Source organism: Balaenoptera physalus (genome assembly GCF_965194825.1).
Source record: "Balaenoptera physalus genome assembly, chromosome: 7".
Classification (NCBI taxonomy): Eukaryota; Metazoa; Chordata; class Mammalia; order Artiodactyla; family Balaenopteridae; genus Balaenoptera; species Balaenoptera physalus.
In genome coordinates, this window is record NC_138886.1 from 35239867 (window position 1) to 35528224 (window position 288358).

The 288358-nt window shown below is 43.2% G+C and overlaps 6 protein-coding genes, 1 long non-coding RNA gene and 1 pseudogene across 28 annotated transcripts in view; 3 read left to right on the forward strand and 5 right to left on the reverse strand.

The window, feature by feature from the left end:
• The first annotated feature begins 28889 nt into the window (after positions 1–28889).
• On the forward strand, positions 28890–32641 carry TOMM5 (translocase of outer mitochondrial membrane 5). The gene is made up of 2 exons (XM_082468809.1): positions 28890–29126; positions 32303–32641. Exons 1-2 carry the CDS (start codon positions 29006–29008, stop codon positions 32335–32337), a joined length of 156 nt encoding a protein of 51 aa, XP_082324935.1. The 5' UTR covers positions 28890–29005; the 3' UTR covers positions 32338–32641.
• A 14571-nt stretch (positions 32642–47212) lies between these two features.
• Positions 47213–130306, forward strand: FBXO10 (F-box protein 10). 14 transcript variants are annotated; one of them, XM_082468589.1, is made up of 14 exons: positions 47252–47338; positions 50395–50487; positions 63202–63328; positions 80731–80791; positions 81043–81633; positions 84701–85522; positions 90046–90195; positions 92716–92852; positions 97543–97613; positions 99275–99427; positions 100603–100872; positions 102614–102924; positions 104010–104231; positions 129398–130306. In XM_082468589.1, the coding sequence occupies exons 5-14, from the start codon at positions 81049–81051 to the stop codon at positions 129602–129604; spliced, it is 2928 nt and encodes a 975-aa protein (XP_082324715.1). In that variant the 5' UTR covers positions 47252–47338; positions 50395–50487; positions 63202–63328; positions 80731–80791; positions 81043–81048; the 3' UTR covers positions 129605–130306. The 14 variants fall into 14 exon arrangements, with proteins under 14 accessions (XP_082324713.1, XP_082324712.1, XP_082324716.1 ...); XM_082468591.1 differs by lacking the exons at positions 80731–80791; positions 129398–130306 and adding exons at positions 106417–106801; positions 119571–120021 and having other exon boundaries at positions 104050–104231; XM_082468587.1 differs by lacking the exons at positions 50395–50487; positions 80731–80791; positions 129398–130306 and adding exons at positions 106417–106801; positions 119571–120021 and having other exon boundaries at positions 47213–47338; positions 104050–104231.
• POLR1E (RNA polymerase I subunit E) lies at positions 121109–141718 on the reverse strand. Its single transcript, XM_082468706.1, has 12 exons — positions 141529–141718; positions 140858–140961; positions 139587–139663; positions 137773–137858; positions 134117–134175; positions 133187–133331; positions 131042–131149; positions 130314–130410; positions 128661–128794; positions 123518–123599; positions 122606–122737; positions 121109–121450 (listed from the first exon to the last, which is right to left on the reverse strand). The coding sequence occupies exons 1-12, from the start codon at positions 141602–141604 to the stop codon at positions 121291–121293; spliced, it is 1260 nt and encodes a 419-aa protein (XP_082324832.1). The 5' UTR covers positions 141605–141718; the 3' UTR covers positions 121109–121290.
• A 5095-nt stretch (positions 141719–146813) lies between these two features.
• Positions 146814–154795, reverse strand: LOC309663980. Its single transcript, XR_014265537.1, has 2 exons — positions 154691–154795; positions 146814–154131 (listed from the first exon to the last, which is right to left on the reverse strand). It is a non-coding gene; the product is annotated as an uncharacterized lncRNA (long non-coding RNA).
• On the forward strand, positions 154126–180999 carry ZBTB5 (zinc finger and BTB domain containing 5). 4 transcript variants are annotated; one of them, XM_082468639.1, is made up of 3 exons: positions 154126–155989; positions 176565–178613; positions 179520–180999. In XM_082468639.1, the coding sequence occupies exon 2, from the start codon at positions 176569–176571 to the stop codon at positions 178597–178599; it is 2031 nt and encodes a 676-aa protein (XP_082324765.1). In that variant the 5' UTR covers positions 154126–155989; positions 176565–176568; the 3' UTR covers positions 178600–178613; positions 179520–180999. The 4 variants fall into 4 exon arrangements, with proteins under 4 accessions (XP_082324765.1, XP_082324762.1, XP_082324764.1 ...); XM_082468636.1 differs by having other exon boundaries at positions 176565–180999; XM_082468638.1 differs by lacking the exon at positions 154126–155989 and adding an exon at positions 156297–157272 and having other exon boundaries at positions 176565–180999.
• An 847-nt stretch (positions 181000–181846) lies between these two features.
• GRHPR (glyoxylate and hydroxypyruvate reductase) lies at positions 181847–191271 on the reverse strand. Of its 3 annotated transcripts, none has more exons than XM_082468753.1 (9): positions 191114–191271; positions 189260–189390; positions 188787–188859; positions 188111–188227; positions 186912–187000; positions 185683–185787; positions 184772–184907; positions 183362–183492; positions 181847–182185 (listed from the first exon to the last, which is right to left on the reverse strand). In XM_082468753.1, exons 1-9 carry the CDS (start codon positions 191194–191196, stop codon positions 182064–182066), a joined length of 987 nt encoding a protein of 328 aa, XP_082324879.1. In that variant the 5' UTR covers positions 191197–191271; the 3' UTR covers positions 181847–182063. The 3 variants fall into 3 exon arrangements, with proteins under 3 accessions (XP_082324879.1, XP_082324880.1, XP_082324881.1); XM_082468754.1 differs by lacking the exon at positions 191114–191271 and adding an exon at positions 190959–191024; XM_082468755.1 differs by lacking the exon at positions 191114–191271 and adding an exon at positions 189700–189718.
• Positions 191272–201671: 10400 nt separating this feature from the next.
• LOC309663961 (large ribosomal subunit protein uL23 pseudogene) lies at positions 201672–251726 on the reverse strand (annotated as a pseudogene). The gene is made up of 4 exons (XR_014268433.1): positions 241866–251726; positions 229694–229811; positions 225745–225874; positions 201672–205030 (listed from the first exon to the last, which is right to left on the reverse strand). The product of XR_014268433.1 is annotated as a large ribosomal subunit protein uL23 pseudogene (transcript).
• Positions 251727–256514: 4788 nt separating this feature from the next.
• The window catches only part of ZCCHC7 (zinc finger CCHC-type containing 7), a 243451-nt gene continuing 211607 nt past the window's right edge, over positions 256515–288358 (reverse strand). For all 3 annotated transcript variants that reach the window (XM_082468678.1, XM_082468680.1, XM_082468679.1), the window contains exons 7-9: positions 268427–268522; positions 262324–262441; positions 256515–260113 (exon numbers count right to left, since the gene is read on the reverse strand). In XM_082468678.1, coding sequence (XP_082324804.1) covers positions 259671–260113; positions 262324–262441; positions 268427–268522 — 657 coding nt within the window. In that variant the 3' untranslated portion in view covers positions 256515–259670. The remainder of the gene's footprint in view (positions 260114–262323; positions 262442–268426; positions 268523–288358) is intronic.

The following is a 288358-nucleotide window of genomic DNA, read 5'->3' on the forward strand; positions in this document are numbered from 1 at the left end:
CAGACAAGCAAACCTTATCACTGTCCATCTAAAACCATCCAGGGAAGAGGGGTTCTGGTTAAAAAGGTGACCTAGGTAATTATGGTGACAAGTACCTGCCTGTTATAGAGGACTAGGTTAGATGTCTCTAAACATTCTTTTAATGAGTTCCCCTTGTCCTAAACTCCAAGTTTATCAAGGAACTGATTGTAGTTTGGCTTCTCATGTAGATCCACCTATAGGAAATGACTACCTAGCCATTGGACTTGGGCATCCTTGGGCAATATATTTCTTGTGAATTAACAAACTGACACCTAATTATAATATGACTTCTTATGTGGTCTGCTTACAGGGCTCTAGTCATAGGACTTGAACATTTGATACCTTTAGTAATGCTAGTTTTCCTTGTGAATTACTAAATTAGCATCCTGGTTATATACAGTAGCCTTGTGAGATTAGGTTAACCTTTGAGTGTGGATAAACAGATTTTCGAGCCTGACAGACAAAGGGCCAGAACCTGGACCCTATGAGATCCCTGGTAATTACACCCTACTATGAGGACCTTTAAGGAGACAGCCAGCTGGCCTTCTCCTGGAGTCATCCAATCCGTGTCATTGTCCACGCTATATCTTTTGGAACACTGTGAAAGGAACTGACCCCCATGCAATGCAGGGATCCCCTCTATGGCAAAGCTTACCAACAGATGAATAAGTCCAAACACTTTATCCTGCCTGTCTCAGTGGGATCCCAGCCTGCTTTCCCCATGTTATGTCCCATCACTCCTCTACATTCACTCTGAATTCCAAACTTGGCATCTTTGTTCATGCTGTTCATCTCTGGCTAGAATAACCTTTTCACCCTCCACCCCTTAGTTTCACATGCCAAATCCCATCTTTGATTCGGTACTCAGGTCAGGTGCCCTCTCTTACATAACCACTTCCACAATTGCTATTCCATCTCTGAAGTCCCATAGCTCATTTCCTGTTCACTTGCATTTCTACCTTATGTTAGAATCCTGCTGTAAGTGAGGTCTCCAAAATTCCAGAAATAAAAGTCATCTCACTGCTCAGGGAATTTTTCCCTTATAGGAAAAATCTTCCTGGGAAATCAGATTCATTCTGTCTTTCATTTATTTATCCAGTCGTTTAACAAATATTTACTGAGTACCTCTATGTGCCAGGCAATGGGTTACAGGGATGAATAAGACTGACACGACTTCTATCCTCATTCAGCTTCTGGTCTAGTGGGGAAGAGAGATGCTAAGAAACAATAAATTACAGCTGTGATAAGTGCCGTGTAGGAGAAGTACATAGTATTGTGAGAGTACAGATGAGGCTTTTCCAGGAAAGTTACATTTAAGTTAAAACCTGAAGATAAGTAGGAGTCAGGCAGGAGAAGAGGAAGAGGTTCTTGAAAAGAGTATGAGTTGAATGATCTCAATGGCCAGTGTCACTGAGCTATGAAAGCCTGATGTCCTCAGTCCCTGGCCCATTACCTTGTATTCAGATCATGCTAGGAACAAATTCACAAATATTCTTCCTTTGACTCCCTGTCTTCTAGCTCCAGGCAGACCACCCCCTTTACAGTAACAGTCATCACAGTTGCCAAAGCATGTTATGATTTGTTATACTTAAGCTTTCCTAGTTATAGCCCCATTAGCCAATTGATTTTGTTTCATGTTAACTTTTCCTAATTTCAGTCTCAAAGGCTAACAATAACTTCATGCTTTAGGAGTTCTTATTGGCAACCTCATATACCACCTGTAAGACACATAAGTCTTTGCTTTGTTCAGTACTGTAGAGCACTCAGTGCTATGATACCTCAATATACAGTCGGCCCTCTGTATCTAAGGGTTCTGCAGCCACAGATACGGAGGGCAGACTATACTATTTTATACAGACTGTACTGTCCTATCTTATACAAGGAACTCGAGCATTCTCAGATTAGGTATCTGTTGGGGTGGGGCGTGGGAGAGAGGCCCTGGAACTAATCTCCCATGAATACTGAGGGACGACTATATATTCATTGGATGGGTGGTTGATGGATGGATGAATGGATTTTATCTTCCCTCTTACATCTGTGCTAAAAGCACAGTACTTGTCTAGTTCACATTTGGGTTCCTCCAGCACTTAGCATCATGCCCCACATAGGGTAGGTGATCAATCAATAAATTATTTGAAAATAAAAAGTCATCTGGCCTTGCCTTGAACTTTTCCATGGCCAGGAAGAACTCCCTGCTTTTTCAGGCATTGGTTCCATAGTTGAACTGCTCCAGCTGTTGGAGTTCTTCCCACTCTTGCGCTAACGTCTGCCTCCCCATTTGTCCTAGTTATGCCCTCTGGGCCCATGAAGAACAAATCAGCAGCTTCTGCAGCCCTTCTAGTGTTGCAGACGGAGACCAGGTTCCCTGCGATCACAAACAGGACGCCTCCCCGGTGTAAAATCTAGTGCTTTACGACTCTTCGGAGTACTCCTAACATACATCAAAGGAGGACACGTCCCTCACAGGTTTGTGGGGTGCTCTGAACCCACACAGAGGCCACTGTGCGAGCAGCTTCTCTCTCCAGGTCAGGAACCCAGACCAGAACTGACCGTGAAAACAATAATTAATGTTTACTTCACAATTAATTATAGTTTACTGGTTAATCCACACAACACCCCTGGGATATAGGTCAGGGTTTCTAGTCTATAAGTGGTCGAGGGAACGATGCAGAAGACAATTGAGTGCTGGGGTTTCAGGGACCCAAGAGCCCATATCCAGGCTGACCCACTTGCAATCACTGCGGATCTCTCTCCTTGGCAAGAGAATCACTTTGGGTCCAATCTCATTTCACAGCTTGCTGATCTGTGAAATGCTACAAATTCTAGGATGAGGGGTAAGGGGAGAAGAGCATACAGAGACAGACATCATTACTCTGTGCCCAGCTCTATGTACTGAAATATGTAAAAAATGTTTCCAAATATAATACCTTACACATAACAGGCCCCAAACTGTGCATATAGGTTTGCTATTATTTAAAATAAGAGAACTGTTAGTTAGAGGCTCAAACATCTATTTGCTGCACATAGATTTTATTGTAGCCTGATTTACTCTGAATCCTCTTAGAACTGATGCACTTGGGTCACAAAGAGTCTGCTAAAATAATTAAATATATTTAATTTCATTGTATTGTAAACGCACAAGACACTTTCAATGATTCCTTTTGTTAAATAAAGAATCGTTTCTGGGACTTCCCTGGTGGCACAGTGGTTAAGACTCCATTCTCCCAATGCAGGGGGCCCGGGTTCAATCCCTGGTCAGGGAACTAGATCCCACATGCATGCCGCAACTAAGAGTTCACATGCCGCAACTAAGAGTTCACATGCCACAACTAAGGAGCCCGTGAGCCACAACTAAGGAGCCTGCCTGCCGCAACTAAGACCCAGCATAACCAAATAAATAAATTAATTAAATAAATATTTTTTAAAAATAAATTAAAGGGTACAACTCAATGTTTTTTTTAAAAAAAATAAAGAATCCTTTCCAAATCATTTTATAATTTGAATAAATGCCTTCTTTAAATTGGATTTTCAAGTATGAGGTTTCCTCCAAGCAGTGATTCTTAAGCTTTTGGGAGATTTTGAGTCCTTTGAGAATCTGGTGACCACTACATAGACTCTCCCAGAAGAACACACAGATTCACATATGCACAAAACACTGCATAAAATTCAGAGTGTGCAAACTCAAAGTAAAGATCAGAAAAGAAGCTGGCCCCTCATGAGGCTTTGTAGCCATTGTAAGGGCTTTGATTTCCACTCTGAGTCAGATGAGAAGCTGCTGGAGGGTTCTGAACTTTCATTTTAACAGGGGCAGTCTGGCTACCTGGAAGAGAATAGACTTGAAGGGGGCGAGGGCAGACGGAGGTCACAGCAGCCATCCAGCTGAGACAGGATGGCAGTTTGAACCAGGTAGTAGCAGTGGAGGAGTGAGAAGTGGTCAGATTCTGATATAGTTGGAAGGTGCAGCATCAGGATTTGCTAACCAGATGGGATGTGGTGTGTGAGCGAAAAGAGAGGAGTCAAAGACGACTCCCAGGCTTTCGGCCTGAGCATCGTGAAGGCTGGAGTTGCCATCACCTTTGATGAGGAAGACTGAAGGGGTGGAAATTTGTTGGAAGAAGGGGAAGGAGAAAACGAATGTTAGCGGCCAAATTTTGGACACTTTAAACTTGAGATGCCTATTAAATATCCAAACAGAGAGGTTGAGTAGACAGTCGATGTCTGGTCAGAAATTCTAGAGAGAAGTTGGGCTGTAATAATATTCATCTGTAAAATTAGAATAATAATATAATAATGCCTACGTAAGAATACTTATTATTGGGAGTATTAAGCAAGACAATGCATGTAAAACTCAGGGCAGGACCTGGCACACAATATGCCTTTGACACATTTTAACTTTTGTTTTTATTCAAACTTAAATACTCTCAGTATTTCTATCATTACTATAAAGTTATGAGTGTGGTTGCTTTTCAGATTGACAAGTTGTTTCTGATGACAGTTCCTGGGCATGATTTGCAAACGAAAACAAGGTTTTGCGCAATGGCAGTGCCTTGGAATTGGTTTCTAGCCCACAGAGTTTAAAATTTGGAAGGCTTCTGCACACATTCAATAATCTTCACAGGTAGGTTATGTCATGTTTCTTAAATGATCAGTGTGTTATTTCATCAACCCAGAATTTACTTCGTTTTGAAGAGGATTTGATGTGAAGAATGAGGCAATTTATCAGAGGAAATTGAGTATCAGCAAGGACCCTGCAGGGAAACATTCCCAGCCCATTCGTGTGGCCCCTGTGACATGAATGTGACATGAAGGAAGCATGAGAATTGACTGACTACCCTGTCTCGACTTCAGTAGCTACAGATATTATCACTGGTCATAAGCTCATCTGGCTCCTTTTAAAGCTGATTCACAAAACCCACAACCCATGTCTTCCTGAAATGGCAAGCTTCTTAGGGGAATTTTCCTTGAGGAAGCACCCCCTTGCTATCTCTTATTAATTTATTCAGTGATCTTTAGCTGTTTTATGTTGGGAAGGTGGAAACAAGAGCTGGCATGGTTTTCTAGAAAAATGGTACAGATGAACCGGTTTGCAGGGCAGAAATAGAGACACAGATGTAGAGAACAAACATATGGACACCAAGGGAGGAAAGTGGGGGTGCGGTGGTGGTGGTGGGATGAATTGGGAGATTGGGATTGACATATATACACTGATATGTATAAAATGGATAACTAATAAGAACCTGTTGTATAAAAAAATATATAAAATTAAAAAAAAAAAGAAACAAGAAATAAACACATTTTTAAAAAATTTTAAAAAAAGAGCTGGCATGGTTTTATCACACACTCCCAGATCTTTGAAACAATGAGCTTCTAACATCAAAACCTAAACAATGTCTCATCCTTTTTACGTCTCTTTGAATTTTGACTATAATTTCTTGACCCTGTAATTCCCTTCAATATCTATGACAGGCCTAATGCTCAATAATTGTCTATTTATATTCCTCCTAATCTCCATCTGTATCCAAAGGAACGAGGTGATGAAGCCATTCAAACAGTCCAAAAATGCTTCTGTAACAAACAGATGACTAAGGTTGAGTACAGTCACAGGTCTCGTTTGCTGGCTTTAGCAATAGCAGCACAACAACACAGACAGGTAGATGGACCAGTGAGGGGAGAGAGAGCAAAGGACACACAAGAAAGGCTCCTTCCCCAAATCCTTGTTTTCCTCCATCTGTAAAGGTGGTCACATAAACTGAGCTGATTGCTGCTAAAGAGCAGGGCGATGCTCAATTAAATTTCATGAAACACCAATTTCATTCCTTCTCCTTGATTCTTTCACAAGTTTCTACTAATCACTACAGTCACAGTGACTATGTTTCAAGCAGATCTCCAGGGGTGAGAAAACGACTCTCCTCCCTCCCTTCCCCCGGGAGTCAGGAGATGATACCTCAAGGACTAGGGTCCTATAGAACAGCAGGACATGTGAGAGGCTGACAGGCTCCCCCCTACATCTGTGGTTCCCTACCAGCACCCACTCCAGCCTCTGTCTGGCTGTGTGCCCCAGAACTCTAGGTGGAGGAAAGCTAAAAGATCCAAGAACTGATAACTCTAAATGGAGCCAGTCAAGTAGATCTATGGCAAAAACTTAATGAATTTGTACTCTGTGTCTGTTTTTCTACTTTATAGGAGATTGGTGCTTGGGGGGTGGGTGTTCTATTAATTTTTAGGGTAAATTTTAGTTTTGTATTTTCCAGCCAAGCTAAGGGGGAAAGGATTGACTTTTGCCCATATTCAGGCATGGTGGTAACAAAGAAAAAGCCTATCTAGCAAGAGATGTTTATACTCCAACATCTCTTTGGCTTTAAAACTCAGAACTCAAGCCCACCAGAAAAATGCAGGTGTTTTTTTTTTTTGTCCTTCGGCAGCATGACTATAAAATTTATCATCCAAACCAGGATACTTTTTAGAGTGAAACAAGGCAATTTCAATAATGCCACCAGTATAACAAGCATAAACCGGGACTATCCAGGCAAACCAGGCATCACCTTCATTGCTCATCACCAAATGAATCCTAGCCTACCAAAATTGCTTCATCACTCAAGAAACTTGACCCCAAAGCCGGTTCCATGGCTAACACAGAGAATAAATGTTCTCTCCTCCCTCCTGGGATAAATAGGTCCTAGTGTTATATGAACATAAGAACAGATGTCTTTCTTTTTCTCCTTTCTCTTATCCAACAATCTCTCTAGCCATTTTAATTGCAGAGTCCTTTCTCAAGTCCTGTCTACCCAGCCTTGCCACCACTTTAGCCCTACATTCTTTTTTTTTTTTTAAACATTTTTATTGGAGTATAATTGCTTTACAATGTTGTGTTAGTTTTCTGCTGTATAACAAAGTGAATCAGCTATACATATACATATATCCCCATACCTCCTCCCTCTTGCGTCTCCCTCCCACCCTCCCTATCCCACCCCTCTAGGTGGTCACAAAGCACCGAGCTGATCTCCCTGTGCTATGCGGCTGCTTCCCACTAGCTATCGATTTTACATTTGGTAGTGTATATATGTCCATGCCACTCTCTCACTTCATCTCAGCTTACCCTTCCCCCTCCCCGTGTCCTCAAGTCCATTCTCTATGTCTGCGTCTTTATTCCTGTCCTGCCCCTAGGTTCTTCAGAACCATTTTATTTTTTTTTAGATTCCATATATATGTGTTAGCATATGGTATTTGTTTTTCTCTTTCTGACTTACTTCACTCTGAATGACAGTCTCTAGGTCCATCCACCTGACTACAAATAACTCAATTTTGCTTCTTTTTATGGCTGAGTAATATTCCATTGTATATATGTGCCACATCTTCTTTATCCATTCATCTGTCAATGGACATTTAGGTTGCTTCCATGTCCTGGCTATTGTAAATAGAGCTGCAATAAACATTGTGGTACATGACTCTTTTTGAATTATGGTTTTCTCAGGGTATATGCCCAGTAGTGGGATTGCTGGGTCATATGGTAGTTCTATTTTTAGTTTTTTAAGGAACCTCCATACTGTTCTCCATAGTGGCTGTATCAATTTACATTCCCACCAACAGTGCAAGAGGGTTCACTTTTCTCCACACCCTCTCCAGCATTTATTGTTTGTAGATTTTTTGATGATGGCCATTCTGACCCGTGTGAGGTGATACCTCATTGTAGTTTTTTGTTTGTTTGTTTTTTGATTTTTGCCATTTTGGTTTTCATTGGTGTTATACTTTTTGAAAGAAGTTGAAGTTGAAGTTGGATTTCTATGTTAAGTAATTTGTCCTTTTCTTAAACTTTCTAGCCTCCGCTGGGCAATGTGAAAATGCCTAACATACCGCGTACACAACCAGCACTCATTGTAGTTTTGATTTGCATTTCTCTAATGATTAGTGATGTTGAGCATCCTTTCATGTGTTTGTTGGCAATCTGTATATCTTCTTTGGAGAAATGTCTATTTAGGTTTTCTGCCCATTTTTGGATTGGGTTGTTTGATTTTTTGATATTGAGCTGCATAAGTTGCTTGTATATTTTGGAGATTAATCCTTTGTCAGTTGTTTTGTTTGCAAATATTTTCTCCCATTCTGAGGGTTGTCTTTTCGTCTTGTTTATGGTTTCCTTTGCTGTGCAAAAGCTTTTAAGATTCATTAGGTCCCATTTTTTAATTTTTGTTTTTATTTCCATTTCTCTAGGAGGTGGGTCAAAAAGGATCTTGCTGTGATGTATGTCATAGAGTGTTCTGCCTATGTTTTCCTCCAGAAGTTTTATAGTGTCTGGCCTTACATTTAGGTCTTTAATCCATTTTGAGTTTATTTTTTGTATGGTGTTAGGAAGCGTCCTAAATTCATTCTTTTACATGTAGCTGTCCAGTTTTCCCAGCACCACTTATTGAAGAGGCTGTCTTTTCTCCATTGTATATTCTTGCCTCCTTTATCAAAGATAAGGTGACCATATGTGCGTGGGTTTATCTCTGGGTTTTCTATCCTGTCCATTGATCTATATTTCTGTTTATGTGCCAGTACTATACTGTCTTGATTACTGTAGCTTTGTAGTATAGTCTGAAGTCAGGGAGCCTGATTCCTCCTGCTCAGTTTTTCTGTCTCAAGATTGCTTTGGCTATTCATAACCCTACATTCTTGATCCAGAAAGTTCATTGAGAGATCTGAAAGTTATATAACCCATCTCCTGAATCCAGTTAGTGGCAGTGAGCTGAATTTTAAAACTCCACAAGAGAGACAATAGGATTGAGAATTAATCTCGTCTGGCCCTACAAAGTAGGACAGGGGTCCTAAGGCAATTTCCTGGCTCCTATCAGATAGGTAGCCTTTCCCAGTACTAGCATGGAGCTCCTCCAGGGCATGGAATGTGGACAATCCAACTCTGTATCCACAGTGGCCAGTGCCCAGTACAGGGGCTGGTGCAGTGAGTTCCCGTACATGCTATGGAACCAGCAGGCAGCTTCTTCACACCCCCAGCTCTGGGCTCCTGTGTACCCATGGTTTTCCTTCCTGTTTCTGTGCAGTGAGAGGGAATCCTGCCCACGATCCCACATCAGCTGGCTGGACTGGGCTTCTGCTGACAGCCCCCAGGGACTGACTAGCATTCTTTTCCTCTCAAGTATTGTGCTGAGTCAAACAGAGCCTCCCACAGACTCCAGGTGGGCACAGGCTGAGTCTGCTTGGTTCCATTCAGTTCAGGAACACTCAACAAAGCCCATTACCTTCCCAGCCCCAGACCGGATGCTGGAGATACAGAATGAGAGTTGTATATGACCTTGAAAGGTTAGAGATGCACCAGGGCACAGGTAGTTAACAGCAGCCCAACTACCTGAGTTTGTATCCCGGCTCTACAGTTACCACCTAATTTTCCTTGGGTGAATATTTAACCTCTGTACCTGAGTTTTCCATTTAGAAAATGGAAATAAGAGAGCCTGCCTCAGAGGGCTGGTGTGAGAACTATTAATAGTATAATTCTGATTATGATCATTATGATTTGGAATCCTGCTTGACACAGAGTAAATACTCAGCAAATTTAATTATTACTATTTTTGTGTTTTGGCTCCTCTTCCTGGAGGCCCATTTCTGCATCTGGCTGGTTCCCTCATTTCTCAGGAGGTGCTTTTCTTTGCTCCTGTCCCACCTCAATTCTGAGAGCTAAAAATGGCACTTCTCCACACCAACATTTGGCTTGTGCTTTGTCCACTAGGATTCAAATCCAAACACCTTCAAGAAGTTAAGCGATTATGCATCTATCTTTTCAGAACCAAAGTGAATCATTACACAAGCATTTTTCTAAGAAGCTGAGGAAACTCTTGGTCAACACAAAGGAAGGACCAGACTTGAAAGGAGTCACCTTGAGCCAGAAGCTTGAGTTCCTGAGCACACCTTGTACTCATGTATTTCCAGTTCTTTCAGGGATAAAGGTGGGAGTTTCCATACACCTCTCAGAAATTCTGACACCAGTGAATCATGACCAAAAAGAATATTCCCAGAATTTTAAAAAATCATAATGTTATTTTTTTCTTTATCACCCTAAGTTTTCTGCCAAGTACTAGAGCTAATCTACTAGAAACAGTTGGTTATGAGTATTTATTCAATTAAGCACATATATATATTTTTCTTTATGCTTCCCAAGGAGTCTTTAATACAATTATCAAAGCCACTACCACCCATTTAAGAATTCAGAATAAACTGGATTTTTTTACTTGGCTAAAGCAAATCTGAATTTCTATGACTTGATGGTTCATAGCTTCAAAAAAATCTCAATTCACCCACTTAACAGTTCTGTTCAAAAACACTGCACTGCTGTCATGCCTGCCTCAGCTAAGTTCCAGGTGGTACTCTTTGAATCATTTCCAACACTTAAATTTTGGATAATTTCAATGCAAAGAAAATGATCAAAATTATTGGTCAATAAACATAAAAACTTTCCCCAAATGTGGTAATTTTACTGTTAAGTGAAAATTAACCCTTCTCTGCCGCCCACCTACCCCCACTCCTATCCTTGGAAACGCTTCCTTCTGACAGACCTGACTTAGAGCCTTAAGACACAATGGTGAGCTATTGTGCCCCAGAGGTCTCTACTTCCAGGGTGACTTAAAGCAAATCTCTGTCCTAGCTTGGCTCCCTTTTGCTGAAGACTGCTGAAGGCCTGGAACCGATGGGTCAGTTGCCACATGCTCCTAATACACACTTACCTGCTTCCTTCCACTGATGTCTGCAGTCTTCACACTGATCACAGAATCCCAGAGCATCAATCCTGGAAGGGATTTTGGAGTCCAGCCAATCCAAGCCCTCATTTACAAATATGGACACTGGAGCCAAAAAGAGGAAGACACTTGTTCAAGGTCACACAGCTCATTAATGAAAGAGCTGGGACTAGAATTGCTGAATGGGAGATTCATCTCCCTGTGGTGTCATTCTTCTTCCAACCGGTTCCCATGCTCTCTGCCCTAGTTGGCTTTCGTGCACTTGACACACAGTCCACAGTCTCCTGAGGTGTGCCAGCAGCCTGTAAGGCTCACCCAGAGTGAACTAACCTAGCTCAGCTGGCCCAGGGCTCTTTACCTGCAGAGGAATGAGTGTCATGTGACTCTCTTGGAAACACACACTGCGTTCGGACGCATGCGATGTTCATGTGTATCCATCATTGTATGTCTGCCAAGTCCATCAGGTTGAGAAGCAAGCAGAGCCTACGAGTCATTTATAATGTCTGAGACTTTTAAGTTCCTTTTCCAAGCCTATAATTTCAGGTTACCCTACAACAAAAGCTTTGGTACTATTCCCCAAAATCAACTTATTTAACAATAAACATAACTTAGGAGATACTTACTGAACAGTTCCCATTTGCTAGGCACTATGCTAGCATCAGAGATTTAAAAATGAGCAAGACATGACTGTTATCCTTTTTAAGTGGCAGAGAAGTACACAATGGCAAGATATTGTGCTAAGTTCTTTGACACCTTGACGGGAGTAGGAACAGGTCATGCAGACACACAGAAGCAGCAGCTAAGCCAGCACAGGAGAGTTAGTGGAGGCTTTTTTTAATTTTTAATTTTATTTATTTTTAATTTATTTCTTCCAATTTTACTAAGATATAATTGACATATAGCAGTGTATATGTTTAAGGTGAACAGCATAATGATTTGACTTAATACATCATGAAATGATGACCACAGTAAGTTTAGTGAACATCCATCATCTCATGTAGACACAAAATTAAAGAAATAGAAAAAATATTTTTTCATTGTGATGAGAACTCTTAGTATTTACTCTCTTCACAACTTTCATATATAACGTACAGCAGTGTTAATGATATTTACCATGTTGTACATTACATCCCTAGCACTTATTTTTTTTTTTTTTGTGGTTTTTTTTTTGTGTGTGTGTGTTTTTTGTTTTTTGTTTTTGTTTTTTTCCTAGCACTTATTTATCTTATAACTGGAAGTTTGTACCTTTTGACTGCCTTCATCCAATTACCCCACCTCCACACTCCACCTCTGGTAACCACAAATCTGATCTTCTTTTCTATGAGTTTTTTTGTTTGTTTTTGAAGTATAATTGACCTGTAAGACTACATTAGTTCCTGTTACACAACATAGTGATTCAATATTTCAAAATGATCACCACAATAATTGATCTGTTCACATACAAAGACATTACATAATTATTGACTATATTCCCCACTTTGTACATTTTATACCTGTGACACATTTATTTTACGAAGGAATTTTGTACCTCTTAATATCCCTCACCTATTTCTCTCCTCTCCCAAACCCCCTCCTCTATGGCAGCCACCAATTTGTTCTCAGTGTCTGTTTTGTTCTGTTTGTTTGTTTTGTTTTTTGGATTCCACATATAAATGAAATCATATGGTATTTGTCTTTTTCTTTCTGACTTATTTCACTTTGCTTAATACCCTCTAGGTCCATTCACATTGTCAGAAATGGTAAGATTTCATTCTTTTTATGGCTGAGTAATATTTCATTGTGTATATATACTATTTCTTCTTTATCCATTCATCTATCAATGGGCACTTAGGTTGCTTCCATATCTTGGCTATCATAAATAATGCTGCGATGAACATAGGAGTGTATATATATCTTTTCTAGTGTTTTCATTTTCTTCAGATAAATACCCAGAAGTGGAATTGCTGGGCTGTATGGTAGTTCCATGTTTAATTTTCTGAGAAATCTCCATACTATTTCCCATAGTGGCTGCACCAATTTATATCCCCACCAACAGTGCACATGGGTTTCCTTTTCTCCATATCCTCACCAACACTTGTTATTTGTTGTCTTTTTGATAATAGCCATTCTTACAGGTGTGAGGTGATATCTCATTGTAGTCTTGATTTGCATTTTGCTGATGATTAGTGATGTTGAGCATCTTTTCATATGCCTGTTGGTCATCTGTATGTCTTCTTTGGAAAAATGTCTATTCAGATCCTCTGCCCATTTTTTAATTGGGTTGGTTTTGTGGGGGCGGGGGGGATGTTGAATTGTATGAGTTCTTTATATATTTTGTATATTAACCCCTTATCAGCTATATCATTTGCAAATATCTTCTCCCATTCAGTAGATGGCGTTTTCATTTTGTTGATAATTTCCTTCACTGTGCAAAAGCTTTTTAGTTTGATGTAGTTCCCATTTTTTTTTCCTTTTGTTTCCCTTGGCTGAGAAGACATATCCAAAAAAATATTACCAAGACCAATGTCAAAGAGTATACCACCTGTGTTTTCTTCTAGAAGTTTTATGGTTTCAGGTCTTATATTTAAGTCTTTAATCCATTTTGAATTTATTTTTGTGCATTGTATAAGAAAGTAATCCAGTTTTATTCTTTTGCATGTAGCTGTCCAGTTTTCCCAACACCATTTATTGAAGATATAGTTGATTTCTAGTCTCATACTGTTGTGGTCGGAAAAGATACTTGATATGATTTCAATCTTCTTAAATTTATTGAGACATGTTTTGTGGCCTAGCATGTGATCTATCCTGCAGAATGTTCCATGTGTACCTAAAAAGAATGTGTATTCTGCTGCTTTTGTATGGAATGTTCTATATATATATCTATTGTCTATTTGGTCTAATGTGTTGTTTAAGGCCAGTGTTTCCTTACTGATTTTCTGTCTGGATGATCTGTCCATTGATATAAGTGGGGTGTTAAAGTCCCCTACTATTGTTGTGTCACTATTAACTTCTGCCTTTATGTCTGTTAATATTTGCTTTATGTATTTAGGTGGTCCTATGTTGGGTACATATATATTTACAGTTGTATACCTTCTTCTTGGATTGATCCCTTAATCATAATGTAATGTCCTTCTTTGTCTCTATAACAGTCTTTGTTTTAAATTGTATTTTGTCTGATATAAATATTGCTATCCTGGCTTTCTTTTCACTTCCACTTGCAGTGAATAGCATTTTCCATCCTCTCACTTTTAGTCTGTGTGTGTCTTTAGACCTAAAATGAGTCTCTTGCAGGCAGCAGTAGCATACTCCCCAGAACGCTATGCTCCAGGGGTGCTCCCTCTGTGGGCTGCATGGGCCCTTCTGTTGTGACAGGCTGACTGCTGTTGTGGGGGGCGTCTGTTAGGCATGGCTGGGCCCCAGTCCAGTTTGTTGTCATGCCCTGCCTGTGCAGAGTCTTCCAGCTACTGGTGGGTGGGGCCCAGTCATGAGGTGGCTGACTACAGAGCCCCAGGGGGTCCCAGGGCTAGTGCTGGCCCAATGGTGGGTGGGTCCCATGGGTGGGTGGTTGTAAGGTTGGGGGGCTCCAGATCTAGTGTTAGCCAGCTGGTGGGCAGGGCCAGTTCCTGACATGGCTGGTTGTGAGGTCTGGGGTGTCCCAAAGCTGGTGTTGGCTCATTGGTAAGTGGGGCTGATTCCCAGCATGGCTGGCTGAAGAGCCCAAGGTGTCTTAGAGCTGGTGTAGGCCTGCTGGTGGGTAGAACCAGGTCCTGGGGTCTCTGGTTGCATGGCCCTGGGGGTCCCAGAGTTGGGGTCAGCCTGCTGGTGGGCAGGGCCAGGGCCCTGGGGGTCCCGGGGCTGGTGCTGGCCTGCTGGTGGGTAGGCTGGGTCCTGACATGGCAGGCTATCAGGCTGCAGGACTGCAGTGTTCCTGGGGCTGGTGTCCACCCACTGTTGGGTACAGCCAGGTCCTAGGGTCTTTGGCTTCAGGGCCCTGGGGGTCCTGGAGTTGATGTTGGCCGGCTGATGGGCAGGGCTGGGTCCCAATGGCTGAGTGTGTGGCCCTGGAAGTCCTGGGGCTAGTGCTGGTGTACTGGTGAGTGGGGCCAGGTCCTGGGCATTGTGGTGTACAGATCTTGGTCCTGAGGCAACTCAGGGCTCAGGGAGTCCTAAGGCAGTGGACCTGCTGATGGGTGGGGCTTTATCCCCTCCCTGCTAGCTGCCTGGCCCGAGGTGTCCCAGTACTTGTTCCTATAGGCTGAAGGGCAGGTCTGGGTCCCATGCTAATAAGCTAGAGGGAGGATTCCAAAATGGCACTTGCCAGCACCAGTGTCCTTGTGATAGAAAGAGGTAGGGAAAAGAATTTTAATCAGAAAGAAAAGCATGTGCAAAAGACCCAGAACTAAGAGTTTGGTGAGTTCAGGTAACAGCCAGTAGCAGTATGTGGGATGGAGGTGGGAGATTTGGAGGGAAAAGAGAAGGATAGGGAAAGAGTAAAGAGACACCAGGTGGGGGAAGAAGAAGGGAAAGAGATGAGGTTAGTGAGGAAAATGGGACAAGATCAAGAAAAGGACTTCTAAACAGGGCCAAAAGCATTTGTACTTTTTTCCGAGGGCAACAAAAAATAAAGTATTTTATACAGGAGACTGACATCATAAACATATTTGGAAAGATCACACAGACTGTAGGGTGGCAAATGTGCTATCAGGGATAAGACAGAAGAAAGAAGACCAGCTGCTGGATGGCCTGAGAAAAAGCAGTGGTGGAAGGTGTAGAAAGAATATAATGAATTTCAGATATATTAAGGAGATAGAATTGATAGAACTTGGTCGTTAACAAGATATAGAGCCTAAGGGAGAGGGAAGAATCAAGGTTGACTCCCAGATTTTTGGCTTTGGCAACTGGAGGGACTGTATGGTGGTGTCAATCATTAAGCAACAGAGCATATGAGTTAAGCTTGATTAGAGGGGAAGATAATTGGTTCCACTTTCAACAGTAGAGTGTGAAGTACCCATGGGACAACCAAGGAGACAGTGAAGTCAAGAGGTTGGTTGGATATACAGGTCTTTGTTTCTAGAGAGAAGTATTCACCACACATATGTGGTGAATTATTAGCTTAAGGATGGCAATTGAAGCCAGATTAAATTGCCCATGAGCGTAGAAGAGGAGAGGGTGCAGGAAAAAACTTTAGATTATGCTACCATTGAGAAGATGACCCTAGCAAGGTGTGGAAGGAGGATGTGGAGCATCCAGAGAGGAAAACTAGAAGAATGTGAAATCTCTTAGAAGGGGAGAGCTTTCCTGAAAGGGTTGTGTGACCAATAGTGTCAAGTGCTGCAGAGTGATAGAGGCCTACTTGGGTCCCTTGGATTTGGCAATAGGGACTTCCCTTAAAGGAGGCAGTTTCAGATAATAGGTGGGGCCAGAAGGCTGATCTGTCCTTGGGCTGAAGAATGAATAGGAGGTGACAGAGTACTGTGGGTATAGGCCATTCGATAAAAAAATTTACCATGAATCACAGGCCAGAGATAACTCAAATGGGACAGACAACTGATAATAGATACTGTTGTAGTAAAAAATTACTTGTTCCACTTAGAGTGTGACTAAGCCATAATTTTCCTAGTGAAAAATTATTTCTTATTATTAGTAGCAGCTATCATTTATAAAATGCCCACCATAAGCCAGGCACTTGAAGTACATTATTTTATTTAGCCCTTAAAATGACACTCTGCAGTAGATATTAGATGCCTCTGTTACAGATGAAGAAACAAAAGCCCATAAAAGTTAAATATCTGGCACAAGGTCTCAAAACAGCTTCATAGAGGAGCTGGAATTTAAATGTAACCTTCACTCCAAAGCCTATGCTTTTTCTACTGCAGCCACACTGCCTCTCCTAAATACTTCCTACAGCTGCCCTTCACTTCATAGAGCAAAAGCCAGGAAATAAAATGGATGGTCAGGGAATTCCATCCACCACTGAGAGAGACCTGAGGGAACAGACAGATTACCCAGGCACACACTTCTTGTTCACTGACAATCTCTGAGTAAGGAGTAGAGAGTCTCTGGCTTTGAATCCTATAGGTCCTTGCCAGGGACCCAATATGTTCCCTTTGGTTGCGGGGAGGGGGAAGTGGGGGGTGGGGGAGGGGTGGGGATGTAGGGCCAGAGAGCTCAGAGTAAATCAGTCCATCATTGTTAACTAGAAAATTGAAGGCTGTGGGTAAGGGAAAACTGCAGAGTTTTAAGAGAATTTTCAAAAATTATTTTTATCCTGGAGAAAACAAGTATCAAAGAAGACCCAAGCTGCTTTTACATATTCATGAGGAAGAATGATCAGATCTGCTTTTGGCACTTGGAGGACATTACTGGGACCAGTGAGAATATGGTATGGAGAGGCAGATTTTGGCTCTAACAAGAAGAGCTGCCTATCCAAAGACGAATGGAACTGCCCGTTAAAGTAGTGAGCTCTTCATCACTAGAGATGCTCAAGCAGAAGCAGGATGTTGGAGGTGGGGGCCCAGCATCAGAGAAGGCATGGATGGCCTTTCAGGCCATTCCAGACCTGAGATTTTGAGACCCTCTGGAGAAAATGGTTAGGATAAGTTTTCACAGATTAAGGCCTGGCCTTTATTCTCCCCAAATAAATTCTAAATATTACACAATGGGTAGATTGGCATGTCCCTTCACTCACAATTTGTACAAACAACGTATAGCAATTCAACTTTGATATGCAAGAACAAAATGTATTCCTACCTTCAGGAAGCTCTGTGTTTTCTAAGATGAGAAAATACGCTTGTAGGTATCTACTTGTTGGCTTTGATCAGTCAGGTGTGTCATCTTGAAAATGCCGGGGGCAGGGTGTGGAGAATGGATATTGGTAGCCTCATCTTTCTTTCCTGCAGGGGTTAAAAATAAGGAGCTCATTTCCAGCTTTTGCAAAGGTCTTCTGACATGGGAAGAGGGCAAGTCTAACAAAGGTTGATCTGTGATCACTGAATCAATAAAAGATTCTTTCTTCCCTTCTACCTCTTTCTTTCACTTGATAAATATTAATTGAGGGCTTCCCTGGTGGCGCAGTGGTTGAGAGTCTGCCTGCCAATGCAGGGGACACGGGTTCGAGCCCTGGTCTGGGAAGATCCCACATGCCGCGGTGCAGCTGGGCCTGTGAGCCACAATTACTGAGCCTGTGCATCTGGAGCCTGTGCTCCGCAACAAGAGAGGCCGCGATAGTGAGAGGCCCGCGCACCGCGATGAAGAGTGGTCCCCACTTGCCGCAACTGGAGAGAGCCCTCGCACAGAAACGAGGACCCAACACAGCCATGAATAAATAAATAAATAAAATTAAAAAAAAAAAAAATTAATTGAGCACCTATTATACAACAGGCACTGCATTTTTATTGATAGGCGAGAAACTATATCCAGCTGTGTATAAGCACATTTCTACGACATACTACGTGTGTTTTTGTGTAATGGGGATGAGGTGGGAGGGGTGGCAAAATCAACCCTCCAGCCTCTGCAAGGAGATGGCTGGTAATTATCATGTGCTCTAAATACTGTCAATGCAAACTAAACCCTGGAATACATTTTACTTTTCCTGCTGCAAAATAATAAGAACTTACAGCACAAGGAAGAAAACTTCTTCTGAAGACAAACAAAATTTCCCATCCCATGTTTGTAGTTCCCAGAGGTCTAGAGATCTGACACATACATTCTTGGCCAGAGAGTGCTTTTTTCCTTAGGAAAAAAAAAAGGGTCACTGGGAAAAACTGAGAACTCTGAATTTAAGGTAATAATTATAATGATCAAAAAAAATTTTAAGGGTGCACAAAGATTGTGTTACAAGGATGTTCCTCGGAGTATTATTTATAGGGAAAATATGGACACAATCTAAATGCTCAAAGGTAGAGGTTAATTAAATAAATTATGGTACTTCCATATAAAGAATACCATAGAACCATCATTAATGATGTTTAGAAGAATATATAAAGATGCAGAAAGATAGTCAATACAGCTTAAATAGAAAATGTAAGTTAAAATAGTATGTATCCTCCTCCTTCATCTTTGGGATGTGCATTTTGCCCAGTTTCCACAGTGGGAGCTACTTCAAGGAGGCAGCCTTGAGAGAGCACTGTGGTGTTGAGACCATCTGGACACAGTACACATGACTCAAGGCAGCCGTGTGGCTGACAGGGTCTTGGTGCTCTGGCCTGGTGTCAGGCCTGAGCCTCTGAGGTGGGAGAGCCGAGTTCAGGACATTGGACCACCAGAGACCTCCTGGCCCCATGTAATATCAGTTGGTGAGAGCTCTCCTAGAGCTCTCCATCTCAACGCCAAGACCCAGCTCTACCCAACAGCCAGCAAGCTCCAGTGCTGGACACTCCATGCCAAACAACTAGCAAGACAGGAACACAACCCCACCCATTAGCAGAGAGGCTGCCTAAAATCAGAATAAGGTCAAAGACACCCCAAAACACACCACCGGATGCAGCCCTGCCCACCAGAAAGACAAGATCCAGCCCCACCCACCAGAACACAGGCATCAGTCCCCTCCACCAGGAAGCCTACACAAACCACTGAACCAACATTACCCACTGGGGGCAGACACCAAAAACAACGGGAACTATGAACCTGCAGCCTGTGAAAAGGAGACCCTCAAACGCAGTAAGTTAAGCAAAATGGAAAGACAGAGAAATACGCAGCAGATAAAGGAGCAAGGTAAAAACCCACCAGACCAAACAAAAGAAGAGGAAATAGGCAGTCTACCTGAAAAAGAATTCAGAGTAATGATAGTAAAGATGATCCAAAATCTTGGAAATAGAATGGAGAAAATACAAGAAACGTTTAACAAGGACCTAGAAGAACTAAACAGCAAACAAACAATGATGAACAACACAATAAATGAAATTAAAAATTCTCTAGAAGGAATCAACAGCAGAATAATGGATGCAAAAGAACGGATAAGTGACCTGGAAGATAAAATAGTGGAAATAACTACCACAGAGCAGAATAAAGAAAAAAGAATGAAAAGAATTGAGGACAGTCTCAGAGACCTCTGGGACCACATTAAATGCACCAACATTCGAATTATAGGGGTCCCAGAAGAAGAAGAGAAAACGAAAGAGTCTGAGAAAATATTTGAAGAGATTATAGCTGAAAACTTACCTAACATGGGAAAGGAAATAGTCAACCAAGTCCAGGAAGCGCAGACAGTCCCATACAGGAAAAATATAAGGAGAAACACACAAAGACACATATTAATCAAACTATCAAAAATCAAATACAAAGAAAAAATATTAAAAGCAGCGAGGGAAAAGCAACAACTAACATACAAGGGAATCCCCATAAGGTTAACAGCTGATCTTTCAGCAGAAAGTCTGCAAGACAGAAGGGAGTGGCAGGACATATTTAAAGTAATGAAAGGGAAAAACCTACAACCAAGATTACTCTACCCAGCAAAGATCCCATTCAGATTCGACAGAAGAATTAAAACCTTTACAGACAAGCAAAAGTTAAGAGAATTCAGCACCACCAAACCAGCTTTAAAACAAATGCTAAAGGAACTTCTCTAGGCAGGAAACACAAGAGAAGGAAAAGACCTACAAAAACAAACCCAAAACAATTAAGAAAATGGTAATAGGAACATACATATCAATAATTACCTTAAATGTAAATGGATTAAATGCTCCAACCAAAAGACATAGACTGGCTAAATGGATACAAAAACAAGACCCATATATATGCTGTCTACAAGAGACCCACTTCAGACCTAGGGACACATACAGACTGAAAATGAGGGGATGGAAAAAGATATTCCATGCAAATGGAAATCAAAAGAAAGCTGGAGTAGCAATTCTCATATCAGACAAAATAGACTTTAAAATAAAGACTATTACAAGAGACAAAGAAGGACACTACATAATGATCAAGGGATCAATCCAAGGAGAAGATATAACAATTGTAAATATTTATGCACCCAACATAGGAGCACCTCAATACATAAGGCAAATTCTAACAGCCATAAAAGGTGAAATTGACAGTAAGACAATAATAGTAGGGGACTTTAACACCCCACTTTCACCAATGGACAGATCATCCAAAATGAAAATAAATAAGTAAACACAAGCTTTAAATGACACATTAAACCAGATGGACTTAATTGATATTTATAGGACATTCCATCCAAAACAACATAATTTCTTCTCAAGTGCTAATGAAACTTTCTTCTCAAGTGCTAATGGAACATTTTCCAGGATAGATCATATCTTGGGTCACAAATCAAGCCTTGGTAAATTTAAGAAAATTGAAATCATATCAAGTCTCTTTTTTGACCACAACGCTATGAGACTAGATATCAATTACAGGAAAAAAAAAACTGTAAAAAATACAAACACATAGAGGCTAAACAATACACTACTTAATAACCAAGAGATCACTGAAGAAATCAAAGAGGAAATCAAAAAATACCTAGAAACAAATGACAATGAAAACACGAACACCCAAAACCTATGGGATGCAGCAAAAGCAGTTCTAAGAGGGAAGTTTATAGCAATACAATCCTACCTCAAGAAACAAGAAAAATCTCAAGTAAACAACCTAACCTTACACCTAAAGCAGTTAGAGAAAGAACAGAAAACCCCCAAAGTTAGCAGAAGGCAAGAAATCATAAAGATCAGATCAAAAATAAATGAAAAAGAAATGAAGGAAACAATAGCAAAGATCAATAAAACTAAAAGCTGGCTCTTTGAGAAGATAAACAAAATTGATAAACCAGCCAGACTCAGCAAGAAAAAAAGGGAGAAGACTCAAATCAACAGAATTAGAAAGAAAAAGGAGAAATAACAACTGACACTGCAGAAATACAAAGAATCATGAGGGATTACTACAAGCAACTATATGCCAATAAAATGGACAACCTGGAAGAAATGGACAAATTCTTAGAAAAGCACAACCTCCCGAGACTGAACCAGGAAGAAAAAGAAAATATAAACAGACCAATCACAAGCACTGAAATGGAAACTGTGATTAAAAATCTTCCAACAAACAAAAGTCCAGGACCAGATGGCTTCACAGGTGAATTCTATCAAACATTTAGAGAAGAGCTAACACCTATCCTTCACAAACTCTTCCAAAATATAGCAGAGGGAGGAACACTCCCAAACTCATTCTACAAGGCCACCATCACCCTGATACCAAAACCAAAGATGTCACAAAAAAAGAAAACTACAAACCAAAATCACTGATGAACATAGATGCAAAAATCCTCTACAAAATACTAGCAAACAGAATCCAAGAGCACATTAAAAGGATCATACACCATAATCAAGTGGGGTTTATCCAAGGAATGCAAGGATTCTTCAATATATGCAAATCAATCAATGTGATACACCGTATTAACAAACTGAAGGATAAAAACCATATGACAATCTCAATCAATGCAGAAAAAGCTTTCAACAAAATTTAATACCAATTTATGATAAAAACTCTCCAGAAAGTAGGCATAGAGGGAATTTACCTCAACATAATAAAGGGCATATATGACAAACCCACAGCCAACATCATTCTCAATGGTGAAAAACTGAAACCATTTCCTCTAAAATCAGGAACAAGACAAGGGTGCCCACTCTCACCACTATTATTCAACATAGTTTTGGAAGTTTTAGTCACAGCAATCAGAGAAAAAAAAGAAATAAAAGGAATCCAAATCAGAAAAGTAGTAAAGCTGTCACTGTTTGCAGATGACATGATACTAAACATAGAGAATCCTAAAGATGCTACCAGAAAACTACTAGAGCTAATCAATGAATTTGGTAAAGTAGCAGGATACAAAATTAATGCACAGAAATCTCTTGCATTTCTATACACTAATGATGAAAAATCTGAAAGAGAAATTAAGGAAATACTTCTATTTACCATTGCAACAAAAAGAATAAAATACCTAGGAATAAACCTACCTAGGGAGACAAAAGACCTGTTTGCAGAAAACTATAAGACACTGATGAAAGAAATTAAAGATGATACCAACAGATGGAGAGATATACCATGTTCTTGGATTGGAAGAATCAACATTGTGAAAATGACTATACTACCCAAAGCAATCTACAGATTCAGTGTAATCCCTATCAAACTAACCAATGGCATTTTCCACAGAACTAGAACAAAACATTGCACAATTTGTATGGAAATACAAAAGGCCCCGAATAGCCAAAGCAATCCTGAGAAAGAAAAACGGAGCTGGAGGAATCAGGCTCCCTGACTTCAGACTATACTACAAAGTTACAGTAATCAAGACAGTATGGTACTGGCACATAAACAGAAATATAGATCAATGGAACAGGATAGAAAGCCCAGAGATAAACCCACGCACATATGGTCACCTTATCTTTGATAAAGGAGGCAAGAATATACAATGGAGAAAAGACAGCCTCTTCAATAAGTGGTGCTGGGAAAACTGGACAGCTACATGTAAAAGAATGAATTTAGGACGCTTCCTAACACCATACAAAAAATAAACTCAAAATGGATTAAAGACCTAAATGTAAGGCCAGACACTATAAAACTTCTGGAGGAAAACATAGGCAGAACACTCTATGACATACATCACAGCAAGATCCTTTTTGACCCACCTCCTAGAGAAATGGAAATAAAAACAAAAATAAACAAATGGGACCTAATGAATCTTAAAAGCTTTTGCACAGCAAAGGAAACCATAAACAAGACGAAAAGACAACCCTCAGAATGGGAGAAAATATTTGCAAACAAAGCAACTGACAAAGGATTAATCTCCAAAATATACAAGCAACTTATGCAGCTCAATATCAAAAAATCAAACAACCCAATCCAAAAATGGGCAGAAAACCTAAATAGACATTTCTCCAAAGAAGATATACAGATTGCCAACAAACACATGAAAGGATGCTCAACATCACTAATCATTAGAGAAATGAAAATCAAAACTACAATGAGGTATCACCTCACACGGGTCAGAATGGCCATCATCAAAAAATCTACAAACAATAAATGCTGGAGAGGGTGTGGAGAAAAGTGAACCCTCTTGCACTGTTGGTGGGAATGTAAATTGATACAGCCACTATGGAGAACAGTATGGAGGTTCCTTAAAAAACTAAAAATAGAACTACCATATGACCCAGCAATCCCACTACTGGGCATATACCCTGAGAAAACCATAATTCAAAAAGAGTCATGTACCACAATGTTTATTGCAGCTCTATTTACAATAGCCAGGACATGGAAGCAACCTAAATGCCCACTGACAGATGAATGGATAAAGAAGATGTGGCACATATATCAATGGAATATTACTCAGCCATAAAAAGCAACAAAATTGAGTTATTTGTAGTCAGGTGGATGGACCTAGAGACTGTCATTCAGAGTGAAGTAAGTCAGAAAGAGAAAAACAAATACCATATGCTAACACATATATATGGAATCTAAAAAAAGAAAAAATGGTTCTGAAGAACATAGCGGCAGGACAGGAATAAAGACACAGACGTAGAGAATGGACTTGAGGACACGGGGAGGGGGAAGGGTAAGCTGGGACGAAGTGAGAGAGTGGCATGGACATATATACACTACTAAATGTAAAATAGCTGGCTAGTGGGAAGCAGCTGCATTGCATGGGGAGATCATCTCGGTGCTTTTTGACCACCTAGAGGGGTGGGATAAGGAGGGTGGGAGGGAGACGCAAGAGGGAGGGGATATAGGGATATATGTATACATATAGCTGATTCACTTTGTTATACAGCAGAAACTAACACAACATTGTAAAGCAATTATACTCCAATAAAGATGTTAAAAAATAATAAAATAAAATAGTATGTACCATATGATCTATCTTGGTAAAAAATAGATATGTAAATAAGTATATATACATACACATATATGTATAAAGAGAGACAGAGAGATAGCTATATATGTATATGATAGAAGAAGAAAGGCTGAAAGGATTATTACCAATGTCAAAGGTGGTTGTGGGATCATGGGGTTCATTACTTTCTTTTTTTCTCTAATTCTGTATTTTCTAAATTTTATGATAATAAACATGTACTTTTGTGTGAAAAGTTATTAAACATATAACATGGGTGTAATATAATTCTATTGCTAAAAGTAAATTAAAGCAGGTAAATCTTAAAGTTCATTCTTCAACTTTGCCTATGATATGTTAAAATTATTTAGATGATTTTTATGTAGCCAAACAAAAGCAAGTTGTACTGACATAATGAGAAATAAGTAACACTATAAAAATATGTAGTATTTTGGGTAAATTTCTTTCGCAGACAGTATCCTGTCAATCTAATATACAAAGCTACCAATTTTTTAATTCTAAAGGTTAGCATATGAAATTTATTCATTCTTTCATTCACTCAGGGGGTACTTGCTGAGTTTTCACCATGTATAAATACCTGTCCTGAATTATTTGGAGGCTTAAAGTGCATGTTGTTTGTACTTGAGGTGCTTACAGCCTACTGGGAAAGAGATCAACAAAGTCCAGACAACAAAATCATAACAATCAGACAGAGAACAGGGTATGATAGAAAACAAATACCAGTGAGGTGAAGGCTATCAAAAGTCTACTCACTTTTGAGGCTCAAAAGGCCTCTCTTCCTGAAGATACCTCTTGCTGGGCAGTAATTCCTAGAAGTGTTATCTCATCTGATGGGTGAGGACTCTGGTTAGCATCTGTCACAGAGCAGAGGGCCCAAGTGTCCTTTCCTTGTCCTGACCTTTGTTTCATTCATTGTGGGTCCTGAGTGGACTTCAAAGTCAAGTTTATTTTGGGAACACCAGACCACATTCATCTCCTGAAGGAATGAGGAAGGTGAGGTGTGGAGCTAGATAATAACACAGCCCAAATTAATTACTGGTGATGGGTGTGGAAACATGCAAAGAAGGGCTCCCTTCAGCCTGTTGATGAATAACAGCCACCCCTTATCCTGTCCCTTCCAAACTGGTGATGGGTGTGGGAACATGCAAAGAAGGGCTCCCTTCAGCCTGTTGATGAATAACAGCCACCCCTTATCCTGTCCCTTCCAAACTGGTGTTCAACAACATCCCATTCTTCCAATCCTTACTCCTGAGGGGAGGATTATCGGTGAGAATATCCTTAAAGTATCGAAAGCTGCAAGGCATGATAGGGAGAAGTGCTGAACTGGGAGCCCAGACTGCTACCCTCGCTCCAGCTGGCTCTGCCTCTAACCAGCTTCCGTCACCTCAGTTTTCTCATCTGAAGGGGTTGAACTGTTCAATATGTGAAACCTACACATTCCCTATAAATTAGAAACCACAAGGTTCCTGGGATTATATGTTGGAATTATTCCCCAACCGTGAGTCATCTGTCAATCTCTGACCTTGCAAATATAAATTCATCTCCAGTGATAGAAATTAAAACACTTAATTCTCTTATAGGTAGGTTGTACACACTGAACGCTTGTGTGTAGTACTGCCTGGGAAGTCGAGGCAAAGGAAATGGCTCCTAAATTCCTCCTGGGATTGAAATGGAAAATAAGACAGGCTATGACATCAGCTACCATTTCCTCTGTGATCAGACTAAATAATACAAATATCAATATTAAATTATGCATGCATACTTTTTATTTTTGCCTTTCACGGCAAATCACAAGGCATCCTTTGCTTTTAGCCTTTAGTGCAAGGTTATGAAGGAAGAACAGGAAAGAATCTCAGCATTTTAGAGCTGCAAGTGATTTTAAAGATTAGACCCAAGTCCCTCATCATTCCAACAAGGAACAAAATGAGGGGTCCAAGACGTGAAACAGCTCACTCCAGTGTTAACCTCCTGAAGTACGTTCTCTCAGTTTTCTTCACCTAAGCCAACCATAACTGGACAATACCATCACCTACATGCTAAACAAACAAACAAACAGAAACCACTAAAAGAAAAGACAAAGAAAGTAGTCAAACCTCTTATAAAGTTTCCTCCATTACAACTAGAGGAACCATGCAAGGGGAAGAGAGCTCATCAGGATGAACATTTCTGAGACAGGAACAGTTCACCTCCTAGACTGCATCCAGAAGCAATTCCTCACCCCAAGACACAGCTGCACCATATTTCCACCCACTACTTTCCTGTCTCTCTATAGGGAGGCAAGCACCAGACCTTTTGAAGAGAATTGTTACAAGAATCATGTTGCCTTTAACAAATCAGCCATTTACAACCATATCATCAAGTAAACATTGGATGAATAAATTCAAATGCTAAAAATCTGTCCTATTTCACCAAGAAACATGATTTTCTATTAATTTCTCCCCTCTTAGGTTCCCTGTGAATCCAGGGAAGTTACTTAAGAGCATCTTAGTAGAGAAAAAAAAAATTGGTAGTTCCATATGAGAACTGTTTACCTAAACTCGGTCAGCATTGGGGATCTAAGTTACTGGAATCACGTAAGAACTCATTCCTTCCCAGTCCGTTTTGCCTCACTATTCAGATGGATGCAATACGTTACATCCTTCCTACCATGGAAAACACACACACTGGCCTTTTGATGTTTCACCACATTTGATAATATTTTGACATCCACACTCCAGACCAGAACATCCTAGATGACACAATTAGAATTCAAATGCATAGACCGTTAGAACTGAAAGGGACTCGCAAGAGAACTGAATCGTATCTCCTCCCTTTACAACTAAAGAAACATAGTTGCAGCGAAACAGAGACTTGGGCCTCATCACATGGCTAGATAATGGCAGGGCTAGATAATGGCAGGGCCAGATCTGAAGGCTACGTCTCCAGTCTTCTTGTTCAAGTTCTTTCCACAGCCTCCACTGCTTTCCAGCGTCAGTGCAGGCTTTCTAAACACTCTTGAAGGGTTAGATGGAGCTATTCCTTGGGAGTCAGCCCCTCCCATTCCAGAGCTGCCTCTGCTATTCCACTGGATGAATTATAGATGCAAGAGGTTACTAAAGCCTGAATAGGCAGACGAGCTCCCTTTCTTGACCTAATGTGTTACATTCTGTCAGTCAGGAAGGTGGGCAGCAATACTTAGAGTTATCAGTTGCTCCCATAGTAAATTACTGTTCTAATTTATCTAAAATCCATTGTTGCTATGCAATGCAGGAGCATTCTGGTTTTGAATTATGTGAGCAATTCAGTCATCTGGTTCATGTCTAAGAATTATACATGGCTAGTTGGCATGCATAATTTGGGGCAGCAGCCTTCTAACAACTGTTTTGATGACTCTGTGACAGGAAATCTGGTTGCATTAAATTCCCACCTTCTGGCTCCAGGGATGCCCATCCAAGCAGGCACTAACGGCTAATAAAGACGAACAGGTGAACAACAGGGTTCAGGGGAAAGAGAATTCAACTTGACATTATAATTATTTGCATTAGAACCCTACCTCTGCCCATCACTAGCAGAAGGACTTTAAGCATTACACTTGGTTTCTAAGCCTCTCTGTCCTTATCTGTAAAATTTGAACAGAGCTAAATTTCATTTACATATACTGTATTACTGGGCCAATACTATAATTTGTGATGATCAGTTAACCCCAGAAATGAGAAGACAACAATAATACGGAAAATGTTAAAAATTCTGTGTCTGGGATGCTACCGGTCTAACTAGGTATAAAACCCTGCTCAGCCACTTACTAGTTGTGTAATCTTGAGCAAATTTCATCATCTTCGTCCTTCTGTTTTCATTTATCATTCATTAAAAAGTTCGAAAATACTGAAAATAGAAGACTAGAATTAACTAAAATGAAACACTAATCACCAGCTTAAGCAATTTTCAATATTTTGCTAATATCCTTTCGTCTCTCTTTCCCAACACTTTTTTTTTCCTCGAGGTATTTTAAAGCACATTTGGGCAAGTTGTTGTTTTAAAGATCTCTGTGCTTCAATTTTCTCATCTAGGAAATGAAGATTATAATATCGAATTCATGGGGTAGAACTGTACTTCGTATTCAATAAATGTTAACTATTATTATTTATGTAGATACCTATGTGCACCGCCCCCTCTGAGGCGTAAAAGCACTTTGCAGCTCCGCGCGCGCCTCTCAGGACAGAGGTTGTTAAATAAACAGCCTGGAAGAACCCGAGTCCTGCGTGGCTAATATTACGTGCACCCCCTTCAGGCCGCCCTCGTTCAGAACAGCTCAGTTTAAGGATGAAGTTTGTCCTTCGCAGGCTCCCGTCGCCACTCGTGAAAATGAGGGGCGGGAACAGGAAATGGGGTTAGAGCGAGTGCCGGTGCTGGGAGGCAGCTGAGAAGAGCAGAGGGCCGCCGCTGGAAAACGTGAGGAAGAGCCAGGATGTTCCGGATCGAGGGCCTTGCGCCGAAGCTGGACCCGGAGGAGATGAAACGGAAGATGCGCGAGGATGTGCTCTCCTCCATACGGAACTTCCTCATCTATGTGGCCCTGCTCCGAGTCAGTGAGTGTCCTTACAGGCTGTGGCCATGAGACTAGCAGGGAGCTCGCCGACACTGCCCGCCCAACTCTGGTCTCACCGGCCTTTTGGGGTCCCTGGAGCGGAGCTAAGCGGTCGCGGGGTGCAAGGGACGTGCACGTCGAGGGCAGCGGGCGCATGCGCGCGTTGCTTAGGCTCTGCGGGCCTGGGTGGGGGTACCGGAGTGCAAGCGGCGGCGGGAACCGCGAGGTTATTCACCCAGCCTCGCCCTGTCGTAAGAGCGTTTGAATTGAAAGAGCCTGTAAGGTCATCCCCCAGAGCAAGTCCCTCGTTTTGCAGACAGAAAAACTGGTATCTAGAGTGGAGAAATGGCTGGCTCAAGGTCACTCATCGATTCGGTGAATGATCTTGACCTAGAATCCAGAGTTCTTAACTGACTGCCAAGTTTCCATGCTTACATCACTGCTTACCTCTGAAATCCAAAAGCTTTTGTTCTTTTTAGTTGTAGAGGGTGAAGTAGATAATTACCTTTTTTTTCTTTCTTTTTTTCTTTTTTAAGAAGGAGAAGAAAGGATATGAGTCTATAGGATTAATGATAATACCTGATGATTTAGTTGACTTTTACGTTTGGTAGAAACTTTGCATTGCCTGATCTTGACAATAGCCCTTTGAGAGAGGCAGGGCCTAAGTCTGTATACCTCCTTTGCAAATGTGAACTCGACTTTCAGAGGGGACTTATGCAAAGTATTAGAATTGCAGGCACACAATATTAGAGCTGGATGCAGTTTTATAGATTAGTTCTCTAGTTTTACTGATAGGAATCTCAGAAGTGAATTGCCCCTTCATTTGCCACTTCATTTTCAGTTCAGCATTCTTTTCATTGTTCCTTGCTGTACGTTGTTGACAGGTCTGGATGGAGAGGCAGAGATGATTCAGATAGATGAAGACCATACCAAGTCTTCATGAGCCTCGTGGAAGACTCATGTTGGGCCTAAGGCTAGAGCTCTTGAGGTCTAGTCTCCCTTATTCTGCCCCTTTCACTGCCTGTGGTGTTAACTCTGGTTCCCCAGAGGAGGGAGCCCTGGTGAACGGAAACTCCCAAATCATCTTGCTCCTTCAACAGCTTTTTACAACTCCCAACTTTACTTATTTCCTCCTCTTACCTTTTTTTGGTTGACTTAGCTGCCAGTAAAATATTTGCTTCTTCTCAATGACCTTTGTATTTGAGATGAATCAAAAAAATTTTTTTAAACAGAATACTGTTCCTTATCCCTTTTTAAATTGAGATATAATTTGCATGTTATTCAATTCACCCATTTAAAGTGTACAATTCATTGATTCTTAGTATAGTCAGAGTTGTGCAGCCATCACCACAATCTGTTGTAGAATATTTTCTTCCCCTCTGAAAGAAACATCGTTAGCTGTCCATTAGCTGTCATTCCCCCATTTTCCACCGTCCCCAGCCCCTGGCAACCACTAATTGACTTTTTGTCTTTATAGATATCCCTATTCTGGACATTTTATATAAATCGAATTGTACAATATGTGACCGTTTGTGTTTAGGATAATTTTTCAAGGTTTGTCCATACTGTAGCATGTATCGGTATTTCCTTCCTTTTTACTGCTGAATAATATTCCATTGTATGGATATCCTACACTTTGTTTATCCATTGTTTTGATGACTGTTACTTTTTTTTCTGATAAGACTTAGTTTTAAAAAAAAAAGTCTGGGCATACTGCTGACTTGGTCAGCTTCTGACATATTTAAATATCTTCAGTTTAATATTAACAAAATGTCTTATTAATTTAGTATGGGTATTGAGAAATAATCTGGCAGCTTTCTTGGTCACAACCTTTTTTTCTAATAGTAATCTTTTATTTATTTATTTATTTTTATATTTATTTTTGGCTGTGTTGGGTCTTCGTTTCTGTGCAAGGGCTTTCTCTAGTTGTGGCAAGCGGGGGCCACTCTTCATCGCGGTGTGCGGGTCTCTTCACTATCGCGGCCTCTCTTGTTGCGGAGCACAGGCTCCAGACGCACAGGCTCAGTAGTTGTGGCTCACGGGCCTAGTTGTTCCGCAGCATGTGGGATCTTCCCAGACCAGGGCTCGAACCCGTGTCCCCTGCATTAGCAGGCAGATTCTCAACCACTGCGCCACCAGGGAAGCCCCTGGTCACAACCTTTTTTTTTCCAATATTTTTTAATTTGATAAAATACATATAAAATTTACCATCTTAACTATTTTTAAGTGTTTGGGTTAGTGGTATTAAATTCATAATATTGTATAATCATCACCACCATCTCCAGAACTCTTTTCATCTTGTAAAACTGAAACTCTGTAGCTATTAAACAGTAATTCCCCATTCCCCGCTCTTCCCAGCTGCTGGCAGCCACCATTTTTTTTTTTTTTTTTTGAGGAACCACTATACTGTGCTCCATAGCAGCTATACTGTTTTACACATCCTTGCCAACAGTTTTTTGTTAGTAGCCATCCTAGTGGGTGTGAAGTGGTATCTTGCTGTAGTTTTATTTTGCATTTCCCTAATGATTAATGATGCTGAGCATCTTTTCATGTGCTTATTTTGGCCATGGCACTGTTACACAGGGCAGTAATATCACTTCTTTTGATCCCTGTGACAACACTTCTTTGTTTTCTAGACATTTATATCTTCACCACTGTACTCATAATAACTGACGTAGGACTGTATCACACGTGAACAGGAGCATGTAAATGTCGTATAACTGATCAGTGGGGAACGAAAATATGTGTCCAGCTCTTCTGGATCCCTACTTCAATGTTTTCCCCCACTCTCTGTCTTTCAAATGTGTTTTTAAAAGTGATTTTGTTTCTTCTAGAGTTTTGTTCCTTTGACGGTTAAATCACAAAGTAAAGGCTTGTCATTTGAAGGAGGATTGGATTTCCTCTTTATCGTCCTAAAAGCAAGAACTACCTGGAGAAAAGATTTTATAGAATGAAAAATGAACTTTGTAATAATTCCAGCTGCATGACAATGGGATGGGCTACCTTGAAAGACAGTGATTCCCTTTGGCTGGGTGTGCAGGCAGAGGCTTGGCCACATTTGGGGTTGTTTTGAAAAATATGTTGAACTATAAGGTTTATCTCCCAATCTTGTAATTCCATATGTAACTTGTGATTATCTGGATCTAAAAACAAATTCTGGGTTTATTTTTCTTTCAGCTCCTTTTATCTTAAAGAAATTGGACAGCATATGAAGAGTGGGCTTCACGTGTGAATGCATGATATGAAGAACCTGGTTACAGCTTCTACTGCTATCTGCAGATGAATAGACCCAGAAAGATGTAAGAGACTCTCTGATTAAATGGACGTAAAAATTCTACTTGTTAAGAACAAGTTTGGCTCTGGTAACTGACCTTTATAGCTAAAAGATAAAACTATTTGGGAAGTATGAAGAGACGTACCTGTGATATTCAGCCTCGGTGAATGTTGGTGTTATTGTACATGATGTCAAACTCCGATTTCTAGCAAGTATTAATTATAAGGGAATTATGTCTGCAATGGCACTGTCGTGTGAGTCATTTCTGTGTACTTTTTTTACTTCTGCCTGGAGTATATTTGTTGAAGCGGTCCTTTCCATTACTTATGTTTTAGTGAAGCCAGTGCACAACCATGTCATTTAAGCACGGGACCGTTAGTCTATATTTTTAATAAATGTACCAACTAAGAAAAATAGGGCTTTTATTTTTCTTAACCCACTTTTTGCTGCAAACCAACAGTCACTGGTGAGACTACTATAATGTTGTGACTATTACAAACTGCATTAAATTGAGTTCCTCTTGTTTTGGACTGGAGAATTTGCTAATCCTGATAAAACAACATGGTTTTATTCTTAAGCAATCTTTATGAAAGGCAACATTACTGCTTGATGCTGAGAATATATAATACCACCAAAGGGGGAAAACGCTATATTTTTAAGTCAGGTAGTTCTCCAAGTTTGTTGGGAGAGGGGGAAAGTCCTTAACCTTCTTCCCAGGTACAACTACATTCACTTCTTTTTAGCTAATTATATATATATATTTTTTAAAATTAATTAATTAATTAATTTATCTTTGGCTGCGTTGGGTCTTCATTGCTGCACGTGGGCTTTCTTTTCAGTTGCGATGAGTGGGGGCTACTCTTCATTGCCATGTGCGGGCCTCTCATTGCGGTGGCCTCTCTCGTCTTGGAGCACCGGCTCTAGGCGCGCGGGCTCTAGAGCGCAGGCTCAGTAGTTGTGGCGCACGGGCCTAGCTGCTCTGCAGCATGTGGGATCTTCCTGAACCAGGGCTCGAACCCGTGTGCCCTGCATTGGCAGGCGGATTCCTAACCATTGCGCCACCAGGGAAGCCCTTTAGCTAATAATAATTGAGTTTACCTTCTTGTCCCTAAATAACATGATTGTTACTTTATGATTTTTCTGTTTTAGACATTGCCTACTGACTTCTCCATGCATGTAAGGATTTGTGTCTCTTCCCTCTCCTTAGCTCCATCTCTCATGCATCTCATTTCTACTTCCTTCCAGTGTACTTATGTGTTGATTTTGATTAGATTGATTTCATTAGGACTCCAAATGCTGTTTGTTGTTTTCTTTTACTGTACATCTTTTTAATTTTCCTAGGCTTAGTTTTCTGTGAACTTATCACACTAAATCAGCTAAACTTTTTGCCATTTATCTAAATCGCTGATAGTCTTCTATGCCTGATGCGTGGCTGTATTCTCGGCTCTCCCTTCAGCATCATCCTGGGAATTCCTTTTCCCTCTTCTCCCGTGTTGGGTCTCTTGTTTTCCGTATCTCGTGTCCAGTATGTGTCTGTTCACTGAGTCTCTATATTGAGTACAGTACCCGTACCCATAACTGCCTGCTATCTCAGAATCCAGAGAACTCTCTATTTTACCCTTTTCAGAAAATAAGATTCTAATTTGGGGAGGGAGTTGGGGAAGAGAGGCTACTTAACTGTAGAGTTGCAGAGAGCATCCAACTACCTTCAACCAATTTTTTTTTTTTTAGTGTGTACACCTTCGTGCCCTACTTCCAAAGGTACATGAAACCACCAGTTCCTGAACCTTTTAGGGATTCTATGGTGTAAATTGGGTGTTGTTTGTTTTGCTTTTCCTATTGCTGACTCAGAATTCGGTTTTCTACCAGGCTATTTACTACTTGTCCACCTGCTTTCCAGCTTCTTACTTTGTTGCTATTGTCTCCTCTCCTCCTTTTCCATCCTTTCAGGTTTATACCTAAACAGTCTTTAAACAAACATCTTAAAAATCTTTGATGTTGTTTAATGGAATTTCTGGAGGGAGTGGAAGTAGTAGCTGGTGCTCAATCCACCATCTTTGCCCAGACAGCATGTATTTTAACCCTGTGATGCTGTGTTTCATGTTGGTAATTTATATCCATCCCTGACTTAAAGGGGTGCAGTATATAGTACTGTGATCATAAACACCTTATTTTGAGTCCTGGCTGCAACGCTTATGAGATGGATGACTTGTAGCAACTGAATGTCTGTATCTCATTTTCTTCATCTGTAAAATTAGCATAATAGAAACATCTGTCTACTTAAGTGTGTTGTAAGGATGAAATGAGAAAATGCAAGTAGAGCACAGTGCTGACGTTTCGTAAACACTAGTTGTTATTAATGGTTCGTCTTTGGTATAAGGTGTTTATAAGTGATTTGTGCTGGCATTCACTCCACTAATAGATTTCATTCATATTTCCAGATGCTATGAGATAGCATGCTTATCCTCTAATTATATACAAACTTCAAAATTACTGAACACTTAAAATTCATTACCTAAAAACAGCCTTAATCCATCAGTGTTAATGCCATTTTACAGATGGGGAGTTTGAGACTGGAAGTTTCAGTGGCTAATAAATAGCAGCTGGCCAAGGTTTAGGGCCTTTTAATGTTTATTTATTGTACCCTGTCCTTTAGTGCTTTTCTTTGTGGGGGGTGGTGATTGTTACCCTGGTTCCAGCACATGTTCAAGTTACAATAAGAGAAAATGTGATGGTGCAGTTTTTTACAGCTGACTTTTAAAAATTCAGGCCATAAACTCCACCGGGGGTGTCTAATACTTGTAATTAACAGTTCTGAAATAGTAATTAGAAAACAGAAGTAGGAATTTTACTCCTAAATTAGGCTAGTGTTCTTCTGCTACCAGTGCATTTCATTTTCAAACTGCTTTATCATTGCTCTTTGTAGTTCTTCTGTGAAGTGAGTTAGCATTTCGATTACAGTGTGTTCCATAGTTTGTAGGTGGGTAAACTTGGGCCTAGAGTTGGAATGAAGAACAAGTGAGGAATCAACTTTTTCTCTTCCCACTCCTTTGCTTGAGCTGAGTGTCTCTCTTTACCTATAAGATCCAAGCACCAGAGAGTGCTGTAGATAGTATCAAAAGGAAATCGGCCAGACATTTTACTCTGTTTTGCTATGACTTGATCACTGGATAAATTCTGCTTGTAGCTTAGGTCATCAAAGAAGCCACTAAAGCAGGAATTGGAGAGCTTTCTGTTCACAGTCAGATGGTAAATACTTTAGGCTTTGTGGGCTCTGTGGTCCCTGTCAGCTCTTCAGTTGCAGTGTGAAAACAGCCTTAGACAATATGTAAGCCGATGAGCATGGCTGTGTTCAAATAAAACTATGCAGAATTGTGGCAGGCTGGATTTGGCTTATAGGACACCTGCTCTGAAGTGAAGGGCAGAATTTGGCCAAGTGTGAAATGGCCTCCAACATTACAGAACTGTTTTATTATTTTAAAGGTGAGACGTTTGTTCTGTTGCAAATTATATAGGGAAAATGATGTCACATAGGGTCTGGCTTTTTAAAGTCCCAGAGATTAATAATTCATTGATCGGTTACTGAGTTTCTATTATATGCCATGCTTTTGTGCCAGAAGCTGGGAATGGACAGTCATGGGACTGCCGTTTTGGTCTATAAATCATCGTAGGATTCCATACAAGTGGACGTCTGGAGGACCTCACCTTGCTGGAGGTTTAGACTTGAAGGATTAATGGTGGTTGTCTATGGGAAAAGGTTACAGAAGGGAGGGCCAGGCAGGAATCATATTGATTAAGGTGTTCAAACCATATTGATCAAGGGGAGTTCAAAATTGCTTACTTAAACCTAGATGCAATGTAGAGACTAGGTTTGAAGGGGAGATCAAGGAGGATGAATGAGCAGACCAGTATTGATTCGGATAAATGTAGTGTAGGGGAAAGAAGGAATTCAGGGAAGGCTCTGGAGGTGTAGAGATTATTTCTGGATGGACCCAGTGTAATCACAAGGGTCTTATAAGAGGGAGAAAGAAGGTGCAGAGTCAGAGAAGGTATTACAACAGAAGCAGAGGTGGGAATGATGTGGCCACAAGCCAAGGAGTGTGGGCAGCCTCTGTGTTCCAGAAGCTGGGAAGGGTGAGGCACAGATTCTTCCCTAGAGCCTCCGGAAGGACCACAGGTCTGCTGACACCTTAACTTTAACCCCTTAAGACCTGTTTCAAACTTCTGACCTCCACAACTGTAAGATAATTTGTGTTGTTTTAAGCCACTAAGTTTGAATAATTAGAGCAGCAATAGCAAACTAGTACATTTATAGCACTCCTTCCTCCATCTCCTGTTATCATGGCCTCATCCTCTTCATATCTAGGGTAAATCCCTTACCTGTTCTACCATCTTTTGCAAACTTTATTATTCACTGACTGTGTGATCATTCTTGAAATACTCTCTGGTCCTGGATTATCTTCTCTTTATAAACTTCCAGCCCATTAAAGACCATGGCTTTAATTACCATCTATTTAGAAGAAACTCCCAATGTTTATTTCCAGTTGAAATGTTGGCCATGTTTGGATACCATATGCTCACTCAGCATCTCCATCTCACCAATATTTTCAGCTTAGCAGGTCCAAAACTGAACCCATTATTTTTCACTTGAAACTTGTTGCCTAATTCAGTAAATGGTACCATCAACACAGCTGCTTAAACCAGAAAGCAGGGAGTCTTCCTTGAATCCTTAATTACATCTCCGAAGTCCCTCTTGCCATCTAAGGTACGTATTAAGAGGTTTGGAGATTAGGACATAGACATTTTGGGTGGGGGCATTCTGCCTACCATGTGTAATAAAGGTTTAGATGTGGTGGGGAAAAGTTGAGAGTTTCCTTCTGCCCAGATCTGCTTTCTCTGGAAAGACATTTGCTGACCTCAGTCCTCCTTAGTCTTAGTCACTCAATCCCACAGCCATAGCCTAGATTTAATTTCCTTCCTCCAAAACAAATAACTTAGCCCCACCAGACTCTATCATGGATCTATTCACCCTACCACCTAGTTTCTGTGCTTCACTGCCCTCATGCCTCAACTTACACTCCATTAGCCATCATTGTAATCATTCTTGCATACGCCTTCAACTCTCTTCCCTCCCTCTAGCTTCATTGTACTTCTCTAGCAAAACCCCACCTTGGTTAAATCCAGCTCTTTGCCTACTCTGTGCAATGGAAAGTGTCTGGAAAGAAACATCCTGAAAGGTTCTACCTGGAAAATAATGACTGCTGAACCTCAGTTGGGTCCTGCAGGACCACTATGTTTCCTTAGTTCATTCTTCTCCGTGAGATAAACATTTCATACCTTCTCAAACCTCCAGGATCTCCCCTCATCTTCAAGCTCAGCTGATGATGTTGCTTCTTCTTTCCCTGAGAAAATAGAGGCATCCAGAGGAAAGCTTCCATAAACTTACCCCTTGATAACCCACCCACCAGCATTTGTAGCCTCCCTCCTGTTAGGAAAGTCCGCTCCTGTTTAAGGCCAGACCCATCCCACATGCACGCAATCAGTCCCACCCGCCTCAACTACCCAAGGATCATGATCCAGCCGTTCTCCCTCACTTTTCTTTCTTTATTGGATCATTCCCAATAGTATTCAAAAGGGCTGTGATTTCTTCTATTTTAAAAAGAATTTTTTCTAAAAGCCCTGTTGCCAGTCTGTTCCCTGGAGCAGATGCTGAGATTCTGTGCAGGAGGTTTTGGGGGTAATATTTTTGGGAAAAACACTTTCGAGTGCAAGTGAAACAAGTTTGGGCAGGAGAAGTTGAACTGTGGTGCAGCTGCAAATATGGACATCTAGGACTGTCCCAGTTTTAGCACTGAAACCTCTCAGTCCTGGGCAAGCCAGAATGTTTGGTCGCCCTAGTTGCAAAAGCAGCTTTAGTCAGTCCCACAGGTAACTGATGCTGGGATGGCCCTTCAGAGAAGTCCTGAACAAGGCAAGAGGGCAGGGCCTTTGGACCCTTGCATCAACTAGCCGTTGCATGGGGACTGGTGGGCAGGTGTATTTCAGTGGAGGCAGCTTCCTTCAGCTGACCTGAGGGGGATGCAGCTGTGAGGTGTCAGCAGCTAACACTCCTAGCCGCTGGGGGAATGAGTTCCTTCGTCCCAAAGTTGAGATCTGGGTGGTTCAGCACAGCATCTACCGTAGTCCTCTTGAATCCTCAGCCGTCTCCATCTACCATCCCATTTTTCTGCTCTCAGTTAAATGCCTCAATAAGGTGGTTTTTATTTTCATTCCTTCCTCTCATTGTCTCCTGAAACTACTCCAGTTAGGTTTGCATCCCCACGAATCTTGTGAAACTGCTCTTGTTAAGGTTAACACTGACCCGTCTTACCCTGTCAGCAGCATTTAACACACTACCTCTTACTATTTTAACCACCTTGTGGGCCTTCTTAATTTTCCTCTTATTCACCCTTTCTATTCCACTTATCCACCCTTCCTCAGATTCTTCTGCTGGTTCTTCATCTCTAACCTCTGAAACTTGCAGTGCCCCAGGCTTTACTCTTCAGACCTCTTTATTTACAGTATAGATTCTGCACTGACTCTTGGTGATCTCACCTGATCTCTTGGCTTTAAATGCCATTTATGGGCTGAGAACTCTCAAATTTATATCTCCAGCCTACACCTCTCCCCTTAATTCCAAACTTGTCCAATAACAAACTCCCAGTCTTCCCCTTTCATGAAACCTACTCTCTCAGTCACAGGAGATGATAATTCCGTCTTCCAGTTGCTTAAACTAAAACCCCGAGTGTCATCCTTAACTCCTCTCTTTCACGTCCCACACGAATCCTTCAGAAAACCCTGCTGGCCCTTGAGTTAGAATCAGAATCTGACCTCTTCTCACCAACTTCATTGGCACCACCCTGGTCCAATCCACCATCATCACTTTTCTGAATTATTGCAACAGCCTCCTAACTAGACTCCCTGCTTCCACCCTTGCCCCTCTGCAGTCTGTCCTCAACACAGCAATCAATGGTTCTCTGAAAATTTAAGCCAGAAAATGTCACTACAGCTGAAAAACCTTCAGTGGCTTCCTGTCTTATTCAGAGTAAAAGCCAAAGCACTTCTGGTTGCCCACAAAGTTCTGTACAGTCTGGGCCTCATTACTTCTCTGATCTTATCTTTTATGATTCTCCTCTCCCTCACTGCACTCTGGCCATACTGGCCTCCTTGCTTCCTCAAACAAACGAGACATGCTACTGCCTCAGGGTCTTTGCACTGGCTGTTTCCTTTGCCTAGGACGCTCTGTTCCTTTAGATTTCCAAGTGCCTCACTCCCTCTCCTTGGGTCTCCACTTAAATGGCATTTTTCCATTGAGGCCTTTACCAACTCCTTTAAAGGTTATGTTTCAATTTGTGAAAACCCAGCAAGTTGTAGACTTAGGATATTTGCATTTTTCTATAGTTACATTATATTTCAACATTTTTTTTTTTTATTACAAGCTCTTCGGCACTCTATACCCCCCTTCTTTATTTTTCTTCCTGGCACTTATTTAATATATTTTTTCCTTATTTATTTTGTTAATTGTCTCCTTTCGCTAAATATATGCTTGATGAGGGCAGGGGTTTTGTCTTACTATGTTCACTGTAGTATCCCAGTACCTAGAAGAGTGCCTGGCACCTAGTAGGCACTCAGTATTCATTGAATAATAGAATGGAAGTAGAGTGGAGAAGTTTTTTTAACTAGTTGTGGGAAGTGTGAGAGTGAGCTGACTAGAAAAAGGTCAGATGGTATTAGAACCCCAGTTAAGATAGGTGATCATGAATTTGCAGTGCTTGGATGTGGGCTTTTTCTCTAGCACTGCTCTGCTGCCTAAGCTCAGAGAAGGTGGAGGGTTGGATTCTTCCGGGGGTGGGGCTTGCCACGTGGATAAGGTGATCCGACAGGGTCAGGGAGTGACTGAAATAATGCACAAGGCATCTAAGCTTGGATAAGGAGGAAAAAGCAGGAGGGAGCTGATGGCCAGGAAGAAAACAGAAGGGTCAGTCCTGCTGAGGGCAGCTGTAGGAGTGGGAAGTAGCCCTGAAGACCTGTTATGCCCAAAATACCTTTCCTTCACTTTCATTGGAGAGAAAAGTTCCTATCCTGAAAAACAGAATCCATTCATTCTGTTTTCCGAAGAGAGACGTAAACTCCAACTTGTGGCCCTTCAGGCTGTTAGCACAAGATCAAAGTTTATTGGTTTCACAGCTAAGCATATATGGAGTAATCTGACAAGGACCACATCTAACCTACTACCACAATTTACCCTCCCCCAAGTTATATGTTTATTTAGGAGGAAAGAAAGTAGCTAAGTGCAGATATGTTCATGATACCAAGAGACTGAAGACTAATTTTTATGGGACAATGCGAAACATAATGAAGACCACTGCTGGGTGTGATACATACAGCAATGGGAGGTTGTATGATGCTTTTCTTCCCCAAATTCAAATTGCATTGTCTCTGATTATTTGAGCTGATAGAAGGGAAGCAATATAGAGATTACTTAAAATAATAAAGATATTGCAAAAAAAGTTTTTAGAAATGTGGTAGATAAGAATTAAAGCCAGGAGATGATCAAATAAATTGCTCATCTTAACATCATTAGTAAAGTTCAGCATTTAGATGTTTTCAGTGTACTTTTGAGTAAAATTTAATAAGCTTACTATTGAATCTTTACATCAATTATAGAATTTCATACTCAATTTTTGTAATATCCATTGTTTTCACTGGTCACAAGCATGTGAAACGACAAGGATTCTTTACTGAACATAAAAGTAAAAGTGTAAGTAAAATCTCAAACCTATTAAATCAAAAAAAAATCATTCTTAGTAAAATACTGTTGTTAGCTTACTGAAACAATGATGCTGTTAAAGAAGTTGAAGAGAAAGGCATTTAGTTTAACATCTACTTTCCCCTCTTTAACCTAACCCTCCCTGTTAGCAAGCTTTCTACTACTGTTTAGAAATTCATCACCATAGGGCTTCCCTGGTGGCACAGTGGTTAAGAATCTGCCTGCCAATGCAGGGATCACAGGTTCGAGCCCTGGTCTGGGAAGACCCCACATGCCGTGGAGCAACTAAGCCCGTGCGCCACAACTACTGAGCCTGTGCTCTAGAGCCCACGAGCCACAACTACTGAGCCCGTGAGCCACAATTACTGAAGCCCGTGCGCCTAGAGCCCATGCTCCCAACAAGAGAAGCCACTGCAATGAGAAGCCTGCGCACAGCGATGAAGAGCAGCCCCCGCTCACTGCAACTAGAGAAAAGCCTGCCTGCAGCAACAAAGACCCAACGCAGCCAAAAATAAAATAAATAAAATAAATTATTAAAAATAAAGAAGTTCATCACCATAAAAAGAATTTGTATTTTTTACATTGTTGTTCCCTAAGTTGCAAGGTGCTTATTTATTCCTGATCTGACAGAAAGCACTTAATTTTTTTCAGCCTGTTTTCTTAAGTGTATTGAACTTAGATCACTCTTAATTATCTCGCCTTCCTTGAGTTTACACAGAGTAGCAGAGGAAGAACTGGGGGGAGCCTAGAAACTGCTAGATACTATAGACTCAGACTATCACTTATTTCCTTCTTCCCAATTCCATGTGTAAATAAAATGGTAAAATAGCATATTTTTAATACTTGTTTCTTGGTAGGAAAAGGACTTAAGGTAAATATGTCTTCATGTTTATGGGTAACTGATGTTCTTTTCACACAAAATTTTAAGAGTAAATGGGTGCTAGGTGTCATGTACTTGGGAATTAAAGAATGCATGCCAGGGACAGTTGGGAGCATTTTCATACACAGATACCTGCCAAAGGAGAAGTTCAAGTATAATAGGGAAAAGAACACTGGCAGTGTCAGGCTGCATGTGCAGAGGGCTTTTCCAAAACAAGCTGCAAACCACACAAGAAGCTTTTAAACAAAGACCTACTGAATCAGAATTGCTATGGATGGAGCACAGAACTCTTATTTTGTAAAGCATCCAGGTGACTTAATTGGCCCAGGATCTGCTTTGGGTAACCAGACCTTAAATTAAGGTCTTTTCAAATTCTGAAATTCTGGACTGGTTTAGGAATAAGATCAAGCAAAATTAAAGATGAAAGCAATTTTTTAGGTTGCATCAGTAAAATTACAACACTAAGGTCTCCAGGTCTGACAGATGCCTCAGGAGTAGCCCCCTTGGCAGAGTAGAGTTTGGCAGAGTACTGAAGGTGTCTGGAAACCATGCTGCTAGAGAGATGATTGAAAGAATTAGAGGTGGTTAGCCTTGAAAAGACCTATAGTAGGAGTTTGAGAGCTGTTTTTTAAAAACTAAAAGGGTTGTTATGTCAAAGAAAGTTATGGTCCTAGAAGGCACAATAGGATAAAGGTTTGGAAGCCAAGAGGGAAGATTCCTTCTTGAACTCACTAACAACTGCTGTGACCAAGATGGGCAAGGTCACAGAAGGGGCACTTCTTCACTGGAAATGTGTAAGAAGCTGAACATGGATACCCTACAGCAGGAAAGGGATTGCCACTGTGAGGGAAAAGTTTTTGTCACTGTCTTTTCCTCTTGAATACAAGTATTATCCCACATTTTTCTGCCCCACATAATATCTTTACAAAGAAGGGGCTGAATTGAAGGCAGAAAGATTGGCTTTCGGACACTACCCATTGTCCAGGCCTCTGAAAAAATATTCCCAATCTACCTGGTGGAGGTGTGCACAGTCACAGATATTTATTTATTTAGTGACTACAGAGGACCAGGCACTGTGGTAGGTGAGGGATACAGAAGAGAAGAATGCGGTCATTGTACCAATCCTTAAGAGGCTTACAGAATAGCAGGGGAGTCGCACATTACCTAAGTTCATCAATAATTATGTCATTATATTATATAAACTGCTAGGAGAGTGAAGTAAAGGTAACTGTGAGAACATGGAATAAAGGAGCCTGGCCTGTTGGGTTGGGGAAGAAGCAGGGAGGGCTCCCTGAGGAAGTGACGAAGTAAGATTTGGATGAATAGGAACTGTCCACATGAAAGGCGGGGGGGTAGTGGGCTTTGAAAAAGTGTTAAAGCATATATGTTTAAGGAAGAAGGAGGCAAGTGTGACTTAAGTGTGTTGTGCACAGAAGAACAAGAAGACCTTCAGTTCTTTCAGGAACTCCTGTTGTGTTTTCATACTTCAGTCTTAAGAAAGCGATCCCATCCTGACATCTGCTGGCTAGTATATATACTACAACTCCAAAATATACTACACAACAAAGCCTTAGTAACCTTATTTTTTAAAGGCTACAATAATAAATTAGAAATAAAGCACCAGGTCTCTTCCCTACTCTATTATAGATGTCACCCAGGAGACCATGAACAGTTGCTACTTCTGTGCGCTCAGTTTTACAGCTATGCTTATGTGGTGTCATTTGCCTGCTTTTGTGCAAGTTCACGAAAACATAGAAATCACATGTATAAAAGTTGAACAGACTTGTTACTGAGAGGTAAAAACATTACACAATCACTTATACACTTTGTCTTTTAAACACGGTATCTTATGAAATATTTTCAGAGTTATAAAAGGTTCTTAAATTGTTTTCTTCAGAAACACAGCTGGCTTTAGTCCAATAAGCATTCTGCTAAGGCTAAAGATCTGCTTTAAGCATGTCTGATTATTTTCAGCTTTTTCTCAGTCACATTAGTAGTAGTATTTTCATTTTCCATTTTCTGCCTATAATGGACAAAAATACAAAAAAATTAAATATTACATAAACAACTGTACATTGATAATGCTACATCTGAAACTGAATGTTCCACTGGCAGCTGCCTCACCATACAATTGCTTGAAATATTCATTAATCAGCTGACATTAAAAGATAAATTTGGTGAACAAAGGGTGATTTAGAGACATTGATATGTAATGTAGAAAATGTGGGTTGTTGGAGAATACAGATTTATGTTAGGAAGGAACACTAGAATTAGTTCAAAGTCCTCAGCTCTGCTATTAGTTATGTGACTATATGAGTCAGATTTTTAACTTGTAACACCAAAATCCAGTTTTAGTAGATTTAAGGAGAAAAGTAATTCATTAAAAGGATTATAGGTAGTTTAGCATCACTAGGAGGCCTGGAGACTAGGCAACTGGAATATCACCCTTTGTCACCTGGTCACTCCATACAACTGGCGCAGTGAGGACACCATCTCTGCTGAAGATTAGATGCCACTACTTATTACCAAGGCCACAGTTCCCTGGACTATGACAGCAGCCAGTATTGCTCAAAGAACTTCATCTTGCTGCATTTGCCATGGTCACCAAAGAGAATTACTCCAAGATACAACTTTGCTGTATCTCTGGCTCCCAATTCAAAGTCCGAGGAATATTTAATTTGTAGTGTCAGGGTCACGTGGAGAAGTAGAGAAAAAAAAATCTGAATTTCAGCTTCTGTAGTGAAAGGCATGCTCTGATTCCCAACAAGCTCTCATAAGATGGGGAATTCTCAAATGTGGGAAGGGAGTTCAGGTACTGGGCAGCCGAAAAGGAATGACACATGTCTATTATGTTGACCCCGGGCAAATCACTCTGAGCCTCCCTTTTCCATAAAACAAGGTAAGTAAAGTTCACATAGCTGAGGAGATGCTGTATGTGTACTTACTCATTTTATAATAAATACCAACTATGTATCAGAATGCAAAGATGAGCAGGTCCTCTCCAGGTGAGATGAGGGCAGAAAGAAGAGGGGACTCAACTGTGGTTTACAAATGACGTTCTTATAGTTAAGTACTTACATTTAAAAACAAATTTTCTATGTGGCAAGTGATGTTTGCACCACTAATGAGAAAGACAGACAGCATGCTCTTATAGAAAGCGGCTGTTGTACTCCCTTGAAAGGCTTAGCTGTTTTATAGAAATGCCAAAACAATAATGTTGGCTGACACAAATCCGGAAACTCGGGCTTTTGATTGCTTTTTGAGACATCTGGACTACCAGTTTCATACAATGGGACACTCTTCAAAGGATTAAACATGTTATAGCTTTGCCAGTCATACATAATGAGATAAATCATCATGCTCATTGTAGCGTGAACCTCCCCTGTTCTGATCTGATCTGACCTAAGTCAGAGTGGTCTACTATTTGTATCTAGCTACTGTGTGTACAGCTTTGTCTTTGCTTAAAATAAACTGTTGGCCTTAGGGTGTGTGTTTCTTTGTGTTTTTTTCCATTTATAAAAGAGAAGCTGCAGAGTAACTTGGGCCTCACCTGAGTTTAGTACTAATACTAAATTCATCATATGGTAATAATAGATGTAATATATTTTTATAGAATACATTCTGCAGAACTAAGGACTGAGATCGGTCAATGGGATCACAGAGATCAGCTATTACAAACCTCAATCTGGTGCAATGATTTCTTTTTCACAGCAGTCTTAAGTTAGATTTCTGAGGCTTACATTCTCTTCTAAAATCCAGAGGTCTGTATCCAAATGCATTTTGATCTCTTCATTTGGATGGCACACAGGCATTTAAAATTTAACAAGTCAAACATTGAGTTCTTGATCTTCCACCCTCCTCCCCAATATGTTCCTCTTACAAAAGTTCACTAAATAGCACTTTCATGGGCCCAGTCAGGTTAAGCTAGAACACTGGGGAATCCCCCTAATTTCCCACATCAAGCCAGGTTGACTACCTCAAAAAAAAATCTCAAATCTATTTCTATCTTCACTACCATCACTACCATTACTCCAGTCCAAGTCTTAACCAATCTACTTGCTTCCACTCTTTCTTCTGTCTATTCTCCACATAGTAGCTGGCATACTTTTTTTTTCCAATTTTTTTTTCGAAATATCATACTTTAAAAAGAAAAAAAAAAGGTGTCAAATCACTTACACCCTCCACCCTTTCAATGGCTTCCTTTTATATAAAATTTAAAAATCCTTATTGTGACCTAAATGTTGCATGATCTGGTCCCTACCTGCCTTTAATTTCACTTACACTGTTTTCTGTCAACACAATACGCTTCAGACAAACTGGACATCTTCCATTTACCCAAAGAGCAATCTACTCTCCTCTGCCCCACCCCACCCAAGAGCTTTCACACAGGCTTTCCCTGCCTCTCTTCCAGCTGGCTAACTCCTTTATCTGAAAGGTCTTCCCTGACCACCCTCCCTTGCCCCCTAGTTTTAAATCTGGGTTCCTTCAATGCACTTACCACAAATTAAAATACATATTTATTTAAGTGCTATCTGATTAATGTCTACCTTCAATCAAAAATTGAGGACAGAAACCATATCAGCTTCGTTCACCTCTGTGCCCATAATAATAACAGCAGCAACAACACTTAGATAACATTTACTATGTGGCAGGTATTGTGCTATACATAAAATTATTTAACATATACTCCCAGCATATTGTTTGGACCATAGCCAGCGGTCAGTTTGTTGAATGCATGAACCCAGTTCCCATGTGCACACCTACAAAGCTGCTCACTACCTCCTGGAACATCCCATTACACTGATAGATAACTGGTGATTGGAAGAATCTTTATATCGACCCCAGCTGCCTCCCTGCAATTTCCACCCAGTGATTCTATTTCTGCCCCTGTGGGGCCACGCAGTACAAGCCTTAATTGTCCTTCCGCAAACTCGACTTCGCAGCATCTGAAGACTCATCCGCCCCTCCTAGCGTCTCCCTTCCCGACCCTCCCGGCGCAGACTCCGCAGGGATCCTTTCCGCGGCGGTGGTCCGGAAGCCCAGCCCTGCCGCGCGACCGCCGCTCCCAGCATCCCCCGCCCTGCGCGTCACGTGACAGCGCCGCCCCGCAACGGCCCAGCAAATACCGCCCCCAGGCGGGGCTCAAGGCGTGACCGGCAGCCCGTGGCCGCGCGCCGCCGTCTTTGCTGCGGCCCCGACGCCCGCGGTCGGCACTTCTGTGGGCGAGTGTCCCGGACAGCTCCCGGCGAGGTAAGGGGGGACAGCCCGCGGAGGCAGCGGGCAAAGTGGCTCTGCCCGCGTCCCCGGGATGCCCAGGCCCCGGAGCGGGGAGCGGCCCGGGGCTGCCTCCCGGGGACCTGGGGCGCTTTGCGAGGCGCGCGGCCGAGGAGGCCCGGCTTGGTCCTGCCGGAGGCTGAGCACCTGGCCCCGGCGGGACCGGGAAGGGTGCCCTCAGGCCGCCCTGGGCCCCGCGCTCCCGCACTCTGCTGGCACCTGGAGGCTCAGCTGCGCCGGAGAACAGCTGTGCCTTGGTTTCCCCTCCTGTGAAACGATCGGGCCGGGAAGGTGGATTCTGCGGTTGCCTTCAGCCTTGAGGTTTCGCGAGTGTGATAGTGAAGTGGAAGAGGAAGAAGCAGACTCGAGATGGGAAGAATCCTCACCTAGGAACGCAGGAGCGAGTGTCTGAGGCCGGGCACCTTTTAAGTGTCTTCTGTATTTTGTGCAAATCGCAATCCTCTCCCGAGACTCGGTTTTCCATTTTTAAAGTAAAGGTGATAACCCCTGACCTCCCTTGCTCACAGGACTACAGTGAAGAACAGATGGAAAAGCCATTTGAAGAGCCAGAACTCAGGAGTCAGTTACACCTGGGTTCAGATCCTAGTTTTGCCACTTACTGTGCGTTCTCGAGCCAGATAGAACCCTCATCTGTTAAAAGAAGATAATAACCTTAACAGCTCATGAGATTGTTGTGAGAATTGAGTGTAATAGGACTTAAAACAGTGTCCGGCAGAGAAATGCTCAGTAATTAGTGCTATTAGTACAAGTATTAAATTAATAAGCTAGAGAGACATTCACGTGAGGGATGTTTAGAATAATCACACATCCGTTTCTGTATATTTAGTCCTAAAAAGAGTGCTGTTTTGATTTCCTAAGAAAGGGGCCAAGTGGAACCCTTTCCCCTTTTTTCTGTCTGGGCCCCCTTTGCCTTCTCATTTACAACTGGCCTGTGAACCCGTTGTTTCTACCAAATGAGTCAGGCAGGATGGGAACATTACTGGAGCAGACGGGTATCAGATTCCCTCTGAGGGGAAAGAAAAGTGCCAGGCATGTGCTGCCACCAAAAAAAGCACAATACAGTGATTGACTGTCAGAGCTGGAAGATGCCTGAGAAACCATCTAATCCAGCTGTCTCCTTAGGCAAATGGAGAAACTGGACCCAGAACTGAGGATAGGACTTTGATTTTCTCAGGACCCAACAGAATGTTGGCACTGGGTGGTGGAAAGAACACACACTGTTTACCAGACGCTGTGCTTTCCGTGAGTTCTAGCCTGATTCTTCATTTATTCAACAGGTATTTATGGAGCACTTTGTGCTTGTGTACCTGCTAGGAGCTGGAGAGGAAATACACACACATACATTCCTCTGCTGGTTTTTGGTACAATTTAAAATAATAAGTTCCAGCTCCCAGTGAGCCTTCTTCATAGCAGCTGGCCCCAAGGGACAGAGAAGCACACAGAGAGGCCTGAATTGTTTCATGATCAGTCACAGCAGTCCCAGAGCCCTTGTTGAAGCCTGGTGAGATTTTAGAGACTGGAGAAAATGCTGCTTTGTCAGGGCTTTTAGTAAAGGATTTCCTCTGGCCTGCAGCGCTTGGATTTCTTTTTCTGATTTCAGGCCTCTTACTGTTTTTAGATTTCTGAAAAGATCCACCCTCACCACAGTGCCTTCATTTTGGTTTCCATGGTTATCAGATGAATTGTATTTTTATGATAGCACAAGTGGCTGTTAAGTAATACATGGTCAAGAAGTCCGCAGTTCCCTATGGGTTTGTTTTCTGGTGGTGGTTCTCTTGTTTTTTTTTTTCAGTTACAGTGCAGTCATACTATTCTTTCCTCCCTCCCTGCCTGTTTCCTTTAACAATCGTGCATCAGTGGCAGGGCCAAGAGGAGTGGGAATAAGTAGAAACAGAGATAAAAACACGTATAGACCCTGGTTTAGGTATCTCAGAACCTTTGGAGGGATAATCCAAAGGCATTACCACATGCAAGGGGCAAATCAGTGGGGCTCTGATAAAGATGTAGATTGCAAGCCAGCAAGAGCTTTCAGAGGTGGGAAGGATCCTGTCCTGGGCAACCAAGAAGACATCACATACTGAGAAGCTTTTCAGGGAAGATGTAAAAGAAACAAATTCCTTTTACGTGTGTCAGTCACATAGTGATAATAGACAGTACAAGAAGCATTTTGTTCTTTCAGTTTGCCTTAATGAATGAACCTTCTCTTAAGTCACCTATCATGGGCTTTGTCTGAGATGTTTCCTTATTTCTCTCTTTACTCTTTCTGTTAGCTTAGTGATGTATTAGTTTCCTACTCATACACATGATATTGTGTACACGAAGTTAGATAAGCAGAGACATTTGGTTAAGATTTTGTCTGTTTCATTTTGGATGTTTAACCTGTGTGTCTCATTTCACCAGTTGGGATCTAAGCAGTCACATATTTCTTTATTTTTCCAAATAACCTCCCAAGTCCCTTAATGCTCTTTTTAGTGAGAATTCCGATGTCTCCCACTTCCAAGCCCCATGGGGGCTCAAACACTCCAAAGAAGTCAGTCTTACTTCCACTCTCCAGAGGGGAGAGAAATGCAGAGTCTGAGCCGTCCACCCACATTGTTATTTCTGACACAGCTGTATCATATCACAGTTGAAGAGCTGCCCTGCACGGTCTAAGGATGTGTGGTCACTGCTGCTCAGTGCCTTTATTGGACCACGTTCCTGCCAGCTTGATCCCATGCTTGGCTTCCAAGTTTAGAGCTTTTTCAGGTTATGCTGATGTGATTAGCCATTCTCCCAAAGCACCGCACTCTGGGCCACGTGTGGAGCTTGTCACCAGGCTGGGTTCCTCCAGTCTCCCCTGTTTGGGCAGCACATAGGGCCCTTTCTTACTAGCAGCCTTGGTCAGGGTCACCCCAGATCACCCGATAGATTTCCCTATATTCAAACCTTTTATCAGGGTTTGGAGGCTGAATCCCTTCTCTGCCTAACCCTAACCCAAGGCTTTTTGGCACATTGCTTCTACTCCTCTCCAGGATTCTGCCTACTGAGGATACTCAGGAATGCTAACCTTTAACCAAGATATCTACTCCAGGACTTTGGGTGCCTACTCACCTCACTTTTCGTAGGTAAGAGAAATCCTCTGGTGACTCTTGGGAAAGCATATATCTGTTCCCGAGAGACTCTGTCCACCTATAGTCCTAAGAGAAGTAGGCATTATTGAAAATTTACTTGACATATATCCTGTTAGGGATTTGGGGGTGCAAGTTTTTAATTTAAAAATGAAGGATTTTCAGTTCCCTCAACTTGCCTAAGAACCAAAAAATAATCAGTATGTTTATTTCGTTGTCTTTGTTTTAAACTTTTAAAAATAGGAGATACAACAAGAATGCAAGTGAGTAAAGCCCATAAATGTATAGTTTAACAATTCTAAGGAAAATACATGTGTAACTACCGCCTATGTCAAGAAATAGAACATTGCCGGTACTCAGTACCCTTTCCAAATCATAAGCGCCTCCCCAGAAGAAACCACTATTTTGACTTTTGTGATAGTCATTTCTTTGCTTTTCTTTGTAGTTTTGTCACCTATGTTTGCATTCCCAAACAATACAGTTCATTTTTACTAGTTTTTTAACTTCATACGTGTAGAATCATATTGTGTGCGTTTTGTGTTCGCTTCTTTTGCTCAACTTGTTTGTGAGCTGAATCCATGTGTTGACCGCACTTATTTTTATCGCTAACAGTGTTTTATGTTATGAATGTCACAATGTAGTTATTCATCCTATAGGTGACAGATACTTGGTATTCAGAAACTATAAGCAACACAAGAACAGTGCAGCCAAGAACATCCTTAGACATTTTCTGTTGTGTACGTGAACGAGTTTATATATGTTGAAGTGGAATTGCTTTGCTAGATAATGCCAGACAGTTTTCTAAGTGATTTTACCAATTTACTTTCCTACCAGCAATATATGAGAGTTCTAGTTGTTTCTTATCCTTGCAAATGACTCAGTATTGTTGGTTTAAATTTTTTAAACCATTCTCATGGGTGTATAATGATATCTCTGTGGTTTTAATTTTCTTTCCTTGGTTACTACTGATGAGCACTTTTTTGTTGGTTAATCAGATGGCCTGTTTTGTAAACTGCCTATTAAGTCTTTTCCCTGTTTTTCAGTTTTCTTATTGATTTATCGGAGTTCTTTATAAATTTTGGTTAGTGGTTCCTTGTCAGTTATATGTTTTAAAAGTACCTGTTACTCCGTGACTCTCTTTTCATCCTCTTAAATGTTGTTATCTTAGACCCTATTCTGTGGAAGCAGGACCTGAAGTGGGGACTCATGCTCAAATGGTATACTGGGAGAAGTGCTCAGGAAGAGAATGAGGGAAGCAGGATGGGAAGAGGAGAGGAAGAGAACTAGGTGAGGTGGCAGTTTTCTGGAGAAGGGACCTCTGTGTGTTGTTATCAGCTGACACTTCTATCTGGGGAATGGATGTGCTAGCCAGTAAAGAGGATCTGGGTGGGACACCAATGGTTTTCTCTATAATCCATCTGATACATTCCCTTCTATGTTAAATTCACTCCATCCAGATACAACTTCTCCAGGATTCTGGTTGGTCACAATTTCTGGGGAAACTTACAAGAGGAAGGTTAGTGGGACAAACTACAATCCCTGCTGCTGCGGTTAGTCCAGAGATCAAACTAATGCCCATCTTCTTCCACCTCCACCATCCATATTAGTTTCCCCTCCTTTGTCCCTTGAATGTTGGAGAGAACTCAGTGATGAAGCCACCTGGGTCTGGAAGTTTATTTTCTTATGTTATTTTTAACCATAGACTCAACCTTTTTAATGGTTCTAGGACAATTTTTTCAATTTCTTCTTAAGTTAGTTTAGTAAGTAATATTTTTCTAGGAATTTGTCTCTTTTAAGGTTTAAAATTTATATAAAGTTGTTTATAATATTTCCTTATTATTCTTTTAATGTCTGCAACATCTGTAGCAATATCCCCTTTTCATTCTGACTTCATTTTTATGCTTTCTTTCTTTTTTTTCTTCTTGAGCTTCAGTAGAGGTTCCTTTCAAAGAACCAACTTTTGTCTTCATAGGTTTTTTTCCGTAGTAAGTTTGTTTTCTATTTCTTTAAGTTCTGCTCTTTAAAAAAAAAAAATTTACTTTCCTTGTATATATTTTGGTTTTTCTTCTAACTTTTTGAAATGGATGCTTAGTTCATTAATTTTTATACTTTTTATTTTTATTCTTTCCATTTAAGGTTAAACATTTTTCTCCAAATACCGTTTAGCAAGAGCTCACAAGTTTTGATATGTAGTGTTTTAAGCATTTATTTCTAAATATTTTCTACTTCCCATTGAGATTTCCCCTTTGACTCATAGGTATCTTAGAAATGTGTTTCTTAATTTCCAAACATATGAGTATTTTCTAGTTATCTTTTATTAATTGATTGTAGTCAGTGAGCTTGTTCTGTATAATCTTAATCTTTTAAATTTGTTGATATTTCTGTTAGGGTTCTGTTTATGGTGAGTTTTTGTAAGTGTTACATGTGTGCTTGAAAATAATATGAATTCTAAAATTATTGGATTTTATGTAATGGTTCTATGTAATGCCAGTAGATCAGGTTTATTAATTATATTCAAATCTTCATCCTTACTGATTTTTTGCCTATTCTAGCTATTATAGAGAGAAATGTGTTAAAATACACAACTGTGATTATGAATTTGTCTATTTCCCCTTTTTAATTTTTTGCTTTATATCTTTGAGCCCAATTATCAAGTGCATACAAATACAAAGTTGTTATACTTCCTAGTGTGCTAACCTTTTATCATTATGAAGTTGCCCTTTTTATTTCTAGTAAAAGAATTTTTTTAGCCTTAAACTCTATTTTATCTGATATTGGTATAGCTACACCATCTTTTTTGGTTAATCTATGCGGGGTATATCTTTTTCCATCCTTTTAGTTTCATCCTTTATATATGTGTTTTGGATATGTCTCTTATAAATAACATATAATTGGGTTTTGGTTTTTTATAGCCTTTGTCTCTTAACTGGAATATTTAGCTCATATTCATTTAATATAACCACAGATGTATTTAGGTTTAAGTTTGTGTTCATATTTTATGCTTTCAGTGTGTTTGTCATGCTAGAACTCCATTTCATTTTAGCTCTTTTTTCCCTTTTTTTTGCGGTGGGGGGGGCACTATTTTTAATCATTTGCTTTTTTTCCTTCTAGTTTGGACATTATGCACTAGCTCTTCTTTAATGGTTACCATTGAAATTTTAACTTAACGAAAGTTGATAAATTATGGAAGTGATAAATAGCCCTACTCTTCTTTTGGATAGTTCCGGGACGTTAGACCACCTGAACTGTATTTTCCCCTTGATGCTGAGTGGTAGACTTGTTGTAATACAATGTGTCAGCTTTGATTAGAGTCATTTAAGCACCCACAAATGGAACAAATGAGATGAGGGAGGAAAAAAGTGAGAGAGCAAAGAATTTCCTTGAGAAAACTTTGTGTATATTTGTCAGGACTCTTGGTTGCAAGTGACCAGCTTAGGCACTCTTAACTTTAAAAAGAAAATCTATTGGCTTATAAAACTGCATAGCTGGATCCAGGGGCTCAAAAAATATTTTCTCTCTCTGTCTCTCTCAATCACTCAACCTTGCTTGTCTTAATTTGGCTTCATTCCTCAGATAGACTCTTCTGAGTTGTCCCCATCTCTGGCAAGGGGGAGGGGATATTCTGATCACCTACTTTGGGTCAAGTATCCATCCTTGGTGGATGGAGGACTGAGGCACTCTGAATGACAGCCCCACCAGTACTAAATGAAGTGGGAGTGGGGTTCTTCTAAGAAACCAAAAGAGGGAAGGTGTGCCAGGCAGACAAAAGTTACAGCTACCAACCATCCCTACACTGAGTAATGGCTGAAGGAGAGATACAAAGAAAGAAGAGGGTTAGAGAGGTTGCAGTTGGAATTAACTCAGTTAATCTGTACAAGAAAAAAAAGGGGAGGACATTACCTGTTCATGAGCCCACTGACAGGGAAGGAGGAAGCCGGTCAAACAACCACCTCCTTCACCCACCAACCACTTGGCACTTCAGCATTGTTGGCTGAGGACATCTTGGTGGTCCACAGCAGCAGAGGTGTGGGGCTCTCTAGTATGTGGAGATGTTTTCAACATGTCAGCCGTGGTGCTTGCTATTCCCCCAGCCTTTTCTAAGAGAAATTTCTACATCCACAACTCCTGTTCATGCAGGGGCAGCCCCAGACATCCATGTTTCTACCATAAAATCTTGCTCTATCCCTGCCCCCTGGTCAGAACTTACTGAACCAGAGATGGACATCAGACCCAAGAACAGCCAATTCATAGTCTCACCAGGGACCTCTGATGTGACCTAGTGGAAAGAAAGATGCATGTTCTCTTAGAAATTTGAACTGGGGACTACAGTTGAACACTTAGCTATAGAAATCGAAGCTGAAATGGTATTTAGAAAGAAACCATGAGGTAGGGTCAAGCCTTTGAGGAGTCCTGGCTAGCTGATCTTAGGAGGAAGCAGAAGCAGTGAGGTAGAGAAAATTTTGTGTAGCCTCCAGGCAAAAAGAGAATGGGGCAGACCCTCGGAGAGTGACTGAATCATGCGATGAGTGGAGACCCAGACTCCGGCTGCTGAGGGCCTTGGGGCTGCCATTGATCCAGACGTTTCTAGACTCTGGGAAGCCCAGACCTACTATGGTTCTATTATTGTATTTCCATAAAATCCTATACCCTTAATACCACATATACTCTTATGATAAGCTCTCCCTTATTTGCACTTGCAGTCAGAAGACTCACTAGAGCAGACATTCAGAACTTGGGGGCAGTGCCCACATGGGTGGATTTCTGTTGCTGCCAGTGCCCTTCCAGTGCTACAGTTCTGAAAAGAAAACTCACGCTCTTTGCCATTAGGTGGTCGGCAGCTACAAACGTTGTTAGCTCAGTTACAATAAAGAATCCTGTACACCCAGCGAGCGCTTGGCCTGGTGGGACTATCTGGGGTAGTTGATTCGGGTTGGTTGGGGCCGGCTTAAGGTCTGTATTCATTCCTCATTGCTGCTGCACAGCTCGCTGCTGGCCACAGGTCTGCTGCTGGGCACAGGTGCCTTGATTTTCCCAAAATCTGGCTTGAGGTCCTAAATCTTTGGGCCAGGCTTCCTAACAGAGTACTGCTGTGTCACATCCAACTCAGACACTGTGTGATACTCTACTGCGTAACAATTGCAGGAGTAAATTCATTCTTATTTAATGATCTGTGAGTTTATGTGTAATGGTGAGGATAGAAGGTCCTTGACTATCATGTCACAAGTTAGGAACCCCAGAACCTCAGAAAGGAAACTAGGAAGCAGGAAACTAGGAGGCAGGCTGTTGTAGTGGAAAGAGCAGGGGCTTTGGACTCAGTCCAGGCTAGGAACAGCAGCTGTGCTGCTTACTAACTAAATAAAAAACGGGTTAACCATGTATTCCTGGAATTGGGCATAAGAAGACTACCACCTCTCTGGTTGTTAGAAGTGCTTATTGAGATGACATACAGAAAACACCTGGTATTTAATAAGCCCTCAACACACCTTTCCTTGCCCCCTCAAGGTCACGAAGTGAATTAGAATCAGGACTAAAACCCAGGTTTAGGGTTTCCTGACCCAGGGCACTCTCCTAGGTGAGAATGAATGGTCAGTGCATTGAAGGAGGGAGAAAGGGTCCTTACAGCTCCCAGCCACAATCAGAAAGCACTATACGTGCATCAGAACACAGCATTCTGGTCTGTGTCATCAAATTTCAGAGCTGAAAATAAGAAACAGTGTTTATTTCTCAGGCTGAAGAGAACTGAGATTTGAAGAAATGATAAAAAGCGCAGATGAGATTTTTGTCGTCTTCAAAGCTTTAAGTTTTGTTTCATTTTCCAATAGTGTGTGTAGGTGTAGGTATGTGTATGGGGCTTTTTCATGGTTCACCGTATTTTTAATCTCTGTGTACTTTCCAACTAAAATCCACAAAACGTTAGGAAATGTACTTTGATTTGAAGAAAAATCTAAAATCATTAACCCATTACAGTTCCTCCACGAATGCAGTTTGTATAATAGTTATTTGCACTGATGTTTAGTATGTCTCATAATGTGGGAGGAAAATATCTTTTTTTTCCCTTGAAAATATTAAATAGAGTTCTGAACTGTCCTGGCTTTTCCCCCCGCCCCTTTTTTATTAAAAGCAAAGTTCCCACCACTTTGATACTGATGTGGCCTCCCCTAGGTAGGAAGTAAGTGCATTCTTTTTTATTATACAAAGGTGGGACATGAACGCAGAGTTGTTAAGTCCCTGCCTTCAAGATTACCCAGTGAGAGAGGCAGAGCCCCAACTAGAAGCAGTTTGTGTCCCTTTTGTCTGACTCATGTCAGTATGGGGTAGGCCCATCTGTGCTGGGTCTCGAGGCAGCTTCTCACTGCCCCCCAAGTTAACAAAAACTGCGTGAACTGATCCAGCTGATCTTTCTCCCTGACCCCTTCAGGCTCTCAGAGCTTCGGCCAGACGGAGCTTCTCCTTACTGTGTCCTCAGCCCAGCTGGAAGTTTCCTGCCTGGAGGCTTGGCTGACACTGTTTTCTCTGCCCACAGTCCCCCTTCATGCATTCTCTGGATGCCCCAATTTTACCCATATCTCAGAGTCCAGCTCAGATGCCAGCTCTTCCGTGAAGCTTGGCTTAATGGTTAAAAACCCAGACTTTGGGGTCAGGTCTGGCTTCAAAAGGGGGCTCTGCTGCAGTCTAGCAGAGTGATTTGGGGTAAGCCGTTTGTCACCTAAGTTCTCTCACTTAGTTTTTTTATCTGTAAAATGAAGACACATACTTTAAATCAGTGCTTCTTAAACATACGATACATATGGATTCTCTGGTGAAATTGTTAAAGTGCCAATTCTGATCCAGTAGGTATGGAATGATGCCCAGGAGTTGGCGTTTCTAATCAGTTCTTAGGTCCTGGAAACAACATTCTGAGTTGTAAGGCTTTGAAGAGATGTTGAGAGAATAAAAGGAAATAACGCATGAAAAGTGCTTAATGCTGTTCCCTTCAGACAGTCGTGCTAAGTAAACAGTAGCTCCTGATGTTTTTGTTGCCTTCTGTTATAACTGGCCGATTCCACTAGCTAAGGGTCACATTTTTATTCACACACATTTTTATGTACACACGGGCTTTCCCTCTTTTATGGCATTGAGCACTTTTTCCCTGTATTGGGGGGTTTTCTGCGGGGGTGGGGGTGGTGCGTTGGGAGTGATATCTTTGTCTCCTACCAGACTTGAGGGTGGGGTCTTTATCTGATTCCTGACTCCTCGCAGTGCCTACCACGCAGTCCTATACATAGCAAGTGTTGACTACATACTTGGGTTTTATTTACTTTTCTTTTTTTATTCCACAAGGATCTATCTCGCAGTATGGATTCTATAGCTGAGACTATTCAGTAGTCTCAGCTGTTCTAATATACCAGATAATGATGATGGTGATCATTCATTCATTAAGTGTTTATTTGAGCACCTACTGTGGGTCAGGCATAGTTCTAGGCATAATACAAAGCAGTGATACAGAGTTTCTGCCCTCAAGGAGCTTACATTTTACTCAGGGGAGACAGACAGTAAATAAAAGTATTATATAACATGTAAGCTCCTTGAGGGCAGAGAATGTCTAGTTTGTCACAGTGAATTTCTTCACAGCAGGTGTTCAGGCCATGTGTCACCTGGCCGCCCTACGTCTGCATGTGCTGTCTCACTTCTCACAGGGGTAGTCCCTGTGCTGTAACTCGGTACTTCCTCACGTCCCCTTCACCCACCCCACACATCCACTCACACAAAAGCGTTAGTGAGCTGCAGAGATGTCACTAGAGGTTTTATTCCTGACCCTAACTTACCGACCAATCATAATGCTCAGTGACCTAAATGGGCACAGCAGCCACGCTCTCAGAAGCAGTGGCAGCCTAGACAGCAGAACAAAGCACAGCAATGCTTTGGTTCTGGTGCCTCATGTTGACCAGAGTTCTGTACAGTTTTCTCAGGGTGTTCAATCCCAGTCTCTCCTTTATCAAGTCCTTTTCTATTTCATGCCCTTTAGATGTTAGGCCGGCAAGACCTTGGTCATCTTCACTCTCTCTAGTGATCTTACCCCATGGCTTTAAATGTCATTCAGGTCTCTGTTCAAATGTCACTTCCTCAAAGACCTTCCTTGACAACCCTATCTAAAATAGCACATGTGGGGGGCTTCCTTGGTGGTCCAGTGGCTAAGACTCCGTGCTCCCAATGCAGGGGGCCTGGGTTCCATCCCTGGTTGGGTTGCTAGATCCCACATGCATGCCTCAACTAAGAAGTCTGCATGCTGCAACTAAGAGTCCAGATGCCACAAGGAAGATCCTATGTGCTGCAACTAAGACCCGGTGCAGCCAAAATAAATAAATAAAATAAATATTAAAAAAATAAAATAGTACATGTGTGCATGGACACATACACGCCTTAGCCTGCTTTATTTCTCTTCTTAGCATTTATGTTGTTATTTTTTAAATGTATTGCCTGTCCCTGAGGGTCTTGTCTTATTTACTGCTTGTCAGTACTTGGAACAGTGCCTAGCATAGTAGTAGACAATCGACGAATATTTGTTGAATAAATGATTTTTTTCCTTTGGAAATTCTCAAAATTCTTATGAAGGGTAGTGAGATAGCCATCATTAGCCTCTTTACAGATGAGGAAATAGGCTCACTTTAACCTCACTTAAGGTTAAAGGATTTGCCTCAACTCACGGGGCTGGGAAGCAGTAGAGTCTGCTTGTCGAGAGCCAAGTTTCATGGGACTCACCTCCCAAGAGGGTGGCCTCTGCCCTCCCCACTGAGGCTGGGGACACCAGGTGGCCCAGAGGCATGTGGATCCCTCCACTGTGCAGTTAGGTAGAGGCCACACAGAAACCCTGAGTTCTCACACTCTTGGGAACACATTAAAAAAGGAGCAGCTTGAGGTCTACCTCAGGACCTGCTCCCTCCCATCCAAACAAGTTCCCACTGTTGTTTCTTTACAGGCACAGGCCTTGGGGGATATTTGTTACTTTTAATTCCATAGCTCAGATGCCCCAGTGGCAAAAAGAAGGGCAAAACTTGAATACATTTTTTTAAATTGAAGTATAGTTGATTTACAATATTGTGTTAGTTTCAGGTATACAGAGTGATTTAGTTATATATATTTATTTTTTAGATTTTCCATTATGTTATTGCAAGATACTGAATACAGTTCTCTGTGTTATACAGTAAATTCCTGTTGCTTATCTACTTTATGTATAGTATAATAGTTTTTGTCTGTTAACCCCATACGCCTAATTTACTCCCCCCTGCCCTTTGTTGACCATGAATTTGTTTTCTGTGTGAGTCTATTTCTATTTTGTGTATAGATTCATTTGTATTATTTTTTTAGATTCCACATGTAAGTGGTATCATATATTTGTCTTTGTCTGACTTACTTCACTAAGTATTGTATAATATTCTCTAGGTCCATCCATGTTGCTGCAAATGGCTGAGTAATATTCCATTGTGTATATATACCACATCTTCTTAAACCATTCGTCTGTTGATGGGCACTTGGGTAGCTTCCTTATCTTGGCAATTGTAAATAGTGCTGCTGTGAACATTGGGGTGCGTGTATCTTTTCGAATTAGAGTTTTCTCTGGATATATACCAAGGAGTGGGATTGCTGGATCATATGGTAGCTCTATTTTTAGTTTTTTAAGGAACCTCCATACTGTTCTCCATAGTGATTGTACCAATTTATATTCCCACCAACAGTGTAGGAGGGTTCCCTTTTCTCCACACCCTCTCCAGCATTTTTTATGTGTAGACTTTTTGATGATAGCCATTCTGACTGTGTGAGGTGATACATCATTGTGGTTTTGATTGCATTTCTCTCATAATTAGCGATGTGTGGCATCTTTTCATGTGCCTGTTGGCACATGTCTTCTTTGGAGAAATGTCTGTTTAGGTCTTTTGCCCATTTTTTGATTGGGTTATTTATTTGATATTTAGTTGTATGAGCTGTTTATGTATTTTGGATATTAACCCCTTGTTGGTCGCATTGTTTGCAAATATTTTCTCCCATTCTGTAGATTGTCGTTTCATTTAGTTGATGGTTTTTTTTTTGCTGTGCAAAAGCTAAATTTTGCTTTTATTTCTTTTGCCTTGCGAGACCTAAGAAAACATTGCTATGATTTATGTCAGACAATGTTTTGCCTATGTTCTCTTCTGGGAGTTTTGTGGTGTCATGTCTTACCTATAGGCCTTTAAACCATTTTGAGTTTATTTTTGTATATGGTGTGAGAGAGCATTCTAATTTCATTGAGTTTACATATAGCTATCCAGCTTTCCCAACACCACTTGTTGAAGAGACTGTCTTTTCTCCACTGTATATTCTTGCCTTCTTTGTTGTAAATTAATTGACTATAGGTGTGTGGGTTTATTTCTGGGTGTTCTAATTTCTGGGCTCTCTAGTCTGTTCCATTGGTCTATATGTCTGTTTTTGTGCCAGTACCACACTGTTTTGACTACTGTAGCTTTGTAGTATAGTCTGAAGTCTGGAAGGGTTATACTTTCAGCTTTGTTCTTTTTTCTCAGGATTGCTTTGACAATTCTGGGTCTTTTGTGGTTCCATATAAATTTTAGGATTATTTGTTCTAGTTCTGTGAAAAATGTCATAGGTATTTTGATAGGGATTGCATTAAATCTGTAGATTGCTTTGGGTAGTATGGCCATTTTAACAATTCATTCTTTCAATCCAAGAGCATTGGATATCTTTCCATTTCTTTGAATCATCTTCAGTTTCCTTTATCAGTGTTTTATAGGTTTCAGCATATAGGTCTTTCACCTCCTTGGTTAAATTTATTCCTAAGTTTTGTTTTTGGTTTTGTGGTTTGTTTGTTTGTTTGTTTTTTGGACATGATTTTAGACGGGGTCACTTTTTTACTTTCTCTTTCTGATATTTCATTGTTAGTGTAAAGAAATACAGCAGATTTCTGTATATTAGTCTTATATCCTGCTACCTTGCTGAATTCATTTATTCTAATAGTTTTTGTGTGGAGACTTTGTGTAGAGAGAGTATCATGTCATCTGCAAATAGTGACAGTTTCACCTTTTCTTTTCTAATTTGGGTACCTTTTATTTCTTTTTCTTGTCTGATTTCTGTGGCTAGGACTTCCAGTACTATGTTGAATAGAAGTGGTGAGAGTGCGTATTCTTGTCTTGTTCCTGAATTTAGCAGGAAGGCTTTCAGCTTTTCACTGTTGAGTATTATGTTGTCTGTGGGTTTATCATAAATAGCTTTTATTATGTTGAGATATATTCCCTCTATACTCACTTTGGTGAGAGTTTTTATCATGAATGGATGTTGAATTTTGTCCGATGCTTTGTCTGTGTCTATTGAGATGATCATGTGGGAATACATTTTTTTAAAGTGTTACCTGGTTATGGAAATCCCTGTTGTTCTGTGGATCCCCATGGATTAGTGTTGTAAAGATATAGTAAATAATGCCAAATGGAACAACAGAGAACAGGGCGTTTTCATGAAAGGAAATCCTCTCTAAGTTCAGAGGGCTCTTGAGGGGAGAACTGTCAGCCTCAGTCTCGATTTAGCCTTGGGGTGTTGCCTAGTGTTGGGGACATGGGAAATTTTGGAGGAAGACAACTGCTGAAGGATGGAAAAATCCCCTGCTGGGAAATCCTCCTTCCTTCAAGAGGCCAGATCCAACACCCTTTGCTTCCCACTGTGGGGTGAGCTTCTTGGAATCCCAAGAAAACTGAAGCCCTAGTAGTTTCTGTGTCAGGCACATTTGCCCCAAATCCTCCAGAGACCCTCACATCATCCTGAGGGAAAGAAACTGTCATTTAATATTTACAAAGTTGTGAGTTTCTTCCCTCAGTGTTCCACCCAACATTACTCTCCTGGATGGATCTCCTTAAAATGCAGCTCTAATCAGGCCACTCCCTCCTGAGGAACCTGCAGTAGAGTACAAGCTTCTGAGTTTGTCATCTAATGCTTATACCAAATATGCAGCATATATAAGAGAGCAGAACTCCAGTGACCCCAGGGGGATAGAACAGAGACCAACTGAGGAAGTAACTAGGATCTAGATTTCAGCTCAGTATTGGGAAATATGATATTGAATCACTGCAGACAAGCCATGGAATGGATGGTCTCCAGGAGCTTCATAATAGCACTCTTTAGAGTTTCACATGCTCTTATCAGTCAGGAAGGGCTAGGTTATGCTGTAGTAATAAACAGTCCCCAAATTCTCAGTTCCTTAACCCACCACACAGGATTCTGTTTCATGCATGGTATCCATTTTGGGTTGGCAGGGAGACTCTGCTTTTCCTAATCACTCAAGGAGCCAGGCTACCAGAGTAGCCATCATCTCAAATGTTGCCAGTTGCTGTGCTGGAAAGAAGAGAGCTCTGGATGATCTTGCACAGGCAGTGAAGTGCTCCAGTTAAGAAGTGACACACATCCCTTCTCAAAACTCATTGATTAGTACTGGTCATGTGACCCTACCCAACCAACCTCAGGAGGGACCGAGAGTGCAATCCTGTCATGTGCCAAAAGGAGGGGAAACTGGAAATAGTTGGTAAAGAGAACTAATTATCAACACAGTATGCATTAGATCTTTTAATCCACACAGCAATCCTCTGGGGTGGTATCAAGCTCCCCAATTTACTTATGAGGAAACCAGGCCCAGGGAGGTTAAGTGACTTGCTCAGGCTTGCATACCACTTAATCCTAGGTCTTCTGACTTCGCAGGATACTGGGAGAGCCACTCACCGAAAGGTTTGAAGCTGAGGAGAGCGCTTTATTGGGAGTGCTGCATCAAAGTGTGGAAAGGGGGCCCTTTTCATTACAGTCACCAGGGATCTTGGAAAAGTTGCAGGTAATTGGTTCCATTCCAGAGATTCTTTTTTTTCCCTTATATTTTATTTAATTTTTTTTTTATTGAAGTATAGTTAAGTTACAATGTTGTATTATTATTATTAGTTTTGGGTGTACAGCAAAGTGATTCAGGTATATATATATATATATATATATATATATATACACACACACACACACTTCTTCAGATATATGTACTTCTTCAGATTCTTTTCCATTATAGGTTATTACAAGATATTAAGGATAGTTCCCAGTGTTATATAGTAGGTCCTTGTTGTTTACCTCTTTTATATATAGTAATGTGTATATGTTAATCCCAAACTCCTAATTTATCTCCACATCCTCCCACTGTCCCCTTTGGTAACCAAAAGTTTGTTTTCTTTGAGTCTGTTCCTGTTTCGTAACTAAGTTCATTTGTATCATTTTTTTAGATTCCACATATAAGTGATATCATATGATATTTGTCTTTCTCTGTCTGACTTCACTTAATATGATAATCTCTAGGTCCATCCATGATGCTGCAAATGGCATTATTTCATTCTTTTTATGGCTGAGTAATATTCCATTGTATATATATATATATATATATATACCACATCTTCTTTATCCATTCATCTGTCAATGGACATTTAGGTTACTTCCATGTCTTGGCTGTTGTAAATAGTGCTGCTATCAACATAGGGGTGCATGTATCTTTTCACGTTAGGGTTTTCTCCAGATATATGCCCAGGAATGGGATTGCAGGATCATATGGTGGTACTGTTTTTAGTTTTTGAAGGAACCCCCATGCTCTTCTCCATAGTGGCTGCACCAATTTACATTCCCACCCCAGAGATTCTGATTCTGGAGATCTGAAGTGGAGCTAGGAACAGGCCCCGGGTGATTCTGAGGGGGAATGGTCAAGAGCCATGTTTTAAGAACCTCTGGGAAGTCCCACCAAGTCTGGTTTAAAGATTTTCTTTCCTCTTGAGCTCTGTAAGCTGCAATTATGCTTAATACTTTCTCTCTCGGGTTGGTATTAGCTGTGTCCATTTCCTGTCACTTCTTTCTCATCCTAGAATCCCTCACACTCTGTAAGGGCTATATTTGCAAGACAAAGGAACAAGAAATAAAAGGGATTTTTAATTCTCTAATTTTTTAAATTCACAATGAAACTTTAAGAATTTCTATGTAAGAATTTCTGTGTAGATGCAGGAATTTTGTGGGGGGAGGGAGGGCCCTTGAAGCTGTGTTTATATAGTAAATTTATATAAGTTTGCAAGTACTAATTATTCACCAAAAAATTGGGGTAGAGGCATGATGGCAATTCACTTCTGTTTATTCATTTACTTAAAGTCATGTTTTGTGCTAGGTATTAGATGGTGTGTTTGGTTCTTGCTGTATTCTCTATAGCTCAGTTTTGGTGGCCCAGTGTATTCTTTATTGATGGGCTGCTGTGGCAACTCATCTGGGACAGGAGTTGGCAGTGCTGGGTACTGTGGGATGTCACATGGAGCATTCAGCGGGTTGACTGGGTTGAACGCTAATAGATAGTGAAATAGGTTCAAGTCAGCAGTGGGGTTGGATGCAGTAATCGGGCTTGGTGGTCGTAGTTTGAGTAACTGTGATTTGGGTCTCTACATCCTCCTGAGAATTGGAGTAGTGACTGTTAGCATTGGGTCCCAGAGAGGGCCCTCCTGGGCAGACTTGCATGACGCCATAGGGAAGCCTGTCACCTGGAAGGCTGTCGAGATTGGGTTTCTTTAGGATTCTCTGATTCACTCTTGAACACCTGTCAGAGTTGTCCCTTGTAGAAGGAAAGAACATTGTGGATAAGGCACGTTGGAAAGTACACATTAGATGGTGCCCCTGGAAGAACAGCATACAGTTATAATCAAAGATGCTAATAAATTGGAAAGTGAGAGGTGGGGATGAGGAGAGCAAGGAGTCTAAGAAGTAGGTCAGAGTTCTTAATAATGACTGAAAGATACTCCTTCCACATGCAGCAAGTGGTCCTTCCTGGGATGCGATCACCCTCTGGGAAGAAATGTTTGGGTGGTTGACAGTTTGTATTCTTTTATATAGGAACTTGTTAAAACGGTGATAACAGTGTTCTTCTGGTGGTTTTGAATTGAAGTAGCAATATAATAAGGAAAAAAGAAGTGAAGCAAGGACAGAGAAAAATATTGTAAATGAACTCCTCTTAATAGGGAGATAAAAAATTTACAAAGATAAATGTGAACTGTGTGGGACACAGGGTAATCAGGAGGCATCTGTTATGTGGAAGAAGGAGGCTAAATCTGAGGTTTCAGGAAGGGACTGTGTGAAGGGTCAGGGTTAGAAGAAATGTGACGTATGAAGTCACTGAACTCAGAGAATCACGTACAGGTCACCAAGACCTGATGGACAGGCAAAATAACATTTTAAATTAAATTACCTCATAAGTGAGCCAAGAACCTAGTTAGAGGAGAGGCCCACCTGAAACTGAACTGCATTCAACCCACTCAGAGTCCTGGCATCAGAGCTCCTCCCTCCTGCAAATGACACTGTAATGAGAAGAGCAGCAGTCAAATTAGGAAAGGGGCAATTAGAGGCAGAGCTGCGGAAGGTCTGGAAGATGTTTGGGAGGAATGTGGAGTGCAAAGATAAGAAGTTGTGAGGGAAAGAATGAGTTATGTGAGAGTTGAATATGAAAGGGTTAACTTAATCTTACCAGAGGTACTGCTGACCTGTTTTTTCTCCCAGTGACTCTAGTCAAGTCACCTGTAGGTAATAATAAATCATGTACTTGTCTCCTTTGGTTTACTTATTGGCAGCATTTCCTGAAAGAACTTAGAGCCTCAGAAAAGGCAGAATCCCACTCTCATAGTACCTGAGACATGTGGACCCGGTGTTGGAATAATCTAGGCACTCTGTTGCCTGAATAATTGGAGTAGAGAAGGGGATCAACACCAGGTATTGGGTCTTCAGAGAGCAAGGTATCCAGTCCTTGCCAAAGAAACCCACATTCTGGTGGAGGAGACAGAAGTCTGCTGAAAAGGCTTAGAAACCATGACCAAACCTAGTAGAAATAAGCATCTCTAATACACAGATTGTGGTCTTGAAATATTGCTTCCACTAAAAGAAACCAGAACAATAAGCTCAACTGATTTTTGACAAAAGTAGAAAAGCAATTCAATGGAGAAAGGATAGCCCTTTCAACAAATGGTGCAGGAACAGTTGGATGACCATAGGTCCAAAAAAAGTGAACTTCAAACTAAATCTTATACCTGAATCAAAAATTAACTCAAAATGGATCATAGACTTAAACGTGAAGGGTAAAACTATAAAACTTTTAGGAAAAAAAAAAAAACAGGAGAAAATATTTAGGATCTAGAGCTAGGTAAAGAGTTCTTGGACTTGACACTAAAAGCCCAATTTATCAAAGGAAAAGTGTAAAATTGCAGTGTGGTGCTGGCATAAGGATTGACAAATAGTTCAATGAAACAGAATAAATCACCCAGAAATAGATCCACGCTACTGTCATTTGATTTTTGACAAAGGCACCAAAGCAAGCCAATAGGGAAAGGAGATTCTTTTTAACAAATGGTGCTGGAATAACTGGATATTCACATAAGAAAATTAACTTCAACCTCCACCTCATACCATAACAAAAATTAATTCATGATTGGGTCGTAGGTCAAAATGCAAAAGTTAAAACCACAAAGCTTTTAGAAGAAAATATAGGAGGATATCTTCATTATGTGGGGATTAACAAAGGCTTCTCAGGTAAAAGAAACCAATAATCATTTTTTTAAAAAAAAAGGTATGTTCAGCTTCAGCAAAATTAAAAACTTCTCATCAAAAGATACTATTAAGAAAGTGAAACCACAAGCTACAGAGTAGAAGAAAATATTCATGGAACATTTATCTGGCAAAGGATATATAAAGAAGTCCTATAATTGAATAATAAAAAAGACAACCCCATTTAAAAAAAAATAGACAAAAGATTTGAACACTTCAAAAGAGATATATGAAAGGCCAATAAGCACATGAAAGTGTTCAACATCATTAGTCATGAGGGAAATGCAAATTAAAACCAAAATGAGATACCGATTTCAAAAAAGATACATGCACCCCTATGTTCATAGCAGCATTATTCACAATAGCCAAGACATGGAAGCAACCTAAGTGTCCATTAACAGATGAATGGATAAAGAAGATGTGGTATGTATATATAATGGAATATTCCTCAGCCAGAAAAGAGAAATATTGCCATTTGCAGCAACATGGATGGGCCTAGAGATTATCACACTGAGTGAAATAAGTCAGAGAAAGACAAATATTACATGATATCACTTATATGTGAAATCTAAAAATAATACAAATCAACTTATTTATAAAACAGAATCAGACTCAAAGACATAGAAAACAAACTTATGCTTACCAAAGGGGAAAGGGGAAGGGGAGGGATAAATTTAGGAGCATGGGATTAACAGATAACATGCCATTATATATAATATAGATAAACAACAAGGATCTACTGTATAGCACAGGGAACTATATTCAGTACTGTGTCTTGTAATAACCTATAATGGAAAAGAATCTGAATCTGTAACACTATATTGTAAATCAACTATAGTTCAATAAAAAAATTTTATTTAATGAGGTACCATTACATATCCACCAGAATGATACAAGACCGACAACAGTAAATGTTCGTGAAGTTGTGGAGCAGTGGTGTTTCTTATACATTCATGGTGAGAGTGTAAAATGTTCTTTGGAAAAAGAACCCAGCAATTTCACTTCTAAGCATCTACTCAAAAAAAATTAAAACATATGTCCACAAAGCACTTGTATAAGAATATTCACAGCAACATTATTCATAATAGCATCAAAATGGAAACAGTTTTGCTTTCTACCAATAGGAGGATCAATTTTTTTAAAAACTGTGATATATTAATATATAATGAACTACTACTCAACAGTAAAAAGGGATGAGCTACTGATACATGCAGCAAAATGGATGAGTCTCCAAAATATTCTTCTGAGTGAAAGAAGCCTTACACAAAAGAATACTTACTGCATGATTCCATTAATATGAAATTCTAGAACAGGCAAAACTAATCTGTGGTAGAAAAATCACAACAGTGGTTGCCTCTTGAGATTGGGGTTAGGGATTGACTAAGAAAAGTCATGAGTGAACTTTCTGGGGTGACGGTAATATTCTATATTGGTGGGGTTTGGATTAGATGTGTGAATGCATTTGTCAAAATTCTGCAAATGTACACTGGTGCATCAACACTGTGGAATGCTACTAAGCATTCTAAAGGAACAAACTAGTGATACACAGACTTGAATGCATCTCCAAGGAATAATGCTGAGAGAAAAAAGCCAGTCCCATCCTTACACACTGTAAGATTCCATTTATATGACATTTTTTTTTTTTTAATAAGAGACTCTTTATTTATTTATTTATTTATTTATTTATTTATGGCTGTGCTGGCTCTTCGTTTCTGTGCGAGGGCTTTCTCTAGTTGCGGCAAGCGGGGGCCACTCTTCATCGCAGTGCGCAGGCCTCTCACTATCGTGGCCTCTCTTGTTGCGGAGCACAGGCTCCAGACGCGCAGGCTCAGTAATTGTGGCTCACGGGCCCAGTTGCTCCGCGGCATGTGGGATCTTCCCAGACCAAGGCTCGAACCTGTGTGCCCTGCATTGACGGGCAGATTCTCAACCACTGCGCCACCAAGGAAGCCCTATATGACATTTTTAAGTGACACAATTTTAGAATGGAGGACAGATTAATGGTTGTCAGGGATTAGGGATGGGAAGAGGAGTCAGAAGGGTGGTAGGTGTGATTATAAAAGGGTAGTATGAGGGGTCCTTGTGGTGTTGGAACTGTTAGTGTCTTGACTATGGATAGTGGATACATGAACCTACACAGGTGATAAAAATTGTACAGAATGTAATATAGACACACAAAAACGAGTATACGTAAAACAGGAAATCTGAATAAGGTGGTAGATTGTATCAATGTCACTATGCTGGTTGTGTTATTATGCTGTAGTTTTGCAAAATGTTACCACTGCGGGTAACTGGGCAAAGCATACAAGAGATCTCTATTATTTCTTACAATTTCATACAGACCCACAATTATCTCAGTAAAAATTTCAATTTAAAATAAACACAAATTCTTTCTTAGAGAATTGTCTGATACCATGTCTGGGCAAGAAATGTAAAAAGTGAGCCAGGAACATCTTGAAGTACCACATAGCAAGGAAACGATCAAAGATTACTGAGATTGTGCCAGAAGCACTGAGGAACTAAATCGAGGCCAAAGCTGGCTCAATTTGAGCTTCAGGAAGAATAGCAAATTCAAAGACTTGAAAGCCATAAAATATGTTTAAATCCATGTGTTTATAATAATGGTTTAAACACATGCACACACAAACCCAAATTGGTTACCTTCAAAGTGTAACGGGACAAATTCATCATCTTGAAACCTGGGACATGAAAGAGTCAAGCTGGCCTTTCCTAAGTGGACTGTACCTCTGGGTAACCAAATGATGGATGAAGAGAAGACTCTCCTATTTGCTGAAAGTTATTTCAGCAAATAAATCAAAACCAGATGATCCAGTTGGAGTTTCACCATTTTTTTACCTCCAGGGAAATGAATGGGTCTAGGCATTGGGCGTCAGTGGGCACTGACATCAAAAAAGCAACAGCCAGACTTGTGGACATCTCCTGATAAAAAGATACACCACCACTTGTAGACTTGCTAAGGGGATGGAGCCTGAGTCTAGTCTAGCCCCTGATCCAGCTGCCAATACACAGGAAATCAGCTGACGGGGCAACAAAGTGAACTCTCCCATGAGAACATACGCGGTTGGCAAAGTCCAGACTGAGAAACTTCGGTCAAATGGTTCAAGTTCTTCAACAGATAGGTAGTGAAGAAAAGAAAAGGATGGAAGGGGAACCTGTAGATGGAATGAGAATCAAACACTTATCAAGCTAAAAACCTAAGGACAAAACTAAAACTATACTGTCTAAGGATGCATGCTTAGGTGATAAAACCACAAAGAAACCTAAGGAAGGGATTACTACAGAGTCAGGAGGAGAATGTTTACTCTGGGGGCAGGATTGGGATGGGGCCCATGGAGAGGCTTCTGGAGTGGCTGGCAAAATTGTTTTTTTGACCTAGGAGGTGGTTAACAAGATGTTTGCCTTATAAATCAATTCGCTAACCTACACATTTGCTTTGTGTCCTCTGTCTTGTTTTACATTTTAAATAGGCTGTGATAGAGCTGTTCTCAGGTTGCCATTGGAAGCCAGAGAGGCACTTCATATCTAAGGAGAGAGGATGAGGAAAGGCCCTCTGTAGAGATATTACTGGGAGAGTGAGGGTAGGGTGGGAAGAATGTCAGGGATGAGGCCAGAGAAATAAACAAGCTCATGACCTGTCTTCTGTACTAGACTTTAGCCTAGAAGCCATGGGGGGCCGCTGAGGAATTTCACACTAAGTGACCAGACCAGATTCATATTTTAGAAAGATTCCTCTGGCAGCTGAATGTCAGATGGATTGGATGGAGGCAGGAGTGGTTCCAGGGAGACCGGTTAAGACTCTACTGTAGTAATCCAGACTAAAGATGGTGAAGCCAGAAATAACACAGTGACAGAGAGGGTAGAGAGCAAAGACTAATTTGAGAGTACTTAAGGAGGCAGAAACATAGGGCTTGAGAGGCTATCTGGGAGAGAGAGGGAGGGAAGGAGATAGAAGAGAAATTAAGGAGGTTTCCCTAAATTCGAGACAAAGTTTACACACAATAAAATGCACAGAACGGAAGCATACAGTCCAGTGAGGTTTTTTACATGTATGCACCTATATAACTCACATACCAGTGAAGCTATAAAGCTTTTCCTTTACTCCCAAAGTTTCCTCTTGACCCCCGCAAGTCAATCCCTACCCCACTGGCAAGCACTGTTCTGATTTTTATCACCATAGATGATTTTATCTGTTTTTGAACTTCACCTAAATGGAATCATACAATATGTAGTCTTTTGTGACTAATTTCTTTTGCCTAGCACATTCTTTTTGCAATTCATCCATGTTGAGTGTTATCAGCTGTTCATCCCTTTTTATTGCTGAATAGTATTCCATTGTATGAATACACCATTATTTGTTTATCCACTCTTCTGTTGATGGACATTTGGGTTGTTTCTAGTTTTCTGTCTGTTTGTTTTACTATTAGGAATAAAGCTGCTGTAAACATTCTTAGATCCGTCCTTTCGTAGATATACATTTTCACTTATCTTGGGTAAATATCTAGGAGTGGAATTTCTAGGTCACAGGATAGGTATGTGGTTTGTTTGGTTTGTTTGGTTTTTTAATATTTATTTATTTTTTGGCTGTGTTGGGTCTTCGTTGCGGCACACAGGATCTTTCATTGCGGTGTGTGGGCTTCTCTCTAGTTGTGGCTTGCAGGCTCCAGAGCGCATGGGCTCTGTAGTTGTGGTGCGTGGGCTTAGTTGCCCCACGGCATGTGGGATCTTAGTTCCCCGACCAGGGATCGAACCTGTGTCCCCTGCATTGCAAGAAGGATTCTTAACCACTGGACCACCAGGGAAGTCCCGGGATAGGTATATGTTTTAACTGCAGAAGAAATCGCCAGTTTCCTAAAGTGCTTCTAGTATTTAATACTCGTACCAACAATGTATGAGAATTCTGGTTACTTCACATCTTTGATGCTTTCAGTGTTCTTAATTTTAGCCATTTTAGTGTGTGTGAAACACACATTTATCTCATCATGGTTTTAATACAAATTGAGTAATAATGAATACTAATGATGTTGAGCATCTCTTCATGAGTTTATCGGCTGTTCATTTTTCTTTTTGAAGTTTCTGTTCAAATCTTTGCCTATTTTTTATTGGGTTTTGTTATTACTGATTTGTAGGATTTCTTAATATATCCTGGATTCAAGCCCTTTGTCCTGTGTATGTTGTATTGCAAATATTTTTCCCTGTTCTATCATTCTCTTTTCCTAATGATGTCTTTCGATAAACAGAAAATTTTAATTTTGATAGACCAATTTACTAGGTTTTTTTAAATGATTAATGCCTTTTGTGTTCTCAGAAATCTTTTCCTACCCCAAGGTTGCAAATGTATTTTCCTGTATTTTCTTCTAGGAGAATTATAGATTTAGTTTTTATCTGTATGTCTATAATCAATCTTGAGTTACTTTTTCATGTATGGTGTGAGGTATGAGGCAAAAGTTCTTTTTTTTTCCATATGGATATCATTTTTCCAGCACCATTTGATGAAAAGGCTTTTCTCCATCCACTGAATTGCATTGACGTTTTGTCAGAAATCAGTTGACCAGTATACATACAAATCTATTTCTGGACTCTCTAGTTTTCTTTTTTTTTTTTAGTTTCATTTTTATTTTGTATTGGAGTATAGTTGATTTACAATGTTGTATTAGTTTCAGGTGTACAGCAAAGTGATTCAGTTATACATATGCATATGTCCATTCTTTGTCAGATTCTTTTCCCATATAGGTTATTACACGATATTGAGTTGAGTTCCCAGTGCTATTCAGCAGGTCCTTGCTGATTATCTATTTTGTATATAGTAATGTGTATATACAGAATGTATATATACATTTATCCCTCCCCCCCGCCACCTTTCCCCTTTGGTAACCATAAGTTTGTTTCTGAAGTCTGTGAGTCTTTCTGTTTTGTAAATAAGTTCATTTGTATCATTTTTTTTAGATTCCACATATAAGTGATATCATATGATATTTGTCTTTCTCTGTCTGACTTACTTCACTTAGTATGGTAATCTCTAGGTCCATCCATGTTGCTGCAAATGGCATTATTTCATTCTTTTTTATGGCCAAGTAATATTCCATTGTATATATGTACCACATCTTCTTTATCTGTTCCTCTGTCGATGGACATTTAGGTTGCTTCCATGTCTTGGCTATTGTAAATAGTGCTGCAGTGAACACTGGGGTGCATGTATCTTTTTGAATTAGGTTTTCTCTAGATATATGCCCAGGAGTGGGCTTGCTGGATTATATGGTAGTTCTATTTTTAGTTTTTTAAGGAACCCCCATGCTCTTCTTCATAGCGGTTGTACCAACTTACATTCCCACCAACAGTGTAAGAGGGTTCGCTTTTCTCCACACCCTTTCCAGCATTTATTGTTTGTAGACTTTTCAGTGATGGCCATTCTGACCAGTGTGAGGTGCTACCTCGTTGTAGTTTTGATTTGTATTTCTCTAATAATTAGCAATGTTGAACATCTTTTCATGTGCTTTTTGGCCATCTGTATGTCCTCTTTGGAGAAATGTCCATTAAGATCTTCTGCCCATTTTTTGATTTGTTTGTTTGTTTGTTTTTTATATTGAGCTGCCTGAGCTGTTTGTATATTTTGGAGATGAATCCCTTGTTGGTTGTATCATTTGCAAATATTTTCTCCCATTCTGTGGGTTGTCTTTTCATTTTGTTTACGGTTTCCTTTGCTGTGCAAAGCTGTAAAGTTTAATTAGGTCCCATTTGTTTATTTTTGTTTTTATTTTCATTACTCTAGAAGGTGGATCCAAAAAGATATTGCTGCAGTTTACATCAAAGAGTGTTCTGCCTATGTTTTCCTCTAAGAGTTTCATAGTATCCAGTCTTACATTTAGGTCTTTAATCCATTTTGAGTTTGTTTTTCTGTATGGTGTTAGAGAATGTTCTAATTTCATTCTTTTACATATAGCTGTCCAGTTTTCCCAGCACCATTTATTGAAGAGACTGTCTTTTCTCCGTTGTCATAAATTAATTGACCATAGGTGCATGAGTTTATTTCTGGGCTTTTTATACTGTTCCATTGATCTGTATTTCTGTTTTTGTGCCAGTACTGTACTGTCTTGATTACTGTAGCTTTGTAGTATAGTCTGAAGTCAGGGAATCTGATTCCTCCAGCTCCATTTTTCTTTCTTAGGATTGCTTTGGCTATTTGGGGTCTTTTGTGTTTCCATACAAATTAAAAAATTTTTTGTTCTAGTTCTGTGAAAAATGCCATTGGTAATTTGATAGGGATTGCATTGAATCTGTAGATTGCCTTGGGTAGTAGAGTCGTTTTGACAATATTGATTCTTCCAATCCAAGAACATGGTATATCTTTCCATCTGTTTGTGTCATCTTTGAATTCTTTCATCAGCATCTTATATAATTCAGAGTACAGGTCTTTTGCCTCCTTAGGTAGGTTTATTCCTAGGTATTTTACTCTTTTTGATGCAGTGGTAAATAGGATTGTTTCCTTAATTTCTCTTTCTCGTCTTTTGTTGTCAGTGTATAGAAATGCAAGAGATTTCTGTGCATTAGTTTTGTATCCTGCAACTTTACCGAATTTATTGATCAGCTCTAATAGATTTCTGGTAACATATTTAGGATTTTCTATGTATAGTATCATGTCATCTGCAAACAGTGACCGTTTTACTTATTCTTTTCCAATTTGGATTCCTTTTATTTCTTTTTCTTCTCTGATTGCCATGGCTAGGATTTCCAGAACTATCTTGAATAAAATTGGCAAGAGTGTACACCCTTACCTTGTTCCTGATCTTAGAGGAAATGCTTTCAGCTTTTCACTGTTGAGTACCATGTTAGCTGTGGGTTTGTCGTAGATGGCCTTTATCATGTTGAGGTAGGTTCCCTCTATACCCACTTTCTGGAGAGTTTTTATCATAAATCAGTGTTGAATTTTATCAAAAGGTTTTTCTGCATCTATTGAGATGATCATATGGTTTTTAGTCTTCAATTTGTTAATGTGGTGTATCACACTGATTGATTTGCAGATATTGAAAAATTCTTGCACCCCTGGGATAAATCCCACTTGATCATGGTGTATGATCCTTTTAATGTATTGTTGAATTCGGTTTGCTAGTATTTTGTTAAAGATTTTTGCATCTGTGTTCATCAGTGATATTGGCCTGTAATTTTCTTTTTTTGTGCTGTATTTGTCTGGTTTTGGTATCTGAGTGATGGTGGCCTCATAGAATGAGTTTGGGAGTGTTCCCTCCTCTGCAGCTTTTTGGAATAGTTCCAGAAGGATAGTTGTTAACTCTTCTCTAAATGTTTGATAGACTTCACCTGTGAAACCATCTGGTCCTGGACTTTTGTTTGTTGGACGTTTTTTAATCACAGTTTCAATATCAGTACTTGTGATTGGTCTGTTCATATTTTCTATTTCTTCCTAGTTCATTCTTGGAAGATTGTACCTTTCTAAGAATTTGTCCATTTCTTCCAGGTTGTCCATTTTATTGGCATATAGTTGCTTGTAGTAGTCTCTTATGATCCTTTGTATTTCTGTGGTGTTGGTTATAACTTCTCCTTTTTCATTCTAATGTTATTGATTTGAGCTCTCTACCTTTTTTTCTTGATGAGTCTAGCTAAAGGTTTATTAATTTTGCTTATCTTTTCAAAGAACCAGCTTGATCTTTTCTATTGTTTTCTTCACCTCTATTTCATTTATTTCTGCTCTGATCTTTATGGTTTCTTTCCTTCTACTAACTTTGGGTTTTGTTTGTTATTCTTTCTCTATGTTACTTTAGGTGTAAGGTTAGGTTGTTTACTTGAGATTTTTCTTGTTTCCTGAGGAAGATTGTATTGCTGTAACCTTCCCTATTTGAACTGCTTTTGCTGCATCCCATAGGTTTTGGATTGTTGTGTTTTCGTTTTCATATGTCTCTAGGTATATTTTATTTCCTCTTTGATTTCTTCAGTGATCCATTGATTGTTTAGTAACATATTGTTTAGCCTCCACGTGTTTGCTTTTTTTACTGTTTTTTTCTTGTAGTTGATTTCTAATCTCATAGCGTTGTGATCGGAAAAGATGTTTGATATGATTTCAATTTTCTTAAATTTACTAAGGCTTGCTTTATGGCCCAGCATGTGATCTATCCTGGAGAATGTTCTGTGTGCACTTAAGTAGAATGTGTATCCTGCTGCTTTCGGATGGAATGTTCATCCTGCTGCTTTCGGATGGAATGTTCTGTAAATATCAATTAAGTCCATGTGATCTAATGTATCATTTAAGGCCTGTGTTTCCTTATTGATTTTCTTTCTGGATGATCTGTCCATTGATGTAAGTGGGGTGTTAAAGTCCCCTACTATTACTGTGTTACTGTCAATTTTTCCTTTTATGGCTGTTAGCATTTGCCTTATATGTTGAGGTCCCCCTATGTTGGGTGCATATATATTTACAGTTGTTATATCATCTTGGATTGATCCCTTGATCATTATGTAGCCTCCTTCTTTGTCTGTTGTAACAGCCTTTATTTTAAAGTCTATTTTGTCTGACATGAGTATTGCTACTCCAGCTTTCTTTTGATTTCCATCTGCATGGAATACCATTTTCCATCCCCTCACTTTGTCTGTATGTGTCCCTATATCTGAAGTGGGTCTCTTGTAGACAGCATATATACGGGTCTTGTTTTTGTATCCATTCAGCCAGTCTATGTCTTTTGGTTGGAGCATTTAATCCATTTACATTTAAGGTAGTCATCAATATGTATGTTCTTATTGCCATTTTGATAATTGTTTGGGATTTGTTTTTGTGGTTCTTTTTTCTTCCCTTCCTCTTTTGTTCTCTTGTGATTTGATGACTATCTTTATTGTTGTGTTTGGATTGCTTTCTTTTGTGTGTGTATCTATTGTAGATTGTTGGTTTGCGGTTACCATGGTTTTGGTATAGCAGTCTATATATATGCATGATTGTTTTAGGTTGCTGATCTCTTAATTTCAAATGTGTTTCAAATATCCTGCATTTGTATTCTCCTCCTCTCACAATTACTGGTTTAAGTATCATATTTGTGTGTGGATGATTACCTACCTTAACTGTATGTTTCCCTTTACTGGTGAGCTTCCCCATTCGTAATTTTCTTGTTTCTAGTTGTGGCCTTTTCTTTTCCATCTAGAGAAGTTCCTTTAGCATTTGTTGTAAAGCTGGTCTGGTGGTGCTGAATTCTCTTAGCTTTTGCTTGTCTGTAAAGTTTTTGATTTCTCCCTAGAATCTGAATGGAAGCCTTGCTGGGTAGAGTATTCTTGGTTGCAGGTTTTCCCCTTTCATCACTTTCAGTATATCGTGCCACTCCTTTCTGGCCTGCAGAGTTTCTGCTGAAAAATCAGCTGATAACCTTATGGGGATTCCCTTGTATTTTATTTGTTGCTTTTTCTCTTGTTGCTTTTAATATTTTATCTTTGTTTTTAATTTTTGTCAATTTGAATAGTATGTATCTTGGCATGTTCCTCCTTGGGTTTATCCCCTATGGGATTCTCTGCGCATCCTGGACTTGAGTGTTTCCTTTCCCATGTTAAGGAAGTTTTCAACTATTATCTTTTCAAATATTTTCTCAGGCCTTTTCTCTCTCTCTTCTCCTTCTGGGATCCCTATAATGTGAATGTTGGTGCATTTAATGTTGTCCCAGAGGTCTCTCAGACTGTCCTCATTTCTTTTCATTCTTTTTTCTTTATTCTGTTCTGCAGCAGTGATTTCCACCAGTCTGTCTTCCAGCTCACTTATTTGTTCTTCTGCCTCATTTATTCTGCTATTGATTCCTTCTACTGTATTTTTCATTTCAGTAATTATATTGTTCATCTCTGTTCTTTAAAACTTCTAACTCTTTGTTAAACATTTCATGTATCTTCTCAATCTGTGCCTCCATTCTTTTTCCGAGATCTTGGATCACCTCTACTGTCATTACTCTGAATTCTTTTTTAGGCAGATTGCCTATCTCCACTTCACTTAGTTGTCCTTCTGGAGTTTTATCTTGTTCCTTCGTCTGGGACATATTCCTCTGCCATCTTGTTTTGTCTAACTTTCTGTGTTTGTGGCCTCCATTCTTCAGGCTGCAGAATTGTAGCTCCTCTTGCTTCTGGTGTCTGCCCCCTGGTTGATGAGGGTCCAAGGGCTTGTGCTGGCTTCCTGGTGGGAGGGACTGGTGCCTGCCCACTGGTGGATGGAACTGGGTCTTAGGACTCTCTAGTTTTCTTATGCCAACATCACGGTATCTTGTAGCTGACATGTTGAGGGAGTCTAGATTATGTTGTCCTTTTTTTTTTAGGACTGTTAAATTTCATTCTAGCAGGCATAAGTTACTGGCAGAACCCTTTGATCCTATGAAGCTTGACTTTAGTCTTCCGATTTGAATTTATTCCCATGGCACATCCTTTCTGAGTCTCAATATGAATGCTCCATATTCTGGGTGGAATTCCATGATCTCCCAGCTCTGCCTGATCTCTAGTATCACCACTTACCCCAGAGAAGGCAATTTTCCACTAGGTCTGTGGAAGTCCCACCCTGTGCACGTGTGGTCCAGCTTTCAGCCAAGAAACTGCCCACCAAACCCACCCCCACTCTGTGTCACTCACTCCCTCTGGATACCCTGCCTTGCAGATTTCAGCCACTTCAGCCCATAACTCAAATTTGCCTGCTCAGTAGACTGTCACTCTGCCTGGGCTCCATCTCCCTACCCCACAATGAGAAGGTGCCCCAAGATGACAGCTGGAGCAGTCATGCACTCTCCTCCTGTTTCCTTGCTCTGTAAGATCACAGTCCTGTGTGGCTTGCTAATCAGTGCCTGAGAGCATGTATTCTGTTGCCTCGCTTGTGGCAGGCGGGAGAATCCAGTTCTAGGAATTCTGCCATGGTCTAAATTGGAAGGTGAGGTTCCATTTTGGATACAATGCTGAGTTTTTAGTGTCTGTGGAACATTCAGGTAGAAATGTCTGGCCAGCAATTGGGTGTTCATGTATGGAGCTTGAAAGAGACAGCTAGGACTGGAAATTCAGATTTTGAGGTTCTGAATTTACACTGGTAGTTGAAATCAAGGGAATGAATGTGATCACTTAGCTAGAGAATGGTTAGAGAAGGGATAGAAGAACATTCTTCTCCTTAAAAGGCTGGGAAGGTGTGGCTAAAGAAGGGATGAGGAACAGGAGACACGGGTGTCACAGAAACCACCATGAGTAAAATTGTGTTCACCTGGGGGAGTTGCAGTGTCAGGAGCCCAGCCTTTCTTTCCTCTCTACATCATGCTTACCAGTCCAGAGCCAGCTCTTCTCCAGTGCTGCTGAGAACTTCATAAAGTCTCACTGGGTGATCATGATGGAAGAACCTGCATACCTGGCTCTGATACTAATCCTGTAGAGTTAAAGCCATACCTGTCTGGAGGAGGCTCAGAATTTCTATCAGAGGTAATCACACATCTGTGTTTTTAGCCTTCTTGGGAATAATGGCTGACAAGTTTGATCATCATTTTTATAAAATTGAGGGGAAAACTAAGGCCCTGGAGAGGTGGACAACTTGATTATTAAAGTCAGTGATGGAGTTGGCCCTGTTTCTAGTTTTAGTTTCTAGTTGTCTAGAAACCTTACAGGGTTCAGACTTGGAAGTTGCTCTAGGTCATCTAATTCAGCCGCCTTGTTTTTTAGGTGGGGAGACTGACACTGATAAATGAGAGAGCTTAAACTAGGTATAAACAACAGAAATGCAGTGAAGCCAGCTTAGGCAAAAAGGAGAATTTACTAGAGGAGTACAGAGGTAGCTGAAGGGATTCAAAAGGCAAGGATGGAGCTGAGCTTTGAGAGTAGACTGGAGCTGTGACCTGCAGTGCTGGAGAAACACTGGGATGTCCCTTGTTTCTGCCCTTTTCTCTGCTTTTTTCTGTGTCTCTCATTCATCCTCCTCTCAACGCAGACCAGCTTCTTCTGCTTCCACCCTCCCCTGCCCCCAGAGAAAATGGTCACCAACAACTATTCCTGAGTTTATAGCTTAGGAAACAAGCCATTCATTCCCCTCCATTCAGGAAAGAAGTCAATCTGATTCTAGAATTGCAACTCACATTCCCCTAAAGATCTCAGTGGCCCAGTGGAGCCATCCAGAGTCCAGTCATTTGCAACCAGGGGTCTGGGTAGTGTTATTCCACACACACGGCTGCGGAAAGCCCTACCTCTGTAAGCAAGTGGTGTAAACTGTTGGTGGGGGGACGGATACTTTCCCAAAAAAAATCATGGGAGCAGATGGTTGGACAGCTAGCCCAGTAGATGCTTGAGACACTAGGGTTACATCAGTAACCAGTGGCAGAGCCAGGACCAAAACCTCAGCAGCAGTTTTCCTGAGGTTGCCTCCCATGAGGATTTGATCCGTGATGAGGAGAGACAGCTCTAGGACAGTAACAGCCAAAGGTGGGTTCCCTCTGTATTAGTCCAAACTCTTTTATCTACAAGTTACAGAAATTGAAATCAAACCAGCTTAAGCAGAAAGAGAATTTATTAGAAGGCCATTGAGGTACCTCACAGACTTGAAGGAAAACTGAAGATTCCAGGGCATCTTCAGGAATCTGGAATCATACCACCAGGACACATACACACATACTCACTATGTTTCTTTTTCTTTTTCAGTTTTCATCTTTCATCTCCTCATTTCTCCTTGGCTTTGGTAACACAAGGTTTTATCCATAAGGTAGGGAACATGGCTGCCAGCAGTTCCAGGGTCATATCCTTATAGTCTCTTTAAGAGAAAAGAAAGTTTTCCCTGCTGATTGCAGGTAGAAAAATCCCAGGGAAGGATTCTGACTCAGTGGGTGGAGTCCTGTGATTGGCTGGGCCTAGGTGCCTGTTCACCCCTGGGGTCAGAAGGCAGGGGATATTTTAAGAAGGGGGACTGTAAGCAGCATAGACAAAAACCTCTTTTGTTCTGTGTCTGTCTCCCAGGTGACCATGGAGGCTGGCATCCTCCCCCTGGAGCTGTGGCGCATGATCTTAGCCTACCTGCCCCTTCCTGACCTGGGCCGTTGCAGCCTAGTGTGCAGGGCCTGGTATGAACTGATCCTCAGTCTTGATAGGACTCGCTGGCGGCAGCTGTATCTGGGCTACACCGAGTGCCGCCACCCCAACTGGCCCAACCAGCCTGATGTGGAACCTGAGTCTTGGAGGGAGGCCTTCAAGCAGCATTACCTTGCCTCCAAGATGTGGACCAAGAATGCCGCGATCTTGGAGACCTCTGTCTGCTTTTCTCTATTTCGCCGGAGGAGGACACGTCGTACCCTGAGTGTCGGGCCAGGCCATGAGTTTCACAGCCTAGGCAGTGCCCTGGCCATGTCCAGCCTATTTGACCGAATCCTGCTGTTCCCAGGTCTGCACGAAGAGCAAGGTGAAATTATCCTGAAGGTGCCCGTGGAGATCGTAGGCCACGGGAAGTTGGGCGAAGTGGCCCTGCTAGCCAGCATTGACCAGCAGTGCTCAACCACACGCCTGTGCAACCTCGTCTTCATGCCAGCCTGGTTCTCACCCTTCATGTTTAAGGTGGGTGTCTACCTCAGATGGATAGCCTCTCCCGGCCTGACCCTGGGCCTTGGCCTCTTTTCAGTGGGTTTGTAACCCTTTTTTTGTTGGAATTAAAAGAGAGAGAGTTAGTTATTAGTCCTATAACACACTCCTCTGAGTTCTGCACCAGTTGAGAAAGAGGCAGAGGGATCAGTAGAGATCAACATTCTGCTTTATTCCTGAAAAAGCTGTACTTAAAAAAATGAGCCTTGCACTGGAGGCCAAAATTGCTTTGTGCTTCTTCCTTTCCAACCTGGACCAACTGGGGCCACAGGTAGAGCAGCCAGGCTCTGGGAGCGTGCCACATGCCACATGGTGACAGGAAGCAGAGAACAGGCAGCGTTCCCAGAGAGATGGCCAAAGAGGGGGGCTCTGCAGGCCAGTGACCTTCAGCACATTAGCCCCACTCTGTGGAGGGTCAAGGAAGGTCAGGCTTTTGCCAAGGGTGACTGGAGAGAGGATCAGGAAATATCAGTAGAACACATTCCTTCTAGGAACAGAGCAGTTGTTTTCGAAGACAAGCATGTGTTGGGATGTTGGTAGCTTCTGGCAGAGCAGTCTAGAGCTAATAGCTGTAGACTGCCAGGAGCTGCATTGCCTAGAATCTGATTGTGATACATGGATTTTGTACCTAGTCAACAAAAATTATATTGCCACTATTCTACCAATAACAACCAAATTGTCTCTCACATTCGTAATGATCATTATGCCACCAATCACTTATGATGCACTTACCGTGTGCCAGCCACGTGCTTTACAGCCATGATTAAGATGGGTAGTGTCAGCTGGCTTTATTGATGAGCAAATGGAGCCTCAACAAGGGTCTCAGACTTTGTAAGGGACAGAGGTAGGGTCCAAAGCCTGTAATCATAAGATAGATGACTTTCCATCTGTGGCCTCATTTGATCCCCACAACAAACAGTTGTGGTAGACAGAGTAGGTGTGTCCCCATTTTGCAGATGAGGGACACTGAGGCTCAGAGATGCTGAGTAACTTTCTCAAGTGGATAATTAGTGAGGTTGGAACTCAAATCCAGGCCTTTGAGTCTAACCACTTTTGAAATTACATTGTTCTGCATTCCCTGGAAGCTTAAAAGGCTGTTTGCTACTTAGAACATTTCAGAAGAACCGATGGGGTCCTTCTGTGCTCATCTGCAGATCTGGAAGAGCGGTTCATTTCCAGACCTTCCACATTTCATAGTCATTTATTCTTCAGCCTCCACTTCCCCCTCACAAGTTCAGCTGCAGATCCTCAAGGAGTGGGTCCTGGCCGTAGACTTCTTTGTAGCCCAGCCCACCATCTGGCTTAGTGCTTGGCATATATTAGTGCTCAGTCCATGCTTGTCTTTTAACTAAAAGCAGGCCAAGGGGCTAGGATGACCTTGCCTGAAAAATGCAAAGGCCAGGGTGACTTCACAGCCGTTTTTTATGACTTCTGAGGAGAACCCTAGCGATGGCTCTGCGTCTCTAGAGAGCCGGGGTTTTTCTACAGAGAGGACCAAGTAAGAGAAAATAGACTTAAATTTCAGCAAGAAAACGTTAGGTTAGCCATAGGGAAGAACTAGAGAGGTTAAGGGGAGTTAAGTTCTGGGACAAGCTGTCAAGGGAGGTCACTGCTAGAGAATGTAAAATTGTCCAAGGATTACTAAATGGGATCATGAGACACTACTACCTCATTTTATGGTTCAGGTACATCTCATGGAGCTTGGCGTGGAATCCAGAAGCAGTTCTTCTTCAGGAATGCGGAGTGGCTGGGCTTCTCCGTCAGGCCTGGAGGGCTGAGGGTCTCAGGTGGGCTATTCTGTAGGGCCGAGCAGTACCCCCACCCCAGAGAACTCTCTGCTCTCCACGTCCCTTGACCCCAGATGATAACAGCTGGCTTTCCTCACGTGCCAACTTTGTGCCTGGCTCCGTGCCTGGTGCTTTGTTAGTTCGTGAGCCCCGTGTTGCAGACAGAGAAACTGAGGCTTAGAGAAGTGATGTGTTTATCCAAGATAACACACCTGGAAGAGGCAGAGCTGGGAGCTGGGCCCTGCAGCTGGACCCCAGAGCCTGCACTCTTAGCCACTGCTCAGGGCACTCACCTGGTCACGGCAGTACACCTTGTCCCCCTCTTTAGGGACGTGGCCTGCTGTCTCCTGCCGTAGTTCTGCACCAGCACCAGTTCCCACGCAGAATTTCCCAGCACCTGTGTCTGGGCCTCCCACTGCTGGCCCAGCCCCAGCAGAGCTCAGCCCCTCCTGGCCCACCCTGGCCTCTGTCAGCCCTCCAGCTTTGCCCAGCTCTGTCCTGAGTCCACACTCCAGGCTGGCCTATGTGGTGAACCTCAGGGCTGCAGGCTCAGGTGGAGGCAGGCTCGCAGGGCCGAGGGAGGATTCGAATGAAGGGATAGCTGGATTCGAATGAAGGAGAGACCCGGAGGAACACCACCTGGTGGGACACAGTCTCCGTGTAACTGAGACACCACGTGGGACCCTCACCCATCAGAGGGCTTGGTAAAGTTGGGCTCACATCCCAGCCAGTTCCTGTGTTTGTGAGAATCCAAAGCTCTCCTCCATCATTTCTCCCTTGAGTGACGGTCTCCTGGTTCATCTCCAGTATTAACGTGTCGTTTCCATTTCACCCAGCATCCCTCTGAGCATTCAGCATCTTCCCCTTCTCCATGTTACCCACCCCCCCCCCAACTCTTTATTCTCACTAAGCGCTTCATGAGCACTGGTGGAATTTACTTGAGATTTGAGGGTTTGGGGAAAGGCCCTGCTCCAGAAAGTGAACTTTTCTGCCGTTATCCGTTTCCACTCTTGTCCCCTGCCCTTTGGGATTGGAAGGAGGGAAGGGCAGGCAGCTCCAAATGATCTTCCTTCTGATGCACAGCAGCTCCTGGTTCCTCCTGGGGCTGGCAAGACCCTTGCCCTGTGGGGAAGGGAACATGGCCAGCAGGACAGATGGCCTTTCCAGGTGCCACCCCCTTACAGAACAGTTAGAGCTCTGACTAGCAAAACAGATCTTATCCCTGTTACACCCACTTTCTCTCTTTCGTTCCCCAGACAACTTCAGGTCACGTCCAGTTTGACAACTGCAACTTTGAGAATGGACACATCCAGGTCCATGGCCCGGGCACCTGCCAAGTGAAGTTTTGCACCTTCAAAAACACCCATGTCTTTCTGCACAATGTGCCCCTGTGTGTCCTGGAAAACTGTGAATTCGTGGGCAGTGAAAACAACTCTGTGACTGTTGAGGGCCACCCGTCCTCAGAAAACAACTGGGCCTACACGCATCTCTTAGGGCTTATCAGGTCCTCTCCTGGCGTGCTCCCGACAGAGGACTCTGACTCTTTAATGTCCTTGGACCTGGAAAGCAGGGACCAGGCCTGGAGCCCAAGAACCTGTGGCATTGTCATTGAGGGTAGCCAGAGCCCTACCAGCCCAGCAACTGGCTCCCCCAAGGCTGGCTCACAGGAGGCAGAGGTGGGCAGTGATGGGGAAAGGGTGGCCCGGACCCCAGACAGCAGCGATGGAGGCCTGAGTCCCAGCGGTGAGGATGAGGATGAGGACCAGCTCACGTACAGACTGTCCTACCAAGTGCAGGGCCCGCGGCCGGTCCTGGGGGGCTCCTTTTTGGGCCCACCACTGCCGGGAGCATCCATCCAGCTGCCCAGCTGCCTGGTGCTGAACTCACTACACCAGGAGCTGCAGAAGGACAGGGAGGCCATGGCGCTGGCCAGCTCTGTGCAGGGCTGCCTCATCCGCAAGTGCCTGTTCCGGGACGGGAAGGGAGGCGTCTTCGTTTGCTCTTATGGCCGAGCCAAGATGGAAGGAAACATCTTCCGGAACCTGACATACGCGGTGCGATGTATACATAATAGCAAGGTGCGATGTATACATAATAACAAGGTGCTGTCATAAGACTTACTGTACAGACCCATGAGGCCTCGCTGGGTCACAAGGAACATGATTTTTGAGTGGTGAGAGGGCTTCAGTGGCTGTACGCAGGAGGGCTTGGATGGTGCTAGCATGCATTTTTTAAAAAAATCCTCTTTTAAGCTTATAACACACACTTGCCTCATGTCCATCATCTGATTTGGATGAGGCAGAAACTATTCTTCCCATTTTACAGAAGATGAAATAGGCCTAGGGAGGAAGGTGACTCACTCAGGATCACACAGCAGGTTAGAGGCCAAACAGAATGGGGACTAGAACCCAGGTCTTCCACCTCCTTTCACTATGCTGATATGCTGCTTCTCAAATATGTCACCCAACTCCTAGTAGAAGGAACAAGGGCTCTTTAGCCTGGATGCAAGATAATTTTGGGAGACGTGATCGCTGCCTGTGATCCAAACTGTGCGGGTAGTTGAGAAGGCTTCCCAGACGAGGAGATGTCGAAGCTGAGTAGGATGAGGAGAAGAGAACCAAGGAAAATGGGCTGCGTGTGGTGAAAAGGAGGTGCACAGTGAGGGTTCGGGCAGCAGACATCCTGTGCTGGGGCCTGGCTGTGAGGCCAAGTTCAGCAGTGTGGTGGGGACCGTTGGAAAATGAGCAGGGGAGGTAAGCAGAATCCACCTTGCCCAGGGCCTAGAAAGCCCCGTTGAGATGTATGGATTTCATGCTAAGCATGGGTCATCCTGCTCTGCGTGCCGTCAGCGCCTCGTACCTGCAACCCCCTCAGGCACCACAGGACAGTAGCAGCTCAGGATGGGAAAAGCTTCGAAAAGGAAAGACATGGCCTTTTAGAAGGAAGCATGACATAGCTCCTAGGTTTGAGTCTCACCTCTCCTCTAATTCACCGTGAACGTTACCTTCCTCTCGTGTGAAATGGAAATACTGCCCCACCTCTTCGACTGGGGGTTTGTGAGGACCCAGTGCCATAATATTGGCAAAAGCACTTAGAAAACTGAAGGGCATTGTACAGATGTCACATGTGAGTCTTGCAGGTCTTTGAAGGCTTCTAGAATGGTTAATAGCAGTTGCATCTTAATTGTATTTTACCCATTTCCAAAGAGGATTTCAGGTGGTGTTACCCTGAAAACACAATATAAAACTGTGCTATGAACAGAGAATAAAAGGTAAAGGTCAAATAAAAGGGGTGGGTGACAGCTTTGCTCTCAGGGGGACCACGATGAAAGGATCTGGGTGAGCCCTCAAGGAGGGCTTTCCTCCTTGCATAGTTATTAAGAGTGTGGCTTCTGAGTCAAATTCTGGCTCTGCCCCTTATTAGCTATATGCCCTTTGGACTAATGATACTACCTGCTCCAAGGTGTGGTGAGGATTGATTGAGGTCATATATATGCATATATATATAAAGTGCTTAGCAGTGTGTCTCGTGCATAGCAAGTACTCCATAAATGTGTTTGGTGTTTTTTTTTAAGACTTTAAAAAAAAATCTTTCCCAGAGTAATGGTGCCTGGCCAAGCTGTCTAGGAAGACTAGGAGTTGGCAGGGTGAAGCTGTGAGGCAAAGGAGGCATGCGGGAAGGCCCAGACCTAGAGAGGACACAGGACACTCAGGGAGTCGCGAGTAACCTCAACAGCCAGAGCGTGAGGTGAGGGCTAGTCAGCAGGAGTCAGTCAGCTCAGGGGCAGGTGTCTTGTCAGAGAGATGGGAGTTGTCTTGAGGGCAGTGGGAACACACTGCAAGATTTTAAGCAGAGAATTGTGGTCAGATCCGCATTTGGAAAGCTCCTTCTGTCAGCTGTGTGTGGAGTGGAGTGGAGGGGAACAAGACTGGAGACACAATCAGTGCGGGGCAGTGGATAATTAGGGCCCATACATGGAGAGGAGGAACAGGGCAGTCCGGAGAGGTGGCGAGGAGAACCTCGGGAGGGGAGTGGTCGAGGTTATGCAGCCTAGATTTCTGGTGTGAGTGGCTGAGGCAAAGGCAGGAACTGAGAAGCCGAGAAGGTTAGGATGTGGAGAGAAAGATGCTGAGTGCGGTTCTGGGCACGTCGAGTTTGGAGCATCAGTGACATCAGGCAGAGGTGCCATCTGGTTACGTAGGGCTGGAGCTTTGAAGAGAGATGTGCCCTGACGTGCAGACTTGGGAGCAGGTGGTAATTGGAGTCATGGACAAGGAGAGACAAAAAGTTAAACAGCTTTCGTTGTAGCCCTCTGGAACTGTTGCCCCCAGGGAACTTGTGGCAGGAATTGTGCAGCCAACTACTCCTAGTGAGTCTCCAAAAAGGAACCTGAAAAGCTGATTTTGGCTGGCTTTTGACTAAAACAACCCATGGTGTCTCATGAGTATGCAGCTTCGGGAACACATATATCAAATGGCATTAATACAAGTGGGGAGCTGTGGGCAGGAGTGCCGGCTTACTTAGCTGGTCCCTGTGGCCAGGAGCAAGGCCTTGATCCAGTGGCCAGAGGGCAGCCGCCCTACCTCTGCCTTCCAGAACATTCCCGAGAGGGTAGAGGCTGGCAGAGGGAATGAATAAAAGTATCACTGACCATGATTTTTTTTTCTTGCTTCTTTGGGTATCTGATAATTTTTAGTTGGAAGTGAGGTATCTTGTATAGACGGTGGAGACAGAGGTAAATGGTGTTTATGTGTGGGAATGGGCATGCCTCTTCTGTGACACTTGGATTTTGTTTTTACGATTACCTTCAGTGAACCACAGGCTCCCGATTCCTCCTGCATTTCTTTGGCTGGTTTGCCAGTGGGCTTTTCTGTTTTAGGTCTTCCCTTTGCATCTGCTCCTCCGTGCTCTTGCCCCTCCCAGCAGCAGGCCACTGCCATGGCTCTGGCTGGCCAGCCTGGTGGCACAGTGGGTGGTAGGGAGCCTCTCGTGTCGGCATTTATCCTTAGTCTCAGGAAGGTGCTGTGTCGGTGGATTTAGGACCTTGGCACTAGGCCCTTTTCAGTGGTGCTGCCTCACCCCCCAGCACTAGGGGGGCTCTAATGATCGAGGCCCAAGATATTTTCCTCCCACCTCCCTGAGGGGTAAAGGGTTTATTGTTTTTCTGTTCCCTCCCTTCAGAGCCACTGGGTTTGCTGCCCTTCCCCCAGCTGCTTAAGGCTTGTTCTTTGGGACAGTTAGGGGAGAAAAATCCAGGAGGGGCTTAGTGCTTTTCCCACAGTGGCGGTACTTTTCCCACAGTGGCTGTACTTTCCCCCAAGTGCCCACCAGGAGGGAGGCTGTCTCCCGTCTCTCGTCCTGCCTTCAGTCTTTGTCCATGAGCACCTGGCGAGGTCCATGGAGAAGTGAATAGATGCAGCTGCTCCCGGGGCTTCTGTGCTCTCACTAGTTCACAACTGGCCTTTAACAATTCATGGAAACGGTTAGCTGAACTCTTCTTACTGGCCAGTATGGCATCTGTGTCTTTTCAGACAAACAAGTACTCACGTCTCATGTCCTTGAAGGTGCCTGTTTCCCTTAGATTCCAGGCTAGTTGGTTGTCCTGCAACCTCAGCTCGCTGATGGATTCAAGAAAGGTTATGTTTTTGTATCTTCTTGTTGTAAGTGTGGGAGCAATGCTCTTTCCAACTTTCCCCATCCTAAGCAGAAAGCTTCTCCTTGAAATTGTACTTCCATTATACTTTACCCCTCCCAGAGTTTTATCCTAATGTAGTACAGTGTTTATTGTTAGTACACAATTTACCTTAACGTAGTGCATTTCATTGTTAATACATAGTTGTTTAAAACAATATGTATTCTAGATTTTCAGAATTGCTAAAAAGAGAATGTAAGTAGCAGTGCATCCCCATAATAAGCTGTTTACTGAGTTATGGTACCTTGTTTTAAAGAGGCTTCTTTATCTTATACCAACACTTGTAATTGTCTCTTAGCTTGGAGTTCCATTGGTTTTTCCACCCCAGGATAATAATACAGCAAGAGAGATGCAAAGCGGGCAAGAATGGGTATTTGTCTTAAAAGTGGAAAGCAAAAGGGAAGGTGGGAGAGGACAGCCTACGAGGTACTTTACCCTCAGGTGCTTCCTCAGGCAGGTGAAGTTCAGCAAAGGCACATGTGGAAGTGGTGGATCTGGCACTCGATTCCATTCAAAGTAGCTATGCCCTTGGACCCCTGGAAATCTTCATGTAACTGCACTGCATGTAGAGTTTGCAGACCACTAAATCACACCTTCTCTAAGCATCCTTTCCATGCCATCATCCAGTTATTTATCCTGCTCAGAGGCTGTGAATGTGGAGCTCAGGGCCAAGCTTCCATCCAGGTTTTAGTAAAGAACTGGCGTGAGGTTGGTGCAGTGCCTGTAGGGCAAAGCCAGGAAGGACACGGAAATGGCTCAGTCCTCACGAGCACATGGCGGAGAGTGGCTGGTGTGGTATCAGGTAGAACTGCACGGACCAGACGGGAAGGAAGACTCAGGTATTCCCCAAGCAGTTTTTTAAAATACCTTTGTGACAGGAAAATGAATGGCTCTCTCTTCTCTGCCTAGATCATCATGCTCAGGAACCACATTCACCGCTGCAGAGCATCAGGCATCTTTCTTCGCTTGGAGGGCGGAGGCCTGATCGCTGGCAACAACATTTACGACAACGCAGAGGCTGGCGTAGACATCCGGAAAAAGTCCAACCCTCTCATTCTGGTACTTCCTCCATCTTCTTGCCCTTTCAGGATGGCTCTTGGTGCTCAGAAACCTTTTCTGAGGATGTTTAAGCAAATGTTGCCATCTTGAATTCCTGTTGCTTCCTGTTTGCAGGTAGTTCCTGCCCTTTTCTCTGTGTGTCCTTGTGACTCTGGGTCTCTTTCTCCATGTATTGAGAGTGACTTTGCATAAGTCACGTACGTCCCTGCAGTCTCCCCAGCAAGGAGGAGGACTGGATAGACAGGGAAATTCACAGGGCCTTCCCTCCCTCAGCCCTGATATGCTCTTGTGGGCTTTGAGTTCGGTAAGAATAAAGATATGTCTGCCATGAAAGACACTTGGATCAAAAATAAAACACCAAATTAGTTCATTCTTTACTATTAAAAGGACACGTAGGATATTTATTCTGAAGATTACTTGTTTCGTGGATATCGTGAGGCCATAGTGAGTTTGATCTTAGCCAGTGTGAAAACCACTTAAAATCCTAGAATATGAGACCAGTGACGTGAAAGACCTGCCCCATAGTTTTGCTCCGGACTTCTCTGAGAGACAGGTTTCCCAGAAATTGAGAAACATAGTGGACTTTTTATGGGCTTGGAAAAATAATATCCATCCTATACATAGTGCTTATTATATGCCAGATACTGTTCTAAGCACTTGGTATATATTTATTTAATCATGGTTTAACTCTTACACAACCCTGTGAGATAGAATTATTATTATTCCCATTTCATAGGTGAAGACACGGAGGCACAAAGACGCTAGGGACCTTGCCCTAAATCACACGTCTAGTGCTAGAGCTGGCCTTTGAATCCAGGCAGTCTGACTCAGGGTGGATGTTCTTAACCCAGTATATCTAGACTGCCCTTGCAAATGCAGAGAAAGGCAAGTTCTTAACTGTATTTCAAGAGACACGCCTGGCCAGTGTCCTCTGCCAGCCCCTTCCTCTCACTCTTTCTGCCATACAACTGATATTTGATGCATGGCCTTGGCTTAGGAAATTATTGCCACTGTTGCCAGAGAGATGAGAGGAGTTCGCCTTCCCAGGGATGGGGGGACAGGACAGTTTAGCAGGTGGAGGGGGAAGGGAGTATTACCTGCCTTTGTGAAACAGTGTAGGATAGAAATACCATTGCTTACACCTCTCTCCTTGTGCTTTTCAACCCTGTGAGGGACTTCTGTAGGCAGCGGTTACCCTGGTGAGTCTGCCAAATCCTTCAGGGGAAAATCTGAAAAGTGAGTAAGAATAGGAGAGCTTGCAGCATGAAACACTTTAAAGCAAACTAGAACTTTGTTTCCGTGAAATCATTTTGGAAGAGAAACAGCTAGCTTTCTGGTTTAAATATAGGATTGTATTTAGGCTGTAAATTAGCAATTAGAGTGAAACAATTTTATTATAATTTATTATAACCTAAAATTTTCATCACTGTCCAAAAGCAACTAACTGACTGAGAAACAGAAAAACTGGGTTTCAGATCCGGCACTGCCGCAAACATACTACATGACCCTGGGCCTGTTTCCCTGTTTGCACGGTATGAAAATCTCCAAGGGTCCTTGTAGCTCGTACACCTTCTGGTGACCTCATGCCTCATGGGAACCTAAGCTCCCTGGAGCTGTACCTTCCACAGGTCCCCCCCGAATGAGAAGGGAAGACTAGAAGCCAATGACCCACTCCTTCCCTGGGTGGCCCCTTGGGACTGCACTTAGAGTTCCCATGTACTGGGGCACTGCCCCCTTCCTGAGAGGTGGGCGCCCTGGGCCCTGGGGTGACATGGCCTAGCCAATGATCGTGTGTTTTGGGGACTCTTTGGAGGCTCAGAAATTTTCAGTAGTGTGCATTGCAGATGAAGGGCAGGAGCCCTCAGCAGTAAGTGCCAGCATAACTACATCCCAAGAGTCTGGGTGGGGAAGACTCCTCTCTTGGGAGTCTCCCTCATAGGTGTCAATGTGTGCACCTGTGCAGAGAGGGCAGGGCCGCGTCCATTCACTTTGTTTTGTTGTTGTTGTTTCTTTTTTAAAAAATTGTATTTATTTGTTTTTATTTTTTTACTTTTTGGCTACATTGGGTCTTTGTTGCTGCGCACGGGCTTTCTCTAGTTGCGACAAGCGGGGGCTACTCTTCATTGCGGTGCGCAGGCTTCTCACTGTGGTGGCCTCTCTTGTGGAGCACAGGCTCTAGGTGCACAGGCTTCAGTAGTTGTGGCACACAGGCTCAGTAGTTGTGGCTCGCGGGCTCTAGAGCACAGGCTCAGTAGTTGTGGCGCGTGGGCTTAGTTGCTCCGCGGCATGTGGGATCTTCCCTGACCAGGGCTCGAACCCATGTCCCCTGCATTGGCAGGTGGATTCTTAACCGCCGCGCCACCAGGGAAGCCCATTCACTTTGTTTTGTGCTAGGGATCTTCCAGCAATGTCGTTTTCTCTGCTGGTTCATCCTGGCCCTGCTGTGGGGCAGCAGTGAGCACTCTGCTTCTCAGTGGCGTGTCTGAGCTGCCTTCTGTGGTGTCTCATGTTCACTTGCAGTGTAACCAGATCCACCACGGCCTTCGCTCTGGCATTGTTGTCCTTGGCAATGGGAAAGGCATCATCCGGAACAATCAAATCTTTTCAAACAAGGAGGCTGGCATTTACATCCTGTACCACGGAAATCCAGTCGTGAGGTATGTGCCACTGTACCCAGACCATCCTGCTCACCCATGGTCCCTCTTTCCTCTCTGATCTCTGTGTTTTCCTACTCTCTGTCTTTGCTTCATTTGAAACCATTTTTGTTTATGAAAACAACTGTACAGATGCAAGCAGGGAAGAGACAGACTTCACCCATAATCCCACCTCAGTCACACAACCTTTTGTGGTATTGCATCTGTGTTCTGTGCTTTTGTGTCTGTGTTTCCTTCCAGTTAACTAGGTGGGGCCATTCTATTCAGCAAACATAACTGAGCACTTCTAATAATGATAACAAAGGTAAACAAGGGCAGACTCCGCTCCCTAGGAGCTTACTTTAGTCTGGAGGACATGTGTGCTCAGAAATAATGCTAAGATAGGAATGGCATAGAGATTTCAACTCACCTGACAACTCTGGTCAGTTGATTGTGGCTACCTGGGATGCTGTATTAAGATCTGGAGGCTACATCTGACCTCAGCATGAAAGCATGCCGTGATCAATCAGTGGTGTAAGCTGTAGGTGGGAGGGGCCATGGATTTGCCTTCCCATCTATCATATGGCGCAGACTGTGTTAAATACTATCAAAGTGGTACCAAGAGAGGGGAAATCATTCTGACTAGGGGGCTGTGGGAGGCCTCATTTGGGAGGCGGCATTGGAGTTAGACTTCGAAATATGGGTAGAGCTTGGACTCTCATGGAGATGGGGAGTGGACATTCCTAGTAAAGGAAGCAGCATGAGTAAAGCAGCAGAGTGCAGCAGATTCAGGGGTAGCACACGGCCCACTGGCGCTTGAGAAAAAGTCTGACACAAGTTGTGACATTAGTATAAAACATCTTAAGTTGGGACTGTCCGTGATAATCTTGGGTCCTTTGGTCACTGCAGCTTGAACGTTAAGGTTTTGAGTAGAAGACCCACATAGTTACGTCTGCAGTTTACAAAAATCACTGGCATTAATGTTTAGCAAATGTATTCTGAGAGTTTTTCCCTGCATTATTCCATGTGTACTTTTCCATGCTGTTGCAGGACCTTTGTATTTATCACTTTGGACAGTTTCAGAACTGTTCCATTGTTTTGATATTCCCTCATTTTTGAACCAGTCCTATTACTGTTCCTCTGGATTTTTTTTTTTTTTTTTTTGGCCACACCGCATGGCTTGCGGGACCTATTACTGCTAGGCATCTATTTTTTCACTGTTATAGACAGCTTACTGAAAACAGTTAGTGATCACAGAGCTCTTTTTCCATCTTTTGCATTATTGCCTTAAGATAAGAGTATGGGTTTGCATGTATGCATGTCATTCATTTAACACACATTTGAGGGTTTATTCCATGTAAAGGGACAGCAGTATAAAAAGTGTGTACAAATAGTCTTTGCTCTGTGGAGCATGCAGTCTCATTCTGGAGACAGGAGCCATGAGGGAAGACTCACCAAAGCATATGCTTTATAGGTCTTCATGCAGGTGCAGAAGGAGCCCAGCCACAATTTCAGCTGAGCAAGTCAGGGCAGGGCACGTGGGGCGCTGACATTTGAGTTGTGCTTGAAGGATGAGGTGGATTTTATGGCCATAGAAAAGGCATTCTGGGCCTGGGGCAGTGAAATCTGGGGTATGTCCGGGGGAAATGGTGTAAAAAATATGGTGTTATGTCTGGGCATGTGATGCCCGGGGGGGTTGAGTAGATGATCAGCCTACAAAGTGGGGTTGATGCTGGAGCATGGAGGACCTCGAATACCAAGTGTGGTGGGTAGAATAATGGCCCTCCAGATGTATCCATTTCCTAATGCTTGGAACCTGTGCATATGCTGTCTTACAAGGCAGAAGAGACTTTGCAGATGTGACTAAGTACGTTGAGATGGGGAGAGTATCCTGGGTTATGCAGGTGGGCCCAGTGTCATCACAAGGGTCCTTAGAAGAGGGAAGCAGGAGAGTCAGAGTCAGAGAGAAGGAAATGTATCAACAGAAGCAGAGGTCAGAGTGATGAGGCCACAGGCCAGGAAATATGGGCAGCCTCTAGAAGCTGGAAAAGACAAGAAATAGATTCTTCCCTAGAGCCTCCAGAAGGAATACACGTCTGCTGGCACCTTGATTTAGCCCCATCAGATCCATTTTGGACTTCTGGCCTCCTAAACTGGAAGATAATGAATTTGTGTTCTTCTAAGCCACTAAGTGTGTGGTAATTTGTTACAGCAGCCATACACCCAGAACTTGCGGGTGCTGGTGAACTGTTGAAGGGTTTTGAGCAAGGAATATTACAACCAGATCAGTGTCTTGGGTTTTTAAAACAGTCGCTTTGAGAGAATAGGTTGTGCTTTTTTCCTTTATGTTTCTTTGTGATGGCGGATAGGGATCTGTGGGAGGGTACAGAATGAATTTCGAGATCCCTGAAGTGGCCTAGATAAGGCAAACCACAGCATATTTTTTTGCTGGTGAGTTATATAACCTATGGTGTTTCTCTTTTTTTGCCTTGGCTGCAAGGAAGCACAGGACTCAGACTGGCTCATCTGTTGTTAATATCCCATCCTTGGTTCTTGGAACAATGATCTGTCCCCTTTTCCTACTGTTTTCTGATACCTCTTTTATCTTTGTTCTGCCCACCCTATGTACACACACATACATGTTTCTCCAAGTGGCCATGGATCCTTTCTGAAGGTAAGTGAGATTTGTATTAAAAGTATACCACTCATGCATTTGCTGCTATGGCACAGCTTTCAGAAATATGGATGAGGCGTGCCTTGCCCAGGGACTGCATCTGACCCTGAATTCTAGAAGCCCAGAGTAACCATCAGCTGATTAAATTGTAATCACATCAAAGCACATACTTCAGATCTGTCTTAATAAAAACATAAGGATGTTTTTAACCTTGTTCTACTCCAAACACATAATGCAGATGCAGTTGGCATTTGACTTCCCCCGAAGGAAGTAAACCATTTGGACCCTGCCCTAGGAGATGGGAAGACTTATCAGCCAACTACTAATCACTGGGGTTCTGTGAGGAGCCAGGCCCTGTGTTAGGCTCTGAAGAGCCAGGTGAATATTTGGATCTAAATCCTTCCACTGCATGCATGGTAGGAAGTAGGAGGGCACCTCCTAAGAGAGGGGGCCGGTGCCCCTCCAGTATGGAAGGAGAACACAGCGTTCCTGGTAGTAAAAGTAACAAACAGCAAATCTGTATGCTCCAGGAATAACCCAGTTCTGCTAGGGTCTGGGTGTGACTGGCTCTGTATTTACAGGCAAGAAACCAAGGTAGAGAGACCGGAGAGAAATGCACGTCCTTTAACACGCTCAGGTGTCTGGTTCTAAGGAACTCATTTATGAGGCCTTGCCATGGTAGTAGGGCTGTGTGTAGCCCAGCCCATGGGGTTTCACATATGTGTTGTCTGATGTTCTTAAAACCCGCTTTTTAAAATCTGATTTTCTTCTTATAAGGCATGTCATTATTTTATGTTTTCATTCAGTGGATAGGCAACTGAATTAACAGAAAATAAGCTAAAGAGTAGCTGCTGGATACAAACAGAAGACGGTAGGCTTGTTACAGGCAGAATCTGATTCAGGGACATAAATCACTCCCAAACAAGCTTAACACAGCCTCCTAGAAATTCTTGACACTACCAAGACTTTACCTGTGATCGTGCACCATGATGACATTTGTTTAAAATGGCGTTTATACGAATAACAAGTATTGGCAAGAATGTGGAAAAAAGGGAACCCTTGTACACTGTTGGTGGAATGTAAATTGGGGCAGCCACTGTGGAAAACAGTACAGAGGTTTCTCCAAAAACTAAAAATAGAACTACCATATGACCCAGCAATTCCATTCCTAGGTATATATCCGAAAACAAAAACACTAACTCAAAAAGATACATGCACTCCAGTGTTCACAGTAGCATCATTCACAATAACCAAGATATGGAAGCAGCCTAAGTGTCCATCAACAGAGGAGTGGATAAAGAAGATGTGGTATATAAACACAATGGAATACTACTCAGCCATAGAAAAGAATGAAATTTTGCATTTGCAGCAACATGGATGGACTTGGAGGGCATTATGCTAAGTGAAATAGAGAAAGACAAATACTGTATGATATCACTTATATGTGGAATCTAAAAAAATGCAACAAACTAGTGAATATAACAAAAAAAGAGGCAGACTCACAGATGTAGAGAACAAGCTAGTGGTTACCAGTGGGGAGGGGGGAGGGGCAATATAGAGGTGGGGGAGTAAGAGGTACAAACTATTAGGTATAAAATAAGCTACAAGGGTATATTGTGTAACACAGGGAATATAGCCAATATTTTATAATATCTATAAATGGAGTATAACCTTTAAAAATCATGAATCACTATATTGTACACCTGCAACTTAGATAATATGGTACAGCAACAGTACGTCAATAAAAAATAAAATAAAATAATAAAATGGTGTTTATATGTGGATAACAGTCCAGAGAGGCTGCAGAGACATGGATATAATGATATGTGCTTCTGTGGCATAGTTGTAGGTTGTTTGGGGTCAGTGGTAACTGAAGATTGCTAACTGCCTGGCTTCTGGGGCTTGAGGAGGTGCTTCATCCCCCTGTGGACCTGAGTCATCTGGGAAGCCCACAAAAGAAGGCAGGCACCTTGGATGGGCTTTGTCTTTGATACATGACATTGGTCTGGTCTCACCTTTTGTCTTTTCCTTCCATTCTAGCCGGAACCACATTTTCAAGGGCAGTGCAGCCGGCATAGCTGTGAATGAGAATGGCAGAGGCCTCATCACAGGTAGGGGTGGGACTGCCTGGAGCCGCAGCCCCCGGTGACCACAGCCAAGCCAACGTCCCAGGCTTCCCACCCACCCAGTCCTTCACCTCGACAGACTGGCCTCCTTGATAGTGGCTAGCACTTGGGGATGCCGGCTCCACGCACTGGCCATGCTTATCAGGCAGGGAGAGAGGGTCTGCTCTTTGCCAGGCCTGGTGCTTACAGGATCTGAATGGATGGCTGTTTCTGACATAACACTGTCAGAAACATTCATGCCACACAAACTGTCTGAATCCCTCCTCTTGGCTTTTACGGGCTTGTGCCTGCTCTGGCAGTCCATCCCCCTTTCCCCTCTGCCTGGCCAACTCCTGCTCATTCTTTGAGTCTCAGCCTAAGTGTCACTTCCTGGGGGAAGTCTGCCCTGACCTCCCATTATACATCTACACTCACTCTACCCAGTAGGCCTGCTCTGCAGGACATTTTCCTTAATTTCTTGTGATCTGTTTAATGTCCGTCTCCTTTGCTGTGTCCTAAAAGGCAAGGATCAAGTCTGTCTGGTACGTCAGTGTAGCCTCAGCACAGAGCATAGCCACACCTAGGACATTAAGGAGATTCAGTAAATATTGGGCCAGTGAATCCCTCTGACTGGATCCAGCCTTCCTTCATTTATCGGACGTTTTTTGAGCACACGCTGTATGCAGGAGCTGGGGATACAGCAGTGAACAAAACATGATTTCTGCCGTCAGGAACTGACATTTTAGGAGGGGAAAAAAAACAAAAGCATTTTTTTTCCCAAGGAAAGTCATATCTGAGGGTGATAAGTGCTTTACAGATAATTAAAATAAGGTGATAGAGGAACTGTGTGGGTATTTAGTATTGTATGATCAGGGCAGGCCTTTCTGAGAAGGTGACATATAAGCCAGAAGCTGGATGATGGGAAGGAGCCCAGGAAAAGAACGAGGATTCCACACAGGGCTACCTGTGGGAACAGACTTTGCATGCCTGAGGAGCACAGAGGTTGCTCATTTGACTGCAGTGTGGTGAGCAAGGGGCAAGGAGTATGAGATGGGGTCCCAGAGGCAGGCAGGGAGGGGCCAGCCTCACAGGGTCTCATGCGCCATTGTAGTCCTGTCGCAGGAGGCTGGGAGTCTGCCCTGCCACCATGCTGGGGCAGCAGTGCCCCAGGACACCCCTTCTAACTTGTGGCTCTTCAGCCCACTCACTCCCAGAGACATGGTGGAGGGGAGAGGAGAGGAAGGCTGTGGTCAGTCCAGAGCTGAGGCTGAGAAGGACAGGCTAGCGCCTTCCCAGGCGTGTGGGGGAATGGCTGGATTCTGCTTCAGCCCTCCCAAGGACAGCCCCCCAGGACAGACAGTCCTGCCTGGCCTTGGTCCAGGGACTCTAAAGCCAGTCTGTTCTTAGTCATCAATCCTCCAGGCCGCTGGGTACAGTGGATGCTGGGGATATAGGAGACCACAAGACAGACACGAACCTTGCCCTTGAGGAAAGCAGACAGTAGACAAGTCCCTAGAAAGTCAAACACCAGACAAGGTTCGGGGTGCTGACTGCTGACGGGAAGGCCTAGGCGTCCTTGTCCAAACTTGCCTTTCTATCAGCTGTCCAAGTCCTCGTTGCCAGCACTGTAGGTGACTCTTGACCCTCTTTTCTGCCTCTTCCCATAGAAAATGTCATCCGAGAGAATCAGTGGGGAGGTGTGGACATCCGCCGAGGAGGGGTCCCCATCCTCAGGAGCAACCTCATCTGCTTTGGCTATTCCGATGGTGTTGTTGTCGGGGATGAAGGCAAAGGCCTGCTAGAAGGAAACACCATCTACGGTGAGGGCGCATTCCTGGGGAGGGGTTTGGGGCCCAGCCCAGCCTGGAGGCAGGCAGCCCCGGTTCCATCTCCAGCCTGTGGGTCCTGAGAAAGTTGCCGCCTTTCCCTGGGCCTCAGAGACCTCATCTTAAAGAATAGCATCCATCTCGGGTCACAGCCACATAGACCCTCACAGAAGGCACGAGGCTCTCATAAATCACCTTCTAATCCAGATTGACCCCATGGGGTCAGCAAAGCAGAGGGCTTTATCCCCCACTTAAAACAGCAAAAGGCAGGAGTAGATCTTGCATAAGGCCAGGGCCATTTAATTCCTCACACATAGACATCTAACTTCTCTTATCCTTTCTTTTGATCCAGAGAACTAAAAATATAATGGGAGAAATAGGGTAATCGTAGAAGGAAAAGTGTTCTCACTCATTCTGTGACTTTGGGCAAAGCTTCCATCTTTCTGGACTGCATCTCTAATAATAATAATAATTATACTAACTTACATTCAGGCACTGGACTCTTGCTGAGCCCTTTATATGCATTAGCACATTTAGTCCTCATGACTACCTTCTGAGGTAGCTACAGTTATTAAACCCATTTTATTTTATTTTTTAATTAATTTTTTGGCCACACTGCGTGGCTTACAGGATCTTAGTTCCCCAACCAGGGATTGAACCCATGCCCCCCTGCAGTGGAAGCGTGGAGTCCTAACCACTGGACCTCCAGGGAATTCCTGTAACCCCATTTTAAAGGTGAGGAAACTGAGGCACAGAGAGGTTCAATAACCTCAGTGTCACACAGCTAGGAAGTGGTAGGGCTGGAACTCAAACTGAGGCCACCTCCATCTCTGTGCAGGGAGGAGTTGGGCTGGATGAGCTCTGAGGGCCCCTTTGACAGTGTCACCGTGGGCTTATGTGCTTCTCATCTGGAAGTGGGGCCTTGACAGTTCCCAGAGCACTTTTACACCCCATGGAATGATTGCAGTTGTGAGACTGATCTGTTATTACCCCTCTTGTATGAAGGAGAAGCCTGCAGCCAGGCCCTAAAGTGACTTGTCCGAGGCCATTTGCAAATCAGGGACTCTGTCTCCAGGCCAGCGCCTTTCCTGCTTCCCCTCTCGGGGAGGCACAGGGTGCTGCCTTGCCCATCACTCGGCCTCAGTGACCAGCTCCTTTCACTATCCCAGCTAATAAGGGCTGTGGTGTGTGGATGATGTCGTCCAGCCTGCCCCACGTCACCAGCAACCACGTCAGCTACAATGGCCTGTATGGAGTGGCAGTGTTCAGCCAGAAGGATGGCTCCGGGGAGTCCCCTGGAGGCCACGGGGCCCAGGAGAACTTCGGCGAGGACGGGGACGCCACCCTCTGGGAGACGGAGCTGGAGAAGGATGACGACCTGCTGCGCCGGCCCATCACCGCAGCTCTGGTCGAGTCTAACACTGTTAATCACAACGGAGGTGAGTGCCCCTCCCCGCAGCCCCTGCTCCAGGGCCTCCTGTGCTCTGCCTGCCCTAAGGCCCTTCCAGCCTCATCAGCCACTTCCTTCAGCCACTTACCCGGTACCCCAGCGTCCTGGACTTCACGTGCCCCTGACGTGAATCCATTCTTTTCTGTTCCCACCCACCCCACCCTGCCTTTCTCTTGCTGTTTCTCTTGCCTGAAATTCCCTTTCTCCCATCCACACGTCCCAAAAAACTCAGACCTCGGAGCCCACTGCAAATTCACCCTCACCCTCTGTCCTTCTCTCCTTTGACCTGTCCTCTCCCCCAGCCCCAGTGGCACTTGTTAGGGGGGGTGGGATTGTATTTGTTTCTGTGGCTGTTGCATCAACTCTGACAGGCTGTGAACTTGAGGCAAGGAACTGAATCCCACTCCTGTTGGTGCCCCCTCCCCTCAGTACCAATCCCACACCTGGCAGACACGTTTCCAATCAATTCTGAGACACATTTTTCACATTTTAACATCTCTGATGAGATGCACCTTACAGCTGATGGCATATCATGGTTTAATTGGCAGTGGTTTTCTTTCTTAGAGAACACAGAAAATAAGAGTATTTAAAATCCATGTTATCTTAAACTTGATTAAAAAAATGATAGTAGGTGTTTGATGTTTATTGAATTGGAAAAAAAATTATTGTGAAGTTCATCCAACTCCACAGCTCCCAAACCTGGCTGATTATCAGAATTACTCTGGGGGGCTGATCGAGGAAGGCTTGTTAAAAAGAGGTCCCTGGGCCCTAGTAAGCTCATCCCCCTGGGAGTGGCAGAGGCAGGGAGATGGGTAGCCCGTGGCCCCAGCCCACTTATCCGGAAAATGAGTTCTGTCCCCTCCCAGTTCAGGGTTTCCTCTACATGGCCATGCTGTCCAGTAGGACAAGCAAAGCCACATAAATTCACAAATACTTGATTTATTTTTGCTGTTCTCAACCAAGCCAGGAGAAGCAACAGGCAGTTGGCACCAAAAGGTTCGGGCTTGCAAGCTCACAGCTCAGACTGCTCCCACGTGACCCCACAGTGGGCATCCTCCCACAGCCTCCTCCTGGTGCTGCTGGTGCCTCTTAGCACTGGGGAGAACGCCTCCTCACCCCGGGTCCACCTGCCATGCTGCCTCTCCCCACGCGGCTCTAAGCCTGCTGGTTTTGTGCTTTTTTTCTACAAACACATAGTGTCGCTAAGAAATTTCTTATTTCTTAAGAAATAAGAAAACTTCCCAGAATAGTAGGGAGGCAGATTTTAGCTCAGAATGGGAAGCAAAACAAACAACAGCTTTCTAGCAGGTGGATCTGTCTGTCTAGAGGTGGATGGGCAGCCTTCAGCAGGTAGTGGCCTCCTGTCACAGGTGGTGCAGATGGCGGTAGGATGAGGCTGCTGTAGGAGGCATGCCAGCACAGGACGAGAGCCTGGGCCAGGTGACCAGCTGAGCCTAAGGAATCTCCTCACATCATGTTTCCCTGGCCACTTCAATGAGGACTTGGTGCAGAAAGAACAGAGTTTCCTTGCTGGTCCTGGGTTTCCTCCTGCTCTGTCATTCAGCTTGGAAGATGCAACCCCCAAGGGCTGGTTCTGCATGTTGATGCCTCTCCTCCCCCTCCCCCTCTCCTGGGTGCACAATTCTGGGAAGGCTTTTCCTAGTGGTATTGTCAGCAGTGACCCTGGGACCACCCTGTGCTTTCTCTGCTCCCAACCCCTCTACCCACAGCTTCAGGACTCTATGTCCAGAGTAGTGAGGTGCTGCATGTCATCACCAACGTGATCCATGCTAACGGGGACAGAGGCATCACTGTGGCCCAGAGCAGCCAGCTCACCCGTGTGGCCAACAACAGCATCTCCTGCAATCACCAGAGTGGGGTCAAGGTCGAGGCCCAGTGCAAAGTGGAGTTCCGAGGCAATGGTATCTATGACAACAGAGGCCATGGCATCATCACCAAGGGTGACAGCACTGTCATTGAAAACGACATCATTGGCAACCGGGGTAGCGGGCTGCAGCTGCTACCCACGTCCGACACGAAGGTGTGTATGTGTGTGTGTGTGATGTGTGTGCCTATGCAGGGCATGGCCCTAGGAGAGCCCTTGTGCCCTCTCTGCTGAGAAGCAGAACCTTAAACCCTCAGCACTCTGCAAGGGTGCTGCCAAAACCCAGCCTGGAAGATGCAGGGGAACTTCACGCTGGAGGGAATGCGGGAACTGGGCCCTGAAGGATGAACAGGGGGTACTGGCAGGAAGCTGGGGCGGGGGGTGCCACCCGAGGTATCTTCGTGGTCTTCAGCTCAAGATCTGGGCTAGTTTAGCTCTCTTCTCCTAACAGAATAATCTCGCACAGGACCTGGTATGCAGTAGGTGCTTAATGGAGAGAAGTCTTGCCTCGGGGCCTTGGCACCCACTGTTCCCTGTATACCTGGAGTAGCCTTCTCTCCCCTTTTCCTACCTACCAAGTCCTACAGCTTGGCTCTCCCTTTCTTCTGGAAGCCCTTCCTGACCCCCCCAGGCTGTTTGAGGTGCCCTTTTTTTGTACTTCTGAGGTGCTTATGCCCACCCTTCACAGGGCACTTCCCACAGTGCTCTGTGTCTGTTCCTTTGCCTGTTTTTCTTCCCCGCAGGACCTTGAGCTCCGAGCTCCGTTTTTATGCAAAGCACTGAGCTGGGTGCTAGGGTTTCAGTGTTGAGCCAGACAAACCCAGTCCCTGCCCTTGTGAAGTTACAGTCGCAAAGCCTTTTTTCGGCTTTGTGACTTCATGAATCAGTGACTTCAGCAAGGAGTAAGGAATCCCTTGGCTTTGCGTCCGAGCACTGTGGGAGCAGAGGAGGGGAGGAGGGCTCGCTGTTGCCTCAGTTGGGTTGCCAGTGGCTCACACCCCATCTGCTGGGTCTTTGCATATTGTTCCTTCTTCCTGGAACAACTCTCCTCTGCTCTGTACCTGATAAACTCCTACCGCTTACCCATCACCTCCTCCAGAAAGCCTTTCCTGGTTCTCTCTGGGCTGGTCTCGATAGCCTTTCCCTGAGCTCGCATGGCTCAATGCTGACCTACCTAGCATGCTCTTACCCCTCGGTTTTATAACTGGTGATTCACTTACCTGGCTCCCCTACCAGTCTAGGAGTCCCTGAGGTGTGACAAGCTCTGGCTGCCTCTCCCAGGTAATAAAGAACCGGATCCATTCATTCCGGGCCTACGGCATTGCCGTGCAGGGCCGTGCCAAGGCTCTGCTGCAGGAGAACACCGTCTTCCAGGGCAAGACCAACAAGACCATCTTTCAGCAGATTTCAAACAACCAAGAATGCATCATGCAGAACAACAAGTTCTTGGTCTTCAAGAAAAAGTAAGTGCATGGGGTTGCCTAAACCAATCTTCTAGAACCACAATGAGGTCACTGGGGAAGCCAGGCTCAGAGACTGCAGCTGCCCTTGTTCCCTAGTCCTGCTAGCTTTCGGCTCTGGTCAGGTAAAGGCCTGTGCTTGGGTTTTGTGTCAGGCCTGGGCTGAGGACCTGAGCCTGACTCCCTAGGAGGGAATAAGCTTTAAAATAGTCAGGGGTATGTGGTTTCAAATCTCACCTCTGCCAGTTACTGGCTGTGTGACCTTGGGCAAGTTACTCAACATCTCTGAGCCTTAGTAAAATCCAGTTAATAATGTCTGCTTTGTAGCACCAGTTTAAATAAGATCATGTGACCTAGCAGCATATCTGAGGTATCATATAAGTGTTCATTGCTGTGGCCGCTGTTGCCCCTTGTTTCTGGTATTTCTGCCTCAGTGTACAGTTGCTTCACACTCACCTTCCCCAAACCCTTGTCCTTCCCTGTTCCCCATTTTGATGACATCACCATCCATTCTGTTCCAGCAGCAAAACCTCTGCCTCTCCTTCTCCCTGACACTGAAGTTCAGTCAGCTACCAGGTTCTCTTGATTCTGCTTCTAAAGTGTTCTTGTACCTGGCACCTCCTCTTCCCAACTGCTGCCACCCTTGTTCGGGTCAGCACCCCTCACCCTGACCCATGGCTCCTGTTCCCATTACTGCTGTTTCAGTTGTTTATGGATGGACTCCGTTCCGGTTGGTTGATACTTTGCCATACTGGTTGCAAAAATAATAATAATTAGTAATTATTATTGATACCATTGTTGTTGGTATCACTCCTGCACTGTTAATCCTTCTGTCCTGTTGCAGCAGCTTCCTGCCTGGTCCCCCTGTGCTTGGGCTACCCCCGACCTGCAGGGCTGTCCTCTGCATCCTGCCAGAGTAACCTTTCTAAATCAGCTCTGGCCACGTCACATGCATGGTCAGAAACCCTGGATGGAGCCTCTTTTTCTATAGTAATGATCTCTACTCTGTTTTTTTATTATACACTTTCTCAGTAACAAATATTTTTTGAGGAAACCCCCTCAGTATGTTTATTTATATAGTCATAACTTATAAAGTATGATATAAGTAGAAATTCTAATATTGTCTTCCCAAATCCCAGCAGATCATATTGTAGACTCCCTGGGGTCCACTTCCTCCTCCGGCTTTGGAGACCCCAGGGTACAGGGTACAGCCCAGACCTGTTGGCCTGGCATTGTCCCCTGTGCACTGTCCGCTCCTAATTTCCTCTCTTTTCATCGCTTCTTCTCAGGAGCTCGCTCTGCTGCCAAACGCAAATGCTTGCAGATCTTTGAACATAGCCCTAGGCTTTTACTCACCCCACAGTAGCCAGCCTCTGACTCTACCCATATCTTTACAGTCCCACTCGTAATATTATTATCATAAAAATATGTAAAAGCCAATGTTGCTGGCTTAAGCAATTTAGGATTTGATGTGTGTAAGAGGCGATCCCTTGTAACTCAGGACAGGTTCCTTGTAACTTAGGACAGAAAGCCCTAATCAAAACATCACTACCATTTGACTTTCCCCAACCCTTCGTAATCTCCACAAGAGCTCGAGGGACTGGAAATCCACCAACTTCTGTCCCATATAGATCTGCACTTTCCAGAATGTCATATAAAAGAAATAACACAGTGTGCAGTCTTTTGAGTCTGGCTTCTTAACACTTAGCCCAGTGTATCCCAGATTGACCTGTGGCATCTGTCATTCATCCTTTTTGTTGCTGAGTGGTGTTCTGTTGTATGGACGTACCACACGGTTTATCTGTTCATCAGCTGAAGCGTATTTAGGTGGTTTCTAATTTTTTGGTGACTATGAATAAAGCTTGCATGACATTTACAGTCATGCAGGTGGGGGAAAAAATGGGGCTGGGGGAATGAAAGAAAAGCAAGCCACTGGTCTTATCTAGATCCTTGTTTAAAGATGGGGAAATAGAGGACAAGAGGGAACCTATCCAAGGTTACGTGTAGATCTGAAGGTAGAGCTAGAACTAGAATTAGTTTTGCACATATTCCACCTCCTTTTGCTATCACTTAACTAGGGAGATGCAACCTATACCCAGATTTAAACAAAGCCAAAAGTAAGTTTGTGCAGGGCATTCAGCAAATGCTCTAGACTCCCAAAGGGTTCACTCTCATTTTGCACCTCCAGGTCTGATACGTGGCGCCTGGCGAACCCACCAGCACGGCCTCACCTTGAAAACTCTCTCCGAGGCCCCTCTGCTGCCCACAGTGGGCAGAAGGTGACAGCCATGGCAACCAGGATCACAGCCCATGTGGAAGGTGGTTACCACAGCAAACGCAGCATCTTCTGCACCATCCTGTAAGAATGGAGAGCCACGGAGTGGGGCAGCTGGGGGCTGTCCTCAGACTCTGAGAAGGAAGCACATACCCTGCTCTCAGGCTCGGGCCCTGCCCAGCCAAGCTGAGAGGTTGTGGCCTTTGGGATGGAAGAATTAGTGCTTGTGAAGGCTCCTGGTCTCCTTATCACCGCCCTGAAAAACAAGCTCCCAAGTCTTCTGTGGACTAAGAACAAGGTACCTTCAAAACCCTTTGGCTCCACAACCCTCAGCAGGAAAGAAATTGGATTTTTTGTTGGTTGGTGGTTTTTTTTGGCCGCGCCATGTGGCTTATGGGATCTTAGTTCCCCGACCAGGGATTGAACCCAGGCCCTCAGCAGTGAAAGTGCGGTGTCCTAACCACTGGACCGCCAGGGAATTCCCTGGAATTATTTTTCGAGGAGAAAAGGGGAACCAAAGTTGGTGGGTTTCTAGTCCCTTGAGCTCTTATAGAGATTATGAAAAGTTGGGGAAATCGATAATGAAAACCTTGGTCAGGTTTTTCTTTTTGAGTTACAGGGAACTGCGTTTTATATACACCAAACCCAGAATCTTCTCAGGGAAGAACGGATTTACTTCTAAGGGAGAGAAGTGATTCTAGTGAGATGGAAAGAGCCCCAGATTTTCCCCTTTCCTAGACCTCACTTTTGACCCTCTGGGGACACTGCCACACCCACCCTGCTGCCTGGGGAGGCTGGAGGAGTTGGGTTTGGTTTCCGTAAGGACACAGTTCTCTTGAACGTGGACCTGTGAGGGAGGAAGGGGCTTGGGATAAGGAGCCCCTCTTGAAAGGCTGCCCCAGGGATGACAGGGGCATGCTGAAAACAGGAAGGGGCGTGTGGAGAAGGCTTCCTTCAAGTGGCTTAGGTGTGCAGACGCGTGCTGGGCTGGGTGGTACAGGGGTGCACCTGACTGCTCTACCTTCAAGTTGCTCCCAGATTCAGGAGGACATTGGCTCAGCGCTTGCTGCACAGGGAGGATTTGAATCCCACAAGCACACCCAAACCAGCCGCCCCTCCTGGGCGCAAGACTGGCGGAGACCGAGGTGCCTAGGGCCCTCGTCTGTGTCCACATTCTCATGGATGACCACCTGCCTTTACTAACCCTACCAAGGTTTCCCACTCTGTGCCTTGGCTCATGCTCTCCCCTCTTCTGGGTGCACCCTCCTCGCCAGCTACACATGCCTAGGTCCCACCCATTCTTCCAGGCTCGACACTGCCACCCAGATGGCAGTGCTCTGCCCTCTCTGAGCCTCCTCTGCCCTTTCTCTGCCCCCACAGGGTATATTCTGCCTTGCTTAGGAGTTACCTGGGCCCATCCCTGTCCCACTGACCTGCCTGTAAGCTAGCTCCATTAGAGTCACCACCTGTGTCCCCAGTCCCCAGCCCAGGGGGTAGGGTTAGCAGCCTGAGTGAGGAGAGGAAGGCTGGCTCCCAAAAGGCTGTGCTGAACCCAACTGTGAATGTGTTAAGGTTCCAGAGCCAGGCAGGCTCAGACCCACTGCTCTAGGAAGGGGGCCCGACGCAGGCCTGGCTCAGCCCGAACAGTCCCCCGCCCACCCGGCCCTTCATGTGGGGCCTCACCAGCCTGGTAGCGTCACTGTCGTGCACCTCACAGATGGCTTCCCAGGCTGGTTCTGCCAGGCCCCCGGTGCTGCTCTCCCGGGTGGAGTAGGTTGGGCTAGAGGGAGCCAGGAGCACTGGGTACCCGCTGAGGACTTCGGGCACAAGAGCGTGGGCCCCTCCCATCCCCAGCGCTGTCCTTTGCACTTATCTATGGCCCCAGTGTGAGTCGCTGTACAAATTGCTGCCTTTTATTATTTTGTAACGAATGACTTTTCTGTGAACCAAGTGCTTATGAAAATCTCAGCAACCAAAATAAAGTTCTGTATTTTAAAGGAGGCACTTTTCGGGGTACTTTCCTTGGTCTGGGTATGTGCTAGGGTTCCTGAGCGCTGGATGTAGGCCTCTCACCACTCCGCCCCCCCCGAGGCACCACTGCTTCCACTGAAGGAGACAGGAGACCAGGGCCATCTTGTCCATCCAGCTTGTTCCCACCTGATTCCAAGTTCCAAGGTCTGTGTCCTCACGTGTCAGTCAGGGACTGTAGTTGCAGTCCTGCCTGCCCCTTGGGCTTTGTGAAGAGTAACAGTGAGGTCCCTGGTGTGGATGACCTGAGATCCATGACCACATTTTTCCCAGTTTCAGTCACTTAGCATCTTACAGTGTTTGCCATATCCACATGTCATTTGAGGAGAAAGCTAGTACTTAATATTTTTCTTTAAATCCTCTTTTAATTAAAAAGACTTTATTTTTTAGAATTTTTTCTCTTAAGTCTTTTTATTAACAGGTATAGTTGATGTATAATGTATGTTTTAGGTGTACAACACAGTGATTCACAATTTTTAAAGGTTATACTCCATTTATAAAATATTGGCTATATTCCCTGTGCTATACAATATATCCTTGTAGCTTATTTATTTTATACATAGTAGTTTATACCTCTTAATCCCCTACCCTAGCCTTGCCCCTCTCCCCTTCCCCCTCCCACTGGTAACCACTAATTTGTTCTCTACATATGAGAGTATGTTGTTCTGTTATATTCACTAGTTTATTTTTTAGATTCCACATGTGATATCATACAGCATTTGCCTTTCTCTGACTTATTTCACTAAGCACAATACCCTCCAAGTGCATCTTTTTTTTTTTAACATCTTTATTGGAGTATAATTGCTTTACAATGGTGTGTTAGTTTCTGCTTTATAACAAAGTGAATCAGCATCCAAGTGCATCCTTGTTGCAAATGGCAAAATTTCATTATCTTTTATGGCTGAGTAGTATTCCATTGTGTATATATATATACCACATCTTCTTTATCCATTCATCTGTTGATGGATACTTAGGTTGTTTCCATATCTTGGCTATTATGAATAATGCTGCTGCGAACATCAGGGTGCATGTATCTTTTCAAATTAGCGTTTTCATTTTCTTCAGATATATACCCAGGAGTAGAATTGCTGGATCATATGGTAGTTCTATTTTTAGTCTTTTGAGTAAACACCATACTGTCTTCCATAGTGGCTGCCCCAGTATACATTCCCACCAACAGTGCACAAAGGTTCCCTTTTCTCCATGTTCTCACCAACATTTGTTATTTGTGGTGATGATAGCCATTCTGACAGGTGTGAGGTGATATTTCATTGTGGTTTTGATTTGCATTTCTCTGATGACTAGCGATGTTGAGCATCTCTTCATGTGCCTGTTAACTATCTGTATCTTCTTTGGAAAAATGTCTGTTTAGGTTTTCTGACCATTTTTTAATCAGGTTGTTTATTTTTTTGATGTTGAGTTGTATGAGCTTTTTATACATTTTGGATATTAACCCTTTATTGGTCATATCACTTGCAAATACTTTCTCCCATTCAGTAGGTTGTCTTTTTGTTTTGTCTATGGTTTCCTTTGCTGTGCAAAAGCTTTTAAGTTTAATTGGGTCCCATTTGTTTATTTTTGCTTTTGTTTCCTTTGCCTTAGGAGACAGCTCCAAAAAATATTGCACGATTTATGTCAAAGTGTGTTCTGCCTGTGTTTTCTTCTAGGAGTTTCATGGTTTCAGGTCTTAACGTTTAGGTCTTTAATCCATTAGAGTTTTTCTAAAACCATACACAAAAAAATGTTCTAATTTCATTCTTTTACATGTAGCTATCCAGTTTTCCCAGCACCCCTTATTGAAGACTGTCTAGAAGTTTTAGATTTACAGAAAAAGTGAGGAGATAGGCAGTAGAGAGTTCCCTTACTACCCTTACTGCCGAGCTTCCCTGTTATTAACACCTTACATTAGTATGGTACATTTGTCAAAATTAATGAGCCAGTAGAAAGTCCACAGTTTATTCATATTTCCTTAGTCATTACCTAGTGTCCTTTTTCCATTCCAGGACCCTATCCAGGAACTTAACTAAAAAGAAATGTTTACATTACTTCACTACTATAAATGAAAAGCTAGTGGTTTTAATACACACTAAAATAAACTGTTAAAATGAAAATATTCACAGTATCACAAGCAACTAAACCTTTGTTGAAACCAAACATTTGGGGGAAATTTGTTACTGCAGTTTAGCCAAGTCAGCATAACCTCATATATCCTGATACACCCCCATGCCACTAAAATTATCTTATATCCCATCAATAGTATATTAAGCACTGACTTGGTAAGGCTATTGCCCCTTCTTTACAGAATGAATTGAGTTCTTTTTTTGTTTTTTTAACTAAAGTATAGTTGATTTACAATGTTGTGTTAATTTCTGCTGTACAGCAGTGATTCAGTTATACATATATATATACATTCTTTTTTATATTCTTTTCCATTATGGTTTATCATAGGATACTGCATATAGTTCTCTGTGCTGTACAGTAGGACGTTGTTGTTTATCCATTCCACATATAATAGCTTACACCTGCTAACCCCAACCTCCCGCTCTGTCCCTCCCCCAACCCCCTCCCCCTTGGCAACCAGAAGTCTGTTCTCTATGTCCGTGAGTCTGTTTCTGTTTTGTAGATAGGTTCATTTTGTCATATTTTAGATTCTACATTATAAGTGATATCATATGGTATTTGTCTTTCTCTGTCTGACTTCACTTAGTATGATAAGCTCTAGGTCCATCCATGTTGCTGCAAATGACCATTATTTCGTTCTCTTTTATGACTGAGTAGTACTCCATTGTATATATGTACTGCATCTTCTTTATCCATTCATCTGTCACTGGACATTTAGATTGTTTCCATATCTTGGCTGTTGTGAATAGTGCTGCTATGAACATAGGGCTGCATGTATCTTTTTGGATTAGAGTTTTGTCTGGATATATGCCCAGGAGTGGGACTGCTGGATCATATGGTAATTCTATTTTTAGTTTTCTGAGGAATGGAATACTGTTTTCCATAGTGGCTGTACCAACTTACATTTCCACCAGTAGTGTAGGAGGGTTCCCTTTTCTCCACATCCTCTCCAGCATTTGTTTCTAGTTTTTAATGATGGCCATTCTGACCAGTGTGAGGTGGTACCTTGTTGCAGTTTTGATTTTCATTTCTCTAGTAATTAGAGATGTTGAGCATCTCTTCACATGACTATTGGCCATTTGTATTTCTTCTTTGGAGAAATGTCTCTTTAGGTCTTCTGCACATTTTTCGATTGGGTTGTTTTTCTGTTGTTGAGTTGTATGAGCTGTTTGTATTTTGGAAATTAAGCCCTTGCTGGTTGCATCATTTGCAAATATTTTCTCCCATTCTGTAGGTTGTCTTTTCATTTTGTTTATGGCTTCCTGTGCTGTGCAAAAGCCTATAAGTTTGATTAGGTCCCATTTGTCTATTTTTGTTTTTATTTCTGTTGCCTTGGGAGACTGACCTAAGAAAACATTGGTACGATTTATGTCAGAGAATGTTTTGCCTATGTTCTCTTCTAGGAATTTTATGGTGTCAAGTCTTATGTCTAAGTCTTTAAGCCATTTGGAGTTTATTTTTGTGTATGGTGAGTGTGTTCTAACTTCACTGATTTACATGCGGCTGTCCAACTTTCCCAACACCACTTGCTGAAAGGACTTTTTCCCATTGTATATTCTTTCCTTCTTTATCTAAGATTAATTGACTATAGCGGTGTGAGTTTATCCCTGGGGTCTTTACTCTGTTCCATTGATCCATATGGCTGTTTTTGTGCCAGTACCACGCTGTTTGGATTACTGTAGCTTTGTAGTATTGTCTGAACTCTGGGAGGGTTATGCCTCCTGCTTTGTTCTTTTACATCATCATTGCTTTGGCAATTCTGGGTCTTTTATGATTCCATATAAATTTTAGGATTATTCTAGTTCTGTGGAAAATGTCATGGGTAATTTGATAGGGATCACATTAAATCTGTAGATTGCTTTGGGTAGTATGGCCATTTTAACAATATTCATTCCTCCAAGAGCATTGGATATCTTTCCATTTCTTTGAATCTTCTTCAGTTTACTTAATTAATGTTTTATAGTCCTCAGCATATTAAGTCTTTCACCTCATTAGTCAGGTTTATTCCTAAGTATTTTATTTTGGGGGGTGAGATTTTGAAAGGTATAGTTTTTTTACATTCCCTTTCTGATATTTCATAGTTAGTGTAAAGAAATGCAACCGATTTCTGTATGTTAATCTTGTATCCTGCTACCTTGCTGAATTCATTTATTCTAATAGTTTTTGTGTGGAGACTTTAGGGTTCTTTGTATAGAGAGAGTATCGTGTCATCTGCGAAGAGTGACAGTTTTACCGCTTCTCTTCCAATTTGGATACCTTTTATTTCTTTTTCTTGTCTGATTGCTGTGGCTAGGACTTCCAATACTATGTTGAAGAGAAGTGGTGAGAGTAGGCATCCTTGTTTTGTTCCAGATTTTAGTGGGAAGGCTTTCAGCTTTTCACTGTTGAGTATTATATTGGCTGTGGGTCTGTCATAAATAGGTTTTATTATGCTGAGATATGTTCCCTCTATACCCACTTTGGTGAGAGTTTTTATCATGAATGGATATTGAATTTTGTCAAAAGCTTTTTCTGCATCTTTTGAGATGATTGTGGGTTTTGTCTTTTCTTGTGTTTATGTGGTGTATCACATTGACTGATTTGCATATGTTGAACCATTCTTGTGAACTTGGGATGACTCCCATGTGGTTATGGTGTATGATCTTTTTAACGTGTTGTTGGATTCTGTTAGCTAGTATTTTGTTGAGAATTTTTGCGTCTATATTCATCAAAGATATTGGCCTGTAATTTTCTTTTTTGGTGGTGTCTTTGTCAGGTTTTGGTATCAGGCTGATGGTGGCTTCATAAAATGTCTTCAGGAGTGTTCCTTCCTCTTCAATTTTTTTGGAAGAGTTTGAGAAGGATCAGTATAAGTTCTTCTTTGCATGTTTGGTAGAATTCGCCTGTGAAGCCATCTGGTCCTGGACTTTTGTTTGTAGGAAGTTTTTAAATTACAGATTCTATTTCACCTCTGGTGATCAGTCTGTTCAAATTATCTGTTTCTTCTTGGTTCATTTTTGGTGGGCTGTATGTTTCTAGAAACTTGTCCATTTCTTCTAGGTTGTAGAATTTGTTGGCATATAATTGTTCATAGTATTCCCTTATGGTTTTTTGTATTTCTGCAGTATTGGTTATTATCTCTCCTTTTTCATTTCTTATTTTTATTTGGGTTCTCTCTCTTTTCTTCTTGATGAACCTGGACAGGAGTTTGTCAATCTTGTTTTACCCTTTCAAAAAACCAACTCTTGGCTTTATTGATATTTTAATATAATTTTTGAGATTCTCTATTTCCTCTCTGATCTTGTTTCCTTCCTTCTGCTGACTTTAGGTTTTGTTTGTTCTTCTTTTTCTAATTTCTTTTTAAGTGGTAGGTTAGGTTGTTTGAGACTTTTGTTTTTTTTTGAGGAAGGCCTGTATCGCTATGAACTTCCCTCTAAGAACTGCTTTTGCTGCATCCCGTAGATTTTGTATGGTTGTGTTCTCATTGCCATTTGTCTCAAGTTATTTTTAAATTTCCTCTTTGATTTCATCGTTGACCCATTGTTTTTTTTAGTAGTATGTTGTTTAGTCTCCATGTAATTGTTTCTGATTTCTTTTTCTGTGGTTGATTTCTAGTTTCATGCTCTTATGGTCACAAAGATGCTTGAGATAATTTCTATACTCTTAAATTTGTTGAGGCTAGTTTTGTGCCCTAATATGTGGTCAATCCTAGAGAATGTTCCATGTGCATTTGAAAAGAACGTGTATTTTATTTTTGGGGGGTGTAATGTCCTGAAAATATCAATTAGGTCTAACTGTTCTGTTGTATCATTTAGGATCTCTGTTGCCTTACTGATTTTCTGTCTAGAAAACCTGTCCATTGGTGTGAGTGTGGTGCTAAAGTCTCCTACTATTATTGTATGATTGTCAATTTCTGCCTTTATGTCTTAGTATTTTGGTATTTGGGTGCTTCTATATTAGGTGCATATATGTTGATGACTGTAAAATCCTCTTCTTGTATTGATCCTTTTATCATTATATAGTGTCCTTCTTTATCTTTCTTTATGGCTTCTGTTTTAAAGTATATTTTGTCAGATATGAGTATTGCGACCCCCACTTTCTTTTCATTTCCATTTGCATGAAATATTTTTCCATCTCTTCACTTTCAATCTATGTGTGTCCTTTGCCCTAAAGTGGGTCTCCTCTAGGTAGCATATTGTAAGCTCTTGTTTTTTTAATCCAATCTGCCACTCTGTGTCTTCTGATTGGAGTAGTTAGTCCACTAATAAATAATTACTGATAGATATGTATTTATTGCCATTTTAACCTTGGTTTCCTGTTGATTTTATATTTCCTCTTTGTCCCTTTCTGTTTTTCCTTTTGTGGTTTGATGATCTTCTTTTGTATTATACTTATGTTCTCTTCTTTTTGGTTTTTGTGAATCTATCGTATGTTTTTGATTTGTGGTTACCCTGTTTTTCAAGTATGTTAACCCCATCTTCTATCTCCTTGCCTTAGACTAGTAGTCATAGAGGCTCAAACACATTCTAGGAAATGGAAAAAAAATCTACATTTCCTGACTCTCCTGCACCACAGTTTATGATTTTGATGTCCTCTTTTACATCTTCATGTTCATCCTTCTGCTGTTCATTGTGGTATCATCACATTCACAGAAATTTTTTGATTTTTTAAAAATCTGTGGACTGACTTATTTATAGGTGATTTGCTCTCCAATTGTGATTTTCTCTTTCCTATACTTGTTTTCTATTTAGAGAAAATTTCAATATTTTCTTTAGGATAGGTTTAGTATTGCTGTATTCTTTTCATTTTTGCTTGTCTCAGAAATTCTTTCTCTCTCCTATTCTAAATGATAATCTTGCTGGGTAAAGTATCCTAGGTTGCAGATTTTTCCCTTTCAGGACTTTGAATATATCTTGCCACTCCCTTCTGGCCTGAAATGTTTCTGTAGAGCAATCAGCTGATAGCCTTATGGGGCTTCCCTTGTAATTAACTCTTTTTCTCCTGCTGCCTTTAGAATCCTCTCTTTAATTTTTGCCGTTTTTATTATAAAATGTCTTGGTGTAGGTCTGTTTGGGTTTACTTTGTTTTGGACCCTCTGTGCTTCCTGTACCTGGATGTGTTTCCTTCTTTAGGTTTAGGAAGTTTTCAGCCATAATTTCTTCAAATACATTTCCAATCCCCTTTACTCTTTCTCTCCCTCCTGGATTCCCTATTATGCCTAGATTGGCATGCTTTGTATTATCCCATAGGTCTCTTATATTGCTTTCATTTTTTATTCATTTGGCTTCCTGTCTGCTGTCCTGATTGGGTGATTTCCATTATTCTGTCTTCCGGGTTACTTGTTCGTTCTGCATTATTTATTCTATTCATTGCCTTTAGTTCAGTTTTTGTCTCAGCAAATGAGTTTTCTAATTTTTCTTGGTTCCTCTGTATAGTTTCCAGTTCCTTTTTACAGTGCTCTTGCATTTTTGTCAATAGCCTTTCTTAATTCCTTCAATATTTTTATTATCTCCTTTTTGAAATCAGTGTCTTTTTGAAATTGGTGTCTGTTAGACTAAAGAGGTCTGTTTCAGTGTTCTTTCAGGGGAATTCTCTTGGTCTTTTAACTGGGAGTGGCTCCTCTGCTTCTTCATTATTTTACTTATATTTCTCATTCTGTGAGTTTAGGAGAAACAATTATCTACTGTGGTCTTAGAAGGCTCTTTATATGTGGGAGCATCCTTGTGTAGCTTGTGTGGGTTTAACATTTTTGGTTCAAGGGCTGTTCTTAGTATGGCTGCCTATCGCCTCTTTCCTCAGCACTTGCTGGCCATTATCCCCTTAATGGGGTGTGCAGATGTGGCAGCTGGTACCCAGTCGTGGGAATCTCAGTGGCAGTGGCAGCTCATGCATGGCCCTGGAGCACGCCATGGGAGCAGAGGCAGCTCGCAACTCTGCTCCCCGGGAGGGCAGAGTCAGCAGCTCGAGACGGCTCCTGCAGTGAGTGTAGGAAGTGTTCCGCTGCCTGAGAGCTTGCACAGGGCAAAAGGCTGTAATGGCAGGTTCTGCCCCTCCCCTTGCACACTGCCCACACAATGGTGCCTGGCCTCTAAGGCGGCCCAGGCTTCCTCCTCGTACAGCCTCAGGTGTGGTTGCACCAGACTCCAACCCCTTCAGGCTGTTTCCGCACAGCCCACCCCAGTCCTGTCCCCAGGTCTGATCTCCAAAGCCCGAGCTTCTTCATCCAGCCCCTGTCCACACTAGTGGACACGCATCTCAGGCTGGGAAGTGCAAAGCAGTGGCACTGACCATCTGTGCAGGTCTGTCTCCATTCTAGCTGCTGCAAACTGGTTGCTGTGCTCTACTCCAAGGCTCTGAAGCTCCCTCTTATAATGGCTGATCTCTCCGCCAGCGAAGGAACTTCCGAGGGTGTGGGAACCTTTCCTCTCTTACAGCTCCCTCCCAGGGGCCCAGGTCCCATCCTGATTCCTTTCTCACTTTTTTCCTTTTTGTCCTACCCACTTACATAGATTTTCTTGGTCTTTCAGAGGTATGAGGTCTTCTGCCAGCATTCAGTGGATATTCTGTGAGAACCTTTCCACATGTAGATGTATTTTTTTTAATTTATTAATTTATTTATTTATGGCTGTGTAGGGTCTTCGTTTCTGTGCAAGGGCTTGCTCTAGTTGCGGCAAGTGGGGGACACTCTTCATCGCGGTGCGCGGGCCTCTCACTATCGTGGCCTCTCTTGTTGCGGAGCACAGGCTCCAGACGCACAGGCTCAGTAATTGTGGCTCACAGGCCTAGTTGCTCCACTGCATGTGGGATCTTCCCAGACCAGGGCTCGAACCCGCGTCCCCTGCATTGGCAGGCAGATTCTCAACCACTGCGCCACCAGGGAAGCCCTAGATGCATTTTTGATGTATTTGTGAAAGGAGGTGGTGAGCTTCACATCCTACTACTCCGCCATCTCGATTGCTCTCCCCAGAAGGAACTGAGTTCTGAGTGGTGATGCCTGTCAAGGCCAGGAGTTGAACGTTCCCTATCAAATGTTAAGAGGTTGTATACAGAAGACGTATGAGTAAGGCTGTTACCTAGGGCTTCTGTAATAGGAATAGCTGGGACACACACACATACAGTGCCCATCTTCCGCCACGTCATTTGGAGGCAGAAGTGGGAGGAACACGGAACACCTATCCTACCCTAGCTCTTCCATGGTTGGGGAAGCATCTGGAAGGAGACTGCTCTGAGTAGCCTGCATTGGTTGACTGTGCAGGGCTTGCTCTCCCACACAGGCCAGACCCACCCAAGAGAATCTACTCCATCTGATTATTTTTTCCTTAATTGAGCCAAAAATCTGTCTCCCTGGCTAAATCCTACCCATACTTCAGGATCCTACTTCATCATCATTCCATGGAACACTTTCCTTGATCTCTTCAAATCTTAGTTATGTGCCCTTCCTCCATGCTCTCCTACCCACCTACCCACCTGTGTTATCCCCATGGTGGCACTGAATCCTCTGCATTGAAAAAGTCGGTTGATCTGTCTTCTTAAAGGAAGGCACTTTAAAAATTTTTACCTAATTAGCTATTTCCAGGTTGGGTCCTCTGCAGGTATGTTAAATACACCTTCTTTGACTTCATCACTGTTAAATGTCCAGCAGGTCAGGGCCACAGAAACTTCCCTCCAGGGAACAGACTTCATTCTGTTAACACCCGTAAGTTATTCCACAAACTGCAAATCTTATTAAAGGTACAAGCACCTAGCCCACAGTCTCTTTTTCTTCAAAGAGGTCATCAAGCAACATTATGGCAAATAACTTGGTTGGATCAAGGAATCCTCTGTGAATATCAGTAAATAAATGGGGTTTTAGAGCTAGAAAAAACCTAGTATGATCCCATTATTCTACAAATGTTTACTGCCTAATAGCTCTGCCAAGGAAAGAAGGTGCAGCTCATGCACTATGATTCATTCCACAGACACTGGTGCTTATATGCCAGGCACTGTGTTAGGCACCCTCTCACGAGACTTGTTGAAAAGGACCCTCTTTTGAGCCTTCTGACCCCAAACCCCTTGATAACAGAAACTTGCGTTTCAGTCAACCTCTGGGACTGCATCACCTACAATTCTGTTGTCACCCGGGACAAGTATACAGCTGACCCCTGAACAATGCAAAGGGTTAGGGGGCACTGACCCTCCATGCAGTTGAAAAATCCACATATAATTTATGTCAGCCCTCCATATCCGTTCCACATCTGTGGGTTCAACTAACCACTTGCATGGTACTGTAGTGTTTACTAGTGAAAAAAATCCATGTATAAGTGGACCCAGGCAGTTCAAATTCATGTTGTTCAAGGATCAATTGTATATTTACCATCCTAGGCTTTTCCCCATCAATATCACTCCTCTTTGTGAGTGACTAAAGAAAGCTGCTTCCCCACTAGGACAGAGGCTCTTCAGAGGCCAGGTCACATGCTGTGATCTAATCACTGCTGGAAATTAAGCCTCAAGGTGTCAAAACCATCAGAATCTAAAAAGTATGCATGAAAACACATTTTAAGCCATAAGCACACTAGGAATTCTTTTCCCAGAGACAGATCAGGATATTATTTTTTTTCTGATGCAGAGTCACATACCTGATTTTCACAACAGCTTAGGTAAAGAAAAACAAGAGGCATTTAGATTTCCTGCTCACATCTCTGCTGGAGGGAGATCAAGTATGCTACAAGTGCCCACTACCCAGGATCAGATACAAATGGGGACAAGCCAGACAAGAGCATGGAAAATGTGCACTTTAAGCCTGGCCTTGCCATAGAAGTGGCTCTGATAACCACATCCCAGTGCTCAAAGAAATATAAGGATCACCTGTCCTGAATGAGTCATCCAAGGCCCATTTTTACCATGTATTCCCTAACGGATGTCCCAGCTGCTGTGTAAACTTCCTCCTTTCTCATTTTCAGAGAGAGCTGGATTCTGTCTTCCTTCCTCCACTGCCCCTGGCCCCCAGCACGAGCACCACACACCTCAGCTGCTCCCACTGCCTCAGAAGAACCTTGAAGAGCTGAGTCTGGGGGACTTCCCTGGTGGCACAGTGGTTAAGAATACACCTGCCAATGCAGGGGACACTGGTTCGATCCCTGGTCTGGGACGATCCCACATGCCGCGGAGCAACTAAGCCTGTGTGCCACAACTACTGAGCCTGCGCTCTAGAGCCCGCGAGCCACAACTACTGAGCCTGCGTGCTGCAACTACTGAAGCCTGCACACCTAGAGCCTGTGCTCCGCAACAAGAGAAGCCACCGCAATGAGAAGTCCACACACTGCAACGAAGAGTAGGCCCCTCTTGCTGCAACTAGAGAAAGCCCGCACACAGCAACGAAGACCCAACGAAGACCCAATAAAATAAATTAAATTTAAAAAATAATAATAATAAATAAAAAACACAGATGTTTAAAAAAATTTTTTTTAAATAGTCACCTTCTCTTTTAAAAAAATAGAGCCGAGTCTGAGCATTAGCCACATACCTAAGTCTCTCCATGTCATAGTCCCGTTCCTCACAGCACCCCTCTGGACACTGACTTCTCCATCTCCCCCTGGCAGATAACGTTGGTGGCAGTCAGCATCCCTTCCCATCGGCTTCTGGTATGGCTTCCTGTAACTAGAGGTTGAAACCTATTTCCAAGACTCCCTTGCTGCTAGGATTCTAGTTGCAAATTAAGTTCCTATATATGTACTCAGAGAAGAAGGAAGCAAGATGGAAGCTAGCCTCTTAATCTTTTGGCTGTTTGTGCTGACAAGCAAGGAGGTACAGCATGGGTACTGATAGCATGGGTGGCTGAACCAGAATTTCAGTGTCAAGTTGCCAGCTTCATGAGTTCAAGAAGCAGCTGAATTCAAGTAGCTTCATGAATTCAAGTGGCTTCTTCATGCCTGGCTGGCCACCCCAGCTGTGTTCTTGAATTCAGCAGTTCCAGTAGCAACCTCCTGATTTCCGCTCCTGCAACCCTTTAACAATTTTATAGTACTTTATATCCATGTATTAAACTCCTTTCTCCTTAAGAATATCTAGGACCATTTGTTTTCTGCACTGAACTCTGACTGATTCACTCCCCTCAAAAACGTGGCTTTCAGAGCTGACTCCTGCCCTCTGTGTGGCCTGAGCCAGGCAGAGCAAGTGGGTTAATCATTTCCTCTGATTTGGCTCTGCTCTGTTTCAGCAGTCCGGAACTAAATTAGTCTGTTCTGGCAAGCCCATCACATTGGTGACCTGAAGCCTCCTCTTCCAGCCCTACTGGCCTTTGTCCTCACCACGTACTCCTCCACTGGGCCTTCCACAGCACTTCACATTTCTCTTTATTAACCTTTATCCGTCAGATGTAGTCCAAGGTTCAGCCTGTGAGATCTTTTGCCTCGGCCTACCCCAGGCCCAGCCTCCCACATCCCACACACGAACCATCTGCCATTTACAACCACAGCGACACCAAAGGAGGGAGATGGAGTCCAATAGGGCCAACACTTTATATTTCTGCTTGAGACCAGCACAACTGAGATGCTGGCTTCTGGCTTCATACCCGTGCCAAAGCACGGCTTCTTTATCCCTCTTTCTTTACAAATAAAAATGCAAATGGATAGAAGGAGTGCCTATGATGTGGCCAAAATGCTCTGTCTGGAAAGCACACCTCTAGGTGATTTTCCTCCGCTTTGACTGACGGTCCAAGGCCTGGGCTGGGGGCAGTGGGATGGACAGGGTGCCCAGTTTGTGATCCTCCTCCCTGCCCACTGCCAGAGAAACCCTTCTTTTAGAGATCTTCAGCCTCATGGCTTTCGCTATCTCCATCATCCTAAGGAACAAACACAAACACATAAAACAAATGGAGAGTCTCCTCAATGTGAACACTCAGGGAGGCTTGGCAGGAGGGGGCAGCACATTCGTGCTCCAGGCCATGAAGACAGAATTCCCAAGATAGCCACAAGGGGCAAAGCTCCCAGCAGAGAGGCAGACAAGATCCCCCCGAGAGCCATCAGATTCCCATTTTAATGTGTTGCCATTAAAAAATATCTATATAAATGATGGAAAACCAGGTTATCTAGATCCTACTGATAACTGTGTTTACTTCTTGTAGCAAGGATTGAGCACTTGCTAGAATTTTACAGACTTCAGGTATTTGTTTCACTTGTATGTTCAAACTCACTACTCATGAGAATGCCATCTGTGGAGCCCTCAGAATAATCCCTCTCTGGATTGCTAGAAGAGTCCAGATAAGGGTGTTTTCCTAGGCTCTCCTGAAACACCATCAGGGTCCTTGGAGGTCAGATGCTCCTAAATCACTGACAAAGTCCAATATACCCCACAGTTCAGCATCCTGGGAGGCTCTGCTCCCTACTCAGTCTGAATCCCTTCTAGCAGGGCTAGAAAGGGCCTTAAAGGTTGCCACCTCTGCCAACCCTCCCAGTCAGGTCAGAGAAGCCCAAGTGTGACATCCCTGCCAAACTGCAGCTCTGCCTTGCCTTGGACAACCCCCTGGCAGCTCCTTCCATCTGACTCTGAGAAAAGTGCTTTATGCTAAGCTGAAATTGGGGTTCTCTTATATAACTTCCACCCCTAGGTTACCCCATTGGGACCATACAGAGTCCCTCTTCCCAGAGACAGCAGTTTGGAGACTGGAGATTGCTCAGTTACACAGGGATGGAAGGCTCAGGTTTGAAGCCCAACTATTCCCCTTCTTGGCTGTGTGACCCTGGGAAAGTCACTGACTTCTCTGAACCAAAGATTCTTCCACTGTTTCTTAGCGACATCACTGAGATATCATGACAGATTTGGTACTGTGCCTAGCAAAGCGAAGGCACGCGGTAATGTCTGATTGCCCATCCATTCAATCAATTATTCATTCATCTGAAAACTGTCCCCAGGTCCCTCGACAGTGCCTCATGCTTTCCAGCAGTACCAGAACTACATCAAAGCGCCCTAAGGGAGCTTTTTCTTCTTTTGTGCTCACCTTTTCTCACTGAGCTTCAAGTCCCTCTGTAACACTGTCAGGTCAATCTGGAAGCTGTTTATGTGCAAAGCCAGTATGATCACATAGGCGGTGATCTTTGCCTTCATAGAGTCTGAAATTAAGTTCCGCAAACTGCAAATCAGTGGCAATAAAAGAGAGGCAAAATTAAACTCCGAGATGATTTCTCCAAAAGCAAAGGAAAAACATCCAAGCCTGTTCCCTTATGCATTCAAAATGTCTTCTCATCCCGGGGAGAAGAAAAGGAATTAGAGCAACATCCCTTGTCCCGTTGTGGTGCCCAAGCCTTCACGCACAGTGGAGCAGTGAGCCCATGCCAGTGTCCCTCCAAGGGGACAGAGAAGGCCACACCTTCCCCAGGCACAGTCAGAGCCTCGCACTGGCGAGGACCCTCCCCATCTTCCCGGCCTGCTCAGCAGGGCTGCTGGGAAAACAGTCATCCCAAACTCAGCTGCCGCTGATTCTTCCAAGCACACTCAGAGCAGGACACACACTGCACGCAAGTGGCAGGAAGGAAGCCCAGGTGTGCTGCTTGGGGCGCTTTCCTCAAAGTCATCCCACTGGCCTGCCCTTTCCTGCAACACTGCCTCTCCATACAACAGTAGTTCCGTGGACATTAGGCAGAGGTCCTTGGAAGAAGAGTGTGACGTGAAGTCTTTGTTACAGGACTTCCCAGAGCCTTTAACGTGAGCTTCTCCCAAAGGGATAGAGTCTGTACTACAGTGTTGCCTAAACTCACTTGACCCCAGGAGCCCTCCAAATGGCAGTGCCCTCTTCAGCACAGTGTCTCTGTGGACACAGACTGCAATCCAAGCCCCCTCCCCACTCTCACCACCCTCCCTGTCCTGCTTTCTCCTTTTTCCAGGCAGAAGCCGAGAAATCAAGCCCCCTGACCTGCCATTGTTGTAGATCAAGCAGGTAAACTGCTTCAGCAGTTTGGTGTTAATGATGTGGGGAATTCCAGGTCCCAGGGCACCTACAAGACAAAATAGAGTCTGATCGTTTTCTTTCAAAACTCTCAGGACACACCTCACCTATGAGCTGGGAAAAGAGGACAACAGTTGGGCCACTGGAATAAACAGAGGCATGTGGGAAGAGAAGAAGGGGCTTGTGAAACAGAACAGCCACTTTCAAATGAACATGTGCTCAAGTGTGCTTCAGCCTGCAGACCATACATGCACAAGAGATGTTCATGACAGGGTGGTGACAGGAAAGAAAAGCAGACTCCAATGAGGCCTAAAGATACAGAGTTCAAAAGATGTTAGAAAGCAAAACAGATTGTGGAGAAAGCCCAGGGAGAGGGAAAGAAAGGGAGACTGGAATGTGAAAATAAGAATTAAGCAAATAGTGAAAAACATGAGTACAGGCATAGCTCAGAGACATTGCAGGTTTGGTTCCAGACCACTGCAATAAAGCAAGTCACGTGAACTTTTTGGTTTCCCAGTGCGTATAAGTTATGTTTATAGTATACTGTAGTCTATTAAGTATGCAACAGTATAAGGTCTAAAAAAAAGTGTCCAATAATTAATTAATTAAAAATGAAAATTAAGAAACAATGTCCAGAGGAAACTTGCACAAGCCTCTTAGATAGCCTAATCCACCAGAGGGCAGACAGCAGAACCAAGAAGAACTACAATCCTGCAGCCTGTGGAACAAAAACCACTTTCACATAAAGACAGACAAGATGAAAAGGCAGAGGGCTATGTACCAGATGAAGGAACAAGATAAAACCCCAGAAAAACAACTAAATGAAGTGGAGATAGGCAACCTTCTAGAAAAAGAATTCAGACTAATGATAGTGAAGATGATCCAGGACCTCAGAAAATGAATGGAGGCAAAGATCGAGAACATGCAAGAAATGTTTAACAAAGTCTTAGAAGAATTAAAGAACAAACACCTAGAAGAATTAAAGAACAAACAGAGATGAACAATACAATAACTGAAATGAAAAATACACTAGAAGGAATCAATAGCAGAATAACTGAGGCAGAAGAACGGATAAGTGACCTGGAAGACAGAATGGTGGAATTCACTGCTGCAGAACAGAATAAAGAAAAAAGAATGAAAAGAAATGAAGAAAGCCGAAGAGAACTCTGGGACAACATTAAACGCAACAACATTTGCATTATAGGGGTCCCAGAAGGAGAAGAGAGAAAGGACCTGAGAAAATATTTGAAGAGATTACAGTCGAAAACTTCCCTAACATGGGAAAGGAAATAGCCACCCAAGTCCAGGAAGCGCAGAGAGTCCCATACAGGATACACCCAAGGAGAAACACACTGAGACACATAGTAATCAAATTGGCAAAAATTAAAGACAAAAATTATTGAAAGCAGCAAGGGAAAAATGACAACATACAAGGGAACTCCTATAAGGTTAAGAGCTGATTTCTCAGCAGAAACTCTACAAGCCAGAAGGGAGTGGCATGACATATTTAAAGTGATGAAAGGGAAGAACCTACAACCAAGATTACACTACCCAGCAAGGATCTCATTCAGATTCGATGGAGAAATCAAAAGCTTTACAGACAAGCAAAAGCTAAGAGAATTCAGCACCATCAAACCAGCTCTACAACAGCTAAAGGAACTTCTCTAAGTGGGAAACACAAGAGAAGAAAAGGACCTACAAAAACAAACCCAAAACAATTAAGAAAATGGTAATAGGAACAGACATATCGATAATTACCTTAAACGTGAATGGATTAAATGCTCCAACCAAAAGACACAGGCTCGCTGAATGGATACAAAACCAAGATACATATATATGCTGTCTAGAGACCCACTTCAGACTTAGGGACACATACAGACTGAAAGTGAGGGGATGGAAAAAGATATTCTACACAAATGGAAACCAAAAGAAAGCTGGAGTAGCAATACTCATATCAGATAAAATAGACTTTAAAATAAAGAATGTTACAAGAGACAAGGAACGACACTACATAATGATCAAGGGATCAATCCAAGAAGAAGATATAACAATTATAAATATATAGGCACCCAACATAGGAGCACCTCAATACATAAGGCAACTGCTAACAGCTATAAGAGAGGAAATCGACAGTAACACAATAATAGTGGGGGACTTTAACACCTCACTTACACCAATGGACAGATCATCCAAACAGAAAATTACTAAGGAAACAGAAGCTTTAAATGACACAATAGACCAGACAGATTTAATTGATATTTATAGGACATTCCATCCAAAAACAGCAGATTACACTTTCTTCTCAAGTGCCAACGGAACATTCTTCAGGATAGATCACATCTTGGGTCACAAATCAAGCCTCAGTAAATTTAAGAAAATTGAAATCATATCAAGCATCTTTTCTGACCACGCTATGAGATTAGAAATCAATTACAGGGAAAAAAATGTAAAAAAACACAAACACATGGAGGCTAAACAATACATTACTAAATAACCAAGAGATCATGAAGAAATCAAAGAGGAAATCAAAAAATACCTACAGGGAATTCCCTGGCGGTCCAGTGGTTAGGACTCGGCGCTTTCACTGCCGGGGCCCGGGTTCAATCCCTCATCAGGGAACTAAGATCCCGCAAGCCACACCACGTGGCCAAAAAAAAAAAAAAAAAAAAAAAAACCTACAGACATATGACAATGAAAACACGACGATCCAAAACCTATGGGATGCAGCAAAAGCAGTTCTAAGAGGGAAGTTTATAGCAATACAAGCCTACCTCAAGAAACAAGAAAAATCTCAAACAATCTAACCTTACACCTAAAGGAACCAGAGAAAGAAGAACAAACAAAACCCAAAGTTAGCAGAAGGAAAGAAATCGTAAAGATCAGAGAAGAAATAAATGAAATAAAAACAAAGAAAACAATAGCAAAGATCAATAAAACTAAAAGCTGGTTCTTTGAGAAGATAAACAAAATTGATAAAACCATTAGCCAAACTCATCAAGAAACAGAGGGAGAAGACTCAAATCAATAAAATTAGAAATGAAAAAGAAGAAGTTACAATAGACACTACAGAAATACAAAAGCATCCTAAGAGACTACTACAAGCAACTCTATGCCAATAAAATGGACAACCTAGAAGAAATGGACAAATTCTTAGAAAAGTATAACGTTCCAAGACTGAACCAGGAAGAAATAGAAAATATGAACAGACAAATCACAAGTAATGAAATTGAAACTGTGATTAAAAATCTTCCAACAAACAAAAGTCGAGGACCAGATGGCTTCACAGGTGAATTCTATCAAACATTTAGAGAAGAGCTAACACCCATCCTTCTCAAACGCTTCCAAAAAATTGCAGAGGAAGGAACACTCCCAAACTCATTCTGAGGCCACCATCACCCTGATACCAAAACCAGACAAAGATACTACAAAAAAAGAAAATTACAGACCAATATCACTGATGAATATAGATGCAAAAATCCTCAATAAAATACTAGCAAACAGAATCCAACAACACATTAAAAGGATCATACACCACGATCAAGTGGGATTTATCCCAAGGATGCAAGGATTCTTCAATATACGCAAATCAATCAATGTGATACACCACATTAACAAATTGAAGAATAAAAACCATCTGATAAAAAAAGTCCATATCTTAATTAAAAAATACTTTACTGCTAAAAAATGCTAACCATCATCTGAACCTTCAGCGAGTCATAGTAGTGACATCAAAGATCACTGACCACAGACCATCATAATAAATATAACAATGAAAAAGTTTAAAATATTGTGAGAATTACTGAAACCTGACAGAGAGACACAAAAGTGAACAGATACTCTTGGAAAAACAGCGCCAACAGACTTGCTCAACACAGGGTTGCCACAAACCTTCAATTTGTAAAAAACACAATATCTATGAAGGACGATAAAGTGAAGCACAATAGAACGAGGTGTGTCTGTACAGACCCTTGGGTGCCCAATCACAGGAACACGACTGCAAGCACCTTATGCCTAAAACCACAGGTGTCTCCCTCTGGGTTTCTGACTCTGGGTGGATGTGAGTGTGTGGCAGCCACCCATGCCCTGGCAATCGGTGGCACGGGTTACTAGCAGAAACTGACTTCTCTCCCAGTCAGAAATAGCTGACACAACAACGTGCCACAAGCCTTCACAAGCAAGGCCAATTTTTCTTCCCCCATTTTTGTCTAACTGTCCCTTAAAACGTTCATTTGATTTGACTGGATATTCAACTTTGCCTAACACAGAAGTAGTGAATGTTAGCTCTGAGCAATCGTATAATCCAACCCGACCCTATTTTCCGAGGAAAGGGCTTTGTAAGTTCTCTCAGCATGTCAGCAGTACCAATCAGAATCCCACTGTTACACAGTTATAAATAAAGACATGGAAAGACATGTCCATTTCCTCTCTCACTAGAGCTAGTCTAAGAATTATAGACAAATAACAGACTGAAACTAACTAGAATAAAATGTCTATCATGATATGTGCACCCCAAAGTTCATAGCACTATTTACAATAGCCAAGACATGGAAGCAACCTAAGTGTCCATCAACAGATGAATGGATAAAGAAGATGTGGTATACATATATACAATGGAATATTATTCAGCCATAAAATAGAATGAAATAATGCCATTTGTAGCAACATGGATGGACCTAGAGATTCCCATACTAAGTGAAGTCAGACAGAGAAAGACAAATACCATATGATATCACTTATATGTGGAATCTAAAAACATGATACAAATGAACTTATTTACCAAACAGAAATAGACTCACAGACATAGAAAACAAACTTATGGTTACCAAAGGGGAAGGGGGGGAGGGAGGGATAAATTAGGAGTTTGGGACTAACAGATACACACTACTATATATAAAATAAACAACAAGGACCTAGTGTCCTTGTTGTTGTTCCTTGCACAAGGAACTTTATTCAGTATCTTGTAATAACCTATAATGGAACAGAATCTGAAAAAAGAACATATATATGTATAAATACATATGTAACTGAATCACTGTGCTGTACACCTGAAACTAACAATATAAATCAAGTAAACGTCAATTTAAAAAAAAAATGTCTAGCATGGACTTACTTTTCCGCTTAATCACTTTCTGTGCTCGAAATCTGATGAGAGTGTCCAGAAACCATATGCACCGGGCCTGGCGGTCTCGGCTCTCCTCACTTGATGGCAAAGACTTCAACGCTTCTATGACAAAGGAGCAGTGACTAAAACAAGGGAGGGAAAAGGAGGAATGTGTTAAGACCGGCTCTGTCAGGAGCCATTCACTCCTTCACAATGAAAACAGCAGGTACCCTTCACACCTGGTACACAGTCAACAGCTGAGGAAGGGCCATCCAACCAGCTCCTTATAATAGGAGGAGCATGATTTAGTGCAGGAACAGTAAAGGTCTAGATAACAAATATTATACATTTTGTGGGCAACATGGTCACTGCCATTGTAATGCAAAGGCAGCCATCGATAACATATAAATAAATGACTGAAGCTACGTTACAATAAAACTTTATTCACAGGCAGTGGGCCAGACTCAGCACTCGGGCCATAGTGGGCCCAATCCTTATGTGGTGGTCTGGAGCACAGCCTCTCAACTATCTGGGTTTGAATCCCCATTCTGCCATGCAGTGGCTTGGGCAAGCTTCTGAACATCTCTGCCTTGGTTTCTTCACCTGTAAATTAAGGCCAATGATAGTACCCTTGTCCTACGGGTTTTTGTGGATTAAATGAGACAGGGAAAGCAGTGCTTGGCACATGTAAGAGCTCCATCAATGTTGGCTATTATTTTTACATACTGTTGTTCTACCACTATCAGGATCATGAACTCGCAGCGATAAAAGGCTCTTCAAGATCATCTTGTATCGGCCTCATTTTACATATAGGAAAACTGAGGCTCAGACAGGGGAATATCACACAGTCCATCAGGCAGATGGGGACTCGGTTCTCCAGACTCCCAGCCCAGAACTCATTCCTGCACCTGCCCCTGAGCCACAATCACATCAAGACAATGAAGAACCAGTAAAGACCACTTCTTTGGAGAGAGGGAAACATGTATTTTCCAAGACTTTGGATTTCATTGACCAGTAAAATTTCCAAACGAAAATTGGGGGAACCAACATAGGGTTGACAACTTTTTATTTTCTCAAGATAAAATTATTGAAAGAAAAAACTCAAAAGCAAAAAAACCTCATCATCATTAAAAAAAAAAACTGTTTTAAAAGCCAAAAAGTGGGGGTGGGGGGGTGGAGGGAGGAGAGGAAATCATCTCTGAATTATTTAAAATATACTATATTTAAAATACATAATTTAACTTTAGAAAAGCTCACTCAGGACATCACCACAGATAAACCATCACTTCAGCTGGCACCTACTCCCAGGCCAGCACTTGGGCCACACCAGTGACAATCGGCAACAGCATAACATTGGCTGGGGGGGTGGGACCGACACAGGTCAGCTCCACTTCCCAGCCCCAGACTACAAGGCCTCACCACCCTCTGCCCAGTCACAGGTTCCACGTACTCACAGGCCAATTCTCTCCCTTGAAAGCCACCCACAGCCTTGGGACAACAGGCCTGGGAGCTCAACCATTTGAGAAAACACTAGCTTGTTCACGTTCAAATGCTGAACAGACGTATATCCTCACTGACTAACACCCAAGGTCTGCTTCATGTCTGACTACTGTTGTATCCCAACATCACTCCCCAGACACTCCATCTGCCCAAGTCGGGTACCTGTTCTCTTCAATCATCTTCAGTATTTCTTCTGAAGTGACATTCCTGAAAGCTTCAGATGGGCTCTGAAGAGCGTCATACTCCGCAGGGGAAAGAACTAGTTGTAGGTCAAGAACAACCTGACCAAAATGGAAACATCCAACTAGCTAGATCATCTTATATCGGCCACATTTTACAGATGGGAAAATTTGAGGCTTAGAGAGGGGAAGATCACACAGTATGTCCGGGCAGAGCTTCAGGACTCAGTTCTCCAGGCTCCCAGCCCAGAGCTCATTGCCTGCCTGGGCTTTCTGCCTTCTCTTATCACAAAGCCACTGCAGGGACTTTCCATCTGACTAGAACCACAAGTATGGAAACTCTACATTCCAACCCTTCTTTATAAAATCAGTCTGCCCTAGACTTTGGACACTGGCCAACTTAAAAGTCGTATTTTGACTCTTCACGGAAGGTGACCCCCACAAGGCTGAACCATGGGCATTCTGCATTTTGCTGAGGGATGGGTTTGAATCCCAAGGCCGGAGAGGCCACTGCTGCAGCAGGTGCCTCAGCTAGTGAGGGAGCCTCGCTGACTTCCCAGCAATAGCGCTGGGGCAACTGCAAGAGTCTGGGGCGAGCTTCTATGAGCATCACAGGACCACTGACACCCTCAAGAGAGCCTGGCCATGCCACTCCTGTGAGCATATCCCAACCTGGGAAATGAGGTGGTGTTTCTCCCACAAAAAGGATACGGTCTTCAAATTTATACACGTCTTCAGGCTTGGCTGCATCAGCGTGGCAGGGAGGGAGGTAGAGGGAGTCATCCTGCAAGTCATCGTGGATGGCGTCACTGACCAGGGCTTTTCAACAAAGGAAGAGTCAGTGTCAGTGTCACCCTGCTCGGCTTCAAGTTCCCCCACACTCTGCAACCCGTGCACTCAAGATCATCATCGCCTGGAACCCCCTCATCTGAACTTCACAAATTGTTAGTGAAAAAGAAAAATCAAATTATGAAGCTAACTATCACACAGAAATAACCATGTAAGAATTAAGTATGCACACAGACAAGAACAGAGAAGAAAACAGGAAAATTGTAATAGTTGGTCTTGTAGAATGATGGGAAAATGGGTGAATTATTTTTCTTTTTAAATGTCCTTTAGTAGCTGAGAGTAAACTGAACAAAAAAAATTGAAAAATTTACTTAGACATTAAAGTATATCTTTGACTAAATGGAGACATGTTTCTATGTTCCTGGATGGGAAAACATAATATTATAAAGATGCTGATTCTCCCCATATTAATCCCAATTGGATTTTGAGAGAACTTGACAAAATAATTCTTAAGATCACCTGGAAAAAAAAAGCATGCTACAGGACTTCCCTGGTGGTGCAGTGGTTAAGAATCCACCTGCCAATTCAGGGGACACGGGTTTGAGCCGTGGTCTAGGAAGATCCCACATGCCGTGGAGCAACTAACCCCGTGCACCACAACTACTGAGCCTGCGCGCCCTAGAGCCCGTGCTCCGCAACAAGAGAAGCCACCGCAATGAGAAGCCCGCTCACCGCAAGGAAGAGTAGCCCCCGCTCACCACAACTAGAGAAAGCCCACGTGAAGCAACAAAGACCCAACACAGCCATAAATAAATAAATAAAAAAGCATGCTACAATAACCAGTACATCTGTGAAAAATAAGGATGGAGGATAAATTTGCCCTATCAGACAACAAACTGGAAGGTGAGGCTACTACAATCAAAAGGACCTGATGCTGCTACAAGAATAGCCAGTCAGAATGATGAGCGAGAACACAATTAAGAATGTGGCAGGGGCTTCCCTGGTGGCGCAGTGGTTGAGAATCTGCCTGCCAATGCAGGGGACACAGGTTCGAGCCTTGGTCTGGGAAGATCCCACATGCCGCGTAGCAACTGGGCCCGTGAGCCACAACTACTGAGCCTGCGCGTCTGGAGCCTGTGCTCCACAACAAGAGAGGCCACGACAGTGAGAGGCCCGCGCACCGCGATGAAGAGTGGCCCCTGCTCGCCACAACTAGAGAAAGCCCTTGCACAGAAACGAAGACCCAGCACGGCCAAAAAATAAATAAATAAATTAATTAATTAATTAATTTTAAAAAAAGAATGGTAAAATGATACAGATGATTTTTTAAATCATTTTTTACAAAAGGAAAGGATGGAGTTGGGGACAACTGGCTAATCATTTGGAAAATATAAAATTAGGTTTATACCATAGACCAAAAAAAAAAATCATCATTAAATTGTAAATGCAAAAAGTTAAACTGTGAAAGTACTGAAAGACAACATAGGAAAATATATAATCATCGGGTATGGAAAGATTTTCTAAAACTTACTAAAATTCCATTTTAATAGAAAAACTGCTCTCATATATATATAACTTTCTCTTATGTTCTTATAATGCATTTGAACACTAAACACGTTACACATTTTAAATAATATAATTTAATACTCAAGCTGCTGAAGAATTTAGGAAAAGAAAAAGATCCAGTGACCTCAAAGTGTCTCTAGAGGCTAGCTCATCATCATCACATCAGCCTTTTTGACTAAAACCTCCCTGTAACTCACAGAAACTTGAGGCCGTCTCCCTCCTCTGTGCCCTGCAGGCTGTAGCCCTGGCACCAAGGACACAGAGGGCACATAACCGTTCCCATGTCTGTCTCCTCTACTCGACTGTGAGCTCACTGAGAACAGGCCATGTCAGATGTTTCTTATGATTTCCAGTCTGTTCCTAAGAAGGCCCTCAGGGAGAAGCAGGAAGGAATCCAGCCCTAACTCCCATCACTTCTATCTGTGGGGCAGGTGAAAGATCTCAAGAGAAGGGAAAGCTGTTTCTACCAGCAGCCTCTTACCCCAAGTTCCAGCTGCTTACCAGTCACACCCTTTGTATCGATTATACTCTCTGCAGCTTTAGCCACTGCACTATTCAAAGATTCACTGCCAACTTTGTTCATTCTCCTGGAGTTCAGAGCCCGCTTCTGTTTGGTGGTACCAAAGGCTTCAATGCAAGAATCCATCTGTGCAAAAGACAAATTTGGTCACTGGGAACAGGCTGAGCACTGTTACTCCTAGCTGTGTGACTACGGGTAAACAGCCTCTCTGAGCCATTAATACCACTTCTGTAAATTGGGTTGACTCATACCTAACTACCTCATAGGCTTGTTTTAAGAACCAAAAGATATTAAGAGATTTGAAGTACTTGCTTTATAAACTGTAATGAGTTATTTATAAATCAACAGTGTTTTCACCTGTAAAATAAAAAGACTAGACTTAGGGTTGGTAAATCTGGGGCACATGGCTTACCGGTTTTCCAATCCTACACCGAAAACAGACATTACTAATAGATCACTCACTCTCCCTCTGAGCCTGAAGACAGCTTCACTCCCCTCCAGGCAGCACTGGAGACTCAATCAGTTTGCCATCCTGGGGTGAGATGAGCTTCGTAGGAAGCTTCTACATTGAAAATCCTAAAGTTTACTTTGTCTTGATGTGAAGTTTCCAGGCTTCCAATATTTTCTGAAACTTGGATTAAATCCTGAAAATAAGTGTTATGCTACAGCCCAGAGAACCAGTTCCAGACACTGGCACAGAGCTGTGTATAGCTGGTCCAGAGAGGAGGTCTGCAGTCTGTGAGGCCAAGGAGGCCTCTGCAAGTAGGAACTGTCCAGAGAACCACAGACTGAATGAGCTGGGAGCAGCTAGGGAGACCCCTGTGTTCAACCAGCTCATTTTACTGATGGAGAAACCCAAGGCCTGGAAGGAACTCGCTTTAGGTCTCACATCTTAGTTCTGTCATACTTACCTTTTCTCTAAAAGATTTGGTGTGACTCTCTAGTATCGATTCACTCTGAACTGATTCATCTACAAAACACAAAACAAAAACAAAGAAAAGAAAGCAAACTGTTAAGGCCTACAGACCGTAATAGTGTTTAATATTTGTTTAACAGTTAATCTAAGAAAAACAGATTTCTTTAGTACAGGACTTCCCAGAGCTTAACATGAGTGTATACTGTGAACATTTAGTATGAAGCTTCAGTATACAGTTAGAGGATTTGGAGAATAAATTAGAGTCAAGTGAAGGGGTCATGGATCCAAGCCCTTCATTTCACAAATAAGGAAACATGAGGCCTCCAGGTGAAATGACTTGCCCCAGGCAATGCAGAGATGGGATTAGAAACGAAGTCCTCCGCTCTTCCCAGTATATAGTTCTGCCCTCCTTGTAAAAGACCTAAGGAGGAGAGATCAAGAGGGGGACCTGGAGCTCACCTCCCCCAACAAATACATCAAAAATACATCTACATGTGGAACAATTCTCACGGAAAACTAACTAGAAACCGGCAGAAGAATTCCTATACAACCAAAGCGTGCTGATGTGTATAAAATGGATGACTAATAAGAACCTGCTGTATAAAAAAATAAATTAAATTAAAAAAAAAAAAGAAAGATTTCCACGTAACCAGGTAGTAGGGTCGGGACCCCCCCACCCCCCGCCCCGCCCTGAGAGGGATCTGAAAGGAAGAGAAGGTCTGCATGGGCTCACTCTGCACCACAGCTTGGTACAGGATCTGGGCCAACCAGCCCCTGGAAGGAGACTGGGTCTAGCAGCTGGGGAGCAGCCCCTGCCCCTGACAGGGTGTTGACAGCCATGGAGCAGAAAGGAAGGACCACCTCACACACTCCTTGGGCTTTAGACCCCCAACACCAACCACACCCCATATCAAGGTAATAGCGGCCACCACACCCTGAGGACATTCCATTGTGTATGTATGTAAAATTGTTCATTAATTTCTTAATTAAACACATTTTTGTTTTTATATGTAAAGAAGTTGTAAATATTGGTTTATTCTAGCCATTATACATATATACACAATGGAATACTACCCAGCCATAAAAAAAAGAATGAAATTTTGCCATTTGCAACAAAATGGATGGACCTGGAGGTCACTACGCGTAGTGAAATAAGTCAGACAGAGAAAGACAAGACATTTTTTTAAAAATACCAATGAATGTATATACAAAACAGAAACAGACTCACAGGGCTTCCCTGGTGGCTCAGTGGTTAAGAATCCGCCTGCCAATGCAGGGGACACGGGTTCCAGCCCTGGTCCGGGAAGATCCCACATGCCGTGGAGCAAGTAAGCTCGTGCGCCACAACTACTGAGCCTGCACTCTAGAGCCTGCGAGCCACAACTACTGAGCCCGTGAGCCACAACTACTGAAGCCTGCGCGCCTAGAGCCCGTGCTCTGCAACAAGAGAAGCCAGCACAATGAGACGCCTGTGCACCGCAACAAGGGTAGCCCCTGCTCGCCGCAACTAGAGAAAGTTCATGTGCAGCAACAAAGAGCCAACGCAGCCAAAAATAAATTAAAATAAATTAAAAACAAAAAAACAAAAAGAGACTCACAGACACAGAAAACAAACTTATGGTTACTAAGGGTGTGGGGGAGGTACAAATAAGGAGTATGGAAGTAACAGATACAAACTACTATACATAAAAGAGATAAGCAACAAGGATGTACTGTATAGTACAGGGAATTGTACCCAATAGCTTGTAATAAACTATAATGGAATATAATCTGCCAAAAAAAAAAAAAATATATATATATCATATGCCATACACCTGAAACAAAATACTGTAAATCAACTGTACTTCAATTTTTTTAAAAAGTTAAAAAAAAATTTTTTTTAAGACCTAAAAGCAGGCATAAACATGAGGTATGTATTATTTACATGAAGCTCTGTAATCTCCCACAGAGCATTCATGTAAGGGGCAATATAATCTAGTGGACAGAAGCACAAGCTCTGGAGTGACCATGCCACATTTAAATCCCAGGTCTCTCATATACGCCAGCAGTACGATCCTGCCAAAGTCACTTAGCCTCTGGGCGAGGTTCATCATTGATTAAACAAAAGGAATATAATACCTACCCCACAGGATTGTTATGTGAAGTAAATGACGTAGTGCATTGAAAGTGCTTAGAACAGTGCCCAGAGCATAGTAAGGACCCAATAAATGTTGTGCGTATTTTGATATATGCTGGTTAGAATTAACCAATATTTACAAATTTTTTACTTGTAAAAACAAAAACGTGTTTAATCAACAAATTAATGAACAATTTTCTTTGCCTCTTCAGAATATAGAAGAGCATTTGGCGGATAACTTATGTGCAGTTATATTTGTTTGCAAAGCAGGGAATTCTTAACCTAGAGACTATGGACCCCTAGGAAATTCACAGCTGGGTTTTGGGATGCAAGATCCCTTTAAAATTATATGCAAAATCTCACATTTTTTGTAAATTCCGTATGTTTCTAGGAGTTAGGTCCAGGTCCTTATGAGATTCTCAAAAGGGCTGAGACCACTGCTTTGAGAAAATGAAGTTATTAGAACTAATGCCTCTGAAGGTATGAAGCAGATTCACAATGATCCTAAGGATCCTTATCTAACTCCCTCCCCTACCATGGTTCTCAGTATTTAAGATTTAGGAACAGGAGCCCCTTGAGTTTGACCCTCTTATCTATCATTTTGGAAGATCCCACTCTAGCCCTAAACATTCTAAAATGCCAAAGTGGAGAAGTATTGTAACTTCTCCCAGTGGATTAGAGAGAAAATGGATCTCTTCCCAAATTAGAAAGTGTAGAGACTTTGCATCGACCTGGAAGTTACTGTCTAACCTGTAAGCAACTTCTATCATCTACCAGAGATTCTAAAACCTCTACTCCAGGGCTTCCCTGGTGGTGCAGTGGTTAAGAATCCACCTGCCAATGCAGGGGACACGGGTTCGAACCCTGGTCCAGGAAGATCCCACATGCTGCTGAGCAACTAAGCCCGTGTGCCACAACTACTGAGCCTGCGCTCTAGAGCCCGTGAGCCACAACTACTGAACCCGCGTGCCACAACTACTGAAGCCCATGCTCCGCAACAAGAGAAGCCACCGCAATGAGAAGCCTGCACACCTCAACAAAGAGTAGCCCCCGCTCACCGCAACTAGAGAAAGCCTGCGCACAGCAACAAAGACCAAACACAGCCAAAAATAAATAAATAAAATAAATAAATTTTTAAAAAAAATTTTAAACCTCTACCCCAACTAGAACAACTAAAAATTAAGAAAGGCCCTCGATGGAAAAGAATATCATATATGCCCTCCAATACTCTGCTCTGATCAGTGCTCAACTTGCTTTAACTAAGATTAGTTTCCTGATCTTAAGTCTGTAAACACTGTAGGGACAGATCTGTCTGTTTTGCTATATTCACAGCCCCTAACTTGTGCCTGGAGCATAGTAGGTTATCAATAAATATTTGCTGAGTAAAAGCACTTTTAAAACTTTTTCAAATGGGAAAAAAAGAACCTTTAAAAAATAGCTACAAAATGTATTTTACAAATCAAAACGTCAAACCGACTCATCCAGCAAACCTAAAATATTCAGCATTTCTTTGAGCCTTCATGACTAGGACCTACCAGAAAACAGCGGCTGCATATTGAACAATTCAGCATCATATACTTCCATTTGGCCAGAGGTCTTGTTCAAAATTCCCACAAAGTGCCTGAATAAAGAAGGAATAATACCAGTGACAATGGATTATTCAAAAGGTATTGTTTATACAACCTCCTTTTTTCCACTTTAAACTTCTCAACCTTCTTTCTGCCCCAATACACCTGAGGAAGACATCACTTGCTCATGAGTAACAATAATCCCCTATAGCAGCCAATTCTCTGCATGGGGAGGGAAAGGAGGAAAGCGTTCATGAAGAGGCTCCGGGGGCAGCGGGGGGCGGGGAGCCACCAGGTGATTCTTGTAGCTCATCACATTTGGGCTCACTGCTGTAGTGGGAAACCCTTCTGGAATATAAGAATCTGGAATTAAACACTACAATTTACTGCACGTATAAATTCTATGGAGGCAAAGACAAGTAAGACCTCGGTAATTATGAGAAGACCAGTTTAAACTAGAAAATCTTTGTAAAGGGATGATAAAAATTAAAAGTTTCAAGCATATACACACTAATCTGACTTCTATCAGGGTGGTTCAGGGGGGACCCTGAAAGGGGCTTGTTTGTGATTCACTGATGGCTATCTTCACAAGGACACTGCATCATGCCAACCCCTGACACTTAAGACTACTCAGGCTGGACAATCTTCACTGTACCAAGGAGTAGACTGGGGGTCAGTAAAGGGCAGAATTGCCCCAAGTCAGTAATCTTTCCAGAGCTAGACAGAAATTCTGGAGCCTTGGACACTACCAAATCCTTTTCTTGTAGTTAGTTCCAAGGCAGACTTCTGGTAAACTCTGGCCTATTGATCACACATTCCAAATTAGTGGAGACAGCTGTCTTTCGGGAACAAGATAGGTATAAGCAAAGAATACTGCGAGTTAATGATGTGGTCAGAAATAACGAAGGTGGTCAAAAGGTACAAACTTCCAGTTATAAAATAAGTAAGTCCTAGAGATGTAATGTACAGCATGGTGACTATAGAAAATAATGCTGTAACATATATTTGAAAGTTGTTAAGCGAGTAAGTCTTAAAAGTTCTCATCACAAGAAAAAAATTTTGTAACTATGTGTGGATGTTAACTAGACACTGTAGTGGCCATTTGGCAATATATACATACATTGAATCATTATGTTATACCCCTGAAACTAACATAATGTTATATGTCAATTATATCTCAATTAAAAACAATTTTGGGGACTTCCCTGGTGGCACAGTGGTTAAGAACCTGCCTGCCAATGGGGGACACGGGTTCGATCCCTGGTCCGGGAAGATCCCACATGATGCGGAACAACTAAGCCCGTGTGCCACAACTACTGAGCCTGCGCTCTAGAGCCTGTGAGCCACAACTACTGAGCCTGCGTGCCATAACTACTGAAGCCCGTGTGCCTAGAGCCCATGCTCTGCAACGAGAGAAGCCACCGCAATGAGAAGTCCGCACACCACAATGAAGAGTAGTCCCCGCTCATCGCAACTAGAGAAAGCTCGTGTGCAGCAACAAAGACCCAATGCAGCCAAAAATAAATTAATTAATTTACAAAAAAATTTTTTTTAAGATTACAAATGAATGAGGTTTTCAGGAAATTAAACAAATGTAAGTCACTTTTCAATTTCAGGAATGTCTACATGCTGGTGTGAGGGCCCCGGGGTCTGGGAACACAGGAACTTGGTAAATCTCTCTAGATTTCCCCCACTGCCCCTAAAATAAAGACAGAGAAGAGCAGTGCCAGTGCCACCACCACCACCCCCGGCTTCCCACAATCCCTTTCCCCTGTCCCTACCTGCAGAGAGTGTTGCATTTCAGGGCTCCAGTCCCAAAATTGTTTCCCACATAGGAAAGTCTGTCTGTTTCAGCTGCCTAAAATGTAGAGGCGGGGAAAGCTCCATTACAGCCAATGTTGAAAGATAGTAAATATCTTGACTCCCTTTTCCACATTTGCAGAAGCTTTAGAATCCAAACCACAGGTGGATTAGAACGAGAGCCTCTTTGAGATGATCCAGCTCCACTATCTCTAAGTGAATCTGGGGTATCCCTGCGGGAAAGGCAAGAGGACCTTTGAAAAGTCCCAGGTAGTGCTGGCTTCTAGCTGGTCTGAGAAGTTCTTGGGGGAGCTGTACCACAGGACTTGGAAGATGGGCCCGGGGCTCTCAGCACTTAGAGGCATACAACAAAATGATTCTGCAGACAACCCCAAAGTCCAAGCCCTTCTTGAACCTCTTTGCTCTCCTCTATCATGACTGCTCCTTATATGCTCTCAGGACCGTGGAAATGGTTAATTCACTCCTTAATCAGAGCCAAGCTTTCCTGCTTCCCCATGTTTGTCCTGGCTATCCTCTTCACCTGGAGTACTAACTTCAGCTGTTAAACCCTCCTCCATCCTTCAGAGTTCAGCTCCCATGCACCCTCCCCCAGGAAGACATTCTAGCAAGCAGAGACTTCACTGACTGAGCTCACTCCGCCCTGCTCTGTACTCTCTCTCCCAGGGACCCTGAGCTTTATCTATTTCTGTATGAGTGTCCCTCACATCCAGTTCTCACCTCTCTAGAGCAGTGCTTCTCAACCCAGGGAATTACCCCTCTGGGGATATCTAGGCATGTCTGACAGTCTGTTTGCTACAACTGGGAGGTGCTCCTGGTAGCTAATGGGTAGAGGCCCGGAAAGCTGCTAAACATCCAGTGCTGCACAGGAGAGCCTCCACATCAAAGAATTATCTAGGTCAAAATGTCAATAGTGCTGAGGCTGAGAAACGCTGCTCTGGAGTACGAGCTCCCTCAGAGTGGTGCCAGCTCTCACTTAGCTCTTTCCCTAGCAGCTTACAGCCCAGGGCCACAGTGGGGCTCAATAAATGCTTGTTGAATGAACAAATGAATAAAAGGCTAGCACTTCACCACAAGTGTGAAACTCAGTGGAACCTGTCCCCATACCCCAGCCTGCTGGGGCTCAAAGTTGCTATCCCCCCTTTTCTCCACTCACTCACTCCTACCTCCACCCACACCCAGGAGGCCTCCTGAGGCCTGAAGAGTGGAGGCGACGGGCCACGGCAGCACTTACCAGGATCCGCTGACTCCTCTTTCTGGGGTTTGTGGAGTCATTGCTCTTGTACAAGGTAAAGCGCATGTTGCCTGGATTCTGTAGCTTCCCGTTGGAGAACTGGACTGTAAGATTGCAGCCCAAGAATGAGATGAGAGCACAAGAGTATGGTGGGGAGGAAATGGACTGTCAACGGGAGGGAGTGACTGGAGGAATGGGTATGGCAAGGAACCCAGGTCCTGACCCAAAGGGGGACTGAAGGAGGTCCTGGTCCAGGTGGCAAGAGGGGCTGGGGAGGGGCTCTGACAGGAGGGAATAACTAGGGGAATGGGGCTGACTGAGGACACCTCGGCCAAATCTAGAAAGACAGAGGGAATTCCTGGCCAGTAGAGAGAAGGAAATAGAGCAGGTGTGAGACCTGGTGGGTGAGGAGATGACGGGCTCCTGGGTACATACGGCCCTGGAGAGGGGGTAACTAGGATTTCCTCATCCAGGTGGGAGGTGGTACCAGAAAGATGGTGCGATGACAGAGGAGCCCTGGCCGAGCGCCAAGTAGTGGGGGAGACTATAAGGGATCTTGGCCCAGCTGGGAACGGGCACCCGACGGATGTGGGAAGTGGAGCGCTGTAGCGGTACCGAAGCGGAAGGGGAGGAAGTTACGGGGAACTCTGCTCCAGCTTCGCAGTCTTTACCCAGTAGAGCTCTCTGGCTCTCGTCGGGCTCTCCACAGTACAGCCACCTGGCACTCGGCAACACCTCCGCCGCCATCTCGCCTCTCCAGACGCCAAGCCCAGTAACTAAAACAGCCGGGGCCAGTAACGCGTTTAAGCACACGCGGAGGCAACGCTCCGGGCCGGAAGAGGCGTGGCCTCGCCGAGCACCGCCCTGCACGCATAGAGACTCCGCCCCCAGCAGGCACCGCCCCGCTCTTTCCCTGAGCTCGGAGGCGCGCCATCCCCGCCCACTCTTCGCCCCGCCCCTCCGCGCGGAGAGGCGTGGTCTCCATCCTCACCCTGTCCCGCTCCCTCCTCCGCCGGCCTCTCCAAGGCGCAGCACCTGATTGGCCCAGCACTCGGCCTGCGCATTTCAGGCTGGGTACCTCTAGGGTGAGCAGCGCATACAAGTCTTGCCTAAACGTTGTGCGGGGTTTCTTCCTCAGCACTGTCTAGGTAGGGTATGGTCTATCTCAACTACGGTGTAAATATGTCTTACTAAGATCTGAAAGTCCGAGTTCAAATTTAGAATTCTCTGATAGGCAATCCTTGAGCTCCAGCTAAATGTGGCGACTTGCGGAGAACAGCAGTTCTCCAGGACCTCATTCCACACACCTGGACATCAGTCCTTAGGCCCCAAAACTTGGTCCACAATCCTGTAAACAGGGCCATGATCAGTTCTCGGGTCTAGACGTGCATACTGTGGCTCAATCAACCCTCCGAGGATGGACCAGGGGGAGAGGCCCAGCAGGCTCAAGGATTCTGGGGTGAACTAGAAGGGAAACCTAATCTGATGGGCATGTTCCTTCATCCCTGTGGATTCAACCCTCCCTCCTACATGGGGAGTTATTAGAACAAAAGGAGGGTCAAAGCAGGGCCTGCAGGGCCTTTGAGCATGGACCCAAGCCAGGGCCCCTTTTGCCCAGTCAAAGACAAATACTGTTGAAGGGAAAGAACCATGTTGACTAATCTCTGTTCTCCAAATTGCCTTCTTTCGAGACTCATCCTCTCCCCCGACACATACCTCCAACACGATCCGAATAACCTTAACACCTGAGCTCCCCTTTGCCTGAGCACATCACTCTTTTCTAATTACTCAATCTCAAACTTACAAAAACATTGCAAGTACAGTGCAAAGAACTTTTTTTGCCCTGAACTTTTTTGAATGAGTTACCAACCTGATGCCCCATCACCCCTGAAGATCATGTATAGTATTTCCTACAGACAGGAACATCCCTAAATAGCTACAATACAGCCATCAAAATCAGGAAATTAACATTGCTGCATTACTACCATATAATCATCATGCCCCATTTAAGGTCACCGACTGTCCCAGTAATGTTTTTATAGCAAAAGATCTTGTCCAGAATCACATGTTGCATTTAGCTGTCATAGCTCTGTAGTCTTCTTCAACCCAGAACAGTTCTTCACTGACTTTGAATTTTAAATTTTCAAGTTTATAGGCCAGGTATTTTGTAGAATGTCCCTCAATCTGGGTTTATCTAATGTTTTCAAGTGATTAGTCTCAGTTTATGCATCTTTGGCAGGAATATTACAAATATGACGCTGTTCTCATTGTATCATGTCAGGTGGTAGACAATTTCGATTTGTCCCATTACTGGCTATAGTAACTTTGATCACTTTATTAAAGTGGTATTAACCAGGCTTCTCCACTGTAAAGTTTATTCTTTTCCCTTTGTAATTAATAAGCATTTTGTGGGCAGGTACATATAGACTTAGAAAGTATCCTGTTCATCACGCTTCCTACTTATTTATTTATTTATATCAGTATGGACTTGTGGATTCCTATTTTACTCAATAGAATAGAATCTGCTACTATCATCATTTAGTTTTAAGTTCAAATTTTCCCAGATTGGGCCAGTGGGAACCCCATAAGCTGGTTTCTGTGTTCTTTTAACATTTTCATATCGTTTTTTTGAACATCTTTGCTTTCTGGCACAAGATATTTCAGTTGACCCTGTACCTTCCCTGCCTCAGCCCTGAAATCACCCATTTCTCCAAGTTCTGGTTTCTTTTGGTAGGGAATGGTATTTAGAGACCAAGATCTATGTGTTTGGTATGGTCTGCTTTTGGTATGTCACTCCTCCCAGGCCTGAATTAACCAAATTAGGGAATATATGTAGACACAATTTTACAACTAAAAGTGATTTATTTCTAAATCTATATATATTGGAAACCATAAGTTCAACTCTAATTCCAGTCCATCACCACAAAGTTCATTCTGGTTTTCTTCCCCCCCATATTTATAACTTCTTTCTCTGACAGTGGGAAACCTGCTTCCAATTAGCTTTAATATATTTACTTATTTGATCAGTTCCCCTGTAAGTTACACATCTCCCATCACCATCACCCGACATGAAGGCTCTTCTTATCCCATTCAGGCTCCCACCTTGAACCAAGCCCAAGCCCCTACATGGATGCTGTATTAGTTAGGGTTCTCCAGAGAAACAATGAGAGAGAGAGAGAGAGAGAGAGAGATACAGAGAGAGACACACAGAGAGAGACTGATTGATTATTATGAGGAATTGGCTCACAGGATTATGGAGGCCGAAAGTTTCTACAGTCTGCCATCTGTAAACTGGCAGGAAAGCTGGTGGTGTAGTCTGAAGGCCTGAGAACCAGGGATGCTGACAGTGTAACTCCAAGACCTGAGGGCCAGAGAAGATAAGATGAGATGTCCCAGCTCACAGATGAGGAAAGAAAAACATGGGCAAATTCCTTTTCCCTCCACCTTTTGTTCTATTAAGGCCCTCAACAGATTGGATGATGCCCACCCCTTTGGGGAGGACAATCTACTTTACTGAATCCACTGATTAAAATCCTAACCTTAGGGCTTCCCTGGTGGCACAGTGGTTGAGAATCTGCCTGCCAATGCAGGGGACATGGGTTCGAGCCCTGGTCTGGGAAGATCCCACATGCCGCAGAGCAACTGGGCCTGTGAGCCACAACTACTGAGCCTGCGCGTCTGGAGCCTGTGCTCCGCAACAAAAGAGGCCGCGATAGTGAGAGGCCCGCGCACCGCGATGAAGAGTGGCCCCCGCTTGCCACAACTAGAGAAAGCCCTCGCACAGACACGAAGACCCAACACAGCCAAAAATAGATAAATAAATTTATAAAAAAAAAAAATCCTAACCTTATCTGGAAACACCCTCACAGACACACCCAGAAATAATATTTAATCTGGGCACCCTGAAGCCCATCAAGTTGACACATAAAATTAACCATCCCAGATGCCCTCCTTAGTCTAATCAGGCTCTGACAACCCTCACAAGGTTGCCCCCTGCCCAGATGCCCGTCTCACCTAGCTTAGGCTCAGACACTGTATCAGGCCACCCTTTCCACATGGATAAACTTCTCATCCTGCTTGGACTCCAGTACTCTTGCTCTAGGCCACTGCAGGCTCCCCTTCCCCTCTGAGTGGAAGACTACCCACCAAATGGCTTTCAGATTGAATTGCTCAGGAAGGGAAAAGGAAGAAGGAAAAAAAAAATCTTAATTGTCTAACTATTTGCCTGTCTCCCCCATTGGAGAGAGACTCATTTGGGGTTAAACAATAAACAGATTTGTTTGTTTTGTTCACTGCCATATCCTCAGCTCCTGGAGCAGTGCCTGGCACATGGTAGACCCTCAATAAATGTTGAATGAATGAGTGACAAGGCAAGGAATGAGTCTGAATCATCACAAATCCTAGGAGCCTAGTATAGGGACTGGAGCGCAAAGACACTAAAGTTGCTTAAATTTAACTAGCATTGAGCTTACAAATAGCAGATTCTCTGTAAACGTTGGTTGGTTGAATGAAAACATGAACAGTTAAATCAAAGTTAACAGTGACAGGGGACTTCCTTGGTGGTCCAGTGGGTAAGACTCTGCACTCTCAGTGCAGGGGGCCCAGGTTCGATCCCTGGTGGCTGAACTAGTCCCGCATGCATGCTGCAACTAAGACCCAGCGCAGCCTAAAAAAATAATTTAAAAAAATACTTTTTAAAAAAGCTAACGAGTGACAAAGAAGACAGAAGTGGATACAAAGAGTCAATTATAGTTCTTGAGAGAAGTGTCCTGGCCCATCCTGATATAGGGACATATTATATGTCCCTTGCTACTCAAAGTGTATGATCTTTGGGCCAAGAGCATCAACATCACCTGGGAACTCGTTAGCACTGCAGAATCTCCTGCCCTATCAAATCTTCTGAATCAGAATCTGCACTTTAACAAGATCCCTAGATAACTAATGCATCCTTCAAGTTTGTGGAGCACTGTTGTACAAGAACGTTTCCCTTTTAAGGCACATCTTTACCAGTCAAAGTCTGTGAAAGCCCTCAGAATTTGCTGCTTTACAGCTGAGTGAAAGAGTGAAGACTATGACACATGGTTTCAGAGCAAAGGCTCCCAGAATTACCACAGGCAAGAACTCAAAGTGACAGACACTCTGTCAGGAGAACGAAAGTATTAATGGCAAGGTGATTGGGAAGGGGACTGTAGTATACCCCTATATTGTTTAACTATTTAACAATGATTCTAAATACACAGACACCATATACATATACATACATGCATACATAACTGGGATGGGGCAAGATGGAGGGAGCCCTACTCAGGCAGTGACCAAAATGCCAAAAGCTATAGTGACCTCTTCTAAATTAGAGTCAGGGGTAATCACAGGCAGGATTTACCACAAAATGTTTGTTTATAAATTTAGTTTGGAAATTTGGAGACTTCTGGAATTCTCTCTTAGCATTATTTTTCAGAGGAGGAAAACGATTTTTTGAAAGTAAGGAATTGGAGGGTTCAGGTGGGGTCAGGCAGAGTCCGCCTTTCCTGGGGTAATATCTCCATCTGCTGGCGTCTCCGGATATCACTAGCAAAGACATGAAGGCAGGTCAGGTCATTTGCTGTTAATTCACATAGGGCTCTCAAAACTGTATCTTCTGCCTCTCTGCCTCTCTTTTTTATTCCTTTGTCTCTTTTTCGTGTTTGTCTCCCTCTCCTGTTCTTCCCTCTCTTCCCCTTCCTCTTCCTTTATATTCCTGATGCAGACTCTGCTTGCATACCTATAGACATGGATGACTTATTCCTTATAAAGCAGACTTTTCACCTTGGACAGATTTTTCCTTACACAAAGCTGAATCTGCCTTTTGTAGCTTCCCCTGTAGTTCCAGTTCTGCTCTCTACGACCACACAGAGCATGACCAACTCCTCCGCCCTGAATCCTTCAAAAGCCTGAATACTCTGATCACGCTTTCCACTTATCTGCCCCTCTCCTTCTCAGCAACTCCTCCCAGCCCCTTGGCTATTTCCCACACCAAAGTTTCTAGGTCTCTCCTCATCCTGGTTACTACTGCTGGACACACACAATATCTCTGTATCCTTCTCACACTGTGGGACCCCACACAGATCAATACATTAGCTCTGGACTGGGTAACACAGAACAGAAAGGATCCATCACCTCCCTTGTGCTACTTGCCATGCCTCTCCTGATGAAACCAATAAGTGCTTTTATTCTAAACATCTATACTGTTTGGTTAACTTATTTAGGGTTAACAATAAACAAAAATTCTTGACTTCGCTTCTGCTAAGTCACATCATCCCTGGAATTTTTTAAAAACAAAGATCCAGACCTTAAATGAAGGCCTGTTAAATTTAATTGTGTTAGATTCAGCCTGTTCAGATATTTTAATTTTCCCCAATAACATTTATGAATTTTAAAAAATTATCAAACCAATACATATTTAATGTCCAATATTGAGGAAAACACAGAAAAATAAAAAGAATGCAATTATACTGACCCATGATCCCTTCCCCACCTGAAGGCAAACATTGTTAACATGGTTTTATTATTTTCTACATTTTCTCTGAGCATATGTATATTTATATAACTGGTATAATATTGTATTCAATTTTGTATCCTCCTTTTAGAAATTTAACATTATCTTGTAAGCATTTTCTCAAATCTCACATGATAGTACATTGAATGTTGTCACAGAGTTTATGTATCCAATCCTCTAGTAGAACACTTAAGCTGTTCCCAATTTTTTCACTGTTATGTGGAACATTTCAGTGAATTTTTAAAGCATAAAACTGCTTTTTTGGATGGATTCCTTTGGATAGAGTCCTAAGACTTGCATTAATGAATCAAAGAGCATGAACATTTAAAAAAAGATTCTTAACACACCCTGCCAAATTTTTCTCCAGAATATTTTCAGATCTTTTAAAAATCCTGATTCTAACGCTATCCAAGGCACTTTGGAAGATACAAGAATGAAAATACACTATCCTTGCCCTCAGGAATTAACTTCCTAGGAGGAACACAAAAATGGAAAAAAGCACGCTCGAGGGTAGATACTGTTAAGTCTCTACAACTTCTCTTTTCAGTTCTGTCGGTTTTATTGCCTTTATTTGTTTTGAACCTTTGTCATTAGGATGGTGGTCATTCAGGCTTGCCATCTCTTCTTGATGGATTAACACTTTTATCATTAGAATTCCCCTCTATCTCTTATAATAGACCTTGTCCTGAAGTCCACTTTAGCTGATATTAGTAATACTTCACTGTATGAATATAACCACATTTTACTTATCCACTCATCCATTGATAGACATGTGGGCCGCTCTCATGTTTTAGATATTATGAACAATGCTACTATGAACATGGGTGTACAAATATCTCTTTGAGACGCTGCTTTCAAGGATTTTTGGTATATATCCAGATGTGGACTTGCTGGATCATATGGTAATTCCATTTTTAATTTTTTGAGGAACCACCTTACTTTTTTCCATAGCAGCTGTACAATGTTAAATTACTACCAACAGTGCACAAGGATTCCAATTTCTCCACATTCTTGCCAACACTTGTTATTTTTAATTTTTTTGATAGTAGCCATCCTAATGGGTATGAGGTGGTGTTTCGTAGTTTTGATTTGCATTTCCCTAATGATCAGAGATGTTGAGCATCTTTTCATGTGCTTATTGGCCATTTGTATATCTTCTTTGGAGGGATATACATTCAACTCCTTTGCCCATTTTTGAGTTATGTCTTTTGGTTTTTTTGGTTGTTGAGTTTTACTTCTCTATATATTTTGGATATTAATCCTTTATCAGATATATGATTTGCAAATATTTTCTCCCATTCTATGGGCTGCCTTTTTACTCAGTTGATTTTGTCTTTTGATGCACAATATTTTAAAATTTTCATGAAGGTCCAGTTTGACTATTTTTTCTTTTGCTATCTCTGCCTTTGGTGACATAGCCAAGAAATTATTGCCAAATCCAATGTCATGAAGCTTTTATCCTATGTTTTCTTCTAAGAGTTTTATAGTTTTGGGTCTCACATTCAGGTCTTTGATCCATTTTGAGTTAATTTTTGTATGTGGTGTTAAGCAACGGTCCAATTTCATTATTTTACTTGTGGATATTCAGTTTTCCCAGCACCACTTGTTGAATAGACTGAACTTTCCCCATTAAATGGTCTTGGCATCCTTTTCAAAAATCATTTGACCATATGTATATGCAATGGTTTATTTCTGGGCTCCCTGTTTCATTCCATTAGTCTATACATTAGTCTTTATGATAGTACCACAGTTTTGATTACTGTGGCTTTCTAGTAAGTTTTTTTTTAATTATTATTTATTTATTGATTGATTGATTTGGCTGTGTTGGGTTTTTGCTTCCGTGCGAGGGCTTCCTCTAGCCGCGGCAAGCGGGGGCCACTCTTCATTGCGGTGCGCGGGCCTCTCACTATCGTGGCCTCTCTTGTGGAGCACAGGCTCCAGACGCGCAGGCTCAGTAGTTGTGGCTCACAGGCACGGGCCCAGTCGCTCCGCGGCATGTGGGATCCTCCCAGACCAGGGCTCGAACCCGTGTCCCCTGCATTAGCAGGCAGACTCTCAACCACTGCACCACCAGGGAAGCCCCTCTAGTAAGTTTTGAAATCAGGAAATGTGAGTCCTCCATCTTTGTTCTTCTTTTTCAAGATAGTTTCGTCTATTTGGGATCCCTTGAGACTTCATATAAATTTTAGTATGGGTTTTTCTATTTTGGCAAAACATCATTGAGAGTTTTTATAGAGATTGCATTGAATCTATAGATTTCTTTGGGTAGCATTGACATCCTAATAATATTAAATCTTCCAATCTATGAATACGGAATGTGTTTCCATTAATTCTTCTTTCAGTAACATTTTGTAATTTTCTTTGTACCAGTCTTTTACTTTTGGTTAATTCCTAAGTATTTTATTCTTTTAGATGCTACTGTAAATGTCATTTTCATAATTTCCTTTTGAGATTGTTCATTGTTAGTGTATAGAAATGCAACTAATTTTTGTGTGTTGACTTTATATCTTGGTACTTTGCTGAATTAATTTATTAGCTCTAACTGTGTGTGTGTGTGTGTGTGTGTGTGTGTGTGTGTATGTGATCTTTAGGATTCTCTACACATAAGAATATATCATGTGCAGAGATAATATTACCTCTTCCTTTCCAAGTTGGATGCCTTTTGTTTCTTTTTCTGCCTAATTGCTCTATCTAGACATTCTAGCATTATGTTGAATAGAAGTTGTGAAAGTAGGCATCTGTGTCTTGTTCCTGATCTTAGAGGAAAGGCTTCAAGTCTTTCACCAATGTGTATGTTTGCTGTGGGTTATCATATATGGTTTTTATTATGCTGAAGTAGTTTCCTTCTATTCCTAGTTTGTTGAGTGTTTTTAAAAGGGTGTTGAATTCTGTTGCATGCTTTGTGTGCATCATTTGAGATGATCATGTGATGTATTACACTGATCAATTTTCACATATTGAACTATCCTTGCATTCCAGGAGTAAATCCGACTTGGCCATGGTGTATAACCCTTTTGATATGCTGCTAAATTTAGTTTGATAATATTTTATTGTGAATTTTTGCATTAATGTTCATAAGGGATATGGATCTGTAGTTTTCTTGTAGTGTCATTGTCTGGCTTTCATATCAGGGTAATACTGGCTTCATAGGATAAGTTAGGAAGTGTTCCCTCCTCTGCAATCTTTTGGAAAAGTTTGAGACGGATTAATATTCATTCTTTAAGTGTTTGGTAGAATTCACCAGTGAAAACATCAGGTCCAGGGCTTTTATCATCAGGAGATTTTTTGATTATAGATTCAATCTCCTTACTAGTTACAACTCTATTTTTTATAACTAGTCAAAGTCAGATTTTCTATTTCTTTGTGATTTGGTCTTGATTGGTTTTGTGTTTCTAGGGATTTGTCCATTTCATCTAGGTTATCCAATTTGTTGACATATAATTGTCCAGAATACTCTCTTATATTTTTATTTCTACAGAATTGGTAATAATATCCTCATTTTCATTTCTGATTTTAATAATTTGCATCTTCTCTCCTTTTTTCTTAGCCCATCTAGCTGATGGTTTGTCAATTTTGTTGATCTTTTCAAAGAACCACTTTTCGGTTTCATTAAGTATCTCTATTGTTTTTCTTTTTAAATTTATTTATTTATTTATTTATTTGTTTTTGGCCTCGTTGGGTCTTTGTTGCTGCACGCAGGCTCTCTCTAGTTGCAGTGAGTGGGAGCTACTCTTCGTTGCAGTGCGCGGGCTTCTCATTGCAGTGGCTTCTCTTGTTGCAGAGCACGGGCTCTAGGGCGCAGGCTTCAGTAGTTGTGGCACACAGGCTCAGTAGTTGTGGCTCGTGGGCTCTAGAGCACAGGGTCAGTACTTGTGGCACATGGGCTCTGTTGCTCCACGGCATGTGGGATCTTCCCGGACCAGGGCTCGAACCCGTTTCCCCTGCATTGGCAGGCGAATTCTTAACCACTGCGCCACCAGGGAAGCCCTCTATTGTTTTTCTATTCTCTATTTTACTTATATTTGTTCTAATCTTTACTATTTTTTTCCTTCTGCATCTTTGAGTCTAGTTTATTCTTTTTTTTTTCCAGTTTTTAAATTGTAAAATTAGTTTGTTGATTTGAGATCCTTCTTGGTTTTTAATGTAAAAATTTATAGCTATAAATTTCACCCTTAGCACTGTTTTGCTGTGTCCCTTAAGTTTTGGTCTGCTGTGTTTTCATTTCCAATAATCTCTAAGTATTTTCTGATTTCCTTTGTAACTTCTAATCTGAGCCATTGGTCATATAAGAGTCTGTTGTTTAATTTCCACAAATTTGTGAATTTTCCAGTTTTACTTCTCTTACTGATTTCTAACTTTGTACAATATCTTTGTAAATCTATTGAGAAAATACTTTGTGTTATATCTTTTAAAATCTATTGAGATTTAATTTGTGGCCTAACATGTGGTCTATCCTTGAAAATGTCCCAGGTGCACTTAAGAAGAATGTGTACGCTGTTTTTGCTGGGTAGAGTGTTTTGTATACGTCTGTTAGCTCTAGTTGGTTAATTGTGTTAAGTCCTCTATTTCCTTACTTAGCTCTGTCTGGTTGTTCTATCCATTATTGAGAATGGGATAATGAAATCTCCAACTATTATTGTAGAACTCTCTATCTCTCTCTTCAATTCCGTTAGTTCTTGCTTCAAAATCCCTGTAAGTCACCTCAGGTGGTGGTGATTGGGGGAGTTTGCAACAATGGTGGGTGAGGTACAATAACAATGGCTGCCTACCTCTTCATCTGCACCTCTATGATCAAAAGCAGCAATCAGCGAGCCCCAATATTTGGAGGATGGGGTCCTTTTTGCCCACCTTGGGTCCCACAAGCTGGTGCAAGGTTCTTCAGGAACCTGTGCACAGCTGCCTGCCACGTGACTGAGAGGTAGGGGATGGGTAGCTCTTACTGAGCTAAGAGCTGACTTGACCCAAATCAACTGCAATTTACCATCCAAGCCTTCCCCTGGAAGTTACAAGCCTTCAGTAGACTCCAGAGTTCTGAAATAGTTACATCAAACAGATTCTGCCAGTGAAATTATTGTCTGGGTGGGAAGACAGACTCTTGGTGCTTCCTACTCTCCCATCTTCCCAAAATTCCTCCCCCACCCTGTCTTTTTTTTTTTTAACATAATAAAACATTATGAAATATATTTGTAATGGTGAGGGCTATGGCTGCCTCGCTAATTTTTCCCAGACTTTTCCTGGCTATTCTTGCAATATTATCCTCTTTTATGAATTTAGAATCAGTGTCTAGTTTCCAAAAGTATCTTTTTTTGTTGTTGTTGTTGTTATTGCTTTGATTTTGTATTAGCTATAGGGTGATCTTTATTTGTCATTTCCCCTCAAATTAGGGAAAGATTATGCTTAAAAGAAGTGAGATGGTTCTATTCATTCTGGTTTTGGACTACTAGGTTTGTATGTTAGTTTCTATTTTTTTTTTTTTTTACCATCTTTATTGGAGTATAATTGCTTTACAATGGTGTGTTAGTTTCTGCTTTATAACAAAGTGAATCAGCTATACATATACATATATCCCCATATCTCCTCCCTCTTGCGTTTCCCTCCCACCCTCCCTATCCCACCCCTCTAGGTGGTCACAAAGTACTGAGCTGATCTCCCTGTGCTATGCGGCTGCTTCCCATTAGCTATCTATTTTACATTTACTAGTATATATAAGTCCATGCCACTCTCTCACTTCATCCCAGCTTACCCTTCCCCCTCCCTGTGTCCTCAAGTCCATTCTCTACGTCTGTGTCTTTATTCCTGTCCTGTCCCTAGGCTCTTCAGAACTTTTTTTTTTAGATTCCATATATATGTGTTAGCATACGGTATTTGTTTTTCTCTTTCTGACTTACTTCACTCTGTATGACAGACTCTAGGTCCATCCACCTCACTACAAATAACTCAATTTCGTTTCTTTTTATGGCTGAGTAATATTCCATTGTATATATGTACCACATCTTCTTTATCCATTCATCTGTCGATGGACACTTAGGTTGCTTCCATGTCCTGGCTATTGTAAACAGAGCTTCAATGAACATTGTGACACATGACTCTTTTTGAATTATGGTTTTCTCAGGGTATAGGCCCAGTAGTGGGATTGCTGGGTCATATGGTTGTTCTATTTTTAGTTTTTTAAGGAACCTCCATACTGTTCTCCATAGTGGCTGTATCAATTTACATTCCCACCAACAGTGCAAGCCAAAAGTACCTTAGTGATACTGTTATTGGGAAATTTATAGCTTAATTTAGAAATAATTTTGTCAATGAGTTGAAAACTCAACCTAAAAATCCTGGTTTTCATATATACTACAAAAATAGTAAAGGTCATTATAAAAATTAAATTAATACAGAGGTATGTAAAGGCTAAAAATTAAGAAGACCCTCTTAAAATATTTCCTTATCATCACCCCCTCCCAACTTCCCTTCACTGAGGCAATTTTTACAAACAGTTTGATAGTATCCTTTCATACTTAGCCATACATTTACAAGCTTTTATGTGTACATCCACACGCAGGGTTTTACTGGTTTTGTTTTGAATGTATATGGGATCATTAGTAATAAAGGAGCCATAATACATACAGTATATATCAATGTATTGTAATCCTCTATGGATGCACATTCACGTTGTTTCTTTTTTTCCTCCACTAATAAAGCTTGATCAAAGTCTCGTGCATACTTTTCCACATTTGTTTAAGTAGAATTTCTAGAAAGGAATTGCCAGCGAGAAGGTAATGAACGCATAATTTAAAAATTTGAAGATACCAAGTTATCTTCAGAGAACAACAGTGATACTCCCAACAACGATATAGGATGGGACTTTTTTCACACACCCTACTAAGTACTGAACGTACAAATCTTTTTAATTTTTGCCACTCTGTATATATGAGATAACATCTAGCTCACAGTATGTCTGTAAGGGTCACATATGTTAAAGGACCTCTCACGTTGCCTGGCTTACTGTCAGCATTCCTTTTTTTTTTTTTAAGCAGCCCAATCTGAGAGTAAAATACGTGCAAGGGCTATAAAATGTCAGGGAATCTTAATGCACACAATTTACCATCAGACTTCGTTGAGACCTTAAAGAAAAAAACCCCAACCCCAATATTGCAAGGACAACATTTCCAACGTGTATGGTCTGAAGGGATGGATCAGCTCTAATGATAACTGGGTGTTGAGCTCTGAAGAAGTGGGGTGTTCCCTTTTAAAAATAGTCTCCCCCCCACCCCCCCAAAAAAAGAACCGAACTGCGTTCCCCTGCCTGCCTTTGTCTCCGGAGCCACGCCGAGCTCCCGACAGCTCCCGCCGCGGAAGGCCCCTTACGGACTTCCTTGTCTCCTCTTCACCTGGGGAAGGAGGGCTTCTTTCTGCCGTCGGAGGTGCCAGGGCCGGTGTACCTCAGGGTACGGGCTCTCCGTCCGAGCGTGCACCTGGGAGCCCGGGAGCCGCACGGACCTTGCTCTTTTCTGACACTGTCCCACCGAAGTCCGCGACTCTTCCACGTTTCCAATTCTGTTCATTGGAAGACTGGTTCTGGAGACTGCACGCTTATTAGACCTGCGGCACGGAATGCGGAGCAAAGTGCCAGACTTCTCAGGCCCCAGCCCTTGGAGACGCCGCCACCGGGACTGGACGTGGAGCGGTGTCGGACCCAACTGCCGTCAGATGGATGGCATTTTCGGTTCAGCGTCTTTAGCCTGGATTTTGGCTTAATTCAACCTAAACAGCGTCTTGGAATTTTATTTTTTTCCAAAGCCTACGAGGTGGGTACTCAACCTCGGACCCGGCGAGTGTGTGGGTCCCGCGAACGGAATTCGCATTGGAGAGGGAGGCCGGTGTCACCGAAGAGGGAGCCGGGCGCCGTGAGGGTGGGGAAATCCTTCAGGTGCAGCCAGCGGTGGGACACACTACCTCGCGGGCTCGCCTCACACCTGACTCAGACCTCAGGCAGTCGTAGTTCTGACTGGTGGAATGAGGCGGATAACCAGCTGGCCTCCACCACAGCGGGTCTGGATTGGCTTCGACACACAGTCGCTTTTCTGTAGTCCAAACCTAGAGCCGCTTAGTGATAAATCCCGCCTTAAAAGGCGTTTGATAACAGTTTTACGTGTTGTAAGGCATACGGTGATTGGTTGCAGGGCTCACGGATTCGCTCGGTAGTAAACACAGCGAGGCTCCTGGGACCGCGGATTGGTCAGTGTTCCGGGGCCGAGTAAATTCCGCCGGATTCCGCGCGCCGGCTGGCGGCGCATCTACCCTGGCCCCGCCCCCTCCGCTTCTGATTGGCTGTAGCGCGGCCGGAGGGGAGGAGGAAAGGCGTGGAGTAGGTGATCTCGTGTTGCGTCACTTCCGTTTACTGTGGGCAGCTGCCGCGGTATTCTCAGAGTGCGGCGGCGAACGGGGTGAAGCAGCCGGGGGACGAGAGGCGGGGTGGGCGGAAGGGGGAGGAAATCCCATCACTGGGGCGCCAGCCTGGACGTTCCCGCCTCCTCCGACACTGTCGGGTACGATCGGAGAAGGATCACCGCCTCCTCCAGCGAGAAGGGGGGCGGAGTCCGGCTCAGGTGAGGCAACCCTGTCAGCGCGAGCGGTGGTGGCGCGCGTGGGCGCGCTCACGTGGAGACGGTTGAGCTCTGGGGGAGCTGGGTGGGCGGCGCGAGCAGGGTCTTGTCCAGGCGGCGGGGAGCGCGCAGACGCATACCGGTTCCCCTCCATGCCCCCACCCCCGCCTACCTTGTCCGTCTTTCTGAGGTGGTATTGTTACCCTCGGAACGGAGGGGCCAGGCGGGTGGAAGGCGTGTTCTTCTGCGCAGGCGTCCCCCGTGTCCCGACGCCAGGCTGTCTGTCTGGCCGGTGGGGCTGGGGCTGCGTGATGAGGTCGGGTGGCTCTCTCGCCCCCATCCTGGGTCTCTTTGAGCGACGAGGTTTCATTTACACCAGAGCAAGGCCGAGGCGGTCTGGAATCGGGAACCGGAGGCTGACCCTTGGAGGGGTGGAGCCAGTGTTTTGGAATGCCCCAACTTATCAGAGCACTACACTGTTTATAGGCTATTGAATGGCCTCTGCTTCCAGGTTTCGTGCTAGGAGCTGTGGGGGATGCAGTGGTAAGAACAGCCTTCCGCCCTCCTCCCCTTGTTTGGAGGACATGCAGATTTATACTTAAATACTAACCTTAGGCAGTGAGTTAAGGGGGTCGAAGGTTAGTTTTTCTTCTCTTCCAGAAAAGGTCGTTTGTTAAGCCAGTGTGCATTCTGGCATCGTGGAGGGTACTGTGGAAGCTAATTTCTGAATAGGACACAAATCCTAAATATTTAGTTTGGAGGAAAAATTTTAGGTAAAGGCGCAGTGAAATCTTGAGTACTAAGTAGTATGGTTGGGTTCTGGTTAATTTTAATGAATGGAAGTAAGAAACCCTTCACCTTCGAGAACTGAAGCAGAAATATTTCCGAAATATGTTCATATACTTTTCAGTTGTAGGTAGAAGATATTACATACATTAGGATCTTTCTTTAGAGGTTGAAGAGAATGCTGTGCCTTAGACATCACTGATGATTTGTTATCCTTGTAGGGGCTGTTGTGCCTTAGATAATTTTAAAAAGGTGGGCTGGGTGCCTCACCGTTTTCTGGAGAAAGTGCATTCAGTGTTGTGATTTTGGTGGTGAGGTTGATAAGCTAAAAGATAAGCGGCGGGGGAAAAAGACCAGGTGGGGAGAGGAGAGAGAGAATTTCAGAGAAAAGCCCCTAAACCAAGGGAAAGCCTCCTACTATTACTTTAGTCCCCTCTGGAAATCCCAGGAAACTTGGGAAGACTGGCCTCACCATCACTGTCGGCTTGGTGACCTGCCAGGTAAGACTAACTGGTTGAGGACCTGTTCCGGGCTCTTGCGTTTTGCTAAGTAAATGAACCAGGACTTTTTAAAGAGTCCTGAAGTAAGCATGTTTTCTTGATTTGCTTTTTCTCTCCTAAAAGTTGTGTCAGAACATGGTATAGTTAGCTGGGGATACTGGCAAGCTGTATTCTGCCTATTTGAGGTGTCTAGCAAAATTCTGAAAGAGATAAGATTTGGAAGAAAAGCGTCTTAGAGTGGGGTGTTTTCCTAAGCTTAGGGGTCAGTGCTCTCAAAAGAGACTTTGTCGTAAGACTATCACAAGTAGTTGAAGTTATTAAAAAAAAAATCACTTGGATACAAAATGCATGTAAATGTTTAGTATTTAAAGTATTTAGCATGAATTATGTTGAATTGGAGTTCTTTAGCATGGGTAAGACTTAAAAATAGCTTGTGTACAGTGAGAAATGACAAAGTTTGCTGTAGTGCTGACACAGAATCTTGAATCTGCCTCAGTTTCTCCTTGGAAAGGAAAAAGAAAAACCCAAGGTATTGATTCCATGTTAGTCTTCAACTTTTATTTTTTTAATATAAATTTGTTGTAAACAAATACTTTTCCTGTTTGTCAGTTTTAAGCATATGAGTTCTCTTTTACTGTACTTAACATTTCTCAAATATGGATGTTGTCTGGTAGAGCCACATTTTGTTAGTGTAGCAGGTGGGATGGAATGTAACACTACACGGCACCTTTTGTTTAAGTATGAAGTGAACTCATGCTAAAAGACCAGCCGTTTCTGAGTGAACTATTGTTCTTACAGTTGTTTTCATCATTTTCATTACTGAATAGTGGCTTTTAATCTCCAGATTCCAATTTTGGGAGGTGCCTTTCATTTGATTAATTATACATCTATTTACTAAAAGCTTTGATTTATCTTTCTGACAGCTCAGATTAGGAACTGTGTTGGAGTACTGACATTTTATTGTAATATAGATAGATTACTGTCTTAGTATCTAAGATTATTTTATCTGTAGATAATTTTCCTTGTGATATTCTAACATACTTGAATGATAAGTTTAAGGTTCCAGTATTTCCTTGATTCTAAACCACATTTTGTCCACATTTTAATCTTGAGGACAGGATGCCATAAGTAAGCATTATACCATAGCTTAGTTGGCATTGTTTTTCCCCCCCAATGTTACATGAGATAGTATTGCACTTGATAATCACTGGCATCTTAGATTTAATGAAACTTGGTACAATTAAAAGACTTTTGTATCCAACTAATTCGTTGTTAATTGTAAGCAATTAATTTTCCAAATCTGCACTCTGAAGAAAGTTTGCTATTGTAAGGAATCCTATTGGAAGTAATGTTTTTTCCTTATTCAGAGGGGAATTAACGAACTGTTTTGTTTCTTTGACAAATTTTAAAGGATGATTGAGTGCTGGGTCTGCTTTTTGGAAACTGTACTTGGTGTTTTGTTACTTTGTATACATGATAACAATTTACAAATGCTTTATTTCCAGCTTCTTAAGTTTAAAATGATAAGGGTGAATTGTTCCCCCCTTTCTTCTGTACATGATGTTGTTAACTTGGTGTAATTTTTCAGTACATCTAAATTAGTTATAATTTAAATCTACTCAGCTGCCTTCCTCTAAAAATATAAGACCTTCAATTTTGAAGGTCTTTGAAATACAAGTCCTTCTGTTTTAGTCTACAGAGAGGATTTGAGGAAGGAGGACAGGGAGAAGAAAACCCACTGTTTTGGGGTTCAGTTTTGAGAGGAATGTACAGATGGTACAAAAATCTAAACACATGTAGTAACATACACTGTATTTTATTTTGAGTAGAATGTCAAAAGCAACTCAGCAGGTGAAGTATCAGTCACTTGTTGAACACTATTGATTTGATAAATGATTCAGAAGTGAAGGAATATACTACTTTGAAAGTAAACTAGGTATAAGAAATGAATTAAATCCATTTTTCATCTTCTCTCCTGGAAAGGCACCATTAATAATTGTGTCTCCAATGCTTCAGCATGGCTTTCTTCTTGATAAAAGTTTAGTTTTTTTCCTTAAGAAATATGTATCTTGATCTGTCAGGGGTGCAAGGCAATAAAAGCTATTTTTAAAAATTGCTGAAAAGGTTGTGTGTGGTGGAGGCAACTGGGATGGGTGTCAGGCAACATTTTCTAAATAATAGAGGGAAAATATATTTAGACTTTTAAAACAGATGTTAAATTATAGTCTTAAATATATAAACAGCTAAAAGAAGCCATTGATGGATGGTTTCTATAGATTTTTGGGTACCTTTGTGAAGTTTGTATGCTCTTTAGAGCGTTAAGTGGCTACAGATGTTCTTTTATCTGGACAATCAGCTGGCTGGCTAGTCATTTTAAGTTTTAGGAAAATGTACCTGAGACAGGGAAATTTCTAGAACAGTTACAGTGCAAGTGTAAAGTTTTAAATAGGATAAAGCAGTGAAGTTTGTCATAAATTATTTTGAAGTTGAAGTGCAGTGCTGTCAGACTCTCATGTAACTGACTGTCTTGGGCATGCCCACTATCAGCATTCTGCTGGTGGGCCACCACCTTGGCTGACCACCTCCCTGACAGGTTTGGGCAGACCAAGATCTTCCCCTTATTACAGGTGATCCTGCCACCAGGAATGCATTCTGTCACCCAGCCCCTCTTCTCCCCAAGGCTCTGCTCCCTGATTCTTGTTTGGCACCAGCTTCATGGAAGGCAGGGTTGGGAGGAGCCAGTGGTAAGGAGCAGTGGGAGGAGAAGGCAAAGCTTATCTTGCATCTTGCTGACCTTCTAAACTGGGGTGTGTTAGCACTGGTGAAGGCTTGGCAGTGTGGTCTGTGGTGGTGGTGGTGTGTGGCATTGGTAATAAGGGAGGATTTGAGGAAGAAAAGAGAAGAAAAGCCCCTCCTGCCAGCTCTTCCAGAATCCTTGCTCTAATTTTCACTCCCTTAGCTGTTATTTTACACACCTGTCTTTTCACTCAGTTCCAATCCTTGACCCTGACCCTGCTTTTCAGCTTCATCCCCTTACTCCCTCCAATTGCCTAATCCTTATTCCTAGCCTTTGCTCACACTAGTAATTGCTTACTGTCTCTCCTCTGAATATCCTGTCATCAGCCACCGGGCCCATGTCTTCCTGGGGGCTACTCCCATTACTGCAAAGTGAAGTTTTGTGGATGGACCTAGGATCATATCTCTTATCCTTCACTTGCTGTACTAGTTAGGTGATGTTGGCCCTAGGCATGGGGAAGACAGTCACTGCTTGATCATCATCCATAAGAGAGAATACATGTACAATACCTACAGGACCTCGCTCTTAGTAGGCATTCAACCCTTTCATCCAACTAATTGAAGTATAGTGGTAGGTGTGGTGCAGTGTTACTTACACTGCACAGGTGCTTTGACCTGTTTGCTAACATAGTAACAGGTTAAAGGCATACTTTGTGAGTGGTCTTGTAAGGTAATATTGATGAGAAAATGCTAAGTGATTTATTTTGCAAACTTGAGTAGTGCAGTATATGTATAAATCGAAGGCTGCCTTTACGCTAAAGTCCCATTTATCCTATATTTTTAAAGAATGAGATTGCAGGGAATTCCCTGGCTATCCAGTGTTTAGGACGCCGTGCTTTCACTGCCGAGGGCCCAGGTTCAGTCCCTGGTTGGGAAACTAAGATCCTGCAAGCCACGCAGTGCGGCCAAAAACAAACAAAAAACAACAACCCCCGAAACTGAAACAAAACAAAAAAAGAAAGAGATTCCATATACATGCACTTTCTATATATGTGAAAATTTAGGGCTAATAGCCCCAGTACGTACTGCTGGGCCCCTTTTCTCCCTTAGTGGGTCAGCTGTCTCTTTTTGCAGCTTAATTAATTAATTAATTAATTAATTATTAAGAAAAAGACAATGTGAGAGCTTGAGGTACTTTCCTATGAGGAAATCTTTCATACATAGGCTTGGACCTTTATTTTGGATATTCTGAGACTTTTTCTTTCTGGCTTTTGGCTGATTGTAGGGATAGTTGTGACTCTCAGAAAAATGACTGTTGGGTAATATGGTGTTACATTTCAACTAAATACAAAATTCATTCAAGATAATTTACTGAGTTGTATATCAGGCACTTTGGAAGAGAGAGGGAAAATATAGTCCCTGGAGTCAACAGGAAGTTTTAGTAGAAGCATTTTGACTTTGCACTAGAATATAAGTAGAGCACTAATAACTTTTCATATTCAAACTGAATTATGAAGTTTTAGGTCAGCTAATCCCTAGGAATTTTTTAAAAGAAATTTATGTATTTATTTATTTTTGGCTGTGTTGGGTCTTTGTTGCTGTGCACGGGCTTTCTCTAGTTGCGGCGAGCGGGCTTCTCATTGCTGTGGCTTCTCTTGTTGTGGAGCATGGGCTCTAGGCGCGCAGGCTTCAGTAGTTGTGTCATGCAGGCTCAGTAGTTGTGGCTCGTGGGCTCTAGAGCACAGGCTCAGTAGCTGTGGCGCACAGGCTTAGTTGCTCCACGGCATATGGGATCTTACTGGACCAGGGCTCAAACCCGTGTCCCCTGCATTGGCAGGCGGATTCTTAACCACTGCACCACCAGGGAAGTCCAGCCCTAGGAATTTTGAACTGGAAAACAAGCTGGTAAAGTGGGAGAGCTAGAGGGTAGGGTGAGATGGTAAGGGCTTCTGGCATTAGCTTGACATTCCCAGTCATGCTCGCTTTAAGTCATTGATGGATTTCCTTTTTTTTTTTTTTAAGATTTATTATTTATTTATTTTATTTATTTTTGGCTGTGTCGGGTCTTAGTTGTGGCATGCAGGATCTTTCGTTGCAGCACGTGGGCTTCTCTCTAGTTGTGGCGTGCGGGTTTTCTTTCTCTAGTTGTGGCGTGCAGGTTCCAGGGCACCGTGGGCTCTCTAGTTGAGGTGCTCGAGCTCAGTAGTTGTGGCTCGTGGGCTTAGTTGCCCCGCAGCATGTGGAATCTTAGTTCCCTGACCAGGGATCAAACCCACGTCCCCTGCATTGTAAGGCAGATTCTTTACCGCTGGACCACCAGGGAAGTCCTGATTTCCTTTTTAATACACTTAATCTGTCCAATTTCTGAGCTGCCCTGACACAGCAGAACCAGAGAGACTATAAAAATTAGTCATGCTGACAGACGTGGTAGCTGGGGTTAACCTTGGGCGCCTGTGTGCCTACCTAGTCCCACTTAGTTGGTCAGACCAGAATATGGATGAATGTTCTAGGACTCCAGGACTTGGAACCCCATCAAAAATCCTAGCCTGCTTGACTGGGACCTTGCCTAGTTTTGTTCTCTTACATTTATTTTCAGTTACGTCATCTCTACAAGTGGAGGAAAAGTTCTGTTTAGTTATTTTTCTGCTAGGGTTTTATCTAGATTAGGTATATTGAACGTTAAGAGTTCTTAGAACGTTAAGATGCTTCTTGCAGGTGTAGCCTTGCAGGTCCTGCCTGGCAGACCAGCAGCAAATCACTTGATATGTTGTAGATGATGTTTGAGTATGGGTGTACATTTCTTTGTGAACTAAGTATATTATTGTAAAGCATGTGGGTAGGTCAGTATATAAGTCAAACAGTTTAAAATGTGCTATTAACTGGCTTGTTCCCCTAGAACACAAATGAACTTTTTTATTAGTCTAAGTAAAACACTATTAGGAAAGTAAATCTATTGAGGAAACAGTCAACTCTTGATTATTCATGTTAATGTAATAAGCAGTGGTATAAGTGTATTTTCTTAATTATATTTAGTTTGGAAATTTCTAAAACTCTGTTCCTGCATAACAAATATTGTAGTGTACACTTGCTTTGGGTCAGACAAAGTTACAAATTGATAGATTACTTGCTGTATATCCTCCTGCCATATAGACTCATAGTCACATTTTGAAATCTTTTAAAGAGACCTGGGGCTTCCCTGGTGGCACAGTGGTTAAGAATCTGCCTGCCGATGCAAGGGACACGGGTTCGAGCCCTGGTCCGGGAAGATCCCACATGCCGCGGAGCAACTAAGCCCGTGTGCCACAACTACTGAGCCTGTGCTCTAGAGCCCATGAGCCACAACTGCTGAAGCCCGTGTGCCTAGAGCCCGTGCTCTGCAACAAGAGAAGCCACCGCAACGAGAAGCCCGCGCCCCGTAACGAAGCGTAGCCCCCACCCGCTGCAACTAGAGAAAGCCCGCGTGCAGCAACGAAGACCCAATGCAGCCAAAAATAAATAAATAAAATTTAAAAAAAATTATTAAAAAAAAAAGAGAGACCTGAAGCTTTTTTCCTTGGTTTGAAGGCTTCAGACAGGCAGCTTTTGGTAAAACACTTATCTTCTCAGCATGAGCTCTTTTATAGCTTTTAGACTGGATCTCTGAGTTTGCTAGAGATGCTTGTGAGTTTTGAATAACCATGATCTTGATTCATGATTCCCTTCCATCACAGTGGAGAGTGACACATTTCATACCTCTCAAACTAACTGAATTTTAAAAATACCCTTTCTAGATCCTAAACTGTTTCAAGATAGCCATGTTGTTTAGATTTTTTTAAGATTGCGATTTGAACTTCACTGTGTGACAGAGATCCAGCCTGAACCAGGTTAAAGTAAAAGGGGAATTCGTTGGCTCATGAAACAGAAAGTCCTAGGGTCATGCTAACTACAGTCATGGCTGGATCCCAGGGTCTTGATGTCATCAGGACATTGTCTTTGGTATTGCTTCCTTCTTTGTTGGCTTCATTCTCAGATAGGCAAAAATTGCCACCATCAGTGTTAGACTTACATCTCTCTCACAGCTTGCAATCTGGGTGAAGAGAATATCTATTCTATTCTATTCTCTCTCTCTCTCTTTTGAAACAGTCAATCCATCATTTCTCTCCTGTAACACTGGCATTGATAAGGATCCCAGTGAGTGAAAAATACGGAACATTTCATGAATTTGCTTGTCATCCTTGCGCAGGGGCCATGCTAATCTTCTCTTTATGGTTCAAATTTTAGCACGTGTGGTGCAGAAGCGAGCACGCAGGAGATTCTTTCTTGATGGTATCAGCAAAAGTCCCCAGGGCAGGCTCTAATTGCTATGGCTTGGGTCACATATCCATCTCTGAAACAATCACTGTAATCAAGGGAAGTGGTTAAGAAATTAGCCAGGCCTGTCTAGATCAGCAGGAGGAACCGAAGATCATCTGGAACTCAGAGGTTTGGGGGCAGTCTCAACTGTTCCAGCTGGACTAAGAATGGGTAGAAAGTGATTTACCCCAAAGACATTAGTAGACAGACCAAAAGAAAAAAAAAAAGGTGTCCCTTGGATATAGTATTTGAATATTGATTTGTGGGACAATGTTAACAAGTTTTACATTGTTTCAGTTATTTATTGCTATGTAACAAATCACTTGAAAGCTTAATGGCTTAAAACAACAAAAAGCATTTTATTATTATCTCTAAGAGTTCTAGAGGTTGACTGGGCTCAGCTAGCTGATTCTCTCTTAGGGTCTGTTATGTAGTCAGATTGTGAGTGGGGCTGAAGTTAACTTGAAGTCATGTCTGGAGGCACGTGTTGACTGTCAACTAGATTTCAGCTGGGCTTCCTCACAGAATGGTTTTTGGGTTCTAAGAGGAAGCCAAAAAGACCAGGTGAAAGCGGTGTCACCTTTTATGACCTAGCTCACAAGTAGTCACATAGTGTAACTTTTGCCATAGTCATAGACTTGCCTGGCTTCAAGGGGAGTGGACGTAGAACCCCACCTCTTCATGAGAGGAGTGTCGATGTCAGATTGTAAGAAAACATGCAGTATGGGAGATCTTCATGTGGCTAGCCAACTTGGAAAATGCAATCTGCTATACACATTGCCTTATTTCAAGTGACCAGTTTTTATAAAGAACATGAAATATAAATTAGGCTATGCCAGTTCTTGGGTTGTCCTTATATTGACCAGTTTCTTTGTTGCCTAATCTATCACATAGTATCACCAAAAAGCTCTCCAGCATTCTTTCTCCCTTCCTAATAGCACTCTGATTTCTTAGTTGTGAATTATCTCCATCCCCTTCATGTATAATCTTGTTAGGTGGATAAATCAGCAACCAGCCTTCCACCACAGAAGGAAAAATAGATCCTTCCTCTTTCTTCCCCAGCACAATCACAGGTAGGGTGGGTGGGTCCCTAAGTTCAGCTATATTAGAAGCTCTCCCTGGAACTTTGAATCTTGAGCATGTGATGTCCATAACTGAGGGAACTGTTGGACACCATTTGTTTCAGGGGCAGTAGCCCAAGGAGACTCTTCCTACTGTACCAATGTGATTGTGGATTTTGCTTCCTAGCCCTTCCAAGCTCCTGCTGTCTGGTTCTTCAGCCTCCCAAGTCTTTGAGCTCTCAGATGGCTTTCATTCAAGTAAACCAGAGTTGAGTGCTGTTGGTTGTGTACAAGGCCTTAACTGACAGACCATCATAACTACAGTTAGCTGTATTTTAATACTCAAAGTAATTAAATTTCTTTAGTTGTCCCAGAAAGCTCAATTGAGAAAGTATGTTATGGTAAATTATTTTGTTAATGACTTGTTAAAACAGTGATTACTAACTTTTACTACAATGGGGCCTCTTAATGCTAAGTGGCCTCTTAGAATCAAAGAAAGGAATTGGGATTTCTCATTGACCTAATAATAGTTTGGGGACAGCAGTAGGGGATTGGGGATAAAACATATTAAGTATATTTACAAAAATATCCTTTACTAACAGGCAGTGTCATCTGTTTATCCATATGGTTACATAGCACTTTATTCTTTAGTATCACCAAGTATACATAGCAGATACTGTCTGTGCCCTGACCAGATCCCCTTGATCCTTTTTACCGCTTCTGTGCACCAGTTATGCAGCTTTGAGTGAATCTTTGCTTCTAATGGCTTGTGTCTGTGACTCTTTTGAGGACTGTCTTTGAGTGACTGGCTTCACTTTGTGCGTAGGCCCAGAGAGCTTGAGTTCTCCATCTCCCTGGAGAGGTTCTTAGTTGTTGACTGACTAACGCAAGGGCTGTGAAAGACCAGTTCCCTTGCCTTGAGACGGCTCAAACTCAAGTTACTTATACTCCGGAGTTCCCCTGCTGGACCAGGCTAAAGCTGGGATTTTGCCCCAGATGGCTCCCTTGCTTGGCCACTGCTGCTTCTCTCTACTGCTTCCCATTCCCAGTTTCTCCTGGGAGCACTTCCTTGATAAGTCAGATGTACTTGAATCCTTCTCTTAGGGTCTGCTTGTGGGAAACCCTACCTAAGACAGTATGACACTAAGCCTTTTTCATATTCATAGTCTTTGGAATCACTTTGGGGCATCACAGTAATGCCCTACTGTTTCCAGTTCATTCTTGGAATACTGACTTGTGGCACTTTGGGATGGCCAGAACATATATTAACAATCACATGAGTGAGTCAGCTGCATTTCTCGTTTCATTTAACTCATGGCTCCATTTTTACCTTAATTGAGTTATGCACGTGTTACTGGATTTTTTTTTTTTTTTTGGCTGTGTCGGGTCTTAGTTGCAGCATGCAGGATCTTTTGTTGCGGCACGTGGGCTTCCCTCTAGTTGTGGCGTGCAGGTTTTGTCTCTCTAGTTGTGGTGCACAGGCTCCAGGGCGCGTGGGCTCTGTAGTTTGTGGTGCACAGGCTCCAGGGCGCGTGGGCTCTGTAGTTTGTGGCACACAGGCTCTCTTGTTGAGGCGCACAGGCTCAGTAGTTGTGACGCAAGGGTTTAGTTGCCCCACGGCATGTGGGATCTTAGTTCCCTGACCAGGGATCGAACCCTCATCTGCTGCATTGTAAGGTGGATTCTTTACCACTGGACCACCAGGGAAGTCCCTTGTTACTGGATATTAAATAGCTTCTCTTAAAAGTCAGTCAGTACACTCACAGCAGTAGGTTGCCCTTCACTATATATAACCTATCCTCACCAGTCCATTCAGAAAGATTGGTCAATATTTATTTATTTATTTATTTATTTTCCCTGCCGCGCCATGTGGCATGCGGGATCCTAGTTCCCCGACCAGGGGTCAAACCCATGCCCCCTGCATTGGGAGCACCGAGTCTTAACCACTGGACCACCAGAGAAGTCCCAATATTTACAGTATTTAATTGCATTGCCTGGCATGTGATATAATAGCTATTTATCAATATTTAAAATTTCATCATAGGAAGCTTTCTATCCTAAAATGGTTTAAATAATATAGGAATTATCTTTTCCATAGCATTCAATAGATATTTCCTGTAAAACTACTTGGTGCTGATGCCTCTTCAGGGGAGAAGTAATTCTTTGGCAGCTCTTTCTAATTGTGCGCGTGGCGGTGGGGGCCAGTTATGGTCTCTTCAGGCTCTCTTTTTAGATTTTTAAAAAGAAATTTTACCAAAGATATATATGTAGTTTGCTAAGTACACATCACTTAAGGAATCAAATAGTTCCACAAGATTTTTAAGATAAATACCAGGCCCTGGCCTCCCTCCTCCCCATTTCTCTTCCCCAAGACTCCCACTTTCAACTCTTAGCTAATTCTTTTGATATTTATATACATATGTGAAAAGCCATGCTTGGAGCTTCTTAATTTTTCAGTTTAGGCATTATCTATTGACTTCCCCTTGGTTAGAGATAAGAATTTTGTTTTTTATGAGTTTGTTAATTTCTCCTTATGATTCTACTGGTTTTGCTCTGTGCATTTCAATGCACGCTCCCCATTCCTCCATCCCCCAGTATAGTTAGAATTTTCATTAGATCAGCTATTCTCAAAGTATAGTCCAAGGACCCATAGGGACCTCTGAGAGTTTTTCAAGGAGTCTATGAGGTCAAAGCTATTTTCATATTGATATAAAGACTTATTTGCTTTTTTCACTCTCATTCTTTCATGAGTGTACACTCGTGTATGATATTGCAAAATCCTGAATGCAGAAGCAAATATGAGAATCCAGCTATCTTCTGTTAATGCAGAAATGTAAAACAGTGCCACTCTTCTCATTATTTTTTTGGGGGGGGAGTATAGTTATTTTTCATAAAAGTTAACATGTAATTGTTTATTTTTATTTTATTTTTTAAAAATTTATTTTTGGCTGCGTTGGGTCTTTTTTTTTAATTAATTGATTATTATTTATTTTTGGCTGCATTGGGTGTTTATTGCTGCGCGCGGGCTTTCTCTAGTTGCGGCGAGTGGGGGCTACTCTTGTTGTGGTGCGTGGGCTTCTCATTGCGGTGGCTTCTCTTGTTGCAGAGCACGGGCTCTAGGCGCGCGGGCTCAGCAGTTGTGGTGCACGGGCTTAGTTGCTCCATGGCATGTGGGATCTTCCCGGACCAGGGCTTGAACCCATGTCACCTGCATTGGCAGGCAGATTCTTAACCACTGCGCCACCAGGGAAGTCCCTGTAATTGTTTATTTTTATTTAAAAATTAATTAACAAACAAGTGTTTTTAAATGTTCTGTTTTAAATTCCCTAGAGCTTTTAAAAATTTACCCTAGTTCCTCATCACAGCCTATGGAAGGGCTCAATAAATGCTAGTTGAAGATATCTGCACTGCCAGTGCACGTGTGCTACAATACCAGCTCTTTGGCCTTCTGTTATTTTGGTTCTCTCTTTCACTTTCGGGATGATCACCTCTCGCCCAAAAAAGCTATGCATTTCCAAAGCCATCTGCACATCACATACATGGGGAGCGGCTCTAACTGTCAGAGGAATGTTACAGTGGCCGTTTGTCACTGGCAGCTGTCCAGTCTTTTGAACACCCCCACCTTTCCATTTGGAGAGCCTGCAAATTGTGGGTCCCATTTCCCAAGGTAGAATCATCATTACAGGGCAGATGTGAGAACTAGGTTCCCTTGGTCGTAGGTACCTGAATGGGGTCTGGATGCAGATGTGAGCAATATGGAACAATACTGAGCATTTAGAACTACTCTGTCCAATCCAGTAGACATTAACTTAATTAAAATTAAATAAAATTAAAAGTTCATTTCCTCAGTCACACTAGCCACATTTCAAGTGCTCAGTAAACACATGTGACTAGTGGACAGCATAGCAACTATGCTGTTGATTTCTGTCATTGTAGGAAGTTGTATTGGACTGTGCTGGTCTAGAAGGTGCAATGGCAGCTCTCTTCTGGGCAGCTAATCCAGAGCAGGATCCATGGAAAGTAGAGGTAGTAGTGGCAGTAACGATTTCCACGATGTGGTTGGGTGCTCTGGGGCATTCCAGTATCACTCTCCCACCCTCCTGGAGATTTTGCGAGCTTCCTAACATCTTTTTACCATAAATCCCTTTCTCCTTAAATCAGTTGAGCGAACTGATTGTATCCAGTTAAGGGCTCTGACTTATCCTGAAGTGTTTTCTGACACTCTGGATATATTGGAAGGAACAGTTGAATAATCTAATTGGCCAGTTTTGTGGCTAAAATTGCTTTTATATTAGTGGATTTGATTTCTATTGCTAATCTAAATGATCATAAATTGACTGATTAAATGATACTGAGATGAAAGAATATTGCCGTTAAGGAGAAATTAGTTTGGAGTTATGTCTAAACAGATAATTCAACACAGTTACTAACTTAGAGAATAAGTGTTTCTCCAGGTTTTTTTTTTTTTTAAATGCATCCTCTTTTTTTAAATTTTTTTTATTTATTTTTATTTTATGGCTGTGTTGGGTCTTCATTTCTGTGTGAGGGCTTTCTCTAGTTGCGGCAAGTGGGGGCCACTCTTCATCGCGGTGCGCAGGCCTCTCACTATTGCGGCCTCTCTTGTTGCAGAGCACAGGCTCCAGACGTGCAGGCTCAGTAATTGTGGCTCACGGGCCTAGTTGCTCCGCGGCATGTGGGATCTTCCCAGACCAGGGCTCGAACCCGTGTCCCCTGCATTGGCAGGCAGATTCTCAACCACTGCGCCACCAGGGAAGCCCTGTTTCTCCAGGTTTTGATGATCATCTCTAATGTCACCATTTAGTTTCACAACTTCCAGAGCCCCTAAAGAAGAAAGGAATCCTTAGCCTTTGTACTGCCCTGATGAAGGCCTGACAATAAGGCATAGCAGGACATTTCAGGCATCCCTAAAGTGTTTTGAAAAGATCCTGGAGAACTTGAGTTGATCTCAAGGACTGTGTCAAGGCATCTAGTGTAGGGCTGACAATCTCTAGGATGACAGGAAGTTATATGGACTGTTTACCTATTTTGCAACATTATTTAAACCTCTGTTTTTGTTGGGGTCATGTTTAGCTACCTCAGTAGTCTCTTCTCATAGGTTTCTGGGCGCTGGGAATCTCCTCAAAATGGTGCTTTTGAGACCACAATTTCCTTGCTACTTATGCCCTTTCTATAGAAAGGGGGATTGAATATTAGGAGTTTGACATTTTAGTGAATGACCTTTTGTGGAAAAGAGTGGTGGTTTCTCTAATACTCAAGATAACTGACATTACAAAAAATAAGGAGGCTGTTTTTCCTCAGATGATCATATTTCTGCTGCTTGTTGAAGAAGAAGGGCATTGGACAGAATATCATTATCCTTTCAAATTGGTATGCTCCATTAAAATGCCATTTATTTGGGAAGTTAGTCTTTTATGTTCCCCTCATCTGTTAAGTCAGAATAGTAAGCCCTACCTGGCAAGGTTGTTTTGGAGATTAGAGATAATATAAATAAAAAGTACTTAACACAATGACTAGCACATAGAAGACTCTCTTACAGTAGTCACTATTGTTTTATTATTACTACTACTGTCAGCACTGCAACAGTTCTACAACATTGGTTCCAGTCTCCACAGTAGGAGAGAAAGCAATAAACTCAGTGCCTGGTGCTGCTTGCTTTAACCTAACAAGGCTCCAGTTGACATGGTCTCTTAGTTCTCAGAGTGACTCTGAGGCTGGTACAGCTTCCTGAGACAACTCCTTGTTTTATTTCTTTTGTTTCTTGAACCAGAATGTTTCTTCCCTGTTACCGCTATAAAATAGTAGCCTCCTTGGAACTTGACACTTACTAGTATACGTGTTTACTTTCCAAGTCAGGGGCTATAGACTTGTGAGCAATAATTGCATTTTGTCTAATCTCCCCAAAGCCTTGAGCTCTGTGGTCCCTGGTTGATTGGGTGGGGTCAGGGGCGCATGTGCTGCTACTCGCCATTGTTGGCCCTTCACTCCTGGCAGGGAATCTTGATAAAGCAAGAAGGGGGCAGCAGGAAAGTACGTGTTTTAGTGATGTATTTTGTTGTTGGAAACTCTTCAGAGGCTGAAAAAACACAGGAGGTAAAAGAATAGGCCAACATGTGGCCCCTGCTTTGAGGCATTTTACCATCCATTTGTAACTTTCCAGGTACAGCAAAGGCCTGTGCTTAATACTCTGAGCTGGCACTGTAGACCTTTGGTTTTTATGGATTTAGAGTTTGTCATTTTTGTTATTTCCCAGGGATCTTGAAGGTGTGTGTTCTGTGGTCACTTGTCATTTCACTCAGTCATGACTTGGCCTGCTCTGTAGGGCTGGGCCACGAAAGCAAGTGGGCAAGCCTGGTGCGCAGCTTGCCATCCATGTGGCCTTCTGCTTGCAGTAATCCTTGTGAAGTGCCATAATGGTACTTGTGAATTTGGAGATGTGCAAAGATCTCAGGGTGTATGCCTTTAGAATGTCAAGGATCTACCATGTTTTTTAAAATTTCATTTAATATTGGGAATTCCCTGGCGGTCCAGTGGTTAGGACTTTGTGCTTTTACTGCTGAGGGCGTGGGTTGAATCCCTGGTCAGGGAACTAAGATCCCACAAGCCATGTGGTGTGGCCAAAAAAAAAACCCCCAAAAAATCATTTTATAAAAGTTAATATATGTATGTATTTATATTTTAGAAGCCACATAGTTCCATAAGGTTTAGAGCTAAAAAACTAGCAGTCTTCTGTCCCCCATGTTTCCCCTCCAAATTCCCCCTCCTTAGAGGCAACCACTTTCACTTGTTTTAGTTGTTTCGTCTGCTACTGAATTCTGTATTTCCAAACAGCATTCTTATATTACTGTTTCTTGAGGGAGTATTTCAGACAGCATTTCTTGACTAATAGGGAAGGTGAGAATTTAACTTTCTTACACCACTTCTCCTCTGCCTCCCCCCTCCCCCCCCACACGTATTGGCCTTCCCTTACCCTTCCAGTATCTCAAATTTGGCTCTGTGTTCACATTATTATGACTCTGTAAACAAAACACATAGGGTACGGCAACTAAACAACCATGTATTCTTCCTGGAGTTAATAACTCCCATTTAAAATTCTTCTTGTTTTTTTATGACCTATCTTCACATTTTTATGGAACTGTTAACTTCTTAGTGCTCTCAGCTATGTCATGTGATCTCTCCATTCCTTTTTTTCCCGTGGGGAACTCCTTGGAGTCCCTCATCTTCCTGCTCCAGTCTGCTCCCCAGTCCTGCTGCCTAGCTCTCATTTTGGGCTTCAGCATCATCTTTCAAATTCTCTTTGCCTGTTTTCTAGGATGGGTCTCCAATTCCCATATTCTTCATCTTCCTTTTCTTGGTTTATTCCCAGCTTCCTGAAGCACAAGCTTTAATAGCTTCCTGAGAAAGGATATGTGGGACGTAGACTTTTGGGTTCTTGCTTGTCTGGAAAATGCCTTAGTCTCCCTTCATAATTGATGTTTGGCTGGGTATGGTCTAAGTTGGAAATAATTTTCTCGGAGAAGTTTAAAGGAACCTTTTACCTTCCAGTATCGCTTTTGAGAAGTCTAATGCCAGTTTTATTCCTGATTCTTTGTTAACTCCCCCCACTTCAAACTTTCCAGATCTTTATCCCAGGTGTTTTAAAATGTCACTGTAATGAGCCAGGTGTGGGGATTTGTTCATTCATATTGCTGAGCACTTGGTGGACCTTTTTAGTGTGAATAAGTAACTTCTTCAGTTCTGGGAATTATTCTTTGTTGTTTATCATTCTCCCCATTTTCTGTCTTTTCTCTTTTTGTATTCAGACTTTGGGCTTCATTAATTAGTTAATTCTTTTTTTCTCTTGTTCATTCACTTTTATTTCTCCTTTGCCTTGTCTGTGATATTTCCTCAGCCGTATTATCTTCCAACCCTTCTAGTAACTTAAAATTTTTTTTGCAGTTTTAAACTTCCAATAATTTTTTTGGTTTCTGGAATATTTCTTTTCAAAAAAAATTTAAAACATTCTCTTCTTGTTTCATGGATATCGTATCTTAGCTCTCTGAGGATGTTAATTATAGGTGTTTTTCGCCCTTAGTTCTGTTTCTTCCAGATGCCTTTTTGTTTAGGGCTCTTTCATGTTGTTGCCAAAATCTTGGCTGTCTGTGCACCGTTGCTGTACAGAAATACTGAGACAGTTACGGAGGAGAAAGAAAGAGTGGCTTTATTCTTGGCCAGGCAAAGAGGGAACGCAGTAGGCTAGCACCTCAAGAACTGTGCTCCCTTCCCTGGGGAATAGGGAGAGGTCTTATAGTCGGGGCTCATGGTCAGGGTTATGCAATAAGGACGAAGCCAGTAACAGTCTTGCATTCTTCTTTTGCAGAGTTTCAAAAGGATGGGGTTGCTGACAAGATTAGGATGTGTGCCGGGTCTCAGATGGTCCATCTCCTAATCTTGATGAGCTTCTCTGGTCCCTTTAATCTTGCCTCAGGTGGTTTCTTGCCTGCTCCTCCCTTGATTAGCAACTGTTCATTCAGTCTGCCCTTTGGAACTCAGGGAAGGTCATGGAGGCTGGAGTTTTGCCTACAAGAAACAGGGGACAAAAAGGCCTCCATGCCTGGGAGCCCCATAGAGCCGCACTCGGTTTCAATGTTAGGGATTTTTCCCCTCCAGTTTGTGGTGCTTCTACCTGACCGATTGGAAGCTGAGTGAATGGGCCTTGAGGACTGGTGGGCTTCACTGTAGGGAAGTTTGATGGGGACCCAAGTGGTCTGTTGGAGGGATTCCCTGGGTATATGAACCCTGGGCTGCTAGTCTTCTGTTGGTGGGTGGGGTGGGTGGACCGTCTTACCTTCTAGTGCATGCTCCAGTTGTGGGTGTAGCAGCTCGTCCCAGCCTCCTGTCCTGAGTACAGAGTTTCTCCGGTTCAGCCACCCAAGCCCAGCAGGCGACTTCGGGGCTTCTTTCCCGAAGAGGCTTTCCACACCCCCTCCCCCAACCCCTGTCAGAGGCAGGCGCCCTTTCTTTGTCTCCTGTAGCACCTTGTACTTCCTACCATAGCACTTGAAATACTTTATTGTATTTGAATGTTGATTAGTCTGTCGCCCCTGAGGGCAGAGATCGGATCTGTCTTGTTGATCATTTTATCTCTACTGCCAGGCATGACTGTCTGTCTGCATGTGTTTGTATCCTGGGGTGTAACCATTAGATTCTGCCTCACTCCCTCCCAGAGGACCAGAGGTTCCTTCGCTGGAGAGGATAAAACAGAGTTTTAAACTTTGTGGCTCCTTCAGCTTCTACAGAGTCTGTGGGCAGAAGGCACAGAGCAGCACCACTTCGGGGGTTATTGACCCTGTTTTCTAACCACACAATGAGAGTGTGTCATGAGTACTAGTCAAGGAGTCAGACTTTGAATCAGCAGTCATGTAGTTCCTAGGAAGTGTAGCAGTTTCTTAGGAGAGGACAAGCAAGTTCTTGTTTCTGATGAGTCCAGGAGATGAAAATGTACAGATATGTAATGATTCCAAACTCGGTTTGGAAAGTGATCCACCCATAGTCCATGCGGTCTCTTCTTTATTCCCTTTTTTAATTTTAACATTTATAAAAAATTTCAAATGTACAAAAAATAAGCTTTTGAAGCAAATGCTAGACATCATGTCATTTCATCTGTAAGTATTTCAGTATGTTACCTCTTTAAAAACTACTCTTTTGAAAAAAAAAATCAGAATGCCATTATCACACCTAAGGGGGAGAAAAACCTAGTAATTCCTTAGTATCATCAAAGATACATGTGATGTTCTAAGCAGTCGGTTGGGTTGGCTGTATAGAAGCCCTACAGGTCAAAATGGAGTCTGAGCAGATGGTTTTGGAGCTTGTTCATCTCTTGTTTTTCTTTGTCCATTTTTTTTTGAAGTTTAATTTATTGAGCTTTATTGAGGTCTATGTACATACCATAAAATTCCTTGTTTTAAGTGTGCAGTTCAAATATTTTTAGAGAATTTGATGTGTAATCATCATAACCCAATTTTAGAACCTTTCTATCATGCCCCCAAAAGTCCCTCTTCCCACTTGCAGTCCTGCCCCGAGCCCAACCCTAGTCCCAGATAACCGATAATCTACTCTCTGTCTCTATAGCTTTACCTTTTCTGTGCCACAGGTGTGGAACTTCCATTAGATTATTTTTTTATCGAATAGACTTCCAGCCAGTCCCCTTGTCTTGACATCATCTTCACTACACTTCCCCTGGCACCTTGGCAGCCAGTTCTGAGCCTCTGGGTGGGTGGGGGCTTACATATGTCAGGTTGTTTTAGCCACTGCCAGTTTAGGATTCAGCTTTCTGGGCATGCTAAGTCAGCATGCATTCGTTTACCTGCTCACCAGCTCCCCAAATGCTATTGATATTTCTTTCCCATTCTTTTCTCCCTTGTGGGTTTTTACCTTTAAAACAACAACAAAAGCAAAAAACTTTAGGGGTGGAGAGGGTAAATGCATGAGTGCAATCTACTACCATCTATAACTGGAAATCTTCCCCACTAATACTGATTTGCCCTTATTTATTTAAGGTTGCTAAAAGGCTCTTTATAATTTTTTGGAGTTTATTTATTGTCCTCAGGGAATGCAGAACTCTGACTTCTCAGGTATAGATGTTGCATCACCCACACACTGGTCTTTTCTAACATGGACCCTAATAAGTGTTATAAGTGGGTCATGTAAGGGTGAAGGGGAGGCTGTAAACAGCCAGTAGCTGATCTGTGTGTGTGTGCAGGCTTCAAGGGCTGTTAGCCGAATCAGCGTTTGCTCCTTATTGGACAGGTGTTTAGTCTGCGTGCCCACCATCAAAAACATCATGAGCTTTGAAAGGTCCAAGCTTGGCCATTCATGCCTCTCTCTTTTTTTTAAGATTTTTTTTTTGATGTGGACCATTTTTTTAGTGTTTATTGAATTTGTTACAACATTGCTTCTGTTTTATGTTTTGGTGTTTTGGATGAGAGGCATGTGGGATCTTAGCTCCCCGACCAGGGATCGAACCCGCACCCCCTGCATTGGAAGGCGAAGTCTTAACCACTGGACCGCCAGGGAAGTCCCCATGCCTCTCTTGTCATCGCACCCTCTGTGCTCTTTGACTTAAAAGCTCTTCTGCATCTTCACGCTTTCTTTCTTTTTTTATAGGATCATGGATTTTCCTGGCCACTTTGAACAGATCTTCCAGCAGCTGAACTACCAGAGACTTCACGGCCAGCTCTGTGATTGTGTCATTGTAGTGGGGAACAGACATTTCAAAGCCCACCGCTCGGTACTAGCAGCATGCAGTACACATTTCCGAGCCCTGTTCTCTGTGGCAGAGGGAGATCAGACCATGAACATGATCCAGCTGGATAGCGAGGTAGTGACAGCGGAGGCCTTTGCCGCACTGATTGACATGATGTATACCTCCACGCTCATGCTGGGGGAGAGCAATGTTATGGATGTCTTATTGGCAGCCTCTCACCTGCACTTGAACTCTGTTGTTAAGGCATGTAAACATTATCTAACGACAAGGACGCTGCCCATGTCTCCCCCCAGTGAGCGCGTTCAGGAGCAGAGTGCCCGCATGCAGCGCTCCTTCATGCTGCAGCAGCTGGGACTGAGCATTGTGAGCTCAGCCCTCAATTCCAGCCAGAGTGGCGAGGAGCAGCCGGCCCCCATGAGCTCCTCGATGCGCAGTAACCTGGACCAGCGGACACCCTTCCCCATGAGACGCCTGCATAAGCGCAAGCAGTCTGCAGAGGAGCGGGCCAGACAGCGGCTCCGACCCGCCCTGGATGAGTCTGCCATCTCCGACGTTACGCCAGAGAATGGGCCGGGGGTTCATTCTCGGGAGGAGTTCTTTTCACCGGATTCTCTGAAAATCGTGGATAACCCTAAAGCTGACGGGCTGACCGACACCCAGGACGACAGCGCCATCATGTTTGACCGGCCCTTTGGTGCTCAAGAAGATGCCCAGGTGCCCAGCCAGTCCGACAACAGCGCCGGCAACGTGACCCAGCTCTCCATGGCCTCCCGCGCCACTCAGGTCGAGGCTAGTTTTGAGCAGGAAGCCACAACTGAGAAAAGTGGTTTTCAGTGCGAAAACCCTGAGGCTGGCCTTGGTGAGAAGGAGCACATGAGAGTGGTGGTTAAATCTGAGCCCCTGAGCTCTCCTGAGCCTCAGGATGAAGTGAGCGACGTGACCTCCCAAGCGGAAGGCAGCGAATCGGTGGAGGTGGAGGGAGTGGTGGTCAGTGCCGAGAAGATAGACCTCAGCCCCGAGAGCAGCGACCGGAGTTTTTCAGATCCCCAGTCTAGCACTGACCGGGTAGGAGACATCCATATTTTGGAAGTCACAAATAACCTAGAACATAAATCCACTTTTAGCATTTCAAATTTTCTTAACAAGAGCAGAGGAAGTAACTTTAGTGCAAATCAGAACAATGACGATAATATCCCGAACACCACTAGTGACTGCAGGCTGGAGGGGGAGGCCCCTTATTTGTTGAGTCCAGAGGCTGGGCCTGCAGGCGGGCCCTCCTCAGCCCCTGGCTCTCACGTGGAGAACCCGTTCAGCGAGCCCACAGATGCCCACTTCGTCAGGCCTATGCAGGAAGTGATGGGCCTGCCATGTGTGCAGACCTCAGGCTACCAAGGAGGAGAACAGTTTGGGATGGATTTTTCCAGGTCTGGTTTGGGGTTGCATTCCTCCTTCTCCAGGGTAATGATGGGCTCCCCTAGAGGTGGAGCCAGTAACTTTCCATACTACCGCCGCATAGCTCCCAAAATGCCAGTGGTAACGTCCGTCAGGAGCTCACAGATCCCAGAGAACTCTGCCAGTTCCCAGCTAATGATGAACGCAGCGACATCCTCATTTGAAAATGGCCACCCTTCGCAGCCCGGCCCCCCGCAGTTGACGAGGGCATCTGCTGACGTCCTGTCAAAGTGCAAGAAGGCCTTATCGGAGCACAACGTCTTAGTCGTAGAGGGAGCTCGCAAGTATGCCTGCAAAATCTGCTGCAAGACTTTCCTGACCTTGACAGATTGCAAGAAGCACATCCGTGTTCACACAGGTGAAAAACCCTACGCCTGCCTGAAGTGCGGCAAGAGGTTCAGTCAGTCCAGCCACCTGTACAAACACTCGAAGACCACCTGCCTGCGGTGGCAGAGCAGCAACCTTCCCAGCACTTTGCTCTAACCCGACCACTTGAGGTAATGCTGAGGCCAGTATCAGGACCTAAACTAAAATCTCTTTTGGTTGGTGGTTAATGCCGTTGGGTTTGAGGCTTCAGGCTGCGAATGGTTCATGCAAATTTTGATGACTAATAAGTGGAGAATTAATAGGTGTAGTGCTTGTGCTGCTACATTTCTCAGTGAAATGTACGCTTTCAGAGAAGGGATCCAATCCCCGAAACCAAGTTCTTCCTTAGGGTTGAGTAATGCAGTCAGAAAGTACTTTGGAATCGATGTCATTAAAAGTGGCACATTTGACAATTAAAAATTCAAGTGCAAAAAAGTTTTTTTAGCAATTTTTGTAAAACTCTGAAGCATTTAATTAAATTTCCTATATACCTTCTGATGAGATTATATACCTGTACAGTGATGCAAGATGCACTTATGTGTAACCAGTGGCAACTTTGTGCCTGTCTAAAAGGAAGGCCCTTGAGGACATGCCTGTCTGCCAAAAATGCTTTAAAGTTTATCATGAGCTAGTCCTAGGCTTCAGAAAGTACTGTATTTTTTATTTTTGTCTGATTTGCAGTCACAGACACTGCACTTTGATGGTGCTGACACTGGGTCCAGAGCAAGCATTCTCTGGACTATTAGGTGTATATATACTTTTGAAAACATCACTGTTTGTTAGATAGATGTTTTAACAATTTTTCCTGGTTTTAAAAACAAAGTTGTAAAAGGAGTATGTACTTATAGGGAGCAACAAGTAAGGTATTGTTTCTGTATGTGCTGTTTTAGCAGTATTTTAACCAACTTGTGTCACATATGTTACAGTTCCATGTTTGGAAGTCAGAAAAGAGCTAGTGTTTGTCTTAGTTCTGATGATGGTGTGGAGTCTTGTTTAGTGAGATCTTTTATGGCACATTTACCCTTTGTTCCGTGCAGATTTCGGGGGCTGGTCCAGCCTGACACATCTCACCCAACGACAAACCCGTTGTCTGCTTCACTTCTTCACACTCATGCCACATACGGCATCCTTCCCTGGCCTAGGTTACTGTTTTCAGGTAAAAACTAACCAAAAGTGAAATCAACCCCCCTCCATCGTGGGGTTTTATTACTGGTCTATACTGTCGTTTTAAAGTACAGACCCTGAACTTTTGTTGTTGCCCCAACCCAATACTGAATGTTTGAAATCCAAATGCAGCAGTATTCATGGGTAAATATAAGCGGGTTGGGCAGCCCAGAGCATAGAAGTCACCAAGCAGCATCTGAGACAGTTTGAGGAGACATGTGGGTGACTGCCCTGGGCCTCCCTGGACCCCACTGCTTCTCTTCCCCAGCCCCACCTGTGGTCTTCTGACCCTGTGCCATTGGGGCTTTTGGCAGCAGCTGTTAGGCTAAGCCCTGGCTCATGAGCTTCCAGGGGAACAGCACAGGTTAATGTGTCTCTATAGAGCTCATGAAGTCAGTTTAATTCATGCATGAACATGAGTTCATTTTTTATACAGCTTTTTTAGACACAAGCCACTGTGCATAATTGAGTGAAATCCTTCAGTTCCTACCTTTGTTTAGAAAAAGTAATCAGCGAGTGTTTTCTCCTCTTAATCTAGTGTATGCAGTTACACATCTGTCTGTGGATAAACTTACAATGTTCATCGCTTAGCATCTCCTATGAACTGATTCCCAGGGAGGAAAACCAAAAGGGAAACCTCTGATTCCTCTTTCAGCAGATGTGGGGGAGATGGTGGAGGCTATGGGATCACCTGTGAAGTTCAGTTGTGTGTGGCGAATTGTTAGCAGTCATGTTCTGACTTGATGTGAGGAGGCTCCACATCCACCCCTCTGTGGGGACCAGTGACTCGTGAGATTAACCCTGGGAGGCAGGTGGGTCAGCGTGGAGAACGAGAGAGGCCCTTCCTGGCTTGGGAAGAGGAATCGGTGGCACCAGGAGAGCAGTGGCAGCCTTCCTCCCCCTTCCACCTTGAGGAGGAGGTGCCAGGAAGCCGCCCCCTCACCTGAGCTCCAGCTTAAGTGGACTTGCTTCGGGGCCTATCTCTGACACAGCGGCTGGAGCCCTGCCTCTCCACTGCTAAGTGGAATCTGGAATCTCTCATCTACCTCTTAGTCAATCAGTTCCTACATGTGAGAAGCAAGCCTGTGGGCCAGTGTCCTCGTACATGCTGTAGCACTTAAAAAATAATTCAGAGGTTCCCTGGAAAACCAGTCCCAGGGTTTCTACAAATTGGTAGTTTCTACCTGAATTTTAACTGGTATTGGGTACCTGGATTTGATTGGTTGGCCTTAATTATAGCTTGGCATAATCATTTCTGGTGACCAAATCATAAAGTTCTATCAGGGCACCTGTGTCAGTGGTGCTATGCTGGTCAAAATTTGAGACTTTGAAATAAAAAATTTGTCATATTCATGCCTCTAATTATGTGTTCTTTTTCTTCGCCTTAGGTTATTAAGGTTGAAATAAAAAAGTGAAGTAGTATTGCTTTCTCTGCTAACCCTGCTGTGACCAGTACTTTTTTTTAAAACCAAGCTTCCTAGAAAATACTCTCATGCTGTCAGTTAATAACAATTATTGGTCATTCGTCCCTCGTGCTTTCCCTGAGCTTTGTCTCTGAGCTGTGGACAAAGGTGATGTGTTGTTCTCACCGCAGTTTTACCCCTAGTGGGCCTGCTGAATCTTGCGCTTTCTGCTGCTCCCTTACGTGCCTCCCAGGGTGAAGACTCCACTCTCCAGTCTGGCTCAGCTGTGGGGAAGAACTGGAGCCCAGGTCCCTCAGCAGGAGCAGGGCTTTGGCAGTGCTGGTGGCCTGGCCTTAGGAGGACTGAGGTGATTAGAAAAGGGCATTCACCTGGGGAGTGAGGAGATGGACACGAGGGACAAAATATGAAGGTTCTGAAACTAATTTTAAAATAAAAATTAAGAAACCCACCTACCTTGATTAGTCTTGACCAAAAAATGAGTATTGTGACCTTACCTAGTTCTTTTTGCCATGTGTGTTTAATTTGTCCGATGGTCTAGGGAGCAGGTCCAATTGCTGCGGTCACCACTCGGCTGTGGTTGTCCTGTCCTCAGTGAGGGACACTTGAAGGCATTTTAGAGAGGATGAGGGGTAAGGTGGTTTGGACAGGCTCTAATAATTAAAATGCGTGGGGATGGGGGTGGGAAGCAGAACCTGCGGTCACTAGAGACCCTGATTTAGAAAATGTAAGCAGATGCTCTTGTCGTCAGCTTCTCCCAGTTACATGCCCAGACAGTCTCTCAGAGAATTATTTAATAGAATTACACACTTTGGACTCAGATGCTTCCAACCACAAAAGTGGGACCACATCCATTAGCACCAGTCTTCCCTCCACAGAATCAGTACACATCAGACTTTTTCCTTTGGCTCCCATCCTGTGGGTCCAATCAAGCCTGGGCGCGTCTGACAGAATCCCGGGGCCATTCGCCTCCTAGCCTCAGTGTCTCCCGTGTGGCTACAGCTTGAGTTCACTGGGCATCGGCTCCCCTCTCAGGCCAGCCAGCAAATTGTTAGCTGCCAACAAGGACATGGTGTTTCGGGTTCTATGGGTGGCACTGCCAATGTGGGGCAGGATCACTGGAAAGGAGAGGAAGAAAGGGAAATGAGGAGGGTGGTTTAAGAGCCTTAACTCGGACCCTTTTTTCATGGCTAGGATGTGCCAATAAAAAGATTTGCCTTCTCTCCTCTCACTAAGCACTCCATTCCCCCAGGGCTACCGAAACCCAGACGCAAGGGTGACAAGAATTACGTATCCTGAACACAAGAATGTCAGGGCTAGAAGGAGTCTTGGAGCCTGTCTAGACGCAGCCCTTCAGATATCAGATGGTGAAACCAGGTGACGCCCTGGGCTTCTGATCTCCCGAAATAACTAGATGAAAGGCTGGACAGCGCAGCTCCCTCTGGCCCCACTGCAGAGCAAGTGAGGTCACTCGTCCCTAATGCGCGCCTTTCGAAAGCAGTACCCAGGGCACCGAGCTAAAGGCCCAGGGCTTGGGGGGATGGAAGTTTTCCCAGCTCTGGGCAACAGCCTGGCCATCACAGCCAATGTTCCTCTCAGACGGGCACGGGGGCGGGGATGGTAGAGCTTCCAAGGGCTGCAATAATGGGAGCATTCACTGTGGGGAAGGCAGCTACGGCCCTTCTCTTTGGTTTTCCCTTCCAGAATATAAGTAAAGGACAGGGACTGGCCCAGACAACCTGAGGCCCTTCCACTCGGTTATATATTAGTCTGGAGGCAGAAACCACACCAGCTAGCTGAACAGAGAGACCGTAATACAAAGAATTGCTAACGGTAACTGAGGAGGCTAAAGAGGAATGCTAAGTAAGTGGTTCTCACAGTGCTCCCCGGGCCAAGGGGCAGCAGCAGCGTGGGAGACATTAGAAGCACATTCTCAGGCCTCAACCCTGAGGCAGAAGCACGGGGGGGCCCGGCACCATGTGTTTGATCAGTCCCTCCAGTGACCGATGAACATAAAAGTTTGAGAACCACTGCACTAAGGTGTCACGGGTTGAGATGCCAGATGCATCTACCTCCCTGGGGGCTAGGGGACAGGGAAAAGGGTATGACTGTTAAAACTTAGCCTGAGAAAGGGCGTTTGGAGCTGCGACTCCCACCTCTGGCGGCCGTGGCTTGTGTCTCTGGGGGCATAGCGCTTAACCCGAGTGTTGGGAGAACTGCAAGCTGGCTTCACAAGCCGTGGCGGGAAGGAACCCGGGCTGGGTGAAGTGTTGCTGGCAAAGCGCAGTTCTTACCGCAGTTCTTCAGGGTCAGGAGAGGGTGGTTTGTAGGCAGTGGTTCTGGGGTCGTCACGTCCAGTCCAGCAGCTGCAATCTGACCACTGGCCAGGGCCTGGTACAGGTCGTCCTGGTCCACCACTTCTCCCCTGAGAATGACAGTGTGATGTGGGTGCCCCAAAGCTCCCTCTACCCAGGTTGCCTTTAGGGCAGAACCACCCAGAGAATGAATTTTCCCATCAACCTGGCACTTGGCACTAACTTTCAAAGCCGTAAGCCTTATAGTATACTTATTTGTAGTTTGTACAGTAATACAGAGAACCCCAGCCTGCCAGTTTCGAGCTGTGTGACCTTGGGCAAGTGTCCCAAATTCTCTGTGCCTCAGGGTCCTCCTCTGTATGATAGGGAGAATACTACCTAACTCCCAGGAGTGCTAGGAGGATCAAAGCTTACTTACACGCACCACTGCATGAACGGGACCCAGAGCCTGCATGTGTGTTGGGCTCCCGACCACTGGCTGACAAGCACTGCAGCAAGTGTGAGGCACCTGCCCAACTGCAGGCAGAGACCTGAGGATACACCCAACTACATCCATCCAAGCGAGCAGACATCCTTCCCATCAATGAACCACTGGAGTAGAGAACTGGTTTGCTAGAGACTTCACATTGTGCACTCCAATGATACTCGTGCAGCAATAAATAACCCAGTGCCCTGAAGTACTGGGTATGTGACGGAAGCAACGACACTGTTGGTATCAGCGCGAGCCCTGTGTTCCTGCATGTTCACTCCATCCCAAAGGCACCCCCTTTGCAGCTAAACGTAACTACAGGCACCTCTGGGGTAGATGAGCCCTTGGAGTCCCCTCCCATTGCCCATCTTTGCCTCCAAATTGATTTAAGTGGGTTCAAAGGGCACTAGCTAAGAAGGGGTTGGAGTGGCAGAGAGGGAAGGTCTGCCCCCATAACATGCTCAGTGGCCTAAAGGCACCCTGGGGACATTTTGAGGACCCAAGACAACCTGGGTTTTGGGTCTGTCTGCCCAGGAGCATGAGGGTTCAAGCTGTCATTGACTCACACAGACAGACCCAGGCTCAGCACCATGAAGGTCGGCCTCCAAAGGGCTGTAAGAACATTAAGGCCACCCCTTTGTGGTTAGAGGTACAGGGTTACCTGGTAACTTGCTGCCACGGTGCCTTCACTTCCTGAGCAAGGCCAAGGGTCCTGCTGGGAACCAGACAGGCCAGGCCCTGCTCTGAGCACCTGGGACGTGCTCTGGGCCTTTACTGTATTTCTGAGTTGTTTGATTGATTGGTTTATGGAGGGCAGTAAGCTCAGCCTGAGTCTCACTGACAGCCCATGGGGAAGAAAAACCTCAGGTCACAGCAGCAGGGACAGCCCCTCTCTAGGCTTGCCTGGTGACGCAGGATACCTGCTGATGTTGACAAACACGGCCGTTTTCTTCATCTGCTGGAAGAAGTCCTTGTTGCAGAGCCCCCTGGTTGCAGGCGTTAAGGAGCAGGCCACGACGATGAAATCAGACTCAGCGGCCAGCTGGTGGGTGGACACTGGGGGAGGGCAGGGCTCCATCAGGTGCTGTGTCCCAGGTTAGGGACAGCAAGAGGGTGGGAACCTTGACCGTTCCTCCCTCCGCCCATAATGGAAACTCCCAAGATGCTTCCTGAAGGCCTTGTCTCTACCTGGATAACTCTAATAACTGCACAAAGTCAAAAGACACTCATGGGATCCTGGTGTGTTATATCATTCAGCCAGCCCCCTGCTCTAAAGGTGCGGAAACTGAGGCCAGAGAGGGGCAGGAGCTTATTCAAGGTCACACGATAGGATCTGGGCCACTCTGGCTTTCACCACCTTCAAGGCCCAATGTGCCAAGGGGGTGGAGTGGCTGAAATCCAGCCTGCCCTCCGCTCACCACGCTGTGCACCTGCCAGGGAGCTGGAGCCACCCGGACACAAAGCTGGCGGGTAAGCGCTCACCAGTTTATGAAGGAAACTTTGCGTGAAAGTTTCCAGCAACTCCTTATATGTGTCACCATCCCTGCTGCTCTGTTTGTACGTGAACAATGGTGATAAAAGACCCTGCAAGACAGGAGACCTGGAGTCCCTCTGGCACTGAGGGTACTCACTGTGTGGCCTGGGTGAGTCCCTTTGCTCCCTGAATGGGCCTCTGCGTGCAGGGGCAGGGAGGTCAGACAACACCTAAGGCACCCCGCAGACACCGTGGAGCTCCTGCATTCTGCCCCGAAGTGCTGCCGTTACAGCAAACACGGAGAACCATCCAGCCGAACACAGGTGGGGTTCCTGTGGAAATCGAGGTTTTACTTACCAAACTCTGCCTGGAATTCCTCTGCTTCCTGAGGCCTGGGCTGGCGCCCTGTGTAAAGCAGTCTCTGGACACCGAATGGTTTCAGACACCGAGCAATGGCCTGGCCTGGAGGCAAGGAGTCAGAGTCAGCGCTTGTTCCCAGTCCCTCAAGAGGGCAGGGCAGCGCCCAGCAGCTCCAGGGAGCGGGAGCCCCTGGGGGAAGGGTGGGGGTGGGGAGGTCCTTCCCAACATTAACCACTCCTGCCACACTGTACCCAGCCCCCTGCCAGCCCACACTGCCCTCAGGGGTCCCTGTGATAGTCCTTCAGGGATCTGAAGGCAGCACCACAGCTCTTGGGTGGCTGTGACTGACTTGTTCTGTCCTCACACGGTGCTGGCCATCTTGAGGGCCATCTGCTAGCCTTCCCTGAGCACTGGACCCGGCAGTCCAGCAGAGGTCTGAGCACACGGTCCCCTTCCTCCTTCTGGACCCTCTGCTTCTGGTGCTGCACCCACAGACCCCACCCGACCTTCTGGTGGCACTGCCCAACTGCCGACTCACCCCGACCCTGACCCTTTGCACACACACTGCTGCCGGGACAGGCTTGGGCAGCTGGATTTTCAGAGGCAGAGCATGTCCCAAAGCTGCTGGCTCCCTCCAAGCAGCCCTCTAGTGTGGGAGGCAGGGCTGCTGGCTGGCCGGACAATTTATGCACCCCACCCGTCCTCACCCTCACCTCTGCACCAGGCAGGGTGCCAGAGAGCCACCGGCCTATGCCAGGCTTCTCCAGCGCTGGGGGCCACTGGAAGAAAAGTAGCTCTTCCCTGCCTCAGAATCACAGGTAAACTCTGTCCGCTGGACCCTCTGGTTCCTGAATTAAGGCTTTAGGAGTCAGATGCCTTCCAGAACCCAGGCCTGGGGCAGCATGGGCTCTCCCACAGTAAACCCCTCCTAAAAGTCCCGACCCTGCAGCCATCATCGCTTTCATCTGTCCTGTATGCAGCTATAATCATAAAGAACCCTGACTCTTACAACTTGCTTCTATCACCTAGTGAGTTCTTAAGGAACTCCTTATTTTATTTTTTGGCCTGTGTTTTACGATGCTGTGTCTTCTCGCTAGAGATATCCCTACTGCGCTCAGGTACGGCGACTCTTTCCAAAGGATTGTCAGCATCCGGACACGGGGTGCCAGAGACTCAAACCAAGACATGAGAGCCAGGGTGCCAATCTGGGTAGACGGGAGCCTCACCTATGCGCCCCAGCCCGATGATGCCAACGGTGCTCTGCGTGAGGCCGTAGCCACACATCCACAGGGGCTTCCACGAGGTCCAGCCGCCGCTGCAGGGAGAGAGAGGGACGGGTTAGAGGCCCTGGTCTCGGGCAAAGATGAGGGCCACTGCGCAGACCCCGTGGTCCAAGGGATAGGCCCAGCCCTCCAGTCAAGGATTGAGAGGAACATGCGTTACCCCTACAGCCACTGGGTGCTGCCGATAAGCAGCGTGACTGACTCTTCCTTTAAAGCCACTGGGGACACAGAATCCGAAGGCTGGAAGGGGCCTTACAGGTTCTCCTCCCATTTTGCAGACGGGAAAACTGAGACAAGAAAGGGCAATCTGTGTGAGGTCACACAGCCAGGACAGAGCAGCAGATTGCAAACCCAGGATGTAGGATTCCAAAACCAGTATTCTCAGTGCTCCAGGGAAGCCACAGGCCCACCCCTGTTGCCTTGGGTGAACAGGGGAATAGAGCCTGTCTTGAGTCACCTCCAATGAAGGGACCAACTCCCTCGACAGAAGGGTGAGAGGGACATTCGGCACCGTGTCTAGTCAGCCCCATGCAGCCTCTGTCCCTGCCACATCCCCGCCTCAAACCCCCTCTCCCAGTACACATTCTCTGAGAGCCTGCATCTGCACGCCTCCTGGCCTTTGCTCAAGCCAGTCCCCGCACCTGGAGTACCTTTCCCAACTCTGGATGTACAGACCCACATCTCCGATCTGAAACCCTCAGGCCAGAATTTTTAAATTTTCAGATTTTAGGAAGGTGGTAAGGTGCATATGCTGTATTCTACATAACACCTTCAACAGCATCTGGGGTGGCACCCTTATCAAGCACGTTGGTGTATCTGCAGCGAAATGAAACCACCTTCCGTTTCCAGAGCCTTTTGGATTCCCACATGATGGTGGACAGGGCCCTCTAAGGGCTCAAGAGGATGCCCACCGGCTACCACTTCCATGCAGCCTTCCCTGATCCACGCTCCTTCCCCACAACTGCCCTTCATGCCCTGTTCATTTCAGCTCTGCTGTGCATTTTAGTATCGTGCCTGAGTCTGTCCCCCCTCATTAGCTGGGGCACAGCCGGGGACAGGATCACCTCTGGTCCAGGGTGACACTGGGTGCTCAAGTACTAGCTGCTGAGCAGAGTCGACTTCCCTGCCAAGTGTTCACTCACTTCTTCACCTCCTCGATGGCCTCAGGCAACCGGCGACAGGTGGTGAGCAGCAGGGAGACAGCGAGTTCGGCTGTGGCGTCCGTCAGGACATCTGGGGTGTAGCCCACACGGATCCCACTACGAATCAAAGATCTGGCGGTAACACTGGCCTCAAGCACCTTCACCAATTTCTACTGCTGGGACATTCCCGTGATGCAGCTTTGTTCCCTCTTTGCGCTGCCTGTCGGGAAGCTCAGAGCTGTAAGTGAGCACTCAGGAATGGCCAGCCCTCATTCCCATCTTGATTATCTCCCATTATGAGAAGGATATAAGAAGGAAGATCGGGGTCCAAAGTCTGGAGCCAGTAACTACTTAACTTTTCTGAACTTCCTCATCTAAAGAGAAAAATAATAATACTTGCCTTTTCTACTTGAAGGGGTTGTTGTGGGAGGGTCAAAAAAAAGGAATGAATGTGAAAGGGTGTCACCTGGACATTGTTACCCACTGCTTCTGACTGCGCGGCCTTACCTTAACTGATGTGTGCACACATGAGCAGATTTTATCATCAGCTACCTTATGTTTTCACTGAATGGTCAAAGAATATGAAGAAAAAAATAAATACTCAGCTCCTCTTTTTCCCTCTCTGGTAGTCACCCCTCACTCCAGGCCCTGCTTCCAGAGCCCAAGCTGCATTTACCGCTTCTTGATTTCATCCAAAGCCAAGTGGTCGACACCCACGGACATTGTACTGATGACTTTGAGATTGGCTCCTGTTGGGCAGAAAAAGCATTGTTTGTATCTTTCCTCATGGGATTCAAGGCCCTCCTGCATACTACAGACGGGTCCAGAAAAGGCAGGGCCCTGCTCGAGGTCATAAAGCAAGGCTGAGCAGAGCTGGACGAGGGCCCCGGGCTCTGGCTCTCCTCCACACCACGGTCTTTGCCCTCCTAAGGCCTCCCTCTGGGGACTCACCGCCAGGAGAGAGGGGCAAAGTGTGTGCCAGATGGAACTGCACACAACTGCTCCCTCTGGCCTAGGTCCGCAGTGAATGCCCTCAGAGCTCAGAGAGGTCACTGAAGACCTGCTCGGGAACCAGCAGCAGCAGGCTGGTATGTCCACCAGGGCCAAGACACCCTTGGAACCCTCCCCGGGCCTGCCCAGTGCACACACCTGCGGCGTCCAGGAGCTTCTTGTCTATGCGGTCAGAGAGGAGGCAGAGCAGGCCATGGGCCCCGGCCACGCCCCGTTCCAGGTCCTTGCTGGGGATGGGCTCATCGGAATCCCACTGCTCCACCTCACAGCTGAAGGCAAAGGAAAGACCGCTCAGGAGTGCGGGAGCCCCGCAGGTGCCCCCAGGCCCCCAAAGCCCCTCCAGCCCCCTGCAGACCCCTCTCAGAGTGGGAAACATTGTCGTCTGCTTGCTCTGGCCTCAAGCTGCCTGGGGCTGGCTGAGATGAGTCAAGGTCAGGCGTGGGTGGCCTCAGAACTGTCCTGAGGGTGAAGGACTGTCACAGAGCACAGCTCTCTGACAAGGACTGAAAGGGGCCTAAAGTGAAAGGAGAAAGTCACGGGGACGGCTCTCAGCTCAACACAAGGAAGCGCTTTCTTACTCCTACAGGAGGCCTCACAGGTAGTGAGCTCCCGGGCCTGGGCTGCCTATTGTTGGGAAGGCCAGTGGGGGGTCCCGGCATCACATGGGGCTTGATTTCCCTGTCCAGTTGCACATCCTTTGAGTCCATGAAATGAAAAACTCTTGTTCTTGACTTTGTACTTGGACAAGATCAAAGCAGTTCAACATGGAGGAGTTTCAGGGGGCACTTCCATGGTGGCTGGTGGGCATGGGGCATGTTTCCCCGTGGTGCTGCCCAACCTCCCAGCCCTTGACATTTAATTCTGTGCAGCCAACACATACGGAGCATCTACATGCACAAGACACAGAGCTGCTGGCACTTCCCAGAATTCCCCGCCGCGGCACCTCCACGCCTAAGCCCCAGTCACAGGCTTCCTTTCACCCTCCTTTGACGGTGGCACAGCGCTATAGCAGTGTGAGCTGCTGCCATTGGTGCCCTTGTTGTTTTTGCCCTCCCCTCTTCCCCTCTCAATGCTTGGTACATGGCAAGTCCTCAGCAAAGGTTTTATTGCATTGAATGAAATGAACAAATCTCATTTTCCCCTGGCACTGGTCTCTGAGGCTGGGTTCCACCCTCTCCCTGACTGATATGGGCGGTGCAAACCTGCATAATGCAGGGCTCAGACTGCAGCAGACAGAGCAAAGTTCATATCCCAGCTGTGCCACACATGGTCATCAGGGAAGGTACTTAACCTCTCCCAGTTTTCTCTGTAAAGTGGGAATTACAGTAGCGACTTCACAGTACTGAAGGATTAAGAGTTCACGTATATGAAGCACCTGGCAAGGCTGACTTGCAGGATTCAATTTAAGAAATGCTACCAGAGGCCCCCTGCCAACTGTCCAAAGGGACCAGGTAATCCAGTGACTGCCAAGGTCCCTGACCTGGCCAAGTGACCACAGAGGATAAAAGATTAACAGCCTGTACCTTGTGTCATGGGCCGTCTCCCCTCTCCCCAGGGCCATGACTGGGGAGGGCTCCAGCCCTTTCCCCCACCCACACTGCACAGGGCCAGGGCAGCTGCGGGTCCCAGCGTCACTGAAACAGGCCTGGAGAAAGCTGGGCCCCAGAGAACTTTCTCTAAGCTTCCCCAAACTCCAAGACCGTCCTGGCCAGGCACAGGTTGGAAAGTTCGGCCAAGGCCCAAGCGCAGGATCCCGGATCTCTCTGACGCCACGGAGCGCCCCGTCCGCCCCACCAAAAATAACTAACTGGGCCTCGGGAGGCCTACCCCGACCCGCCCGGAGACGCTGAGTCAGCCCGCGTACTGGGTGCCCGAGGTCCCGGAGCGGCGCCTGGGGCTCGGCAGCCCCTTCCCGCAACGCCACCCGCAGAACTCGCGCCCGGAGGGCGGGGACTCGGCGCGCGGAGCGGTGCGGGGGCGCCGGGCTCTTACTCTGCGGCCCGGGCGAGCGCGGCGCTGCCCTCGGGGGGGATCCTGCGCGTCACAAACACCTTCATGAGTCGCACAGGTCTCATTCACCTAGCAGCCGCCGGATACTGGGCCGGACCCCGCGGGCGGAAGCAGGCCGGGAAGGGGGCGGGGCCTCGGGAGGGCCGGGCCCGGAGCAGGAGGGGCGGGGGTGCGGGCTGGCGCCGGGGGCGGGGGCAGAGTTGGGGCGTGTGGGGTTGCAGCTGTGCTGTGAGCGAGTAGCAGTGACGGTGTGTCTGTGTGAGGGGTAACTGGGGCTCCGCGTGTACGCCTTGTGCCTGTGTGTGTGTGTGTGTGTGTGTGTGTGTGTGTGTGAGATCAAGCCTTAATGAAACTGAGACTGGTTCTGGGGCTGGTGCCAGGCTCGTACCCTTGGCCCGCAGGGCCTACCTCTGAGTACCCACTGCCCCAGAGCATCAGGACCGGCAGGCGTGACTTGGGGGTTGCGTTGGGTAAAGGGGCATCCAGGGGAGAGTCCTGTGTGAATGTGTGTGGATGCCTATAAAGGTGCCTACTGCGCTGGGGGAGGGGGCTGCAGTCAAGGACCATCCCCATTCCCAGGGCCTGAGTGCATTGACCATCTTCTCTAGGTCTGTTCCATCATGGTCACACTGTTCCAGGCAGGGGTATTTGGTCGCACAGACTGAGCTCTGAGCCTGGCCTATTGTGCATACATAGGAGCCTGGATGAGGGCGGTCTGAATCCCAGAATGACCTCTTTAATACTTGGTGCAGTTCCCCATAGGAAGCCCACAGTTGTGAGAGGGAGTTTAATTGGTTGTGGGCCACCCAGTTTGCTGAACACTTGCTGACCGGCTGGAGGCAGGTCATGCATAGGGCCAGGGCCAAGATGCTGGAGACATGTGGGGTCATGGGGTCATGGTCAGACCCCAGGTTTGCAATCAGGTGGACTGGGTCTGAATCCCAGCTCTACCACTTACAAGCTGTGTGATCTTGGTCGGTTCACATCCTCTTCCTAAGCCTCTGTTTCTTCAGCTACAAGATGGGGTTGTTAGCACTTACCTTTAAGGGTTGTTGTGATTATTAAGCAAGCAACATTTACATGGGCCCCGGGCCATGTTAGGTATTTACCAAGCACCAAGGCCATGAAGGAAAGAGTTGAGGAGTTCAGGCTCAGGAGCCAGACTGCCTGGGTTTAAATCACAGCTCTGCCACCCACTAAGGACAAGTTGTTAAACTTCTGCATGCCTCAGTTTTCTCATCTGTAAAATGAGGATAACAGTGATACCGCCCTCACAGCTTGTTGAGAGGATGACTATATATAGTACTTAAAACAGCAGGTATGTTGGGCTGCACCCTGCAGGCCTGCAAGCCTTGTAGTTGTCCAGCCTCGAGACCCAAGAAAGAGCCTGGAGACAGTGACGAAGACATCAGTGGTTAATTGGACAGGGGATCGTACACAAAGGGTCCTGGAGCAACACCCCACCATGCAGACAGCGGGCAGGACATGACAACAGTCTTTACTGCCCGAGGGAGAAGGAGGCTACTATTTATAGGGGGAATTGACGTCAGGTGGGCTCATCAGTTTCCAGGGACTAATTAAGCCCTATAATTAAGAGGATTGGATAGTCATGTGAGTGAAGCAGGGACTAGTAGAGCACGGTATATACAGAGAGCAAGAGAACAGCCATCTTGAATGGACTAACTGTACAAGGTAACACACATCGTAGGTGCTTGATAAATAGTAACACATCCAAGGAAACACATACCCCAGGGATAGCAGCTGGTCAGAGATGCAGATGCTGAAGCAAGCCTCAGGACAAGTGGGAGGGGCCCAGACCTGTCCCTGAGCTCTGCCGGCTTCATCTCTGCCAGAGCCTGTTCAGGTACTTGCTCCCAGGCTTGGGAGCACCTAGAAGGCAAAAGCCCTACCTGGTGGTCTCTTCTCTGAGGATTTTATCTGAATCCATTCTGCCCCGTCAAGGCCCAGCTAGGAAAGAGAGACAGGCACAGAGACGTGACATCTCCAGCCTGGGGTCACACAGCAAGTCGCTGGAGGGGCCAGAGCTGGCTCTTTGGGCCACCTGGGTCCCTGGCCAGTGCTCTGTCCTGCCATCTCTCCCTGTAAGTAACACATTAATAAATGTCTTACCCACAGACCGCTATCTGCACTGCTAGGACACCTTGGGGACAATTTCTGAAATACCTCAACTATTGACACAACAAGGTGTTTTTCTGTCCCCAGGCCAGGGCTTCTGGGGACAGCACAGCCCAGTGGCTCCATCCTGTTAATCAGTGGTGACACCTGGGCCCAGCTCCTCCCCCACACAAGGACAGGCAAGGACACTGGGCAAGCCTGTCCACCAGGGGCAGGAGGGGGTGTGACACATCAATGGGCCCCCTCCCCCAAGGCAAAGCACCCAGATGGTGCTCAATAGTGCTACTGGACGGTGGCCATGGAGCCAGAGGATAGAGCCAGCTGAGAGCCCTAGAGGAGGATCAGGTGAAGTGGTTGGGAGAGGAAGGATCCAAACTGGAGAGGGATCAGAGGCCTGACCTGGGCTTAACTGGTAAAACAAATTAGTAAGCAGCTGAGATTTATGCAGCTCTTAGTAAGTTCCAGGCAATGGCAGCCTGGGAGACACCTGGGTGACTGACTGAGGGTCAGGGCCACAGCTCCAGCAGGGGGATGGAAATTTGCAAAATTTTGCAAAAATTCAAAATGACAGTAAGAAAGGAAGTTTCTGTAGGACTGTTATAAATTCGCTTTTGCATTTAAATCTTGAATCTATTTGGAACATTTTGTGTATACGGTTTGAGGTGGGGGGTTCTCCTTAATGTTTTTCCAAATGGTTAACCAGTTATTCAAGTACTATTTATAAATAAGTATTTTTTTTAGTTTTGGAATAGATAATAAATGCACCAGATACAAATTCCCAAAGGTACACAAGGGTATAAGGTGAAAATTGCCACTCCTACCCTGTCCCCCACCACTCAGATCCTCTCCCCAGAAGCAGTCACATCTTTCTGGAGATGTTTAATATATATAATAATATGCATATAGTTTTCACATAAATGGTAGCATATACACTCTGCATCACCCCATTTTTTTCACTCAACAGTGTATCCTGGAGATCATTGCACATCCATACACACAGAGGTGCCTCATTCTTTTTATGGATGCAGAGTATTTCACTGTAGGAGTGAACCACAAACGATGAACAGTCCCCTACTAATGGACATTTAGGATGTTTCCCATCTTTACTATTACAATGCCACAACAAAGAGCCTTTCACAAATGTCATTTTGTGCGTGGGTAAATACATCTGTAAGATAAATTCCTAGAAGCAGAATTGCTGGGTCAAAAAATATGTGCACTGTAAAATTTTGATAGATACTGATAAAATGCTTTTCAGAGAAGTTGTTCAATTTACACTCCTATCAGTAATGTATGAAAGCATCTATTTCTCCTGTGTATTTTTGTTTTTAATGATATCTTATTGTAATTTTAATTTACAGTTCTCTTTTGAGCCAAGTTGAGTACTTTTCATATGTTTAAGAACCATTTCCTTCTATAACCTATGGATATTCTTTGCCTATTCAGGTGAGCTGGGCATCTTTGTCTTAGTGATTTGTAGGCACTATTCATACAATAAGGAAATTAGCCCTTTGTAATATGAGTTGCAAATATGGTCTTTCCCTGAGTTTGCTGTCATATGGGTTTTTTTAAAATAAATTTATTTATTTATTTATTTATTTAGGCTGCATTGGGTCTTCGTTGCTGTGCGTGGGCTTTCTCTAGTTGTGGCGAGCGGGGGCTACTCTTCATTGCGGTGTGTGGGCTTCTCATTGCAATGGCTTCTCTTGTTGCGGAGCACGGGCTCTAGGCACGCGGGCTGCAGTAGTTGTGGCACGTGGGCTCAGTAGTTGTGGCCCGCGGGCTCCAGAGCGCAGGCTCAGTAGTTGTGGCGCATGGGCTTAGTTGCTCTGTGGCATGTGGGATCTTCCCGGACCAGGGATCGAACCCATGTCCCCTGCATTGGCAGGCGGATTCTTAGCCACTGCGCCACCAGGGAAGGCCCTGTCTTATGGTTTTGTTAATTATTTTTAATGCAGACATTTTTTATTCTTATGGCTTCTAGGTTTTGTCATACAGAGTGTATCATCGTGCATCTACTGCTGCATAATAAATTATCCCAAAACATAGTGGCTTAAAGCAACAGCAATCATTCCACTATTCTCTCTGATGGTTCTGGAAGTTGGCTGGGCTCAGCAAGAGGGTCTCATTCAGGCTCCTTCATGCCGTGTAGTTGGATGGTGGTTGGGCTGCAGGCAGCTGAAGGCTTCCTCGCTCAAGTGTCTGGTTGTCAAGGCTGGCCGTCAGCTGGGCCCTCTGCTGGGCTGCTGGCCTGGACACCTACACAGGCCCCCTGCCTGTGGCCTGGACTGCCTCACAGCCTGGAGCCTGGGCCATTCCAAGAGACAGAATGGGAAGCTCTCAGGCTCTTAAGGCCTCAGCCTGGAAACGGAAACGGCGTGCATCACTTCTGCCATATTCTATTGGTTACATAGTCACCAAGCCCAGATTCCAGGAGAGGACAGAGACCCCACCTCTTGATGGAAAGAGTATGGAAGAGTTCGGGGGGAGGGAGCATGTTTTAACATTGCTTTTTCATGTAAAAAGCCTTTCTCACATTGGGTTTCATTTTTTAAATATCATTCTTTCTAGGCCTGGTACCTTTATGGTTTAAGTTTTTACTGAAATTTTGATCCATATATTTTTAGAGATAGCAAGTTGTTCAACACCTTTTATGAAACAATCCACCTATTTCTCACTGTCGTATACTAAATGTGGGTCTTTTAGGGTCTATTTCTAAACTTGATCTCCTGTTCTGTCAAGTCGCATGTGACTGGTCATCTGTGAGATAGTAAAGGGGTGCTGTTGGAAGCCGCTAGGTTCGTGGTCATTTGTTATGTGGCCTCGTACACGAGGGTAGGTGAGGACACACCTGAGGGCCTCTTTAGAAGCATAAAGTTAGGTACTTGTGGCTTATGTCATTTCCAAGGCTCTGTGAGAACAAGGCTGGCTCAGAAGGTCTGCCTTGGCCACAAACTGGCGGCATCAGGCAAAGCACTTCTGTTTGATCCTTGGTTTCCAAACCATAGAACGGGGACAATTATTCCCTGGCATGGTGGTTGGTATGTGCTGAGCCCAGGGCCGGGGCCTCGGGGGTGCCCAGGAAATGTGGACAGAATGGCATTGACTTGCACCCTCACTCTTTGGGGGAGAAAATGGCCCAGCCATGTCCATGCTGGGCACTGCCTGTCTCCCTGTCCCCTCTGGCTTCGCTCCCCACAGCGTGGCACTTGCCCCTGCAGCCTCTGCCCTGCTCCAGGCCCTGGACCCCTCCCGTCCTTGATCAGGGGGTTCAGAGAGCTCAGGGATCTTGGATTAGGTGTGCTTGGCCCTTGGGCCTCTGTTCTGGTCATCTGGCTTCTGCCCGATCTCTGAGACTTCTGGAGTCTGGAACCTTAAGGGTTGAGCCAACCCCATAGTCTTCCTGAGCCCTGACCCGCTGACCTGGGGGTCTGCCGCCCTCTCTTCTCCACTGTTCCCCTCAGCCCTGGTTAAAGCCCAGCCTTGCTCCTCTGGGCTGGGGTCCCACCGTAGCACCCCAGGGCTGACCTTGTGACCTAGCCTTCCCCACAGCCACTCAGGCATAGAGTGACTCAGCTCGGCATGCATCCCAGAGACACCCGAAAATCAAACAGCCCGGGGACAGCTGCAGGCTGGGAGGCAGGGAGAGTATGGCTGCCTCGTGGGCCGTAGTGAAGGGCTGCAAGAGGCAGCATATAGAAGAGTGCCCACCCGTACTGGGCAGTGTGCGGTGTCCACAAATGCTGGTCAGTCTCTCAGAATTATGTGCCACCCGGCTGTTCATTCAACAAATGATTAGTAATAATATAATTCCAACATGCTATGAGAGCTAACATTTACTGAGTGCCAGCTGTGTGTCCATGGCTATCCTTTACATGTATTATCTCATTTAATTTTCACAGCAACCCTCTCTGGTGGGTGCTGTCATTATTCCCATTTTGCAGATGAGGAAACAGGCTCAGAGTCGTTAAGAAACTTGCTCAAGGTCTCACAGCTAATAAGTGGCTGAGCTGATATTTAAATCTAAGTATGAATGACTGTGGGTTGTGCTCTTATCTCCTCTGTTCTCCATTCAGCAGGTGAGAAAAGATAGAGAAATGGAGTTCCTGATCTTGAGAAAAGTTCAAGTTTCAAGGTGCTGCAAGGAGGCGGAGTAACTAACTTCGTAGAAGCCAAAGAAAGCTTCTCTTAGGAGCAGACTTTGTGCTGGGCCCTGAATCGTGGGGAGGATTTGGGGAGGCAGTCGGGAGACAAAGGGAGGGCACCACAGTCACTGGCTGGCTATAGCAGGAGCAAAGGTCCTGAGGTGGGAAGCATGGGCTCAAAAGGGGAGCTGCAAGCTGTTCTGGGCAGCTGGCGTGTGCAGGGAGGGGCTGGGGCAGGCTAAGCTTGGCCCTCAAGCATGAAGATGGTGGGAATCATGGATGGGGCTGAGCAGGGGAGAGCTGCTCTGAGCTGCATCCCCAGCCAGAGTCCAGGCCTTGACCACTGTCTTCTCTGCTGCCCCCTATTGGTACCCACACCCCCACCAGCACCAAGCCCCCTAAACTCCTACTGGAGACACAGCAGCAAAGTATTGATACTTGGTGACTTGAGATTGGTCTCAACTGCCGGCCCGGCCCAAAGCCTCAGAGCACCTGACAGGTCAGGACCCCTCACTCTGCAGGTGGGTTAGGAGCAGGAAAGACTCCTTCCCGCTCCCTGCACTGACCCCCCTGAAGCCCTCTCCTTTCTTCAGGAGCCTAGGGTCCCCTCCCTTCTCAGGAAAAGGCTTAATATCAGTCATGCATGCTCTAGTAAAAGGAACCCAGTTTCTGTGGGTACCCACATCTCATTCTGGGCTCCAAACTAGCTTCATCTGAAATGGAAATTTCATTGCAATGTCTTGATTACATCATAAATCAGTTACAAACCTTTTCCAATGAGGCTATCACTCCAAACCCAGAAAAGGCAAAGGCAATTCAACTGCCCAAACCAGAGGCTGTGCAAACAGGACCTTGGGTGGGATATGGAAATAAAAGCAGGGCTCCTATGAGCAAGATACTGCCCCTCTCTGGGCCCTGATTCCTCATTCAGTGAGGTTGAACTAGAGCAGGGACCAGCGAACTTTTCTGCAAAGGGCCCGACAGTAAATATTTTAGTCTTCATGGGCCATACAGTCGCTGTTGCACTACTCAGCTCTGCCATTATAGCCTGAAAGCAGCCACAGACAATACACAAGTGAATGGGCATGGCTGTTTCAGTACAACTTTATGTATGGACATTGAAATTTGAAGAACATGTAATTTTCATATGTCATAAAATTCCTAGATTTCTTTTTTTGAGCAAGAGCCATTCTTGCATGGGCATCACGCAAAAAAATAGGTGGCCAGATTTGGCCAATGGCTATGGGTCACCCCCAGGCGCCTGGCTAGAGCAGAGCTTCTCACTTTAACGTGCATACAGATTACTTGGGGATCTTGTTAAAATGCAGATTCTGATTCAGTAGACTTGGGGCAGCCCTGAGAATCTGCATTTCCTGTAAGCTCCCAAGTGCTGCTGCTGCTGTTTGTCCGCAGAGCGCACTGTGAACAAGGCGCTAGGGAATGTTCCAGCTCAGCCGCTCTGAGATCCTAAGTGATGCCTTGATTACAGATCCTGCTGTTCACTGATGAAATGCTAACTCAGAGGTCTGGACACAAGCAGGCCCCGGTGTTTTCTGTACAGCCTTCACCTCTGTCCTGGTTTTTCTTGCTTTATTTCCTTATTTTTTGTGTTTCTTCTCTCTCACCTCCTGCCACTAGAACATAAGCTTCTTGAGAGCAGGGACTTTGTTGCTTTGTTTGCCACTGTCGTCCTACATTCTTGCACATGGCAGGTGTTCAGAAAATATTTGTTGAAGAAATGAATGAATGACGCAGGCGGTGCCTGGTTGGCCTCCCTTATTGCTCATCCCCGCTGGGACTTTGTCGTTCTATCACCACCTAGTGGGCACTTTTGTGTACTGCAGGGCGGGGGAGAAAAATGCTCTGCATGTATGACTGACCCAGGCAGGAGGTAGAGGAGGCCACAGTGGGCAGAGAACTGCCCCTTCCGATGCCCCTGTTATCTGTGTTCTTGTCTGCTGGCACAGAGCTCCTTGGAGGAGAGTCTTCCCGGAGGAGGTGGCATTTGAGCTGAACAATGAAAGCAATAAGATTGGGAATGGTGGGAATGAGACGGAGGAATGGCATTCCTGGTAGAAGGAACAGCATGAGCAGAGGCCTGGATGCTGGAAAGCATGGGTGTGTGCCAAAGGGAAGAGAAGTACAAGCAGCTGAGATGGGCAGTGGAAGGTGAGGCCAGATAATGACATAGGAGGAGGGGAAGAGGCCCCAAGAAAAAGGAACTTCCACTTAGTGTTTGATCCGTGCCAGGCACTTCACACGCACAAGGTCATTTAACCCCTGCAAAGGCCAGTGAGGCAGATTTTAGGCCCCCCATTTTACAGATAAGGAAACTGAGGCACAGATTGGTGAAGTGACATGTCCAAGGTCACACAGCTGACAAAGGGCAAAACTGGATTTGAATGGAGCTCATCTGATTCTCTCCTCCCTGATGGGAGTACTTGCCCCTGGTTTGTGCTTGAAGAGGGTGCATGTTGGTGGGGCACATGCAAGAAGCTAGGACCTGGGGTTCAAGACACCCAGAGGCCTGAGCGCTTGGTTCCTCCACACTGTCTCAGGGCCTGACAGCTTCGTGACCTGGGAGCCTCCCTCTGCTCACCCTCATGGTCCTAGAGCCCTGGCCTGGGGGGCAGGATGGCTGGGTTCTAGTCTGGGCTCCCTTCACCTCTCTGGTCCACAGAGTACAATGGCTATAATGATTTGTAAAGGGACCTCAGAGATCTCTTACTTGCCCTTTATATCGATATGGAAACTGAGGCCCAGAGAGGGAAAAGAACACCCTTGATGATGCACGACAAGCTAGGCTTAGTGTGGCCTTCTTCTTGGCCTCTGCCTGGGTTTGCATCTGATGGCTGGAAGCTGATGCTGCCATACAGAGGGCCTGAGCCCCGGACGCAGAGGGTAGCAGAGGGCCCAGCTGGGCCCCCTTGGACAGCCCAGGCCCTTGGATAATGTGTTCGAGTTTCAGTTCCCAGTGACGTGTGTCCCAGGGATGGGGTGAGTGTGTGGAACCGCAGGCTGGGGGGAAGGGAGGGAGGCTTAGCAGGACCTGCCCCACAGGCTTTCTTTCTTTTTTTCCTTCCTTCCTTCCTTCCTTCCTTCCTTCCTTCCTTCCTTCCTTCCTTCCTTCCTTCCTTCCTTCCTTCCTTCCTTCCTTCCTACCTTCCTTCCTTTCTTCCTTTCTTTCTTTCTTTCTGGCTGTGTTGGGTCTTCGTTGCTGTGCGAGGGCTTTCTCTAGTTGCGGCGAGTGGGGGCCACTCTTCATCGCGGTGCGCGGGCCTCTCACTGCCTCGGCCTCTCTTTTTGCGGAGCACAGGCTCCAGACGCGCAGGCTCAGTAGTTGTGGCTCATGGGCCCAGTTGCTCCGCGGCATGTGGGATCTTCCCAGACCAGGGCTCGAACCCGTGTCCCCTGCATTGGCAGGCAGACTCTCAACGACTGCGCCACCAGGGGAGCCCCCCCCACAGGCTTTCTGGAGGCTGGACTCGCCAGAGCAGAGGGGTCTGCAGGCTCCAAGCAGAGCAGTGACCTGTCCAAGCCTCTTGCTAGACTGTCTAGACTCAGGTTCCCCCCATGGGCCAATTTGGCCTCGAAGCTCCCCCAGCAGCTGTGGAAAGTCCTGCACGTGGATCCAAAAGCAGGCACAATTGCCCAGATGCTGCGACCCCACTGACATGCAAACACCTGAATGTGCTTGGGCGGAGACGAGCAGAAGATTACCACAGTCAGGTTTGCAGGGCTCCTTGCGGCAGGAGCATGTTATTTCTGCTGGGGATTTTTACCAGAACCCTTTCTGTAATCCTTCTCAGGGCATGGCTGGGGTTTAGTAATGAGCTGTAACAGCCGGAGAACTTGGTTCTGTGAGCTGAGAACAACTGCTCATTCTTAAATGAGTCCTCTTTCCTTGATGACTGAGTTCAGCTGTAGCAAAGGGGTCGGGGTGGGGAGCAGGGATCCAGGACAAGAACAGCAGCAGCGCTCACACAGGGCCAGAGCCCAGCACCGCCTTTATACAGATGGAGCCTCGGAGGCCCAGGGCGGCTGTGAGGTTGGGGGCGGCACAATGCCATATGCAGACTGGACTGTGGGTATGGCAGGGCTGAACAAGGGGTTCCCCAGAAGCAGGCTCTTACCTGAGGATTCATGTGCAAGTGATTTATCCAGGAAGTGCTCCCAGAATGAGCCTGGAAAGGAGTGGGGCACAGGAGGGATGGGGGTGGGGAGTGGGGAGGGGAGAAGATAAATGGTGCCATTTCTGGCCTTGTCCTGCAGAGGGTAGCTTCAATCTGATCCTGAGGGGGGCTCTGGAGTGTAACTTACACCTCAGGGTTGTCAAAACCCCAGGCAAGGGAGCTGGGCTTCCATATTCCCTGCACCCATCAGTCAGCACCATCCAAGGTGCTGAGGACAAGGAGATCTGAGTACAGCTTCCCAGAGGAGGAGGAGGAGTGGCCTTGCGCTGCGATGTGGAGCAGGATGTGCAGTTGCTGCTGAAGAAAAGGGTTTGAGCAGGACCCAAGGGAGGAGCTCAGGCACGCTGCCGGAAGGCCAAGGTGGCCATGTTTAGAACAGGCCAAGGAGGAGCACGGAGCTCGGAGGGATGGCTCAGCTCCCTGCAGGGTGCAGGTGAAGTGCACTCAACTATTTCAGCAAAGGTCCCATAAGCCACCTCCGGAAATCCCTCTCTCATTTGCCGCTGTTTGTGGCCAAAACCCTGAACTGTGACGAGGAGGGACAAAGAGCTCAGGTGAGAGGTAGAACAGTCTTATTCAGTCAAAACCGTTCAGAAATGAGTCACTGGCCTGACCTGGGCCCCAAGAGGCTCTGCCAACAAGAGCTCAGGGGCCCCAGGCGAGATGGGCATCAGGCTTGGGCCCAAAGGGTACAGCCACTAGTTGGCAGCCCAGGGAGATGGATCTGTATTAGTGGGAACTCCTGTCCCTTTACTTGACCCCGCTTCCCTTCTCTCCATCCCTCCAGAGAGGCCCCACCTGACCTCCTGGCCTCCAGCCTCCTCTCCTCCAATCCAGTCTCCTGGAGTTGCCAGAGGGTCCCCTCTAAAAAGCAAATCTGGTCCTGTCCCTTCCCTGCCTGCCAGCTTCCCTGGCTCCCCACTGCGCTCAGGAGAAAGACCAAAGCCGCCGTGTTCTCCCAAGTCCTCTGCCGTGATGACGATGCTTAGCCCGCAGGGACCGAGATCAGCGAACTTCGGGCAGAAATCAGGAGTCCCAGCAGCTTCCCAGAGCCCGCAGGCCAGGGCAGCACTGGCTTCAGCCCAGCTATCCAGGAAGAGGGAAGGGCAGCCCCGGACCCGCCCCAGGGCCTCGCTCTCCGCTTTGCCTCTGTAATTAATTTATGGAAAGCATCTAAACTGGGAGCCAGCACAGTCCTGCAAATCTCGTCTAACCTCTGCCTCCACCGGAGGGAGCAGCGCCCTTGGGGTGGAGCTTTTCTTACAGTGATTACATTTGGTTTTATTTCTGGAAAAAAACAAAACAAAACAAAAACGAAGCATTTAAGGTCTAATTTCCCCAATCACCTGCGGAATGAGGAGGCTTCCAAGGGGTGTTTGGTGAGGCCACAGGGAGCCTTGCGGTCCTGCAGCCCCAGGAGGACTTTGGGGGCGCAGAGTCTAGCTCATCAGAAGTTCCTCTTGGCTCTACCTTTGAGCACAGCCAGAATCCGACCTCCTCTCTCCCTCTGCTGCCTCCACCCTGCTGAGCCACGGTCACCTCTGCAATGGTCCCCTGGCCATCTCCCTGTTTCTGCCTTGCCCTGCTCCGGTCTCTGCTCCCAGGCAGCCAGAGCCAAGCCCACTGCTCCTCTGAGAAGCTCTCCCAGGGCTCCCCGCTCCCTGGGGTAATGCAGGAGTCCTGCCAGGCTCATTACGGCCACACAATGCCCTCCGACCTCACTGCCTCCCTGGAATCCCTTGATGTTGTACACTCTGCCTACCAGCACTCCTGCACTAGGTATTCCCCCTGCCTGGAACGTCCTTCCCGAGATCCGATATCTGCAAAGTCTGCACCCTCGTTTCCTACAGATCTCACTCAAAAGTTTGCCCTTCACAGCTTCCCTGATTGCACTCATGCCCCGTTCATTCTCTATTCTCCTCACTCTGCTGTATTTACCCTCTTACCACTCACCACCTGAAATATCCTTATTTTCTGACTTATTGTCTTGTTTCCCTCTATTCTCCACCAGAATGTCAGCTCTGAGAGCAAGGGATTTGTTTTTGTTTCAATAGTGAAAAATTTTATGTTTAGAATTATCCAGCTGGACTCAGTTTTGACGATCCCAATTTTGTTGGCAACATCCAAAGCATCATAGTCAGGAACCAGTCGAACATATGTCTTCTTCTCTCCATCGGGCCTGGTCAGAGTGTTGACCTCAGTTACGTCAGTGTCACAGAGCTTCTTCACAGCCTGTTTAATCTGGTGCTTGTTGGCTTTGACGTCCACAATGAACACCGGTGTGTTGTTGTCTTCTGTTTTCTTCATGGCTGACTTGGTGGTGAGGGGGAATGTGTTCTGACGGCATAGTGGTCAAGCTCTTTCCTCCCAGGGGGCGCCCTTCTGAGGCTATCTGGGCTGCCTCCTGAGCTGCAGTGTTTTGGGCCGTTGGAAGGTGGGTGACGTCCGGATCTTTTTAGTGTGTGGCTGTGGACAGACGCCTTTCAACGCTGCTTTCTTGGCCTTCAAAGCCTTTGCTTTGGCTTCCACTTTGGGAGGCGCAGGGGCTTCCTTCTTCGCCTTCGGCACCATCTTTGTGAGAAGGAGCAAGGGATTTGTTTTGTTTGCTGACACGTCTCCAGTACTGAGACCAGTGCCTAGCACATAGCCGATGCTCATTAATCAAATGAATGAATGAAATGCATCTGTCATGTGACAGAGGGGGTGGGCAGAGATCCCTGAGATGTTCTGGGGGCATCCTCTCTGGGAGCGTGGAGTCAGCCTGACCTTACCTCCTGCAGGAAGTCTTCTGTCCTGGTTCTAAATGGAAGTTCTGGCTGCAGGTGGCAGCTCTGATCACTCAATAGGACTGATTTTCCTTTGGTGCACACATCACCTCTTCCAGGGAGCCCTCCCAGAACCCTTTCCAACCCTCAGGGAAAGTTTGTCCTACTCACCCCCGGCCTGACACTTTCTCCCTTGTGGTCTGTTTTGGGTGTTGGTGTCAGGCTGAGGTCCCTGGCAGGCACCTGACTCATATCCAGAGAACACCTGGAGGGCCACTTCAGCTCACGCTTTACAGGGCCTCTCGTGGGGCCTAAGTCACACCTTCTCCTCACTCAAGCCTCAGAATAACCCTCTGAGGTAGTCATTATTATCCCCATTTTACAGATGAGGAAACTGCGGTCAGAGGCCACAGAAGTGACTTACCCAAGTCCCACAGCTGTGTCACAAGGTGGAGTGCAGCCGTGCTCCGTGGCCTCAAGGCCAGCCCCATTGCATTCAGCATGGTGCTCAAAAAGTGTTTGGGGAATGAAGGGAAGGACAGACCTGAGTTCTGGGTCTCCTGAGTGAGCGATGAAGATGCTGTAAACACAGCATGTGTCAACCCACTGCTGGGCTGGTCCGTGTGGCCCATCCTTGCTCAGCCAAGCCCTCCTGGTTTTCTGTGCAGGGAAAGAAAAGGTAGTAACTCTCTCTTCCAGAGGGCCTCACGGTGGGTGCGGGGATGTAAAGAAGTTGCATAACCGCACCCAGTGCCCATCCCTCGTCCTCAGCCTCTCCCTGGGGCAAAGGCAAGGCCCAGAAGAGTTGACTGATGAGCCAAAAATTAGGGACAGAGCCAGGACCAGTGAGTCTTGACATCAGTCCTATCTTTTTCTCTGATTCTACCTGCTATGTCTGTAATGCCTATATCCCTAGGACCCAGACCTCAGTTTCCTCATTTGTAAAGTGGGAAAATTGTACCTATCTAATAGGATCAAAGATTAAATGAGGTAACACAGGAAAGTGCTTGGCACAGTGCCCAGCAGAAAGTAAATTCTTAACAATCGGTGCATATAGTTATTAGCTGGTTCCAACAGAAGCGCCTATGTTGCATTATCTCCTCCTTCCCTGCCTTACAAATGGTTCTCACAGGCCTACAGCTGCAAACTTGGTTGTTAGAAAAAGACCTATTTCTTTAGGAAAATAAAATAAAATAAAATAGTAGTGCCCCATTGTGGAGATGGTGTGACAAAACTAGCACAGCGTGGCAGCATTTTGTGAACATTTTAAATACGCAAGGTAAATATTTTATGAATGTTAAATATTAATAAAGTCTCATTTTGTCTGAATTCTCCCACCTTTTAAAATGTATGTCAAGAAACAAATAACTTCAAAGCTGTCCAGTTAAGCGAGCTGTCAACTGGATTTACAATATTGCCACGTAGGGCATTTTTTAAACTGGTAAACAAACGTAAGTGTCTCCTCTCGTCTTTTGTCAGGATTAGTCTCAAATTTGGTGAATTTTGAATTATGCCCTGGCAGGACTAGACCCTTCCTGGAATAAGGTGCAGTGGTCCTACACACACCTGTATGTCACCGGGGCCAACCATTTGGAAATGGCACTTTGACAAAACCCATCAAGAACCATAAGAACCATTTGTATACTTTGACCAGTTATTTCCTCGGGAATTTATCCTAGTGAAGTAATTTCAAAAAAGCAAAGTAAAATGTAAGCACATGAAGATGTTAACTGCAGTGTTGTTTACAGTTGAGGAAAATGGTAAACACACTCAATCTACAACAAGAGTGGAATGATTTAGTAAATTATGCTTGAGCCCTTGATGGTTTTTCAGCCAATAAAAATGATCATTTTGAAGACTATGTAACAACATAGATAATGTTTATGTTCAAAGGTTTCATATCAAAGGAGAAAATGCAAAACTGCATTGAGACCCTGGTCCCTACCGTCAGGGCAACTTTCTTTCCTTGTTGTCTGGTCCTCACAACAGCCCTCTCAGGTAGACAAAACAGGGTCATTATTTATTCTCCCATTATCCAGGGGAGGAAAGAGAGACCACAGGGACTCAGATTCTGAACTGGGACAGCTCCTAACACAGAACCCAGTGCTGCCTCAGAGGAGCGTGTCCCTGACTGCGGGCCCAGCAGCAAGCCCCCAGCTCCTGAGTGAGGACAGTGCAAGACAAAGCCCAGTTCTCACATACCCTCCCGTCTCATCCAGGAGGGGTGGCCCCTGGGGCTGCCTCTTCCTCCTTCTCAGGCTGGGATTTCCCCTCTTGGGCAATTTGGAAGAACCCCAGTCCCGGGCCCCACCTTGTTCTGAGCTGGGCTTATAGGAAGCCCCTTGTGCACAGCTGACCCATGAGATCATGTGGGAAAACCCTTAGAAACTCTGGTACGTGCTGCAGGTGCTGCTGTTCTGATTATTAAAAACAAGTTTTAATGTGAAATTTTTCCATCATGCAGACATTGTTGGTAATAATATAATCAACGCTCCCCTCTCCATTGCCACCTTAGGAAATAAAAGCTTACGGGGACACTTGAAGGTTCCTGGGTGCCCCTTCCTGATCCCACCCTCCACCTCTGTCACAAAGGTAACCCAAAACAGAAAGGGATGTTTATCTATAAATATTAAGTAGTATTGTTTTGCATGCTTTTAAACTTCCAATATGTGGCTTCATATTGTCTTCTATTCATTCAACAAATTCACTTGGCAAATATTTATTGAGCGCCTACTGTATATGAGGCACCCTGGGAATATCAGTGAACAAAACAGACAAGATCACTACTCTTGTGGTGTGTACATTCCCATGGGGTGAGCCAAACGATAAGCAAAATTTATGAATTATAGATAAACTGTATGTTAGAATGTGAGAGGTGCAAAGGGGGAAAAAAAGTCAGAGAGGCGGGGGTGGAATGTTGCAATTTTAAGTAGGATCATATCCTTCTATATCTTGCTTACTTACTCCATATTATCTTTTTCTTTTTTATGAATGTACCATCTTTATTCATTGTCTTGTCAATGAACATTTAGGATTTCTTTTTTTTTTGGTCATTATAAACAATATTGCCATAAGCATTCTTGTAAAAGTCTCTTTGAGTACACTCAGAAGAGGTTTTGGGGGTATAGATTTGCTGAGTCTAGGGCATCTTCGACTTAACTGAGACAGATGGTACAAATGGCTCTAACTAAGGTGGTTGTACCAATGATTCCCACAAGCAGCGTATGAGGGGTCTAGTTCCTCTACCTCTTCTCTAACACTTGGTGGTGTCAGATTTTTTAAAATAGCTGCTAATCTGACAAGTATAAAACACTATATCTTTGTTTAAAACTGAATTTCCCAGATAACTACAAAGGTTGAGCATATTTTCATAAGTTTATTCATTTGTGTTTTTTCTTTAATGACTAGGAATTTCATTGACTTTTGCCTATTGATTTTATACCCAGTAATCTTGCTAACTAATAATTGGTCTGTAGATTCCTTTGGGTTTTCTAAATAGACAATCGTATCATCTGCAAATAATGAGTTTATCTCTTTCTTTTCAAATGTATGCCATTGATTTATTTTCTTTATTAATTTATTTAAAAACTTCTACCACTAAATGTATTAATTTATTTAAGAAAAATAAATTCAAAAGTACAATGCTGAACAAAAAATGTTATAGTGGGCATCCTTATCTTTTCCTGATTTTAAAGGAAATGTCACTATTGTTTGCACAAGTAGTATTTCCTTTAGAAGTTTTTATAGATATCCTTTATCAGGTTAAGGAAATTCCCTTTTATTTCCAATCTGCTTAAAAGTTTATCATCAATCATTATATACTTTTATCAAATACCTTTTCTGTGTCTGCTTAGATGATCATGTTTTTCTTCTTTAATCTATTAATGTGATAAATTAGCTTTATAGATTTTCTAATATTAAGCCATCTTTGTATTCTTGGAATAAACTCAACTTGGTTATGGTACATTATCTTTTTTATATACAGTTGAATTATTTTAATAATATGTTACTTAGGATTATTACATCTAAATGTATGAGTGAAATGGGCCTGCAATTTTCCTTTCCTATGCTATACTTGTTTACATTTTTAATTTAATTAATTAATTTATTTATTTTTGGCTGCCTTGGGTCTTCGTTGCCGTGCGCGGGCTTTCTCTAGTTGCGGCGAGCAGGGGCTGGCTACTCTTTGTTGTGGTGCGCAGGCTTCTCATTGCAGTGGCTTCTCTTGTTGCAGAGCACGGGCTCTAGGCACGCACATGGGCTCAGTAGTTGTGGCTCGAGGGCTCTAGAGCGCAGGCTCAGTACTTGTGGTGCACGGGCTTAGTTGCTCCGTGGCATGTGTGATCCTCCCGGACCAGGGCTTGAACCCACGTCCCCTGCACTGGCAGGCGGATTCTTAACCACTGCGCCACTAGGGAAGCCCTGTTTAATTTTTACATTAAGATTATACTGTCCTCAAAGAATGAATTTGGGAATATTCCTTATTTTTCTATTCCCTGGAAGAATTCATATAAGATTGGCTTATCTATTCTTGAAATGTTGGTATAATTCACCTAAAACCATCTGGGCCTTGAATTTTCTTTGTGGGAATGTTTTCAATTATTGCTTCAAATTCTTTAATTGTTTTAGGACTATTCAGAATACCTAATTTTTTTTCAGTTTTGGTAGGAATGTATGTATTTCTATAATACTAAGACTTCAAATTTGTTGGCATAATGTTGTCGATAGCATTCTCTTATTATATTTTTTCTCAGTAATCTTTTATTTGCAAATACAGCCACATGAAAAGATAAAACCTCCAGATGGCTGTATGTTTTTATCGTATTATCTTTTAAACCTCTGTTTTAACTATAGTTATGTTACTCTTTTCATGTATAATGTCATTTATTTGTATATTTTCTTCCTTTTCCCTTGATCCATCTTCCCAGAGATTTTTCTATTCTGTCTTTTCAAAGAATCAACTCTTAGTTTTATTGGTCTTCATTCCGTTTTTATTTTCTATTTTGTTGGTTTCCATTTTGTTTTTTATCTCTTTACTTATATTGTTTTGGGGTTTACTGTATTTTTTTAAACTTCTTAGATTTGACACTTAGGTCATTAATTTGCCCTGAGGGCATTTGCCTGCCAGCTGAACTGAGCTGAGCAACAGCTGTTTTGAGAGGACTGTGGGATGAGGGGGACAGACGTGGAGGCCCAGGACCCAGTGGGGGGAGGAAGAGTCTAATCAAGACCCTCCACAGGGAAGCAGGACTCTACACCTAACTTTGGTGCAATGCTGCTTTCTCTCCAAACTATAGCAAACTGATTAAAAAAGAAAAAACCCACAAGGAGGAGGATAATAGAGGAGTCATCAGCAACAGCATTTTGGTAGTTGGAAAGTAGATGGACTTAACAGGCCCAAGAAAGCCATATCCCAAAGATGAAAAAGAAGCCTGATTTATAGTGCAGAACCATAAAGAGGTCTCAAACCAGGCTCACCAAGCATCTCAGGACTGGGGTTAGTATGGGGTGCGTGGACAGAGAAAAGATTCTACATGTGTGCAGAGAAAAAGTAGGTAGGTATATATAGAGAACTATGGCTGAGAATGGCACTGGATTTTAAAAACAGCATCAGTGCAAGCCAGAACACAGTGGAGTAACAAGTTCAAAATTCTGAAAGAGAGTTTGTGGTTAAATTGATGATAAAAATGAGCAAATTAAGCCGATGATTAAAACAAGTCAGTTATTTACTCCAGGGAAAACAACATGTTGTGCAGGAAAAGAAAATGATAGTGTTCTGCACAGCTCATTTGACAATAGATTTACAGCCAGAATAAGGCAAATAATGAATATTGATCTAATCAGAATGACAAATAACAATATTGGGAGGCTGAGGACCAGGGGATATGTGTGGGTGTGTGTGGCTGCAGTATGTGCATGTGTTTTATAGGGGTTGTGTTTTGGGGAGAGGGTTGGTGAGAGAGCTAAATCCTCTCTTCATGATGAGAAATTATTAGATAATGCCCAAACCTGAAAATTCAAGAAGTAGCAATATAAGCATGTTATTTAAAGAAAATACGGTAAATATCAGAAAGATTGAAACCTGTATCTCTGGGACTGAGAAAGAGGGGTAGGGTGGTGATAGTGTTGGAGGTTGAGGGGAAGGGGCTTCAGGGAATTGCTGATTTTCATAAGAAACCATGTAGAATTTTTCAACTTTTAAAATTATGTGCATGTTTAACTTTGATAAAAATAAAACCGAAATTTAAAAAATTCCAGAAGTGGGATGGCTGGGTCAACAGGCATGCGTGTTTTTAAGATCTTAGCCACAGCGCTGAACAATGCGTCCATTTCACCCTCTTCCAGAAGTGAAAGAGTCTCTCTCGAATTCCCAGTCCTTGCCAGCACCATTGTCAATTTTCAGACCTCTGCCAGTTTTATGATTAAAAAATATATATCCTATTGTGGTTTTAATTTGCATTTCTTTGACTACCAAAGAGTTTTACATAGTTAACATATTTAACCATTTTTAGTTCTTTTTTGATTCATTTCCTGTTACACTTCTTTGTCCATTTTTATCTTGGGATCTTCATCTTTTTCACCGTTGGTGTATAAGGGCTTTTAAAAATAGTAAGCCTACTAATTCTTGATCTATCACACGTTACAAATATTTCCACATCCCCCTCCCATGGGTCCTTCTGCTTTTTATTTTTTATTTTTTTTTGCCACACAGCATGTGGGATCTTAGTTCCCTGACCAGGGATATCAAACCCTTGCCCCCTGCAGTGGAAGCGTGGAGTCTTAACCACTGGACTGCCAGGGAAGTCCCTAATTTTCTTTTTTTGATGTGAGGGATTTTTTATTTTTGTGTGGTTCAGTCTGTCTTTTATGCTTTTTGCCTTGGGATCATGCCTGGAAAACCCTTGCTCGTCCATGGGCTTTTACAAATACAGCATTTCTTATTTCGTCTAGTATTCATAAGCAGTATTTCATCGAGTCTAAGTTTTCACATTTTAAATCTCTGAAATTGGGACGTGTTTATAATCACTGGTGCTCAGGTGGCAGTCATTGCCTGCCTGCCCCACATCAAAATGTGCAGAAAGTAAGATAATAGTGAAGCACTCTTTAAGGAATGCTGCATTATCACCTGTCTCCTTTTCCTCCGGGCACAAAGCTAGAACGCTCTTCCCAGCCCCCCTGCAGTGCTGTGTGGCCCTGTGACTGGGTTCTAGCCTTTGGATGGTGGGTGGAAATGACATAAGTGGCTTTCCTGCTTGGCCTGTGGAACTCCCATACCACCCTCTCCTCTCTCTGTCTGCTGTCAGAGGATCTAGCAACAGTTCTAGGTGATGGCAGGACCAGAGGCAGAGGAGTTTAGGTCCATGAAAAGCCTAATGAGAGGTGCTTGTTGACCAGGGGTCCTCATTGTTATTTGGGTGAATAAGGAATAAACTGTTATTGTGTTAAGCTATTGAGATTTGGGGTTTTGTTTGTTATAGCCGCTAGCATTGCTGATACCTAACTGACATCCTTGTCTTAATTCTGACTCAAATGTGAATCCCTCTAGACTAGAGTTGAGTGTTTTATCACTGAGTATGATGTTGGCTTCTGATTTTAGGTAAACGTACTTTATCTGATGCTTTTTTAAAAAAATATATCGTCTTGGTATTGGAGTTATTCGAAGTGTATAAAATTAATTGGAAAATTTTTAACTTTTTTGAGCTCTGGAAAAGGTTAAATAGCATAGGAATTAATTGTTATGTGAAACCTTGACAAGATTCATCCTGAGAACGGCCTGTATCCTTTTGCAAGAATAGTGCTTGAACAAGCTTTACTTTCTTTTTCTTTTTCAAATTAACTTTTTAAAGTTATTTTTTTTTTAGACAAGTTTTAGATTTACAACAAAATTGAGAGGAAGGTACAGAGATTTCCCACATATCCCCTGCCACCACACATGCATAGCCTCCCCCATTATCAACATCCCCACTAGTATGGTACATTTTTAACCAAGGATGAACCTACATTAACATATTGTTATCACCCAAAGTCCATAGTTAACCTTAGGGTTCATCTTGGTGTTATACATTGTATGGGTTTGGACAAATGTACGATGACATTTATCCATCATTATAATAACATACATCTTAAAAATCCTAAGTGCCTCACCTATTTATCTTTCTATCACTCCCACCAACCCTTGTCAACCACTGATCTTTTTACTGTCTCCATAGTTTTGCCTTTTCATCTTATAGTTGGAATCATACAGTATATAGCCTTTTCAGATTGGCTTCTTTCCCCTACTAATATGTATTTAAGATTCTTTCAGGTCCTTGACACCATAAAATTCTTAGTGGAGAACATAGGCAAAACGTCTTCTGACACAAATTGTACCAATGTTTTCTTAGGTCAGCCTCTCAAGGCAATAGAAATAAAAGCAAAAATAAACAAATGGGACCTCATCAAACTTACAAGCTTTTGACCAGCAAAGGAAACCATAAACAAGATGAAAAGACAACCTACAAACTGGGAGAAAATATTTGCAAATGATGCAACTGACAAGGGCTTAATTTCCAAAATATACAAACAGCTCATACAACTCATTAACAAAAAAATAAACAACCCAATCAAAAAATGGGCAGAAGACCTAAATAGGCATTTCTCTAAAGAAGATATACAGATGGTCAACAGGCCATGAAAGATGCTCAACATCGCTAATTATCAGAGAAATGCAAATCAAAACTACAATGAGGTACCACCTCACACCGGTCAGCATGGCCATCATTAAAAAGTCTACAAATAACAAATGCTGGAGAGGGTGTGGAGAAAAGGGAACCCTTCTACACTGTTGGTGGGAATGTAAATTGATACAGCCACTATGAAGAACAGTATGGAGATTCCTTAAAAAACTAAAAATAGAGTTGCCATATGATCCTGCAATCCCACTCCTGGGCATACATCTGGAGAAAACTATAATTTGAAAAGATACAGGTACCCCAGTGTTCACTGCAGAACTATTTACAATAGCCAAGACATGGAAACAATCTAAATGTCCACTGACAGATGAATGGATAAAGATGTGGTGTATATATATGTGTGTGTATGTATATAATATACATACACACACAATGGAATACTACTCAGCATAAAAAAGAATGAAATAATGCCATTTGCAACACTATGGATGGACCTAGAGATTATCATACTAAGTACATCAGTCAGAAAGAGAAAGACAAATACCATATGACATCATTTATGTATGGAATCTAAAATATGACACAAATGAACTTATCTACAAAACAGACTCACAGACATAGAGAACAAATTTGTGGTTGCCAGGGGGGAGGGGGGTGGGGGAGGGATGGAGTGGGAGTCTGAGATTAGGAGATGCAAACTATTATATATAGAATGGATAAACAACAAGGTCCTACTATATATCACGGGGAACTATATTCAATATCCTGTGATAAACCATAGCGGAAAAGAATATGAAAAAGAATGTGTATATGTATAACTGAGTCATTTTGCTGTACAGCAGAAATTAAACACAACATTGTAAATCAACTATACTTCAATAAAGTAAATTTAAAAAAAGATTCCTTCATGTCTTTTCATGGCTTGACAGCTCTGTTTTTGTTTGTTTGGTTTTGTTTATTTATTTATTTATTTATTTTTAGTGCTGAATGATATTCCATTGTCTTGGATGTACCACAGTTTAGATATTCGCCTACTGAAGAACATCTTGGTTGCTTTCAAGTTTTGGCAATTATGAATAAAGCTGCTATACATATCTGTGTGCAGGTTTTTGCGTGGATTAAGTTTTCAACTCCTTTGGGTAAATACCAAGGCATACGACTGCTAGATCCTATTGTAAGAGTATGTTTAGTTTTCTCAGAAACTGCCAAACTGATGAAACTTCCAAAGTATCTGTATCATTTGCATTCCCACCAGCAATGTACGAGAGTCCTGTTACTCCACAACGTCACCAGCAGCATTTGATGTTGTCAGTGTTCCAGATTTTGGCCATTCTAATATGCGTGTAGTGGTATCTCATTATTTCTTTAATCTGCATTTTTCCCGATGACATATGATGTGGAGCATCTTTTCATATGCTTATTTGCCAACTATTTATCATCTTTGCTGAGGTGTCTGTTAAGATCTTTGGCCCATTTTTGAACCAGGTAGTTTTCTTATCATTGAATTTTTTAAAATTTTATTTATTTATTTATTTTGGCTGTGTAGGGTCTTCGTTTCTGTGCGAGGGCTTTCTCTAGTTGTGGCGAGCGGGGGCCACTCTTCATCGCGGTGCGCGGGCCTCTCACTGTTGTGGCCTCTCTTGTTGCAGAGCACAGGCTCCAGACACGCAGGCTCAGTAGTTGTGGCTCACGGGCCCAGTTGCTCCGTAGCATGTGGGATCTTCCCAGACCAGGGCTCGAACCCGTGTCCCCTGCATTGGCAGGCAGATTCTCAACCACTGCGCCACCAGGGAAGCCCTCTTATCATTGAATTTTAAGAGTTCTTTGTATATTTTGGATAGAAGTCCTTTATCAGGTGTGTCTTTTGCAAATATTTGTTTTCAGTCTATGGCTTGTTTTCTGACTCTTTTGATATTGTGTTTTGCAGAGCAGAAGTCTTTAATTTTAATGAAGTCCAGCTTATTAATTACTTCTTTCTTGGATTGTCTTTGGTGTTGTATCTGAAAAGGTATCACATCACCATACCCAACCTCATCTAGGTTTCTCTTCAAATTAATTTTTTTTCTTAGTGTAAAATACAAATGATAGAAAAGAGAAAGTCACCCATAGTTCTACTTCCCAGGGATAAACATTGAGAGAATTTTGGTGTATATCCTTTCAAATACACACTCACCAGCTTCCCTGGTGGCGCAGCGGTTGAGAATCTGCCTGCCAATGCAGGGGACACGGGTTCGAGCCCTGGTCTGCGAAGATCCCACATGCCACGGAGCAACTGGGCCCGTGAGCCACAACTACTGAGCCTGCGTGTCTGGAGCCTGTGCTCCGCAACAAGAGAGGCCGTGACAGTGAGAGGCCTGCGCACTGTGATGAAGAGTGGCCCCTGCTCGCCGCAACTAGAGAAAGCCCTCGCACAGAAACGAAGACCCAACACAGCCAAAAATAAAAATAAATTAATTAATTTTAAAAAAAGAACAGTTTTAAAAACAAAAACAAATACACACATTCACACATTTACTTACATAAGTGGGGTCATTCTCTACATATACTGATTTGCAATCTGTTTTTTTACACCTAACAATATATCATACATATTTTCCACAATAATATACCTATTTAATTTTTATATATTTATTTTTCAGATTCCAAAAGTAATATATGTTCATTTATAGTTCAAATATTATAGAAATATACAATGCAGAAAGTGAAAGTTTTCCAATTTCTTATACGGCCTCTTTTTGAGTTGACCTTGTAAATGTTTATTTTCATATAAAATTATTCATTTTGTAAACCTTTCAAACTTAATAGTCTAGAGCTACAGTCTTAAAAGAAAATCTCTACCACATTTAAGATCTATCACCTCTCACCAGACAGAACCATTCAAGGAGCTTTTCACCCAGTTCCCCCCATCTCCTCCAACTTCCAACATCTACCTGTTTTTCAAAGTTCTGCTATAATGTGGCTCCTCCAAGGAAACTTCCAGCTTCCTAAGTCAGAATCAGTCTCTCCCATCCATGCCGCTAGACACTTCTTCCTGTAGCACGAGGTTTTTACATCTCCACACGCATTTAAATGCCAGCAGAGGCAGCATGAGGTAGTGGAAAGAACATGGACAGAGCTGAGCTTGAGTCTGAGCCTCATCACTTTCTAGCTGGGACCTTGGGCCCCTCATTTAACCTCTCTGAGCATCAGGACTCTCATCTGTAAAATGGGATAATGATCATACCCACCTCCCAGGTCCCAGGCGCTTATTATCCTATTTGATATGTGAATCCTTCCCCTGCTGGCTCCCAAGGGCAGGGTCCAGAGCAAGGGTCTTGGAAATCCCAGGAAACATTGACTTGAAATCCCCAGAGGAAGCCCTGAGAGGCTGTGTACAGAACCTGGTGGGTGGGTGCAAATCACCCCACAGTCAGTTTTCCCTTTCTCTGGAGAAGCCCTAAACTGCTTTCTCATGCTCTCATTTGCTGCCTGGCTTGGCCTCCAGCCTGAGGAGTGGAAGAAGGCCAGAGGAGTAATAAGTAAAAGCTGCTTCTGCTCAAAAAATTAAAAATAGAATTACCATCTGATCCAGCAATCCCACTTCTTGAGTATATACCCAAAAGAGTTGAAAGCAGGGACTTGAAGAGACACTTCTGTTCACAGCAGCAGTATTCACAATAGCCAAAATATGGAAGCAACCCAAGTATCCCTCAGTGGATGAATGGATAAACAACATGTGGTGTATACATACAATAGGATATTATTCAACCTTAAAAAGGAAGGAAATTCTGGGGGAGTTCCCTGGTTGCCTAGTGGTTAGGATTCCGGGCTTTCACTGCCATGGCCAGGGTTCAATCCCTGGTCAAGGAACTGAGATTCTCACCTCCCCCTGCCCCCCCACAAAAGGAAGGAAATTCTGACATATACTAACATACTATAACATGGATGAACCTTGAGGACATTACACTAAGTGAAATAAGCCAGGCACAATAAGCCAGGGATTTCCAAGCCACCATCTAGAGAACAGTGTCCCGTGGGTGGCACAGAGCCCTCACCTCTGAATCCCCAGCAGATTTCGCCCACTGACTTCTCCACGCAGCAGATGCCAAGCAGGAGATGAGAGTGTGTGAGGTCCCAGCTCCCTCCCAGCTCTGATGAGCTGAGAATTAGAGAGGATGGAAACATGGGCTTTTAAAAAGTAGATAGAGAATTAAAAATACAATTGAAAATCATGCTCACTAGTCCAAGATTAAAAGCATTCTTTAGAAACTGGGCTTTATTAGAGGACATGCTTCCTGCCTTGTGCAGGAGGGAGGGAACTGGGTCACCCGTGCTCTCCGTAGGGGGCAAGCAGGTGAAATGATTATGAAGTATGTCAAATAAATGGTCCTTTTTTCTCCCAAGGAGATAAGGAAAGGTAATTTGGTCTGTCAGTCGCGCACACAGAAGACGTCATGGTCAACTGAATTAATACTGAATACTTTGTCCAGAGTTACAGAGCTAAAAGAAATTGCAGAATCTTTCTCCTGTGAATTCTGGCATGACTCTCAGCAGACCCTTCCCCACCTGAATTCACAAGAGAGAGGAATAATAAAAGGCAGGGTCTACAGTGGGACCCAGAGCTTGCTGGGCTGCCCCAGGCGTGGTGGCCAGAGCCAGTGCTTTCCTCGCACACCTGTGACCCACTGTCCCAGCCCTTCCTGGGTCCTGTTTCAGCCAGATAAAATTCTAGCTGTTTCCTGTGGCTCCCTGTGCCTCCCTGCCTGGGGCCACTGCTCCTGTGCCTCCCTCATCTGCACTGTCAAAGCCCACCCACCCATCCTCGCTGGATCCCGGTTGCCTTCCCCTCCTCTAACTGCACTCCGGGCACCCTCACCTTTTTCTCCAGTTGTTATGGGAATTTTGTGTCTGTCTCTTCTTTCCCTAACCTCCCAGACCTCCCAGAGGAGAGACTCAGTCAGGCAGAATAGTGGATTTTTTTCTTTTCTTTCTTTCCTTTTTGGAATTGGTGGTGGTGAAGGGGTGCTGTCAAGGCTGGGGTGGGCATTGGGATGCTCTCTAAATCCATCGTCAAGTTGTTGCGTTGCAAAAGGCAGTCTTTACCTCCACCCCCTCTAGCAGGTGGGTCAGGGAGCCCCGCACCCAGAGCCCTTACCCAGGGGCTGGACAAAGTCTCTTCCCTTCTCTGCTTTTGGGGACTTTTTAGGTCTCTGGAACAATTAAACCTCTTTTCAATGCAGTTATATTCCCTCATGTAATAAGTACTGCATTATTTTTAGGCTGTTTTACCCAATTAATTTTATTATCAGTTAATTATGTATTAACAGTTTAAGAAAATGAATATTTTCTCAGTTCCTTAAACTAAGTCATTAAATATGTATTTATTCCTTTTTTAAAATGCACGTCCGTTATCTCCTGCAGATGGAGAAGACCGGTTTGGAGCCATCTGGGCCTCTGAAACAGACCCTTATACAAAGGTGCCTTCTTGGCTGTATGGGCTGGGCTCACGGGGGCTGGGAAGGACCTGGCACGTGAGGGCCACGGCATGTGGTAGAGATCTGGGCCTCATAGGTGAGAGGGGAAGGCCATCGTCAGACTGTCACAGCTTGGCGGCATTTGGGGTTAGGGGAGGTGGGTGCAGCTGAGAGCCAAGTGTGTGAGGATGTGTGAAGGTGAAACCAGCACCTGGAGGATTGTGGCTAAAGGAATAAACCTCCTCTGGGTGGTTTGGTGAAAGCCTCCCGGATGACAGCACACCGGGTCCCATGGGACCCAGACTCACCAAGGTGTGTGACCTTGGGCCAGTCAGCAAGCTTAAGCGGCCTCAGCTCCCTGGGTCTGTAGTAAGTATAGCTGTGCTGTGTCCTTCTTGCTCTGACATGCTGCGGGCCTGTGGATCACCGGAGGTTGCCCCAAATCTCCTATTCACATAGTGAGGGCAGGTGAAGGCCAAGGCTGCTCTACCAGGTGACAGCCCTTCAAGCTCTGAGACCCAAAGTCAGGGGAGAGACGCAACTTTGTCCCAGTGCTCGCTGTGGATGGAGGCGCCCAGTGACCGTCTATACCAGGAATCAGCAAACTGAGGCCTGTTGGCCAGATCCTGCCAGGTGCATATTTCTGCATGACTTGAGAGCTAAGAATGATTTTTCCATTGTGAAATAGTTGGACAAAAATCAAAAGAAGAATACTATTGTGTGACACATGGAAATTATATGAAATTACAGTGTTTGTAAATAAAGTTTTATTGGAATGCAGCCAGGTTCATTTGTTTACTCATCGTGGTGCTTTTGTGCTACAACAGGAGAAATGAAAGTCATGACAGAGACAATGTGGCCTGCTAAGCCTAAAATATTTACTATCTGGCTCTTTACAGAAAGAAGTCTGTCAGCTCCTGATCTACAGTACTTTTCTGTGGCAATTACATGGAGAATTTTCTTTACAGCAAACTAGATGGGATATTCCAGTTGTTTTTTGTCGTGAGATTTGATAATTCACTTAATAAAAATGTAAGCACATTCTCGGTTGGGTCACTGAGGAAAAAGAGATAAATCAGATCTAGTCCCTACAAGGGAGCTCCCAGTCTGATGGGGAGACAGGCAGGTGTGTATGTATGTAAACTGCAATATAGAGGGATTAGCTCCACGGTGTATATTTTTCACAAGATTCTTGGAAGCATAGAGGAGGGAATGACTAACTGCTGGGGAAATCAGAGAGGGCTTCTGAGAGGAGGTGATGATTGAGCGCCCTACTACTTTCAGCTGAACAGAATGTGTATTATATAAGTCTAGGATGCCCCCTATGGTTACATAGTGCATACCTGCACAACTGAACAGGGAAGCCCTGCTGGATGGATCTTGAAGGACTCTTGGTTGCAAGTGAGAAGTACCTAACTCACTTGAACCTAGGCAATCATGGAATTCATTGGCTCCTGGAAGGTAGAAGTCTGGGTGCAACCAGGCATGGCTTATGTGGGGGCTCAGGCAGTCAGGGTCGTGTCTCTCCCCATCTTTTGGCTCTGCTTGGCTTCTTCTTTCCATGAGTTAGGAAAGATGGTGCTGGGCAGCCCAGATATACAACCTCCCAGCAAGACAAGGCTATCTAGAGGAAGCCCTCTTTCTCCCAGGGACTATGCAATAATCCCAGGAAAGAATTCTGATTGGCTGCTTGAGTCACATGCCCACTCCTGAACCAACCACTGTGCTGAGGGGTGGGGCAGAGTGGTCCTTGAGATCATCTGCCTCAGAAAGCCTGGGATGGAGGGTGGAGCCATCATAACTGACAGCCTCCTGGAGTCGGGGAGGAGTGGTTCTCCCAAAGAAACTTGCGAACAAAACCACATATCCAGCACAAAGTGTCAGAAAGACCTCTTCCAGCAGACCAGGCAGGAAAAGTCTGCAGTCAGGACATTGCCAGTTCTATCCCCAGGGTCTCTACAATGCATGAGGCCATCATGAGCAGCGGCCCTTGAGAAGTACCGCTGGGCAGCCCTGCCTATTCCAGTCTGGGAGGACTGTTGACCTCTGAACCCAGCTGGGGAAGAAAAAGCAAGCATCCCCCTCCCCACCTCTTCTCTAGGCTGTTAGAACTCAACGCATGGTTGGAGTTCACTTATTTGATCCATGGAGCTCTTTAAAATAATAACAAAACCATCCACTGACTGGGAGATACTATTTACCAAAGACATATCTGATAAAGGACTGCTATTCAAAATATATGAAGAACTCTTAAAACTCAACAAGAAAACAAATTACTGGTTAAAAAATGGGCCAAGGACCTTAACAGACACCTCATCAAAGAAGATAAACAGATGACAAATAAGCGTATCAAATGATGCTCCAAACCATATTCCATCAGGGAAATGCAAATTAAAACAACGAGATACAGCTACACACCTATTAAAATGACCAAAATCCAGAACTCTGACAACATCAAATGCTGGTGAGGATGGAGAGCAAAAGAAACTCTCATTCATTGCTGGTGGGAATATGTAATGGTCCTGCCACTTTGGAAGACAGTTTATCAGTTTCTTACAAAACCAAGCATGCCCTTACTAAAGGATCCAGCAATTGTACTCTAAGGTATTGACCCAAAGGAACTGAAAACTTATGCCCACGTGAAAACTTGCACAGGGATGTTTATAGAAGCTTTATTCAAAATTGCCAAAACGGGGCTTCCCTGGTGGCGCAGTGGTTGAGAATCTGCCTGCCAATGCAGGGGACACGGGTTCGAGCCCTGGTCTGGGAAGATCCCACATGCCGCGGAGCAACTGGGCCCGTGAGCCACAATTACTGAGCCTGCGCGTCTGGAGCCTGTGCTCTGCAACAAGAGAGGCCGCGATAGTTAGAGGCCCGCGCACCGCGATGAAGAGTGGCCCCCGCTTGCCACAACTAGAGAAAGCCCTCGCACAGAAACGAAGACCCAACACAGCCATAAATAAACAAAAATAAATAAATTAAAAAAAAAAATTGCCAAAACTTGGAAGCAACGAAGATGTCCCTCAGAAGGGGAATGAATAAATAAACTGTGGCACTTCCAGACAATGGAATACTATTCAGAACTAAAAAGAAATGAGCTACAAAGCCATAAAAAGACATGGAGGGATCTTAAATGTATACTACTAAGTGAAAGAAGACAATCTGGAAAAAGCTACATACGGTATGATTCCAAGTATATGCTATTCTGGAAAAGGCAAAACTATGGAGACAGTAAAGGGTAAGTGGTTGCAGGGGGTGGAGGTGGGCATGGAGGAATGAACAGGCAGAGCACAGAGGATTTTTAAGGCACTGAAGATGCTCTGTATGATACCACAGTGATGGGTACATGTCATTATACATTTGTCCAAACCCATAGAATATACAACACCAAGAGTGAACCCTAAGGTTAACTATGGACTTTGGGTGACTATGATATGTCAGTGTAGGTGCATCCTTGGTTAAAAATGTACCACTCTGGTACAGGATGTTGACAAGGGAGGCTGTGCATGTGTGCAGGAGGGGGGATATGAGAAACCTCTCTACCTTCCTCTCAATTTTGCTGTGAATCTAAAACTGCTCTAAAAAAAACTGTCTTAAAAAAAGGATAACAAGAGCTCATGAGTTAAAATACACCGCCTTTCTTTTAAAAGCTCTTTCGCTCAGCCACAAACCATGGGAATTAAATTTCGTAGTGCATTTAACAGACAATGAACATTGAGCAAGGTCACAAATACATGTTGAGATTACAAGACAAGACACTGAACAGAAACCAGCAATCATCGGCAGCCTTGTGATGGCTGCCTGGCCTGGAGACACACATCTAACATCACCCTTGCATGTGCCAGCCGGCACCTCTCTCACTGTCCCCTCTGCTCTTTACACGGCACCATTTCTTAAAGGGGGGTCACTGCAGGGCAGGAAGAATGATACACGTGTGCCTTGTGTGTTTCTTATTTATTTAAAAATACAGGTAAGAAGGATGTCACTGGCATCTTTTTGGCTTTTAGATCTGAGTGACATCATTTGAGAAACACCGTTCTTGCCCAATCCCCCAGCCATTTAGTCTGAACCTCTAGTTTTATAGATGGGGAAACCGAGGCCCAGAGATCCACAGGGACTCTTTAAAGTGATTTCAACAGCCAGGACTGGCTCTGAGAATCCTGGTCTGGCACATTTGAATTCAGTCAGATGAGGAACGTAGGAAGGCGTGCAGCGGGTGCTGCTTCTAAGGGGCCTTGGGAACACTCTGGCTCAATCCTCTTACTTAACCTTGGCTTTTTGGTTAAGGGTGGGAAACACTGCTTTCCTTGACCTCAAAGACTCAGGCTCTACCAAGTTGTTCACTTAAGCGTTATTTGAGAAGACTTTTAAACAAATTAAATATGGCATGTCCCCATTTAATGGTATGTCTATGAAAAGTGGTACATCTATGAAAAACTCTACTGCCATTAAAAATGAAAATCAGGGGAGCTTCCCTGGTGGCACAGTGGTTGAGAATCTGCCTGCCAATGCAGGGGACACAGGTTCGAGCCCTGGTCTGGGAAGATCCCACATGCCGCGGAGCGACTAGGCCCGTGAGCCACAACTACTGAGCCTGCGTGTCGGGAGCCTGTGCTCCACAACAAGAGAGGCCGCGATAGTGAGAGGCCCGCACACCGCAATGAAGAGTGGCCCCCACTTGCCGCAACTAGAGAAAGCCCTCGCACAGAAACGAAGACCCAACACAGCCAAAAAATAAATTAAAAAAAAAAAATGAAAATCAGGAGTATGGTAGATTGATGGCAATAATTGCTGCTATGATTACTGGCCTCCCTGTATCGACACCCTTTACCCTGAAATTTGCAGTCCTTCCCACTCTGACTCTGGGATGCTTTTGTGATTTGCTTTGACCCACAGAATGTGATGGAGGGTGAGACACGTGGCACAGTCACCCCTGTTGCCCAGGCAATAGCTGACCAGTCACAAGACATGTGAATGAGGCCATCTTAGACCCACCAGCTGACCCACCAGCTGACCACAGATGCATAAACAACCCCAATCAAGACCAGCTGGGCCTGCCCAGATCAGTAGAACTGCCCACTTGACCCACAGACTCATGAGCAATAATAAATCTTGTTTTAAGCCATGAATTTTGAGTTGGATTGTTATAGCAACAGCTGATGGATACAGAGGTATTATTGAGGGGGGAGATGGAAGCATGTGGAAGAAGCAAGATAAAATATGTGCCCAAACAGTATGAGCCATACCATGTGATATGGAGATAAGCCACACAGCAGCAGTCCATGCCCACCCACGCTAATGGAAAATACTGGATAGAAACACACCCAATATCTCAGGATGATATGAAGGGATGGCTGGGGGTAATTTTATTTTTCTTCTTTACTCTTTTCCAAATTTCCTCTGATGGTCTTATGTAACTTCTATAAAATTCCTTTTTATAAAATTAAGTGCAGGCTGGTCCCACTCAGGACTCTCATGCTAGAAGTGGCAACGGGCCCAAGAACGTCTTTGGAGGAGTCCACTCAATCATCCATGCCACCACCAGAACAAGCCCCTACTGTGGCCAAAGACCAGCTACTGTCACAGGCAAAAAAAATCCTTTGTTCAGACTTTGATCCCACATATGAGCAAACCCCGAACTCTTTTCTTCCCTGCTCCACGGTACTGGGATACTAAGAAACTCACTTTGTGTTCTCACTTGCAGTTCCTTCTGGACCACTTTGCTGGCCTGGCCGGGTCTCCCACCCATCCTCCTCTGTAATGATTCTCCCCCGTCCATCTCAGCATATGCACATCCCCCAGTACTGCAGGTTCAGCTCTAGTCCTGCTCCTCCGGGAAGCAGCTCTGGTCTCCCCGCTAGACACTCTCCATCCTGAGGTTCCAGAACGCTTCCCTGGACCACACTCAAGCCTCTTTCCCACCGAGTGGCATTCATGCCCATATTTCATCTCTTTGTCCAAACTTTGAGCGCAGTGAGGAAAGAGTCACCACATGACCCTGTTCATCTTGGTTTCCTCCAGCCCCACCTCAGGGGCTGCAACAAGGCCAGGAATAAAGGAGACATCAAACAGAGAGAGAAATTTGCAAACAATCCATTCTAACCCTCTTGGTTTATAAATGGGGAGAGTCGAGGTGTGCCTGGTCCACATGTGGTGGCAGAGACAGAACTTTGGACTCGCATCTCTTGAGCTGCATCCGGTATTCCTCCCACCAGGCGCCCAGCCCCCAGCAAGGTTGGGGACCAGGGTGAGGCCAGCCCATGTGAAGGGTGCGGTTGAAGGAAACACTCCCTGCCGGGGCTGAGCCTGCACTTCCACAGCCAGGAGAGTGAGGGCCTCCGATTCCTCCCTTGCCCCCATGGGCCCGGCCTGCTGTGGGCTGAGCACCTGCGTGAGTGTCCTGTGACAGCTGTGCTGCCCTGGGTCTGGACTGGCTTCACCGCTCTGCAGCAGAAGTGCCATCACGACACCCTTCCCACGGACGCGGAAAGGGCACTGAGTGAGAACACACACGGGTTCAGCGTCTGGGGCAGCTGCCTTGGGAGGTACCATAGGAGGAGATGTGGTCACCACCCATTCCCCACTGAAGTGCGATTCGGTTTTATTTGCTGTTGCTGTTGATGACATGACTCCTCTCTGCGCGCGCGCGCGCACACACACACACACACACACACACACACACACACACACACACACACACTACCCCACTGGGTGGACTTAATAAAGGACAGGGAAATCAGGAGTCTTCAGGAATGGATGGTGAAGAGGCAATCTTCATCCCTTCAGAAATTGAGGTTAGATACTTTAAAGATTTATGAATATCAAAGGAACTTTCAGTCTCATTTGGAAACAGAGCAGAGTAAAATTTCAATTTTAAATCTATGTTACCTCTTTATATGTAGAAAATGCCTTCAGAATTTCCCAGGAGGATACATTTATACTTCTGTTTAGAGATTTTTGTTTTGTTTTGTTAGTGGGGGTAATGAACTTAGGAGACTCAGAAAAGCAGGAAGAGGCGTTAGGGCCAGTTGAGTCCAGGCTACAGCTGATGAGAGTGAGACCCTCAGGAGAGGGTCCTTGCCCCAGGGCCCCGACTCCCCAGCCAGGAGGGGAGAGCGGGGGAGACACCGGTTCTCGGCCTTCATACGTTCATTCCACAGCTGCCATCAAGTGTCTCCTCTGTGCCAGGCACCTTCTGGGCACCGGGACAGAGCCGGGGACCAGTGGAGGTGCAGCCCTGTGGGCTTACCTGCTGGAGGACAGCGGTGAGCACGGTGAAGGAAGTCAAGCTCGCGAGGTGAGAGAGAGGGTGCAGGTGGGGACTTCATGCCATGTGGTCAGTGAAGGTCTCCTTGAGGAGGCGACTGCTGAGCTGAAACCTGCGGGGTGAGAATGAGGGGAGCTCTGAGCTGGGAGGAGGGCAGACGGAAGGCCAGTGTGGCCGGAGGGGCGTGAGGGAGAGGAGCAGGTGAGGGGAGAGAACCAGTTGCAAGGTGGGTGGGGTGGGCTGAGGTATGGGACTGGATTGCATTCCACGCGCCACAGCCGGCTCATTCCCAGCTCTGAGGCCCCCTCTCCTCACAACAGGGCAGCTTGGATGCTCCCAGCCCAGGGGAGTTTCTCAAGAGAAAACGTGCTCTGTGCAGGGAGCAGTGGGAGGCGTGTATACCAGGGGAGCCAACTTCGGGGGACATGGGGCCTGGGGGAGACCTGCCCACAGCAGAGAGAGCCCAGCGGGGCTCTCAGGCTCCATCAAGACTCAGCAGGGCCAACCCAGGGCAAAGTGGGCAGATGAGGGACGTGGCCTCATGAGGGCAAAGCCAGGGCCCGTGAGGGAAGCTGCAGGGATGCAGAGTCTAGTGCACATGAGACAGTTTTCTCAGAGCCATTCAACAAAAACGGTACAGGTACTGTGGGAAACAGTATGGCATTTCCTCAAAAATTTAAGCATAGAATTACCATATAATCCAGCAGGCCCACCTCTGGCTATATACCCCAAAGAACTGAAAGTAAGGACTTGAAGAGATATGTGCACACTCATGTTCACATCAGTATTATTCACAATAGCCAAAAGGTGCAAACAACCCAAATGTCCATCAACAGATAAACAGATAAACAAAATGCAGTACATACACACAGTGGAATATTATTCAGCCACAAAAAGGAATGAAATGCTGACACAGGTTACAACATGATGAACCTTGAAGACATTATGCTGAGTGAAATAAGCCAGGCGCAAGAGGACAAGCACTGTATGATTCTACTTATATACGGTACCTAGAGTAGTCAGATTAATTGAGACAGAAAGTAGAACGGTGGCTGCCAGGGGCTGGGGGAAGACAGAATGGGCAGTTAGTGTTAATGGGTTTAGAGAGTCAGTTTGGGAAGATAATATAAGTTCTGGAGATGGATGGTGGTGATAGTTATGCAACATTATGAATGTACTTAATGCCACTAAACTGTACCTTAAAAATGGTTGAAATGGTATATTTTATGTATATTTACCACATTAAACAACAAAAAAGCTCTTCACAGTGACTTGGGCTGGCTTGGGAAGCAGTTATCTGTCCACCAGTGGAAGTGTGCAAGAGAGGCTGGACACCTTCTGGATGCTGGGGAGGGAGTATAAAGCCAAGGGAACAGAGTGCAGGTCATCCTGGGATTTGGGTCAGGACATAACACACGAGGGCCGACATGTCCTGAGCCCTTACTGTGTGCGGGCCTGAGATTAGGCTTCACGTGCATTATCCCTTTCTGCCCTGGGGTCATGAGGCAGGGTCATGATTCCCCTCATTGGACAGATGGGATGCAGCTCCAGAGAGCATCGGTCATTGCTGCCCACCAAGACCCTCTTCCATGGAGGATCAGCTGAGGCAGAGATGGGCCCCCCCTAGGGTCACACTCCTCCCCGGGCAGCCTGCATCTATGACTCACCTATGTGGGGCTACTAAGGCCTGGCCGGCTCTGCTCCGTGTAACTCCAGACACCTTTGACATTCTGCCTTCAGGGGTCTCCCCTCTTTCTGGAGCCTGCCTAGCAGCTAGCATCTTCCCTCTGCCCTCCCCTGCTTCCTCCCCGCCCGTCCTCAGGTGTTGATCCAAGAACCTCCTCCATAAGCTTCCTGCTTGCTGAACTCGCCAGGGTCAGCTTCAAGGACCCCACCTGCAGCATCTGTCAAGGTCACTCAGCTGGGTAAATGGGAGGGGAGGCTGGGGCCAGGGAAGGGTATCTGACATTCTCAGAAGAGGGAAGCTCTGCTAACCCTTAGGAGGGTAAGTCAGAGCTTCTTGGGTGACTCTGGTCCTCAGCACCCTGGCAGCCCAAGGCCGAGTGCGCTAGTGCCCCTCGTATAATAGCAGAACCACACCACGAATGACACTGGTGCTAAATTCTAATAGCCAGCCTGGCAGGTTAATGGCCTCTTATACATTTAAATTGGCCGTGATCCCTTTGGGAACTGTAATTTTATTCACGGAGATTGTGCTGCCTAATGTGAATACAGCAAACTGTACGTAAGAGATATGGTGGCTCCTGTGGTTTCTTCTCTCCCTCCTCTCATCCTGTCCGGTTTGGGGGCCCAGGCTGCCCAAGCGCATACAAGGTGGCACTGTCACCTCTGATCTTTTTGTCTCCAGTGAGTAGAGAATGTGGGGGCTGAAGTCAGCTGAAACCGACAAGAAGTCAGACCATGGTCTGACTTCCACTCTGTGACCTGGACAAACCACGTAATGGCTCTGAGCCTCGGCTTCCTCATCTGTCAGTGACCAGGGCTATAGGAGAGCTGCATACCAGCGAATACATGGGCGCCCCCAGCACAGAGCTATGCTGCCTTCCCCAACCTGGCCACCCAATGGCAGGACTGTCTGAGCTCTGAGGAGCGCTGGCCAAGGCTGGAAAAGCAGAGGGACAGCAGGGCCTGGTGTAGGGCCTGGCAAAGAGGCTGGTCCCTCTGGGGCGCACTGGAAGCCTGTGGCTCCCCCGCTCAGCCCTTAGTCTAAGGCTGTCCCAGTGTGTTTGCCCAAACATTCTGTGCAGGCGTCTCAGCCTCCTGCTGCCTCCACCCAACAGGGCGGCAAGGCTGTCGTCCTCTGTGCTCTCAGGCCCCCAGCTCACGGGGGACTATTATCATCCCCACCTCCAGGCCAAGTCCCTGGGTATGGGGTCAGGGACACGGTCCCTCCTCAGAAGCCCACCAGCGTGACACTTTCGTGCTTCCCCTCCATGCCTCTTCCTCCTCCAGCCTGGGGGAACTTTACCTAGTCTTAGGAAAGGATGGAGGAGGGAAAGGCTGGCTTTTCTGGTCAGTGTCCCGTAGATCTACTGCTGATGGCATAAAGCTGGTGCCCAAAGGCCTCCTGAGTTTCAGGCTTTTTGGATGGGTGGTGAATTTCACAAAAACCAATGTTAGTTTTTCTTTTCCCCCTTGATTTCTTGTATCACCCTTTCCTGAAGCATCACATATTGGAAGTACTGGGCACAAATATTCACATCAGTTTTTTGTTTGGACCACCTTAATCCTCATTTCTTTCTATGTAAGTAACAATAGGAGGGTGGGCAGGAAGGTAGTTTTTCTTTTTTCCCCCAATAATGGGATCATATGTACTGTCATTTTCATTTTCACTTAGCAATATGTACTCTTTCCACATAAACAAATATTTATAAATATCTTTCCACATAAACAAATATTTACAGAATAAATAATTCACATCAGTTAATACATCAGAAACATTATCCACCCCTCTCTCCCCACCCCATGCAAACACTGATTTCCTTCTTCAAGGGCTGAGTGGGTTGTGTTAAAAACAGACAGCCCTGCATGTGCTGTTGTGGCTTCCTCATATTTCTCCCAACTTGTTCCCCCGGCCTCCCTGAAGCCCCCTGGGGAGGACGCAGGGTTGGGGGGGTCAGGAGGCCGGTCGGGGGGCCACAGGGCTCCACCGCCACCTGCACAGAGCTGGAGCTCAGCTGATCCGCCTCGGTTTGGGGGAGAAGTTTCTGGGCTGCGTGTTTTGTTGTTCTTGATAAATCTAATCAAGTTCAAGTTCAATAAGGAATGAACTTAAAGAAGAGTCTTTCTCGGTGTGCAATTATAATTGCATCTACCTTTAGACTCGTAATGAAAATATAGCATTAGGAAGAAGGAAAAGACATTGGTGGGAGATGTTCCCAGCAGCTGAATTGGTGGGCAGGTGGCTTACCCAGATTCGCAACAGTAGAGAAGACTGTAAAGGGAAGTAAAGAAGTCTAGTCCAGTGCGGGAGTATGACGTCTCCAAAAAGCAATGAGACTTGCAGGTCCACGTGGTTCTATGAAGAGCTAAACAAGAGGAACCAAATAGTGGGGAGTGAGAAAATGGACTCAAAATGACCTGCACACGCTGACTGTTGTGGGCAACATCGGGTATCAGAAGGTCTGACGAGGGACGGGTCTGGCTGGGTGTGCTGCCTGGAGAGCCAAGTGAACAGCATCATAGCTTCCTTAAACCTGATCTCAAGGCCTGACTGGGCAGTGGTTGAGGTCAGCAGGGTGGGTGGACAAAAGAGACCATTCAGGAGGACCCAAGGCCCACGTGTCCTGGGGAGGCGGGGAGGCCTTTCAGACAGGTTTCCCACAAGGGTTGGTGTGGTAAAGGGCCTGCTGGGGAAGAAGTGAGCGCTCCATTGCTGCAGGTGTGGGCGTGCATGCCCAACAAAAACACCTTGGGATGTTTCCCATTTCTGCGATCTTTTGGGATTCAGTCCTCCAACTCCTGAAGCCCCTGGTTGGGAGCTATCTGCTCCTGAACACATGAGAAGGCTTGAACAAGCTCCTCCTGAATGAGCCTTCAGAACTCGGTCTCTGCCCCCTCTGCCTGGTAGGGGTGAACCTCCACCTAGCAGCACAGGGAATACCCAGGAAGCAAGGCTTGGCTGCTTAGCTGGCTCCCCTATAGAAAACCAGGCTCTAGACCCAGGCAGCTCTGGGTGACCGGGACAGAATCACAGAACATCTGAGCTGGAGCAGTCCGCACATCTAACCTTGCTGCTCCCCATACAGAGGATCCTGGGGCCCAGAGCGGGGATGACTTGCCTGGGGACACACAGCTAGGCTGGAACTCAGGTCTCCTGCCTCTGTTCTGGGCCTTTCTCTGCACCAGTTGCTTTTCTAGCACCTGGCAGTTGTCAGGAGGTGCTTCCTTCTTAGTTCAAAGCAGAAAAAAGCGGCTGCAGGGCAGGGGATCAGAGGGCAGACCAGGCCAATGGTCCCACGTGGCCCACGGAGTTAGAGGTGCCCTACGAGCAACTCGGCTGGGGCGTCCCTCTGCCGCATGGAGAACATGCTGATAGGCCTACCCCATCACTGCCTCCTTGTTTCTTGGATGGGATAAACCGTTTGGCCTTTGGACAAGATTATTTTTGCACAAAACAGGATCGTTATCACTTAATTGAAAATAATTATCCAATGCAAATTGAGTTCAACTTGTCTAGCTGGAAATAAAAAGTGAATATTTTGGGCAGTTTCACTGCTGCAAAGGCAGGTATTTAGCCCTGGGAAATCTCAGGGCCTCTCTTGAACGGCCCCCATGGCCGGGAAGACTAATTCACCACCTTGCCCAAATCAGGGCTTGTTCGAATGTGTCTGTAACAGAGGAGGTGTTCTGACAGAGACGGAGGCCCGTGGGTCGCTGAGTGTGGCAGGGATGCATGTAATCCCGCTCAGTGGTTCAGCCCCTGAGGGGCTTATCCTGAGAAACACAGGTCCCGGTCTCCTTCAGAAACAAAGAAAAAGAAAGGGTCAGGGGCAAGGAGAGGGAGCTGATGACGTAAGTCTAATGTGGGAGGTCACTTCCTGTCCTTTTCCCCTGTGTCCTCCATCCCAGGCACTGCACCTTCAAACACCCAGAAACCTGAGCCCAATATCCGAGCCCTCTGAGACTCTCTTGTCAGTCTCGCCCACATGCCCAGTTGACCACCAGCTCCATCTGCTTGCTTAAGTATTCCTTGGCTTTGTTCACTTCCTCCCATCCTCACTGTATCAGTTACCACTGTTGCAGCAATGCTGCCTAACAAACAGGCACAAATTCTCAGTGGCCTACAGTAATAGGTAGTTCTTTCTCATGGTTCTGCAGCTCCACTGACCTAAGCTGGGCTGGTCCATGAGTCCACAAGTGGGAGGGGTGGCTCTGCTCCATGTGTCTCTCATCCTCCAGGATCAGCGGGCTAGCTGGGCACATCCTTCTCCTGGTGATGGAAGATGCACAACATGGCAGGTGGAAACATGGGAGGCCTCTTAAGGTCAAGTCTCAGAACTGGTATCCTGTCACTCCTGCCCTATTCCATTGACCAAAATAAGTTACAAGACTAAGCCCAAAGTCTAGGGCTAGGAGAGTACACTCCTGCCATGATGAGGCTGAGGCCAGAGTGTGGGTGAGGGAGGGTGAAGGCTACTAATCTAGTTCTGACCCTCCCACTAGAATCTCCACTTCTGGTTTCACCCCCTCTAGTCTATTCTCCACAGAGTAGTTGCTCCTTCTACAATGCAAACCTGACTATGTCACTTTTCAGCTTAAAATCCTGAAAAATCCTTCCTTCTCCTTTTCTGAGAATAATTGAAATTCAATTGAAAAATTTCCATCTTTAACACTATCCTAAGTGTCCTATGAAATACATCAATGGCACAACTGTCATGGTGGCCCTTCAGACTGAGTTGCCTGGGCTCTCCTCCCTTCCAGGGGCAGCGCTGGCTGTTCATGCTTGCGTATGGCAGTGCAGAAACACGACGCAAACCCCCAAGAGCATGGGAGCAGCGGTACCACAGCTGCAGGATGGGGCACCCTTTATGTGTGGTTGCACAGGAAGGTCACAGTACAGCGCCAGGGTCAGGGGAGGGACTGTTACTCTCTTCCAAAACCCAAGCACGAATCCACCCAGAGGTAAACTTTCCCACAAAATCCACCTGTGCTCAGTGAAGCTGTACAGACAAGTACTACTCAGGATGTGACCTGCAGACCAGCACTGGTCTGAGAATTCTTGGTTAAATGTCCATGAAGGAATAAGGAGTTTGCACCAGAATGTACATCACTGTGTCACTAGGCTCACAGTTTAGTTCAGCTGACTTTTTCATAGCAAGAATTTCTCAATGAAGGAAGCAGTGATTGGCTCTCTGGTGTAAGCTCCTTATCTCGTGTGGACTGGTAAATTAATAATCTGTGGCTCAGCCACTTTGCGATTGCTCAGCTCTCCTCTGCTTCTGGAGACATGGACCTGAGGTGCCGAAGCAACTCTGAATGGCACCTCAGAGTAAAATTATAAGACACTGGGCAAAAGCTAGTAGTTAAAAAATTAATACAGTGCTGTAATAAAAAAGGGAAGCTACTTCAGTATGACAACAGATGGTTGCCTAAATAAATTATCTATGCTCCCTTGATGAAGTCAACTGCACTCATAATAGTTTGGGGACTTTATAACAGGATGACAAAGGCTGAGGACATAACAGTAAGTTTTTTTAAAAAACATGACACAAAATGGTGTGAGCAGTCTGCTATGTAACATGTAGATTAGGTAAATGTGCACACATTCACCTAGCCTGAAGGAACTGTGTGAAAATACGCAGAGTGCATATGTTAGCGTGGTGTGATTATACCCTTTTCTTCTTTCTTTTTCAAACTTCTGAAGCATAGTTCTGTTACTTTATAATGAAAAAAAAAATTTACACTTATTGATAACACATTTCCAAGACCCCTTCAGTTGGTATATTCTATTTCATTGTCTCCTTGGTTCCCAATATTAAAACATTAAAAAACTGTTAATTCAGAAACATAAACTCGGAATTTCTGATCACTCAGACTGGATTCTCATTTGTCCGTTCGTCCATTCATTCATTCATTCATTCATCATTCATCATTCATTCAACAAACATTTCCTGAGGACTCACGAGCGCCCTTCAGTATTGTGATGCGACAGCATCATGTCCCTGCCTCTCGGAGAGCCGGCCAGGGCTCACGCTTGCACTCTCCATGATTCACTTAACAAACATTTGCCCACTTTGCCCTGTGCCGTGGCCTGGGCTGGCACTGGGGAACAGAGGCATGTCCAGCCAGGGGAGAAGACAGATCAAACCCAGGAAACGTCTCTTCTTCAGAAACGTCAGTTAAAAGCTTAAAAACCTAATACATGCTCATAATAAATTCAAACAATATGAAACCAAACCCACTTCCTAGATATAAGCCAGAGGAAGCGTTTCGTATGTATCCTTCAGATTTCTTTCTAAGAATATATAAAGACATATTTCTTTATATATATGCACACATTCCCAAACATCTATATTCATGTCTACATAAACAGTAGTTTTATTTTCATTTTTTCAAAACATGGATCTTACAATGTGTTCAGTTCTGCAGCTTCAATGCTTATTGTTCTGAAACAAAGCATACAAATGTGCAAAGTGTTGGGCGACCACAGAGGACGAGTGACTGGTGCCAGAACAAGGTGGCCCTGATGGTGGCCATGATGTGAGATCTTCACAGCAATCCTGAGAGGTCTGCCCGCCCTGAAGCCTGAGCTCTCTGCTGCCCGCTTGCCCAGCCAGGCTTCACTGAGCTGGCCGCTGAACATGGTAGGATTTTGCTGGACAGAGAGGTGGGAGGAAGAGATGCCGGGGGAAAGAACGGCAGAGGTAAAGGCCTAGAGGCGGATGATGAGGCGGCCCCTCTGTGGTGCATCCCTCCATGGTGCAGACCCTCATCAAACAATTGCGAGCAGATGCACAGACCCAGGTCTTCATTTACGGCTCATCTCTTTTCTCTGTCTTCCTTCCAAAGCCCCCCAACTCAGCGGTCCCAAACTTGTCCCTCCAGCATCAGAAACCAGGGGGTGGCCTTGTTGGGAAAAGAGGGCTGGTTTGCATTGCTGGTTATTGGGGTCTCAGCTCATTACAAGAGCAAATGTACTTAAACATTAGGAAAGAGTTGCATTTACAAAGCCCATGTTGTTTACACAGTGAGGAGAAATTAATTCATGACAAGGTAGAGAGTGGGGTTTGGGGGGCCCCACTGTCCTCTGACCGCTAAACATTGGCTGGGGGGCAAGCCTGGCATGTGCTCACTTCCACTTTGACAGCTGGTCTTACAAAATGGGGACCCTTTCATCGTGAGAATTCACCTAATGCTAATCTGGATAATTAAAAAAAAAAAAAAAAAACAAGCAAAATACCCAACAGAAATTCAGAAGGAACTGCTGCTGATCTATACAAATACACCAGGCACATATCTACATTATATTTGGGTCACACTCCTGAAATGACTGGCTCAGGGTCTCTCTAGGTGACAGGGGGCAGGGTCTCTTCTGCAGTCCTCCTGGTCAGGGCTGCTCTGAAGTGAGCAGGCCAAGCCTGGGACACCTGCCAGGTCCCTTACGTGTTTGGTTCACATCGCTTAACCCACCCACCTTCCCCTTCCTTGTCAACTCTCTACCCTTTTCTGGGCCTCAGTGTTGTCCTCTGTAAATCGGTGTAAGGGTAAGGGGGACAAAAAAGGCATACAAAATAAAACAGAATGAGGAGGGGAATCTCTAAGAATCCTTTCCAATCTGATCTTATAAAAACAAACAAGGAGAAAACAGATCAGCCAAGAACCCCTGAGCCAGCCTGGGTTCAAGGCCACAGCCCAAGACCTTGTCCTGACATCTTCTTGCCCCATCCCCTGGCGTCTATCTTCTTTGGTTCCCAAACTTTAAGTTCCCTATCAGTTCCCTCCTCCCCTCCTCACACACACAGACCCACAGAGCCTAGACCTCCAGTCTGTGCCTGGCCCACCCATCTGTATCCCCAAAGTACAGTGACTTGGGACCTCGGCCACATCATCTGGACCCTTGACTCCACCTCTGCATCCCCCCGTTCTCCCCTGCACCCCATAGCTAGCACAGCTGCCTGACACTCCTCCCCACCAACCCCACTCTGAGATCACTGACAACACAGATCATTTGACCTGCCATGCTAGGATCCTTCCTGGAATCAGCACAACAGATAGCTCCATCTGCAGACCTGTTCTGTCCCTCGTCCTTTCCCAGCACCCTCCGTGCCCCAGCCCCACCTTCCCACCTGAATTCATCCCCCACTGGCCTCCGAGCCTGTGAACGAGAATTTCTGAGACACTCTATCTCCATCATTAGTTCTTTGAGCCTTTGATCCTTAGTGCAGGAGCCACCTCTCAGGGGAAGCCTTCCCTGATTCCATCCACACTTCCAACCCAAGTCAAACTGACCCTCTTGCCCCAGCCTCTTGCAGATCCACAGACTCTGTATCAGTCACCTGTGTACCTGTCATATTAACTTCCAGCCTTTTTCCACTGCACCTCAAAATACCTTTAAAAACTGATGTATAACTTACATAAAGTGCAGTTACATCTCAACACATTTTTTTCATATGCATATACCTGTGTATGGGTTTGGGATAGAGACGGGTAGGTAGAGGTAGAAGCTGGAAAGCTAGAAGACTCTCTGTGGGTCCGTGTGTGTTGGGGAGGGGGTGCTACCTGTAGGTAACTTAGATGCTGGAGGCCAAAGAAAGTAGACATATGGCCAGCATCCTGGGATGGAGTCAAGAGATCTCAGGATTAGATTCTTGATCAAGATCAAGGTCAATGAATTTTCGCATAGGTGAGAGATCATGCTGAATGTACAACTTTAAAAATCTTAATAATTTAATGGCTTCTTCTTGCTCAGTTGAATTGATTGCTATCATTTACTTCTTCATTCTCCCACTGTCAAACATTGCCAATAACTACAACTATAAAGAATACTCTGTGGACATCTTAGCTGGTAATTCTTTAAGGCCATTCCTGGTTAATTTATAGAGTAGGGTCCTAGAAGTGGAGATACTGGGCCAGAGGAATAACCCTTGTAAGACTCTTTACACATATGGCCAAAGAGCTACATGGAATGTATTAGTCTGTTTGGGCTGCCATAACAAAATGCCACAGACTGGGTGGCTTAAAACAGCAGAAATTAATTTTCTCACAGTTCTGGAGGATGGAAGTCCAAGATCAAGGTGCTGGCAGGGTTGGATTCCTCTGAGGCCTCTTTCCTTGGCTTGTAGACGGTGGCCCTCTTGCTGCCTCTTCACAGGGTCATTCCTCTGTGCATGTGCCCCCTGGTGTTTTGTCTGTCTTAATTTCCTTTTTTTATAAGGACACCAGTCATATTGGATTAAGGCCCATCTTAATGGCCTCATTTTAACCCAATTACTTCTTTAAAGGCTGTATCTACAGACACAGTCACATTCTGAGGTACTAGGGGTTAGGGCTTCAACATTTGGGGGGAACACAGTTCATCCCATAACAGAGTTCTTCCTCAGAGGTTGGAAATGTCCTCTGGTGTCCTGTGGCTTGGTTGTGGCCCCCTCGTTTCCTTCCAAAGCTAAGATGTATTTTGGTGTGAAGCCCTCTCCGTGTCTCTCAGCCTTACCCGTTTCCCTTTCTTCAAGTCTCTCATCCCATCACTGTCCACAGCTGTCAATCAGTCTAAAGCAGAGATTCTCAACCTCTAATGCACACTGGAATCTGAGAGCTTAAAAAACTATCCTGGTGCCTGGGTCCCAACCCAGCAGATTCGGATGTGGTCGGTCTGGGGGTACAGCCTGGATGTGTGGAACTTTAAAGCTCTTCAGGTGGCTCAGTGTTTTGCCAAGGTGAGAACTTCCAGTCTCTGGTCTCTCTTCTTTGCTTTTGCAAAGCATGAGACAGGGCACAGGGGCTGTTTAATTACCATCTTTCAAAGTTAATTAAAGCTCCATATTCTCAAGTCTGTTTTTAACTCCCTTAAACAAGTTCATTTTAAAGCATGGTGGTAATTTGGCTCTTTTGTTAAAATTAAGTCCTTAAAGTAAAAATTAAAAGACAAAATGGAAAACCACTGGGCATAGAAAATCCACCCTGGATTTAATAGAGTCTCTTAAGTCGTGGACTGGAGTGAGACTCTTGCCGCTCGATGCAGCTGGGGGAGCTCGCTATACATCGTGGTGCTTGAGGCTTTTGTTCTGTGTAAGCTTTTAAAGGAAGAGGATAACAGCTAATTTTCATGAGAGTCCTGCTTCTGTGGTGGGGTGATTAGAAAACTGTTAAGTTTGGGCTCCTCTAAGTTTCACACCCCAACTCTCAATGTTAGAAACAAAGTTTTAAAAGATTCTACCCAGGGGTGAATCTCACAGACACAGTGAACTAAAGAAGCCAGAGACAAAAGAGTCCCTATTGGATGATTCCATTTATACGAGGTTCAAGTACAGGTGAAACTAATCGACAGTGACAGGAATCAGACCTTGATTGCCTCTGATGTGTGTGTTTGTTGGAGGAGAGTCAGATCCTGAACACTCTTCCGAAGCCTTGGTGATGGACAGATGGGCACACGGCTCAGCCGGTTTGGGGGAAGACGTCTGTGATACTGGCCCCGCTTCAAACCATGGCTTTCGCAAGTGGCGCAGGGTCCATCATTGGCAGGACGGAGTCACAGCCCCAGCCCCAGGCCCGGGCGCAGTCTGGCCTCCGCTTGCTTGCTCTGGTCCTCCAAGCTGCTCCTCTACCCTCAGCTCTACCCTCAGCTCTACACAGGATGCCAGCTGTGCTCTTTCTGTCCTGCACCTTTGTACACGCTGCCCCTCCTGCCTGAGATGACCCTCCCAATCTTGTTCCCCTGGGATTTGGTCATCCTTCATATCACAGCAGGGAAGTCATTCCTCTGCCTCCAGGCATGGCATTAATCACACCCTTTACTTGTCACTATTTGTTTTTGCCATTAGACTGGTGTTATTTTAGGGACAGTACTGTCCCTATTTTCAGTGCTGGGCATGATGACGGGCACCGAGTAGAGGCTTTAAACGGTGTTTGTCATTGAACTGTGTTAGTTTAGAATGGGAAGCAGAGAGCTGTAGACAAATGTCTTTTGTTAAAGCTATCTGTCTACTCATAACAATATTTGAAACCAGATGGAGAAACGTGATTCAACTGACTCTGGGTGGGTGGGGATCTGCGGGCACAGGCATGGGCCGTCCCCAGCTCCAGAGTGAGCAGCAGAATGGCTCTGCAAAACAGAGGGACAAAAATTTGACACTGGGGTGGGACAGTGCTGGAGGAATGGAGGGAAAAGATGGGGAGAAGGTAGAGAGAGTGGGTAGAAGGAACTGCAAGGACAGTGGGAACAATGCGTTGTGTCACGTGACACCTCCCTGCAGCCCTGAAATCTTCACTGAAGTTCCCCAAACTCACAAAATGTTTAATGGGAGTGTATTTGTGAGTGTGTGAATGTATGTGTGTGACACAAGTGCGTGCATGTGTGTGTGAATATGTATACATGTGTGAGAGCATGTGTGTGTGTCAGCATGCATGTGTAGGTATGTAGGAGTGTGGCTAGCATGTACATGTGTGGGTGTATGTATATGTGAGCATGTGTGAATGTGTGTATGTATGAGTGGGAATACGTGTGTAAGTGTGTGCCTGTGGGCGAGTGTGAACATGTGGGAGTGTGTATGTGGGCAAGTATGTGCATGTGTGCATGTGTGTGTGGGCTGAGAAAGGTTGTGGGTTTCCTGCCTGGATTGCTTCGGGATTGACGCTGAGGCACCATGAGGCAGTCAGCTTTGCATCGCCCAGCAATCATGGTAAGCACAGAGCATGGCACTGGGGCCAAATCTGTGAGGGGCCAATAGCCCCCAGCTGAGATCTGAGTCACATTTAATGAGCCACTAGTTTCATCAAGAAAGCCAGTCTTGGTTGCTGGGCAGTGCCTGCCTGGAACTCTGTGCTGAAGAGTGAAGCCTTCTGAGACTCCAAGGGAAAGGAGATCATGATTGATTAGCAATGTCTGCCCTGGCTCTGATTGGCATGGTGGCAGCCTGCATCCTGGCCTCTGATGGGCACCAAGCGATGTGCTTGGCTTTTGGGATACAAAGATGAACCTGACATAGTACCTGCCCTCGAGGGGCTCCCTGTCTTCTGCGGGAGACTGAGAAAGTAAATAGACAATTGAAAGTACAATAGATGTAGGCTAGATGAGGAGGTTGAGAGGCACAGCTGAGAGAGACATTGATGGTGCCTGGAGCAGAAGGGGAGGTTTCCTCATGGAATTTCTGACCAGGCTGACAGGGTTGGAGAAGCAAAGGAAGGAGGGCATTTCCAGCAGAAGACACAGGATGAGCAAATTCTCACAGGAATGAAAATGTGGGGGTATCTGGGGGCAGGACAAAGGGGGAATGGCAGGAGATGGGGAGGGCAGGGAGTCCGGAGCTGACCTGGGCGGGGGGCTGAGTACTGTTGCCTAGGAGGTAGTCCCTAACAGGGTCGCCTCAGCCAGGTACAAAGGAGGCCCACTCTCAGCCCGGAGGACAGCTCCACACGGAGCCTGGGCATCCCAACACACCCCTCCCTGACCGAGGGAAGCCTTCTCTGTCCCCATTTTCCCGGCTGCAGACCATGGGAACCACGCCCCATGGATCCTGGTGTTGTATATGCTGTGAGCTGCTGCAGGTGTGGGACAAAAAGCCACAGATAATTTGCATGAGATGGAGAGCACATTTTCAGTTTCCCTCTCTCACAAATTGCAAATTTCACTTTCACAGCCCTTCTTTCCCCCATCACAACCACCCTTGTTTCTCCACAGCACCTCAGGAGTCTGTTGTCACAGAGACACCCCAGGTTTCCTCTGTGGTGTTTCTGCCTCACCAGCCTCCAGGGCTCCAAAGAGCTCAACACCCGGTCTTTGACGTCCCCTTCTCCAAGCCTCCTCCAAACGCTGGCTCCATGGCCCATTCTGGCTCATGGAGAGAGTCCCACACTGGGAGGCAGGGGCCTGGACTCTAGTCCTGGCTCTGCCCCTAACTCAGTGCAGGATATGAAGCTCTTTATGGGTCTCAGTTTCCCCATATGTACCAAACAGGGTTCTAGATTTGATCATTTCTGAAGGTCCTCCAACTTGTAGAATGGTGACTTTCTGATCTTGACAGTTTCTTTGTCATGGAAACCCTGAGATGATCTTTTATAGCAAGTGCTGGGACTTGTGTTGGCCCTTGATGGTCCAGGAACTTGAGGTCTTTGAGGTACCTACGCCGTGTTCCCTGGATCTACTGCTGCTTCCCCCTTCCTTTCTAATTTTCTCCCTGTCCTCTGGGTCTAGTTCCTGTATCTTCATGTTCATTTGTTCCCTGGCTCCTGGTAATGACCCTGTGGGGCAGTGTGACTTAGGAGGTGCTCAGTTTGCTGTACTAAAAGAGCTCCTGGCTGGGAGGGAGGTAGGTCTCTTCTCCCTCCTGCCCTCTGGCTCCATGCCACAGCCCAGCTCATGGCTACACCCAGAGCTTCTTGCGAACAGTTGCCTGGAGGGAACAACGTTGTTGAGATTCAATATTTAAACACGAAACACATTTTTTCACTCACTCCTAACATGTTGATGTTTTCAGAGATGCTTTCTGTTTTCTGTTGACAAAGTGTGGCAGAGGGAGACAGAGGGGGCTGAGGGAGAGGGCCCCAAAGCCTAGGCCCGGCTCTTCCTCTGACTTGAGGAATGACCATGGGCAAGCCTTTTCCCTGTGCTGGCCTCGGTTTCCCCATCTGTAAAGTGGGGGTGAAGTCGGGTGGGCCAGAGTAAACTAGACAATCTTTCAGGCCTTTGCAGCTCTGACATCCACCAGAACTTCAAGAACCCTGCAGTGGCCGAGATCTCCCCATCCCTTGCAAGATGGTGCTGCATGCATAGCCTGGCTTGCTGATGGTAAGGAAAGGCCCATGAGAAGACAAGAACCCCCTGGAGCATAGATAGGCAGGCTTCAGAGGCCAGGTCTGTGGTGGGTTGGCAGGGGAATCCAGAGTGACCCAGGAGGTCAATGTTAATTGAGGCAATGAAACCAGAAAACTCCCCTGAGCAGCTAAGCGCAAGAGGGTTGCCACACAAATCACCAGGAAGAAATGATTAACTGGGTGTAGGCACAGAAGAGAAGTGGTTGGTGACCCATAACTTGTCCAGGACGATGGTGGATCCCCTGGGCCCCCCGAGGCTCCACGGGGGTAGGCGTGGAGGATGAGGTGGGGTGTGAAAGGAGGCTGAGGCAGAGGCGAGTTTGACAAGCTCTCCTCCCAGAAAGATTAACCAGGCGAAGCTGGCTGGGGAGAGGAGGCTGGTGGAGGAAGGGTGAGAAAGGCACGCAGATGGTTTCCATTTCGGGGAGGTTCCAACCTCTGACGCCTCACTTCGGGGTAGGGGAGGGGTGTGGAGAGGAGGAAGAAGCAGGGACTTTTCTGAGCAACATTTATAGTATCTAGGGTTATCAGAATTCATAGACCCTCTGCAGGGGCTCCCTCCTGGTGCCCGGTCCCACTCTCAGGGGATGTTTGAATCTCCTCTGGTTGCTCACCTCCAGGGACCTCGAGCCCACTGCATCCCAGGTGGTCTGTCCCACTGTTGGAAACTCCAGTCAGGAAGGGCTTCTTGGCACCAAGTCAAAGTCTGCATCTCTGGCTCCATCAGCGTTTGGCACAATATACCCCATAGAGGTTCGGCTTGGTTCTGGTCTGTGGAGACTTTTACCTAGGAAGCAGGAATAAATAATGTAAAATGATCACCAAGGTACACAAGTTATCTGGCAGGCCTGGTACCATGTTCTAGGGATTAGGGTTTTGCCAAGTTTCTGCCTCAGTTTCCCTCTTTGAGATAAAGACCACGGTGCTGGTTAATTCTGTATGCCTACTTGACTAGGTGATGGCGCCCAGCTGTTTGGTCAAATACTAGTCAACATGTTGCAGGGGAGGTGGTCTGTAGATGTAATTAACATCTACAATAAATTGACTGCCAGTAAAGGACAGTCCCCTCCACAGTGTGGGGAGGCCTCATGCGATTAGCTGAAGACCTTCAGGGTAAAAACTGAGGTTTCCTGAAGAAGAAGGGATTCTGCTTCAAAACTGTAAGACAGAAGTCCTGCCTGAGTTTCCAGCCTGATGGCTGCCCTACACATTCTGGACTTGCCATCCCCAACAGCTGCGTGGGCTTAAATACGTCTTTTTCTTTCTGTATACATATCCTACTGGTTTTGTTTCTCTGGAGAACCCTGACTGATGCAACCAAGCACCACCCTCTGTGCAAAGGCAGATAAAGAACACTTAATTCTTAGAAGAGCAATGTCCAAAAGGACTAATATATTTTTTTTAATTTTTAAAATTTTTATTATAAATTTATTTATTTATTTATTTATTTTTGGCTGCGTTGGGTCTTCGCTGCTGCGCGCGGGCTTTCTCTGGTTGCTGCGAGTGGGGGCTACTCTTCGTTGCGGTGCGCGGGCTTCTCACCGTGGTGGCTTCTCTTGTTGCAGAGCACGGGCTCTAGGCCCACGGGCTTCAGTAGTTATGGCACGTGGGCTCAGTAGTTGTGACTCGCAGGCTCAAGAGCGCAGGCTCAGTAGTTGTGGTGCACGGGCTTAGTTGCTCCGCAGCATGTGGGATCTTCCCGGACCAGGGCTCGGACCCGTGTCCCCTGCATTGGCAGGCAGATTCTTAACCACTGCGCCACCAGGGAAGTCCCAGGACTAATATCATTAAAAGTGCTAATTTGTGTGGTGCTGTGTTAATCTAAACCCATCTCTGAGGGTGCCATCCATTTCCCTACTCAAAATCCGTGATGGTTCCCTATTGCTACCACTGCCACGGTGTTAGCTACTGTTTATGAAGCATTTCTATCTATCAGACACTAAGCAAGTAATATATATAATTCATATATGTTAGATACTTTAATTCTTGCAGGAGAGAGGGTATTATGTCCATGTTTATGGATGAGGAAAATGAAACACAGAGGACCACACTCCTTGGTCTGAAATTTGGAGCCTTCAGTGATCTTGCTCCAATTTATCTCCCTCTACTCCCTTTCATGTTATCCATGGTCAAGGCAAATGAACTAGGCCCTCTTACTTAAGTGTGCTCTAGATTTTCCTACATCTGGATGTTGCCTATACCTGGATTTCTTCTGAAACGTAGTTCATCTTATCCTACACGTCAAAGTCTTCCCTCTGCTCCAAGGGCCAATTCCAAGGTCATCTCCTCTGTGAAGTTTTCCTGGGTCCCCAGCATCACTGACCCTGCAAGTGACCCCTTCCTGCACAGTCTCATATCTGGGCTTCTTTTTAATTTGAGTTACTGCCATCCATTTCAGGGTTTCTCTCTCCTCCAGTTAAAATGGAAGCTCTCTGAGGGCAGGAAACATGTCTGATGGATTACAACAGACGACAGTATTGAAACTCATGGGGTTTCTTTCTAAAACAGGGAACTTTGATTAGAAAAAAAATTAGTCCTCCTGGACTAAACTTCTTTAAGGAAGTGTCTGTGTGGTTGTTCTCTGAAAAATCAGGGCGATTTCTGCTCCAGCATTACGTTAGTAGACTTGAATTTTCTTTGCTCTTATCTTCCGTTTGAACAACAGACCTCACAATGATAATTTAGCAAGCTTTGTCTTGTTTGGTCTGCCTGAGGCTTGACAGAGCAACACCAGCAACCTGTGTACCCCCCCAAAACCCTACAATGGGAGTCCCACACTCACCCTCTCCAGCCTTAAGCCACCTTCCCAAAGGAACTACTGTGGACCTTTCCATTTGGAAGGGCAACCTCCCAGTCCAGTGGACTAAGGTTTTAGTCACCCCTATTTTGGTAATATCACACACAGAATGGTGCTGGGGACCAGTGAGTTACATTCATTTACTGACGCCTGTGTCAGGTCCCATTCTGGATCCTGTGAGAAAGGAGAAAGATGACATGGCCTTTATCTCTTTATTCTATCAACGTATGTTTGAGTCCCTACTCTACACCAGGAACACTTTGTAGCACTCAACTTGCTCGTACAGAGTCTGTCTTCTCCGTGGGCTACAAGCCCCATGAGCGCATGCATCATATTTGACTGGCTCATCACTGTACCTTGACTTCAGTGCAGTGCCTGGGACATAACAGCTATCTTATAAATATCTGTTGTAGAACTGAATGGGGTTTGAATCTGTCTCACCCACTAGAGAAAACGAGAGCTCCTCAAGAGTAGGGGAGCCCTTGTCAGCACAGGACCTGGCTCAGGTGAGATACTCAAGAAGTGTTTATTGAGTTGGCTGGATGGCCCAGTGTGGAGGTCCAGAGTGGGCCACACCTGACCAGGGCATGGGTTGGGGTGTGAACTCTGGGTTCTTTATGGGTTCCCATCTGCCTTGCTATGGGAACTGTGGCTCTTACTTTCTTCTGTGACCACTGCTTCTTACTTGTGGCTTTGGGGATTGAACAATTAATTGTGTAAAAGCTAAAAATAGAGACCTGACTCCACGAGGCTGCCATACAACAGCCAGTTCTAGGCACTTAACACTAGTTGTATGCTCAAAAAGGTGCTGTGAGGGGACATGACCCATGCTGAAACTGGGTTTCCTACTGAAACAGTATCAAATGGAGGGATTATGTTCATTATCAAGGGATTGATACTCAACTTTTCCTAAAAAGGTCCACAAGTGTGATGTTTAACCAGCTATCATGGCACTTATATAAAGTTCCTAGGCTGTGCACCAGACACGCCTGTGATTGGTTGGTGAGGCATGAATGAGGGATTGGCTTGTGGGGTCACGAGGAAGCAGCTGGAAGACTCTCCTCGGAGAGAGGTTGGGCCTGACATGAGCAGCTGGAAAGATGGACGGAGAAGGAGACTGTATAGAGTAAGAAGGCTCTCAGAGGCTGGGTCATGGGAAGACAGCCAGGTGATGCTTACTGTAAGGGCCATGAGTTGCTAATGCGAATTCAAGGACAAGAGTTGGGCAGGCTGGGGCCTTGCTGAGCTGCTGGTAGATTGAGGGCTGCCCACAGAGAGGCAGTGCTGCACACTGGTCATCACTATTGCTCTTGAGTGAAGCCAGTGGTGATTCTGGTTTGGTTAAGCCCAGGGATTCCAGTCACCATTAGACCATAGAACATCAGAGCAGGGAGCGACTAAGAACTCATCCAGGTTGATCTCACCACTTCCAATTTTATAATGAGGAAACTGGGGCCCTGAGAGGAGGTCACAAGTTATCAGAGCTCAAAAAGGCACAGGTCCTTGTGACAGCATCTGATTAGCAATATGTTTACACTGGTCTGTTATGTTTAAAAGGCTAACTTATGTTTGGTGGACATACTTGGGGGATGTAAGTGAAAATTTGTTAGGACTATTTGCTATTGTGTACAGGGCTGAACTCTTTGATATGAAGCAGGTAACTCAGACAGAAGGAAGTGATGGTCTGGTTTCTTCACAGGAAATCCTTCCTTTGCATGTGTACCTACCTTCTGTCCTCACTCGGGCTGCCACAGGGCATTTCCAGAGAGGACCTTCCCTCAAGGGAATAAGAGATAGGAAGCTCCTGGTCTCTGACCTGCCCTGGGTCCCCAGCACCATTCCAGTGGCCCCCCAGAGATCTCCCCTTTCCTTTTGTCTTTGGTGATCCTTCTATACCTCCCTACTCCCCTCAACCCTATTCCCTTATTCTTGGAAAAGCCTTCTCCATCGAAAGGGAGGCACTGAGGATACCATTTCCTCACCTTGCTCACCTGTCTACACACCTGCCTTCAACTCCTTTCAGGCATCCTTCTGGAGACATCCCTTCCCTCCTCCTTGAGTGCCATCAGTTGAGTTTTCTTCTGTTCTCCAACATCCCCTTTTCAGCACCTTCCTGTCAACAGCAACCAGGCAGAGTCCACTGTCCTGTTAACCTTTCATAGCCAAGGGTTTACAAAGAGATGTACATTTTCTCCTCTTCCCAGCTGCTCATTCCCTCCTCAATGCACTGTGGTCTGGCTTCTTGGCCCACCGCTATCTTGGAACTCCTTTGGTAAAGATCTCCAAAGAGCTACACGTCCCCAAATCTGAAAGATGCTTTTCAGTTCATACATTTATTTACCCAACATATATTTCACAGAGGAATTCAGGTATGAGAATATATGTAAGATGAGAAATTATAAATAATTAAAATAGCCTTAAGAAAAGTATACATCAGAATGGAGATTCAGAGAATAACAGATGAAATACTGCATCCCCCATAAAAGCTCAGGGAATAAAAACAAAGTGCAGCATGGTAGAAGCAACTCCTCTTACAGTTCTTGGGGGTGTGTAGTGGGTTGGATAGTGTTCCCCTCAAAGATATATATAAGTCTTAATCCCCAGTACCCATGAATGTGAACTTAACTGGAAATAGGGTCTTTGCAGAGGTAATTAAGGATCTTGGATCCTTGAGGCCATCTTGGCCTTAGGATCGGCCCTAAAGCCAAGACACATAGAAACATAGAGGAGAAGATGGAGGCAGAGATTGGAGTTATGTGTGGAAGCATCAAGGACTGCCACCAGTATCTGGGAGAGAGGCAGGGAACAGATTTACCCTCAGAGCATCAAGAAGGAACCAACTGGCAGAGCAGAGCTGGAGGTATCATGCTCCTTGACCACAGACTATACTACAAAACTACAGTAATCAAAACAATATGGTACTGGCACAAAAACAGACACATAGGTCAGTGGAACAGAACAGAGAGCCCAGAAATAAACCCACATACTTATGGCCAATTAATCTATGACAAAGGAGGCAAGAATATACAATGGAGAAAAGGTAGTCTCTTCATAAGTGGTGCTGGGAAAACTGGACAGCTACATTTAACAGAATGAAACTAGAACATTCTCTAACATCATATACAAAAATAGACTCAAAATGGATTAAAGATCTAAATGTAAGACTGGAAACCATAAAACTCCTAGAAGAGAACATAGGCATAAATTGTAGCAATATTTTTTTGGATCTGTCTCTTTAGGCAAAGGAAACAAAAGCAAAATAAACAAATGGAACTTTCGCAGAGTAAAGGAAACCATCAACATAAAACGACAACCTACTAACTGGGAGAAAATACTTGCAAATGATATGACTGGTAAGAGGTTAATATCCAAAATATATAAACAACTCATATAATTCAATATAAAAAAACACTCAACCCAATTAAAAAATTGACAGAAGACCTGAATAGGCAGTTTTCCAAAGACGACCTACAGATAGTCAACAGGCACATGAAAAGATGCTCAACATCACTAGTCATCAGAGAAATGTAAATCAAAAAACAACAATGAGATATCACCTCACACCTGTCAGAATGGCTATCATCAAAAAGACCACAAATAAAAAATGTTGGCAAGGATGTGGAGAAAAGGGAACACTTGTACACTGTTGGTAGGAATGTAAATTGGGGCAGCCATGATGGAAAACAGTATGGAACTTCCTCAAAAAACTAAAAATAGAACTACCGTATGATCCAGCAATTCTACTCCTGGGTATATATCCGAAGAAAACAAAAAGAGTAATTCAAAAAGATACCTGCACCCCAATGTTCATGGCAGCATTGTTCACAATAGCCAAGGTGTGGAGGCAACCTAAGTGTCCATCAACAGATGAATGGATAAAGAAGATGTGGTACATATATACAATGGAATACTATTCAGCCATAAAAAAGAACGCAATTTTGCCATTTGCAGCAACATGGATGAACTTGGAGGGCATTATGCTAAGTGAAATAAGTCAGACAGAGAAAGACAAATACTGTATGATATCACTTATATGTGGAATCTAAAAAATACAACTAGTGATCATAACAAAAAAGCAGCAGACCCACAGATACAGCGAACAAACTAGTGGTTACCAGTGGGGAGAGGGAATGGGGGAGGAGCAAAATAGGGATGGGGATTAAGAGGTACAAACTACTATGTATAAAATAAATAAGCTACTAGGATATATTTTACATCACAGAGAATATAGCAAATATTTTATAATAACTTTAAATGGAGTATAATCTATAAAAATTTGGAATCACTCTTGTATACCAGAAACTAATATAGTATAATAAATCAACTATACTTCAATTTTTTAAAAATTAAAAAAAAAAAAGAACCAACTCTGCTGACATCTTGATGTTGGACTTCAGGCCTCCAGAACTGTAAAAGAACAAGTTCTATTGTTTTAAGCCATCTAGTTTGTGCCCTAGGAAATGAGCATGGGCTACATCCTTGCTGTTTCATATCTCCATGCCTTTACTGACAAGATTCCTTCTCCTTGAAGGGCTCTTCCCTTTCGTTACCCTGGAAATTTTTTATTCTGTTATGAAGACCCATTGGAAGTCCTGGGCAAGAGAGGTCCTGCCCAGTCCCCTTGACTCTCCTTGACAGGACGATCCATTTCCATCCCTGCAGTCCTCACCTGTATGATAAAGTCATTTTTGTTTTTGTCTCTTCAATTGCTTGTTAGTCCCTGAGCCTTGAGATTTCTTAGTAAAGTCAACCTTAATCAATACTACTACCGGCACAAAAAGGGTCCATGGCAAACATCTTTTGACTAAATAACTCAAAAGGCAATAAGAATACCAAAGGATTAATGTTGTCTGTGGTGGTCATAAAAGAGGAATAGGATATTCTGGAAGGAGGCAACAGCATAGGTAAAGCATGACCTAATCATTTATCCAATGGGTCTGGAAGGGTGAAGGAGGCAGAGGAGAAAGAGGAGTGAAAAACTGCAGAAGCTAAGCTGGGAAGGCTTTGAATGTTAGGGCAGGAAGTTAGACATCAGCCTGTGGGCCATGGTCCCCCAATGCTGGTGCAGATTTTCACCAGCATGCCTCTTAGATACATTTCCTACCACTTAGGCCTGAGAGATCAGCTACTGCCCTCCCCCAGGCCCCAAAAGTTGGACATGTGCCTTGTGATCAGTCTCCTTCTTGGCGCCCCCATGGGCAAAGCAGGAAACAAAACTGAGGATGGCCTGCCGACTACTGATCCTTGGCCTTGTCCTTTTTTTTTTTCCCCAGAATATTCCCAATTCAGTGAAAAAACATTAAAATGTTTCCAGTAGATTACGAATGAAATTAGACTTTTGTTTTGACATATATATACATCTGTGAAACTATCCCTCAATCAAGATAATGAAGGTATTCACCATCCCCAAGTTTCCTTGTGCCCCTTTGTAATCTTCCTGCCCTACCCAATCATCCCCACCTCCAGGCAACCATGGATCTTCTGTTACTGTAATTTGCATTTTTTTGTAGTATTCCATTGTCAATTTGACCTTATTGGGTGCTGCATATTTTTTTATTCCTATAAATATTCTTGAGCTTTGTTCTTGGAATTGGTTATTTGGAAACACTCTGACTCTTTCAGGTCTTGTTTTTAAGCTAGTTAGGCAGAACCAGAGAAAAGTTTAGACCAAGTTTAGACCAAAAACTCTTCTGAGTACTGTAGTCACTGCTGCATGAACTATGAGGTTTTCCACTCTGACTGGTGAGAACAGAAACTATTCTTGGCCTTGTGTGAGCTCCGGATACAGTTCCCTCTAATCCTTTCAGGTGGTTTCCTCACACATATGCACTGACCAGTACTTAGCTGGGGACCCTCTGCAGATAGATCTCTGGGCTCTCTATGCAGCTCTCTCCTTTCTGGTAATCCAATCTGCAAACTCTAGCCATTTTGGCTTCTCCAGGCTCCCAGCTCTGTTTCCTCAGTGAGGCTCTTCCTGGGTTTCCCCTCCTTGCTCCACAATTGGGAAACCCTCCATGCAGTCAGCTGGGGCAATCAGAAGGCCATCTCTCAAAGTTCACTCTTCTTCCTTGTCTATGTTCAATGCCTTGAAAACTGCTTCACATATATTTTTACATTGTTTCAGGATGGAGGGTATATCTGATCCCTGTTACTCCAGTCTTGGCTGGAAGTAGAAATTTCTGAAACTACTTTTGATAAAGACTATGATATATGCTGCAATAAATTTGATATTCTGGGCTCTTTCATTTTGCACTGTCATATATGGGTACCACAAGCTGATAAACTCTTATTGAGAAAATGATTACATATAGTACATCAAAATGAAGTTGTATTTTCTGCACTCAAAAATTAAAAAACATTTTTTTGGTGTATGACTGCCAAGTATTCTTTTGTGGTAAGGGCTGTTCCGAGTTTACGGTTATAGCAGATGATGTTTTTCATTCATATTCCTGTGTCTCTGTCAGGAGGCTGCCTTCTCACTGCCCAAACCCACTTTGTCTAGAGCCAGAGTTGATTGGGAAAGGCTCCTGGAGCAGCTCTTAAACAATGGCTGATTTAAAACAAACAAAAAAATGATATAGACACACATACTCCTTTACCCCTGATCAGGGCAACTTTGAGGTGTGGCCCCTGCTGTCTCTAGTGTTCCCTTGGGAGTCTGAGAGCTACCCTCTGTGGGACCCTGATTTGATAAGGAATCCAGTTTGGATTCTTTCTCTTCTCTTCCCTGTCCCACTTCCCCACTCCCTTACCGTGTTTTATTGGAAACATTTCCCAGTAAATCACTTTAAAGGCTGATTTATTTCACAATTGTTAGGATGGGTATTTATTCACAAGACATTGCACCTTCGGTTTTCCATTTATTTTGCTCTTTACAAAATTCTCTTAATGGAAAAAATTTCAATTCCCTGGAAGACTGTAAAAGGCGCCTGGAACAGTTCTTTGCTCAAAAAGATAAAAAGTTTTGGTAAGATGGAATTATGAAGTTGCCTGAAAAACGGCAGAAAGTAGTGGAACAAATCGGTGAAAACACTGTTCAATAAGGTTCTTGGTTAAAATGAAAAATGTGGCTTTTAGTTTTACTTAAAAACCAAAGGAACTTTTGGTCAACCCAATACAATGTCCATCATATACATTAAACATACATTAAATGCACCTGAAACTTAAGTTGTTCTCTCTGGATAGCACAACTCTGAAACAGCTTCATCACATGAAGTGATTCTCTGCATGACAGGCACTGCATGTCTTCCAATGGTTGGTACTTTTTGAAATGTTAATAAGTCCAAACCCTAGGAGCCTGTGCTGGACTTGGGTCCTGGTGTCTACAACCTACTGACATTCTTTTTTTAAAAATAAATTTGTTTATTTTTGGCTGCATTGGGTCTTTGCTGCTGCATGTGGGCTTTCTCTAGTTACGGCGAGCGGGGGCTACTCTTCCTTGCGGTGCGCGAGCTTCCCACTGCAGTGGCTTCTCATGTAGCGGAGCACAGGCTCTAAGCACGTGGGCTTCAGTAGTTGTGGCACACAGGCTCTAGGGTGCAGGCTCAGTAGCTGTGGCCCATGGGCTTAGCTGCTCCACGGCATGTGTGATCTTCCCAGACCAGGGCTCGAACCCCTGTCCCCTGCATTGGCAGGCAGCTTCTTAACCACTGTGCCACCAGGGAAGCCCCCTACTGACATTCTTAACCAATCAAATGTCCCATTAGATAGTCTCCAACCCTGCCCACCACACTGCCCCCTGCCTCAGTTTACTCCCTTTGTTCTCACACCACAATTCTCTATTTATTGCGACAGAGCTAACACCCCAACCTGGTGCTCTAGCATTTGTATCCATGCTTCCTGGTTATACCAGTAATTCCCCTCAGCTGGCTGAGCGGCCATTAGCCTTGTCCCTCCACAAAGGGGTCCAAATGGTCTGTAGATATTCATGCCATGAAACTAGAGGCCCTTATTTCAGATGAGTGGGACATATCCCACCAAACTCTCAAACACCAGCACAATCTGATGAACGTCTAAGCTTTACAAGATAAGGGTACATCCTATCAGATGTGGAAGGCAACCTGCACCCACTTCTTCTAGGGAGAATTCCTTTTGAGAAAGGGGTTGGGGCTTCAATTAGGGTTTCTCAATCTCAGCACTACTGATATTTTGAGCTGGTTAATTCTTTGTTGTAGGAGACTATCTTGTGCATTGTAGAATTCTAGCAACATTCCTGGTCTCTACTCACTAGATGCCAGCAGTACCCTCTAAACTGTGAAAACTCAAAATGATAAGATCAGGGGATCAAGATAGTGATGAAGGAATGATTCTATTATTTTGTATGTAATCTTTTGTTGGCAGAAGAATTTTCAGTTGTTTCCTATGAGCAGCTTCGTTCTGTATCTTTTATCAACAGATTATTGGTATACTGTTAACCCTGTCTCTCCTTACAAACACAGCTCATATCAATCTTTTCCCTGCAGCACTAACAAATAACGTTTCTTTGCCCATCAGAGTGGCAAACAGAAAAAGGCATGAAAATATTCCATGTCATTGTGGGAGTGGGGAGATGAACACTCTCATACACTGCTAGGAATGTAATTTGCAACATGTACTAAAACTTGCATGAAATATATGCATGTTTTTTGACACATAAGTTCATAAGTTCTGCTTTATATGGAATAACTGAAGAAGATACAATGTGTGTAGAGGGATTTTTTTTTTTTAATAATGAAAATCAGAAGTAACCAAAAAAGTCAACAACAGAGAGCTGATTAAATAAATTATGGTATAACTATATAATAGGATATCATGTAACCATTGAAAATGGTGTAGATATATGTTTGATCAGAAAGAAAGATTTTCATTATTAAGTGGAAAAACAGGCTACAAAACAATATATTTATGTATAGAAAAAAGCGTGGACAGACAGACACTAAGAATTTTAACCATATCTTTGGGTAGAAGAATTAAGTATGATTCTTATGTTAAAAACATTTTCCCCCTTTGGTAGCAATACTTAACATCAGACAAAATAGACTGTATTGAGACTGTAATGAGAGACAAAGAAGAACACTATATAATGATAAAGAGATCTAGCCAACAAGAAGATATACAATTGTAAATATATATGCACCCAACATAGAAGCATCTAAATACATAAAGCAAATATTAACAAACATAAAGAGAGAATTTGAAAATAATAGTAGGAGACTTTAACACCCCACTTACATTGGTGGAGAGATCATCCAGACAGAAAATCAATAAGGAAGCACTGGCCTTAAATGACACATTAGATCAGATATATATATATATATATATATATATATATATGATATATGTATGTGTGTGTGTGTGTGTGTGTGTGTGTGTGTGTGTGCGCATGTGAGTATGTATAAAACTTTACCTCCAAAAGCAGCAGAATACACATTCTCTTAAAGTGCACACGGGGGGTGGGGGGGTGGGGGAAAAAAAATAAAGTGCACACAGAACACCCTTCAGGATAAATCACATGCTAGGCCACAAAACAAGTCTCACTACATTTAAGAAGACTTAAGCCATACAAGTATCTTTTCTGACCACAATGGTATGAGACTAAAAATCACCTACAAGAAAACTGCAAAAAACACAAACATGTGGAGGCTAAACAATATGCTACTGAACAGCCAATGGATCACTGAAGAAATCAGAGGAAGTTTAAAAATACCTGGAGTTAAATGAAAATGGAAACAAAATGATACAAAAATCTATGGGATGCAGCAAAAGCAGTTCTAAGAGGGAAGTGTATAGTGGTACAAGCCTACCTCAGGAAACAAGAAAAATCTCAAATAAACAACCTAACCTTACATCTAAAGGAACTAGAAAAAGAACAAACAAAACCCAGAGTTAGTAGAATAAAAGAAATAATAAAGATCAGAGCAGAAATAAATGATATAGAGACCAAAAAACAATAGAAATGATCAATGAAACTAAGAACTAAGAAAGATAAACAAAATTGATAAACTTTAGCCACATTCATCAAGAAAAAAAGAGAGGAAATCAGAAAGAGAAGTTATAACTGACATCATCAAAATACAAAGGATCATAAGAGATTAACATAAACAATTATATGCCAATAAAATGGACAACCTAGAAGAAATGAATAAACTGCTAGAAATATATAATCTCCCAAGACTGAATCAGGAAGAAATCAAAAATATGACAGACCAATAGACCAATTACCAGTAATGAAATTGAATCAGTAATAAACAAAACAAAACAAAACAAACAAAAAAACCTAAAAAAACTCCCAACAAACAAAAGTCCAGGATCAGATGGCTTTACAGGTGAATTCTACCAAACATTTAAAGAAGAGTTAACACCTATTCTTATCAAACTATTCCAAAAACTAAAGAGGAAGAAATGCTTCTGAACTCATTCTATGAGGCCAGCATCACCCTGATACCAAAACCAAAGACACCACAATAAAAAGAAAATTACAGGCCAATATCACTGATGAACACAGATGCAAAAATCCTCAACAAAAAATATTAGCAAACCAAATTCAACAGTACATTAAAAGGATCATGATCAAGTGGGATTTATCCCAGGATTCAAGCATGGTTCAACACCCACAAATTAATCAATGCGATACACTACATTAACAAATTGAAGAATAAAAATCATATAACAGATGCAGAAAAAGCTTTTGACAAAATTTAACATTTACTTATTTATTTATCTATTTTTGGCCACGTCACGCAGCTTGCAGGATCTTAGTTCCCCAGCCAGGGATTGAACCCAGGCCCTGGCAGCGAAAGTGCTGAATCCTAACCACTGGACCGCCAGGGAATCTCCACAAAGTGAGTATAGAGGGAACATAACATAATAAAGGCCACGTATGACAAGCCCACAGCTAACATCATACTGAACAGTGAAAACCTGAAAGCATCTCCTCTAAGATCAGGACAAAGACAAGGATGCCCACTCCTGCCACTTCTACTCAACATAGTACTAGAAGTCCTAGCCACAGCAGTCAGACAAGAAAAAGAAATAAAAGGAACCTAGATTGAAAAGGAAGTAAAACTTGTTAATGTTTGCAGATGATATGATACTATACACAGAAAATCCTAACAATGCCACCAAAAAACTATTAGAACTACTAAATGAATTCAGTAAAGTTGTAAGATACAAATTAATATACAGAAATCTTTTGTGTTCCTATATACTAACAATGAACTATCAGAAAGAGAAATTAAGAAAACAATCCCATTTAAAACTGTATCAAAAAGAATAAAATACCAAGGAGGTAAAAGACTTGTACTTGGAAAACTCTGAGACACTGATGAAGGAAACTAAAGATGACACAAACAAATGGAAATATATACTGTGCTTATGGATCAGAAGAATTAATATTGTTAAAATGACCATACTACCTAAGGCAATCTACAGATTGTAATCCCTATCAAAATACCAATGCCATTTTTCACAGAACTAGAACAAATAATTCTAAAATTTATATGGAAACACAAAAGACCCCAAATAGCCAAAACCATCTTGAGAAAGAACAACAAAGCTGGAGGTATCATGCTCACTGATTTCAAACTATAGTGCAAAGCTACAGTGATCAAAACAGTAGAGTACTGGCACAAAAACGGACACACAGATCAATGGAACAGAAGAGAGTGCCCATAAATGAACCCCCATTTACATGGTCAATTAATCTACGATAAAGGAGGCAAGAATATACAATGGGGAAAAGACAGTCTCTTCAATAAATGGTGTTGGGAAAACTGAACAGCTACATGGAAAAGAATCAAACTGGACCACTTTCTCACATGATATACAAAAATAAACTCAAAATAGATTAACCAGTTAAATATAAGACCTGAAACTGTAAAACTTCTAGAAGAAAACATAGGCAGCATGCTCTTTGTCATTTAGCCATATTTTTTTGGATGTCGTCTCAGTAAGGGAAACAAAAGCAAAAAATAAACAAGTGGGACTGCATCAAACTAATAAACTTTTGCACAGCAAAGGAAGCTACTATCAACAAAACAAAAAGGCCACCTACTGATTGGGAGAAGATATTTGTAAATGATATATTAGATAAGGGGTTAGTATCTAAGATATAGAAAGAACTCATACAACTCAATATCAAAAAAAAAAAAACCCGATTAAAAAATAGGCAGAGGACTTGAATAGACATTTTTCCAAAGAAGACCTACAGATGGCCAACAGGCACATTAAAAGATGCTCAACATCACTAATCATCAGGGAAATGCAAATCAAGACCACAATGAGATATCACCTCACACCTGTCACAATAGCTATTATCAGAAAGATAAGAAATAACAAGTTGTTGGCAAGGATGTGGGAAAAAAGGGAACTCTCATGCACTGTTGATGGGAATGTAAATTGGTATAGCCCCTATGCAAAACAGCATGGAGGTTCCTTAAACAATTGAAGATAGAACTACTATATGATCCAGCAATTCCACTTCTGGGTATTTTCTTTTTTTTTTTTGGCTGCACCACACGGCTTGTGGGATCTTAGTTCCTCTACCAGGGATTGAACCCAGGCCCTTGGCAGTGAATGCGAGGGGTCCTAACCACTGGACTGTTAGGGAATTCCCCTCTTCTGGATATTTTTCTAAAGAAAACAAAAACACTAATTTGAAAACACTATGTTCAGTGCAGCATTATTTACAAGAGCCAAGATATGGAAGCAACCTAAGTACCCATGAATAGATGAATGGATAAAGATGTGATACACACACACACACACACACACACACACACACACACACACACTGGAATATTACTCAGTCATAAAAAAAGAATGAAATCTTGTCATTTGCAACAATACAGATTGCCTAGAGGGTTTCATGCTAAGTGAAATAAATGACAGAGGAAGATGAATACCATATGATTTCACTTATATGTGGAATAAAAAACAAAACAAAGAAATAGGCATAATAAAGCATAAACAGACTCATAGACAGAGAACAAACTGGTGATTGTCAGAGGGGAGAGAGGTGGGGGGAATGAATGAAATAGATAAGGGAGATTAAGAGGTACAAACTTCCAGTTATAAAATAAATAAATCACAGGGATGTAATGTACACCGTAGGGAACATAGTCAATAATATTGTAATAACTTTGCATGGTGACAGATGGTAAGTAGACTTATCGTGGTGATAATTTTGTGATGTATAAAGTACTGAATCACTTTATACATTATGCAGTATACCTAAAACTAATATAATCTGTAAGTCAATTATAATTCAATTTAAAAAAAAGGTATAATCTTCCAGTTAAAAAATAAATGAGTCATGGGGATGAAATGTACAGTATGGTGAGTATAGTCCATAATATTGTAATAACTTTGTATGATGACAGATGGTAACTAGAAAAAATTTTTTTAAATATTTTTCCCCCTTAAAAAGAATATGTACTCCTTGTATAACATAAAGAGCTGATAATAAGCACTGTTAATAGCATGGTTCTGAAATAATAGGCACTGCCAGTAGCATGGTCCATGAAAGCAAGGCTTTCCATTGAGAAAGTTGGAGACAGTTTCTCTGTGCTCTATTCTAAAAATGCCAAACATGAATCAAGTTAGAACCCAGGAAAGGAGCTACTCAGGCTGTTTCTAATCAAAGTGGGACCAGAGGCAAAAGATGTTTAGAGTCTTCTCAATCTTAGCAACTATGTGGATCCTTATGGTTTGGGACATCTCCTTTTCTCTTAACCACATTTATCCATTTAAAGTCTTATTTGATTGTCAAATTACTAAATATTTTAAACTCCCCGTTCTTGTATGGAAAGTTAGTGTGTGAGTAGACTGACTAACTGAACACTTGGTGTAAGAGCCAGGTGCCAAGGGCAATGAAGAGGAAATGGAGCAGAAGCTCCTTTTGTGCTTCTGTTCTTTCCTTATCATCCTAATGCCCCAAAGTGAAGTAGCTCAGCCTCCTTTCCTATCTGCATATAAATGCATGGACCTGAAGGGTAAATTATACCCCAGAACAAAATGTTTGTCTAATAAAAAAAAATAAAATTTGGGAGGAAAAAGAAGGTAATGTGCAGAAACAAATAGAAGAAGAGCTTCGTTTCTTCCCTCCTCCAAACAATTTTCTAAGTATGAAAGGCAATCCCATTTCTGCCCTGAAAGCAGAGGTCCTCAGATCTGAAGGAATGCTAGTCACACCACATCAGTAATAAGCCACACCTGTCCCAGGTTCTACTGAGAAATAATGCCAATTATCTCAAGGCTTACCACTCTATGAAGCCATTTTTCATGGCTGCCACTTTTAGCAGGGTATTAAAAGACTGTGCCCACTTACCTTAGGGTCAAAACAATCCCAGTAGATGTTAGGAAGCCAACCACCAACACACAACGAACGCTTGACAGTTAGCTGAAAGCTGGGCAGCCACGGGGAAGGTGGTAAACTAAAGACACTAAGTCTGATTCTAGAGGAGAGATTCTCCCTTGCCCTCCAAAAGAAAAGAGAGCTAATCCTACCAGATATACAGCAGACTGTGTACTCCACAAAGAGTAAAACACAAATTTAAGATTCCAATTGTTGGAGAACATGGAGAAACATTTTGTTTCTCCATCTCATTTTATTCTGGCATAAAGCTAGTGCTTGGGCACAGTGAGGGCATTTGACCCCAGTTTATAGAGATTTTGTAACTTTAGTCACTTGTCCAACCCAAGTACGCCCTTTGTCACTACTCAAACTCTCATTGTCTTTTTACATAGTAGACAGATTTATTTACTCTATTTCAGACATTTTATTTTTCTTATTCTAACATTAGGCTCTGATAAGTACAAAAGGTTCACAAGTATAAAAATTTCTGTATAACTCTGTGGTAGTTAAAAAACCCATGAGAACAAAACAATTTTTTAAGTTGGATGATATTCATCTTAAATATGTGAGGGACAGTCTTCCTCAAGTATGGCTGTAAAAATGGTAAAAATGATTTCCTTGTGATTAAGTTAAAAATTTTGATGACTCTTACACTTGTTTCAGGAAATCTGTTTCTCAACATTTACTCTGGATGGATTCCTTACTTGTATTTTGCTCTAAAACCTAATTCCCTGTCTCTTCAGTGCTTCAATGACGACACCTTCATTTTCAGCCTGTGATACTCTGACCAAAGTAAGATTCTGACACCAGCTTCAGAAGCAAGAAAACCCAGATTTAGATATATAGTTATTATCCTTTCCGATATTAAAAAAAAAAGGAATGCTGAAAAAGAGTGATGAATTTTTCATATTAGCATTAATTTATCTTCTTGCAAGGATTTAATTTTCGTACACTGCATACATTTAATGAGCTTTTCTATTTTTTCAAAATATTAAAAAAAATTTTTTTTATGAAAAGATTAATTCTTCCTATCCCTAGGGTACTGAGTGAATAAAAATGACGTCCTGGAACAGGGGAAGTCCGAGTTTATCGTTCTGTTTTCTTACCTAACAACCTGTTGGACACAGAGAACTGAGATCTCCAAGGACTTTGTTCAATAGCTCTAGGTATGGCTGAGATTAAAAAAACAAAAACAAAAACCTCATTTTATTTAATCATAGATAATACAAATATTGCCAGGATGTTGTAGACATGAAGACCAAACACTGGGAAGCCAAATCAGAAGCTAACTCACAGCTTAGACTTTTTTTTCCTCTGCTTAATGAGAAATAAATTATCATTGCCATCATCCTCCCAACAGCTCTCCTTTTTCTTATGCCTGACCCTCCTGCCCTCTCTGGGCAGCCTGTCTTCTCTTGGCTTGTGGTAATGCGATGAGTGGTGAAAGGGCTTGTGAGGCTTCTGGGTTTTGACAGTGCCAGGAGAAGAGTGGACTCTGGGGCCCCTGGGGTAGTCCTCATCCACTTCATGACACCTGTCAGCCTTCCTGTGCTTCTCACGCTCTCTGCTGGTCCTGTTCATGGCTTCTTTCTGGGTTTCTTTCTTTTCTTGAGGCCATGTGTTATTTCTCCATGAGGCATGGCTCTTCCTCATATCACGGTGGGGCCTCTTATCTGCTGCTTCCATATGAGGCCTCTTGAACTGCCTTGGAAAGTCCCCATTCTTCTGGAGTTCTGGAAAACATAAAAGTATTTCTGCATATTCAGCAGCTAGACAGTCCATGCAGAGCTTTCACTGGTCTGTAAATAACTTAGCAGAGAGGGAAGCCAGACATTTAAATGCATTAATGATATGACATTCTAAAGAGCCCTTACTAAGGTAAAAAAATCACTCACTAAAAACTCAATGGTTGTAGTTCTATATTTCTAAACATGGAAAACATCCAGAAATCCAATGATACTTATTTTGTTCAATACAGTTTAACTAGGTTCAACAAGGGAGACAGGGACCAGTGAGAGCAGTAATCATGTCAGCTTTGTGAAAAGTCACGTCTGACCAATTCAAGTTCCTGCAGTGATAAAGAGACAGCCCTTGATGGTAAGGTGAAGCAAGATGTATAATGTGGCCTTTTGACAGTTTCATATGACATTTCAATTATACTCTGAAGATAAAGTCTGGCCACAGTACTTATAGGTGGATGCCATACTGGACAGGAGATTATTCCTCCAGATTATTCCTCCAGAGTAGAGATCACTGGCTTAGAGACTGAGTGTGCACATGTGCACACACTTGAGTATCTAAGAGGTTTAAGTGCCAGATTTGATGTTATATTTTATCAGGACTCGGCACTCTTACTATAAGCATCTGATGGTAGTGATTCTGATGGGATAAGTGGGAGATGAGGTTACAGTGAGGGATGAAAACTAAGGTCAACAGAACCTTGAAAGATTAAAGAAGTCACCAATAAAAAAATGGGACAGAGTGCGAAGTAGTATATTTAGGGGACAAAAATGAATTCTAGAATATAGAGCAAAAGTAAGTATCAATAATTACTTATAGACTTCAGTATAAAATATAAAGTCCAATATAGTGAGCCTCAAAGTGGATCTGTGCCACAGAGTTGCTGATATAACTAATTAAAAAGGAGAACAAAGGATATTTCCCTGATTATAAAAAGAAAGCATCCACAACCCTTTAATCCAGAGATGACATTTTGGTGCATTTCTTTGTAATCTTTTAAAAATTTAGTTGGCTAATCATTATCTTCTTGTACTATAATTTCTCTACATAGAGAGATAAAATATGCAAAATATGCAGGAGTTGAGAAGTAATTCCTCTACTTTCCTCCAAAATTACTATCTTCATTTTGAAAGGACCTGAACTCAGAGAGAGTCTGGAAGAGAATAATGAAAAGGTCAAGGGTCAACAATGTATGCGTTAACTTGAAAAATATAGAACTATTTGGTCCTGAAAGCAAAAGAAGTAACTTTGTAAACCACTGTGAAGCATACGGCAAGAAAGAAGAGTGGCAGAGAAAATAAGCCTAAATTATAAAATAACTTGGTGAGAAAGAACATTATGTTAGCAACAGCAAATAAAGAAATGGAGGTGGCTGTGGATCTGGAGCTCTGTTCATAATGGTGGCCAATAAAAAATGACTTCTTTGGGGAAGCTCCAGGAATCACCTAGCAGGGAAAGCTTTTCTTTGCTTGAAAAATACTAGAGATATAAAGAGGGAGAACATAATTATTTGTTGAAAAGAAAAATCTCAAAGGAGCCTTTAAAAACTCTGCATGCATAAATGGATGTAAATATTTTCTGGACATTTTCTAAAATGATCATCATGTGAAAAAAATGTTCATTGTGAATAGGTTACAACACAGGATTTTTGAAGTAGGTGCTTGATTTCTGGAGATCAAGAAAGTTCCAGTTTCAGGCTTCCCTGGTGGCGCAGGGGTTAAGAATCCACCTGCCAATGCAGGGGACACGGGTTCGAGCCCTGTTCTGCGAAGACCCCACATATCGCGGAGCAACTAAGCCCGTGCACCACAACTACTGAGCAGGCGCTCTAGAGCCCGCGAGCCACAACTACTGAAGCCCGCGTGCCTAGAGCCTAAGCTCTGCAACAGGAGAAGCCACCGCAATGAGAAGCCCGCGCACCGCAACAAAGAGTAGCCCCCACTTGCCGCAACTATAGAAAGCCCGCGTGCTTTCTCTTTTTTTTCAAGGGCAACTAAGACCCAACGCAGCCAAAAATTGATAAATTAAATAAATAAATTTTAAAAAAAGAATAGAAAAAAAAAAAGTTCCAGTTTCTATAGTAATTATTAAAAGCATTTTCTGTCCTAACCAAAGGCCCACAAAGCAGTTTGCAAAGACAGTGCAAAAAAAGAAATTTAGGAACTATTGCAAAGGTGATTTAGTGAGAAATCTAGTAACATACCTTTCACTTTTCGTTTTATTCTCTGATCTCTCTCCCGGATTTCGTATTTGTCATCATAGTAGTAGATGAATGGAGATGTTGGAAAGGTCTGGTTAAACATTCGTCTTTCTGTACATTCCTGCAAATTGTATTTGAAATTATGATGTCACAAGGTCACACTGTTCAGACAACTTTTTTGGTAAGATTATGGACCACTGTAATTAGTGATGAGCCCCCACTGCTGATACTCACACTGTGGCTGCAGGATGTGGTCTTGCTGGGACACTGGGAGGATCAGCCAAACACCCGATCGTGCTTACATGCTAGTCTTTCAGGCTTGGATTTTCTTCCTTTCTTTCTTTACCTACAAAACCCTTCTTATCTTTTTAAAATTTTCCCTGCCAACCTTCTCCCCCAGCAATGCCTTGTTCCTCTGTTGGAGGGTTTATTTTATTTAAAATTATGTTTTATCAGTTCTTTGCTTGTCTGTCTCTTCTAACAGCCTTCCATCGAGTGTTTCTCCTTTTCTTCTTCTCTTCACATTTACACCCTCAATGTGGGGGTAAATTCTTAGCCCTTTACTCCCTTTCATCCACACAAGTAGTTTTTGCAAGCTTATTTTAAGTCAACACTCACTGCTCACAAGGGCAGTGATTCTTATGGTGGGGAGCAGGGTGGTGGTGGGTTGTGCCTAGCTTGAAAATGTTCCTAGGTAATTCTGAAGGAAACCTCTCTTCTCTTTGCTCCCCTTACTCAAGAAGAGATCACTCCTCCCACTCACCCCAGGACAGCTCCCTACTCTCCTAACTCTGGCCTTCTGGTAGCTGCTACTTTCCAAATCCACATCCTTGGCCTGACCCATGTCCCATGTAGTAGGCTTTGTTAATCCTGGTCTGTGACGTATATCCATTCAGCTTGTCTCAAACCAAATAATGTCTTTCATTTGAAAGAGGCTTCATTTTGGAACTTTCCGCTTCTGTCTTCTGCCATCTTGCTTAAAATCTATTATAAACGTTCAGTGCTTCTGAGCTAGGTACTGAAGAAAGATTAAACTACAAGTATTCCCTGCTTTTAAAAAGTTTGCTTTATACCGCTTCATTTTTATGAAAGACCTGTTTTCACTAGCAGAAAGAAATATGAAGAGGATTTTCACCTTTACAAGAAAAGGTGAAAAGTGAAAATAGTGTTTAGCGTTTGTTTTGCAGCAACCGTTATAGACAGTGAGCACCTCGAGCAGTGGGAGTGGCACCACCAAGCTCCTTCCCCAGGAACTACACTCAGCTTCTCGGCCTCAAGCCGCCATAGCTTTGAACTGTGTCTGTGAGCATCTGTGCCTTATCTCCACTTATTTTTTGCATTCGTTTGAAAGATGTGTTGTAAGGTAACTGCTTCTTCGCTTTACAGCTACTTTGGCTTAGGAAAGGTTTCACAGGAACGCTCTACTTTCAGATAATGGAGAAAATCTGTCCCTCTTAGGAAGAAAGTATGCGAAATACCTGCCTAGAATTTAGCTGATTTATCATATCTTTGTCATTATATACTCAACTTGTAATTTTTTTTTCTTAACATCTTTATTGGAGTATAATTGCTTTACAATGGTGTGTTAGTTTCTGCTTTATATCAAAGTGAATCAGCCCTACATATACATATATCCCCATAACCCCTCCCTCTTGCGTCTCCCTCCCACCCTCCCTATCCCACCCCTCTAGGTGGTCACAAAGCACCAAGCTGATCTCCCTGTGCTATGCGGCTGCTTCCCACTAGCTATCTATTTTACATTTGGTAGTGTATATATGTCCATGCCACTCTCTCACTTCGTCCCAGCTTCCCCTTCCCCTTATCCTCAAGTTCATTCTCTACGTCTGTGTCTTTATTCCTGTCCTGCCGCTAGGTTCTTCAGAACCATTTTTTTTTTCTTTTTTTAGATTCCACGTATATGTGTTAGCATACGGTATTTGTTTTTCTCTTTCTGACTTACTTCACTCTGTATGACAGGCTCTAGGTCCATCCACCTCACTACAAATAACTCAGTTTCATTTCTTTTTATGGCTGAGTAACAGTCCATTGTATATATGTGCCACATCTTCTTTATCCATTCATCTGTCGATGGACACTTAGGTTGCTTCCATGTCCTGGCTAATGAACATTGTGGTATATGACTCTTTTTGAATTATGGTTTTCTCAGGGTATATGCCCAGTAGTGGGATTGCTGGGTCGTATGGTAGTTCTATTTTTAGTTTTTTAAGGAACCTCCATACTGTTCTCCATAGTGGCTGTATCCATTTACATTTCCACCAACAGTGCAAGAGGTCAACTTGTAATTCTAAGATACTTGACCAAACTGCCCACCATATACTTAGAAACATAATTTGTAGATTTTAAAAACTAGGAATCATTCTAAATATACACTTAAGTATAGAAAATAAAGTAATGGAAATCTGTACCTAACCATTTAGCTTTATCAAATCAACATTTACCCTTAATTTATTTGTTTCCCCCTAAGCATTAACGATATAGTTGAGATCCTCTGTGTAACTCTCCTTCCCACTTCCCATTCATCTCCTTCCCTTTCCAGAAGCTGCCATGGTCTTAAAGTTGGTGCCTGCCATTCTCATGTTTTAATACTCTTACCATTAATAAATATTCCAATAAACAATAGTATAACTTTGAAGTGCTCAGATTTCACAAAAATGGTAACATTCTATAAATATTTTGAAGTATTTTTAGGTTATAATAGTTTCACAGACTAAGGTGAGTGGTGTTCTTTGGATTATCTATCTGAATAAAGGTTTGGTAACACTTGACTACAAACCTACCTGGGTCTGGTATATTTTGGTGGGGAGAATTTTGATTATTAATTCAGTTTCTTTAGTGGTATTGGTTCATGTAAGTTTGTTCTTCTTCAATTATTTTGATTAATTTATACTTTTGCAGAGAATTATTTATTTTATCTGCATTTTCAGATTTAACATTGAACTTTATTTTTTGTTTGTTTGTTTTTTGGCCACGCAGCATGCAGTATCTTAGTTCCCCCACCAGGGATCAAACCTGTGCCCCCTGCAGTGGAAGCACAGAGTTTTAACCACTGGACAGCCAGGGAAGTCCCTAACATTGAACTTTATGAAGTTTATACAGTATTCTCTTTAAGTAAAAAATTATACTGTATTTTAAGCTATTTACACTTTTTCACTCATTGTTTATTTGTATCTTTTCCTTTTCTTCAAGCAGTTTTTCCAGAAGTCTCTTTTCTTTTGAAAAGAAAATGTTTTCAAAGAACCAGCTTTTGGTTTTGAGGATGCTATTAATCATGTTTCCTATTTCAGTAATTTTGGTTCTTATCTTTATAATTTCCTTCTTCCAACTATCTTCAGATTTAACCTGTTGTTGAGTTTCTGGATCTTTTTGGGCTTTTTTGGGTATTGAAAGTTATAAGGCAAACCTATAGGGTAACATAAAGAATTGCTTTTATAAATCACTATCCATGGTGGCACCAAGTTTCCAGAAGAAAGGATACCCATAAATGATTTGGGTCTAAGATTCTACTATGGTTTGAATGTTTGTGTATCCCCCCACCCAATTCATGTGTTGAAATCTAAACCCCAAGGTGATGGTATTAGGAGGTGGACCCTTTGGGAGGTGATTAGATCACAAGGGCGGAACTCTTGTAAAACAGACCCCACAGAGCTCTCTAGCCTCTTCCACCGTGTGAGGACACAGCAAGAAAGTGCCATCTATGAGGAAGCGGCCCTCACAAGACACTGATTCTGCACCATGGTTGTGGTGAGACATAAATTCCTGTTGTTTACAAGCCACTCAGTCTATGGTAGTTTGTTTATAGCAGCCTGAATAGACTAAGACAGATTCTACAGAATATTAAGAGCAAATTACAATTACAAAAAGGTACTAGAGCTCTTGATATACTCCCAGCGCCCCACTCATCCTGGAGTAGCCTCTTTACATGGTGAGTACTGTTTTCTATTTCAGTTTGCCTCATATAGAGCCGCTTATGATTGTCCCTGCCTCGCCAGTTAGAGTGAGTGGAATTAGGGAAGGGCGATGCCACATTCCCCTTAGAGTATCTTTCACATGAAGAAGCTATTTATTAACATCTATAGAGCTGTAGTTCTGAAACTGAAGGGGAGGGGCCCTCAGACAGCTGTAACTACCTACCCAGTCTCCTATTTGGATCCTATACAGTCTAGACTGATGTGGCTCTACAGAGCTATACAGTACTATAAACACTTTCCAAAGCTAAATGTAAATTATATTTTGATTATCCACATCGCTGGTCCCCTCCATTAGCACAGACAATTGATAGTTGGCTATATAATTTATCTACTATTCTGGATTAGCCACACCACTGATCTTCTTCATTAGTGTGGATAATCTAGAGTTCTTCATCTATGGCAGCAATGAGGCTGCCAAATTTGCTTTATGGTAAATTAAAAATTATCTAAATCTAGATTTCAGGGATAAGTTCCAAATGCTTTTAATATATTTCCTATCTACATTAACAGGAGTGACTAGTAAGCAGTATGTGTCCAACTCTAATTGTTTTTCCTTAATTGAACAAACATAAATGCTAAAATTATACCCTTTTGCTTTAAAGAGGTAAGCAAGCATAAATTGTACATCTGTGTGATTTGTGTGGCAGTGGACTGCTTATGTGAATATGTTCGCTAAACAACATCTGAGTTTTGGCAACAAGGAGGAATACACAGAGCAGTAAAAGATCTAGAGATGATAATTCTGCAAAAAAAAAAAGGTATTCTCAAACTAGCTTTTCAGTGTGAGTTCTATAGAAGTGAGGTAATTATACTGCAAGGTCCCTCCGTCTGTATCCCCATACTATGAATCTGATCACATTGGAAATAACAAATCAGTGCTGAGAGCTCTCCCTGTACAACTTCTTTGCTTTGGAAATAAAGAAACTGGAGACCAGGGAGAAAAAGTGGGTTGTTTTAAGTCACAGGGTTAAGTCAGTAGTAGAGCCAAAATTAAAACTGAGGATCAGAGCTCCATCCTATCTTTCATATTCTATCCCTTCACTCCACGGTCCTGCTGTCCCAATGTGGAAGAAAAACTCCATCTGTTGATGGACTCTGTCCCCCACTTTTTCTTCTCCAGACTTTTTGTCTCTCCCCGTATGGTAGAGCTCTGCCCCCAAGGTCTGCGCTGGTGAAGTGCCATGGTCAGAACTCAACACGTGACCTGCAATACCATTCCATCCTACTGCTCACACCTCTATCCATTTTGTAGACTCCCTACCTCTGCATGCTTTCCACCTCCTGTCATCAGATCTGACTTGATATTAGTATATTTTGGTTTCTAGGCTATTAGAAGCCTATCTGGAGACTGGGAGTGTATTTCTCCATACAGATTTTCTACTTCTTGTGCCACTGCCTTTCCTCCTCTGTCTCAAGATTCCCAGAACGTATGGGCTGTGAGTCTACTCTTACTGCATCCTGCCTCCAGGATGAGCTGCTGCTGTTTCATGCTTAATGAGGTAACTGGCTAGGAGACTCACGCCCACCTCACAGCAGCAAGTTCCTGCTTTGACGCCTCAGTATCTAGGACACACACAGTTTGGCCCTTTCAGTTAGGGTTAGGAAATATGCAGGTTGGATAGGGAATTGGGGCATCTGTGGGGTAGGCAGGATGGTTGATGATGCAGCACCTCCGTCTTTCCACTAGCGAGCGTCAGGGTTTGCATGGGAGTGGTAAAGATTTAACTGAACACTGTACCAGGGAAAACCAGAGATACTGGAGAACTATACAGAAAATCTAAAAATCACGATTTGGCTGGGTCAAAGTGCTAGTAATCCTAAGAACTCGTGAGAACTGTAACCATTCTACTGACTACTATTATTTGTCTGAATGATTCTATGAGTTGTATTTGTTTTAGACTAACATGCATGTATACTTAAAACATTTAGAAGAATGTGCTCTGACAGATCTGTTACTCTGGTAGGGATAGGAGAAGCAAATCAGTTGAAAATATATTAAGTCTTACTTCAAGATATTAGTTTATAAAAGAAATGTGTTCAGAATTACTCGGGCTCATCTTTCAGCAACCACTCCTGAACAACAGAATGCTTTATGCCCAAATTCCACTTAAACTTACATGTCCGTAATGGCCTTCTTGTCCGCAGTTGTAGCAATACACTAAGGCTGATTGTCCAGAAGGGGTCTTTGGCTTTTTGGGTGGTCCAGGTTTGGTCTGCAACATGAATATTTGTGAAGATTTAGTGAATGTCAGAAGAAAATTAAAACCTCGTTCTTTCCAAAAGAACTTTTTAAAAAAATATATCCTCAAGGTTTTTATTTATTTATTTTTGGCTGCATTGGGTCTTCGTTGCTGTGCACGGTCTTTTCTCTAGTTGCGGCGAGCGGGGGCCACTCCTTGTTGCGGTGTGGAGGCCTCTCCTGTTGCAGAGCACGGGCTCTAGGCGCGTGGGCTTCAGTAGTTGTGGCGTGCGGGCTTCAGTAGTTGTGGCTCGCAGGCTCTAGAGCACAGGCTCAAGTAGTTGTGGCACACAGGCTTTGTTGCTCTGCGGCATGTGGGATCTTCCCGGACCAAGGCTTGAACCCGTGTCCCCTGCCTTGGCAGGTGGATTCTTAACCACTGTGCCACCAGGGAAGTCCCAGGAGGCAGTATTTCTAAGGAATCGCTTACCCAAAAAAAGTTCTTGGGACTTCCCTGGTAGTGCAGTGGATAAGAATCCGCCTGCCAAGGCAGGGGACACGGGTTCGAGCCCTGGTCCGGGAAGATCCCACATGCCGCAGAGCAACTAAGTCTGTGAGTCACAGCTACTTGAGCCTGCGCTCTAGAGCCCACGAGCCACAACTACTGAAGCCCACGTGCCCTAGAGCCCGCGTGCCACAACTACTGAGCCCATGTGCCACAACTACTGAAGCCCACGTGCTCTAGGGCCCACATGCTGCAATTACTGAGCCCGCGCACCTAGAGCCCGTGTTCTGCAACAAGAGAAGCCACCGCAATGAGAAGCCCGTGCACTGCAACAAAGAGTAACCCTGCTCGCCACAACTAGAGAAAGCCTGCGTGCAGGAACAAACTGCATGCAGGAACAAAGACCCAACGCAGCCAATAAATAAATAAATAAATAAAAATAAATAAATAAATAAAATTAAAAGAAGAAAAGAAATACTGCCTCCTACAGTTTAGTGTGGAGACCCCATATTCAGATGGTTCTGTGTATTGAAGTGTGTAACATGGTAACAATTCTTTTATTCTTAACATCAACGTGTGCTTTCCTCACCTTCCTCGCTCCTCATTCCATTCCGCATTGTGCCCAATACTGTGTTCCATATTAGGTATCTCAGAGGAGAATAAAAGCCCAGTAGAACATGACAGACGTAAAAATAGATAACGACAACAATGTAAGCACAGTGATAGAAGCATGTACAAGGTATTAATGGAGTGCCAAGGGGGACCCATCATTGGATGGGTAAGGAACTCACGTAAAGCTTCCCTTGAAATATAAAAAATTTAAATTTACTCTCAGAATTAGGTGTAAATCAAATGGAAAATTTTAGGTAGAGGGTAAAGAGAAATTAGGATGCTTTCCAGGTTTCTAACTTGGGTAAACTGGTGAGCAGTAGTGTCAACAACTGATTCAGAAAAGGTAGGAAAAGAAGGCAGAGTCAATTTAGTGGGAAAGATGATGAAGTCTTTTTTGGATGCTGAGTATCTAGGTGGAGATAGATGTCCACCAGGCAGTTATCTGTGTAAGATAAAGCTTAGAAAACACGTCTGTGCTGAAGATTAGATCTGAAAGTAAGCTGCATTAATAGTGGAGGCTGAAATGACCAGAGTGGACGGTATCGCCATAGCCAGATGGGTAGCAGTGAGCTAAAGATGGAACCCTGGGAACAACAACACACGAGAGGCAGGCAGAAAAACCTATGAAAGAGACAGAGAAGAAGAGGTTAAAGAACGCAGAGCCACAGAGAATAGTCATAGACCTTAGAGTAGTTTCAAGATGGATGAACTTATCTACGATGTCAAATACAGCAGAGAAGCCTAGTGAGGTTAGGGCTGGGAAACACCCTTAGATTTCACACTGTTCATGGATAACTTTATTGTGAGAATATTGGAATCAGTAAGAAGGTAGAAAGAGTAGAAAGCAATAGGTTGAAGAGTGAAGGAGATGCATTCAAAGGTGGTAGCACTATAAAGAAGAGCAAGGAAATGATTACCCACAAAAGCCAGGACAGTGGTTACTTCCTGTGTGGGAGAAAATAGAGCACAGAAGGTCTCAGGGTAGCTGCAATTTTCTATTTTTGAACATAGTGGTGTCATATAACTTAAGTGTGTTATATAACTAATTTATTAAATTGTACACATATGTTTGATGCACTTTTCACTATGTATATTACATTTCGTAACAAGAAATGTTTAAAAAAATGAATGGAAGTTGAAGAAAAGTAGACAGTAGGTATATATTATTTTAAGAAGCATGAGTAAGAAGGGGCAAAATAAGATCAGTCAGTACCTAGGAGGAGGATTTGGTGGAGTTTGTTAATAGAATGGGAGAGACCTGAACATGTAAGAAAGCTAATAGAGGTGGAGAAGTTGAAAACACAGAGAAAGGATGGATAGAGCAAAACTCCTGACGTGGCACGGGCTTTAAACAGGAAGAGAAAAAACTAATTCCCCCCCATATTTTTTGGAGATTGGAAGGATGAGAATAAATTTGGATAAGTTTATTTCTTATATTCTTTATTGGGTGTCTACAAAGAGGGCCAACTAACTGGTCTGTCAACTGATTTTGTTGTTATTTAATGTGGCGAATAGGTAGTCTGTGGGATGTTTTATTTTCTTGATACAGGAAAATAATCTATAGGTTATACAAATAACCTTCTTCAAACAACTTTACTTTTAGCTCCATTTCCTAAATTGAAAAACTGGAGGATGACAATAACCTTAAAGATGTTTTCTAATGAAAATACAAAATGGAATTTATGATCTCAGCTATTACCAATTGGGATATAATCAAAAACACAGTCAACAAATGTCTTATATCCTCTAATAAAAAACGTGGGTCACGAATTAAGACTAGCTAAAAGCCATTAAATAGTTTTTTAAAAAATTAATTAATCTATTTATTTATTTTTGGCTGCATTGGGTCTTCATTGCCGTGCACGGGCTTTTTCTAGTTGCAGTGAGCGGGGGCTACTCTTCATTGTGGTGCACGGGCTTCTCATTGCAGTGGCTTCTCTTGTTGCAGAGCACAGGCTCTAGGCGCACGGGCTTCAGTAGTTGTGGCACGTGGGCTTCAGTAGTTGTGGTGCACGGGCTTAGTTGCTCCCCGGCATGTGGGATCTTCCCAGACCAGGTTCAAACCCGTGTTCCCTGCACTGGCAGGCAGATTCTTAACTATTGCGCCACCAGGGAAGTCCCTTAAATACAGTTTTAACAGGTATGCACATAAGCATGTAGAACTCGTGCAGTGGTTTACAAATTTGTTCAGGTAGTAGAGCACCGGGAAGACATGAAATTACTAAGCAGAAATAATTTTTCCATCTAAAAGATAACTATATTATTTGATGTGATACAAAATTGCAACCATGAGTGTATGTGGTTTAAGAGAAAGAAATAAAACCAAAAGAGGTGGTACCATGGATGTGAAGGTAGAACAGATGATGTTTCAAGGAAGAAGTTGTCAAAAGCTACTGGTGAATCAAATACAATGGAGACTACAAAAATCCATTGGACTTAACAGGCAGGAAGTTGTTGGCAACTGGAAACTGGTGTGAGCAGTTTCATTTGAGAGGCAGAGGCACAAGCCAGATTGTACGGGGTTTATTGAAAGTAGAAAGATGCTAAAGAACAGAACATAGATGACTTTTTCAAGAAACCACACTGTGTATGGGAGAAAGGAAGGGGACATGTAGAGCAAAATGTAAGTCCAAGGATGCCTCCATTAGTGACATTTACCAGAGTGCTGGGCACATGGCATGAGCATCTATATACATTCTTTCATTTATCTATTCAAAAAATAATTATTGAGTATCTAATACATGCCAGATACTGTTCTAAGATTAGCTAATTGAGAAGTGAGCAAGACAAAAATCATTGCTCACATCTCCAGTGGTGGAAGACAGATGAACAAAACCAACAACACACACACACACACACACACACACACACACACGGACAGTATCAGATAGTAATAAATGGTATGCAGGCAATTAAAACAGTTATGTAAATGAGTCATTGGTGGTGACTCAGATTGACTTTGGGGGAAACTCACTGGGAAGGTCATTTCTTATAACAAAAAACCCCCAAGTATGTGATCACTGGGGAAACAGCATTCTGGGCATAAGGCATGGGGAACAGGTAGTGCAAAGCCCTAAGGTGAGCATAAGCTTGCTATATTTGAGTATCTGAAAAATATCTATAACTTGGAAGTGTAGTATGTGAAGGAAGACCAGGAGAAAAGGAGGTTCTAAAGGTGAAGAGGGACCAGATCATAAATAAGGGTGAAGAGCGCTGGATTTACTTTATGTGGCATGGGAAGCTAGTGTGAAGCTAATGGTATGGGCTCAACAACTAACTGGCAACTGTTAGCAGAGAGTATAACCAATGAAAGAATAATCCACCCCCCAAATTATACACGTTCTCTGAAAAACTTACCTATGTTTAAAAGTTTCTCTACTTATGTTTGTGCAAATACATGACAACTTATCTCTGAGCCCAGAATTCTAGATTGAGAAGGAAAATACGCTCACTTATGTTTAGTCCACGGAATAAGAGTTCCATTGGTTCAAATCCTATGCAAAAGGACAAGATGAATCAGGAAGTAATTATGAGGAGAGCTGATGAGAACCAAATTAGCAGGGATATCCAAACATTGGAACTTGACTGGTACGGATACAAGTAGGGACTTCCTCACAGGAGGGGCCACCTGTACCCCTACGGCACTTCTGGCTTCTCCTTGGGAGCACAGAACATAAGGATAGTCACACCACTACACAACTCTTCAGTGGTTCATTCCTATCACCTCCTCTCAGAGTAAAGGCCACAGTGCTCCTGATCCTCCTTTCCCTATTTCACCCTCCAGTATACTAAACTGGTTATTTATTATGTTTATCATCTGCTTCCCCATTTCTAGAATGCGAGGTGCATGAGGGCAGGGATCTTCATCTAGTCCACTATGCATCCCTATGCCCAAAATCTAGAGTAAGTGTGCAACTATGTGCAAACTATGCAACTATGTGCAAACTATGGCTGGCAGGTCAAATCTGGCCTCCTGCCTGTTTTGTTTGGCCTATAAGGTAAGAATGATTTTAACATTTTAAAATGGTTTAAAAATTTTAAAAAAGAATGTTTTGTAATATGTGAAAATTATATACAATTCAAAATTCAGTGTCCATAAATAAAGTTTTATCGGAACACAGCCAGGCTGCTTTTCATGCTACAGGGATCAAGTTATGACAGAGACCATTGAGTGGCCTGCCAAGCTAAAATATTTACTATCTGGCTCTTTACAAAAAAAGTTTGCCAACACCTGACCTAGAGCATAGTAAGTGCTCAATAAATAGGTGGTGAATGAGTAGATGTTACAGCCTCTAAAATTTTAGAGTGAAAATGAATTATGCAGCCAATAAAAGTATTTAAAGTAGATATGAATACTGAAAATCTCTGCTACTGATTGAGGATACAGAGCAACAGCTTTATAGAATTTCTCTGAATTTAATTATTTTATTGCTTAAGTCTGAGGAAATTACAAGTAGTACTAAATGCTGTTCAATCTGTCTGTAGCACTCTTCCCCCAGATAAATATGGTAAGCTCCTTCACCTCCTTCAAGTCTTGGCTCAAATGTCATTTTCTTAGTAAGGCCCTCCTGACCACCCTATTTAACGTTGCTAGCTCCCTCCAACTGGTGTTCCCTACGCTGCTTCACTACCCTCCCTCCCTTCCTTTTTTAAAACTCCATGGCACTTACTACATCTGACATACTGTATATTTTACTTGTTTGTTTTGTCTATCCCCCAACTTGAAGGGATTCTGTCTGTTTTTTTGTTCAGTGCTGCACACCAGATCCTAGAACAGGCCTAGGCATATAGTAGGAGTTCAGCAAATATTAATGAATGAATAATCAGGTAATGCATATATAAAGTGCACGGCCCATAGTAAGCATCCAATACATTTTACTTATTGTTAATAATTTGGATACTTTGGGAAATTATATCAATTTTTATGTCATTAAGGGACAATGTATAAAATTATGCTTTGATATATTAAAAAGGCTGAATAAATTAATACAGCTTCCTAAGCATCTCTCATACTTTACCTTGAGAATTAGCTATGTACTCTGGCAGAACCAGGAAGGAATTAGTAATACAAAGAGAATAGGAATCAGTCTTATAGTACCAGTAATAGAGAGATCCTTCTTAATCAAGATTTTGAAAGCATGTTTCATGTTGATACTTATTTTATTTTGAAAGAAATCTCATTCAAAAAGCTTCATATTTAGCTCCACTGTTCATTTATGCCCCTGGATGAAGTGCAAACATTTGGATGTTCATTCATCTGAATAATATCACTAGTTAAAAACTTCCATTATTACTAATAAAAATAGCAACAGTATTTATATTGTGCTATGGAAATTTAGACTGTTTCACAATAATTAATTAGTAAATGACATGACAAACACTATCTACATACTCTCATTTTAATAAACTATCATGTACTAGGATTTAATAGGAATGAAATCAGCCTAGATCTTACCTAATTAGAGAACATTTCTGTATTAGAAAATACAGTACTGAAAATTCAATAATTATTTCCAGTGGACAAGTTTTCATACTATGATCTAACAAAAATCTTACAGCTATTTAAAGTGTTAGAAATATAAATTTGTGACTCAATATTTCTGCCTTGGAGCGTGCCTTTATTTTTAATTAACAGTAAAGGTCCAATTTAAAGCAGAATGTGTCAACTGATTAGCTCTAAGTTCAAGATTCTGTCATACATGTCTGTACCGCAGACAAAAAGTTAAATGCAAGGGAATGAATGTAGTTTTTAGAACTTTTTTTAAAGTTAAAAGATTTATCTAAAGACTTTGACCCAATGGATAACCAAATGAACTATTTATGAAATCAGATCTTTTTCTTTTCTTTTTTTTTTTTGTTACAGACATTTAAATAATCTGTATTTGTAGGGTGATATCTTAGAGATTACTTTACTATCAATATATAGAAGTAATAACCTGGTAGATAGCGTTACCTATGAAAGGTCCATCCCATCTGCTATTCTTGCTGAAAGCTTTTCATGCACCAGTAAACTCAGTAAATATCAGAAGATAAAGCATAAGCCTACCACGCCACGGATTTACTCCTAATGTCTCCTCAAAGTGCAGCCCGATGCAACGATTACAAATGATTTTCTTCTAATGTCATTTTACATAACCCTTTTTTCTGCATGAGTAGTTAGTGCGGAATGAATGAATGAATGCCATTAAAACAGTTAATCATTATCTAGGACACTGGCCTTACTCCCTTCTCTACTAGGAATCTCCATGACAAAGGCCAAGAGATCAAAACGCCAGAGCTGCCTCAGTGTCCTATTTCTAACAGTAATTTTTTATGCAAATGACCTGCTGGGCATCTCTCTCTGTGACCTTGGGCTGCTCTTATCTAAACTGACTTTGATCCAATGAGGGCTTGTATCTAGTTGAAGCTCATTACTATATACGATCTGCAATCAATTGCACTAACTAAAGGGAATTTTCTACTCTTGTGAACACAAAACAGACTTATTTTTAAAATCATACATATGCTTAAAGACTAGACTATATGTTTTTATTAATCTGTTATATGAGTATATATTAAAAAGCAAATATATTAAGTACTTGAAGTAAATGTATTAATGACCAAATGTAACATTGATAAAGCACTGAGCTTAGCTCCAGTCTTTCTGAACAAGTCACATTTGTATATACACCTCTCAAATCAATTATGCTTTTCATGTTTGAAAACTACCTTACTCTTTCAAAAATATTTCCAATTTCTTCTTTTAATAAACTCAATAATAGCACAAGCCTCCTCCCAATATTCAAGTATTTAAAAATATTCAACCCAAGTAATCAAATAGGACTTGCCAAGACAATGTTACAACAAACCAAAAGCTTGCCAACATAGTCAAAGTCCACTAGTTGAAGTGACCTAATGGCATGAATTTGACATTCAAGCAAAACAAAAGTTTGAATTTAAAATATACTTTTCCCCCCTATTTAAAGATATTATTTTTACTACCTACTCTAGAGCTCAGATATAGTTTTCTAAGTATTTTATTTAGTTTTATGAAAAGTAGCCAGGGAAAGAATGGATGCCCTCCCTTTCCTTTGGTATTGTTCACAATATAAATGCCAACAGAAATGTAACTGGTACATATTCAAGGAAAATCACAGCTGGGGCCTAAAGGAATCAAAGGAAGAAATTTTAAAGTTGGGCAAATAGTTTTGCAGTGCACTGAACCAAAGCTGAGTCTGAAAAGGCAAAAAACGATCCCATATGACCAAAGATACAAAGGCTAATGTCTTGTCCTCCATTTTCAGTGTTTTTCTGGGGTGGGTCCTCACACCTGGGGATCTGAATTCCAGGTCTATTGCACCCATGGTTTTAGACAAAGCCTTCCATTTGCATACTGTTCCGACAAATATTCACAGTATTACTTCCCTTTGAGAAATTCGGGGAAGAAAGTCTCTCCTCAAGCTAAAGGTTTTGAAACTATTTTAAAACAAAGCTTCCTTTATGAAGATTTTTAAGCTCCTTTTTTCCTCAGTGAAAATAAAGAATTCAATTGTATTCCAGTGGACATTGCTACTAATTTCCCCTACATCCTAAAAATGCCATTAAAAGCACCATATATAATGATATACCTATATTTTTTATGTGTTAAAAAACTGTTCCCCTACATCCTAAAAATGCCATTAAAAGCACCATATATAATGATATACCTATATTTTTTTATGCGTTAAAAAACTATGTCATGTACCCAACAGACTCCCAATCCATTGGGTAATTCCTTAATTAGGCAGATTTTTGAAACATGTATTATGTACACAACAGACCGGAACGTCTCCTTTGGAGCATTTTCTAGTCTATCGGGTGATTACATCATTAAGCCACACATGCTACGTAGAAAAAATCCTTATGAAAATTCATGAAAAAATGTACAGCACAACATTAGCATGCAGCAGACGTGTATCCTTTTGATATTTTCTCTGTTAAAAAAAAAACTACATGAAGTAATTAGTCCAGGTCATAAAAACATGAGAAAGGTACCAGACACTGGTGAAAACGAAAATTGCAAAAAATTGTATTTCTCATGGTTTAGCAGAGAGTAATTTGCTTTATTGGAAAATAGATTCTAAAACAGTGTTCATTTGAACTGCAGCAGAATAAAGGGTGTTGCTTTATTGATTTGATATTTCCTACGTACATGTAATTTCTTCCCTACCCCTCTTTTGGATACTCTTAAGTTTTACAAGCCAATGGGTTGAAGGCTGCAAATGCCCAGTGTGGTTATTCAAGTCCTTGAAGTACTGTATGTTTGTACACTTATATCTTCATTTTACGTAACCTAGAGTGTAAGGGATTACGTGACTGTATCTTTTTCAAGTCAAAACTACGCTACAGTAATAAGAATAGAGGTAAACTGCTGGTATAACTCCCAACCAGATTATATATTCACAATGTTAAGTGTCAGGCAAAATCTGAAAGCCAATATATTTGAAGACTAAAAATGAATGAAGCATAAGTTTTATAAAAAGGAGCTATTAAATTTATTAATTTATGATTTTTCTTTTTGTAAATGACATTCTACCCCTACCCCCCAAAAAAGCCAACAACAAAAAAGAAAACCTCAGTAAGCAGGGAACAATGAACATATGCAAGACAGTAAGGATCACAGTAATTCACCCCCTGAATGTTCTAAATCTTCACGGCTTAGAAAGTATCCCAATTTTCTCCAAAGGTAGTGGCATTTATTCACTGGGCCATAGCTAATTTTACATGGAATGCAAAAATGTTAGTTTAAGTTTAATTTACCACCCTATTTAAATAAATCCAATGTAGCTCTCAAACTGCAGAGCTATCCCTCCGTCTATTTTAATTTTAAAGTAAGTTAGCAAAGGCTTCCTTCTTAATCCCCAGAGACTACCTACATAGTGACACAAACGCACAAATTTATGACAGCAACATAAATGCTCTTCTGAAGTAATGTGCAACATTAAGTGAAAATCGTTTCCTGGAAAGATATTATAGGTATCTATATTTTATTTGCCATCTTAAACATATCTGGGTCTTTATGGCCTTATTTTTAAAATGTATTTCCTTTTTATATTTCCTGGTGCAAATGGACTGCATAAATAAGCAATGTGCTATGAGGCTTCAGACCAGCCGATAAAACCTTTCAATTTTCATGCCAGCTTCTTCTTTTGTAATTCAAATCCGCCTGGAAACTGGCAGCTCTGAAAACTGAAACAAGCACTGCCACAAATACCTTGTAATGCTATCGACCTTGTCTGCCCATGCAGTGAGAAAGGGGGATGCGTATGTGTCTGCAGCCATCCAGATAACACAACTCATTTTTTTGGGGGTGGGGGGGATAACAGAAGCCAGCCCCAGACTCTGCACCCAAAGCAGTCATTACCAGTCACACTGGAGAATAAGTCTCTTCAAAATACACAGTGCATTTAAAAACCATATATGAGGCTGAGCCACTGCTGTCATTACCAATTTTAATTTAGCTCCTTCAGTTTGCCAGCCAGATAAACTCTTTAGTGCTGTTTTTTAATCTATTTGCCACATTTTATGTTTAAGATTATAGTAATATGGACAGGAGAAGGAATCACTTTTAGGGGAAATAAAGAAATAGATCCGCTTATCAGCGCCCATCAGAAAGTTCATTAATCAGCCAGGCTTTGTGCCCTCTAAATTGAAAGGTTAAATAATCCTCTCAGGAATATTTCTTGGCCCCTCCGCCAATTGTCCGGAGAGGAGCTGCCATTCATAGTACGAGGGATCGGTGACAGGGTATCTTACCACTGTTTGGACCCCAAACAATGATGGACAAATGGCCTGGTTTACAAAGAACCTTTTAGTACATGGATGGAAAACGACCACAAGCTTTGATGCAGGGTGGAGGGATGAGGAGGGCATGGAGACAGGATGTGGGGGAAGGGAAAGAGAAGAACACATACATGTGTGAATCCATGGATATTTTATCTGAATGTTTATTGGGGTAGACTATAAAACACAGAAACCACATTAATATACATCTCCCAACCACACGCAGGGCTTAACATATTCAAATCTGCTTATATATTTTGCATACAATTGCACATAAACTATCACTGAAAAATTGTAGAATAAAAGAACCACAGCTTTATTATATTTATTAGCTAATACAAACAGGATCCAAATAAGCCCCGAGATTTTCATTTTTGCCATAACTCCACATGACTTACAACACATACTTCTCCCCCTCCCCATGCCCCACCCGTGCTTATTCTACTGAAATACTCTTAACCATCAGTCACAAAGGCAGAGAATTCCACAGCTGTAAGTACCTGTTTAAAGGGGGGAAGTAATGCTTTTTTGCTTTTACAATATGCTCCATCTTAGCTCCTACATGTCTTAAAGAACAAACATGGAATAGGAATGCTCTTTGAAAGAATACCAATCACATCCCCTGAGGAAGTGCTTAATTTTGTGTTGTCCTTTTTGTTGGACCTATATGAGAATACGGGTGGGAGACTGCAAAACAACTGAACAAGCTCTTATAACTCAACATTTTGCTGTGAAATCAGGCTGGTTTCCGGCATCAGTCATGTGAAGGCACATGAAGCAGTTTTACCTGAAGTGCAAAAAACTGATATGCTATTTTGTTCAATTTCTCATCTGATTAACATAAACCCTCTACCACTAGCAGAAAGTATTATATTTGGTTATGATAGATGACTATATTCAGATGACACTGAAGTTACCACCTAAGAATTATACATTTATTAACAATATATTTTTTCAAAATGATATCATTATATCTTTATATGGCACACATTTTATTTAGTCATTTTCACTAAAAGAGAAAGTAGAGTTAATATGTTTGTGATCTACTCTTAATTAAAAGTCTTTATAATGATTTTTAGGCAAATCAAATTAAGAAAATAATTTGTTTGCTATAAAGTTACTCACCTACATTTCTAGAAAGAAGACAAGCATAAATAACTAGAAAATGAAAACTGAGGTAAATAATTTTAACAAAAGACACTGCTTGTGGGGATTTTAATTTCAATAGCTATAAGAAGGAAAAATTTTTAGGAGACAGACAGTAAAGGGGTCATTACGGATCTCCTCATCGTAGGCAAATAAAAGGCTTCACAATACATAATCTGAGTTTGGGCTATTAGTCCAGTTGCTGTCTCTACAGGAGTGAGGAATTTGTGGGTTTGCTGTATTGGAGCTCACAGAGTGCTGAACACAGGCTAAGTGTTAGGTATTGTGCTAAGTACTTTACATTTATTATCTCACTGCATACTTATAACAGCTCTAGAAGGCACTATACCCATTTTTCAGATGAAGAAACTGAGGGTCTCAGAAGGGAAATACTTTAACTAGGTTTGCACATCTAGTAAATGAAAGAGCCAGAATTTAAACCACTGTTTGATCCCAAAGCTGGCATTCTTTCCCCTATATTATGATAAAAAACATTCCTTAGTAATTTCCTCAGAAATAAGTCTGCCCTTTCAGCCCAATTTTATAGCACATTTTTCTAAGGACTTCAGTAAAATGAGAAGGAAATGTGGTATAAAGACAAATAAATGAAATGTGAGAGATCCAAGAAAGAGAGAATTGAGATTTTATTATATAAATGAAGTTAAGGAACAACCAAAACTTAATTCCCCTAACTGAAAAGAAATGTGGGTAATCCACAAATACATGCAAAGGAACAATATTTATGTAAAATGGGTATTTATAGACATGGATATATTACACATTATAAAGATGACCTTATAATCTAGCTAATAGATTCAATTCTGTATGATTTTTGAAAAACGGAATTAAAATATCGAGATAGCTTTATTACCAACTGATTCACACAGTGAATTATTTTTACAAAGCTAATATGAATTTCTGAACATTCCCATTGAATAATTCTTGTTTTTGAAATGTGATCTGCCAGTGTAGTGGTACACCAATTAAGGTGACTATCTATTTTAATTCCAAAGATACTAAAAATATATTTTTGGTTAAATGTCCTCTAAACACGAAGCATTTTTTTCATATAATAGTTTTGATATTTCTAAAAAACCAGAGTTGTTGGTCTTGGAGGACCACTGCCGAACTCAAAATAGCTGGAAGAAAATATTTGCAAATGTACAAAAATATGACTCTCATGACTTTCTGGCATGTGGGGATCAAATGGCAAATGAATTTCAAGTCTAAAATCTGATTGAGTTTATCAGTAATTCATTAACTTTTAGTCTTTTAAGAGATTTTGCTTCTAAAACCTTAAACTTAATTCAACTTAAGTTTACAACTGTAGTTTATACCATAACAGAAAATGTAACACGAGTTCAGAGAGATTGTTCATGTCAATAACTCAAGGGGTTCTTTCAGGAATCTTTTCCTGCAGATTAGTCAAATGACTGACCAAAACCTTTAAAGGTTATGGTTGATCATGACTGTGAATGACTAAGTGATTCCTAAATACTTAAGACCTGTTAGGAATTATTGTAATCTACCATGTCATTCACATGCATGACTACTAAAAGGAATGCTTAATACCAATATCACTGGTCCAGTATACTTTACTTTTATTCTTGCACTGAAATGTCCAGAGAAGATCATGACAAGCTCAATCACCTGGAATATATTTATTTAAGGAATACATGAATCACCCGTTCAAAGTACATATGAAAAATAATCACTTGAATATGCTAAAATTATTCTACCTAATAGTTGTATGCTCTTTACGTGTACTTAACATGACAAAGAATAGGTACCATTCAACACTTCAGATTTTTGAACTCTAATTTATTATATACTGTGCAGTGTTAAACTTCACGGATCTTGAAAATTCTCAGGCTACCTGTTTCCATTCATTTTTGTCATAACAGGGACAGTATTTCAAAGTGTAGAGCTTCAAGGAAAAAAACAACGTAGTTTGCTTTGGGATTATATGAATAATGTATGTGTTTTTTAAGGAAAAGAAAGAAAATATTTTAAAAATGTTATATATATATATTAAAATCATAAATACTTAGAAATTGGAATTTAATTACCACAAAATTTAAGTATCAAGAAGAAATTGCCCCTACAATGACTAACTATAATTCCTTTGTAAGTGAAGGTGAACATAACTAGGGAAAAGAAAAAAAGAGTTAGCAAATTTTGTTCAATTACATTTGAACAAAAGTCCAAATGTAATTTTCCATCTTTCTATCATCCTCAGGAGAAACATTATTAACAGGTAAGAAAATAAAGACCACAACAGGAATTTCTTTACATTTTTAAAACAGAAGTAAATCTTGAAGTCCATACAGTAAATATGTAAGTCTTAAACGTAACAGACTTTGCTGCCAGCCACTAAGGGGCATATAAACAAGCACAAGTATTGTTTTGTCAATTGAAGAAAGGAAGTTGCTGTTAGAGTTTTAGATGCAATTAGTTTATTATTAGCAGCATGTACTACATAAAAAATAAAAAGAAATCACAATGATGGGTGATTAGGACATTAAAGATATTTAGAAAATGACAAAAACACAGCTGTTTGTAGGCCAAAACTTTTGTAAAGAATCTTTTCTAAATTGTGTGAATGCTACATACTTTTCATTGCTTGATTATCTGAAACACTTAAATCTACATTAGAATTATTTTCATAAAGCACTTGATATTATTTAAATATATTAAAACAAGAAACAACTACTCAAAATATTCCATTATTGACTTCCCATTTAAAACAAATTAATTTTTGCATTAAAATATTAGAAATCAAATAAGTTGGGCACTCTCTCTGAAAGGGATGACACTTCAATATTTCTCTGGCAAAATGAAAATATGAAGGCGCTCCCATGTGCTTCAATAAATAGAAATAAACTACATTCAAATCTAATAATTTTATTCTACTCCCATTCAAAAACAAGTTTGTATACACACAATGTCTAGAGATCTGAGGAAACATTGTGAGAGGAAAAATAACATATGCATTTATAATTCACAACGTTCACTTTTTTCCCCTTCCTTTTACAGAAGCTTTAGAAAATTGCTTTTTGATGATTTGGCAAATTGTATTTATTTTTAAATGAATCTCATTTATTGAGATTGATAATTCCAGGTTTCATTTGCTTTGAAATTGCATTTTCCAATTGCTTCCAATGATAAGTTCTAGCAAATGTGGTTCAACATGCTAGTGAAAAAATTCAGTTGACCTATTCTGTAAATGTAGTAATTATCTTTTACACTAAATTCAAAACATGGTAAGATTGAACTAAAAAATTATTAGCAAAATGTTGACACTAAATTCTTTAAGAACAAGGTGAATGTTTAAATAAATATTAAAGCATTCACATAAATTTTCCATTTGAAAAAAATCTTTAAAAATTTTGGTCACTGTCCAAACGTATTTCTATCTCTGTTATCAGAGATGGAGTTTTAGAAAAATAAGTTATCAATGCTTATTCAGAAAATTCTTTTTATTCAGACACCAAAGTAACTTGAAACATAAAGCAGTGTGATTTACTTTATAAGTACTACAATGGAAAGATGACCCTGAGGTACTACAAAATAGTCATGTACCATCTGAATCCTCAGAGCATGATTATATTCACCTCAGTAGTGTTCTAGTATTAAGGGCATTTTTAATAAAAACTAAAACTCTGAAAATTTGACAGAGATGTAATATCTTAATAGCAACACTTAACCACAGTGATTCAAGACATAGAGGAAAAAACCTTACAATTTAAACAAGAGTATTCCCAGTTGTTAAGGAAACTGGCAAAGTGAATTGAACAACCAAAAATAAGAGCCTCCAAAATGAATTTATAAAGTCTTAGTTTGTGATAATTTGTATGCCAGGCCTCAAAAAAAGTATGAAGAAAAAGTTTATTTAAATAATTCTAAAATAGAGTGAGGCCTAGTTCTCACTCTATTTGGAGGTAGTTGACATTTTAAAATGCAGTATGTAACCAGTTCTATTTCCTTTGATACACACACACACACACACACACACACACACACACAAGAAAAAGGAAAGTCCTATCTCTTGATATCTACTGTGTGGATGGGGTTCTTGTGGGTTTTGCAGTTCTGCTTATGTAGCCGAGGAGCTCTCAGATTCTGAGATTTAGGATTCCCAACATATATTCAATGAAGAGAGAGAGACAGAGAATTTTTGTCCATGAAAAGAAAAGGTTCTGGCTTGAGGCTGACTTTTTAAAACGCTTTTAGACTCTTTAATTTTTTCTCATTTTAAGTTAAGTAAAATATATTCCATTTTAGTATTAGGTAGAAAATTGTTACCCACCCTAACTACGTCATAATTCCAGGATAAAGCCCTTTGTACAGCTATTGCCTCATAACCAAATTCCACTTTCTTAGTCTTTCCTTCTGGACTGTAAAACATAGTTCTAAAATTAAATTTAAATCTTTTGACATTTAGGGTTACCTATTCTATGGTATGGCAGAGAATGTTTTAGAGAGTAACATTTGTTTCCATACTGTGAAAATCCAGAAAACACATTTCTAAATTGATGTTTCCAGGTAAGGAGAGAAAACTGTGTGGCAAGATGGAATGATATTGTTAATTATTGTCTATAAGATATACTCTGGCATTCAACTGGTTCAGGTAAGACTACTATTAATTACTAGTAAACTCAGGTTACAAGCCTTTCCTAGATTAGAAAGGAAGACAAGGAAACTACTCCTCTCCATGTCCCTGAGAGCAAGTATTTTACTTTTTGAATTCTAGGCATTCCAAACATTATATATAAAGAAACATTTAAAACTTAATTCTTCCAAAAAGGTTACATTTGCGTCCTGTTTAAACTTTTAGTTAAAATAAAAGGTAGTAGGTTGTAACACATTTTAACAATGCACACAAAGAAATCCAAGCGCAAAATTAAACATAAAAGATGTATTGTCCTTTTTGGTTCTTAATACATAGGGCACCCAAATAGCAAACTCTTGGTTACTTTTTTAAGTAGATTAAAAACAAGATTAACAAAGTGTCCAAAGCATGTCAAATTATAGCCTCTACTAGTTAAAAATTCTGTTGGTTGTAAAACTCTGTTGGTGGCCATTTTGGCCTAGGATTTTTAATATAAATGAGACTAGAAATGACAGGGGATGGGGGAAGGGACTTTCCTTCTTGAATAGTTAAAGAGGGAAATTTTTTTATCTAGAATGAGTTATCTGAAAGATGAAAAAGAATATTCAAAGTTAGGCTTTACCAAAATCTGAAAATATAACAAATTAAAATATAAGAACAGTGCTATATTACTGAAGATTTTAAAAACTTTCTAAACATTTTTTGAAGGAGGTAAATACATAAACTATTTGGAGAAATTATTTAATTGCTAAATAAAAATTATATATTTTTCTTTTTCCCATGCTGGTCTCCAAATTGATAATCTAAAGTCATTAAATTACATGACATAATTTTATAGCCATTAAAATATATAAAGAAAAATGACATGGCCAAATAGTTGTTATAATATGGATACATATGTACATATACAAAAATATATGTAGTGTCTTAAGAGTTTTATTAGCATGTACGCTTTAGAATGATGGTCTTATTTTTTTATTAATGAAGTCTAGTCAAGTCTGGTTAAAAAGCTATTCTATTCAGATGTAAGTTGTAAAGGAGACTTTATTTGATCTCTCATGAAATTGCTGAAAATAGTGAACACCTCTCTTTTTTAATTTTCCTCTTATTTCAGAATGAGGAAAATGTGTTTTAAGGAATTTTTGATTTGATTTGATTTGATTTCACAGGTCCATTTACACCACTCAACTTACCATCTTTCTTATGTGTTTGAGAAATAAAACTCTGTTTAACCTATAGACATTTTCTTTTTTTTTTAAAGAAAGTGATTCCTGGATAGACCTTAAATTGTAGTAGCTAAACTTTAGGTTGTGTAAATGTCCTTCTCTTCTCACTGATTGAGAGTCAGATAAAAGCAATAGAAAACTTCTTAAATGTAGACATTTCCAAACTAGATATACAAATCAATTTCTCCCCTCAAAAAGCATAGTTCATTTTGGGTAAGAAATGGGCATGTTTTGGTTAGAAAAAGAAATTAATCAATGATTAAGTGTAGAAATATCCAGTTTTAAGAAGACTGGTTTAAATGAATATACAATAGCAGCTCTAACCTGGGCTTTATTACTCGGTCATTGCCCTGATTGACGCCACATTCACGTGTGAGGGCTACTATGAGTCAATAGATGGCAGTCCATCGCCTAGTAAAAGAGCTGAAGATGACTAAACTCATCATGCATCTTACTTTCACTCAAGATTAAATATTGCTTAATTGCACACATTAGGATATTTCCTATATGTATAATTATTTGGCTATTTTGCTGGATTGATATAGATGTACATGTTTATAAATATACTTGTTTTGCATTTATACTTGCACAGTAAACTAACTCTTAATTACTAATTATTAATTTAAACTTGATAATTATGAATTGTGATAGTTATTTCAATATTATTTTGAAAAATTAATCAGGATTCCAAATTAAGACAAACTTTTCAAAATGATTTTGTTAAACTTATAGATAGAATATACTGTAATTTCCCCAAAGGCAAATTCGTTTTGTTTTTATTTTTTTTCCCCCAACTATTCTTTTTACAATTTATGTTTTTCAAAAGCTACAATATTAAATGAACCTTCAAATATCTGTTATACTAAACATTGATTTCTATCCTTCTATGACAGTTATATAAAAGAATGCAGGTGCAAATAATGAAAAGAATGGCTTTAAAATAGTACTTTCTATACTTCAAGTTTTCAAGATCGGAATTTTCTAACTTAGGGGAAAAAGGAAAATTAATGCAATGTCAAATCCATTAGGCTATTACTTAAAAAAAATGTTGATGAAAAACTTGCTATACAGTTACAAAGAGTGACTGTGATCTTGAAAAGTATAATACATGATTGGATTCCAATTAAATTTAGGCTAAGAATTTCACCATAGCCTGTTAGGATAAAAAAAAATTGCTACCCTAACACAAACATAATGTATTCATATGAGTTACACCTGTAACATATATGTGTAACACATGTGTGTGTGTCTATGTGTGCGCTCGCATGTGCATGTATTTATTTATTTATTTATTTTTTTGGAGTAGGGGATAACACTAAAGATTTTTAACAAAACCCAATTTGGGATTGAGGATAGTTAAGGAATTACAGCTTTCTACCGAGAATCTTTAAACAAATTAAACAGTGATAACAATGTGAAAACAAACCACCTGATGTACTTCTTGGGCTTGTGATAGGCACAACTGAGTCTACTTATTGGTTTATTTTTACTCCATAAGAGGAGAGCAGTAAGAAGACGTGTTTTGTAGAAACTCTGCCCTTTCTATTTTTACTATGTCTTCCTATAAACAAAAACTTTTTAATAAGTTAAACTTTAAAGAACTGCTTTTAAATAAACTGCATAGCTGTATAATTACAAGAGTAATTTTTAATGTTGTCTCTTGCTCAGCACAACATATTTAATACATTAAAAGAAATGACGAGTAGGGCTATGGTGAATTATTGAAATTATTTAAGCTAAATAATAAAAATAAACTGACTTCATAATATTGAGCATTAACCAATTGATTCCACAACGAACTATTTTTTTTGCTCCTACTTAGCCTAAAATCACATTAAAAGGAAACCATAGAATTAAATAACTTGAATGGTATTAAGCAGATATTTATATACTTTGAATGTCAAGAGAAGCTTAAGGATATGACAGTTGAATTGTTCTATATGAAAGATACACTAAGTTTTTTCTAGC

Coding starts and splice junctions, on each gene's coding strand:
- TOMM5 (XM_082468809.1), top strand. CDS start 29,006: ATGTTCCGGATCGAGGGCCTTGCGCCGAAGCTGGACCCGGAGGAGATG. Junction 29,127..32,302: donor TGTGGCCCTGCTCCGAGTCA/GTGAGTGTCCTT, acceptor TTTTTCTTTCAG/CTCCTTTTATCTTAAAGAAA.
- FBXO10 (XM_082468586.1), top strand. CDS start 81,049: ATGGAGGCTGGCATCCTCCCCCTGGAGCTGTGGCGCATGATCTTAGCC. Junction 99,428..100,602: donor AGAAGGAAACACCATCTACG/GTGAGGGCGCAT, acceptor TCACTATCCCAG/CTAATAAGGGCTGTGGTGTG. Junction 104,232..129,397: donor TTCTTGGTCTTCAAGAAAAA/GTAAGTGCATGG, acceptor TACCACTATCAG/GATCATGAACTCGCAGCGAT.
- POLR1E (XM_082468706.1), bottom strand. CDS start 141,604: ATGGCGGCGGAGGTGTTGCCGAGTGCCAGGTGGCTGTACTGTGGAGAG. Junction 123,600..128,660: donor GAAAGTGATTAAGCGGAAAA/GTAAGTCCATGC, acceptor TTTGTCTTGTAG/GTGCCCTGGGACCTGGAATT. Junction 121,451..122,605: donor TTGAAGCTCAGTGAGAAAAG/GTGAGCACAAAA, acceptor TTTGTTCCTTAG/GATGATGGAGATAGCGAAAG.
- ZBTB5 (XM_082468636.1), top strand. CDS start 176,569: ATGGATTTTCCTGGCCACTTTGAACAGATCTTCCAGCAGCTGAACTAC.
- GRHPR (XM_082468753.1), bottom strand. CDS start 191,196: ATGAGACCTGTGCGACTCATGAAGGTGTTTGTGACGCGCAGGATCCCC. Junction 188,228..188,786: donor TTGGATGAAATCAAGAAGCG/GTAAATGCAGCT, acceptor TTTGATTCGTAG/TGGGATCCGTGTGGGCTACA. Junction 187,001..188,110: donor GCCATCGAGGAGGTGAAGAA/GTGAGTGAACAC, acceptor CTCTCCCTGCAG/CGGCGGCTGGACCTCGTGGA.